General features: G+C 34.9%; 9 protein-coding genes and 1 long non-coding RNA gene across 19 annotated transcripts; 4 read left to right on the plus strand and 6 right to left on the minus strand.

Annotated features, from left to right (window-relative positions):
- Nucleotides 1-7,200: 7,200 nt before the first annotated feature.
- Nucleotides 7,201-18,692, minus strand: LOC135689830 (uncharacterized). 4 transcript variants are annotated; one of them, XM_065207195.2, is made up of 6 exons: nucleotides 18,542-18,692; nucleotides 12,531-12,576; nucleotides 11,989-12,086; nucleotides 9,945-9,996; nucleotides 9,184-9,280; nucleotides 7,201-8,778 (listed from the first exon to the last, which is right to left on the minus strand). In XM_065207195.2, the coding sequence occupies exons 1-6, from the start codon at nucleotides 18,569-18,571 to the stop codon at nucleotides 8,631-8,633; spliced, it is 471 nt and encodes a 156-aa protein (XP_065063267.2). In that variant the 5' UTR covers nucleotides 18,572-18,692; the 3' UTR covers nucleotides 7,201-8,630. The 4 variants fall into 4 exon arrangements, with proteins under 4 accessions (XP_065063267.2, XP_065063275.2, XP_088966916.1 ...); XM_065207203.2 differs by having other exon boundaries at nucleotides 11,989-12,127; nucleotides 18,542-18,690; XM_089110790.1 differs by lacking the exon at nucleotides 18,542-18,692 and adding an exon at nucleotides 17,128-18,534.
- Nucleotides 18,693-18,721: 29 nt separating this feature from the next.
- Nucleotides 18,722-37,127, plus strand: LOC135689792 (uncharacterized). 2 transcript variants are annotated; one of them, XM_065207142.2, is made up of 12 exons: nucleotides 18,722-18,968; nucleotides 19,664-19,705; nucleotides 23,144-23,264; nucleotides 24,536-24,651; nucleotides 24,898-25,021; nucleotides 26,144-26,723; nucleotides 27,163-28,461; nucleotides 29,577-29,704; nucleotides 31,812-31,894; nucleotides 33,014-33,109; nucleotides 33,467-33,497; nucleotides 36,906-37,127. In XM_065207142.2, the coding sequence occupies exons 1-12, from the start codon at nucleotides 18,870-18,872 to the stop codon at nucleotides 36,977-36,979; spliced, it is 2,793 nt and encodes a 930-aa protein (XP_065063214.2). In that variant the 5' UTR covers nucleotides 18,722-18,869; the 3' UTR covers nucleotides 36,980-37,127. The 2 variants fall into 2 exon arrangements, with proteins under 2 accessions (XP_065063214.2, XP_088966915.1); XM_089110789.1 differs by lacking the exon at nucleotides 23,144-23,264 and having other exon boundaries at nucleotides 18,885-18,968.
- Nucleotides 37,128-43,461: 6,334 nt separating this feature from the next.
- Nucleotides 43,462-58,129, plus strand: LOC135688583 (glutaminyl-peptide cyclotransferase). Its single transcript, XM_065205502.2, has 7 exons — nucleotides 43,462-43,950; nucleotides 45,888-46,034; nucleotides 51,381-51,656; nucleotides 54,263-54,430; nucleotides 55,311-55,410; nucleotides 55,880-55,999; nucleotides 56,565-58,129. Exons 1-7 carry the CDS (start codon nucleotides 43,810-43,812, stop codon nucleotides 56,711-56,713), a joined length of 1,101 nt encoding a protein of 366 aa, XP_065061574.2. The 5' UTR covers nucleotides 43,462-43,809; the 3' UTR covers nucleotides 56,714-58,129.
- Nucleotides 58,130-63,802: 5,673 nt separating this feature from the next.
- Nucleotides 63,803-81,573, plus strand: LOC135688587 (homeobox protein unc-62). 2 transcript variants are annotated; one of them, XM_065205514.2, is made up of 5 exons: nucleotides 63,803-64,428; nucleotides 73,631-73,772; nucleotides 74,158-74,288; nucleotides 79,284-79,360; nucleotides 79,587-81,571. In XM_065205514.2, the coding sequence occupies exons 1-5, from the start codon at nucleotides 64,381-64,383 to the stop codon at nucleotides 80,098-80,100; spliced, it is 912 nt and encodes a 303-aa protein (XP_065061586.1). In that variant the 5' UTR covers nucleotides 63,803-64,380; the 3' UTR covers nucleotides 80,101-81,571. The 2 variants fall into 2 exon arrangements, with proteins under 2 accessions (XP_065061586.1, XP_065061595.1); XM_065205523.2 differs by lacking the exon at nucleotides 63,803-64,428 and adding an exon at nucleotides 68,376-68,564 and having other exon boundaries at nucleotides 79,587-81,573.
- Nucleotides 81,574-86,241: 4,668 nt separating this feature from the next.
- LOC135684700 (uncharacterized) lies at nucleotides 86,242-138,627 on the minus strand. Of its 2 annotated transcripts, none has more exons than XM_065200338.2 (5): nucleotides 138,395-138,627; nucleotides 121,285-121,435; nucleotides 111,801-111,955; nucleotides 88,985-89,061; nucleotides 86,242-88,505 (listed from the first exon to the last, which is right to left on the minus strand). In XM_065200338.2, exons 1-5 carry the CDS (start codon nucleotides 138,470-138,472, stop codon nucleotides 88,016-88,018), a joined length of 951 nt encoding a protein of 316 aa, XP_065056410.1. In that variant the 5' UTR covers nucleotides 138,473-138,627; the 3' UTR covers nucleotides 86,242-88,015. The 2 variants fall into 2 exon arrangements, with proteins under 2 accessions (XP_065056410.1, XP_065056417.1); XM_065200345.2 differs by lacking the exon at nucleotides 138,395-138,627 and adding an exon at nucleotides 121,529-138,380.
- LOC135684715 (uncharacterized) lies at nucleotides 95,870-112,449 on the plus strand. Of its 2 annotated transcripts, XR_010515897.2 has the most exons (4): nucleotides 95,870-106,373; nucleotides 109,084-109,658; nucleotides 111,216-111,336; nucleotides 111,908-112,449. It is a non-coding gene; the product is annotated as an uncharacterized LOC135684715 (long non-coding RNA). The 2 variants fall into 2 exon arrangements; XR_016144191.1 differs by having other exon boundaries at nucleotides 109,084-111,336.
- An 18,823-nt stretch (nucleotides 138,628-157,450) lies between the features above and the next one.
- Nucleotides 157,451-180,489, minus strand: LOC135684685 (homeobox protein Meis1). Of its 2 annotated transcripts, none has more exons than XM_065200327.2 (10): nucleotides 180,371-180,489; nucleotides 178,346-178,572; nucleotides 172,027-172,168; nucleotides 169,419-169,469; nucleotides 167,999-168,049; nucleotides 167,371-167,532; nucleotides 165,885-166,053; nucleotides 163,924-164,072; nucleotides 159,431-159,507; nucleotides 157,451-158,908 (listed from the first exon to the last, which is right to left on the minus strand). In XM_065200327.2, exons 2-10 carry the CDS (start codon nucleotides 178,510-178,512, stop codon nucleotides 158,431-158,433), a joined length of 1,446 nt encoding a protein of 481 aa, XP_065056399.1. In that variant the 5' UTR covers nucleotides 178,513-178,572; nucleotides 180,371-180,489; the 3' UTR covers nucleotides 157,451-158,430. The 2 variants fall into 2 exon arrangements, with proteins under 2 accessions (XP_065056399.1, XP_065056394.1); XM_065200322.2 differs by lacking the exon at nucleotides 180,371-180,489 and adding an exon at nucleotides 178,748-179,726.
- Nucleotides 180,490-191,441: 10,952 nt separating this feature from the next.
- Nucleotides 191,442-214,175, minus strand: LOC135689654 (CDAN1-interacting nuclease 1). 2 transcript variants are annotated; one of them, XM_065206960.2, is made up of 11 exons: nucleotides 213,818-214,175; nucleotides 204,792-204,837; nucleotides 202,641-202,705; nucleotides 202,076-202,136; nucleotides 200,722-200,803; nucleotides 200,269-200,348; nucleotides 199,463-199,512; nucleotides 198,897-198,964; nucleotides 197,772-197,837; nucleotides 195,504-195,609; nucleotides 191,442-192,919 (listed from the first exon to the last, which is right to left on the minus strand). In XM_065206960.2, the coding sequence occupies exons 1-11, from the start codon at nucleotides 213,916-213,918 to the stop codon at nucleotides 192,793-192,795; spliced, it is 852 nt and encodes a 283-aa protein (XP_065063032.2). In that variant the 5' UTR covers nucleotides 213,919-214,175; the 3' UTR covers nucleotides 191,442-192,792. The 2 variants fall into 2 exon arrangements, with proteins under 2 accessions (XP_065063032.2, XP_088966777.1); XM_089110651.1 differs by lacking the exons at nucleotides 204,792-204,837; nucleotides 213,818-214,175 and adding an exon at nucleotides 203,846-204,781.
- Nucleotides 214,176-215,192: 1,017 nt separating this feature from the next.
- Nucleotides 215,193-235,854, minus strand: LOC135689645 (spermatogenesis-defective protein 39 homolog). Its single transcript, XM_065206947.2, has 20 exons — nucleotides 235,705-235,854; nucleotides 234,717-234,748; nucleotides 232,463-232,680; nucleotides 231,847-231,993; nucleotides 231,538-231,624; nucleotides 231,235-231,317; nucleotides 230,548-230,616; nucleotides 229,473-229,565; nucleotides 228,664-228,697; nucleotides 228,104-228,206; nucleotides 227,888-227,915; nucleotides 227,179-227,252; nucleotides 226,665-226,752; nucleotides 226,183-226,311; nucleotides 225,198-225,242; nucleotides 224,667-224,756; nucleotides 224,381-224,467; nucleotides 223,745-223,834; nucleotides 218,891-218,995; nucleotides 215,193-217,876 (listed from the first exon to the last, which is right to left on the minus strand). The coding sequence occupies exons 1-20, from the start codon at nucleotides 235,795-235,797 to the stop codon at nucleotides 217,859-217,861; spliced, it is 1,713 nt and encodes a 570-aa protein (XP_065063019.2). The 5' UTR covers nucleotides 235,798-235,854; the 3' UTR covers nucleotides 215,193-217,858.
- LOC135693832 (uncharacterized) lies at nucleotides 219,012-223,738 on the minus strand. The gene is made up of 2 exons (XM_089110774.1): nucleotides 221,633-223,738; nucleotides 219,012-220,873 (listed from the first exon to the last, which is right to left on the minus strand). Exons 1-2 carry the CDS (start codon nucleotides 223,152-223,154, stop codon nucleotides 220,161-220,163), a joined length of 2,235 nt encoding a protein of 744 aa, XP_088966900.1. The 5' UTR covers nucleotides 223,155-223,738; the 3' UTR covers nucleotides 219,012-220,160.
- Nucleotides 235,855-238,430: the final 2,576 nt, after the last annotated feature.

The raw sequence follows: 238,430 nt of genomic DNA on the forward strand, positions 1-238,430 counted from the left end.
CTATGATGTAAAAAGAACTATCCCAATTAGATTATTGCCACAATTATAGTTCACGATGCAAAATTATTATCGAAAAATTCTGTGAAGACAACGTATGATGGGACTCAAGATTGCTGTAGCGAGATGCCCCTTGCTTGAAAGGCTACTTTTACATTTTTGCTTCAAGGTGCTATGCAGAATATTACCTCAAACTTTAGATAGATCACAGTTGATTTTATGTTGGTAGATATGCATGGCTGCAGTGTCTGCAGTGTTGTGTCCAGAACGAGTGGAGAAGCCTAGCATTGCTGTCACCAATAAGAGGCTATCTGTTACGTCATCAGATTTGTCACAAATCGGTTAATCGGCTTGCACGTGTCGATCCAAAATTTTCCACCATTTGCTAGTGCTGATATTAAACAAATATTGCTACAGACCACCGATTTTAGCAGTGACAATAATGCGGGAATCAGACGACTATAATGTGATGAGCAGATTTACGAAGAAAGCTTGTTTTCGTGTGGAATTCGAGGGTCAAGGCTTGCAGCTAATGACCTTAAAGTATGTATTACCAAAACAGGGCGGTGAACTTTGAAGAGAAGAGCGGATAAGAGCAGATAAAACCGTAATGGGCTATTTCACTTATTCACATTTTGGGATGAACACGAAATAGTGCTCGTGAGAAAGGCAAATGCACCATCAAAACAGCGAGCGCTCTAGGGACAGAGAAAAGGGGGAACCCCATAAATTGATTGTCATAGAGAGAATCATTGCAGATACACAAAGGGAGTCCAACAATTAGGGGACTCAAAATTGGAATACATTCACCATTTCACTTTACGACATATAAAGAAACGGGGATTAGAATTGTGACAAAGTTGTTTTATCTTCTTAACTGTGTTCTAGCAACCAAATTTTGCATGAATGTTTGCCAATCAACTAGTGCAGATTAATATTGTAAGTTATAGGTTGCTAAATCTTGCATGCTCTATTTATTCGATTTAGCTTCCTCCCTATTTATCCAAAGAGCACCCCTTTGATGCTGTCAGATTTTGCAAAGCAGCAAATTGATAACATTATTTACAATGTTTTGTGCCATGTAGTTTAATCAAATGATTTCATCTAAGAGCTTTTTAATCCAGTTTATTTTCCTGTTTCTTTTGTTTTCCTGCAAGATGAAGTTTCAATTCTTTTGTCTAGCAATGGGAAAAAGGATTAACTAAGCCTTGCTTATTCCTGTTATTGCGGTAGCCTAACAGGCAAGCAAGGTTAAAAAATTCACTATTTGGAAAACAAGTGTTTTTCATAGTAGAAGAGGCCTAACATAGGATCAATTACGTCGGATTTCGATCAAGCTGTATTCAGAAAAGCCTTAGATACTTTTTATTAACAATTCAATGTCATAAGTTCTGGTGGTCCTTTAGTTTCAATTATCTATAAAAACTCTCTTCATTTCAGTAAATCAAGCTTCCCTGCAAGGTTAATCTTACAGAGAAATTCTTTAACCCTATCTTAAATTCATCAAAAGATGAGTTTGATTACAGGACATTAAAAGAGCAAACTAAAGTACTACTCATTTTCTAATCGTATGCGTTTGATATATCGTATGACGTATAGCGTTCTACACAGCAGGGGCGTGATGGTCCACCGGGACTCTGGAAATTTCCCGGTAGGCCCCTTAAAACTTGGATTTTTTCTTTTTTCAAGCTTTTATCATTTCTATCATCAGATTTGTGAGAAAAACCCAGCCCAGCAGCGGCACCACGGAGGGGAACTGGTTTGGGGGGGGGGGACACGTCAGCTTTGTATTTCCTCTAAATTCGTTGAGAAAATGTCGGGGGGGGGGTAATATTTTGGCAACATATCTTTTGTGATGTAATCCTATGATTTTCAAACTGCCTTTCCAAGGCCAAAAGCTAGTTATAAGCTTTTCCTTAATGTAAAATTGGCGTTTTTTGTTGGTGGAAGAGCGTTTTCTGGTGCTAAAAAGGGCGTGGCCTAATTTTGTTTGCTTTGTGCCCCTAAAAACCTGCCGTACCTTACAAAATAAACTGTCAAAAGTTGATTTCGGTTTCTTGCATAGTTTTAGAGAAAATCGCAATCATACAAAGATGAACCAAATTTATAGATTTTAACTTCAAAGTAAAAAAATCATCGATTTCCTTTGTTAATGCAAAAAAGCTTTTTAATTCTTTTTTCAATTCTTTTCTGGAAAAATGTTTAGAAGGGCCGACGCCCTTTCCTATTGAAAGTTAAATCTCTATTACTACCAAATCCATGAAAACAACTTTATTTCGTTAGATAAAGAAAAGATTCCCGCAATTTCGTTTACCACATTAATCATATGAATGTTTATTCCAACATAATGACTTTATTTCTAAAGAACAAATACCCAAGAAAAAAATGTTAATGGTAATTGCAGTTCAATGCGTTGTACGTAGAAAGAATATTGACTATAAAATATTTGTTTAAAATACGACCTTCTACCTGTAAGAAGGAAATTATTGCAACGTAGAATATTCTAGTAGAATAAGTTAAATGCAAATTAACCAGGTAAATAGGATTGAAACTTTAGTCAAACTCAGCAACTAATATACCTACTCTCCAGCAACAAGCCTTAATTCCTTTTGGAAAACCTTTTTTACGTTGATTTTGAAATTGGGCTAAATAAAAAGTTCGTTTACTGAACGCATTTTCATTACTGTAATGATTTTCTGTGCGTGTAGTTCACGGGAAGTGACTTCGTGTCCGATCGTGAGTTGTCAAAAAAGGATAACAAGCCTTCCTGCTGGCTATACAGCACAATTTATTGCCTAAAACTAGAGTTTTTAAGGCCCATTGTAACACCAGGACACTCACCTCATGAATAGATCTGCTTAAGTTACGATGTTTGCACATAGGAACAAGGTAAAAACAGCGAACCCAGGTTAGTTTGTGTAGTGTAAACAGGGCTTTACACAGCCGTCGAAAACAAGCTCCAAAAAAAACTAAATCAGAGAAAAATGGCTGCATCACGGTATTTGAACATCAAGATGACATCAAAGATATCTTGAAAAGAACTTGAACAAGAAATAATGCTTAGGTGCCTTTCATTACAGTTTGTGACTCGTTGAGAGATAAAGATTGAGAATGCCATACCTCTCTCGATATTTTTAGAATGCATTCTTTCTTTTTTCATTAATTGTTATTAAATGCAGCAAAAACTGTACTGTAACTCCATTTCAAAAAAGATAAGAAATAAATAAACGACAAATAAGTATAATATTTTGAAATGAATGAATAAGTATATTGAATCATGAGCTTGATTGTACATTAATAATAAGATTACTTACTCACAAAGCCTAACAAGGTTGGAAATATCACGACTTTGCATACAACCACTAACACAAATCGTTGTGCTCAAGGAAGACATCGAAAACTCAACCCAGGAAAACTCAAGGAAGACATCGCCAGTGACTTCAAATAGGTAAAACGAAATACGGAAGATCTTAGCTTACAGGACCCACCACGCCAAACCCATCATTCAGGAGGGAAGCAGCTTTAGCAAATTATTCATTTACATCTCATTTATCCTATTAGCTGTCCTATGATATAGATATAACGGCTTGTGGGTTTGTCATCCGTCCAGTCATATGTTGTATTAACTGTGTGTCTTACAGCCTGGAGTTGCAACAAATTGAAAGTCATGGCAAAACTTTGTATTTAAATCAATTGAACGCGTGGCAGCAATAAAATACACACAGACATCAGAACGGTTTCGATAGGCTCTTGTTAAAAGTATTCCATCTTATGAAATATGTCTTTTCGTTATTAGTGCTTGTAATTTTTTTAATTGTAAGTGCTATTTGTTATGTATGAATATTTATATGTTAACTGTAATTTTTAGATGTGGTATTAATTTGAAATCTTAATGTTTAATGCTATGGTCTCAGGGTTGCTATGCACCATATGGCATCGTCTTGTAAAATGTTCATTGCTTTTAAGACAACACAAAAAAAGATTGCAAAAAGGGATCTATATACAATTTCTTGTTAAATCCCAAATTCACTTTCAAATTCTTTGCTTTACTCATTACTTTTGAAAGTATCCTTCAGGTATAGCAAGTTTTTTAAAAAATAAAGCCAATTCCAGTGATGAAGAGGTCGTATGCCTCCCAGTAAGCCAGTAAGATAAGATAAATAATCAAAACAGGTTTGTTGGCACGATTTTCAGAGAAACAATTTAAGGTGCTCAGTTTTGCAACGAGAAGCCAAAAGAAGTTTCTTGAAATTACAAAATAAACAGTAGAAGGGAGTAATAATCTTCAAAATTGTGAACTTTCGTGAAGTGGTGCATAATCAATTCCTGTCCCCAAACCAAACAGAAAGAGTAAAAACGGGTTCAGAGGAATTTATTGCTAAACTAAGTCTATTCAACGTTTAATGTTATGGATGGAGAAATGTTAATGCTAATTCATAAATGATGAGTGTAGATCTGCAAGAGTTTAAAAATATAGGCTGATTTTTCTACTCCTTCAAAGTTCTTTCATTTAGAGGAATTTTTTTTCCTCATTTTCTATCTGCAATCATTAACTGTTTGAAAATATATACAAAGGGATGATTCAAAAATTGTTTTTAGTGCAATTCCTCATTTGAAACGTTTTCCTTCCTAGCACAGAAGTTAAAATATAAATATTTTAGAACTCTATTCGAGTCTGCACCTTGAAACATTTTGGTTATTTCTGAAAACGGGCCGCTTCCATGCATAAAAACCAGCGCCATAAATACACGAACTCAATTCCTATTCATTAGAGAAAGCCTGAAACTACCCATCGGCAATTTCTTAATTTGTTTATCAAAACAAATCTGTAACGTCAAATCTTGTTTATTTGTTTTGTCCAATGCTTAAAACTTTTGTCTGAAAATGATGGTGTTTTAAATCCCAAAAGAAAACGTTTGCACGGAAAAGGCTTTTGCATAAGAGAAGAAAAGTTCATATGATGCATTGTCGTGGGCGATAAGAAAAATATAATCTAGACAATGAAATATTTACATAAATTTCAAATTATGATTGATTAATAACTGCTTTAGGCATGGCCCTAAGAATTTTAGGATGGGCACCATCGTAAAACAAAGGGCTCTGTGTTTCATGGAAACAGGAAAACTCGAACATTACCAAACAAATGATATCCCACCCAGCATACAATAAAACACACATAAAAACCAGTGATTTTCTGTTACAGGCTGAAGTGGTTCTTATGTTGATGATGTTTAATTGGAAAAATATACCTGGCGGCTTTATATCTGCAGTTTCTTTTTAGCTGGGTTTAACTGTACTCATTATAGCTAAACGTTTTTACAAAACAAGAGTTTATCCCCTTATTGGAGTGAAAAAGCTTCGTTTAAGAGCCCTGAGGTGATCAAAAATTAAAAAAAACCATAGTACTGACCACCTTTGATCTTACAAGACAACTCGAAAACCCTTCGTTTGAGGACTAGCTGGAAATCGTTTTCTACGATGATCTGACAATTATTTACTTGTAACTTCATTTCATGTTATCGCAAGATAAATTTTTGCGTTTCACAAAGTGACATCAAACAGTCAAAGAACCTTACGGATAAACGGATAAACGGGTACGAGAAAGATTCAAGCCGAATCCGCCTTAACAAGTCGAATGCATCAGGCACTGTCATCAAATTCTACAGTACAGTGCTTCCAGCTGAATAACAAACATAAGTAAAATTACAATATTACAAAGTAGTGTCTATATCACATAGAAATCTACAGTTTGATTGAAGGTGAAAACTCCTAATGGTGTCTTATTTGAGAACTAAAATTTGGTATTCGTAAAGTATTTGACACAAGATCACGTGTGACGTAGTAGAATAGATCCCAGGGCACTATGGAAACAAAAATATCATAGCCTCTTTCTGGGATCTCCTCAACTGATTCAAGCGACGACATTGCGCCATTGCTATAGTCACCTTCTGTTTGGCAATTTTCTCAACAGAAAACTCAATTCAATAAATCCCCAATTTTGTGGAGCTGTCCGCTTTAATTTTCTGGGATCTAAGTCCACCTTTCAGCGGCCAGTTTCTACCAGAAGCTCCATGGTTCCTTAGATTCCAATCCTGATTGGAAGAAATAGAACGAGACAAAAGGTCCAGTCGACCATCAGCGCCAGGAATTAAATAAAGAAGGCTACTTACCAAAAGATCATTAAATTCGTTGCACGGGAACTATGTAGTCGCGTAACAGGGCCTTTCCGGCAGCTGCAAACCAAAGTAATCCCAAGCGTGTGTTTGCAATACTTTATGTAATGAGAATTCTTTATCAAGACAATGTCTGGTTCAGAAAGGTTCAAATGGAAGCAGCGCCACAATTCGTCTCATAACAAAAAGCAAAACTTCGGAAATAACCTTTAACAAATAAAACGTCAGTGAAACGTCACGGCTACGGCAAATACAATCATTATTTTGGTTCACATCTTAGTGATGAAACACAATCCCTTTGAAAGGCAGAATGCGAAATTAATGAAGCTAGGTTGAGCAGGATTTCGGCTTCTGATCAACAGGTAAATAGCTACTGAATCATGCTAAAAATGTAATTATTTAAATTACAACGCATGCTTCATAATAACAGTCAGCCTAAAATCTTTTCCTTCTCAAGGCGGGAAAACTCAACTATGAATTAAAATTGGATTTCCTCGGATTCTAAAAGTGATGGGATTTAAAAACCACGGCTGGTGCAATATATTTGCTAGCAAATTAGAACCTTTGATGTTAAGAGTTGCAATTTCTTTGGATTGATAACAACTTAGAAATGCTGCGTAGGAAACTGTCTATCTCACTGGGCTACGCAGAATAACTGTTCCCTTAAACGGCATGTCTCACCAAAATACATCCTCGTGCTATAAATAAAGTAGCCTTCAAAGTCTATACAGATCGTGGGTTTCTCCTAAAAACTAGCCTAGGGTTTGTATTAAAAGCGATAGTGACAAGAAAAAGTTTGAATATGAACTCACTATTCCAACAGGCCAAATAAATCCTGTGCTATTAAAGGTTGGAAGTTTCAGTTGGCAGAACTAGTTTACTATTTAGCTCCACAAGGATCAGTCATGGTGCCTCTTTTGATACAAGTATAATAATCAGGTAATAGTAGGCTGATAATCGGCAGTTATAATGCTATGTAGCTTTGAGTTCATCTTCATCGAATGATAGACAATGAACAAGAAGACACAACTTTTCAGTACGGAACAAAAATTATGAAAGAAAGTGATCGTAAATTATGAATAGCTATAGGATCTGAAACAAATTCACCCAGAAAGTGAAAAAAACGGCCTTGAAGGTGCAAACGAATTTTATTTGAGGTGAACAGCATAAATAAAAGGAAACGAAAATATTACGAATCTTGCAATTTTGCAATACTGCGAATCAAGGTGCGAAAAAAGTCAAATGACCTGAAAGCAATCTCCAAAACAAAGCTAAAGTTTTAAAGAGAATATCATTTTAATGTAGATAGAAGAATAGTAGATAAAGAAAATTTAAAGACGCCTTTGCATAATGCTGATTCACCTTGCAACTATGGCGAGGAGAAATTCCTGCACAAAAAGAAAAAGTTTCCCAATAAAATAGAACGATTAGATACTAGACATGAGCTATTTCCTCTCTCGATACCTTGTGGTAAACTAATTAATTTCATATGAAACATAAATTTGATTCATTTAATCTAAATACTAAAAGATCATTGGAAAACATAAGAGGGATTTATTGCATTGTTATAAAGAATAACGTCATATTTCGGTATTGGAAGTACACAAATACAAGATTTGAATCCACCAGACTAAATCAAATGGCATTCGTATACATATAGAAAGAATGTAGAAGCGGCGATGTGAAAGCGGCAGTGTGAAAGTGGCCTTGGGGTAGGATAAAACTACTTGAAAAGCAAAACGAAATTGAGCTGCTCTTTTCGGAATGACATGCCAGCAAATTTCCCTTTAAATAACGAAAACAGGTGTAAGGGATATTTTTTTTATTCCACTAAATATTTACAAGACAAGTTACCTATTACGCTACCTACTAATTACTTGACAAACACTACAGGGACGTTGACACCACGGGGAGCAATAGACCATGACAACCCCCTGGCAAATAAACATAGAAAGAGTAAAAACTACCAGGTGAATCAGGAAATTACAAGGTGAAAGGGATATTCGACTCTACAACAAAAACGAGTAAAAATAATTTGCTAATTCCGAGAACCAAATCTTTTTGCAAGTTCCCTAGCGTGATTACGGATTTACTATACATTAAGACATAAATCAAATCTAAAAATTAACACGAACTTCAAGGGGTGCTTTCTGTTCCTATAAATTCACCCCAACCACCAAAACAAATTTACAAACAACATCTTTCCTTGTGACCTCTTTGAATCAAGGTCAAGCTTTGTCAGATCATGGTCAACTGGTCTGAAAGGCACAATGACTGCCTTATGCTAATTATGTCATTTTTGAAAAGAGCCCTGCCCTATGCTTGAGTGAAGGAAATCCCATATTCCATAATGAGACGCCGCATTGGCGTTCAATGTAGATGCATATTTGCAAACGTAGCAATCTCTCTGAACTGTTGCAGACAATGGCAAAATTCAAATGCCAGTTTGATGACTGCCAATCACATTCGAAGAAGCTCGGCCGCATTCTCAACGAACTCGCAAGCTACCGCCGAAGTGATTGGATGATGGTGAGAAGCAACAAGCACACCAAATGGAAGATTTACCACTACCAAGCCAAACACGTTTCGTTTTGAAGTTGCATATACACTGCAAAAGAAGCAGAAATTAGCACACAGGAAAAACAAATCAAACTGGGAGAGCGTGTTAACTTGTACTCCACTTGAAGTTACACAAAAAGCATATTTTAGACAAACCATGGCTACCCGTAAAGTTATACTACATACGTAAAGACAACTGATAGTTTTGACATATGGTCTTTATGAACTGAACCAGTTAATGAAAGAAAACATGTACACGAATTTTTGTTCATTTAAAGCTTCACAATATTGAGCATTCAATACTTGAAAACAGGTTTCAAAATTTTTGTGATTAAACCAGTTTATGAATCAGGTTATGACTTTAAAATTAAAACCAATATTCAATTATCTTCTTTATCATAAATCTAAAAAGAATTTCAAAGTAAATCTTATAAGAAAAAAGATAAAATTTTACCTGTGAAATGTTTTTCTACGGATAATGAACTTGTGTTCCTTCTCATCTTTTCCATTTTTCATCCGTAAATTGAACCCATCCTGGTAGATGTGTGTCTCTGGAAATCATGAAAGTGGTTTAGAATTGAGAAAATATAGCTTGTGCATGGTAGGATTTGCAGAATAGTGAGCGAGGAGCGTGACCAGGGCAGGATTTGAGCCAGCAGCACTGTACGTTATTGCCCCGCCGTATAAAATATAGTGTCATCAATTCTCGTATAACAAAACATATACCAATGTAATAAATGCTATCTAAGTAGTTCTTTTGTAAGCATATAAGATATAAAAACAATTAAATGCATTTATCGAAATACATTGCCAACAATTTATATGATAGACAGTACGCGAAATAAAATCCATGAAGCGAGTGCAAATATTGCTGAATAATTTTTAAAATCCTTAAAACAGAATGCTACAATTCAGTTTTTAACAAAGGGCCTTCTTCAAAAAAAACGTTTGGCACAAGTATCTTGCGGGTCCAAACAATCTTTGACGACCACAGAAATGGATATTGAAATGTCTTACGGCATTTAGCCTGGGTACCCGAGCATCCATGAAAGAGATGGTCAAACACTGCATATTACCCACTTTTTAACTGAGGCTTTGGCACCCAGGGTGAAAAGCTTTATAAAATTATTTGATATATCGGTAGTTTCCTTATTCTATATTTCTAAAGTATATTACATAAATGTCCCAACGTTTATAAAAAACAGCCAAACATACCTTTATGCTCGTCGCCAAGATCAAATATTCCAACAAACTGTGTATAATCATCCTTGAAAAATAATTTAGATCAAAACTAATTTGGTAATTGGTCGTTCATGGCCTATTTATCGAATATTTGTCAAGTTTTGATCAAATTATAAATAGGCTGCTTATCAAGAAATACTTAATCAAAAATGATATTAATTCCAACATATTCTAGAAGTTACAATTCTAGAAACATGTTTATCAAAATTCCAAAACGTTAGCTAAAGAAAACAGAGCGGTATATAAAAAAAGCATAAAGAAGCAATATGGAAAAATTAATGTCTATGTTTATTTTGGTAAAAACAGCAATGTTCGATGCCTTGTAGACAGAGCTGTACTAATGACCGTATTAAGTGTGAAACTCGAAGTTGCAACTTAGAACCGTTCCTTTCGATGGAAGACTCTTGAAGATATTAGCCAACAGTGCCTGTTTCGTTGCAATTGAAAGACAATTCTATAATTTTGCGCCTATCAGTTGAAGGTATTTTACTCGCAAGAAGATCTCTTCAACGAAAACTTCAAAGCAGCATCAATATTCTGTTAAATGCGTCCAATGCAACCTGCGTGAAATATATGTAAATGAAGTTTTGAAGAAAGAAATATGTCAGTTTCATCAAAGCTGTCATTCAATTAAATGCTTGATTTTGTGCAAGAGCTTAACGTTTATCAAACGTTTTCATAAGATATCAGAATGATTATTTGTGACAATAAGAGCTGCTCTTTTGCAGTCTCAGCAGAACTGCAACATCTCCAGATAGAGCAGCAATATTGGAAATTGAACTCCATTATGCACTTAAAAAGTCTACAGCCTCCAGCGAAAGATTGGTGTATAAAAAAATCAATCGCCCGTGCAGTTTTCGTAGTTAGCTACAACATTCAAACGCTTATTCTATTTTAGAATTTGGTCTTTTTGATCACCTTATCATTTCATGTTACTTAATGTCATGAAATTTTCCCTCGAATCAATTGTTCACGTTTTTCGAAGTTATGTTATGAAAAGCTTTCCGTACATTCTGTATTTAGCGTTATTACCTTTTAGTCATTTATCGTGTTCTAACAGTTCTTCAATGTTAGCCTCTTTCAACTATTCAATATCTTTCAAACAGCGATAGACCATACACAGGCACATTCGGCTCTTTATAATACAGAGCAGTCATTGATATACCCCAAAAAGAGAATCGGGCTAAGACAGGAGCCTTGTGGGACTCCTATCAATGTGCTCCATTTCTTCCAATTAACCCAAGAGTATCGACCTCTGTTGCAAGATAGTATGTGAACCACAACTGTTCCTTGCCAGTTGCACCATAGTGCGTTATAGATAAGTCCTAACATAATGTGTTTAAACACCTTTCTGGTCAGTATACCTTTTCGATATCCGCGCGCTTAATTTGCACGAAGAGACTGTGGCGAGAATTTTGGTGTAAAAGTTGCCGCGGGCCTCTGTTTATATATAGATACGGCGTTTACTGGCAACTAATCACAGCACGAATAAGCATCGAAAGTATTCGAAATTTTGCAGATTTGATTCTTAAATATATCCTGTAGTCTTCAGTCTCAAAAATAGCCTTTTTAAAAGCTTCTGTCAGGCATCGTGCTCTTACAGGCTACATAGGGTTAGGCCGGCTTCAAATATAGTTGTGATATAAGCCCTGAAGCCAGACTGATATAGCGAAAGGAATCGACCAAGTATTAATGTAATTGATCTGATCCGAAATTATTACTAGCTATTCTTGATGTTATGGGTAGTACAGAAAATGGGCAATAGCCTCGTCGTAAAGTATTTGACACGTCTGGTAGTTTTTCAAGTATCAAGAAAAATTCTTGTTCCGATAGAAGCATTGAATATCCATCGCACTTGCGAGTCAAATGCATCGCATTCGCACACAAAATGGGCCACACTTTTTCACTATCATCTAGCACTGTAATAATTAGCTGCTTCCAATTCATTCTTTTAATGCACCAATCTCAATTAAAAATAGAAGATTTGATTGATCTGAAAGAATCATACCAACCATACCTCAATAACATGTGACAATTCACCATGACTATAAGCATGCTTCCCGTTGAATGTTAGTAGCAAAATCCCATCAATGATGTCGCCTTTCAAGAAGGTTTCTGACGAGAAATTAACATCTCTTTTTAACAATAGAGTATAGCTGACAAAGTAGAAAACAAATTTAAATAGCGAATCAAAAAATATTACCCAAAGATAAAGATAAACAACAAAAAACAACAACAAAAGGATAAAGGTAAAACCCTAGCACTGGCGGTTCCCTGGATTCCCAGAAAAGGTTATGTCTGATTCATCGTTTCATAAGTCTTGAGTGATTTAATCTACCTTTCATTCATCATTTCTTACTGGTATTCAAAATGGCATTATTTTGCTTCAAGAATCATTTCCTACTATGCAAAAATCAAATAATCTTCTCATCAATGCACATCAACTGATTTCCAATTAAATGTTGATTGTTGTGGTTGTATCACCGCATCCACTGCCACAAGTCTCTATTCGAGGTGCAAAGTTTCAGTGTACCAACTACTCAAATATGAAAAACTAACCTTTTAAAAAATTGTTCCATGGATCATTTTCTGGCAATGCATCACCCTACCAAAAAAATAAGAAGACGATTCAACAGTCTTGCATAAATTAAGAAAATACAGAAATAATAAAAATTCAATACAGTATTACTTGCTTCAAAGGACCAGCCCCTGATTATCTAGAAATAGATACAATTTAATGCTGTCTTCCATCTTCTGTCTCTAGGTGTCTTGCCTTTATGATTTTAACAACAAACAAAACTTTTGAAATAAGTGTACCCCTAAAATAACTAATATGTGCCTAGCATATGTATGTTCAAAGTAAGTTACTGAAGGAGAGTTTGTGAAATCCAGACACAATTTGATTTGAGGTGTCATAGAAGTGATGATGTTCTTAACAATGAAAGGGTCCGGCTTTCTACTGGGTAGGGTCTACTCTTTACAGCAATTCAGGTGGTGAAGGTAGAGTGAGACAAAGAAGTAGCTTCTATACCAAAAAGGATGTCACACATGCAATAAGAGTTTTTTTGTGACACTCGATGGGGGAAATGGGGTGGTTGTCCCCTAAAATGCTCAGAAAATCTTTGAGAAAATCTGCAATAAAAAAATTAGCACTTCAGGGAAGGGAGGTGATATATCTGACAAAATTAAAACAGTTTAAAAAACTGCAAGAAAATGATTTCAAGAAATAATCTGAGATATATTTTAAGCTAACCTAAAAAGCGTGGTCACAAACATTTTCTCCTTACTTTGCTGACAGGGGGTCTCATCCATTCCTATCTTGATTTTTCCCATTTCATGCAAAGGCTTGTATAGAAGATTCTTGAGACTTCCCAATAAAATACACACTTTCTTTAACACTATTGAAGCTCAAAAATTTTGAAATTCGAAAAAAAAATTATGAATTATCGCCAGACTCGAATTTCATAGACAGTTTGACTTTTATTTGTCAGAGTATTTGGAACAAAAACTTTTGAGAAAAACTTTGAGGTACAAATGTGAAGCTTGTACTGTGCAAGTATGTTTCATTTCCAAAAATATTTTCACGATAAAGAAACGAAAAAAGAAGAATTCGAACTTTATATCTCAATTCTTTCCAAATTCACTTGTTGTGCTGCTTAAGAATTATCTTAGAATAAAGGCTCATGCTATTCAAAAACTATTAGTGATGCATTTCAGTTTCAAATAATAATCAGTAAAATCATCAAATAGATCGTTTTAATATGGTTTAAAGAGACTGTAAAACCTTGAGATTTACTAACGTTTGAGTCAATAAGTCAATAAGTCATGAGTCATGAGTCATGGGTCATGGGTCGCAATAAGTCACAATTTTTCATTTTGTAGCCATAGTAACTCAACCTAACAACCTAACAAACATTACAAAGAAATGTTTTTTACTAAGTCTATGTAGGCATTTTAAAGATTTCTTTCTCCTTAACACCAATAAAAGAAAATATTCAAAATTATAATCTATCATTGTTTATCAGTTACTTCAATGCATTTTGAATCGCTAAGTACTTTTGAGCTTTTCCCCATTTTAATGTTAGACAACCACCCACCCTCACGTAGGGTCTTGGCCATAAGTACCTTCCCACGAATACGTAAATAAGAGTAAATAGGACAGAATGAGTATAATAAATAGGACGCAATCCAGCCTTGCTCCTGTGCGATTGTGGCTCATGACTCATGACTCACGATTTAGGCAAACTCCAAAGCCTTAAGCTAATGTCCAAAGAATTGGGTGTTAAAAAAGACAGGCTGCAATGGAAGACTGATGATGATGCAGTTGGCTGGATAACCTGTAGATCTAGTGTTGATTGTTGTATACATGCTAACAAGCGATAATCCAGATGAAGAGGTGGAGGAAATGTGTGACAAAATCGAAGACAAATCATCAACATGTAAAGGTAAAGATTACGTAGTGGTACTTGGAGATATGAACGCAACTGTTAGAGAAGGTCTTCAACGTTGTAAGAAAATAATTTCTGGTGGCAAGAAATAACAGGGGTGAGATGATAGTAAAATTTTGTGTGAGAAACAATCTGATGATAACAAACACTTTGTTCAAGAGCAACAACAGAAGAAGGCACACTTGGAAAGCACCACAAAATTGATTATCAGCAGCAAGAATAGGTGAAAGGAATATATAGAAATGCTGTGCAACAAGGATGGAACACCATCAGAATTGCTTGTAGAAGAGGAATCAGAAGCTGTTAAGCACGAAATCGGACCAAAAATCATGAGGGCGGAGGTACTAAAATCGATTGAAGAGCTAAAAATAGGAAAGGCAGCAAGAACAGACGATAAACCAAGCGTAAATGATAAAGACCTTGAAGAACACTGGGTTAGATGAGAAAGTGATGCTGTGCCAGCAGATGTATCTAAAAAGAAAATAGTCGGAGGACTTTGTTAGAGAAAGTTAGAGAAGAACCCAACAGCTAAGATCACAGATCACAAATGTTAAGATCACAGATTGATCAGCTTGAAATACAGTTCATCAAAGATAATGCTCAGGATTCTGAAAGGAAGGACAGAGAACAAAATAACTGTTGCAAATGAAAAAGATCAATTTGGGTTTATAGAAACGATGCATTGAAAATGATCAAGGTACGTTTATCATTCGTGGACTTCGAGAAGGCTGTCGACAGTGTCAATTGGGAAAAACGTATAGAAATTCCCAAAAGTGGTGGTGTGGATTGGACAATGAATTACACATGCAACAAAAAGCAAAAGTGAGGCCAAAAGACGGAGAGTGGGGTGGGAGCCAGCAAAGATTGATAGAGGGGTACGTCAGGGTTGCCTGATGTCACTCTCTCTTTCCAACTTATTTTTGCAAAATTAATGGTCAGAATATCCCTAGAGAATTGTCAAGAGAGAGTGAAGGTTGGGAGCAAGCTGGTAAATGCAGTGAGATTTGCAGATGACCAGGTCATTGTAGCAGATTCAGAGAAGGGGTTATAGGAAATAACAGACAGTCTGAATGCAGTAATTCAGGGTCTTGGAATGAGAAATTACACAAAAGAAACAAATGCAACGAGGAGCAACGAAAACAGTGAAAGCAATGTCATGATCAGGCTGAAAGGTAAAAAGCAAGAACAAGTTGGATGTTCTAAATACCTATAGATAATATTTTGACAAGCAATGGCTATTGCAGTACAGATATAAGATCACAGGTGGTGCTAGCAAAGATTGTCATAATTTCGTGAAGAGAATGGCTAATGAAGAAGTTCAATATAAGGTTGAAAAATGGTTAAGACCTTGGTGTGGTGCTAATGTACAGATCAGTGTTGTGGACACTGAGGGGAAGAAAAATTCAGAAAACAGCTAAAGGGGCAGAGGAAGAAAAAGAATGACATAGTTCAATCACTGGCGTAAGAACGAAAATGACAGAGCAGAAACATATGGAGGGATCAACTTGTAGGGCTAAAGATTGGGATGGTTGGAGTATGTGATGATGAGCCTGCCTCACAGCAGACAAAAAAGAAGATTTCAGAAAAATAGGTTTTGCAGATTTTGTTCCTTAACGAAAATGGACTTGAAAGTTTGAAGCATTTGAATACTGTTTATCATTTTTAAGATATTTGCTTACAACTTTGAAAAAGCTACAACTACTTTTATGATATCTATCTGGGTTTTTGCACTTAATACATTGGTTAAACTTTATCATAAACTCCTGCTGTCTTGGACCAAGCAATTACTTAGAATTCTTAATCAGCTGTTGTACACACAAGTCATCCAGGAAGTATGTTGCAAAAAGAAGATGCTGCAGACACTGACATAACTGCTTGCAGTTGATTGCATGTCTTGATTAAAAAACAGACACATTCCTCCCCAAATATATAGTCTCTTTGTATGTATATGTATAATTATGCAGGGTCTAGGAGGGTGACTGTATTCAAAATTGAAGCAAAGTTGCCTTTATATAATTCTATATTTTCAAAAAGGTTTTTTCATGTCCCTTGCAGCCCCAAAGTCTAAGAGGTTAAGTTACCCCAGTGAATAGATCTAGGGGAGGGGCTTATTTATTTTTCAGTCCTAGAGGGGGCTTAAAAGAGAGAGGGACTTATTAGAGAAGAGGGCTCATTAAAAATTTCAAGTAAAATGTTTTAAAAATGCCCTAATGCCCACTTTGAAAGCAGCCTTGAAAGTTTAATGAATGAATTATAAGGTCCTCATCTTCATCAGAATCGCCAGGATCAATTGATAACCCTTGGACATCTTCTAAAGGATTTTTGACAGACTTCTAAGGCTCACAAGCAAGTCTAGTCTACATGGGCTGTATTCGATGCACATGATCTTATCATCACCACATCTGCCAAGAGACCCACTAAATACGGGGCATGTTTTCTTGCTTGACATCGAAGGCTAAAGAGGGGGGCTTATTTTAAGTCTTTGCTTGATAAGGGGGCTTTATAGAGATAAGGGCCTTATAGAGAGAGGGGTTAATAGAGCTTTCATGGTAGATGTTACAAAAGTATGGAAACATTGTTAAAAATGGCGGCTCACAGAAGCCAAAGGCCGAAGCCGACAGGTTTTTAAAAACAGAAGTTCAGCGCTAAGGAGTTTTTGTAATGAACGTTTTTGCCGCAAATTTTTTTGCATGATTCCAATGGCTTACCGTACTGTTTTGCGGGTGACAAATCAGGGAAACATTGGACCGATGCTTCAGAAAATTTCTGGAAAATAATTTTAAAGGATTCATAAGAAATTGCCTCAAAGTACAGACGAAACTTAATAAGCATAAGAAAATTTAATTAAACTTGAAACTTAATATGTGCACCTTTGTTCTGACTCTAAATATATTACCAAAAGATCATTTTAGCCAAGATATCAGCCTTAAGGTTATTTAGAGTGATATCAGGTGAACAATTTCAAAAACTGGTATTTAGTGATCAAAATCGTTTTCTTGCTAAATAACATAGACCCTTTGGGTGTAGATGATTCTTTTCATTAATTTTAGAAGCAGAATAAATGTTGTACGTTTTGCTTTAATTTTTTGACTGTCACATGCTTAGATAATGAGCAAATCAGAATTTAAAATAACAAGTCATTAACATCAAATGTAGAGCAACTCACCTTGTGTTAGTATTGAAACGTTAAATTTAAAGTGCACTGCTAGCATAACTTTCTCAGTTAAAATTTTTTCATGAATATGAAGCTTTAAGCAGTTTGCTTCAAATTTTTCGTTCACGTTTCTTCAATAAAGTGACACTTTGTGGTCATCTTTCATGAATGATGAGAGAATCTTTTACAGAATTGTTTTGATAGCAAACCTCAAAACAGCAAACCAATCATTAAATTTTCTTAAAACAGAAAGTCGAAGGAATGGCGAATTTATTTTCCCGCCATAACCTAACATTTCCAAGCCCCTTTGCCTCATAATTCTAAATTTAAAATTGGTTGGCTTAGGCCCGTGGTTACTGTGAGCCACCATTTTGACCTGACGTTTCCATACTTTTGCGACCCCAGTGCATACCATAGATCAAACATAGATCAAAAACTCTATGCCAGGAAATATATATATACCCAATTGTGGATCAAAATAGGCCAATCTATGTTGTGACTTGAAATGTTTGCTTTTTCAAAGCCTTTTTTCAGCTTTTTACCACCAAAAGATAATTTACTTTTTTATAAAATTGCCACTTAAAACTTATTTGGATAAACTGTGTAGCACACATTCTGTCTACACCTAAAGAAATTCCAGCAAATTTTATGCAGTTTGGGATTTCTCACCGTCCACAGGAATGTAGATTTGTACAACAGTTTCAGAATGTGTTACTTTGATGCTGAAATGCTGTGTATAAAAAAATTGAAAATAACTTATACCTGATCTTCAATTAGCCAGGTATGAAAAGAGTTTTCTATGGTTTGGCATTCTTCAAAACAACTTTGAAAAAATTAAATAATCTTCTTAATAAACACACCATTTTTGTCACTCTTTTTGAAACAAGAACATTGTGCTTAGCATGCACAACCTATAAAAAAGAAAAAGTTAAGTTTACAACAAAAATTACAATTGTTTGTCTTCTTACGTTGTGTCTTGGGCCTTTTGCAAGTAGCATAATGAATTATAGCCACCAAAATGTTTACGTTTTCATGCATAAAACGATGACTGGCTTGTTCTAATTCGACCGAAGTTGTAGGGCCAGGGCACCAAGTTTTCAAAATAAAAAAGTGAAGCCTCGCTTGCAAGAAAGCCTCGTCTTGAAATAGTCATGGCTGGCTCTAATTTGTTATTTGACGGAAGGATGTTCAAGAGTTAGAAAGGAAGTTAATATTAAAGAAAGTTATTGCTATAATAAGAAAAAGACTTAAACAATGGATTCTATTAGTAGCAAGGATCCATGAAATATTTTGCTTATGGAACTTTGGTCGAGGGAAGATGTCACTGCAGACCTTGTTGTCGCGGAGAACCGTCGATCATATGCAGGTCACACAATTTATCGTGTCGTGCTGAAGGTAAGCCTGATTGACATGGCATTCTTGATTTGCTCATTAGAAGACTGAATATGTCATAAGTGTGCTCTATAAGTCACGATAGATAGGTAATTCAAGCCAAGTCATTCCAGGAAGATTTTTTTATATGTTTTTGTTTGTGCATATTCATATAGAAACATTATCAATAGCATTGCACCCAACTGTATCAACCTTTTCTGCCCCACGGTCTTTTTATTCTGTTGATGATCAAAGAGGCAATAATTTTATAATCTTGAAAACTTTATATTGATTAATGTCAATCTACGAAAAAGGTAATAAACAAATCAAGCAAGAAGAATTATGTTTATATTTATATGCATAACTATATAATAAACAAACCAAGGTTTTGCCTAAAAGCTCATTAAACTGTAGGCTCTGGTTGAAATCACTACAAACGTTGTTTAAAAATTATAACTGTAAACTTAATGTGACTGTAAAACGGAGTGAAATTGAATATTTTTGAAAACTTAGGTCTAAATTTGATGTAACTTTAACCAGTAGTGTGATTTTAAGCAGATTGACTAAAAGCAGAGTTGACTTTAGCTGAAAACTCAGGTTGAAAATTTTATCTGTGTGATGAGAATTGACAAAATCAGGCAAGCTGTATGAATAATCTGGTTTTTAGTAGTGTTGCGTGTTATGTAAAGTTGTAGTCTGAAGAATGATCTTCTTTTTAGGTTTTTACTGCTGGTGAAGTTGTTCCAGTTAAGCTAAATGAGGTAAAATATTGGTTCTGATCTTCTTTTTTGACAACAGGTCTGGCAGCTCTTTGTAGAGCAAAGGGCTATACAATATTGTAGTGTTTTCTTTTTTGCAACTTGATTGAGTATTCATGCTAACATGAAATTATTTATTCTTGCAAAGTGTTCTCTTGAAATGTTCCCCATAACATATTTTTTAATCATACCAAACAAAAAAAATATTGAAAAATATCCAAGCACCAACAATCCATTCTGCAAAAGAATTTCACTGGCCAAGCCCTTCAAATTGGCTAAAAGGGAATATTTCTTGCCATATTTATTGCAATTGTTTAAAACATTTTACTCATTTTAGGCTAAATTTGCTATGTTTGATTTATTCCATTCTTAAAATTGAAATCATTATTTTTGTGTCCCATAAGAGTGTGAGGCCCCTGGACATCCCCCCCCTTGCCTCTTCCTTTTGGTGGCCCTGTCTAGCAGTGGTGGCCTGGCCTTTTTTGCCTGGACGGGCCAGCAGCAAAATGGTGTCCTTCATCACTAACATTATTCTCTTTTCCTGAAAAGATTGGCAGTCAGGTAATGCACTTATATGTTTTAACCTTATATGTCAAGGATAAGCTGACACCCACATGACCACAGGGTCCCAAATTTAAAAATTTTTCATGAGGGTGTATGGACAAGTCAGACCAGCTCACAAATGAAATGGACTGTTTCTTTGTTCTCTTCATAACTGTTGTGTTCATTTGGTGCCTTGGATGAGAATCCAAAGTGCCAGATAAGATATTTACCTTTGTTTTGCTAAACTTGTACTTTGGGCCAACTAAACAAGCCCAAAACATACATATAACACAACTTACAGTCAGGGGGCAAATTAGAAGGGTGTTGAGGTAACAAATAAGGATTCCAGTTACTCATAGGGCTAGAAAATGCAATTTCTAACTTATCTGTGAATTCACTTTGACACAAATGAAAGGTGCTAGAAATGATTATAAGACTACGTCATTTGATACAAAATGAAGTAAATATTTCATCAAACTTAAAAGAAATGTTATAAAAGATCAAAAAAATAAAACGGCTTAGAAAACTAGACCCGACCCAACTTTCTTGTCAAAATACCTAGTACTAGAAACATCAACGACTCCGGAACAACCAAGGGGCAAGAGAGGGCAGGCTTGACTAAAAGGGCATTGGAAAGATAATTCTCAGCTTCTACTAATTACTTCATATCTGCCCTTTAATTTTTATCTTCTGTGTGTATCTTGAACATTGGCTATCTTTTGGCAAAAGGAATTTATTTACAAGTTTTGAGAAGTGTCGTCATGAATTAGACACTACAACCAGAATTTAAAATAAATCTATCTGATTATTAGAAATGGCCGGTTTTAAATGACAAGGGCACTCTGGCCCCCTTTGCCCATCCTATCAAAAGGCAACAGGGGCAGTTGACCCCCTGGGCCCCCTTCCCGTCATCCCTGAGAAACATGAAGTCAATGTTTTGAGTTAAAAGTAATATGTTTAAGTTATCCTTTTTGAAGAAACATAATAAGAGCTGGTTTCAGTTTTAGCCTTGAAAGCAATTTTTAGAGCTATTTTATCTTATCTTGTGACTTGAGATAGCAGACGAACTTATCTAAGATGAAACAGTTAAACAGCCGAATTATCTGTTAATTAGGTCTCTGAAGGCCAGCAGAGCCAAAGAGACTCATTGAAATTCAAAAATTTCCCTATAAGGTGGGGCATGAGTCAGGACACTCTAAACACAGACCCATTAATGCTGTGCCCTCCACACAAAAGAATTTAACAATAAATTTTATGACACTCCTCTGAAAAATTGATTAGTTTTTTCACCCATGGGAACAGTACAAATGTTTTGTTTGGGTAATATAGTACTTAACGAGCCTGAAGACGTGCCCTGTAGTGAGACTGTTCTAGGGGTTATGGGACCATGCACCTCAAGAAAGTTTTTAATTCTAAGGCATCTTCTTTCTCTCTGCTGACCTCCAAGGGACCTAACAACCAGGCAAGTCGGTGGTATCAACAATTTTTCGAGTTTTCAGCGCCCTATACAAGTTTTGGCGCCCCTATAAAAAAGTCAGCTAGAGGGTCCTGGCCCCCTCAGCCCCCTGCCAGGCTGCCACTGCTGTCTAGGAGGCAGGTAGAAAGGGTTGAATATAATGCAAGGCTTTAATATCTGATTTTCATACCAAAGAATCCAAAAACTGGGCTTTTCTAGCATGCCACCATATTAATGCAGTGAGATGATGTTCAGGTTTACCTGCTTACATGGATTGTGTTCAGTGATCTCAAATTTCCTATATATTACAAGTGATATTTAAGTTGCTCAATCTGTTTAAATATTATTTGTACTAAAAACCAGCTGTCATTCTCCAAAGAATAAATTGTTAGCCAAACCTCAATTTATGATCATAGCTTTAAAAGGTTATGTCTACAAGTTATTGATCAGGCTCATAACAAAGCTGACATGATTCAAATAGCAAACATTTTGTTTGGGAGAACTTAGTTATAAACAGCACTCACTTTTCTTTTTCAAGCTTAATGTTAGAAAATCTGATATCTCTCAAATCTTTGATTTAATTCCACACCATTTCCAGCAGCCTTGACATCATTGAAATATGATATGTCCTAGATCTATTCAGACTATAGGTTTTATGTTTGCTGTTCATTTGTATGATCAAATCAAGTAATTTAAGCATCAAACAATTTGTGTGTTTCATTATGGTTAAAAGTAATGATGCTAAATCAGAGATGGTGCTAGGACCAGTATTGGAGGTCCAAGACACTTATTTCCCTAAGGTGCTGATAAAAATTTATGAAAATTCTGAATAATATTAATGAAAATGCATGCATAGGGTTTTTGGCACCTTTTTTAATATAATCAATGTGAAAGGATTGGCTGTCTCAAAGTTGTTTTAATTGTATATAATGACTTTGTAAAAGGAGTTGTTTGTTTTTGCTTGTGTAGATTAATTTAATTTCTGAAGACCGTGCTAGAAACACTGGGAATCCTTAATAAGAGACCAACAGAGAATGAATTGCTGAAAATACCAGATGATTAAATTTTGAAAGCTTATCTTTGTTTTTTGTTACAGAACAAAAATTTTATATCAAAAGGAAAACTTTTTCAGTAGAAAAAAGGGTAACATAAATTCAATATACATATTAACATATAACAATTGAAATTGAACATTCAAAATTTCCTGCCAAACAGTAACAAATTTCATGTGAGGAATTGCTGCTAAAATTTCCTCCTTTGCCTGACATTTTGAAGCCTTGGCGGCGCCCAGTTTGAAGCCATTGACTAGCTTTGTAATTTCCTAGCAGTCAAAGAATGATCTTGGTTTTTCCTCACATACATTAAAATTTCTGAGTATGATGTCTGTTCAAATTTTTTCTTTGAGGCTATCTCAATGAATACAGTTCTCATTTTGTGAATAGGTTTTTGTATGGAGAAGGTACAGCGAATTGAAAAGATTGCACAAAGATTTGAAAAACATCAGTCTTCAAAGTGAAGAGGCATCTGTTTCTTTCCCAGAGTTTATCAAAGCAAAAATTTTTGGTAAGCTCTTATTTTCTTGTTTTTCTCAAACAGCGTACATTTTTGTTGCAGGTGTTAAGAAAACCATGTGTTTGCAGAAACTGATATTTCTCAATCAATTTAAAACTTTTTTAGCATAGAGAGAGGTTCCACAAGTATTTGCAAGAGACTGCTCAATTTTGCTTTTCGCTCTCCAGTATGATTCACTGTGGTGTTATCCCAAATGTTAGAGTGTTAGCCAAAAATATTTCCACATGACTAGCAATTTTTGTATGTTTTGGTGAGAATATGCGTAAAGGCATCCAGTTATCCTTGAGTGCGTAAATATACTTTATCAATATGCTATTGATCGTTACTAGCTAACATTGTAAGACTTAATTACACTTAAAGTTGTGGCTGCATCTCTATAGAAGCATCTGTAATCAGCAAGACACCATACCTTGAACAAAACATTTTAGTGAAATACAACCAATATCAATGTATTGATAGTGAAATGAATTGATGTATTGATGTATTGATGTATTGATAGTGAAATACAGTCAATATCAATGCATTGATAGTGAAATGTATTGATGTATTGATGTATTGATTTTGAAATACAATCAATGTCAATGTATTGATAGTGAAATGTATTGGTGTATTGATAGTGAAATGTATTGGTGTATTGATAGTGAAATACAATCAATATCAATGTTAAATATCAAGGCAAACAGGGGCTTCAATTTGGCCCTCTTGTTCTATTTCCACAGGAAGAATTTATCTAGCGATTTTGGAACAGCCATAAATCTTTAATAAGGAAATCAATAAATTTTTGAATAGTGTATTTTTTGTTTGGATTTTGATTTGTGTGCATTTTGGAAGCTTGCTTAATTCTACAACCTACACAAAACGCTTTGGGTTAACTGTTTTCTTAATTATCTGCCAGTCTCGAGAGTTTGAAATCATACGAAGGAGATACCATAAAAATGCATATAGGGGTGCTATAAAACCGACTAGCACTGGATCAGTGCTGCTCGGAGAAAGATAATTGGCTTTGATTTCCTGAAAATTCGTATAAGAAAAAAATAAGGGGATGCATATGGTATAGCAAAGGAAATAACCAAGACAGGTTGCTAAAATATGAAAGGAGAAGGGAAAAAATTAACAATTGATGATTTGATTGGTTTGCTTATGCATTTAAATGAATGTGTTGCTGCGAAGGACAGATTTGCATAGCTAAATTGATAAAGATGAATATTTATGTTGTAAAGTAATGACGAGTATGCTAATTAAACAGCTATTTTTTCCCTCAGGTCGTTTTGAGGAACATATTATCGAAGAACGCCAACGAAGTGCAGAGCAGTTTTTAAAATTTGTGGCTGAAAGACCAAATCTTTTCAAAAGTGGTGTTTTGAAAAGATTCTTTGAGGTATTGTGAGATGCAAAACATAAGATTTCTCTCATGCAAATATCTTTAGCAGTTTCCAAAATATGCCTGTTTGATATTGATAATGATGTTTGACTTTTGTAGAGTAACAGATGCTTGTGAGAATTCTTGATTTTGTGCAGCATCACCATTTGTATCCTTTAAGCTATGGTGTCAGTCAATCTAAAAAATATTGGACGTTCTAAGGTTAAATACAAATTGTTCTTTTTTAATACTAATGTTTTTTAGGGAGCTGTTAAATGCAATCAGCAGAGTTCCCTGACAGAGCCAAGTGACGAGCCGTTGTATCTTAATGAAATGAATAGTCGATTGTCCCTTTCTGGTAGTATAACGGACGAAAGCAGAGAAATTGGTAAGCGACCCTCATGGTTGTTTTGACGGACTATATTATTTATGCATAATATCCTTTGATAATGTTGTAAGAAAATGTGATTGACTCTGCATTAGCAAATGTCATAAACATGTCAAATGCCTTTTGCATTTCACATATTATTCTTTATTTTAAGTAGGTATGTTGCCATAGTCTTGAAACGCCTTATATTTTTAGTGTAGTTCTGTAAAGGTAAGTTTAAGGCCAAATTAGCGGACACCACAAACCATTACCCTCAGAGGAAATCTTGTAGAGTTAGCTGAGATACCACTCTAACAGGAATCGTTTAGGAGACATTGAAGCACCAAAATTCATATAAAGCACAATATAAAGGAGAAGTGAAGATGCTTTTTAAAGTTTTTAGACATGTAAAAGAGTACAAGAAGACATCTGTCAAGAAATTTGTACGAGTTTTCATGTTTTTTTAGCATAAAAAACCATAAGTTAGATATTCATGTAAATTCTGTCTTTACACATTAAATGCATACATGAAGAATAACGAGGCTTTGGAGCTAAGAAAATTAAAGCGGATGATTTTAAAAAGCTTAAACTAAGGGAGCATTGCAGAATTTTGTTTTGCCTTACATAAGACTTGTCCCTGCTTTTTCTTTGTTTTGGACTTCTTTCTATCACATTGCTTTCTGAAATTTTCCTCTTTTTGAGTAAATAAATTTTTTTTATTCAATTTGCAGAAAATAGTTGAAATCTTAAAACATACCCTCGATACAAATGTCCATTTCAACATTTCTCTAATAGAAATTTTATTTTCAGCAGTTTTTGGATTTAAATGTTCTCCTATGTCTTTGAATTTCAACAACTTCCTATGTTTTTTTCTACTCATTATTTTTCTTTCGTAAGGAAATTGCAGTATTTGTGCCTGTCCTTCGGAAGGTTTTAACGTGGTAGATGCAGGTGAATAGTGTAGTCGACTGCAAATAGACCTTTCTGTCTCTATGTTCTATATTCTTCACTTTGACCTATTTGTGCCTTAGGTATTGCCATTTGGTGATGTGTAATTGTAGGCATTTCAGAAAATGGTTTTAATGAATATTGATAATATTTTCATAGGTCAGTGTTCTTTGAGGAGTAATCTGTATTTTGCAGACAGTGCCGAAGAAGAGTTGGAGCCAATGTCGACAAACCAATCCAGAGGAGTGTGGAACAATAGGCAGCCAACACCAGATCCTCTTGAAAATAATACTAGCAGTGACCCAGAACCAAGGATAGAGGTATTTACCGCTTCTGATGAGACCAATAGTGTTGAAGTTACTCCTGATGATCACGCGAATATCAATGGTATTACTAGCGGCAAAGAAAATTCTGCCCCGGTCGAGGATGAAACGTTAGCTGAATCGCAACAGATTTCAACGGCCTATGTTCAAAACAACCAAAGGTCGAATGATTCTGGCCAAGCAGAGGTATCTGAAATTGACACAATGCGACAGGATTCCGATGCAGCATTAAATTCTGACAAGGAAATATCAGACCCTGCTGATGATGACGTATTTGGTGGCAATGTCGTGGACAACGAAGAAGCCGGCAAGTGGCTACGAGAGGCCTTTTCCGTGTGCAGCGAAGGAGGTGATATTGAGCGACTGGCTTCAGAGGCAGACGACAACCAAGATATTGCATCTTTGAGTGTATCTCAGCTGCATGAAGACAGCAGCGAGGAAGAAGCTAAAAGGTATTCTTCCTATTTGTCTTTTTATGTACTGATTTAGCATTCATTATCAAAGCTGATAAAGTCGCTTCTATTTCCTTAATCCTTAATATATACAATTGTCGTCTATCTATTTTTGCCCTACAGAGCTCTTCAACCAACTTTAAAATCGAAACTTTAAATTTCAGAAAATTGAATTAGATTATTAGAATTGTTAAGTTAATTACAGTGGTTTAGGATCAAGTATAAAGCTATCAGCAATACATGCTAATTGTACTATTTTTATGGTTTCGAAATGGACAACTGCTTTTTTTCCAGCACGGCCTACCTTGTTTTAATGGCTAGTAACATGCTTAATACTTTAGACTAAGTATTTCGTTTATAATGAAAGATTTTCATTGGCTTTTTGTGGATTGTCTCTTTGTTTATATATCTAGCTTGCTTGAATTAATTTTTTCTCTAGCCCAAAAAAGCTTGAAGATGATTGTACTGGAGAAGATGAAGAGGATGACCTGATAGAAGCGTTGTGCAGTTTGCCGAAATTGCCTGATGACGTTGCCGATGGTGATAACGATCAATACAAAAATGAGGATTTGCCCGAATGTGCCATTGACGGTAATATCCCTAAGCAAATTCACGATGATGCACTTGAAGATGACACTAATGATTGTAGTGGACCTGATTTTGGTTTATCGAGAGAAAACAGCTCTTGTCCAAGTTTGAAAGAGGCTGATTGCAGAAATGGGCTCCCAGAGGGTGCTCATGCTGATGCGATAGGTCGTGATGAAGAAGACAAAGTGCGGGAAATTGGAGAAAATGTTAAAGATATGACTGTGTCAGGTAATAACTGCGAGACTTTGCCTACTGATGATGTCTCTGATCGTTTGCTTGCAGGAAGAGACGAAAAGGCGCCAAATTCAGACTTGAAAACGTTTCCGCGTCGTGACAATTCGACAAAAAATCAGTTTTCGTTATCACTAGACGACAAGATGAAGGCACGGATACAAAAAGCAATTGAAGCTGATGACTATGTTTACCAAGCTAGTTTAGCCATGAGTGAAGCAATAGAACGAGAGGAACAGAAACAATACCAGTCGTCTTTTGAACTTTACAAATTAGGCATTGGATTGCTGTTGCAAGGCGTGCAGCAGGACGCTGATGAGGAGCGCCGTGTCGCTGTCAGACGCAAAACAGCACAGTATTTATTGAGGGCTGAGAATGTGTACAAAAATTATTTACATGAGTCGAAGAAAGCAAAGGATTCCCGCAAGAGTGCTATGAACCTTGCGGAAGTCAGGACTATTGGAGTCATAGATAAGATTTTCTTAGTTGAAAGATTTGTGAAAGGGGACATTTTTGCTGTTAAGGTTTTGCATAAATGTGGAGCTGAATATAAAAACAAGAGAGAATTTGTTGCCAAAGGGAATAGAAAATTGATTGATAGCAAGTACATGGTGAAACTGCGTCACTATACAGAGACTAGTACCGGTATTTATTTGTTTTTAGAATTCATTTCAGGTGGACTTTTATGGAACTATTTAGATATGGACCTTAGGTGGAACACAGCCTCTTCAAATTGTGACGTGAATGCTAATATGAATCGTACAGATGCCACCACAAGCCGCGCTGGACAATCACAAAATGCAGAGGCAAAGAGTCTGGAGAAGGAAAACCATGGAGTGACTGAAGATATGATCAGAGTGTGGATGGCCGAGATCGTGTCAGTTCTTAGTGATCTTCATGAGCACGGAATTATCTGCAAGTAGGTGAACCTAAATCGTATCTTTTGCTGGTTGAGCCGTGTTCCATTTAATTCTTTGATAAGCCTATTTGTTTTCACTACTTCATAGCTTTCGAAAGTAGCTTTATGGCACAGAAAAATTGGGCTTATTTACCTATGAGACTTATGTCCTTGTTCAGATTTTAATTCATCTTCATGTTCTTGAATGTAAAAATGGCTTTATACTTTCAAGACCTGACCTTTCAATATGACATAGGTATCTGGTTTGCCGTTGTGCAATGTTTAGAGAAATCATCCAATTATTTTATACTACATCAATTTCTATACAGTAAGTTATTCTGTAGCATGGTTAACGTCGATATCGCAAACTTTACATAGTGCCTCTTTTGCGGTTTACCTCTTTTGCGTTCTGCAGTAATAAATCCACGAGACCATCCACCAATGCCATTATCTTGATATAATGGTTGCCAAAACTTAACCCAATCACCAGAAAAGTCGCAATGTCCAGCGGCTTGAAAAGTGTAAAAAATTACTCTTGAGAAATTCTATAAAGATTGCATTGAAATAAGCCAAAGAAACGATGTTAAGCATTGCTTTTCCGCATGCTAAATTGCAGACATATCGCCAACTCATTAAAGTTATATGGAAACCAGCCTAAAGAAAAGAATAGTAATGATGGCTCTTGTCGTTTTTGTTATTGTTGTTGTAAGTGCCACAAACGAAGTTTTTCGTAGAAAAGTTTGGTTAAGGACTACATCATTTTGTCACATTTTTGGATGTTTGCAGTTTTATGCTTCAAACTGAATTAGTGGACTTCTGGCTTGCTAAATCACTCATTCAAAAGCTTCTTATAAGTTTTCTGACAAAATCTTATAATAATGACTTATGGAACTGTTTCTTTTGGTTGTATTTCTTTGTTTCTTGACGATGTATTCTTAGCAAACGTCGAGCGTGTTCAAGCAACATTTAACGTCACTGTCATCACGAATGGAAATATTTCTTTACCATTAAACACCCGCTAGCAACTACAGGAGAAAGTACTGCAAGATAGTCAGGTTTTGAAAAATTATAGGCGCTCTCTCAAATATTTTTTGATTCAGAAATGTATAAACATTATACTGCTATTGTCTTTTTAGAGATCTCAATCCACGGAATATCCTGTTGGATAGCGACGGCCACATCAAGCTGACATATTTCTCAAACATCAGAGGTGTTGAATACTGCATTGACGAGAATGCCTTGAAGAGATCTTATGCTGCTCCAGGTTTGCCTGCCCCGCTTTGATCTATTCAATGAATTCGTATTCTCGAAACATTTGCTCGGTCAAACACGCTCAGCATTTGTAGCTAAACTTCCTTGGGGAAGGAGAGGTGCTCATTTATTTTAGGGAAGGGGTGCTCAGGTTACTTTTTCAGGTTTAAAATGTGGGCAAAAGTGATTTTCAGGGTCTCTAAATTGTTCATTAATTTTTTGGGTTTCCAAAATTATGTTTGTTTGTTTTCTTGAACATGGGAAAAATTTTAAGAAAAAAGAGAAAACTTGCTGATTTTTTTGTGCAATGGGAGAAAAATTATTTTTTGCGTCCATTTTTTGGGTTGATGGTTTGTACCCCTGCCTGAGAACCTCTACCCTAAGTATTTTCCAACTCCCCCTCCCCCTCCTAGGTCAAACATCATTTGTCATCGGATCTGTTTTTTTTCATCCCACACTAGAAGAGATTTTTCCGTTTATCGCTTGTCTTGATCTTTTACTTTAATGAAGAAAACTTTCAGAAGCCTTTGGCAACTGCATATTTAATCACATTACTCATTTTTTATAACAAGATGACAATCCTTTTTCCTTGATCCCCAACCAAGCAGCGTTTTAAAAACCGCAAACAATTGCATCCTTAACTATATCACTCATCTTTTTATGATCACGTGAAAATATTTTTTCTTTAACGAATTTAAAGATTATTCAAATTATATTAAGGTAACTTGGTACCTCTATTGAGTTTGAAAACCATAACTAAAACAATGCATGATCATAATTTTTTCGGTGGTACAAAACTTGAAAATGGCTTTGAAAAAAGCAAACATGCGATTCTGCTATCGGGCAGCTGCTACTGGAAAACCCAGATTGTGCAAAAAAACTATAATGGCGCCATGTTTCGGATTATTGGTGAAGCCTGTTCATCGTTCCATCTAGCAGTTTTAGAATCTGTCTACATAAGGACGAAAAGCCGCTTTTGTGTAGACAAAAGGGGTTCATTTTCACGTTCGGACTCCATTGGTACCACAACAGTTATTTGCTCGCATCTCTGATTGGCCAATTTCGATCCACAACTCGGTATATATATTCCCTAGCGTAGAGTTTTCGATCTATTTCTGACGTTTTAAACTCTGAAGAGTGTCAGACGAAAAGCTGTAGTTTAATCAAATTTTTACTTTTTCCAAAGCCATAATTTTTTCCTAAAATTTTTGCTACCTCCTTAGTAAAATCTGAGTGAGATCTTTGCGCTCTTTTGATGTTGGTTAGGCTGTGGTTCGATAGATTCATTGCATCGAACTTGATTAGTTTGTCGCGTAGAGAATTTGAATTTTCCATTCTTTTTAGGTATTTAGTTCCGGGTCTAGTTTTTTAATTTATACGTGTCTTAGCATCGTATTAAAGATAATCCTTTTATCATGTAACATTGGTTAGTACATGATAATTTTCATCACTGTTACAAGTTAACAGTATATTCATCATCCGCTCAGACTTACCTTCATACCCCCTTTTTAAGCGAAATTATTCTTGCATAAATTCTCTGGCGTTCAATGAACACCTTCTGTTTAAGCGAAATTATTCTTGCATAAATTTTCTGGCGTTCAATGAACACCTTCTGTTTAAGCGAAATTATTCTTGCATAAATTTTCTGGCGTTCAATGAACACCTTCTGTTTAAGCGAAATTATTCTTGCATAAATTTTCTGGCGTTCAATGAGCACCTTCTGTTTAAGCGAAATTATTCTTGCATAAATTTTCTGGCGTTCAATGAGCACCTTCTGTTTAAGCGAAATTATTCTTGCATAAATTTTCTGGCGTTCAATGAGCACCTTCTGTTTAAGCGAAATTATTCTTGCATAAATTTTCCGGCGCACTTTCTGCAAAGTCTCTGAAGCCAGCTAAATGATTATGCAGAATATTGCAAGGCATTTTGAAATAGATTAGCAATGTAGCTAGACAGGTATCGTGACCAATAAGATGCAGTATTTATATGAAAATCGGTAAAGCTATTCTTATAACTTTATTCAGTTTAATTCATTTGTTGATGCGTCAACAATTTTTATTTTTGTGTTGCTACCTCATCATTAAGTCTTCCAAAAATGACTTTAATCTATTCTATTGCAGAGGCCAATGGGATATTTCCTTTGACACAGGCAGCTGACTGGTGGAGCCTCGGTGCTATTTTCTTCGAACTTTTGACTCGCAAGGTATAGTTCATTTACCAAACTTGCAAAACTCAACTCTAATTTGCATTTATTAGTCTTGAAACCATAATCCCTTTTTTTACTGTATTTGATACATTTCTTTTTCAAAATCGGTGCTTATTTCAGACTAAATCTATGTAATATTGATAGTCAATGTTGAGGTCTTTCACAAATATTCTTAAACGTGAATATTTGATGTTCTGGCATGACTCAATCGTTTTTGTTTTATATTTCTGTCACTTTTCTTCCTTTCTCCAGCAAGTGAACTTCAAATATTTCACTTTTCAGATCAACTTCTAGGTTCCTTTAAACTTCCCTTATTGTCTCAGATTAGTTTTCAAGTGATTATCACCTTCAAATTGAGTTTTTTATATTTAATTTGAATAGACCATTTGGCGCGGTATTTAAAGCCGTCTAGGACCCACGTAAGGACATTAACCTGTAAAAAATTGAGCTAAATTCAACTTTCATCACAGCTTTAAGAAATTAAGCTTCAGCTGTGACCCAAAAAGCCAATTTAAAAATATTGGAATGATTAGCTGGTTTTTCTCGACTTTCTGAATGAAAGCAGAACGTAGTTTATTGACTTATAAATCTTTCGGCTTTTCGAAATTTGATTTTTGAAAATTGGTATGTAAATATGCACTGAAGATTTGTATATCACCCATAGATTCAATTTCTCAATGGGTTTAATCTTTGCATTTGAATAGAATTTTCACAATGTTTAACAACTTCAAAAAGTTTCCTGTGCCTTACGCCAAAATTTGAAGCTTCTGTGCCATCAAATATGCCCTCTGCAAAACCGGATCAATATCAATTATAGCTAGTTTTAAAAATATTTTCGTATCAAAAGTTTGGTTTGAATCCTTGGCATTGGACCTAGCAATATTGAACAAAAATAATCGAATTAAGCTGTATCAACTCTTGAAAGGTTATGTTTCTACGGAACAAGACATAGGCCTAGAAGTCTTCACTGCAAACATGTTTTGTTTATTTGTTTATGTAATCACCAAACTGGAGCTACACAAGAGAATGCTCAGAGGCAAGACATATATGATAATACATGACCATAATATATAGGCATTTGTGGAACGTTTGCGGGAGACTGATTTTTCTTTGCAGTCTCTTCATTCATGTTACCCAGCTGGAATTCATTCTCATTCGATTATAAACCTCCCAAAGCCAGTAAGCAACGAAGCTTGGTCACTTCTTGCTGGGGTGAGGATTTTTGTTATCACCTAATTTGAGTTATCAGTTATGAATTTTCAAATTTCAATTCTTGGTGCAGGTAAAATTTTGGAGCTTTTCTGCACAGTGGTGCCTTAGTTTAGAAGGTCAAATAGCTCTTGTATATCTACATGTCTTTTTCTCGTTATAATTCGATTTGAAACGGTTTACATTTTCACTCAGAATTACATTTTCACCGAAAGATTCATTTTCTATTTTATTATATTTTATTAAATTTAGTAATTAGATAATATGCCTTGAAAGTAATCTTCTAGCATGTAAGAGCAAATTTTTGGTTTATTTTCTTGAACAAGTTAGCACTAACTGCGTGACTTTGCTTGTTTTTAGTTGATTCGGTATAACTCAAAGGACAGACTGGGTGAGTGTTGATCAATTTAATTATCGTATAAATCAGTTTCTTGGCCATTTATTACTGGTAAAACAAGCTCGCATTTTTTAAGATACTTGTTTAACCTGTTTCCTCGCTAAACTTAATATATGCGGCGATTTCGGAGAAAGCGGACAGCTGCGCACTGTGTCCTTGACCAGAGAGTGCAGAAAGTGCCTATTTGTTGGATGTGTCATCGAATTCTAGGGTCCGGAGAATAGAGCATGCTCCATGTCAACCCTTCACATAAGTTCGTTACATTTTATGCACGTCTTTCAGACTTTTAGATATCAGTAACATCATTACTTAACGAAGAATCTTTCTCACAGCAAGGCTCAACTCTCTACTAGAACTGTGCCTAGTTAAAAGTGGTATTTTGGTAGTCAACATGGTTAAGGTGGTAGTCAACATTTAAGGTGACATCTTAGTAACGGAATCAAAATTTCAACCTTTGCACATAAAACAAGATCTGCACATGACAAAATTTTGCTCTGGAGAATCAACAATTTTCTTCTCCCTTCGTCTTTGTCAGTTCGAAGATTTTTCTACCACTGAGTTGATGCAGAGAAAAGTGCTATGAAATTTCCGATAGTTTCCGAAGTTCATTGCAACAAAATATAATTTGATGTCGTTCTAGGCCAAACTGTATGGTGGAGTGACAAAAAATTTCCAGGGGAGTACCCTCGAACCCCACTTTTCTTGGCTGACTTCACTCATCTACCACCTTCGTACCTTTGGTAATAGTCAGCCCCCATTTTTCCTGCCATACTTCCAGCATTCCTGGATATATGATAATTTATGTAAATGATATAAGCTCTATCTTTGATTGACATTTCGCTCTCATAATACCAGTGTAGCTTCACTTTCCTGCAAATACATAATGGTCGTTGCCGTTGGCTGTTTTGCAAATTGTTGCCACAGCACCGCTAAATTGCAGTTTCACAACGGTCACATAATGCTCTTTTTTGCAAACAACCTTGTAAATCCTCCTTATTCTTGGCTAACCGCCTGATTCTATTTACATAAGTCTAGCCTAGCTTTGGCCTGTCACCTGCGAGTTCTTTTTTCTCATTGTCATCGTATGTCAGGTAGTGGAAGAAACCTTTATCTTTTCGGAGTGTTCGTACGCTCTTTTCATTGTTTTCTTTACTGTTGAATTTCTACCTACTTGCCTAACTCTACAACGATTTGCTCACGGTATGTTGCTTCGATTGCCTGAAACAATCTCTGTACTTGTTCTTTCAAATCATGTTGGCTGGATGCATGTGTTTGAAGCCAATGTAAAGTTGGCTTTTTGTTACCTGATGCCTACGTATTTTTATGAAAAAATGACAATAGTCGGCTTGAATTATTTTTTGCAAACATGCTGCCAAGAAGGATCAAAGGGATTGTGATTTTTTAAACCTCGAATTCTAACGTAACAGTATAAGCAGCTTTCCATTTGGACAATATAAGCGCTGCAAACTTGAGCCGCTTTGCTAAAGATGTCTGCTGCGAAGTTAGCTTTTCATGTGAGCAGTTTTGCAACGCAAGAATACTGACCAATCGCAAGCCGTTTTTTCGATAGATGGCTTGACAAGTTGGGTATACGCAGTCCTTTTATATGGACACATTACCTTTAACAATTATATGTGAAACGTATGTTTCGCAAGAATCCGTACTTGCTCTGATTTTTCATTCGTTTTGTTGATTAACAGCAACTTTTCTGTTGAAGTTGAAAATTTTTGAAACAACTTTGGGTGATAAGGCCTGGTTCAAACGTCGCACTTCTCATGTGCCGAACCTAGCTCTGTTTGGAGCGACACTTGAGCATGTTTAGCGCGACTCCCGTTTCAAACGTCGAACTTAATTATGTCGCGCCAAATGGGTTTTAGGATTGTTACATGAAGTATCTTCGTTGAGGCACGCAATCTCAAATATTTTTTTGAAATGCAAGCGCCCTCCAAGAAAGAAATGAATTATGGGAAGGAAAATAAATTAAATATAATTATGCATTGAGTTCGGTACATGACAAGTTCAACGCTTGAAACCGTGCCGTGCTGGAGTCGTCCAGCTCGGCAAGCTCTGCCGATCCAAACTAGTCTGCCGCTCCTAACTAAATCTGCCGTACCAAATTGATTCAAACGTCGCGCCCCTCATGTACTTAATTCTCGAGTTAGGTTCGGCGCTCGAGAAGCGCGATGTTTGAACAAGGCCTAAGTTGCCCAAACAGTGATGAACTGAAAACTGTGAAACTTACATCGTTAAATGATGCATCGATCAAATCTGATCGTATTGAGTTAGATTGGTTGGTTCAAATATGTGTTTTGCATTGACATTCGATTGTATCTTTTTGCTTAGAATAGAATTGAAGGCGGTTGTCAAAACTTCAAACTTATGCTACCAATTCATCCTAAGGCAGATAATATAGACTCGGCAACAGATAATATAATTACCTCAAAGAGCCCATTTTGGAAATTATTTTATTACCTTCAACCAGCTGCCCAAATAGGAGATTCTATTTTGACATTGTCATGTTAACAGAATTCACAGCTAACCCAATAGAAAGCCACAGTTTAATTTCGCGAATTTGCTTGCCTAAAACTTGGAGGTGTTGCGAATACCTTTATCTGCTTTCGACTGATTTGTTAAAGATCTTGGCGTGGTTCTCGAAACGCGTCTTTTTCTCGTTAACAACGTCAATCTTATTATGAGGTGCTAGTTCCCACCCACAAACCGATGAGGAAATCTCATTTATCTCTTGTGTTATAATGTTTTTTGTAATTATCTGTTACAGGATTTGCTTTATGCTTAATTCGCTAATTTTGTTTCGGTTTGTTTATTGTAAAAGACTATTATTTAATCGCGAACTTCTGTCCATTAAGTCTCAGGGCAGTAGGTTCGGAAATTGTAAGCTCTGTTTAAGCTTGCAACACTATAACTACAGATTGTTGTGAAATCATTCAACCGCTAGAGAAATCCATTTCATTTGCATATCTCATTGGTAACTTGACTGTTTCGTTTGTGAATTTCTTTTGGAGAAGTCATTTTAAGTACAGGCAGTACGTCGTGTCGTTGGCTTATGAAAAATCGAAATGTTTATTTTTAGTACAACGTGCCTTGCGAATGCTTATATTGATATTGCCAATTTGGGCAAAAATACCCCCAACCGACTATTCGGAAATTTTCACAGTCACTTCCAAGATCTAAACCAAACTTCGGCAATCTTGGACACATCTTTTAAGACCAACCCCTAGAAACGTTTCAGGTAGTATGCGTTTAGAGTTTCATATCTACCCCCTCCTTTCCTCAAAGTTGGTGCATATACTTGTTGGTACATATGATTGTAGGTCCTTGTTGTGACGTTTCATGCTGGTGCTAGGCATTATCAAATGTTCTATTTTTAATTCTTTTTTGCAGGCTCTGGTGTGGCTGGCTGTGAGGAAATCAAGTCGCATCCATTTTTTGCATCGATAAACTGGAAAGCGATGTGATGCTCGGAACATAACTGAATCGTATTCAGTAATTTTAGTAAATTTTCGCGATGTATTGCATTTGTTAGGTAGATATTAAACAAAATTTATTAGGAGTCAAGTCTGGAATATTTGAAATTCATTCTGAGTATCTTATTCTGAAAATGGATCACCTCTGGTTTTTCTTGTATCTGTTATTTTCTTTTTCTGGCAACTTCATATTTTTTGTAATCTGATTTGACAACATTTTCCCAAAAATCCCCATAAGATCTCCAAAGACCTCATTAATCAGCTACTTAAACAGATATTGTGAAGGAAAACCTTTGATCATTTTCAAAAAGAAATTCCTACACTCCGACATTTATCTGCCTTCACTCATTTTTACTATTTTTTGTATACCAGGCCTAAATGCTTGTAAAATCGCTAATTCTACTCGAAAATTCTATTACTAGATGGATGTATGTACAAACGCTCTTACATCGAATCTATAGATATGGAGCTAAACTGGTACTGGCCTCGTCTTCCTTATGCTGATATAAACAAAAGTACTTTTTCTTTTTTTGCAAGACCTCGTCAAGATGAAGACCTCGTCTTTTCATGAGGTGATGAAATAAAGAACCCTTATAGAATTGTCGAAAGGTCCTAGAGACACCGGTCTGTATACTGCATAAATATTGAGCAAACACAGGCTTAAAGGGGTTCAATACACTGCAAACACCCTTGCAAATGATAATGCACTCTCATAATTACATGGTTGAAACCTTTGAGCGAAAGCAAAACTCTCTTGGATCATTGCGAAATCCCAAAGATACATTATATCCCACGTAGCTTTGGACAATAATGAATTATTTGGCCTAACCTAGCTTCAATCGTAACGATAGCTCCGTAGTTGTCCAAGCGACAAGTTTCTTTCACCCTGACATTGATCGATTAGCAGCAAACTCTACTAGTAAAAGCATCCTTTCATGCAAATTTTCTCTCAATTCCGATTTTAAAGTAAATAAAATCATCAAAAATTAGGTATACATGAAGTACTTATGTTTACGGAGTTAATTCCCTTACAAAGTGCGTTATTTGCAGCTTTTTGAGAAGGAAATACAAATATTTGCTAAAAGTGTGCTTTATCAGATCGTAGACTATCATAAACATCGCTAACGAATTATGATTTATGAAAACAGGGTTATTTGTTCGGAAGCCCTAAAATTCTGCATCAAAATTGAAATTTGATCAGGAATGCAGCAGTTTCTTCAATTATAGTTATGTCCTCTTCAAACTTCTAGAAGAGTTTGTCATTATTTAGGAAGGGCTTCAATAGTTTCCTGTAAAAGTTGTCTGTAAAAAATAAGCGTGGACAATGTGGTGGATTTTTGCCGCTTCGTATTGCTTGTTTCTTCAGCTAGCCGAGCATAATTTTCAACTGAACTTTGTTTTCCAGCTTAAAGAACTGTCAGTTGAGTTTTGAAAACAAAATCAAATCCGATTTTCTTGCCTACAGCAGTAACAGTTCCTTGTCAATAAATCATATCATAATTTTAGAGAAGTACACTTCTCAATGTTTCTACACAGTTTTTTGGCAGTAAAGTTTTCGGACGGTAAAAATTTTGGACGAATTTTTGAGGATTAATGTATTCTGCCCAAACTTGTAACACGATGAAATTCCATTCCGTTCCAGAATAACGACAAAGAAGGAAAGCCAAGAACACTTTATCACTAAATATTGCGACATACAAGATACACGTTAGGTGATCAAGCATGCTGTTGTTGGTTGAATATAGGATGTAATTTTGGATCGTTCAAACGGCGCTTTGAAAATCATATTATGTGTGTAGACTTTTGTAGGGCTACTAGTTCAAAGCCTAAACAATTTCAATGCCTGCCAGCAGTCTTGTATACTACTCCAGAATTTTGCGAATTTTCAATGGCGCCCTCTTCTTCTCCTTCAAGCAATGCCGCTGTTGTTGTTTTTGTTATCGCAAATTGGTTTAGGACAGAGAGGTGAGATTTTGGCTTATTTGGCCAAAAGTTATAATTTCTCGTTTCCTACAGGACGTTTTACAGACTTCAGCTGTGACTGAAAACGTTTCTAGTTGTTGATGGGCAGTGTGATTAACTCTACCGGCAGTTGACAAACGGAGAATTTGTGGTTTTGGTGTTGACTAATTTTCTCTGAATTCTATGGTCCTTGAACAGATGCGTAACAAATAACGGACCAATAGCTTTGATACTTGTTTACGGAACATCCCATTTCTCTTTTATCATACATGAGGCAAATTACAGCTTTCTTCTTCTACAGTATTTTTGATGGATGTTATCTATCCTCCAATTCTACCTTTCTCACCACCCAGCGTTGACGGATTCCATAAACAAGCGACTCGTACAAGGTCGTACAAGTCATATACTTCTATAACTTTCTTCTTGAAAAGATTCATTATTTAGATCTTACTACAGGCTTTTGATTAATTTGTTGCTTCTTTTCGTGATATCAGTGGCAACAATTCAACTTTGGTCCATCTGGAATGCCGCAAGGCTCTGCTACAGGACCACTGCTTTTGCTGCTGTATAGAAATGGCACAAATAACGATTGAAAATCTAACAGTATCCTAAATCTGAATAGGATTATTACCAATCAACTAAGATGCTTCAACAAATTGATAATCTCAAAAACTTAAGCAAAACAAGCGATTTATCATATGTCAGCTGCAAAATTGCTAGTTTCTTTTTTCTCTGAACGTCATCATGCAAAAAGAGTTGAAATAGTAACACTGTAGCGCTCTTATAAGATTGATGGTATCACAACCGTACAAAAAACTACTTTGCCTTTCCAGCAATACCGAATAAATAATTTCTAGTAACTATCTTCACCTCCTCCTTTTTTTAGACTATTAGATTTTTAACCAATAATAATAACTTTCTATACTATCTGAACTTTTTTTATTAGACCTTTTCTCAAACATTTAGCATTTGTTAACGATTCTGTATTGAAATAAAACATCCTGCTTTCATACTTTCATGATTCAGTGCTCAAGCGTTTAAGTGCTCAGCCATTTTCAATCAGAAGATCGAAACTTACTGATTTATATGTAACTTATGTAAAATGCCTGACATGTTCCATGTTTTCATTAAATTATCGTTTCGAGTGTAGATTTTCTTAACTATCCGACCAAAGCAATCAAATCTTAGTAAGATATCCTTATTTTATTGTTTAAAAACATTTAACTGAATATGATCATTTAAAATATAAAAAAATTTGGCTCTTCTCTCATCAGTTTTTCTTTCAAAAGAGTACTTCCTCTCAAAACTGTTCTGCATTTATAACCTGAACCAATTTAAATTTGCCTTTTGCTGATTGTAATTCGTCACTGTACTTGAATTCAAACTGTTTCAATATTGAGTATCTTCTTCGTAATAGTTAATATTGGTGTTTTATTATATTTGCTATTTATTATAAATGTAAACAAAATCAAATCTGGAATGAAAACGAAAAATTTGAATGATTAAATAAACTCGACATTTAATCATTTTTTCCTCATCTCTCGAGGTAATTTAATTGTTCAATTTTTTAGTTTTCACTTCAGATTTGATTTTACTCTCAGTCATAATCAAAAGTAAATGCAATAAAATACAAATTACCACGAAAAAATCGCACATTATACAGTAAACTGGCACATTATAATTATTCGAGTGTTTAACACGTCAGGACTGACACATTCGGTAAAAATTCGCAAAGACTCCCTCTTCAATAAGCTTTTGATGGATGAAGGCCTCACTCGGAGGTTGCAATCGAAGAAAATCCCCCGATCTTTCGCCAGATATGTAAAATATAACTTTTGAACATTTGTGAAATCACCAGGTTAATTAGCGCTGAAATAACTACAGGCTATGTTATTCCCGAGTTTACTTCTTGGCAGTGGAATACAGTTTTGTGCTTTATTTATGAACATAGATATAACTGTCTTTTCATAGCATATGATCGTTAATAAGAGATTCACACCACATGATAAGATTTGCATCTTCGCGTGGGTGTACTGTCCTCCTTTCTATATTCATCAGCGTCCTGTTTATAGAGCATGGCTTGTAAGTAGAAAGAAGATTTTAAAGAGATAAGCCAAAGCCGCAAGATTGATAAGACTAATATTTCAGACTCATAAATTGTAGATGTCTTGGTTATCAAGTATTTTGTGAGTACTGAAACGGGTACAAAGGGGTTGTTTTGTCTCTTCTAGGTCCTTATGCATCTTCAGCAACAGTTAATTTGTGTTTACTCAAAGATGCTGATTCACTGGTTCGAACTTTCCACAATTTGGGCATCAAGTTATTATTTCAGAATTTTGTGAGTTTCTGAAAATGAAGCATATTCCGTATTGCTTTCACAAAATGCTCCATAAGTATAATATTAGCTGCTCCAAACGATAAATGGAATTATTTACATATTGCTTCGGACTGCATATAACAAAATCAAGAGTGAAGGCATTGAAAGGAGTCATTCACACTAAGCAGACGTTATACTGTGTGTAATTATAAAGGAGTCGAAAGAGATGGGTATTTAATTCAACCATTATTATGGATGTGTATTTCATTCAACCATTATTCAGCAAGCTACACACAAAACTCCTTGTGACACAACTGTTTCTGTACGAAACACAAGTCAAAATAATCGATTCATCTTAGAATGAGGCATTCGTAGAGTGTCTAGACGCTTTTTGCGATTAGCAATCGTTTTATGTGAAGGCCTTGTTTTAGTTAAGGTTTGCAAGCACCCAAGAATTCTTCCAATTGTCAGTTAGTTTTTTATTGGCAAAACTGAATGGAAATCAGGGGGAAATTAAGAGCAATTTGAATTCGATAGAACTGAAATTCTCAATTGGTCAAGTAAAATGTTTTTATATTCACGAAGACAGAAATTTACCTGTTAATTTGGAATAAAGTGTTCAAGAATGAGCCTGTAACTAGAGTTGCTCAATTAACAGCTGTACCACTGTGCATTAACAAAAATCTCCTTTCTGGTTGAATTTGGCAACGCAGCACGCCAAGAAAGCCTGGTATTAGCTTCCAGAAAAGCCATTTTGGCGGAGGTATGTTCACCAGCGCGATTGTTCGTTCGAAATCAATAATTTAAGAATGAGAACAGCGCTAGATCTGCCACAGAGAGAAAATTCTTTATGAAAGTTGAGGACCGACGTTAAATTATTCCAAATTTGACATAGAGGTTTAAGATTTTGATCATTTCACAGCTTTATTTGCATGTTCTCGTATAAGATTACATGAAAAATTTATACAGAGGCTGCCAAACACTGCAATATAGCGTACTTATATTAAAATGGTAGAGGTCCAAAGCGAGAAATCAGCTATGTTGTCCGAAGCTTTGATTTCCTTAACCTCTTTTGTAGGCAAGGGACTCGATAAACCAGGTGTCCATTTCTCAAGCCAGTATTCATTCCTTGATTTCAGCGCGGGGAAGTCCGTTATACAGTAAATTCTGACACGTTTGTGGCGTTCAAGGAAAATTCTTATTGGAGCAGGAGGGTCTGGGGCTACACCCGCAAGGAAAAATTCTTAACACCATCCATACTGGTAGGTTGACAAAGGTTTTTTCTATCTACAGACTTTTTAGTAATGCTTTTGAGACATTTTAAACACTTAATCAATGATTTAAAAGGGCTGAGACGAGAAGATTTCAAGTGGCGTTGGTCCGGGCGGAAGCCAATACCAATGCCATTGGTGGACTAACTGGGCCCTATCCCCCACCCCCAAGTTCTCGGCAGGATCAATTTTGTATTTCGTCTGAATACGATGAAAAAATGTTGGGGGAGGGATAATATTTTGGCAACGTACTTTTTGTGATGCAATCCCACGATTTTGAAACTGACTTTACGCAGCCAGAAGGTAATCATGGGCGTTCCATTCAGGTAAAATTGGCGTTCCTTGTTGGTTAAAGAGCGTTTTCTGGGTGTAAAAAGGGCATTGCCTAATTTTCCTACTTTGTTCCCCCCTCCCACTCAAGGGCCTAGTATTGGCTGGCGCTGCCACTGTTAGAGACTGATATGGTGGTGCGGGGAAGATCTTGTACATGCACTTGAATGAATGCAGACTGGCTCCCAAGTGCTAAAACTAAATGTAACATGTACATGATAAATTGCGGAGTTTACCCAAATAATTTCATTCTATTATGATTTACCTGGAGTTCTGGGCATAGACCATTAGTTTGAGAATTAAAAAAATCGTTGTCAAAGGTAATGATAGCTAAAAGTCAATTATATTTTGAAAAAATAGAATAATATTTTTCAATGAATCCTAGACTAGTAGGAATTCTTTGAATCAAAGTTGATGCACAAGATCGCTAGCAGTTTGATGTCTATTAAAAAATTAACCATTGCAACATAGTGAGCTACTAATGAGAGGGGCTTCAGTTTGACATACACCAGGGATGGTTACCCTGTTACCCTCATCTTGTTGGCCTCGTTATAAACTGGGTTTGCTCAAATAATTTTCTGTGTCTTGCTTGTTTTGTTGTTGCTGCTTGGGTTGAGGACATAGAGCACCGACTGAAGGGAACAGAACACCTGCACCAGGAGAAAAGCGAAGCATTCTCAACTTGATTCAAAGGATTTTTTCTGTTTGAGAAGAACTGCAAGGAAATTGTATTGTCTCGCGTGATCAATGGCGCACTGGATAAGCGGATGATACTCTGATTGTCCGCTAAACCAGACCGGTCCGCAGGTGTATTAGGCCCAAAGGCCACTAATTCTGGGCTATAAATAGTTAAAAGAGTTCTCTCTTTCGCAGATGCTCTCGTGGCTCGCTTGGAAACACACTGAATATTCAAAAGGATCAGGACGGTCGCATTTTCCAATATGAACTTTTTTAAAGGACAGTTTTTCATTTTGATATTCATTGCCGCAAACTCGATAAAAGAACACGAGTGCTCGTTTTCGCGGAAGGCCAAGAAAAGTCAAACGGAGTCGGAAAATGGAGAATTACTTTCTTTAAAGAGGGTATGTGTAAAATTATTTATAATCTTAGACGATTTTTAGTCACTGAGAAAGTAATGGTTTTATTTTCCTTTTTGATTTCTTGGACGTTTTTAACAGCTCAGTTGTTTAGTGTTGTTGGCAATACCTGTTAAAAAGGTCAAGTGTGCTTAAATTCCGTTTCAAGGAAGGTATGACATCGTGTTCCTATTCAGTCTGTGAGGATACATCCGCTTAGGTTTCGTTCTCTTTTATCAAAGAAACTCTTCGAAACGAAGTTTCTCGTGAAAATTCTCCTCATTGAAAAAAGAAGGTCTTCTTTTGAGTGAAGTTTCAGATTGCTAATGAATGGGTTTTTTCATAACCTGCCCTTGGAGATAAGAAATGGTTTTGATGATAAAGAGACCTCTGAGAGTTTTTGTCATGAAACAAGTTTAATCAGCGAAAAGTGGGCGATTTAAATGTTTTTCTTTGATCTTAACTTTTCAAATTTCTTAAAACATGTTTCCTGATCGTGAAAAATGTCATTCATTCTCTGACATTTTCCCAATTTTTTGCGTTTTGTGAACTCTCTTAAAAACTCAGAATAAGTTAATTTACAATTTTTCTTTATAATTTTTAAAAGGAACATTTTTGTTATTCATCAGGTTTATTGTTTGTTATTTCTCATTTAAAAGGTCTCAATAGAGATTTTTTCACTGCTACTATGTTGCTATCTCAAGACACTTTTTGCATGAAAATTCAGGGATCCAGTTTGGCAGCTTAAATCATCTGCATTTACACCCTATGAAATTAAATTCATGTTTTCCAACCAGTTCTTGGTTACACCTGAGATTGAATACCTAAGAATTTTGTTAGATATGAATAATTCTTTAATGTAATTGAAGTAACTCTGTGATTTTAAATTTTTCTATCCATCTGTCATCTATAGTCTATCCCTGTATATTAATGTTTGGTTGAAATAACCTTCTTCTGTTTTCAAAAAACAAAACTGCTATATTCTATATACTTGAAGTTAATTGAACTTTAATCTTTCAATGGCTTGAATCTTCAAGAATCAATCATTTGGCCTTCTTTAGAGAGTTTTCTTGTCTTTTTATATGAGCATCAATGATAGGTTCTCTAGATAAAGCTTATTGAACAGCAAACAGGGTTTGAAAGCAAATGTATATAATGATACTGCTTAGCATCAAAAAAGATTTACCATGCTTAGATTAGCAGTTGAGAACTTGAAGGATCAAAATTCATTCCAATCAATCAAAAATTTATATTCTATCAGACAAGGCATTTGCAACATTAATATTCCAAGCCATGAAATGTGAATCTGAATTTCTTAAATGATAAATCTAGATGAAAATGATGAATGACAAACATTTTTTTCTAACATAACTTTTTTTGAATTATAGACAACTGCAAAACCATGCTCATAAAAGAAGTTATTTATGAATTTTCCTAACTTTGAAATGTTGCTAAGCTATTCTGCTGAATTTTGCAAATACCTCTAATTCAGTTCTTGTTTTCAGTAATGTTTATTCATATAAGTAATTTTTAGCTCAAATAGGCACTGGTTATGACTTTCATTTAGGTAGATTCAAAATGGAATTTTCTATAAAACTTATAAAAGATGCTTCTGTTTCTAAGAGCAGCAGCAAGGTTTTGATTCAAACATGATGTTGATAATAAATATTAGATTTAGGTATTTCAAATAATGATCAGTAATGATCTGGTATTTTAAATGTGATGATCTTTTATATTGCAATATGCAATTTTGTTTACCGTAATTTTTTTACTTTTTATGTATGAACCTTTGAACTGTCTGCAAAGGTCTTAGCTTATAAAACTTTAGCTTGGAGCTTATAAATCTCAATAGAAATTTACTATATATTCAATATTATAAAGTATTTTTTATGATAAATTTAATCTGTTGCATTTGAATGCAATTAGCTTCTTTTCTTCTCCAGAAATACCATAAGCTCCTGGAGCTAAGTAAAAGAGGAATTAAGAGATTGGTTGATCTGAATGATTATCAGAGGTTTTATAACAATTACCTAAAGAAGATTTTGCGTGTCCGTGTTCCTGGCACTGTTGGTCATAGAGAAGTAAAACAGGTAAGTCTTTTTTTAATCTACAAAGAGTGTTGAAAACAACTGATCAAAGATAACAAGGGGTGGCTGATAGTCTCATTGCATAGAGGTTTTTGAAAGACAAGTCACTAGCTACAAATGTTGATGATGAAAATTAGAAAGAATTTCAATAAATCACACGTATGCAAAACAGAAGGTTTCTCAGTACTATTTTGTTTTAATGTTTAACTAATTTTCATCAGTTTATGCTCTATCTTTGCTTCTAACTGGTGACATATAGGGGATTTTGGTGTTGGACTAGGCTCAATCATTTCTACACAATGCTCTGTTAGTTCAATATTGGAAAGACAGTGGTCATCTGTAGTGCTTCAGTTATAGGACTTTCTTTGTTATTTTTCTTTGTTATATTCTATTTCATGTTTTCTTGTGTTACATTTTTACTCTCTAAAAAGTAGCTCTTTAGCTTTTGATATTTAAGAAACTCAAAAAAAGCTTTTAGCATTGAAATAAAAAAAATAACAAATTGAGTGTTATTCCCAAGCTTAGTTTGTTAGTAAGGAATAAGAGTTATTCCTTACTACTAAATATTACTAATAAATCTTCTTGGTATCAGTTAAAAGTAGCACTTCCTGGTGTCTCAACCCTTTGTTCAGCATCAATGTGATCTGAAAACATTATTCTTATATCTTCAAGATATTTTTTTATTCACAATTCACATGACCCTAGGCAGTGTACCTGTAATGGAAGAAATTCTCATTTTTGGTGAATTTTTACTCAACCCGAAGCATGGTGAAGAGATAATATTTTCAAGATTCACAAATTGTTTAAATACTGTTCATACTTTCAGTGAGGATATGCAGGAGCTATGTCTGTCTTAAAATTGTAGAAAATATTAAGAAATTGTGACCTTTATATTGTATGTTAATAGAAATATTTTTATCAAAATTGATAGTGAGTTAATATCGTGAAAAATAACTAAAAACACACAAATTTTGACATTACAAAGTACTGCTGATATTTTGATTTGGTTGGGATATTTATCAGGCAAACATGACAGAACATGATATGTACAAGAGTTCATCAGCCTCTATTTTATTTTGCTTTTTACCTCAACCTCGCATGAAACATTCACATCTTCAACGTTGGCAAGTTCTTTTATGTTTTTTCATTTTCCACTCTCTTACAACCTCTCTGCCAGTTCACTCAGTCAGTCATAATTAAATTATTTCATTTTATTGAGTTTTTCTTCTGAATGCAATAACATAATGGGGTTGCACAAATGTTTGAGGAATAAAACTTGTTGATTTAATCCCATAACACTCATGTTATTGTCAAGACATAAAATTTTAAATTTTCATTGCTTGCTATCATAAAATATTAATGCATTCAATGTTGAGTGATTTGTTATCAACATCCTGTTCAAAGAACGCCATTGCTGTGTGTTTGCACACTTTGCCTGCTCACACGCCAATTATTTCAAGTTTCAAAACATCTGCCGCTGTTCGACATTTTCACCCAATCGTCATCTTTCTCACCCAGACAACTTTTTATGCTCACAAAATGAAAGGATGCTGAGCAAAGATCCTCGATGACGTAGGAAGGCAGTCAATTATACTGATAGTCAGGTCAAGTGTTTTGATTCTGCTAAGGTTTTTTACTTATATTTCATCTGCTTTCGCCAGCCTTCTCTCGGCCATTTTTTCTTCCTTTTTGTTTTTTGACCTGTCTCTGCTGTTTGAGAAGGCAGCAAAGTTGTGCTCATTAGAAAGATGTCAAATGCACAACTAAAAATCATTTGAAGCACCAAGTCTCATTGTAACTGGCAAAAAGCAACCACGCTTGGGGAAAGTCTTATCATATCGTCTTTTCCTGTCTTGATACTGTCGTTAGGCCTACAATATAATGTTTGGAACATGATTTGCTCCTAAGATCTCTTTTCCCTACTTTATTGAAAGCCGTTTTGATTCCTATCTATAATTCAAAGCAAAGTCAATCGAATATCATTTTCAATAATGTACGGGAAAAGCTTTGATCCCTCCACAAAATATTCCAAAAGTCTCCAAAGCCTATCTACTTTTGCTTTCCATTTCTTTCACGATCATATATGGTTTCCTCCATCATATAGCCTGCTTAAAAGGTTAACGGAACAGGCATGTAAAAGTCTCTGTTGCCTGTATTTATCAGCTTTGCATCGACACACGTCATTGCTTTGAAGGACTAGTAGAAATTCGAAGCTTTGGATTGGACAATTGGCCACTGTCCTGTAAGATTATTCAGATTCAGCCGGCAGTTTGTGACTAAGAATCAAAGATTATTTGAAGAAAATTATTTGAAATCAAAGACTAATGAGAGCGATGGAATTTTCAAGAGGGATAAAAGTGTAGGAGGTGATTGCTTAACCAAGATATGGCAAAATTCAGATAGCTTGCGATTCATTGTGCATAGCTGAATCTCAAAGAAGTAATATTTTAAACCATTGGCATCGAATGCAGTCTAGCCGTGCTGTTTTTAAGACAGCGTTCTGATGGACATGGAAGGGTCTGGCCTGGTTTCTTATTCGGGTTGTTGTTTTGCACAGAAAACCGATTCGAAGCAAGAAGAGCTCCACATCCCTTTTGCGAAGCTAAAAGGCTTCTCCTTCTCTCAAGTTACAGTATTTTCTATCTAAACTTGGAAATTAATTTTTGTTTGTAACGTTTCATACTCAGCCGGTGAAAGCATTCTTGCAGTGTGTTGCAAAATCTTTTCTCGTCAAATTTTGGAACATGAGTCTACTTAGTCGATGGCCAAAACGAGAAGCTCAGTCAAGAACCCTAACGTGTCTGTATGAAGCACAAAGGTCTATTCAGGGCCAGCGAAATGTAACTGAAAGTGGAGGGGCCAAAATGTCAAAGTCTTGATAGGGCTTAGGAATGGCCACCACCATGGTTGGCGGCAAGAAACAGTTTAGAATTATTGTATCTTAAGGATGGCCAAAGACTGTATCGAAAATGAATTTTAACTATGTCCCATAGTCTCGTCTGTTAGAATGTTGACTTGAAATAGGAAAGGTCTTGCAAAGTTTTAGAATAGCCTTTATAATATAGCCTTATATATAACTCTTTTTTAGGTATTAGAGTACCCAAAATAAGATGGAGGAGAAAAATAAATGAAACACGGTTTAATGAAGAACATTGATAATGAAATATCAACAGAAGAACTTTCACCTAAAAGTAAAAGATTAAACATTTTTGTACAGTTGGGATGTTATTTGACAACATCTGATCTTAAATTGTTCTGCAGTAAAGTGCTTTGTATGTTTCTGAGAAATTTTTCGTTAACAAATAGACCTTGTGAGTCAAGCTTTGGCCATAAAAGAAACGAAACTTCGTCAATTTGTGCTAGCACGAAGTTACTCTGGATCTGGTTTCTCAATCCTTAGCCAGGCTGTTGTGACTCGTTGTACAACTTGGACATGACCGATTTCCTCGATCAGATTCCAATATTCAATTTTACATATGTTTTTTATGGTAAGACAAAGCAAACAAGCTAAAGTTAAGGGCATATTTGAGGGAATACTAGGTATAATTACTTACAGAATGATATACTACATTTCTTTCCACTTTTGCCTATAATTTTTTTGGTCTGCAGAGAAGTGGGGTTGGACATGCCCCCCCTGCCCCCCGGTTTCGCCGGCCCTGCTATTGTCAATTCTAGCTACAGTTGCCTTGACCCCGCTCTCTGGATTAAAGTTTTTAGACAGGAGTATATGTCAGACAATGATTGCTGCACTAAAAACAATTCTCTGCTTTCATCAAGTAGCTTTTTGCTGGGCTGTATCTCAACTTCAAGATTGTTTTATTCTTCTTTAAATTACAAAGTGACTGGCCATCTCACTACTGTGTGTTTTTAATTTAAAGAAGCCAGTTGCCTCACAGTGATGCTGTTTTTCTCAGTCATTTTGTAGTTGTCGATCATCTGGGAGCAGTTTGCCTGTGAATGTTTTGAATTTTTATAAAGAATTGTCGCTTTGTGCGTACTTAGGTCGTGGCAAGTACTTTGCTCATTTAAGACACAGGGCTACAAGGACGGGTTAACATGTCATAGTCAAATAAAGGGTGAAACAAAGGGCCGAAATTTAGCACTCCTAGTCTGTGCACGTCTGCCCTTTTAAATTTCAAGATCGACACTTTACAGAAGTCAATGATCAAACATACATTTTTCATTCAGTTGAAGCATTCTTGGGTGACCTCTTTTTTAGAATTCAGAGTATACATTAATGTTGTTTTGAAAGTTTTCTATGCGAAAACATTATGTTCAGAAGATTTCATTTTTTCAAAGATGTGTTATAAACATTTTATAACTGAGATCAAAACATGAACTTGGAATGACTGAAAATCATCATGGGAGGTTTGTTAAGAATTGAACTGTATCCAAAACACGCAGAAGTTATTTTCGTTACTGCGGTGCACTTTCAAACATTTTTTTTGTAAAACTTATTTTCGAATGAGATAGTCAAATCCGTTGCACCATTTTCAATTCTCATCCATCCATCGTGCTTTGCGGTGGTCTAGCCGCACGCCCGGAGGCTGCATGCCTCCAGCCACGTGATTTGTAAATTTCTTAATAATAAATTCCATAAGCCTAAGGGAAAGGGGGGATATTTTTAGTAACAAAGCATCACCATAGCTACTTGTGAATATTTTGTTTATTCGTTAAATTTCCGAATTCAGTCGGAAGTCGGAACGTGATGTTGCTTGCAGAGAACTACAACATCCAAACAACCGCCCTTTATTTCAAGTAATATGCGTGCTATCGTTGTATTAAGACCGCTATATACTTGTTAATGCCATTGCTTGAAAAATTATGCATCACAATTTCTTACAAAGTTTTGCAGCCCTGATTCGGGTGTAAGTCGAATATTTTGTACGGACTCGGTTGCCATGTTGTATGTTGACAATGCTTTCGATATATTTAATTGCGACGGTTTAAAGTAGATATTTTCTAAAATACAATCCACTCCACCAATAATTTTTATAGAAGTGAAATCTTCACCTGGAAGTGTTTTGTGGACTTGTTTTTAGCAGAAAATGTATACAATTTTACACGACAAGGACTTTAGTTTTGCATGTTTGAACATAGGCAGAATTTTCGTTTCCTTACCCAGTCCCGACCTCAAAATTCTGCCAAGTAATTTCTTCTTTGACTGTTATTTCTATGCCTATTTTTAACTGTTATTTTCTTTATTTATGATTCAGTATGCCAATCAGATATCGGCTTGTAATGTCATTACAAGTGCTAAAATTGCTTAAACCTTTCACTGCAAACCATCGTTTACATAAACGTGTTGCTCATGTAAGCCTGTCTTTAAGTTACAACTTTCCTTTGCAGTTTATTATAAAGACAATGAAAGATCTAGACTGGGATGTTAAGGTGGATGAATTTGAAAGTCAAACACCTTTAGGAGAACGCAAATTCACAAACGTCATAGCAACCCTGGACCCCAATGCAGATAGGCGCTTGGTTTTGGCATGTCACTACGATTCCAAACTAATGGAACCTGTCAATGGCAAATACTTCAAAGGTGCTACAGATTCTGCTGTTCCTTGTGCAATGATGCTGGATATAGCAAACACATTGCACCAAAAACTCAAGAAGAGATCCACAGTGAGTGCTAAATTTCCTATATTCGAATCTCTACGTACAGTTAAATTTTATCTTCTATTCAAATTTAACTTTGTTAATTATTCAGCCATCTTGTTTTTGTTGATGTCATAGAAATGCTTGTTCGCATAAAGGGGGATTGGATCGAGCCGAGAGCTCTCTTGATATCTTAATGAATGTATAAGACAGTATAAATCACGTGTTTATGGCGCTTTAGGAGCCTGTTTTAAGTGTCTGTGAGTAGGAAGATAACTAGAATCAGAGTCTTTATGACCGGAATCGATTGTATCAAGAAACTTTTAGCTCAAGCTTTAGGTCAACATTGCCATGAATGTTGTTTTAGAAGCTGCTGCTCAGATTTGGATTGGAATTACGCTATGTTTAAGGGAATGGTGCAAGGTAGATTGATTTCTCCACTTGCTTAGTCTGTTTTTCCTGAAGCGAACAATGGATTAAAACTCTCCTAAAGACATTTCTTGACACGACAGCATAAAAATGCTGCATTTTTCCATTGTGTGCAGACTTAAGAAGAATCCATTCACATTTTTCAAAGAAGAAAATCTGGAGAATAAATTTTGAAGTTTAGTTTTTTGCACCTGTCTCGAACATTTTCACAGAAATTTGGCTTAAAACTAAATCGTTAATCTTGTTTTGCTTGTTTTAGTCTTGTGTAATATTTTCCTTCATCATTACAGTGCTGTTTTGTTCAACCTTTTCTAAGTTCGAGATGCATCTGTTCTTGTGTTTTGTGATTTTTCTCAAGTGAAAAGACCACTGGGTGTCTTCTGTTTATTGTGATTTCCCGTCGATTATTTCGTTACGTCAAGATTCGTCAAGATGGGTTTGATTCGATACAGCGCGAAGCGATTGTTGTGAAATATCATCTGCTATGTGAAATGTCTTTAGAGGAATGAATGAATGAACGAATGGCTTTCCTTTGTCTAATCAAGAAGTCTCATCTCGCTATTCTATATGAAATATCCAGGTTTTTTGCGATTTCACGTTCAGATTGATCAAGAACCCAGCTAGCTTAACCTACATGGCGCTTATACCGATTTAGAAGAGACTTTCCCTGATAAAAATTATTATTTGCTTGAATTTTGATTATTCTTGCTTGACAAATTTCTTGCTTGAAACTTCAAATAAAAAAACGCCTAATGCACTTATTGTTAGCTTATCATGAGACCGTCTTCCTTTGAGTTTTTTCATGAAGCGAGCTCGCTCTTGGCATTCAAGAGAAATAAGACAAAACACTTTGCTATTTGACTTGCTTAAAGGGACTATGTCCATACGACATTTATATTTTCATTGATTCGACTATGCAATAGACCTATTGTTACGTATCCGATCGGCAACGTAGGACTTATTCTCAATGCCTATTGTTTACTCTGAACGGTTCTCTGACAGGACAAAGTGCCTTTAAGGTGAAATCACAAGAAAATAACACATTCCTGATGCTTCAATGATGATTTTCTGCTATCATTTTAAACATAACTTCCTAAATCAAACAAAACTCTCACAACGGTAGATTTTGATTATTCCGTGGGACATAAGCATGCATGTATGTTGTGTTTGATTTCCTTCCAAGGCGTGTAGCCTGCCAATTACAGCACATCCTTGTCGTTTTTCTAGTTCCTAAGCCAAAAGTATTTCCTACCCCCACGCAATAATCGGATTTCAGGATGCACTTTACCAAATCTTCCGCCAAATCTGTCAGCTGGTTCACACTGTTGTTGGAAAAGTATATTCAAGTTCTCAAATGTTTTAGTTCTCACGCTGCGAATGACCCAAGATTCGCGGTTTCGTCTAAAATTGGGAGTTTTGATCAAAATTTAGCAACATCCCCATCTGTCAGTAAAGGGAGAGCTACCACTTGTAATCGAATTATCTTTTTCTGTTATAGTAATTATCATATTGCTGTCTAGAGTGCTCAGCTAATCGGAGCGATTAGATAGACTAAAATAAACAGACTTTTGTGACCTAACTCTGAGCTACCTGATGATTCTTTACACATGGAATATATACATATATATATTTCAGTATATTTATTTTAGTTTTTGCATGAATATTTACAAGCTAAAAACAGAAAAATAAAAATCACGCTAAGATTTATTTAAGCACATTCTCTCCCATGAAATGAAGCTTAAACTCAGTTTTTGATGAAAATTTGATATCATCATGGAGGTATCTTGCAAGTCTGCTTCATCTTTTATATACCAGAACGATGATTTGCCTATCAACTAAGACTTTTTGTAGAGAACATTATATAGGAATGGCTGAATGTTTTAAAGTTGCTGATTGTAAGTAGCATCAGGAATTGGCGTAGCTAGATTTCAAGGAAGCTGGGTCGTTTCAAGGTAACATACACTTTCAACAGTGATTGGTAAGAGTCAAATATTGTTTAATAAAGTTTAATAAAGTTTGAAAAATGGTAGATTGAAACATTGTTTGAATTTTGCCATACAACTGAGAGTTTTTCAGAAAAGGTCTTATTGGCGGAGGTCTTAGCAACTAGCTAGGGACACTAAAGACTGGTTTTGTAACAAACAATCCACCAAAACATTGAATTGGAGTTTGGTTTACCAAAAGCTTGTTTTATTGTTTTACAGGGGAGCAATGTAACTCTACAGCTGTTTTTCCTTGACGGTGAAGAAGCGTTCGTTGAATGGACGGATCAAGATTCTATATACGGAGCTAGGCATCTTGCAGATGTGCTTGCTCGGAAACCACACCATAACGAAAAATACAGATCTAATCACTCAATGCTTGATTCAATCGTAAGTTTAATTTGAAGCTTACTCTCTTATCACCCTGCGCTGATTTTGAGTATGAATATGTGTTTCTATGGAAACAATCGCAAATATATTTGCAGATGGATTCTAAGAATTGATTAAATGCTTCAAATTGATTTTGAACTAAATAGTGGAGGTGCTTAAGAGGGGTAATTTGAAAAAGGGGTTGCTGACAAAGAGACTATAACTATTTTAGGGATTGTGTTTTCAAACGCATTTGGACTTATAATAAAATAATAAAAATAAACTTCTTTCTTACACATCGTTTTGGCCAATAATTTTAATGTAAGAAGCTGAAATCTTTGTGCATTAACTGTTTTGCATTTATGATTTGCTTGGATAAGAGATCTTATTTTGATATTGTTTTGATATTCTGACTTTTTGCCTGTTCGTATGAGCATACGTATCCAATCTTTCAGCCGATAAGGTAACAGGCGAAATGAAGTCTACACATTTCTGCATGCAAATTTCATCTCATCCTCCAGCGGGACGTCATTTTTTTGTTATCGAATGTGAACTTGGCGCATATTTGAGAATTTCATCGCACTTCCAAGCCAGTATAGCGTTTATGTGAACATTCCTACTAACACATTCATACAAACAAAAGACTGGAATCACAAAGTTTTGTATAGAAAGGCTGTACCTCGCGTTCCAACCCATGGGCTTGGAGCTGTGATAATTCTACTCAAGTAACAGATCCTTAGAAGGCCCAACCAATGCTCTCCTGTCTCTCAATGCTCAACCAATGCTCTTTGCAATTTTCTGAAATACCGATATCCCTAGCATCAATCCAGGGTGTCCCTATACGATTTCATTATATCTCATATATTCATTCTGAAAACTTTTTTAACTTCATCTTTTTAAGGATGTGTTTGTTTTACTGGATCTCATCGGTGCTCCGAATCCCCAGTTCTTGGATTTGTTTGAGGACACTTCAAAATGGTACAGAGAGTTGCAAGTAATTGGTGAGTCATTAACCTAAGCTAAGTCATTAATCTGTTACAATTCACGGCTCTCTCTACCTTCACCTTTTGAGTTCTGAACACTGGAAAGTGTATTGCAAAAAGTATGGTCATTCAAAAAAAATACGAGGTAGGGAACGTTGGATAGATGAAAACTGTTTTTTCCAAAGCGACTCTGAAATTCAAAGTAACGTTTTCCTTTTTCCGTAATCTCAACCTCGGGTGTCGTTGTGCCAATGGAATCTTCCATCATTTTTGTTTACTAAAACATTTTGCTTTTACGAATAATTTTATTACACTTGTTACACTGACTCGTTATTTGATTATTCCATTGTCTGATAAAAATAATCATTGATAAAACATTCATTTCATATTGATAGTGTGATGAATCGATATTTATTGTCTTTTCTATTTTTTTCTTAGAATTATCAAATCTAAACTCAGCTAAAATTCATCTTTTGATATTCTTCAGAGCAAAAACTTGCTTCAACCAACCAGCTTGAGAAATACCCCTATCAAAATCCTTATTTCCCTGGAAAGCCAAGAATGCCCTTGTACATCGAAGACGATCATTTACCATTCTTAAGAAAAGGTGCGTATTTATCATATCTATTTTAGATCTTATACGATATTTAGGTATCTGCCTCCTAACAACATACCCGAAGAGTTGCACTTTCTAAAAATGAAAAATTGTCCATGTCTATCCTCGATCCTAACTTGTTTGTTTATCCTCATCATAGAACTTTTCGCGACCCATTTCAAATATTTATTGAAGGAAAAAGAAATGTCCAGAACACAGTTGCACCTCCTGTTTTTGTTGCAATTTTGAATGCCTTTTCAAGTTTGAAATGGCACAGCTCAATCATGCTTTTCGTTCACTGTTCCTAAGCTCATAAGCGGAATTCTTCGTTGCTCTGCAGACATATTCGACAACCAAAAAAACAGGTCCTGACAAAAGCAAAATGAAATTAATTCTCACTTCAGATTCGAATGATATCTGCTCCACTTAAGCTATTAATCAGCGGATCTAAATTTTTTTCATTTCTTGAATATTCATTGTAATATCATTTGAATGTTTTTAATCACTGACCCTTCTGCTTAATTGAATGAAAAACGCTCTGCTTCCAACCAATTGTCAAGCTTGCTTTTGTTCATAGGTGTTCCGATTTTGCACATGATAAGTGTACCATTCCCAACTGTATGGCACAAAATGACAGATGATGAAGCTGTTCTGGACCAAGCATCAATCGAAAATCTTCTCAAGATTCTTAGAATCTTCGTTGCACAGTACCTGCACTTAAAGTAAGAAAATGATATATGTCGTACCAGCAGAAACTTAAAATTGGAAGTATAGATAGTTATGTAGTTCTGTTGAAGTTCCCATCTACCGAAGAATGATTAAACTATTGCCTTGAAATCAAGTGTTATTAGTTTTGATTTTCCCACCTAGCTCCTTTAAGGCTGTTATTATTTGCTTGTTAGCTGCAGTTTCGCAGTTTCCCAGATGTTATAATCCAGGGTTCTCGAAGCTTTCTACAGATGGATCAAAGTTTATAATACATAAAATTACAGATTGCATGATATTATGGTCGTTTAACCGCCCAGGACAAGATTTTTGTTAACATAGCTAAAATGTCCATACCAATATTTTATACTTTAAGCTGCTTTATTCCTTAACGGTGCTGCATTTAACTACCTGCCCATGTAGTGGTCAGTTACAGTTTGTGCATCTGATATACGAAGTCGTTGTGCCGTTGTGCCTTGTGCCACGTCAGCCTTTTTTGATTCTGTGATAGATGGGAATTTTAGTGATATTTTATATATCGGGGTTCTGTCAATCGATATTCTCATTTTCAGAAAAATTATGGAAAATTTATGGTTTTGTTGTTAAGCAACCTCTATATTAACAAATTTATGCCATGGACGGTGTATTTTAATGTAGAAAAAACATTCATTGTGCCCCTATTACTATAAACTCTACGAGTAGTCTATCCGACAAAGTCTATTTTAAGAATATCTGATTTTCTAATACCTTTTCTGTTTTGCAACGCAGTATGTATGAAGACACTGCCGTCTATTTCTCCACAACATTCAATAAATAAAATTCAGCCACCCTGATACCTAATCAAGGTATGCTCACCGTGAACATGCCATTAATAAAGCTCCAAAAAGTGAGAGAGATTGGCTAGAAATAACAAAAAGCACCCAAAATTAGAATTCTTATCTAAAATTTTTGAGAGGCATTTAGACCTTTGGCATTGTAGTGTTCAGATTATCTCATAGTACGACTCATTATGATCACTTCATCACCATATCGATATCTATGGCCACATAGAGCCTTTTTCAATTGATTAGAAATTCCCCTAACTCATTTCTTCCGTCTCTTTTACACCGTTAGTGCTTTCTTCTCAGATAAACTTTAAAGCCGAGCGTATTCAATGTGCTGTGTTGCATTTTAGTGTAGCTAATTTTAACTTTTCAGATGATTGGGGGTTTTTAGTATCAGAGTAAATTGAAGATAGTATCACAGATAAACCTGCGAAAATAATAGTATTAGTGTATTCAGGCCTTTAAATGTTGTTAAGCACAATGTATATTGACTATACGTTGCGAATTAGTTTATTTTAGAAATATCGGGGTTTATTTTTAAAGAAATATCGTATTTACTGGCTATATCCAGGAATCACCGGATTATGTCAACATCAGTGAAAACCGAAAAAGATGAAGCAGTTGTTTTTCGGTCTCGATATTCTTTTATTCTAGAGGTTTACTTCATTCAAATTTAGTCTATGCAGATGATTCGTATCATAAACTACAAAAACCTAAACAATTTGGCAACATAAACTTTGAGAGGAAAATCTTTTTTTTTTAAACAGTCTAAAAAAGTACATTTTACAAGAACAATATTAAAATGGCTTTGAAAAAAGCAAACATTATACGACATACTAAAAGCTTTTTCGTCTGACACTCCTCAGAGCATAAAACGTCAGAATAGGTTCCGAAAAACACGATGGAAAATATATACCCAGTTGTGGATCGAAATAGGCCAATCAGAAAAACGCAAGCACAAGACCGGTATTTGTCACCATATAACATTTTATGCACAAGGGAATGATTTGACAGGTTTGAAATGCTATTTAGTTGTAATGTTAATCGCGCCAAGGAGATCACACCTTTGATCATCATATGCATGGCAATGCAGCAAGAAGTGTTCAGTATCCTCAATTCCGTCGTTAACTAGGCACATAGGATTGACTATCCCGAAAGTTATGACTGAGTTTGTGTGAATTTAGTTTACTGAGGCCTACGCGTAGCTGAGTGAGAATGGCAACACTTTTTGGATCATAAATTTCATAAAGAGGCTTCTGGGCAGGGCGGATAAGAGAAGCTATTCTATTTTTAAATAAGCTGACTGTAGGCGATTCTCTGATCTCAGAGGCAAGGTAATTCCATGATTGTAAACAATTTTGGTAGAAGCTTGACTGAGAGCACTCTGTTCTTGCATTTATTCGCCCAACGACAGCATGATTTCTAAGTGCGTAAGTTGAAAAACGAGTTTGTGAAAAAGGATGTCTTGTATATTCCGGAGCAATTCTTTCCATTTGGCGGTGTAAGAGGATTTCATGGCTGAAGTCACACACTTTCTGCGGGATATGATAAATAACGTCACCATAGTCAAGGTAAGGCCTAACAGAGAGTTTATAAAGAAATTTAAACTCTTTCTTGGCAGGTAATCAGATAGGAACCGTAGCATACCAACCCCACGTCTCACTTTATTGATTGCAGATTGCATATTTAACATGAGGGGAATCTTAAGACCATACGGCTCTAGTTCAGTCTGAAATTATAAGCTTTATCTTGAAACGCAAGTTTAATCTTGTGTCACAGTTTCTGTTTGGAATCAAAGCTCATCCTGGAACCATAAGTTCAGAATGGAAACAAAAGTTCAATCTGAAATCACAATTCAGTGTGGAATCACAAGTCCAATCTAGAACCTTGAATCCAATCTTGAACCATAAGTTCAATCTGGAATCACAACCCAGTCTTGAATCGCAAGTCCAATTAGAAATCAAAGCTCATCCTGGAACCATAAGTTCAGAATGGAAACAAAAGTTCAATCTGAAATCACAATTCAGTGTGGAATCACAAGTCCAATCTAGAACCTTGAATCCAATCTTGAACCATAAGTTCAATCTGGAATCACAACCCAGTCTTGAATCGCAAGTCCAATTTGGAATCAAAGCTCATCCTGGAACCATAAGTTCAGAATGGAAACAAAAGTTCAATCTGAAATCACAATTCAGTGTGGAATCACAAGTCCAATCTAGAACCTTGAATCCAATCTTGAACCATAAGTTCAATCTGGAATCACAACCCAGTCTTGAATCGCAAGTCCAATTTGGAATCAAAGCTCATCCTGGAACCATAAGTTCAGAATGGAAACAAAAGTTCAATTTGAAATCACAATTCAGTGTGGAATCACAAGTCCAATCTAGAACCTTGAATCCAATCTTGAACCATAAGCTCAATCTGGAATCACAACCCAGTCTTGAATCGCAAGTCCAATTTGGAATCAAAGCTCATCCTAGAACCATAAGTCCAATCTGAAATCACAATTCAGTGTGGAATCACAAGTCCAATTTGTAATCTTACAGGGTGTTACTTTTACAAAGACTTCTTGTGACCAGAATCTTCTGAAAACAATTTCCTGTAAAAATCACTAGGAATTTTTTAGTCGAGGTATCTAAAGAAATATTATAAATTATGTTGTTTGAATCAGTTTAGAAGAAACAAGTGAAAACATTGAACTGATGAAGAAAAATGCAGAGAAACAAGCTACACTTTTACGAAGAGAGGAAGAGATAAATGCTAACACATGTTCACTTCTATAATGTTGAGAGGAGGGGGCAACACTCCGAGAAATATAGAGTTGGAGTAAAGAGTTTTTTCGAAGTGACAGTAGTTAATCCATTTTCCAGTTTGGGTTCTAATATTTCATAAAAAGAAACAATTGGGAAGATTGTGCATCATTTATTGAATGAAGAAAATGAAAATGTATTTGCTAAACCAGAGGCATAGAGCTACAGACAGAACAGGGACCAGGGATGCACTAAAATACACCTTTATTTAACATTTTTATACACTTCACGAAAAGTTAGGAAAGAATAAAAATGCCCAAAGGAAAATAACCTTATTACATTGAAAAAATCAATACTATCTTTAGCATGATTTCCTATGACCAATGGTCACAGGGTCACGGGGAAAGTAACGCCCTGGAACCTTAAGTCCAATCTTGGATCACAATCCAGTCTTGAATCGCAAGTCCAATTTGAAATCATAAGCTTAACATGTGATAACAAGTCCAGTCTAGAATCAGAATTTATTCTGAAATAAAAAACTGGAATCACAAGTTTAATATGTTTTCCACGGTTTTTTAACGTGCAGTTCTACACTAAATGTGCCGAATATTTGCTACAAAGACAGTTTGTAATTTATATTCTTCCGGGTTGGGCAAGCCGTGCAAGAGTTTGGTTTCTTAAGATTTTATGTAACCCGGAACTCACAATGCTTCTTATATGTTAAAAAATTTGTTTTGCCAATATAATATACTTCTTAACTTCCTATCAAAGTTAAGTAAGAATTTGCATTTTGTTTATACTTATAAGAACCAATAATTATTCCTTCAACACTGCACTTCCAAAAATAATGTGCAGCTCTAGATTTTCCTCAAAAATCCCTGATGTCATAATATGAAATCATAAATCCTCTTTAGAATCACAATTCCTTCTGTTATCAGAATCTCAATCTGGAAGCACAAACTCAATCTGGAAGCACAATTCAATCTGGAATCGCAAGTCGTCCAATCTGAAATCAAAAGCCTAATCTGTAATCGCGAGTTCAATCGGTCAATTGAATGAAGCTGTTAGAGAAGAGCTATAAAACCATTTCTTTTAGCAGGATTGAAAAGCATGCGCATGTGGAAGACTAACCATTAACCGTACTCCAATCCACGTAACCGACCACTAGGTGATGTGTCGTATTTTTCACACTTTATAATGATATCTTGGAACGATCATACACCGTTTATTTAATATTTTTTTTATCTTTTGCTTATATTTAAGATTAGCCAGCATAAAAGCCCTTAAGTTCCACAATTTACTTTTAGTTGGACCAAGCAAAACTCAAAAATGGCGCATTTGCACTGATCAATGATAAAGGTAGTTGGTCAATCGTCAACTGAAAGATTAAAATATAATCGAAGCAAACATTGTAATATTTTACAAATTAAAGGTGCAATACCAGAAGTGATATTAGTCAAAATCGGAAATCAGTTTTTGTGTGAAATTCATAAATAACAAGTAGATAGAATTTTCCCGATGTCAAAAAAGCACAACTTTTAACTGTTTTGGCAAGCTCGCCTACGTAATACTTCCGATGGAGATCGAAAAACAGATTTCCAATTTAGAAGACACAGTCAGTGGTTGTGACCAAAAGTACAGGGCAAAGTTTGCTACCGTAAAAGAGAAAGACCTCTTCAGATTTTACCGGTACAGGTGCACCTATTATCAAAACCTGGAACCAAGATTTTCTCAAGGTACACACATCCTTTAGAGACATTGAAAATTGACTGAGAAGGATAGATGAACAAACAATGAAGTATTGATAATAAAAGTGAAAATAAATTGATTGAGTAAAAATAAGAAAGATGCTAAAGAGATTGCCATCCATTCAGTTCACCTCTTTCAACAAACTACGCCATATCATACATTATTTAGATACCAGCGTGTGCATCACAGATAACTGTTAAACATATTGTTGCTGGTTTATCTGCGAAATCATAGGAGATGCTAAACCTGCTCCTAGATTAGACACCTCCGCTTTCTGCTATAAGGGCAGGTGGCATTGGGCTTGGCTGTTTCTTTAAGTCATACAGACGAAGTAAATTCGAACCAAACAACGAAGCGTTTAAAAGTATCCTCTGTTTTTATCCATACAATGCACTCCAATGCAAATTTGAATGGAACTATACTTCAACAGCATCAGTAGCACTGTAATGGTACTCATTGTGATGTTTTATCCTTTTGCTACACCTGCCCTTTGTCAAGCAAAGAACCAAACCAAAAGATAATAAACCATTGGTTAGGATATCCTTTATCGAGTTACCAGGGTAGATAAACGGTTAAATGATTACAAACAGCCAATCTGGAAGCAAGATATCCAATATAGCACTAACAGAGGCAGGTTGATAAAAACTTAACTGGAGCTAGGGTTTACAAACAGCCAACGAACCTCTAAAAGCTTTTTCCTTAATCAATCGCATTCTTTTAACTGTTATCACCATTGCATTGTTAATATCTTAAGGATAATGAGAAAAGAACAATCAAATAGAAAAAAACAGAATGAGGAAACCTGATGATGGCGACGTCACGGGAAAGTAAAATTAAAGGATTCAAGCAAGTTCTCATAACAAGACTTACAATAATCGCAATTATAAAAATTATTTTGTTGTTGAAAAAAATACTCTAACCCTAAACAAAAGTAGTGTTTTCTAATAACCCTCGCCAAAGCTAACAGTAAATTTCTACCAGTAAGTTTCTAATAGTACAAAATAGATGGGAAGATTTGATGAGGCTTTTGGAAAATTATATGGCCATATACCCCTAAAAAACCTTAATCAAAGAATAGTGAACACGTGAGATGAATGAGAAAATGGATGTAAAAACTTCTGATCACAACGCGTACCCTTTGAAAAAATGAAGAAAAGAAATCTCCATCATCCTTAAAGAACACCAACACCGTGAAGAGCTTGTTATTAATGGTGTCCTTGAGAAATAGGCAATCACCTAAAGTGGTGTATGACCAAGCACCACGTTTATTTGCAATTTGATGTCAGTGACGTCATTTTTGCTTTGTAACGTCACATAAGCTCGCTGACAAGCATCAAATCCAGCTAAACCACAAGCAGATAATTGCACGTAGATTTAAAAATGTTCTTTACATCCACAATCAGATGACTGATGTATCCATTCTTATCTTCATATGTCCTTAATGTAAAATATAATATTGTGGCAATGTATTCATCTAATAAACATTGAAATAGGAGATTACTTCTTACATTACTTCTAGGATACCTCTGCAGAAACGTCGCGATAAACTAATTGTTTGGTCTTGATTCCAGCTTAATAGCATCGTTTAAAGCTACAAAATCACCGCCGTGATAGCAGAATGAATTTAACTTTCATAGCAACACCTTCAAAAACATATTGACTTCCTTTGGTTCATATAGCTTTTTTAGCCAATAGAAGAGTTTATCTTACAGTGTAAGAAAGCACTATTGGAAACTTCCAGGAACATACTTTGTGAGAAGGCAACCACTTTGCAAAGAAATTATGTAAGAAGTAGTAAAGCTAAGTTCCGAATTCTTATTTTGAGCATATTGCAAAGAATTTCTCACTTTTCATTTATGTTTGAATTGCATGTCAAAGAAACAGTTTTTGATTGCAAGCCGCCAAGTGTTTTGTTGTTTTTGTCATTGATGATTTTTGAGAGTTGGCTGAGGCAATTAGAAAAGCCAAATTGGTTGACAGCTCGGCTCGCATCTTAGACAATGCGCCAACTTGGAGTTTACGAGTAGCTCTTTGAAAGTTGATGGGTCACCTGTCCGTACCAAAAAGATTGGTTGTAACATAATATCTTTTGACATTTAAATGTTGACCATTCATCGTCTTGCCATACAAGTACCAATAAACATATAAACATGTTAACTTTATACCAGCAGTGTTGTCAATTGGTCGGAAAAACTTGATTGCCTATAGTCTGAATCTCTCCTTAACTAGCATATGACAGCAGGTTTAATAAGGTTGGCTGTCAGTTACTTTTGGATCAAATCTTTGTTGTGATGATAGAATTTTGAAACCTATTTGTCATTAAGACTTAATCAATCAATACAGAATTTTCAGTACTTTCCTAATTATGGACGAAATCGTTCTGTCATGCCAGGATCGCGTTCAGTATGAAAATGTAAGTTGGTTTTGATGCTTGTATCTTTTAAATGCACTGCTGCTAGTCAAGTTCAAATCCTTACTTGATTTATTCACAAACGACTATCATACCATAACCAATCTTCTTTTATAAGAAATTTAGAAATACCTTGATCAGTTAGGGAGTAAATATTCGTCTTAAGCCTACTGTAATCCTGAGAAGCTTTGTTGAAAAGCTTCTTTTTGTTGCATAACTCTTTGCGACAATATATCATTGCATTTTAGTTTGCATACATGGAAAAATGCTTTATTTGTTTTGGCTAAAAACTCCGAGCTAAGATTGTCTTTTCTGGACTTGCATTGTTTAAAATTCTTCTCAAATAACATTTGATTAAGTTCTTTGCTGCCTCTCAAGACTCGGCTCTTGAGCCTTTGCTATTAAATTCAGTCATCTAGCGTCTGCTTATCATATAGATTGCATTTTTAAGCATTTAACATCTCAAACAGAGTACAAATCATGTCTTCATAACAAACACTGGTCTTTGTGTTGTGGCATCAACTTCACAATAACACACGATTGATAGCATTCAATATTTCTACTCCACTGTTTTACGGACTCTTTTATGAATGTAATTTATGTAACCGTTTTTTATTAATTTACCTTCCTTTTCTTGTCTCAGGGCATTAAGGGGTTTGTCAAATCCTCTGAAAAATGCTTGTCAATAGGTAAATGTAGAATTTCATTAAATATAAAACAAATAACAGATAAGATCTGCAAGCAACAAACAAACAGCTTGAATCTATTTTCCTGCTTTTTGGTAGCTCAAATGATAGCGACAATTGATTTTCTGGGAATTTTCAAAAATACCCACAAATAACTGTGCATATAGAGATACTAGATTTCACTCCAACGTGATGCCAGCAAAAGTTTTGCCAAATCTAATACCTGTAATAATCCTAATTGCCCAGGGCCAAAGAAGTACAATCAGGGTGCATTCTTTGTTATCAAAGAAGAAATTCTATTTTCTTATTCTACTTTGAAGGCGTTGAGCATAAAAAGCAATATATATCTTTATAGGCTTTTGTTAAGAGCTAAAGCAACTTTGTATGTGTTTACTGTGGTCTTTCCATTTTGAGAAAAGAGTTTGCAGCCTTTGTATAGGTATGCTGTAAGCTCCATTCTGCATACCCCGACAACAACACATCAAGATTTCATTATTCTTGCTTACACTTTGCAATGCATTTGCAGAATCCAAAAAAAGTCCTTAACCTTCCTCCGGTCAAAATTCTTCCTGCGTAGATAGGGCGTGGCTAGGGAGTAGCTTGCGCATAAGGGATGGCAGAAACTATAAATCGAGACAAAATTATGTGTCTGGGTCGATTGTAAAAATAACATACGTTAAAACTTTTCTAGAATTAAATTCAAAACACTACAGGTCAAGAGTAGTATTTGTTTTTAAACTTTAATCGACAAAATATAAATTGAAAAATTTCAATATAATGAAAAACGAACAGCATAATCTTTTCAGATGTGTTTTCTGATGGTAAAATGGCGTGGCCTAAATTTTTTTGTTTTGTCCCCCTCCCTCTCTCAAAGCTTAGAGTCACGCGCAACCAATCGACTCGGCAAAAGATTCAACGTGTTTTTCAAAAGTGCAACAAAGAAACAAGTGCAAAACAAGTTGTCTCAAATGTTTTTTAAAATTCTTTTTTGCCAAAACCTTCCTCAAAATTTCTACTGTTTCTCAAACCTTCCTCCGGTCAATGACCATGTGACTGTAAATTGTAATGTTATTTGGACTCCTATCTTGTCAGTTCTAGTTCTTGAATGATGATATTGAACTTGAGGGACCCTTACGTGTTCAGAGTGTATCTCGCAGCTTTCTAAACAGTAGTAATATTTTACTTTTCGTCGGAATGGAGGATTGTAGCAGATATTATCACCGCCATGTGGCCTAATTCCCCTACTTCTTTTGCTATGGTATCTAGTAAACTTTAGACAGATTTTATCTACTCATTCTCCATATCAATGTGCAAAACCTTTCCCAATATCACAAAAGCTTTAGGGTTGAATGGGTTCACCATAAGAGGTTTACAGCCTGTTTTCAATGAAAAAATCTTTGAGAAATACAAGTAGTTTCATTTAGTAACTTTGACATGATCTCTCCCCCAATTTCCGTATTTACCATACAATAAGAGCTAAAAAATGTTACTGACAGATTTAAATCGTAAAACAGACGAAAGTGTATGTTTTTGATTTAAAGAAACTCGAAGACGCAGTAATTCTTCCCTCCATAACAATCAACCGGTTGACAATAATGCGATTTGCAAGAACGCTTTGAATTCATAATTATCAAGGAATTATTTCGTGTTAATAAACAATGGCTTTAAGAAGAAGTGAAGTCTTTTATCAGAGTGTTTTAGGTTATTGAAATGAAAGCTTAAATGAAAGGTGCTGTCAGATAATGCACAAAAATCTGGATCACTAAATCATCGCGCCGTCCCATCATGAATTTGTTTTTAGTCGATTTTGACATAAGCCAGCTTTAATAATTAACACCTGCCCAAGATGAAGTCTTGAGCCTCACTAAAGCAGTTCACATTCTTGCCAAGAATTACGAGTTACAAAAGCTGAGCAATTAAAACTTTTCCGCAAAATGTACAACAGAGCATTTTAATACAGTCTTCAATTAAGCGACATAAAGCATTTTACTAACAGCGCGGGCTATTACCAGTGTTGTAAAAAAGTGATTGCCTTTTAATCTGCGTTTAGTTCAGTATGTTGTAACTTTATAATACAGAACCTTTTTAACAAATCAACTAGGGGGTAATCACCCACTATCTGAAAATTACATTTCTTTGTTTGAGATAAAACACTATTGTGTAAGATGATGATTGAAGTCAAAATTTTAATGATAATCTTTGTGATTCATTTCGATCAATAACAATATAACTCTTGATGTTTATCGTCAATCATAGTCATTTGAATCTCTCAAATTCATGTGTAACATCATCATCATGAGTTTTGTATAGCTCTGTAAGAACAAAGAATCGAATCCCCAGATTAGATCTCCTGAAAAAGCTATGCCGTAACATCATAAAACAACTGATATTTCTTTCTTTTCCTAAACGACTTATTCGGATTGGCACTTACTGATGGATTTGAGCAATTCCAATGATTTCGATTGATAATAATCATTAGAGTGATCTGTTGATCGACAAGTATCATAAAGAGTATCATTAAGAAATTGATTTTAATCATCATCTCAGTTTTAATCACTTATGCAATGACAGACGTTTTTGTTACTGTTTTGTAGTTGACGATGCTGTTTTTGTTGTCTTTTATGATTGAAATAGATTAATACGATGGCAGAGTGCAAGTGGGTGGGTCAGTGAATCATGTTTGAAAATTATTTGATGCATTCTAATGTGTCCTACCCCTCCCCTAAAAAGGCAGCAATGTTTACCTTATAACTGGTAATTTAAGACACATATTTAGAACGCCGATCTAGGTTCGAGAGTGTAGATAGCGTTTCCAACAATTGACGACTTGATTGGCTCTTCTGGGCCATAACGTTCATCAGTGTAAAGACTGTCATCAACAGGCCCTGGCAATTGTTAGCATTTTCAAAAGTAGTAGATAAGCTATCTCACCTATCTATTCCTTCTCCCTAACTGCGCCACATCAAATTTTGCGCTAATTTTGTTTGCTTGCCAATGTAAGAACATTTGCTTGACCGACATGGCAACCAGTTGTGCAATGTGCATTGGAACATAGCAACGATAGCAGCATTGTGAATGTAAAAAGTCTTGTTGCTGTTAAAGATCTTCATCAATTGTCTAATTTTATCAAACTTTTTGGATCACCATCCCTTTTATCACAGATTGTGTCTTAATGTAGAATAAGCAATTTTTATCAGATGCTAAAGAGATTACGGAGGTTCTGACGTGTGTCCCACCCCTTTCGATACAAGTGGCTCCCCCGGAAATATGCTGAATATCAAATCAATGCATTTGGTTTCTTGTGAGGCTAGACGGGGTTATGGTTTGTTCTTTGGTCAGTAGCACGCCTCATTATGTCAATGCTTTTGAAAACGTTGACTTCAGAACTGTCTGCTGTAAGTGTAGAGCAGGATGGATCGACAGCAGCCATGTACGTGCATGGACATTCAGATTGTAAGCTGGCTTCTCTTGAATGATTTATCTTATAACAGTTTTTTTGTTGCTATACACCCTTTGATGGCATTAGGCCACAGAAGATTTCTTAAGTTTACAAATGCATTGTCTGCTTTGAATAAAGATACTGAATGGTACTGAATTGCTGCATAATCTGCGTTTGTCTGCATTTGTGACACCACAAACCTGCAGTGCTTAATCAGTGAAACTGTTTGATTGTAACATGAAACATGGCGTTAAAATATACAAAAGGGGTGCAGCAATCCTACACAAATTTGACCCAGTTTGCATGTGAGCTTCTCTCTATTTATAAAACAAACTAATATTAGGCTAACTGGAAATTTTATGAGCATTTGTTCGTAGCATTTTTATTTACTTCTGGACAAGAAACTTACAAATCTCAACGTATAATAAGAATATTTTTGCGTTCAAAAGATTTAACAACTTGTGCATTAGAGACACAAATTCTGTACTTTGAACTTTTCTTAAAAATATTCCTATCAAACCTGTTTATAATTGTGTTGATTTTGGTCAATTTCAACATAACACAATATAATCTCTTCGATTGTTGCTTTTTTCATGTTAATGAAACATAATGGATCACTGTGACCAAAAGGTTGAGTAAAAATCCCTTTGTAGCAAATGATTTGCATTGCTTTTCAATTGTTCGATTTTTTAACATCTTCGTCTAATAAGGAAGTCACCTTTTTAATAAGTATATGACTTTTAAACTTTCCTTCAAGCTTATCTTGTGTTTGGTGAACTCGCCTCGGTCTTTTCTAAAGGCCATTTCAGTTCAATATACTTTTACATAAAGCAGCTACGGGTCTACAGAGGTAGAAAGTGTAGACGAGCTTTGCCTTACGGCACTCTTTCTTTACATGCCTTAGTTTACATGGAACATTAAGGGTATAAAGATTGCAGATGGATAAACGATTGGCAGTTAGCATGTTCTAATTGTGAGAAGATCATGTCAACGTAGGTTTGCTTGGACTTTCTCTAACCGTGACTTATGGTGGTACCTTATGGACGGCCAAGACTTCAAATTGTTGCTTCTGAATGGCGATCTGCAATCAAAGCAAAATGCTGTATGCTATTATAAAAAATCAAAGAGTAAATACCGTTTACTTTCAATATCATAAAATACTGAGCAAGATTTTAATGTTTATTCAGTCTGTCCGTGACGTTTTGATACAGTGCAGTACTACCCAAAACAACGTTGAGGCTGACAACAAGGTTATTGCTATCAAGAAAATTAGTTATTGGCATGAATCATTAGAGAATATCAAATGCATAGTGGCCTGTACATAAATTTGAACTTGTTCTGTTCACTTCACGTGCCCTAAAACTGACTCTTTTAAGGACTTTTGTTTGCTGTAAAGAAGGTGTGCCCGTTCTCAATCTCAATTATTTAAAAAAGAGAGAATATTAAAGAGCAGAGAAAATACAGCTACTTGTCTGTTACTATTTGCTAAGAAGTTGGAAGATTTAACATTCCATAATGAGCAGCTAGAGGTCAGCAATCGTAGAAGCAGCATTCAAGCACCCCACTTAAGACAATGTAATGCGAATTTTGTAAGGGTGCGTCTGAAAAATACAGAATTGCAAAGTACAAATGAGCCGTCTTCTTATGCATGCATAGTTATTGGGACAACTAAAACAGGCGAGGTTAAAGGCAAATAGTTAATGGCAAGAGCAACAGTTGTTTAGCCCGGCCGGAAAATGGCAAAAAAAGTTCAACATCAGATAAAACTGTTCTTCAAGCAGCGATTGATACCGGGTGTAGTTGAATGCTGCCTTTTTTACTAAAGTTGGGTATGTATTTGAAAGCTTAAGAAACAATGGCAAGCAACGCAAAATGTACCTTCTATTTTATGGAACCACGATATTGTCAGCTCCTTGATGATAAAAAGCATGTTATGAAAAACAACTATTTGTTTTTTTTAAACTTATTGACATTGCTAAAGTATTGTTCGACACTGACTAAAAAAGCTGGCAAAGCATGAAAATTAGTTTAAAGTTTCAATGCTAAACCTTAAAACCAAGCATGCACACTAAGATTTGTTTTTGCAGCCTTAGTTCGTAACTCGTATTCTGTACCAAACGGCGTCTTTTTATTTTTTGTCATGAAGGACTTTTATATGGATAACAAAATGAAAGGAACAGTATTCATGCAATGCACTTGTGAAAGATTGAATGAAAATTACTGTTTACAGGTCTGTCATGGAGTGCTTGATACCGTATAAGCAGAGCTGTAAACGTTTCGGTGTAAAAACAAGATGGTTCTCAGTTGCTACTCCGAGTTTCAGGGTTAATGTGTATAGTAACAGGACTATAGAAAGTGGCTGGATGTAGACGGCTCAGGATATTGGAAAAGTAGCATTTAAGCTTAGAGACATGTTACCGTATGCTGCATTCGCCGTCATATTCGAGTGATCTTTACCATTGATTGTATCATACCTACCTTTTCAAACTTTCTCTTACATACAAACAAAATAGCTTTCATTTCTTCAAAGACAGCTTAAACTTTACTAAAGAAACCAAATTTTTCAAGATCAAAATTCAAACAAATTTGATCATCACTATCATTTCAAATGAAGCCATTTTGAATCAAAGCTATTGTTTTTGCATAAAAGATGCACCTATTGCCTTTAATCAGTTTAAAGAACTTCGAAAAGAAAAAAGAGTATAAACAATTAAGATCAATTAAGATCTGTTAGCCATCATTAAACGAGGACTGAGTTGTACGGTTGATGTGAAGATGTATACAATCTTTTTCTAAGGAGATCTTCTTTAATTTTTTATTTGCATAATGACCAAAAGAATTTAGAATACAAGCAACTATAATATAATATGATCGAGAGTATCTTTAATATGTTGCGTCTTTTATATTCTATGCAAACCCTTAGGTCCTATTAGAGTCTTATTTAAGTCTTAAGGCCTTTAGTCTTGATAAAAATTTCCTTGTACAGTTTACTTACATTGATCGTTATTATAGCTTTATATTGTACCGCACGCAATATAGTATATTTATGGAACCTTAAGTCTTATTGGTCATCTAGATTAGACAGTTAACAAAGAAGAACGCAAAAATTAAACTTTTAAAAAGACATCAATATTTTTAGCCGCTTTTGATAAAGTATCTTAACTTCTCTTCCATTTTGAGGCTTTCACCTTTCCCTCTCAAATATGAGTTTCTTTCATTTTTCAACACGAGCCACAAAAGGAGTAATGTTTTTTATCAAGCTAAGACAGATTTAATGTCCCCAAAATTTGCTTCTAGAAATACGCTAATGGTCTTTTATTACAAATCATCCTTCCTCGTTGAGTTTTGTCTTGGCTTTACTCTAAATACAAATCTTTCATTCTAAACTGCCAAGAACAAGCATTAGCTAAAATACGTGGAAAAAATTCTGGAAAGATTTCAATGGTAAAATAAATCAGCCAACTATTTAAACTTAAACTCACGCAAAAAGTGGACTTTGGGACTATGATCAAAACCTGAAAACCTTTCTAACATAGTTTATTTTAAACATTTCTGTCTAAACTAAGCAAAATCCTTACATCTTGGTGACAATATATCTTGGCAATCGCTTGAGATTAAAATACTTTAAAATACTCTCAAAAATAACTCTTTTTAAAATACTTTAATTTGCTACGATTCACCTGAAGAATCTTGTTTCAAGCTATAGAGAGATATAACAATATCGTTTCTAAAGCATAACGCTTCTAGAGTTTGTTCGTATTATTTAGCGACGTTTTATTCATACCCTATAATCTCGCATATAGGCGCCGCTCGTATATAGGCGCCGGCGCTTATATCCGGATAAAGGCGTCGTGGCGCTTATATCCGGTCCGGTTTTTTGAATATCATATTTCTTACCGTATATTGTCAGAAAAATAACATAAAGCGATTTTCATTTTACATATATCTTTAATAATTGGTTCTACTTTTGATAAAATATGTTCTGACACCTTGACAGTCACTAAACAAGGGACCTCCAGCCCTTTTCCTCTTTTGTTCTCTCGTTTTCCTGTCACGCAAACTTTCATGGAGCCACCGGACACCGGAGGGTGCAAGTTTTAGAAAATAGTCGCGGAATGTGTCCTACAATTTCACCTTCCTTCAGAACATTCACGGCATATTGATCGTGTTGATTATCAGGCTCTCTTTTACAAGCCAGCTCCTCTTGAATACGTGGGGTTCATATATCTTTATATACGTGATGTCCAGTGATGAAACAGTTTAACTTGAATACACAGGGACGACATTTAGTTGCTCTCGCCATTGCAGAATCATGTCAAAGGAAATATTAACAACAAACGCTAAACTCTAAATATAAACTTGCAAATTTGACCCATAACATCTGAAAAGAATTATACTAATGCAATCATAACATTCGAAGGCTCTGGTTTTGATGAGGAACACGACGAGGACATTATCGTAGAATTATAGCATTGTGTTTGTAATCTTCAAAATTTCTACAGTTAAGATGTTTCTTAGTATAAGCTGTGATGCAAAATGATTTTTTTGCGATTTAAAGTGATTTTGTTGCCAAAAAATTGTAGGCGCCTGGCGCCTATACGCGGCCCTATTTTCTAGACTTGAAAACCCAGAAATTTTAAATATCCGGATATAGGCGCCAGCGCCTTTATGCGAGACTATAGAGTAGATCCTGAAAGAGTTAAAAATTGTGATATGCAGGCTAATGAAATCCATTGAGACGTCAAGTTTTTGGGACGTCTTCATAAGGGTATATTTAGGGCTGTGAATGAAAGACGTCTTAAAGATACGAGTCAAAACTTTTTTGCAACGTTGTATGGTTCAAAGTTTTGTCACAAAGATTTGTCGATGTCTTTTTTGGGATCTACAAAGGAATAGTAAACTTTACCTTTATCCGCTTGAAGACGCTGTTGGGATATAACCTAGCTTTAATTTTGATTTAAAAGCTCAGGGAGGGAAGCTTAGCATTTGGTATCTGCGAAAAACAATGACATAATTGATGCTTTAAGGCTAAAGAAGTTGAAATAAAACTTTATGTAATAAAATGAATTTTAAACCATAGAGATCAGATTCAAATTGGTGCAGTGGCTCGAATGAAGTTGGACACAGAGGTAGTGGGTCACACAGTCGTTCTTCAGAAACTCAGATAAACTCAACGGATATTACTGTTGGATTTTCAGAGGGAGCTAACATAAAAGTAGAAGGTGTGTGTTCTTACTCACAACTAGTGACAACCTTTCTATATGGTTTTCTTTGTAAACCCTTTCCCCCTTCAAGGGAGAAAGATTCCCGATTTAGAATCGCCAGCTATTACTGTTCCCATTTTCCTTTTAAAACCATTTAGTCAGGACCAATTAAGCACAATGGCATCACCTCAGATAGTAGGATGAAAATTATTAAGCTTGCTAGTTCACTTAATATTCCAGAGGTGTTTTGAAGTAAGTGAATTATCATATTTTGTGGCCTTGGCAGAAAGAAGCTAACACAGCCTGCTTGTCAACGTGCTGCATATATAGTGATAGAATTACTAACTATATTTATGAAACTAATGAGAGAACATCATTGATTAAATATTTCTAAAAATCGCAGAAGAGAACACAAGTGAAGAAGGCACTCGTTACGAAGAAGACACCAGAGAGAAATCAAAGGAGCGGAAACGTGGAACTTTTCCAAAAATTGCCACGAATATCTTGAAATCATGGCTTTTTCAGCATTTATCGGTAAGAAAAACAGAATTGTCATTAGAAACCTCATTTTTTTCTTTTTCAACCATGCCTATGTCAAGACTTTTATGAAGCCAAGAGGGTAGTGTAATCACGTACTGATTTGAAGACATCATTACTTTTCACAACTATTTTCAATCCTGTGCTGCAAGCCATGAACATCATACCGGTTGAAAACTAGAGAAAAGTGAAAAATTTCTCAATTTTTACCGATTTCTTCCCCAGTTTCTTTTCCTGGCTAAATTTTACCCCAACTAATAATTACCCCTATAACCCTAAAACCCATAACAAAAAACAAGCTTGATATTCCTTGTCTTAAAAGGCAGTATCTCATTTTTGTTAATGGCCATGGGTAGGAAAAAGTTTTGATTCTGTTGAAAAGATTTCTTAGAGATTTGAAAACAAAAACGAGAAACTTGTCATCAGGGGATAGAATAGAACATTTTGTTCTTTCCAACATAAGAAAAAGCTTTCCATGAAAGAACAACCTTCTCGGGCTTGTAGATCTGAAATAGCAATCACAACATGTAGTACTGATATTGAACAGCAATTGCTAGAAAACCAAGATTGTGCCAAAAACTATAATAGCCTACCATTCTTGCGTTTTACTGTCTGTTAGACGAACAGCTCTATCAACAAATTTTTTAGAAATAAGACCGAATATGGACTAATTATGACTTTGATTATAAAAATCTTACCAGACTGTAATACAATTTTATTTTACAGTCTAATTAGCATAATACAGATGTTATAAAGATCGACTCGTTATACAATCTCATTAAGTGCCAAGAATGCCTTAAATACTTCTTTAATAGACAAGCAGGCAATGAAATGTACCGCGTAAACTTGTTGTTGGTATTCAAACAGGTGCGAGAAACGTTACTCGGTAGCTAAGAGCAATATATCTACTTCTGAAAGAAAATGTTTTACTAGCATGTTCAGATAGATAGCCTCTCGGGGTGGGATGGTACAGGTAGGGATGGCGGAACGGCCAAGCTTTAAAGGGGGAGACTTCGGTATCAGGGCATTTCAAAACAATTCCCAGCATTTACTTTTTTTTCTGTCTTACATTTTATTTTTCAATTTTCTGTAGGCATCTTAAAATTGGCTAACTGCTGTCAAAGAAAAGTTCTGAGCAGTACTCCACCGTGAATAAGGCACTTCAATTAGGATTTCGGATCAATCTCTTTAAAAATTTCAAAAGGCTAATATCAAGGGCACTGTTATGAAAACACACTTTAGCTCTCATCTCCCTCCCAGTCACCAAACCCTCTCTGGCGTTCTTGGGTACAGGAAGTGTGACATCAGCCGGTCAGTAAAACGTCAGTTGGTCTAGATAAACCTTAATATTTCGGTAAAACGATCTATCAGAAGGTCTTATGGCACCAATCTTTTTCTTCACCTATGTCGTTGGTAAATTTACTAATGATGATCTTCAACTCCCTAATCTTGAAAATCGAGCTACGCCAATGAGCATATGTTGTTAGAATGAAAACCAACCCAAACTTCAAATCCATTCACCCCAAGAGAGTGTCTATCGACTTTTTTGATGAGATTCAATGATTTTTGAAATTTTAAAATGTTGTTCTAACGACCATGATATTAGATGTAACGTTTTGTTGGCTTGCAAAAATTTATGTTACTCAGCTAGAGTCAAGAAAGGTGTTCATGCTTTCTTCGAAAACATTGTGGGTTCCGGACATGGCATTTAACTTTTTTGTTTTTATCGACTTTACTTGGTGTTGTCTATCGTATGACCGCCATGTTGCTGTGTGTTGGATTCTGACTTCTCATTTAGCATTTATCAGGCCCGTTTTTGGGACACGCAGATTAAGCTATCATAACTTCCCGACATAACATTTATTGTGCACAAGGCAGCATGCACTTTGAACCAACATTTGATATAGAGGTTGGTATATAATTCAAAGTCTTTTTGTCTAGTGAAAACAGTGACAGATGATTCTGATTTCATCAATGCTTTCAATTTCATCAAAAACTATTGCCATACAGTTTATTATATTCAAACGTACTTTAATGTTTCATCAAACCTTTTGGTGGCTTAATCTACCGTATAAGCGCTATTGAACCTTTTTTCAATCAAAGACTCTTTTCACTGTGTCCCTTTTCAAATTCAAAACTAGAAATCATCTCCTTTGCTTCCTTTGGTATAAGGTCTCCTGGTCTTGTACTATTCGCGCAATTCTGCCTTCAATAGCTCTGGCAGTCTAGAGTGTCCTAAGAATAACCAGTGCAGCACGTGTAAGCACAAATATTAGAAAAATCCTTAACACTTCAAGCTCAGTATATTTGAAGCAAAATTGGCAATTCAATTTGAAAGTGAGCAGCTTCATTTTATAGCCAACGCCGTAGATCCCCTTTCCTTTTCTTCGTTTGGAAAATGGTAGGGTTCAATTGTGTAGGCCACATTTTTTATAATAGCTTACTAAAGCCTTGGTGATGAATCCAAAGAAAGATGGTGTAAACTATACACCCTTTACCACTCATCCAACTCTAATAATCATAGAAATTTATCTTATACACATTTTTCTAGATGTATAGAATAAATTCTACTTGGACCTGGAAACATATTTTCTGATTTGACCCTCCCTACTGGTTGGCATTCAGAGGCCTTTGCCTTTGTAAATGATACAAGTTTACTGACACCTGAGTCGCATTTCTGATTATACAGGAGACAAATTAAAGATGCTTCACTTATATCTAGCTACAAACTCCAGTATTTACACCTCTCCTTTGATAGATAAACCTACTGGTGATCTTCTAACTCATGCGGCTAATGCCTATTTGTCTATAAAATCATTTTTGAGAGCAGAGTGAACTCTCTCGACATTTCAAAATGTTTGATCTTATTTGTCACCAAGATCTTCTTTCTCACTCCTTATGTATGGTCTCTACCACTTCCATGTCTATTGATCAGCATGGTTCATTAGCACTCTCCTTAATTGGTTCATTAGCATTAGAGTTCATGGCTACGTCTTCATTCAGCCCTCAATTAATGCCGGCTTTTCAACAGAATTCTATCAACTGCCCTGTCTTACTGATTTTCCTTATTGATCCATTTCCCACCTTCATTCTTTCGCTGACGACACTTATCTGTACTCGTCATTTTCCTTTTGATTCACGACACCATTCTGATATGAACACTCCCCGTCAACAAAATATTTTCGCCTCACTTTTTATTTATAATCTGACAATAATTGGAAAATGGAGAAAGCAATCTTGTTAGTTTCAATCAAAGTTAAACCACTTATTTCATCCTATCTTGTAAGGTCAACCCTGATTCACTTCTCAGCTTTTAAGAACTTCTGACTGGACTTCTCTAATTCTTTTTCAAAATTTGGTTTTGTTTTTTCATCTAATCTTAACTGAAAATTCTTCATATTCTATTGGAAAGAGACTCTTCATAAAAAAGGTAGCTAACAGAACCCTTAAAAACCTCCTCTCTTTGGTTATCACTGTCAAAGCCTTTCCCATTGTTCCTTCAAAAACTGCAAATTCAAAATCTAAAACGCTATCATTCAGCTTATCATGATTATAAATTTGGAAATACATCGCAAAATTTGAATATTTAATGTTTTTTTGTCTTTAATAATTGAGATTTTTGATAGAATTTTCAACTTGATTCACATTAAAAAAATTGCAAATTTTTGATGTTAATATTTGCTAGGAGTATTATGTAAGAAAGAAATTTAAACCGAACATGAAAAGATGTAAAGTGAAAAACAAAAAACAAGTGTGCTTTCATAATGCTGCATAACTTTCAATAATTCGTAATACTGCAATTTTCACACCGTTTCTAAGACCCGATCTGTCTTTAAATGAGTGAATGTAGAAATATTTTGAAGGTTAATCTGTTCATTTTAATTTTAATTGAACTTTTTGAAACCAAAGCTCTAAAAAATTTTAATTGACTTTGATAAAAACAGTTTTACGTTTATCTTCTAAATGAAACATTGCAAAAATGCAGAAGTACGAAAACTAAAAAAAAGAAAATCGAAAGATAAAGTTGCAGATAATTCTTGACTGTCTTTTGCTGTCCAGAATCTTGCAAATGTCGTGAAATTTATTGTTGTGGAGATGAGTATTGTGAACGAAAGAATGTGCTTTATAACAGTTCTGAAACACCCCAAAAGCTCTACTCAATCTGCAACCTGGAACACTTGTACGTAAATAATGGGATATTAAAGAACATTTAGAAAACATTGAAAATTAAAAAAAGGTGGTGGGTCTTTATTTTTAGGGAAATCGTGAACTCATTACATCACTTCAAAGGAAAATACATACTGCAACTTCTCTTAATCGCACTTTGATCTGGATCTGCAAAAATGACTGTATTTGACTGCTATCAAATTGGAGCTTTTAAAGCCAACGGCTAGCTTAAAAAGATCACACCCAACAGTAAATTCTGTTCTTGCTTGTTCAAAAACTTTGACTACCGAGGGATTTGATAGCAATTTGGAATTGTTGCATTTATGCACTAAAATGATACAAAATACAATACTACAAACCTCTATTTTAGGATTTCTAGAATCATAAGCGTTAGAGTATCGAAATTTGTTTTTTGGAGGGTGGGGGGGGGGGGGGGGGGTTGCTGGTCTGTTAATTCATCTGTTGCCCAAGGATGGTATTTTTGTCCGATATGCTGTTAATCTGGATTTGCTCACCTCCAGAGGCTGGCGCTCCACAGTCTTCTGGTATCCACAGATTCTTTTTCTTCTGCAGCATTTATTTTCTTTCTGGCACACATTCTTTTACCAGTTAATCAATTCAAAGTCAGCAGCAAAAGTAAGCAGTAGAGTCTCATAGTAAGGGAATATGTAACATTGCATAAAATTTAATAGAATGTAAGATATCGTGAATTCTTTTATCGTTGGCGGAAATTTGTAAACAACTCGATCCAAAGTAAGTTCTTCAAAATGCATAAATGTAGGTGAAAGATCATGCTTACCTGTCAGAAATTATTTTTACTTTTAGCACCCGTACCCTTCTGAAGAGCAGAAGAGAATGCTAACAAGTCAAACTGGATTGACCTTTCTACAAGTCAATAACTGGTGTGCAGAAGCTTTCTTGATTTCTTTTATTCAATACAGATTTTTATATTTAATAGTCCTGGCTAGCTTTGCAAAAAATTAAGAAATAGTTGAATTAGCTCTACAACAACTACAATCAGGGAGCATCAATTTGTTTAGATGAGAAATTATTATTTGGTTTTGAAGTTTAAGCACAACTATTTATGCTTTGATAGAAAATTTCATCTTAAAAGTATTTGCATCTTAGGTTTATCAACGCAAGAAGACGAATCGTGCAACCTATGATTGAGAAGTCAGCACGTCTTGGAAAGCCAGCCATTGCTGGTACGTTTAAAACAAGAAAACGGAAGGCTGATGAGATTGGCCCACATTACCCTAATGTTAGCCATTACCCAATCATATATCAACAAGATCAGCATTTCCCGAATGTTCATACCGGCTACTATCAAGAAGATACTGCTAGTCAAAGCTACTACAATCCGCGCCCATACTTTCCTTACATGGAACCTTCTACAGGCTCTTCAACACAGAGCAGCAGTCTTTCTCGTTGCCAGGTTTTACCGTTCTCCCATCGTACTCATAGCGTGTCACCTTCCTTCCACACGACAAATTACCATGGAGGTATTCTGACACCGCCTGCAGGCAACTTCGCTCACCATACATATCATATTGCGCATCAATCTGTTCTACCACACTCGAGTCAGCCCGGAATACCGACACACCCACCAATGTCCGACCCGATTTTTGATCCTCATTACTAGAACAACTTAACCTTTGTGAATTCTAATTTTCATTTAGTAATAATACTGCATGTTTCCAACAGAAAAACAATTTTATCACTTTCACTGTTGATGTAACATTTTAAGCTATAGTGAAGGAAAGCATTGAAAAAAGACAGTCCAAATCTTGTTATTCCAGCTTTTGTGGAAAATTATCGAATCATGTAAAGTTTTACAACAGAATTTGATTTTCATACGAATTAAGGAAATTCAGATTATCTGGCGGCTTAATTTTCTTGTTGTGATTTTAATTATACACTGGGTAAATATTAAAATGCGATAATTTGCATCTCTTTTCTGAATTTTAAAATTTTAGCATCTAGTAAGAACTATATTTTGCAGTCAAATTAACAAATGTGGTCAAATATGGACTGAATAGTAAATAGCCGATAAAGCAAGTCAATAAAGTAATACAATTACTTATTGCATTTCATATTCAAATCGCCAATATTTATGACAATATTTCTGCAAAATTAGCAAAGGCTATACAAAAGTATTCTAAAAATGCATTTCTTGCTAGGTGTTACAATTACATGATACTTCTCTATGTTAAAGATCAATGTATGGAAAATACTCCGAGCATAATATTTAGTTTAAATGGATGAAATTCAAGTTACTGCAAATATTTTGTAATTTTGTCGATTATTGAATTGTAGACGGAAAAAAATCGAAGTCATTTGACGTAACATGTCATTATATTAAAAAAGACTTCATCTTATCAAATAGCCATTGACAATCCGTTCGTTATTTCTCAAAATGTAAACTTAATTTTATTATATCATTTTTAATTTCCAGTCCATCAGTTATAGCAGGACATTAGCCTAGAAGTTATTTTATTCATGTAGAGGGCATCTTCATATTTTGTGGCATACTGCTACTTCATTTTAAAAACAAATTTGCCTAAAACCTGTTTTCAGGATTTATTTTTAGATATTTTAGCTGGTTGAAGTGAACGTTTTAGCTCTTAGATTATAGTTTTTTTTAAATCAAAGTTCAAAACTTGATTATATTGCCTAAAATATGTAAAACTTGAGTATGAATTTGTCAGCATCAAATGCTTTTAGTATCAATTAATAATCGTTTATTTTCTTCTTGATATTTCTTATCTTGGTCCTAGATTCATCTAATGAAACATTAGGAGCTTGTTGCCTTTGAATTCAGTCATGATATTGACAAATCGATATTGTAACAAATTGGATTGCACTACACATTTTATGTTTGAGCCTAGATCATTCGTAGAACCTTACTTTAAGTTCATGTAAAAAGCACCTATGTTATTCTTCACACAAATGGAGCCCAAAATATAATTGAATGCTCGGTGAAAGGCACACATAGGAATATACTGTAATTGCATGAACCATTCAAGCATTTTGTACTATTTAACTAAACTTTCTAGAGGCATTTGTTATTTTGATACAAATCTTCAACAAGACCCTAACTTGTTGTTCTCGGAACAACTGGTCCTAATTAGAGAGGTCTTCATCATTCACTCGAATAATTGTAACATAATCGCGTAAACTTCAGCAATCAGCAATAAACTTTAAATTACTTGATATTCAAGCTGGAAAGAAAAAACAGTTAAAAACAATCACCCACATTATCATGATTTCTTTTCGTACATGCTTTTATAAATTTTTATTGATAAATTAAATTCCTTCAGTGAATATTTCATACGATCTCAGATTTAACGTAAGTGCAAAAAATATAACATAAGAGTATCATGAAAATAAAACATAGAAATAAGACATAACAGTGTCATGAAAATATAACAAAAATTTAACATAAAAATATAGCATGAAAATATAGCATAAAAATATAGCATAAAAATATAACATAAAAATATAGCATAAAAATATAGCATAAGTTTCAAAAGCCTTCATAATTCATGATCATAATCAACAAACAACAGATATTATAGAGTGATTTCCGCTAAAAACAAAAGGATTTCCAGGAATTTTCAAGAAGGTGTAGGAGATTTTCTTGGAATGATTTGCTCCTCGGAGTATCTTTCATATTTTAAATGATTCACTTACCGCCCCAAATCAATAAATTCAAAAATGACCATCTTTAGTAAACAATTAAAAATAAAGAGGAAAAATTGTGTTGAAATTTCATCGAAAAAAACTTCGCACAGGAAAACAATACGACCCAGAATTAGGACCTTACCTATAAATTTTTGATACTTACCAGACAATTATAGTGGCTGGTATCTCAACAAATAAATTAGGCAGGTCGCTGGTATAACAATAATAATCGTTTTTTGAGTAGACTGGTAGACTAAATTTGTATTGTAAAACAATTGGTCTTGTAGCAACAAATACTGACATAAAATATCATTAGACGATGATTATTACTGGTTGCCTTATACTTAAATCTCTATGCTTAAATTTTGTTGATTCTAATTATCAAAAATTTTTGTTTTTGTGAGCATAAGGAATCTGTCGAAAGCCACATATTCAGGGGCGTCGCGACCAGGAGGTGTGTTTGGGAAGGGGAGGAGGTATCATACTCCAAGTAGTATCTCCATAAGAAATTTAAGGTAAAATCCGGTCAGTGGAAGAAACGCTTTAGGTAGTTCAGAGACCTTCATGTCTTAAAATCAATAAAAGATCAAGCATTGGTAGTTGTTCCGTTGGTTAAAAATGATATTCCTTTATACGAATGAAGGTAAACAAACTAATGATTTGAAGATTTGAAGTTTTTTTTGTTGGCACTAAACCTAAAAATCCAGGCCTTCTTTTGGTAAAATTGTGTCTTGTGTCCATTTCCCCCTAAAGTTTCTCGTTAGAAGCGTCAACTGCAATTCACCATGACCTGCAAATTTTTTTAACATTCAAAAGGAATGCTAAGATTAAAAGAGGGATCTAAATTGGCAACCAGTGCTGCTTGTTACCTAGCTTTAGAAGTAACTGACAAAATAGTATTTTTCAAGACCACTGCGAAATTGTACCAGTTGTTTTATCTTTTATTTGTTTGAAAAAATAAAATAATTTTCAAAAGGATTAAGAGGATTACTTTAGTGCTTAAAGGGATGCATTTTCCAGGGAACTAAAAGCATCAAAATTCGAAAATTCTCTGCTCTATCGGCAGCAGCCGCTTTGGGTAATAAATATATTCTTTGTCCATCCCGATATACAGATTTGACAAAACTAAGAAAAAAATCGTTAGTATAGTATAAAAATTGAAGTTGTGAATTACATGCCACAGAGTAAGATTGACAAGATATATTGCAGAGGTTTGTGTCAGCAACTAAAGAATTTTAGATGAATACTTTTAATCACCCCCCCCCCCCCCTAACAAGGCTTTCGACGGCCCTGAACATGTTTGTACGATGTCAGGCTTAAACTGCGCTAGATTCAGATAGATAAAGTTCCTGAACACATTATACGTCTTCATGCAAACCTTATCAAGGTGCGGAATCTCATAAAAACGCAATTCAATGACTGCTTGAGCACGCTTACAAGCTATCTTGCATCATTATTTTTGAAGTTTTACAACCCTCATATCATGGTAAATTAAAATCATTGTCTAGGCCATAACAAGCATTTAAGAATGAAAAATTCCTTTGCAGCAAAAATTACTAGATTACTAAATTAAATAAAAGCAAAAATACCATGAGCCTACTCATTAACCATCTTAATCATTTTACATTCAAAAGTTATCGTAGCAAATGTTTTTCACCGAGCAATTTAGTCACTTAAAACAAAATTTCAGCATTATTTATTTGAACCAAAATTAAGAATTCGAACCCTTTTATTTTGATTGAAAAGCTTGCTTAGAACGCGTACTCTTTCGTGAGGAATAGACTTGGAGGAAGAGGTAGTAATTTAGAAAAAATGATTCTTGTAAAAATTCCCCAATAGTAAGAAAATGAAAAAATAAGAGAAAATAAAAAGAGTTTTACTTTTATTGCAAGTTGCTTGTTGAGGACGCTTTTGGTACAGTATTTCACCTAAGCATCAAATTTGAAAATAGCCATTAACGGATCTGTCATAAGGTATTCAATGCCATATAGGCAGATCTGTACACGCTTTTGGTGTAAAGAGCGGCAACAGGGGCGAAAATCCCGAGGGGAGGGATGTAAGGGGGTGTGAAATCCCCCCCCCCTCAATCTAAATAATAGTTAATTTCGCAAAGCAATCAAAGGTTTCACAGGGCGCCAAGAATAATTTTATTGTAGTGCAGCAACGCTACCTCTGAAGTTCGTGAAGGGCAGTTTAGGAATTTTGAAATGGAAACATCATATTTGCGATGAACTGCCCTTCCTGATATTGCATTTAAGCCAACGGAACAGCTATGTCAGGAAGAGCTCAGCTATTAGTAAAACGAAAGCATTTCTTACCGATCTGTCATACCTAATGGATGCAATGATGAGGCACATGTTTATGAAGGCAAGGTTGCGTCCAAACAAAGTAATTTAAGGCGCAGATTATTTTCATGACAGGCACGACGCCACTTAGGGGGCTAGGGGCTGCAGGCCCGCACTTTGGTCAAGATAAGAATTTTTTTAACCGTTTTTTCTATCAATTTTCAAAACAGTGTATGAAATAAAAAGAGCAGGAACTATTTAGATACCGATTTTATTGGATCTATTCACGTATATTTCTATCATTTTTCTTTTATTTGCATTAATTCAGTAAATCACTTTCTGTATCACTGTAATGTCTTCATTTTTGATGTGAAAACACGACCTTCTCGAGACATGAAAGTGCACATTTCTGTTCAGGAAATAAAATTTTCCCAATCAATACAACATCTGCCCCTGTCATGTGCAATCTGAAACGAAAGGTTACCTTATGTTTCTTTCCCAAACATCTGTCACTATAGTTTTAGCATGACACCTCCACTCCCCGATTTTTCCCAATAAACAATAATCAAATTTTTTTCGAGAACCGTCGAAATGTCTTTCCTAAGCAGTTTATCATTTTGCTAAATATTAGACTGGGATTTGCTTTTGTAAGCCCTTTTACAAGGTATTATTTCAAAAAATTTCTTCCCCGTCGGACCCAAACATGGTAGGTCCACCTACCTCACGTGAGTGAGCTCACTAAACTTCAATCTTAGCCCCCCTGGTTTCAATTTCATGGCGCTGTCTCTATCATATAGCCCCCCTCCCCCCATCATATGCCATGAAATGCAAGCTTCATTACAAAATCAAATTGGCATTTGATTTACGCTCACATAGGAAAATAGATATTTCATGGCAATTAAGTTTCAAATTTGTTTTTCTTGCTTAGAAATTTATCCTTGGTAAATTTACATTACTAAAGCTTTCACTTGTAACTTACAGACCAACTTTTGCTTCGAAATCTGCAGGGCACCACCCAGTTTTACATGGCAGAAACCCTTTTCATCCCCCCCTCAAACCTATTGGCCAATTTCCGCCCCTGCACGGCAGCAGGACGGTCTAGAAAAATACAGTTCCCTTCCCTGATGATCGTACTAAGCATGAACCTTGGAGTAGCAGCTTAGAACCGTCCTCTTCAATACACTTACAGCTTAGACTTTAAACTTGATAATCTCGCTAACCGCATCTTAGTCGTTTATTAGACATCTAAGAGGATCTGTTCCTTGCGGATATTGAATCTGATCCACAGCTAAACAAACGTAAGATTCAACAAAAATCTTTTGAAAAAATCAGAATTTCTCTTTTCGTCGTAGAGCTGCTAGTTTTTTTGACAGTTTTCGCAACAGCAAGCACAAGACATTGTCAAGGCTTTTAGTAATATAGTCACAAAATAAAAAAAGACATCAAGTTTGCACCTATGTATAAGAACCTAAACTATTCAGCGAATTTTTCGTCCTAATTCAATCAGCTAGCGACTGATTTAACTATTTTTGCTCATTTTGAAGTGCTGTCTGGTGTTCTTTTAGAGACGCTACTCCTACAAATTCTCCCATATATCATATATCTATTTACACTAATAAATTTTCAAATACTTATTGGAAAATACCAATTGCTTTAATAAAGAAAAGTGCCTTGAAATCTGTCTGAAAATTTTGCAAAAAGAATTACGAGCTTGAGGGAACAAAGCTTATTCTGGTGATAAAAGATTTCTGGTTTTGAACATAATCGCTTAGGAAAAGAGAAAATTTGAAGATGTATGAAAAGAGAAAAAACAGTTTTGAAATATACCTTGAAATATATAGTCAATTGCATTGAAACAATTTGTTATACTTAATTATATTCAACACATAAGACTAGCAACTACAAAACTCGCTAATTAACACATAACGTAGTTTTACAAAATTTTCTAATTACCAGGTAGAGTAAGGAAAACAATTACGCAAGGCAACTTCTCACCAGAAGAGAACTTTCTTCTGTTGGTACGTCAAAGGTTATTAATTATCTTTTTTATACTAATAAGCATACTTTATCTTGTAAATAAACACCTCAGTTCGCCCTAAATGTAAACATATACTCACACCGCTCGTTCATAATTATTCACACCTATTCCATTATTTTTTATTGTATTTGTCAGCAAGGATGAGCTATAAAGTTTACTTTTTTACTGGAAACAACTTGAAAACACAATTTGTCTGAATTAACAGTTGGCTAGCTGGAAACGAGTGCAAACTTCTAGTCTACTTCACAAAATCATAAGCCAAGTTGGTGTTGTGTTTTTTAGTCAAGCTCTTATTCTTTTGCGAACATATGAATATTTACTGTTGCTTTTTTTGAAAAAGAAAGAAAGCTTTGGCTGGCAACTTGAATTTTCAAACGGAATGAAAAATCTTAACATCACGTTCCTGTTGCTCACTGAATGGCTTGAAAACAAATTTTGTTTATAAAATTCTATGGCCAAAAACTTGTGTGCACTTTTTAGACCATTGTTTCTGCATCTTGCAAACAAATGTCTTAAGGCTCTTGCGCGACCAGCATGCTTAGCGGTAGCTGTCTTGAGAAATTGACTGTGTTTTGTATTTTCATGCAGTATGATATTAGGCCGGTTTTGAAAATGTTGATGGATAGTTTTCTATACAAATCACTATTTGAATAGAAAAATGTGCCAATCTTTCCACATAGGTTTCTATACTTGAATTCTAGCAAATAATGAACACAAAAACTTTTAAAGAAAAACTACATACTCTTTATATACTATTTCATGCAATTAATGATGAAAATTCGAAAATTATGTTAAATGAAAGCAAACTAACTTCACTTTATATAGAATATAGCGACAAGTAGTAATTGATTAAGAAAAGTAATTTAGCAAAAGCAGAACAAAAGTTTCAAAACCTACCTTAAAACTGTTACACAGTTGAATCAATGATGATCTATCTACATGATGATTTACTCGGATAGTTTATTTTGTTTCATAGTGTCATGAAAACATTGGTGGCAAAAGTGTTTTGCAGCCTGTTCCTGTTGCGATGTACGTGGAAGGGATTCGTGTACGGTTATATTGAAGAAAAACAATTTAGTAGGAGAAGGCTCGTTACTTTGATAAACAAAAGATGGTAATCAGACACTATTTCAGAATTGCCCTAAGGTACGTAAAACTGAGGTTTTACCAGATGCTTTGATGAGCTGTTAATTGAAATTAGATAAATGCTGTATAAAGCAATTTGGTTTTCAGTAGCTGCAAAACATTGAATGGTAAAAACAAACGTGTATGATGTAATGATGACTGAATGCTTTCAGGTTTAGCAAAAAGCAACTGGCTTATAAAAAAAGGTAACAATTATATTTTTGAAGCAATTACTCATTGATTCAAGGGATTTGCACTCACTGTTTATGACAGGGTGCTAGGGATACAACTCTAAAAGGATAATTATCTATTGAAACTTATACTAAACAACCCTATACATTAGATTAAGATGCGGAATTATATAACATATTGATAATATCCACAACACAGAACTAAACCTATAATAAAGGCGCTTGCATATAATTTTAACTTGCCTTAACATAAAACTGTCCATGTTGGTATTGCGAATCCGAGACGTATGTAGGTAAGGAGTAATTCTGAGAAAAATGGCTCGGCGAGTGATGATTGGATGACCAAAGTCCGTAAGATGGCTGCATCAATGGCGGACGGGATTCCATGCAGCTTGGTAAGGGTGGCGACTGTGCCGTGGTGTTTGTTGTTTGAGAATTAGCCAGAAATTGACACGGGGCATATGACTGCGGCATATAAGGAGCAGGTGGAGCAGGGGTATCTGGGTAATACCCGGAATGGACTGACGGGAAATGATAATCAGAATGATAGCTTCCGTGCTGGTAATGGGATGGAATTGGCGTGAAATGCGGATCACGATGAAGCATGTCAGGGCTAGAACTCCTCCGTTTCCGTGACTTGAAGATGGTAACAACTGGAGATTTTCCCGCGCGGCTTGATGCGTCAATCATCGGCTGGACAATGCGGCGGCGTGCATTGATAAACCTGATGGAATGAAAGCAAAGGATCTGAAAAAACCTTAGAGACAGCGCCACTTTTCACATATTTTTCAAATGTTGAGTGACTTAAAAAAAATTAAGATGCTGTCGAGAGAGTTGAAAAGCAAGATGGAGAGAAAAAATGAATGCTTGAAAATATGTCGAGTTTAGTTCTAGGGTTTATAGTGACCTTTTTTAGTCTATTGTAGAAATCTTTAATTAATCTTGCACTACTTTTCGACACAAATAATTCTATGTGTTCCTTTTTACCTAAAAAAAATTGAAAAACAAGAATTTATATTCAACGTAATATTTATCAGAATGTCTTTCTTTTTAAGTATCCTTTCTCTTGTAAACATCTATGGAACTCACCAAACAAGTGAACTGAGAAAATCCAAAGAGAAGTAAGGATAGTTGTTTTTAACTTTTAGATCTTGAACGATTGTCTATTTGCTTTGCAAGCTAACGATATGCAAATGCTCTTACCAGTTATTGACCTGTAGGATTGTCAATCCAGTTTCATTTGCCAAAATCCGCTTCTGCTCTTCCGATGGGTATGGATGCTGAAAGGCAACAGGCAGTTTGAATAATAGACCTCGTGATACGGTTAAAAAATACTTGAATTAGCAGTTATATGATTGTTTTCTTAGATGAATATAATAATCAAAAAACTTTCTGAGCTTCTTTGATTGTGTTTAAGACCTAAATCACAACAATCATTGCCTCAGGCATTCTTTTTTTTCTTCCTTTATTTAAAGTTGGTATAATTTCTAGGTATGCATACTCAAGCTTATTGAAACCAACTCATTTAAATTACCAACGCTAAAAATAATGTAAATCAAATGTAACCGATGTTGCTAACGTATCCCTTGCAAAGATTAAACAAGTAAAATTAAACGATGTAAGTTCTGAGATTTTTTTCTTGAATGTTTGTAAAGTAGGGGAGTACTTTATCTCGTTTGGAACTGAGTTCCATATTTGGCTACATCTGTATGCAACGGTATTAAATCCATATATTTTGTAATGTGGCTCCGCTGTTCTGAACTGGGAGTTTCTTGAGTAATATGGGCATTCATTTATGGAAAATATTTCATCCATAAAAGGTGGACGCAAACCGTTGAATGTTTTGTAAATTTCTATCGCAAGATATTGTAAATTTTTCTCATGAGAAGTTATTGTTTTATTCTTTATTAAAAGTTGTTCAAGAGTTGTTTCATAATCATCACGAGCTCTAATTGCTCTTTCATGAATCCGGTTTATCCGGTTATTACTTTTGCTATTGCAAAACATCCAAATAAGAGGACAATAATTAAAATATGATAAAATGGACGTTTTCATTAAAAGATTTCGCTTAGATTCATCCATATACAAAGCAATCCTTGCTAGAGCGTTTACCTTTTCCCCAGCTTCTTTACAAAAAACTTTAATATGTTCTTCTAATCTAAGTTGATGGTCTAGTGTTACTCCCAAAAATTTAACATTCTTACTTTCTATTATAGTAGAACCATTTATTTGAATTTTAGATTCCTCTAAATTGAATCGATTGGCTTAGTGGATTATAGATTATTTGAAAAAATGGAGAAATAATAGCAGGATGCTGTGATCTTTGGATCTCTAGCAGGTAATAACGATTCATACTTCCATTATACGATTTTAATTTTTTTTGCAATGTGTAAGACAGAATTTTGCAAATTGAAATTTGTTTGCTATCAAGCTTTAAGCTATGGAAGTAATTTTACCATTTGCATTAAAACTTTGCAAACGACCTTCTGCATTGAGTTTTAACCACACCCTTTCCTAAAAGGTTTATAAATTAATTTCAAGCATTCTGATATGAATAATCTTATGCCATCCAACAGGAGGCACAAGAGAGTACAAGATTATGTGGAACTTATTCTATGGACCCATTGACAGTTTCTGCCTTGTTCTATAAACTTAAGTTTGCACTATTTCCTTCCTGTTAATTTAGTTAATCATTAAAGGAAAACGCCATAAAACAATTGATTGCACAGAAGCAAACAGGAAACAACAAGCAATTTCAAGAGGAAATAAATTAGGAAAGTTTCTATGGAAAAACCACCTTTTAAAAACTCATGATGATTGAGCTAAAACTGTCAAAACTGGTTGGCTTCTGGTGCGTCAACAAATTTTACGCCATGTTTTGTTTCCGAAAGAAAGGCGACCAAAATTAAATAATGCTCTCATTTTCAAAAAGAATTGTAACTAAAAGGATTCGATGAGTTCGAACTTTTCGACTGTTATATTGACAGCCTCTTTTGAATGTGGTTGCCAGGTGGTTGTTGCCATAACTTAAACTGATTAGAAGCCGCTTAATTTTGCGAAAAACGAGGCCACATGGGCGGGACTAACGTATGCCCATTCAAACTTCAACAAAAGTAGGCAAGCTGCTATCCTTTAAAGTTAAAGACCCGAAATATCTCGGTTGAATATTTGATACTTAATCCAGCTAAGAGGAGAGTGATTTAAGCATAAGCTAGGAACAACAATGCGATTATGATTAAGGCGGACAAAATAGCGGGTTTTAATTCAATAAGAGAACCGTGATTCTGTCTCTTTAGTAAATAGCATCCCTACGCCTTAGTCTTTTTCTTTCGACTAACCATCATATATTGTATTTCCAGATAGACCAATCAAATTCAAGGAAAGTTGATTAATTTTTGTGAGAATAAATTATTTGCTAAGCAGTTCATATTCAAGACTTTATCTCCAGATCGTAGAAAATTAAATTGCAACAATATGTCTGGCGACAAGGTTGCCATAATATTTGTAGATATTTGTCTGATCGAAATTGGTTTTACACAGGAAAGTTTATTAATTGTTATAATTACAATCTTTCGATACCATGACCGAAAAAATTTGAGATTTGAAACTTCTCTATAAAACATTATACATTATGAAGACGTCATTTTATCTTATACTAAGGAGAAGATCGCAAGTTTTTCGGCTGTTCAAAAGTTTGGTCCGCAAAAGTGCCCAGTTTATTTGAAACTACCATGGATTGGTAACACTTCCTTGCGATTCGAGAGTCAAATTAGGCAAGCCATAACCAATTGTTTCTTTGCTGTCAATCCTCGGATTGTTTACAGCACTAGGAGAGCCCTTCCATCCATTCAAAAGGATTGCGTCCCTACCAAACAAAAAAGTTCCGTCATTTATGAATTTACGTGCCAGTGTGATTCTGGCTACGTAGGGCGCACAACCCAAAGATTGGGGGATAGGATAAAACAGCATGTTCCTTCCAACATACGAAACAAAACTGCCCCTCAAAGAGAACAGCCTCCTCGATCTTGTAGGTCTAGAAACACTGTTAAAACAAGTGATTCTGCCATTGGTCAACATCTTTTAGACAACCCAGATTGTGCAAAACTCTATAATGACGACATGTTTCGGATAATTGGCAGAGCCCGGTCGTCCTTCCATCTAGCAGTTTTGGAGTCAATCTACATAAAAACGAAAAAGCCGCCATTGTGTAGACAAAAGGAGTTCGTTTTCTCTCTTGGACTCCATTGGTAATTTTTCTTTAGGCTCGCGGCACTGATTGGTCAACTATACCGGTCTTGTGCTTGCGTTTTTCTGATTGGCCTATTTCGATCCACAACTGGGTATATATTTTTCAAACGTGTTTTTTCGGAACCTATTCTGACGTTTTATGCTCTGAGGAGTGTCAGACGAAAAAGCTTTAAGTATGTTGTAAAATGTTTGCTTTTTTCAAAGCCATTATACATTATATCTGACGTAATCAGAACTTTAAAAAATGGACTCAGCCTTAAAAAAGATTTTCAAACCAACAAAGTATAGTTGAAGCAATAAAGGTGTCTGTTACACATTTTGTACTTCGAATGAATAGTAAATACATTGATATACTTAAATTGCATTACATGGGAATGTTGAATAATATAACGAAATTTTGATCATAACTCTATATCAGTTAAAGAGAAAAAGGCAAGCGACGGTTAAAAGAAAGAAGAAGAAAAAGATTGAAATATCAGTTATATAAATAATTAAGGCCATGGAAGAACGAGCTGGAAGAGATTCTCAATGCCTTATTTATCTCCGTCCTATACATCTACAATCCTGGGAAAAAGGTTATGAAACAATTCTTTTATAAGTGATTTTCTGCGTAATTGCCCTTAAAATCAGTTGTATGCCCCTCCCCCCAATGTCAATGTTGATGGTGGGTAATGGCAGTTGATTGTGGAAGCCAGAAACCTAAAAGATCAGCATCAACATTGATATTGGGGGGGAGGCGGGAGGGTGTTTTCTCAAGTGGTATGCCCCTCCCCCCAATGTCAATGTTGATGGTGGGTAATGGCAGTTGATTGTGGAAGCCAGAAACCTAAAAGATCAGCATCAACATTGATATTGGGGGGGAGGCGGGAGGGTGTTTTCCCAAGTGGTATGCCCCTCCCCCCAATGTCAATGTTGATGGTGGGTAATGGCAGTTGATTGTGGAAGCCAGAAACCTAAAAGATCAGCATCAACATTGATATTGGGGGGAGGCGGGAGGGTGTTTTCTCAAGTGGTATGCCCCTCCCCCCAATGTCAATGTTGATGGTGGGTAATGGCAGTTGATTGTGGAAGCCAGAAACCTAAAAGATCAGCATCAACATTGATATTGGGGGGGAGGCGGGAGGGTGTTTTCCCAAGTGGTATGCCCCTCCCCCCAATGTCAATGTTGATGGTGGGTAATGGCAGTTGATTGTGGAAGCCAGAAACCTAAAAGATCAGCATCAACATTGATATTGGGGGGGAGGCGGGAGGGTGTTTTCTCAAGTGGTATGCCCCTCCCCCCAATGTCAATGTTGATGGTGGGTAATGGCAGTTGATTGTGGAAGCCAGAAACCTAAAAGATCAGCATCAACATTGATATTGGGGGGGAGGCGGGAGGGTGTTTTCCCAAGTGGTATGCCCCTCCCCCCAATGTCAATGTTGATGGTGGGTAATGGCAGTTGATTGTGGAAGCCAGAAACCTAAAAGATCAGCATCAACATTGATATTGGGGGGGAGGCGGGAGGGTGTTTTCCCAAGTGGTATGCCCCTCCCCCCAATGTCAATGTTGATGGTGGGTAATGGCAGTTGTTGTGGAAGCCAAAAAACCTAAAAGATCAACATCAACATTTATATTGGGGGCAAGGGGTAGGGTGTTTTTGCAATACATGATAATAACATCGAGTGTTTCCTAACTTCTGTCCAGGATTGTAGTTTCTCATCTCTACTTTCCTAATCTCTTTTTAACCGTTGTTTTTTCTATTCTCTTTATGAAGAGTTAGGCCTATGCTCGAAATGTCCATTGAACATTTAGCTTGTCTTTTTACAAAGTCGCATTCTAGATATATCAATTTGTGCTGTAATATTTATTAGTTCGTAAAGCCCTGATATATGTCATATGAGCTCAGGAGAATAATACCGCAAGAAGTAGAGTAAAGGAGAGGTTCTCCAAAGGTAATAACTACATTGCAACATTTGCCTTAGGCGCTTACTAAATTTTTTACACATGTAGTGCGTACTGTCAGAAACAACTTCTACGCTGCTGATGTTATTTCGAGCAAAGCTGTTGTGTTTGATGCAAAGAAAAAATCTTTTGGCAATTGTGTTATAGCAAGTCTGGCGATATAACTCACTACATTCAGAATCCTATCACGTGCACTTTAGTCATTTGAAAGAATAACAGACAAAATATTGATTAATTAGAAAAATTACTGTATTATGCAACACGCTTTCCAGATCTTTTGAATTTTCATTAGAGCTTCTTAAGCGATAAGCTGAAAACATTCTTTCGCAATAGTAGGCCAACAGCGAAGAAACATTGCTTTTTTTCTCTGTTTATTTGAACTATAAACAATTTGCTAAACCACTCATTACTTGTCGACGTTTAGAGTGAGAGAGCTAAGACTATAGTTTAATTTCCGTAAACTTTCCAAACATTTTATAAAAAACAGTCTTATCAACAGATTTCGCTTACTAATCTGATTTGATTACGATCCGTTATCAATGCGTAACTAACCTTTTAATTTGTTTTTGTACTGTGTCTGATTATTATCCGTTTTTGATTAAAAAAGATTCCTTTTTTGTTCACCGCATTGTCAGGCCATTGATACTGTATAATTGTTTTGATTTGTTATGTTTGAACAAATGTTTTTGACGGAGGTGAGTAATGAGTTACAACGCTGTAATAGGAAACTTGAATATGTAATAAAACAATTAAGCTTCGCAAATCTTCTCCGGATTATCATATCTAGAACCTATCTTCAAGATGCGATAGATTTAAGCAAAGTTGTCTTCAACTTCTTTGTTCTTGTCTAAAAGGTCTGTTTATCTTTCCAGGTAACGTAAGCGATAATCTCATACAGGAGATATGGGTAACACCAGCTCTCACAGCACCTGTATTTATTAATTTCATTTTTTACCAACAAAATCTACCCACAAGGTTCAAGTGAAGACAGAATCTATAAAGAAAATGGCTGCATTGAGTTTTAATTTCGTAACATCAACTATGCAATCTTCGATCATTCTAGATTATGTCTTAATCTTGAACCATAGACTTGTATCTTATGGATTTCAGAGCTATTCTATCAATATTTTACTACTTTAGAAATTAAGAGTACCCTAGTAGATTACAAGTTTATTAAGCATAGTACAAGCCCATTATAATCGGGTAGTATTAGTAGATGGCATATCGCTAGGTCTAAATTGTTTATTGTTTACAAATCGATATACAAGGAAAATATCAATGTACGATGTTCTCGATATCAAGTTCCAAATTGATTTGAATAGTTGCTTGATGATGACATTATGTGCCATAAAAAACGGTTTATCAGTAGTCTTTATTAGTTTAAATCATTATCTGATGCTTTTGAATAGATTATAGCTTAATCCCTAACAAAAAATGTAAAATATTTTTATTAAAATTTTGGCAAAGATTTCCTAGATGAGATGAAATCCCTTATACTGTTTTCATGCACCAACAACAAGCCTTGTCAACAAAGCTCTGCTATAAAACATCTCAGTTTCTTTCAGTGATCGATTAAGTGCTAAATGCAATGAACAATGCTAAATAAACTTTAAAGAACAAGATGATAATAAACTGAATAAAATTTCAATTCAATCTGGCAAACTCAAGAAAAACTCAAGAGAAAAAACGGATTAATCGATTCAACAAAGTTTCATGCTTTCAAGATAAATGCTTTGCATGATACGGATATATTTTTAGATTCGTGCTTGGCAGTTAACTTAACCACGAGATGGAAAATTTGATTTCCAAAAGACATTCTGAGCTATCAAAATCTTAATCGTTTTCATACAATGAATGTCATGCAGAATCTGTAACTGAATATCACGTCAATACGCTTTAAATGTAAAAAACTGTCAGAGATACGAGCAACTTTTGTTTGTCTGTATCCGCACTCTCTTGAAAATATCTTTATAGAGATTTGGGTTTTTTAAGTCAGATAGATACCGAAAGGCCTTTAAAAGCTTTCCCAGCTAGTATTTGCTTACAGTTGCAAAAGAGGAGAATATTGGAAAGACATAAAGGCTAGTATAAAAGTAATAAAAACAAATTATAAAAGAAAGTAAGATGAAATTTATGAGAGAATTTTACGACGGAAGTTTACGAGGGAAGTTTTCGAGGGAAGTTTACGAAGGAAGTTTTCGAGGGAAGTTTTCGAGGAAAGTTTACAAAGATAGTCTACGAGAGACGTTCACAAGGAACCGAAGTGGAAATCATGAGGTAAGTCAGTATTCCAATATCTTGCTCTACCACATCAAGCAAATGGTGACTAGAATTTTCTTCTTAGATGATTCGCTTCTTGGCGAGTCAGATCAGAAAAATGAGACAAATTTCTCAAAATGCATCTTAAAAGGCCGTTCTCTTCAACTTCAAAACACTGGAAACGGTATTGAAAGGTTTCAAACGCAAAAGAAACGGTATTGAAAGGAAGAATATGGATCTATAACCGTAAGGTTTCTCATTTCATCGGAAGTCAGAAAGATCTTGAAAGCCACTGCTGGAAATCGCTTCGGGGAATGGATTAGTTAAGTAGCAGCTGCGTATTATAAAAGCCTATGTAGCAACAAGTAGTCTTTTATATGAGTCGGGGAAATTGAAGAAAAGAGGTTATTAGCTTTTAGCACGCTAATGTAATAATCGTCAGATCAAGAAATAATAAGTTCTATTTTAGTATAAAAATTGCCATAAAAAATTCTAAGCGCACAAATCATGGCAGTATTCTATTTTAAGATTCTATAGTTTCGCGTCTGCTCTGGCAATATCAGCTCAATACGCTTTTGATTCTATGCGAAAGACCAAACTTTCCTGTACATTTGGCAGTGTACCGTGGTGTCATGGCAACAAGTTCATTTTGGCTCCTTATTAATCTCCATTAATTAAAACTCCCAGAATTCCTTGGGGCCTCAAACTGACACACATTAAAGGATCTGGGATTTTCTATTCAGTGAAAAATGTCAAGCCAATAAAAGCTATCAGTTTATAAAAGTCTAAATGATTTTACGACAGCATATTATGACATCAGCTGTTATTTAATATCCATTTGGTTATTAAAACATTACTTTGGCCAAGCGGCTAAATGATTAAACTGCCGTTGAAAGAGCAAAACATAAATTTACATACGCTATATGGCCTCACGTTTCAAAACAAGCTTTAATGGTAAGGTTTCATGTCTTTTACGAACAGAAATTTTCAGCAACACAAGAACTGAAAATCTACAACTGTTTCTAATACCTTCCTTTACGAACATTACTTGCAAAAAATTAAGCATTCAGTTTCCAAATACTCTATTTCATTAAACGGCAATTTTGATGAAAAACTTTCTTTCAGTGGTTTATGCGTTGGTCAGTTTGAAACTGAGCGTTAATTGTAGCGTAGAAGAAATTGAGCTCAAGTTGCCTTTAAATGGACTTTGACAGAAATTTTGTTTGACAGAAATTTAAAAAAATGACGATCACCCAAGAATTACACTTGCGCACGAAAGCAAAAAGATCACCTATTAACCCATGCTATTTAGTTGCCCGATGTTCGCACTTAGCTTGAAACTTGAATGTGCAACTTTGATCTATCTTGTTTTATGTATCGAAGTTTGTACAGCTTTATCTATACAGCAAAGAACATTCTACAACAGACTGTCAAACAACTATCTTCATTAACAAATGAGGCAGTAGCTCTTTTCAGCAAAACCAAAAGCACTAAATGTTATCAAAGTGAATTTCAGTTCCTTGCCATTTTCATTCATTGTAAATATCAAACAGCATTTAAGTGCTACAGCAAGTAAAAGAAAGGAGACAAAACTCTTAGTTGCTGTAGAAAGCAACGTGTAACTCTTTGGTAATTATTTTGAAATGTTTCATATAAATGTAACTTCCCTGCAGCTTGACGCACTCTGATTGCTTTCTTTTCTCCAATTCCTTATGCTGTCTAGAACGCTTAGATAAGGAATAATTCACAGAGTTTTTATATCACTTGGTTAAGTGCATGTTGAGTCATGTTGCTCCTTGAGTATTCTTCCATGTTGCAAGAAAACTTTAGATCCATAGTTCGAGTCTGACATTTTCATCGTTGTTTTTATGTTAACAGACAACGAATATGTAGCAGACGATCTATGACAAGGTTGCCTTTTAACAATCTTTGCTTTGCTTTCTGATTATAAAGAAATGCTAAGTAAAACAAATATATTTTCAAATTAGAATTCTGAATTCCTATCCACAAATGCTCAATTCAGAAGTCATAATCTAAACACCAAGAAAGCAATTTTTAGTCTACGCTCGTATATAAATTCAAAGGAGAAAAATGAAAGAAATGGCTTTTTAGTAATAAAATATTCTTGAAAGTAATTCTAGTTTCAAATGACCAGCAGGTCCACTGAAAGGACATTCGTTGTGTTTGTCTAAGCCAGCCTCTGCCCAAAAAGCTTCAAATTTCGCAAAACAGTCAGACGACAAAGTCTGAATGATGCCCAATATCGTATTTAGATTTCGGGACACATTTTTCATTTTTCACTCGGATAAATTTGAACAAACACCATATGTGCTTAAGCATTGCGTCGGAATAACGATAAAAATGCATTTACTGTTTATGAAAGTATGGTAACTGATTTATTTTGCACGCAAAGAATGGTTCTTGACTGATAAAAAGCATGTTCAGAGAAAAAGATATGGTAGAAAAATAATCATGATAGAAATGCCTGTACGCGCAAATGATCGCAAACTCTTTTCAAATTGGCAGACAAATCAACATTGCTTCAGAAAAGGCATTTTGAAATTAGGAGATTTTGAAGAGATTTTCTCAGTGTTATAAGAATTGTTCTGATATCAAAGAAAAGCACAGGAACTAGAACTTTATGAAATTTTTCTAGCTAGTAAAAGAGCCTTTAACTATTTGAGACCAGTAAACGCTCTTTGCCTCAGGAAGTTTTAGCAAATGTGCCAAGCATGGCATTCAATGCAACAAATATCTTAGTTTCCAAGATCCTTTGGTATGTTTTTACACGATTGGAAATTGATGGACACTTCAGATATTGTGAATCTTTGTGAAGGCCGTACTTAAATTTATTGCTCAAACAAATTGGGCGTACGAAACACGAAACATAATGAAAGGAAACTGAATGTGTTGCCCTGCGCTTGCAAGATAATATTCACTTTTTTACATAAATCGCTCAATATGACCATTAAAACGTGTTATAAAGGTGTTTACTTTCTTTGAAAAAACACTGATCTGCATTATTCATATTTGACAGACATCTGGAGGCTAAGTGTATTGTAGAAGCTTACAGTAAGGTGTTTTTCTGTTTATGTGTTTATGACAGAGATTTTGACAAGTGAAAAAATAAGATTGCAAAATATTATCTATTTCTCTTGATCTTTGTTTCGTCTTAGAACAAGCAGTTTCTCTACAAGTAGAAACAAACAATTGATAACGAGCAATCTTTTGTAAGAATTAAACTTATCTGATTAAAAGTAAATTGAAAATGTCAATATAAAACTTTATAGTTTTCCAAAGCAGAGATAACGGCTTTGAATAAATTCAAATTTCTAACTGGATATTTTTTGAGCTTTTGTAATAGACTACGTTTTATTTGGTAAACATTGTCTGGTTTTTTCCTGTTTATTTAGTCTCAGTTTAAGTTGTCGATGAATGTCTCTGCTACTACACCCATCTGGAGGAATAAAGAAGCAAACTTGAAATGATCTAAATATTTATTTTCATCATATTCATTTCCTGTTATATTCTAATGCTATTGTCATAGTTGTATTATAAAAGGTTGTCAAAAAATCGTTGTAGATTGCAGTATTGTGAAAACACATTCGCAAATTATTGAAAGATTTTAAAATGAATAAACTTAGCATAAAGAAAATTTTTTGTATTTGTGTCATGTTTTTATAAACTGAATAGTTTTTATTTTTTCTTTTATTTAATTCGGCATACTGTCACAAATGACATTTAACGCTTTTTCGCAGTTCAAGGTTTTTTATCATCAATTTTTTTAGTTGAGAAGTATGTTGAAACGTTGTTATCAACAAGTCGCATTTGAATTGAGATTTGATTGCGTAATCTAGTCAATAAAGCTTAAAGAGAATTGAATGGAGGAAGAGTCAAATATCAATCTAACGAAAAAAACTCTAACTTTTGTATAGCCTTATATTTCTTTCACAAATGTTTTATCTACTCTGATAACCGTTATTACACAACACTCAACATTTTAAAAAAAATTCACTTCTTAAAAAGCAAAGCCTTAAATGTCAAAATAAACAAACAAATCAGAGAATAATCAAGATGTCATTTCAAGATAAAATTGAACCTCTGTATTGTATATCGCATGTTAAAGCCAGAACCTATTGTATCTTTATGTCGCCGTTTGAAATTTTTTTGGAAAAAAATGCTTTGCTCTGTCTGATAACCGATTTTTGCTCAACCGAATTTGAAATGCCAACGAAGAGGGTATTACACAGCCTACTGCTTTAGATTCGCTAAAAAATGGTATATCACTCGAAGAAGAAAAATATGGCTTGCAGACTTTGCAGAGATCCTCATAGCAAAGGATGATGATACTTTACACTTCCAACAGTATTGCTTAAATCTAAACAAGAAGCTATAGCTCGATTCCTAACGAATGTTTCTGATATATTTTTGTAAAGTAGCAAACAAGACTTCCTTCAAATACAAGCTTTCCAATAGCTCGATTCCTAACAAATATTTCTGATATATTTTTGTAAAGTAGCAAACAAGACTTCCGTCAAATACAAGCTTTTCAATAGCTCGATTCCTAGAAATATTTCTGATATATTTTTGTAAAGTAGCAAACAAAACTTTCATCAAATAAAAGCTTTTCAGTGGCTTCTTGTATAACTGTATTTCCTCTTTTAAGATACCTGGTAAAATTTAGCATTGGTGTTTCGCAAAGAAAATGTTTTTAAACGGGACACTTCGGACCATCCACCTAAATAGACTGCCATAAGTAAATGATTTTTATGTCTGTGTGAACAAGAGAAATGACCAATAGCGACAAAATGTTCTTCAATGATTATATTTTTAAGAGATATTCAATGAATGTATGAGATGTTAATAACACAAGCAATCAGATAGTGATTAAAGGCTGCAAAAAAGTTTTAAGTGTTCGTAAGTCTATCAGTGCAAACGAAAACGTTTTATATGAAAACAGAGTTATTCAGAATAAAATTTTATTGTTGTAAAGGTTCAAAAGTATAGTTTCAAAAGTTGCAAAACTACAACCTTATTGCTGTCGTAAATAGATACCCGTGATGGGATGGCTATTGCTCTGAAGACAGAGAAATAGCAACAATTATTGAGAAATGGGATGTTATTGAGAAAAATACAGCCATTCTTTCAAGTTAGTATATTCCTTGAAATGTTTGAAGAGCAGTAATTGAAGGCAGATAGCTGTTATTTCCAGTGACCTAAACGTACCAAAATCTTAAAAACTGAAAGGAAAATTGCCTCTTTTGATGAGAAACTAACGATGATGCAAAAAATATTTAAGTTCATAATAAAAAAACATGAATGGATCCTCGGAAAATATCATGTCTTTAGCTGGATAGGCTTTTATCTAGCTTAAATAAACAAAAAAAATGAAAAAAAGTTCAATTTTACTTTTCATGAACAAATATTTTCCGATCATTTTATATTCTGTTGTACTACCCACAAGACCAAACTATTTTTGCACGCAACTTCCAATATATTTTGTTGCAAGGTATTTTACAATATCATTCAACTTTGTTATCAATCTTCAGCATCGTTGCCTAAGTTCGGCATACTATTTTTGATATATCAACTGTAACAAGGAACGTTTTAAAACATCACAATCAGGGTACAAAATCACGGTAAAGTGAAAAGATATTTTGAAAGCGACTTCAGACTTCAGATAGCAAAAATAAAATGACAAAATGAAATATTTATTGGTTAGGAAAGCACCGTTTGATTGAAAACTCTTGGATTGAAAACAGTTTTAAATGGTCAATCCATAAACATTTTGGTCAATTTGTCTCTTAATAGCAAACATTAGCATTTTTTAAGATATAAGTTTCCTACGTGGTGTTATAGATGCACAGGTATAAACATGTATTTGGTTGGCCACATGCTTGGTGCTTGATTTTTAATCCCGATCAAACTGAACAAGCAGTTGAAATGACATTTTTAATAAACAAAATTTCAGCCGATCATCCACCAGTTTAATTCAATGACATCCCTGATATCAAAATGAAAGAACATAGACATCTTGGCATCATGTTTGATACCAAATTGTCATTTGCCACTCACTTTCAGTCAATTATACTAGAATGTAGACACGGAATAGGAAAAATAACATTTTTTCAAAATATTTGCCCCACAACACTATAAATGAATTTTATAAATTGTATGTGCAGCCACACTTAGATTACGGTGATGTCATTCACAATACCCCACCCAAAAATTACGACTACAATCATATGGAAAAATTTGAATCAATTCAATATTCTGCTGCACTAGCAGTGACTGGAGAATGGAAAGGAACATCTCGTGAACAACTCTACGACGAATTTGGTTTGCCTTGTTCTTTTTGACAAGATTGTCAACGATATTACTCCTGACTACACAAGATACCCTATTCCACAATTACCACAAGCTATGTACTCTTTTAGTAATGCAGATGTAGTTGGGCACATAAGGGTAAGAACGACAAGATTCAAGAACAGCCTTTATCCCGACTGTCTCTCTGAATGGAACACACTTGTCCTAGAGATTAGGTTATCACTATCACTAAGTATTTTTAAAACAAAATTATCGAAACTTATCCGACCCACTTCTCAACTAGTATACGGTATTCATGATGCAAAAGATCTATTTATCCTAGATCTGATGTTCTCAACAGTGTGAATGCAATATTGCTCCCAAATGGTTTTTCGGCATCTAATTTTTGTCTGTTTACTCTGTATTCGTAATTATTTTACCTAGTTTTAGTTTTATTTATTTCTATCTTTGTTTAATGTTGTGCGTTTATATGCATCGGCCATGGGGTAGTCATTTCGCTCTTCATGGCATCATACCCATAGTGTAGTACAGTAATTAGGGTAATATAGTCGAATGTAAAATTGTATTGCAATTATTTTCTATGAATAAAGAAAAACTGTTTTTGGTATAAAGAACAGGGCGGTTCTACCTTGCTACTCCGAGATTCATGCTTATTGCAATCACCATGCAATGATACTTATTATTGCATTAAGAAGCGTAAAACCAGGAGAAGCAACTTAGAGCCGTCCTGTTCTATATGCCAGAGGCGTGTACAGATCTGCCTATACTGCATCTTAAGCACTTAATCACAGGCCGGTAGAAAAATATTTTCTATTTCAACTTCTAACTAGTTGCACCAATGGTTGATGATTTTTTTCTCAAGGTTTGCAATGACGACCAGTTCATTATCCACCTGTTCATTGGCTTCCTAGTTCCATTAGCTAGCTTATGCCGGTCTTAAGCTACCCTAAAGCAATTTTACTAACCTCATTCATTTCTTTCATTTTAAGCACACAGTTGAAATAGTGAAGTTGTAGAAATAAATTCTTATAATTGCGATTTTATCCGGAAAGCAAATATACTGACTAATTTTCGCGCTTATTTAATTCGACTTTCTATCATTAAGAGAGTACGACACTACTTGCTTATGTGAAGTGCCTGCAATTAGGGCTAATTTTTTTGCAACATGTATCCAACTTCACTGCTGATTGGTTTAGCATTGTGAAGGTGTAATCAAACTATTTTTTGTCACCAAAACGGCGGTTTTAGAAGATGAAAAATTCTAATATTACATTTTGATTAAAAAATAAAAGATATAAGCCGCCTAATTTTCATTACATGTAACGGAATGGACAAATCAGAAATTCTCGAAAAAACGTTTGGGACAGGTTTCTCAATTGTGCTTAGAGTGAATCTCTTGAATGCAAGTTTGGCGTTACCGACATGCAAATCTTGATAGGTTTGCGAAGAAAGTGCCTAACAAAACCTTCTGCCTGCCACTGTACTGACTACAAAATCGTATTCGGTGCAACTTGTTTACGCATTGGCTGTCAGTGTTACAAATACCAGACATGCTTTTATTAATTCAAAATAGATACAGGCCTGTTTGATCCAAATAAGATAAGACAAGATTCACGTAAAAGCAGGAAATTTCTATAGCTTCAAATATGAATAGGTTGTTGTGATTTGGGTGGCCACCTCTGGTGTGTTTGCAGCTTTCAAATAACAGTATATTGTGGACCAAACTGCATAGTCCTGTTAAAGCTTAATAAAACTGCACATCAAATACGCTAGAAATGAGCCTTTTATTTGCCGCCATTGTTATAAATTATGAATCAACTTAAAGAGAACAGGGAAAACCAGACCTAAATTTATTTTTCAATTTGAGGGAATAAGCAGTTGGCGATAGGAGGAAATTTGCGGTGCATGGTTTTTTGAATACCTTTGTTTAAGTGTCTTAAACCATTTCGGGTCGCGTTCTCAGACCAGTGACAAGCTAAACCTTTTTGGATAAGCTCAGGGTATAGAAGGATTATCGCTAGAGCGTTTCTGTTTTTGAATAGCGCTTCCAAGACAAGAGCTTCTTTACAAGTACGTTAGACCACGCAATAAAAGACATCGACCAAATGGCATTTCCACTATATTTAAAGGGGAAAAATTCGCAGATCTCTAACGACTATCTTGAAAATATTTGAAACTTAGTATTCAGTATAATTTTTTTGCAATCATGATAGTTGATTTTTTCAATGCGTTTATAAAAAAACCAACTCCAAATTTGTGTGAGAAAAGGAAACGTTTGATACAGACAAGATACCAGGCGCCTAAAAAAAAGTCAGAAATTTTTCCAACGTCACTGGTATAAACTCATTTAGAACCTATGCACTCTGAATCGAAAGATACTTGGAGAAAATAACAAATATATGGAGAAAAAGGTGAAGAAGTTTGTTTTAGATCAAATGACGAATTGATTGATTATAAAAGTCTAATGAACCATCAGCAGATAGGAGAAAAGAAACTAAAATAAACTCAAAAGCCATTATCAATTTGGAACCATTCTAAGATCCAAAAACAAAAACTCCGAAACAAGTGGTAATCATTGGTGTAGTGTCCGAAAAAAACTGGTAACTCACAAAGGTTGTAATTTCTTCTGATAAAGTATACTCCTTTTTACATACATTGCAAGAAATTTGCTTTTGTATCTCTAAAATGATGCCAAATTTGGCTCTTTGATATTGCCAATTTCATTAAGTTATTTGATCAATTAGCTTTGGTAGACTTTAAAAAGCAAAGGCTGTTATCGTCAATTATGACTGTACTATGACATCCATGAAACCTCTTTCTTTTGATGTAGGCTAACGATATGCAACTGGTTCAACTGGTGTTAGCGTGATAGCTATTTTTGGTTTTTTGTACTGGGAATGTAAACATGTCTTTACCACTAGTTGTTGTTGTTGCATCTCTTTTAATGACCAAAGTAATTTGAAGAAGTCAGATATGATAGAACAAAATACAAGCAAAAACGACAAAAAAGTTTTGTCAGTTTTACGCGATGATATCTTCATTTTTGACATAACCGAGATCTAGATTAAATAATTTCAATATCCACAATTATGAACCTTGAGTGAAGGGGTATCAAACAGCAGGAAAATTTTCAGATTTGACCTTTCTGTGATAAGCTCCCTATTGGTTTTATGTTGCATTTGTCTAATTGCATCATATGTATCGCAGCCCCCCACATCACTATATAAATACAATGCCCTACTTAGGCTCCGAGTGGCTTCTTGGAATGAAATTCTCCTGTTTGGGTTTTTAATTTCATTCATTGCTATTTTGGTAATTGGCCTAGTCATAGGACCATTCTGCTTTTAAGAAAAATTTAACAACTAACTTATTAATAAGGAATTTCCAAACAAAGAAAGTCCGGTAAAAATTGTTTGTAACTCTTTGGCTGAATCTTCGATACAAAAGTTACTTTTAGATTGTTTGAATCAAACTTTCTTTCTAAACTAAGGAAAACCCGTGCTTATAACTTTTAACAAAACAATGACGCCATTAATGACTGGCTAAGCTTCTCCATGACAACGTTAATTTACAACTAGGCCGCCAGTCTCAGTGATAATTCCAAAATGACAGCCGATTCAAAATTTTCTATTTATCTGGAAACTGGTAGACAACTTTGTCAGATGGAAGAGCTGTTCAGAAGGACATTGTAGGCCATGGTATGCTATCTCAGGAGAATATCAATCTCAGCTTGCTTTTCTCAATTATCTACTTTTAACTATAAGAAACAAAGATGAAATGACATACCAAGACAAAGATGAAAAGAGTGTGTTAAAGGTTAGTCATACCAAACATTCTAATGCTAAATTTCAAAGAATGTAAAATGACAAGTAGACAACTTGAGGTCTAGGTCTAAAAGAAGATGTGTTTTGTAAGATTATTGCCCAGCAGCATTGATATAGAAATTGAATAAGAAAGTGAAAATGAGTCGAATAAAGAAGAAATAAGAAATAATCTTAGCTTAGTAGGTATTTGCTTTTGCTTTTGACATCAAATTTCAGCATGACGTTGCAATTTAAAAATGACGATCATTATCAAAGTAACTTGACGATCGTGTCCTGATGTTGGTAAAACTTTGGTATTACGCCGGATCGAGCTAACTAATTTAAGTTTTAAAATGTTACGCAGCACTCAGAAGAGAACAATTTCGATCTTGAATCATTGTGAAGACAAAAGTTCAACACGAAAAAACTTTGTATTAAAGAAGATCAGCTTTCTTATAAATCTTTACATTGATGCACTTGCTTGAGAATATTTAAAAACATTAAAGTGGAGCTAGTTGAGTACATCAAGACCTTCGTTGTAGTTCGTTAACTAACTGAAACCTAAGAGAGTTGAATTGGTTGACAGAAACTAAGCTGGCACTTATAGATATAAAGGTTGCTAGGCTTGTTTGACCTTTGGGTAAAAATTCGTAAGTTTTCCCCCAGTTAGATTTTCTAGACACTATTTCTTAAAAACTTCAGCCCTGGACATTGTAGGTTCAATAAAAGAGCTGTTTCAGATGCAGACTTAGGTACCTAAAGCAGCGCGATTATTAGTATTTTTCAGATTTTTCTTCTAAGGCAACATTTGGGTCCGGAAACAAAAGGAGGCTCACTAAGAGGCAAAAGGAGGCAAAACTACGTCGTACTTCTCACTAGAACTTAAGTCATGCTTAGGTCAAAACGTGTCTTAAATTTTGTCAAAAGTCAGTACTTTGTGTATCGATAACATACCTACAGAATTTTGGCTCTAAAATTTATATATGCTGGTATGTACGATCCTTCCCAGAAATTGTTCCAACATCAAAATCTTCACTTTCAAAAGTTGACAATCCCATGACTTAAGTACCTTTCGAAGATAAAGACTCTGTCACCGCATTCTTTTCCTCTCGATCTTAGAATATTGACTCTTTCATTAGGAGTGTTTGTGAGTCTAGTCCTAGTTCGAATGTCACTGACAGTCATGCAATATTGATAATACGCCAAATTAAAGCGGGGGACGGGGAAACAACTCCTAAAAACTTAAATGGTTTTTGTAGGTGTTGCAAAAATTCTATGACTAAAGATTGTATGACTAATTTTAAAGAAGCATTACAGCTGTAAAAGTTGTTAACACTCTTCCGCTCCGCATTCAAGTGTTCGTTGAAATTTAGAAATAATTTACAATAATGTTAAAAACAATCAAATCTAAGTATTACCAAGCTATTTCAAGATAGTAGAATTCTGATGATACAGCAGAAATGAGCTAAAGAAAATTGTCTGATGGCACTTGATTGACGTAAGGACAGGTTAAGTCTGTTTAATGAGTTTTCCAACTGCCAGATTCAAAAAGCGCTTGCGAAAAAGCTTCTTTCTACACCGATAATATTACTGGATGACTAAAAATAACTCTGTTTCTAGCTGAGCGACAATGGTATTGGGCACAAAATCCTGTGTATTAACTTAGAACTGTCTTATATAAACACAAAGTTGTGAACAACTTTGTTTAAGGACAACGAGCCGTGACACAGATCGGGTAACAAATATTTTCTATTTCAAATGAAAATGGAAACAGTTTTCTGTAATGTTAAAAAAATCCATTTGGAATAAAAAGAGAATAAAAATAAACCAGTACATAAGCTTATATAAACACAAAGTTGTGAACAACTTTGTTTAAGGACAACGAGCCGTGACACAGATCGGGTAACAAATATTTTCTATTTCAAATGAAAATGGAAACAGTTTTCTGTAATGTTAAAAAAATCCATTTGGAATAAAAAGAGAATAAAAATAAACCAGTACATAAGCATGAAAGACTAGGAAAAAGCTATGACAGACAAATATGAAAATGTTAAATTTATAGATACTATAAATAAATACGTTGGAAATTTACAAAAAGTGTCTACGATCGTAATTTTTAAGAAGGTCTTTTTACCTTTTATAAACCTTTATAGGTCTTTTTAGCTTTTATAAACCTTTATAGGTCTTTTTAGCTTTTAAAGAGATTAACGTAGACCTTTATGGGTGATGGTATTTATAATTTGTAAAAATCTCAAAGTATAAGCACTTTGTACTAAAAAAACTTTATATATTTTGGAATAAAGTTTATTTCAGTATTATGGGCAGATTAATCCAAATTTAAATTCGGATTTAGATTTTGTTTCTCTTGTTTTTGAAAAGTGAAAAAATTTTAATATTGTTTCGAAATACTTAAATATTGTTACTTTTTTATGATTCATACTGAGGCTTTTCGTCTGACACTTTTCACAGAATGAAATGACAGAATATTGGTTGAAAACTCTAAGCTAAGAAATTTATACACCTAATTGTTGATCAAAATAGGCAAAAGTGTCAGACGAAAGCTGAGGTATGTTTAAAAATATTTGCTCATTTCAAAGCCATTTCAAAATTGTGTACTGTGAAAGATGTTTTTTTAGTCTCTTGATGGAGAAAAGTCTCATCTTAATGGAGATACGGTAATCAGGTGATGTTTCCATATAATTGAATTTTTGTTTCTTTTGTAGGGTGATGATAAAACTGATTGCGTCTAGCGTTCAAGAAAGCAGTCAATAGAAGATATAAGAGAAATTTAGGGCTGTTTTTTGGATTAACACTAAAAACCCTTATGCATCTACTGCTGCTCCTCAAACTCTATGTAATCACATTGTTGTACTGTCTGTCAAGGCTGACATTTACATTATGATTAATGAAATAATAAAAGAAAATTGGATCAATTATATAAAATCCAGTCCAGCGATAAAAAATGACACTACACGATCCACTAATGATCCACTAGCATTGGTTGGAAATATACCTTGGACAATGGAGAAAGTGTTTCGATTTCTCGTTCTGGGCAGAGCATTGATAGGATAACGGTGGGAGGATGCGCCGAAGTTCATTAAGGTATCAGACAGATCAAGTCCTGTTTGGTCAATAACAACTCAAAAGTGAGATTATTCTGTAAATCCGTAAGCCCTAATGAGATACGAGTACCAATTGTCACCCTTAATTGTTTATCAGAAACAATCCATGATGGATCTGGTTTTAGAGAACTCAAGCCGGACGTTCAATAACATCAAGAGACCTGGAGCCAAAGACTGTAATTCTTTTCTTAATTCATCCCTTGTTTAAATGCTGCCCTCCTTTTCTTTATCAATATCCTTAATTAACCAATGCATCCGGAAGTGACCAAAATCAATCTAGTTCGATTTTTGATGTGTTTTTGGTGATGCACAGCACAAAAATACACAGATGCGTTTTTCATTCTCAAATAGCAACTAAGCTCAAGATATCCCTTCTGCTTCATCCTAATTAATCTAACCTTAAGTTTCCCTGCCCGACCCACTGAATTAAAAAATTGCTAAATAAACAGGGATAGGCATGGAAAATGCAACCACTAAATGCAAATACCCTATCGATGATGCTTTTGCAAATTTATGTTCTGTTAGGAAATCACTTGTAATTGTTTCACCTAAAATCAATATTATTGGATCAATTTTTGGTAGTTTAAGTGTATTTTTCGCGCTCTTTAAATAAGCTATTAAAATAGCAGCTTTTCTTCTTGAAGAGCTGTAAAAAATATTTCAAATGTTACTAAAAGCTACACGATGAATGCAAACAATTATCAAGGGTAGATATATTTCAACTTTTTATAGATCCTTAATGACCACCTCTATGACGTCACTGTGTTCCAGACTTAAGTAGAAGATTCTAAAGTGCTCATTTTTGTACCATCCAGGCAGGATTTAAAGTGCATTGCTCAAAATTGGTAGACTGCAGAAGGGCAGAATCTTGAAAAATTCAAGCCAAGCTGAATCCTTTTTCAAAGGTGTTAAGAAAGCTATGATCAAGAAACAAAGTTTTCCAGTTCTAACGACTTCCAAAGACCTAACGAAAAAATTAATACCTAAGCTAGAAATTAATAATACTTGCTAGAACTTGGTAGAGATACGTTGGAAGGGAAGATGTATGCATTGAGTAGAAAACAAGCGGGTTTGTTAATTTGACAAGAGTACGGAGCGAGTCGCCTCTAAGGCTATGCACTGGATCCGTAATTTAACTGAGTTTAAATGAGATGATACTCTTTTAAAATACCCACAATCCACCAAGGTTATGTATCGGTAAAAAAAGAAACTTCCTTTCATAATTTAGTTGGCCAGTTTTTTATCTGAGATTTATCTACTGGACAGTTAATAGTGTGAAATATCTTAGAAAGAGCCTGGAATCTGGAGCTAACGCAGAAGACTGAATGGAGGTTTCAACCTCTTCGATTTGTTATTTCAATCTTGTTGTTGTTGGCAAAGTATCTGTGACAAGAAGTCTATCATTCAATGTACAGGGTAGGAACGCTTTTCCACCCAAATGTGTTTGATGCATCAGTGGAACAGATTAAAGCAGCATCTGATATCTTATATCTAACAGGTTCAACGTTATAACAACTGGTGATTCGCACTTAAGAGGCGCTAGGTTCACCAAGGTCACGATAAAAACATTAAAGGTCTATATCCTAAAATATTGCAATGCTAGATTTTGTATTTATCTCTGATACTATCAAAATATTCTTCAAGCCATACCGGAAAAACATGCTAAATCTAGATGAAAATCATGAAATTTGCAATATGTGCTAGAATTTTAAAGGTGTTGCATTGCTTCTTAGAAAGATGGAATAGCCAGCGAACGTCTGATTTTACCTCTGGAAGGAGAGAGCTTCATTTCTTAAACAAGCTTCAAGAGACCAAATTGATAACAAGATTGTAATAGCTGGAAATTTATCTCCTGTATGTGTAATATTTAAGATTATTTTTACATTTAATTTATTATCTACATAGGAACTTTTAGGCCTCATCTACTGTGAGTATGGACTCAGATAATCCTGTGAGTGTGGGCTCCGAAATATCACAATAATCCTAGTTGGTATAAATTCAGTTGATACAGATAAATTCAAAAGCAATACCAGTTGATATAAATTCTTCTGAATCAGGTAGCATTGTCAAGATACCAAAGTTGAAGCCGTATCTTTTCATGAATAGACGACAAAGCAGCTCATCATCTATAGCTTGACTAAATGAACCTCTGCATGACTCTGGTGTTTCTGTGATAACCCAAGCGGCTCATATCATTAAAATTTCCATCTGTTTTAAGATCACCATAATGCTCCAGTTTCAAGTTTAAAACATCAAGATAAAATTTAATTTCTTAGATAAATAGCATTTTCATATAAAATTTTGAAAGCATCACTTACAGTCAGATGTTGGAACAGCCACGCCTTCATAATATTAGTTGCCACTTTGGGGAATATCCCTCGCTTCTTCTGTTTGCGTCTGTCATTTTCTTCCTCTTCCGTTCCAGGAAAACTGTCACCTGAATCAGCAGTTGTTTCTGATGAAGCTGGAGAAGCTTGAAATAAACAAGGTGAAATGTCTTAACTGCTATTCGCACAAACGCTGGTTTTCTTATGGCTTCAGAAAATATGGATAGAAAATTATAACGAAATTGTAAAAGGGTGTTTTGTTTGAAGTTGGTGTTATTTAGAATGATTACTTACAGCTAAATAAACTGCAACGAGTAAATACCCTGAGACAAGCAAAAATGTGACATGGGAGTGAAAACCATTGGACAATATCAAAGTCATTGACACAAGTACACAGTACCTAGCAAGCGTATACTTTGAGCTTGTGAGCTAAAGAAGTGTGAATTTTTGATTGATTTTTTTGCATCAGGGCAAATAAATTGTTGCATGCCTGGCAACATCAGTCTTGTATTTGTTTGTGTACTTTTTATTTCAATTATTTAGCAACTTTAATCATTTCATATACTTAGCATATTTAAAGTTTCATAAAATCTTGGCGGAAGTTCAAATGTTCACTAGCAATTAGTCCGTTGATACTAGCAATTAGGTCCCAAAAATCTTTCCCGTAAAAAGGGAAAAATTCATAATTAAAACCTCTGCAAAAATATTTGACTAAAAACGTCTTTTTTAGGAATCAAAAGGTAGGAAATTGCGTGTATATTGTGCGTTTCCATTTAAAATTCAAATATGAAAAACTTTTTAAATTCTTTTAGGAAAAATTAAAAGTAGGCAATTCTGTGTAATAAGAACATTTCTGTGTCAAATTTAAAATTGAAGATGGAAAATAATAGTAAGAGAAACTTGGGTAAGCAATTTTTGTGAAAAAAAACTTCAAAGAGAAATAAGAAAAACACGACGTTTTGCATATAAAGAACGTCTGTATGTAAAATTTCTAGGTAGGGAACTTTATGAAGGAAAGAAGATTCTAGATTTTGCGTTTATATGAAAATTTCTATTCAAAATAAAAAAAAATTTCTTGAATGGAGATAACTTCTGGAGAAAATAAGTAAAGTAAGAAACTTTGCATAAAGAACTTCTAAAGAGATATTGAAAAGCATGTCATTATGCATAAAAAAACGTCTCTTTATGAAAGTATGAAGAAGGGAGTTTTGTGTAGTAAAAATGTTTTTACGAGAAATTGAATGGTAGGAATTTTTTTTAGAAAAAAGGTTTCTATGTAAAGCTTGAAGGCAGAGAGTATGTTTCAAGAGAAAATTCGAAGAAGGCAATTTCATGTATAGAACGTGTCAATTTAGAAGTAAAATATGGAAAATTTCATAAATGGAAAGCGTTGCAAGGAATAAATTGAAAGGTTGGCATTTCTGTGTATGAAGAACGTCTCTATACAAAAAATAAAGGCAAACAATTTCGTACAAAAACATTTTGATGCCGGGTCAAAGGTAGGGCATTTTGTGGATATAAAGCTTCAAAGTTTATGGATGTAAACCTATGTAAAAAACGTTTGAAATTGCAAAGCAAGCAATTTGTGAAGAAAGAAAGTTTTTATTTAATATTCAAAGTAGGCAATTTTATGTGTGTAATAGTTTAAACTAAAATTTTGAAAGACAATATATTTGATGAAAAGCATTTGTAGAAAAATTTAAATGAATTTAAACTTGTGTATGAAGAAATTCAAGAAATATGAAGAATTTGTGTTCGACAAATTTTCCAGAAGAAGATCTCTACCCAGAAATAAGGGTTGGCCATTTAGTAAACAAAGAAAGTTTCTAGGAGGATTTTAGTGAAGACTATTTCAAGAAGAAATTCAAAGGTATGGAATTCTATGTGTGAAGAACATCTGTACGTAGATCTATCAGAGAGGAATTTTCGTGAATCAATCAAGTTTCTGGGTTTAAATAGGAAGTGACAATTTCATGTAATGAACAATATTCATGGAGTAATCGAAAAGTATGTTGTATGGTATATGAAAATTTCAAAGAGAGATTTAGAGGTATTCAATTTTATGTATGAAGAATATCTCTCAGGATGAACATTTCAATAAAAAAATAAGTCAGTGATTTTTGTGCATAAATAGCATCTCATTGCAAAGCTAAAAAAGGTGATTTATCAAAGCAGAAGATTTTCAGGAAAAAATTCAAAGGCAAAAAGTTTTGTGCATGAAGTACTTTTGGGTGAAGAGTTTCTCTTTGTAAATTTCAAGGTTGGCACTTACACGAAGGAACAAAATTTCAACGACAGCTTCAAAGGAACAAATATGCTTTCAATATGTTTTTTGTAGCAATGTCACTAAAATAAATGTAGTTTTGACTTTATCAGTGACCCAAAAAAATTATTGACATTAAAATCACTTTTGCTTGGCTCTCCAAATGCGCACGAAGACTTCTCCTTTCTCTACAGAAATGAGGCTTAGCTCTAAAAGTATCAAGCTAGGCTAACCATCTCTTTTTATAGATAAAGATAGATAAATGAGAACTTCGTGTATATATTATCTTTAAATCCTCTTGCACTTCTTACGGTCTAGGACAAAATGACAGCACAAGAGAATCTCCTTTGCAGATTATTATAAAAAGGTGGGTGACAGAAAAAGATTGAATGATTTGAACTCTTGCTGGCGGTGTCACAAATGCCAAGGCACAAGGGATGTGTATTAAGATGCACTTTAAGACGGCAGAGCTAAATTAGCATGCTCGACAAAAAGTTACTAAAACCGACAAATTTATCCCCCATTCAAAAGGTTTTCAGTTTTAATCGTGTCACAACGATAGAAGTCTCATGATTTACGTCATGGCCATGTGATGGTCAAAGATGGGGAGCGTTTCTTTTATCAGTGAATCCGCCGATATTTGACATGTCAATGGAGATCAAAATGTAATTTATCAGTATCTTAATCTCTTTAGGGATCTAAAAGTTTGTATTCTTATAAATTGGAAGATTTTCAAGCTGAATAACATCAAAACTGAATAATAAGTCTAAGAATGAAAAAAGCGTGTGTCTCTTCATCAAAGAAAATAATAAGCCTTAAGATAAAGATTATTTTTACATGGCAAACAAACATTTGGCAGGTTAAGAAAGTTTAATGCATATTTCTTCCATATAGTTCTAGACTTTGCTAAATAAAAGTTCAAACGATTGGTATTCAGAATTTTTTATAATGAAACAATGTGCGGTTATTATTTTCTTAAAACTCCATGTTGTTTTGAAAATCAATTTTGCGCAATGTGCAATTAAGAGCAATGTGCGGCTATTATTGTCTTAAAACTCCATGTCGTTTTGATTCAATTTTGTGCTCAGGTTTCGAATATCTTTTTTTTTTAAAAAGGGGCTGATGAAAAAAAATTGAGAAAAATATATAATTTCAACTAGAACTTGAAGCAGACAAATTTTAGCAATGTAATTTAGAAAAAACGTGAAAATGTTAAAAGAAAAAATATCTATCCTTTTCTCAAAACAAATCAAGTTTTAGAGAAAGTCACTTAAAAATTGGTAAAAGAGACGTTAATCGTTTTTGAGAAATTTCACGTTTTATTGGAAATTATGCAGGCAATATTTTTCCTTGTATCCTGCATCGTATATACCAGTTGTCACAGTGACAATTTTGTAGGAAATTTTTAATGAGACGCTCCGAGAGAAGTGAACCTAAAATATGTTTAAACATATCAAATGATTAAAAACTTGTTCTCATTTTGTATGCTATCTTTAATTGGCACTAGGTAATCAATATTCATTATATTCAAAAGATTTATTCGCAATTCTTTGTCAAAATCATTACAATTAGTGACAGGAGACGTTCTGCCAGCAAAATCAGCAAGAAGGCACAATTCTTAATATATTCATAGGCTCCGAGAGCAGGTATGCTGTTAATAAGATACAAAGTGTGTTCCACTAATGGCAAAATTTCGTTTCAAGTATCTTCGTACGACACCCTCATTTTTTTTATAATGCTTGCAGTGCCAGTGAGCCAGAAGATTAACACATTGTTGATACGGTAAACATTGTTGATACAATGCTGCCTATGCTCAGTGAAATTAGACCAGGGATGAAAAAATACTGTAAAAAGGGGTTATTGATTGGTTCAAAGAATGCCTGTGAACGATCTTTTTAGTTAATACTAACAGTAGACGATTTCTTGGTAGTTCTAAATAATATCTTATTCTACCTAAATTCTTACTCGGAGAAAAACATCGACATAAGCATTCCATCAATAAAAATGCAAAACCTCCCTCAGAAATAACATTGCCACATCCCTCATCAAATCAGATCTTGAGGCTACATTCCCTCGTCAAATAAGGCCTTGAGGCTACATTCCCTCATCACAAGCCGTTGGTGCATCGGCACAAGTTGCTTCACCTTACCCATACAAAATCCTAACCTTGATATAGCTTAATACATTCAAGTACAAGCAGCTAAAGGTTCTGGCAGAGAATGGACAAGAAAAGTTAATTTTCTCCCACCATAGAGCCGATGCACCAGTCCTACCTTAGTTACCTAAGATGTAAGAGGAGAAGTAAAAACATGACTGAATTAAGAGCCTAGTTTTCCTAAACGAAAAATAACAAGAACTTTGAAATGAATCCAGTGATGTAAACAGGCCCTAGCCTAATACAATAGAATAAATAAGGATTAGAGAAAACACACTACGCTTGATTTAAAAAGGGGAGGGAGGGACGGGAGAAGAGAACAGCGTGGAAACAGCATACGAAGTAAGCACGATAATCCCAACCAAAGGAAGTTAAATACACCCATCTGAGTCAAGGGACCCCACTTTCGTTCAGAAGCCCAAACATCAGAAGTCCTTCTTCTCTATTACTTCCAATGCAGACGCGGATCCAGCCAAAATTATGACCGGTTTCGGGTGCTTTACCCCGTTACGGTCCTGTGTGTTATTGGTCCATAAATATTGCTAAAAGTTGCTAATGAGAATAGCAAATGTGATTAATTTGCCCACACTTTATCTAAGATGTCACAATTTTATTCGGTTCAGCAGGTCCTTTGATCCTCTTCTTGCAACTTCGTCAATTTTTCCAAAATTTTTCCGAAACAACTAATTTTCATGAGTTTTTCCAAGAAAGAAAATTTAGTACCTCAATACAAGACCTCAGATTCTTATTTGCATACGTATTTCATTTTGTATCATTTTGTTTTAAAGGTCCACACTTTCGGGCTATGGAACATCGATATCGAATATGCTTTTTAGCTACCGGTTTTTTTCGCATAAGAGAAACACTTGGGCACCGGCTTTCACAGGTTTTCAGAAAACAATAGCCACCGGTTTCAATTTCGTCGCATAGATAGCATACTCCAAGCTGTCACTTTGAATGGCTCCTGATTTCCTCGATTTTGAATTCTTTGGGTACTTTGAGAAAAAAGATGAATTAGGAAGCTGGGAACTCTATCAAAATCTTGTGGGGTTCAATTCAGTATGTAAACGGAAGAACTGTAGTCAGTCAAGGAGAAATGCAGCAATAGTCAAAACTGAAATTCTGGATAGAAATTAAAGATTCACAGAGAAACATAGCCCTTAGAATTTGACCGGTTTTCTAAACCTGTGCAACCGGTCTAGATCCGCGCCTGCAATGGCATCAAAGAAGCAGATAAGGACTTGAATACCAAACTGAAGCATGACAATTGACACCCAAATGCAAACAATACAAATAAGCTAAAATAAGAACCCCTAGCGAAATCAAATTCTTCAACATCCTTCGTGAAATTAACTCTGATAAAATTTCATTTGATCAGCATTTGTTCGGCGATGCATTGGAGGTCTCTACAAAAATCAGATTCTTGAATCCTGTCAAGATACTGTACACGCTTATCTCTTAAAAAGCCACAGTCGAATCTTTCCTTTAACATAACCAATTCCAGCAATGTTATTTCTAGATTTTTGTGTTTGGATATTAAATTTTTCCAAGTAATTTTTAAATCCTTGCCAAAAAATTTCATCTAATATTTCCTCTGACTCATCTATCTAGTACAAAAAAGTTTCACTCTTCACCTTCTTTGTCTTTTACGCAAATTCGACTACGAGTTCACCAAGACCGTCATTTGCAGCTCATTCTCTTTCTACCCTCAACAGGGAAAAATACAATATCTATTCAACTGAGGATTACTCGTGGCTTTAACTTGTTGAGTTATTGCTCATAGATAGCGATTGAGACTGCAGTGGGTAACATATCTAAGCAAGAATGTGAAAAATGCCTAACGGCTACAAAAACTGCTCAGATCTGCTCTGCAAGCCATGCAGTTTTCAAATAACACTGTCTCCACGTTTACCGTCCAAACAAATGATGATTTTGCCCATTGGCTTATACAGGCAATAAAACGATGCCAAAATGCTCCAAAAAGACACATATTGCAATTAATTAACCTGATGCTTATCAAATAACAAGAAATCTGAAGTCCACAGTAGTTCTGGTCTACCTTAACGACCTACTTATTCCTTGAAAATTCCCAATATAACCTGTGTATAGAAAGATTATTTTGACTAGTGACACCTTAAAACGTAAGTGACAACTCTTGTAGGAAACGTGACTTCAAAATTATGACTTTTATTGGAAGGAGACACCGGCGCACCAACAATGCAAACACTACTGAGAATGCTTAACTTAAATGACAAAAATTGTGGTTATGAAGAGATTGTACGCCGCATGTCCAAAGAACGTAGAAAACTGGCCACAGAATGGAGATATTGATCTTGTATCTGCAATCAATATCGGTATTACAAATAAAATTGCAGCTAGAACAGAGAAATCCTATCAAGAAATCCAAATTGCAGAAAGCCAAATTTCTTAAAAGATATGAAAAGTAATCAAGTTTGGCTTATGCTACTGCACAAAACCAGAAAGCAAAGTTGCAAGGAAATCTTGATATTTCTGATCAGTAAACCACTTGATATGGTAAGCTCTTCAATTTGCTGAGAAGGATAACAGGGATAAGCAGGAATTGCAAAAATAAAAACGATAAAACAGATAAATTCACGAAACTTCAAACCACTAAATACAAAGGTGGATGACTTTAGGTTTGAATCTCGAACCATATAGCATGAATGTTTCTGGGAACTGTTCCTACTTTGCCATTCTCTTGTGCCCTCAACAATATACGGTCGAGACTAGAAAACTTGCCAACAGATCCGAATCTATTGGTACAGAAAAGTGTCAAAGCAAAGTATATTCGTTGTTAGTTTATGTTAAGAATTTCGTTACATATGATCTAAAATTGTAGAAAACCAAATGCTAGCTCGCGTCTTTTTAAACTATCTATTCAGGCTCATTGCTTGCCAAAAATCTTATCTAACAGACCGGATGAGGCTGTTTCGTAGATTGGTACAAGTTATGAAGGCTGAATTACGAAACACGAATATGACAGTCTATCTAAACGATGGCATAAATAATAGCTAGATTTAGAAGAAACATTAATGTTTTCTCAATGTTCCCACTCTTTTAAAGAAAAAAGGAGTCTAATCGATGGTATCAGTGTTAGCTTTTGAGTTAGAAGCCAGCTTTCATGGCGAGACAGAGAAGTTTATCCATTCCCTAAAGAGCCATTAAATCGTTTAAATACATTCTTTAATATTTTAGTATTCGTTAAGTTCTTATTTAAGCTCAAGTTAATAAAATGTTACGTTTAGGAGTTAATGCTCTTTAATATGAGGCACAGAATTTATCTATAGAAAATATCATATATATAGTTCTAAACAGGTACTCCAAAAGTCTCTTTAGATTTTGCTTGATTTGCTTGCACTTCTTTTGTTGGTGAAAGAAAATAAAACTTTGACAAAAACAAATAATTAAAGCAAGAAAAAACGTACAACATTTCAGTGATAATCAATATGAAAATCTTTGAAAGAATGGCCTTTATACAATTTTGAAGAATGCTGCTACTTTTTTAGCACAATATTAAGAGTTATTTGATCACTGTACATTCATAAAGATACAACTCTGATTCAGCACACAGAAAATCTAATTTTTGATTGATTCAGGAGTTTCTAGCCTTTGATAATAGATAATAGCAGAACAGAAGAATAAAAATGATGAAAAATTGTCTGTTTGATGTAGTTTAAGAAATTTATATCTGTTTGAATGCAATTTCGATTAAAGATTCATACTTCCGATATTTCTGAAAGGTCGTTTGCATGGCTCAATATCGTTTGCATTTTACAGCCAAAGTATTATATGGATTGCATATTTTTAAGAACAAAGACAAAATAATCCAATGTCTTTTCTACAAACAATTATTTTTTGAGGCACCAGGCACTTTTCTTTTCTAAATCACTTTGAGGTGTCTTTGAACTAGAACACTGCCAAATAACTGCCAAATAAAAGCTCTAAAGATCAAATTTTCATTTCTACAAATTAGCCGAAAGATTATTTTGCTGAAAATGAGATACTAATCGCTAGGAAACATTACGACAGAGTTTGTTAAAATACTTTCGATGACCTATAAAACGAAAAGATACCTTTGTGTTTGGCAAGTGACACTTATAACATCTTGGTTTAGAGCAATAGAAAGATATAGGCTATGCAAATAATCGGTGCTTCTGCAGACAATTCGACAACGGAGTGCTAAACTAATATTTTAGATGACGCAACGTGACCTGAGTGCCAGACTTGAAAATCAGACAGTATCTGCATGTTTTCAAGTTGACCTACTTCGTTGATGACGAGCCATTTTTTCTTCATTCAAAGCAGCTTTATCCATTGGCATTTCAATTTTAAGCATAACATGTATTCAATTCTCATAAGATCGTTAACACGTGTGTCCTGTGCCCTATGCTTTGTTGTCGGATCTATCCTTAGAATCTGCAGGTTTTCAAGTTGACCTACTTCATTGACAACGAGCCATTTTTCCTTCATTCAAAGAAGCTTTACCTATTGGCATTTCAATCTAAAGCATAACATGTATTCAATTCTCATAAGATCGTCAACTCGTATGTTAAGTCCCCTATCTTTTCAAGCCTGATCTAAACCTAGCATCTGCAGGTTATAAAATCGGCCTACTTCATAGATAACGAGCCGTTTTTTCTTCATCCATTTCACCTATTGGCATTTCAATTTCAAGCATAAAATGTCTACAATACTCAGAGGATCGTTATCTTGTATATCCTGCGCCCTACGTTTGTTGTCCAACCTATCCTTATGCCTCCAACAGATGCATTCGTCCATTATCTATGTGTTATAAATCCCAGCCGTTTGGATGCGTTTACAAAATCTAGAAGCATTGGCAATATCGTAGCCAGAATTACAGTTTGGGTTAGCGAGTTTCAATCTGTAACTTTGATTGCCTCAGTTTTGCCTGAGGCCTTTTTTGAGCTTTAGATGTTTACATTTCATTCAATATCACTCATGTCCGTGAACATCTGTTGAATAGACTACGTAAAAGAAAGCACTAACAAGAATGTTAACCGAAAGCCCAGTCTTACCTTCGTCTTCCTTTCGTCTGGCTAGGGCACAGCTTGGCAAATTCTTCGGCATCGGCGCATTGCTTCTGCAGATTGGTGAAGCGGATTGTAATGAACTGGAGTAGGAGTCATAGTTCTCCAAAGAACTAGATGGCCATGTCGGAACTGGCTTCTACGAGGAACATAAACAAATATTAAACAGAAGACAGTTCGATGATTCAATGAAAAACCGAAGAAAAACAAGATAAAATCCGACAAAACATACGCTCGTTCTTGCCATTTTCATTAAAGTGATTGGCTTGATGTTTAGCAGATAAAGAATCTTGACGGGTCCTCTTTTATAAATTACCGACAAACTATAAAAAAATTACGCAATACCAGTAAATATAAGTCCATTGTTTTAAAGAATGAGATGATATATGACATGTCATAGATGAATGGGGTGAAGATAACACACATGGTTATTGGGGAGAAGCCAACTTTAGGCGGAGGAAAGGCGTTGGCTTTAGCGACAACACTTATTTTAAAATACTGCAACATAAAACAGGTATTCTGACTAGGGAATAAAAGCTGTCAAATCCCATTCTATGAACTGTAGATCGTATTGATATCAACTCATGACCCAGTTACTTCAAGATTGATGCTCAAGTTTTGGGGGCTAACAGAGAAGTTCTGATTAAAAATAAAATTGCTACTAAGGTCAGTTGTTACGCAGCAAAACCATCTTGTTTCAAAACTTCCAAGGAGTCTAGACAAAATTAAAATTGCAATTTATCTATGGTAAGAAAGTATGTCTAGATACAATGTTACAATGAGACTGATGCTAAAGCTCAGTCGCTGAAGCATCGTTGTGCTGAAGCATAGTCGAATTTGTACACAAAACAGTATCGAAATGATATATCTCAAGATAGAATCATCCACCTTTAAACAGCAAAGAATGAGAAATATTTAAAGTAGATAGGAATATACAAAAACATTTTGCTCTTGATTGAAATCTAGTGTAGCACTATGTTCTTGTCTCGATGATGTTACACGACGAAGAAAGCAAGTCTATCTGGTGTAATCTGGAATATAACCTGTTTTAACAAACACCAGATAAAAGATACACTAAAACTTTCAAGAGGGAACTGTTTGTTTTAGACTTGCTCATCGGGTTCAACTGATAGAAGCAACGGATAAAATGTTAATAACGAGATCTTTGCGCGATTTAAATAAAAATAGAATTGCAACTAATATGCTGATGGTTTTGGAATTAGTTAATTAGAAACTGGCTGCAAAAACAACATTTTTCGGCATCAAAAACGGCAGGGCATTCCATTTGATAAAAAGACCTTTTTGAATAAAAATACTTTTATAGCAGTTGATGCATGTTTTTCAATTTTCAAGAATGCAAGTGAAAAAAGATTGGAAATGCACAACTAGTATTGCAGAAAAAAATTGAAATTATTCACATTTAAATGATTGGAAGCGTATTGCAAGCTCATGAAACAGGAAACACATTATTTGAAATTTCAAGCATTTTCAAAACAGACAATAATATATAAATGTATTCGGATGAACTGCGAAGATTTCAGATTTGAAGTTTAAAGAAATCCAAGATAAAACGAAAAACGGAAACAGGGCGTGGAAAAAAATACTTTGGTATGCTTTTTTTCCCTTTCCGTGCTATTTTCAAATTTTGAAGTACAAAGGAATTGTTTTAAAAGATTTGAAGCTCAAGATAGAAACATCGCCTCAGTTTGCTGTATTTGCAGTCTTGTAGAAATCACTGCAATGATATCAAACTAGGAAATGAAGCACAATATATCCATGCAAACATCAACTGTGTGCAAGAGGTTAGATGAATTGGTGAGTGTTGGGTTTGACACAAAAGGGCTGCTTTTCGAGCAAAGATCTTTCGAGCTCTCTAGAAATAACTTGATTGAACTGCCGGTTTACAAATAGTAATAATGTCATTAACAGTCATGGTTTTTAGGATAAATCGTTCGATTATTTTCAGGTTAACTACTTACAAAACCGTTCCAAAATAAAACAGAGTTTGATTTCTAGATACGATAGCGTATACTGTCATTTAAAGACCTGACAAATCTCTGCTAATAAAGAATTAATCTTGAAGATTATAGAGGTAAAATCATCTTGGAAAAGCAATCTTTTAATGCTGTAAACCATAAATGCGCTAGGTTTCAGAATGTGCAATATACTTCTTAATTTGATCATTTTAGTGGAAAGTTTATTGGTTTTAGTAACATTCTAACAGTTAACATCAATCGATGCTTTTAAATCTCTTTTAGACTGTTCCATTTAAAATGTCACCAAGAATAATGAAATTACTTTTGTGTCTTAGGTTAGACTTCGTAGTATCCCTTTACAAACTATTTTAATTTACTTTAAAAGCACTTTTGAGTTAGTTAATCCTAGACATTTTGTTTTGCTTTATGCAATTTAACTTGCCAAGTAAAATGACGACAAAGTCTCCACAGTTAAAAACTTTGTAATTTCTAATGAAAGTGAAGTATTTTCTGCAAATCCTTTCAAATAAAAAGATTTAAAAAATAATAAATTTTAGCCATTTTGAGACATAAGTGAAGGGCTTATTGTTTCCAGAAATTTTATTGATTAGGTAAATGTTACAACTGTGTTACAGTAAGTCACGAAGAATATACTCGTAGGCCTTTTAAATGAGAAGAATCATGTTTTGACAAGATTACACAACCGCCCATGTTTAAGTTCTGGAGGAGCTGGGAATCAAAAATGAGCGTCACAAAAGTCTACAATAAAAAGAAACTGTGTCATTATTAACCAAACAATGTGCTGTTATTTTTGGGACGTGTTGAGGAATTGCGTGCAAAAATCTGACGGGCAAAGAGACGATATAGATATATTACTAACAAAAACATATCGGCAGAGACATTTGTCTCTGCCGGTATCTGAAATGACTGCAACAGCAAAGTACATAGACGCGTGGTTAGAATAATTTTCAGAGAAAAAGTAAAGAGTTATTGGCGGAAAGAGTTTTCGAACCATTATGTAGTTGCATTAGGTTGAGTTCTTATTCTTCAATTGGATTTTTGATCTATGGTATGAGAAACAGATGTGACAGAATAGAAAAAAAAACGCATAATTGAGGTAAAAAGTCGCGAATAAAACATTCGTTCTTGCAAAACTTACAAGTAAGAGGTTTCAGAGAGAAAAAACAAACAGTATAAAAAACAAGCTTTTGTGGATGGAGTGGTGACTTAAGATGGCTAATCGCCGATTTGAAGTCAGATTGGAATAGACATTTCCTTCTTTAAAACCAATGACACAAAAGGGACAGCGTTGATGATTTTTAGGCCATGAAAAAACCAGTTTTTTTCTTTCATCCGTTGGTCCAACTTAATTAATCGCAAATTCTTCAAGGCAGTGATAGAAAAAAGTACAACTTTAAAGCTTCTTCTCATTTACAAACCATTTTCTCATATTCGCAAAAAACCATGTTTGCTAAGTTATTCAACATAGATTCAATTTTTGGATACTTTTCGTTGGACTAAGAGTGACCAACATCCTTGCTCCTGTTTTCAAATCCCCCTAATAGCAAGCAGAATCGCAAGTTGCCCGTTAAGTTTCAGAATGGAAAGAAAAATCAATTGCTTCTTGCCTTTCTTTGCCAAGTACCAGCAGTTATGATCGAACTTATGTGCAACGCTCAAACTTCTTGAGAATTTATGCGACTTTGAAGATAAATATACGTTCATAAACAACGATATCCAAAATTTGCAGAAGAGACGTTACAATGTGAACGAAGATTTCTATTATCAGCCAATAAGTACTTTCATGTGTTATCTTCGCCTTACATTATTTCTGTTCTACAAGAGTTAGACATTACCGGCCCTTTACTTGCTGTAAAAATATATCATAGAAATATCGTTGAGACGTATCTTGAACATTTAATCGCACGCAAAAGGCGATAAACTACGGAATTTTCTAAAAACAGGTAAACATATCCTGAAAAATTAAAATCCTGTCTTGAAATACCATCACAACTATAAACTCTTTGGGTTGATATGGGAATGAAGGAAAATATTCTCTTTCAGTCAAAACAAGATCTGCAACTTTGAAATATGTTTGACATGCTCGCAATTTATTCTAATTACTCCTTTTAACCCCTGTGTTCATTACATACGTCATTACTACAATAACAAACCTGATCAAGCCAGATATTTTATTGGTTAAAATCATAGAAACGAAACTTTCCCTCGGTAAAATTTCCTTATATGTCCGGACAATTGTTGCACTAACTATGCGGACAATCTAAGTAAAATAGTGATGAAGATCAAGGTTCTAAAGCAGCGCAAGTGGAGATTTCATTAAAGAATAAACAACTGAAGGAGAAAATGCTAAGGCGACATGATGGTACAAAAAGTTCTCTTTTCACAGAATTTGCGAAGCATGGAATGGCTAACATAACAGTGAAGGTTTGCAGTGCATAGAAGATGCTCAGAGTATTGGAGTGGAGAAAAATAGTGACCGATGCTTTTATAAATACTGTGTCTATAATGTATATGCAATATAGCTACAAGTATAAAATATCATTCTTTATAAAAATAGCTACTAATACTGCGTTTAAAGCTTGATCGAGATCTTATCGTCCTAATGATTAGGATGTTATCGCTCTTTATACTGATAATGTGGGTAAAACTCTGATTAGAAATTAGTGGAATATGGAAAATGTAGAAAATGTAGAAAAAAAGAGAAAGAAAGAAAGAAACAAAGAAATGTAGAAATCTTAAACATGTACATAAAACTATGCATATGTAAAAAGTACCATTTTTGAAAGTACCATTAAGCCATGGCGCAAAAATTAGATGCAAAGAGACAAAGATTTGTGAATAAGAACTAAGCGTGTACATTTTTTCAAACTTAGCGCATATCTTCAAAACCGTTAATACCCTAAATCTTCCTTAATTATAAATCCAGTCGCTAAATCTCTGAGTCATTTTATCAAACTTTATCAGGCTTCAAAGCCGTCCTTCTGACGTGTGAAATTGAAGGTGTGTGAAAACTTGCGCCATTTAAAAGGAATGCGATAATGAACACTGGGTGTCTACGACAGACACAAGATTCTTTGCGACTTCAGCCAGCGTTTTATTTATGGATATTTGGAACTTTGTTCAGGCTCTTGACGATATTTAACCTCGGGTATAGGTACATTTCTAAACATTATCGAGTCTTCTATGAAAACTGGTTGTTCTGCAAACAATATCCTGGGTCTGCAGCAAACTCAGATATTGGTTTGAGCCTTATTTAGGATTCACGTAGATACCTCTTGATTACTGCAAGGTTCATATAGCTGTAATTTTGTGTCCCGAAGCCTATTGTATGCAAATGATGCCAGGATTAGATTTCTACTACAACAAGAAGTAGCCTCGTCTACACACAAATGAATTTTATAAACAATATGGTTTTTGTAAAATTTACCTAAAAACTTTGATTGTATCGAAAAGGAATAGAAAAAATGAAGAATACAAAATTAGTTATGGAGTTCCTGAGAAATCATATCAAAATTGTTAGCTAGCTTTATCTAAAACAAAAACCTAAAATTTAACTTGTCTTTCCAGGAATAGCAGGAATCGCAAAATTTTGAGATAGCATATCTGAGCTCAATTATAATTTACAATCAGCTTCTAAGGACACAGACAAAATAGCAGGTCAGTTGTAAGCTAAAATTACCGCAAAAACTGGATTCTAACACTTTGCATTTTTGCGTATATTTTGGGGTGTTCTGTGAAATTTTAAAAAAAAACTACGAAAAAGGTGGATAACCAATTTTAAAATCTAGAAGCTTTGGATGTCATCAGAGAATTTATTCTACAGACTCTATACCTACGAGATGTGAATTCAAGAAACTTGAAAATATGATTTGCCCAAACGTATTTTAGCTTTCATTCTAAGCAACAAGAAAGTACTCAGTGTGGTAGATTGCATAAAGCTACCAAAAAATTAAAAGATCAAACGTTTTTTTTCAGAAGAAAAACGTCGAAAGGAGGTAGAAAATATAGTCTGAAAGATACACTATTTAGTGTTTTGAACAGGGTAGTTCTAAGCTGGTAAAGCTCTGCCTAAATAACATCGAGCACGCTATGAGAGACCGGTAAACAGTAATCTTTGTAGTCTAAAGGAAACAAGAATTCGAAAAAAAAGATTCTGCTGCAATCAAAAATGCCAAAAAGACTGATACATGCAATTTGAATGCAGAATTGCGCTTTAATCGAGCGGAATTATAAAGAATTTTAGCGGTATCATGTCGGTAAGGCCAGCAGCCGCTTAGTCAGAGAACTGTTTATGGTATTACGAGTTTTTAGATAAGAAAATTCCTAGATATTACTCAAATCAATAACGAAAAGCTCTGCTTTTTTCTTCATTTGTTACATTTACACAGATAGCCATCACTCATTGACGAAACCAAACATACTGATAGATAGCAAAAGCGTTTTTCTTGGCCTCAAACCGTTTCAATGTTTAAAATTATGCAGTAAAACATGCTCTTTCAAAGGATCTTGTAACGAGTCCATATAGCGGCACATAAAACTTGAAGTCAGCGTTTAGACGGGCAGCGTTTTCTCTTCCTGGAACGCTGATCGTAACATACCGCACATATGCAGCCTCTTTGATGATTCGTAATTATGTTATAAGTTCAGCCAATACATAAGGTAGTCTTTTGGATTCTTGAATGGTTGTGGGTAGCTGTGAGGCAAACTGGGCGAAAATATTGAACAATTAGATTAAAGGTTAGGCAGTGAACTGCGTGTTGAGCAACTTAGAAAAGGAGTATTAACGGTTGGCACAGAAAAAAGGAAATTTTCCGACAAAGAAAATGCTCATAATGATTGTAGTGCTTTCCGTTTAAAAACAATCATTAATTTGCAATGCAAGATAAGCAATAAACTCCTTCCTTGCTTTTCTAGAATATTCAGAAAAGATTTTCAATGTTTGTATGGGCAATACCAACTCAATCTCTCATTTCAGAACAGATTAGCTGTTTCAAAATGGATCTTGCTTAACACAATGACTTAATACCAGTTATGCTACTAAATCCGATAGATTAACTTGCAGTGAGGTATTGTAGCGTGCCTTGATCAGATGTGGTAATACAATCAGAGTTGTGTAGTGATGGATTTCTCCCCTTTAGTTTTATCAAGAAGTAGAGGGTATTTCCGCAGGTATAGAGTTACAGAAAATGGTGAGAAGAAATTAAACAGAATTTGGTACAAATCCCTACTTTAGAGTTTGTTATAGTTCTAATGAAGATTGTTATTATTTGTGGATGATTAGAATAATGTAGCATCAAAATCCGGTTCAGAAATAACAATTAGGCAGCAGATTTTATATCTTATTCATGTGATGGCTTTTTAACTTTGGTTTTTTAGATGTAAACAAAACAAGATAACACAGGATATGCTTTTTAATGGTTCGACACATCTTAAGGAAAAGGAACAGATTGTGGGGCTAGAAAAATGCTGAGTAGAATAGCAGAAGGGGGTTTTTCATTTCTCAGAATAGAGACAACTAGGCTCTTCCTGCTCTGAAGACCGCCATTCATTTAGTAAAAGTATTTCTTAGAGTCATCAGTACGTAGAAAAATTGAGAGTCGGCACGCAGGCTATCAGTGCGGCCCATTCAAAGTTTTAGGGTAAGCAATAAATTTGCGGTTTTCAATGCTATCATTTTCAAATCTTTAGTTATTGCTATAGTTTCTTGAAAGTCTCGGATTGAACTGTCAGCTACTAGTTCATCATGCTGGGGACAGAAAATGTTTCCCCAAAGATATAAGTGGACAGTTACAGATTTAGTTCTTATTGCTTAAAATAAAAATTTTATTTTATTACTTGGTAAAAAGCTTGGTAAATATTTATAGGTAAAAATGATAGGACTTGTAGTTTGATATGATATGATTTTAAAAATTGATTTGAGCGGTCAAGTCAGTTAACAAAGGCTTCAAAAAATTTCATTTTACAGCTCTGACTTCAAACCAAATAATCTGTAATGAAATTCAAAGATATTTTTAACTAGTTTTGTCTAGAGTACGCCCAAAGTGACCTTTTCCTGGTTTAAAATTTTAAAGTGTGGGTGGTTAATGCATGCTATATGCTAACACAAAATTTAAACATTGCTACAGCAACACATGACTTGAACTTTGTAAAAATTTCATTTTTTATGTTATGTTACACAGGGCAAATTGATATTACGTTTATTCAGCCCAATAAATATCAAAAATTGGTTTTCAAAAGCTCTAAAATGTCGATTTATGTATGTGTCAAAGAAGCAAATTGCTGAGCTTTCAAAGAAAGTTTAAATTCCAGTCCTGATTGGAAAGTGATCGAAAAAGTCTGCATGCAATTCTGAATGGGTGCGTTACAAGTTAGATGCAAAAGACAACAAAAGTAGTTGACAATGGAAATCCTCTGCATTGAAAGTTTCTTAGAGCTTTAGCTTCATAGATGCAATACAAGTACCCTTAACCAGGGCTTTCAACAGTCTCCAAACATCAGGAGAGAGGGAGTGTCCAGGGGTGTCATGGAGATGGTGCTGCTAATAGAGCAGAGAGAGTATAAATAGTCAGAAATGCGTGAACTCATTTGGTCTGCGCACAGCCTGGATTTTATTTGTCATGGTTCTCGGGCGTTTCGTAGCTCATAGAACCTCGAAGAACCACTAGGAGTTGTAATCAATCGCAAAATCAAAGAGAGGAAACCACCTTAAGAGGACAAAAGATCCGCATTCAGATTTACTATACGAAAAACGTTATATAACATCTTAATGATTTGAGCAGGACAAAGATGAGCCAAAATCCATGGCCTTATGGAAAACAAGGAGATATTGAAAAGATAAGCCAAGATCGTCACATTTTGCATAGAAGACATTTCTATGCTCAGCCACGTAAATCAGAACAAGGCAAAGCTTGACAGATAAATGTTAGATGTATATAATATTGATTTTACATATAAATTTTGCATAAAAGCTCAGACCAGTCATCTTGCAGCATAATTATAGCGTTTCGGTCGTGCTAAGCGTCTCGAAGATAACATTGCGAATTGACACTTTTCGACGGTTTCTGAAAAGCGGTGAGAAGGACACCCTTGGCATTTGATACGCAAATCAAGAGAAAGTTAAAAAGATGTAGCGAGTCAAATATCTTGAAGAATAGGCAAGAATGCTTATTCAAATTCTCCGTTCAGTTTGTTATAAAGGAAAGCATGGATTGAAAATGAGCCGTTCTCTTGGTTGCTAAACATAGTATTTACTTCAAAAAAACTAGAGCTCATAAAAGTGATACGAAGATCTCTTAATTTTCTTAGTTTGAATACTTAAAGATTCAAAATTCATAACTACCACCTTCTTAAAAATAGCCCGTTCCCCTTCGACATATAGCTACACGTTTTTTAAAAATAAAACTTGGCGCCAGCTTCACCCTGGTCTTTCTCTTTGTTCTCAAAATTTCAGGCTCTTGTTTTTCTTATTTTTTTTCTTATTTCCGCAACTGAATTTCCTATGCATAGCGGACTTAACATGTGCTTCATAAAGTAACTAATGATATTTTGCCTATCGATTTCTGTTCATCTGTTGCTATTTTGCATTTCTCAATTTTTTGCTGGTTTTTTATGAGTTTTGTTAATTTCAGCCTGCCTTGTTTTTAATTTTGCACTTATTTTTAGGCAAATCTCAGCCTGATGTTTTTATAAGGGATGTTCTTATAAAAGCATGTGCCAAAAGCAATCCCAAAAAGATGTTATCCAAGAATTTATCATAGATCAACAAAAATGGTATCACATTATCTATCATGTAACTAATTGTTTATCAAGATCGGCTAAAAAATTCCTTTTTTCTTCGAATAAAAAAGGTATGAATTTTAGATAAAGTGTAGGAACAATTAATCTAAACGGAATAAAAACAATCAAAAACAAAAGGAATTAATTTTCTTTGCATTTAATTGCAAAACGAAAACAGATCAGACATTTCTCAGCTTGGGTGGCTTGTAAAAGAGGTCAACTTTGATGAGAAATCCCAGCCAGCTTCAAGGCAAGGCCTTGCTAATTAAACTACGGTGTAATTTCAACCTGGTTCTTAAGCGTCCAGCCCAGCAACATGTAAACAAAGAGATTTGCTTCTACGCGGTAAGACAAAGAAAAATATTATGACAAGTATTCGGAAAGAGTTAACGTGCTTAAAAATGTCTTAAATTCCGCCACATGTAGTGGTTCAACACAGTGATGAGGCAAGCCTCGTTTATCTCAATTAAAAAAACCACAATTTCAAGTGTGTCCAATTTAAGTGGCATTTTTCATTTCATTTTTGTCTTAATCAACAGAGCGAAATTTCAAGTAAACAAGTACAGCAAATTAGACAAAGCACTGGTTTGATTATGCGCTGCCTAATTTCAACGCATCCTGAAGGTGGCCGAATACTGTTACATGGTCTTACAATTACGTTCAACAGCATTCTTCCAAAAAGTCACCAAGATGAAAGCATTTAAATTTCTCAGAGCAAAAGGGATAAAAATGGTGCATTCCAGAAACTTTATTAGTATATTTAAGGTCGTATCGATACTCTTTCATAAGATATAACTAGGTGATCTATGAAAATAGTAGAAGTTTAGAAAAGGCGAAGAGCAAAGGATACCGTAGTGAGCCTTTAGGGAGTCCATTCATATCAATATACAAAGATGCGTACTCTCTAAAAATTCTTTAAAACCATTGCGCATCCAAAGACAGAGAAGATTGGCAGATCGTTAGATATACATAAAAGAGAAGTTGAAAAGAACCAAAATTGCAAAAATCGTTGTGTCTTTTGCACCAGAAAGCCTGTTATAAAGATGTCATCTACAACAAAGCGTACAAAATGCATTAAGAACAGAGCCAGACAATAAGAAGCCAGTTTAAATAAAGATTCATAATTTATTGAACTTTGGCAAACATTAGCAACGAAATAATTGATCGTAAGGAGCTTAATAGAACGTGACTTAGGAAAAGCTTGATAATCCGGAGCCTGAATAGAATGATGGTGCAGAAGTACTTATTACTAACCCAAAAAAATTTATCAACAAAATGGGAGAAGAAAGTGTACAAGGACTGTTTGTAATTAATTAAATTACGTATACATCTTAAGAGAAGACTGACTGAAAATCATATGAAGAGGGCTTTAGAGTGAAGGAATGAATAGAAGTTACATTCATTCAGGATATGAAATTCACCAAAGAACGAAAATGAAATTTGAATATGATGAGATTGGCAAGCAAGATCGTCTAGGTTTTCATTATCTGTGATAGTAGACTCCGATAAGGGAGTATCTCTGACGTGTCAGAAAATACAAAGTTATCCTTCAGTTATATAGTTTGATTAAAAGTACTCGAGATAATGAATAGAAAATAGCGAAATTATAATGCGGACGAATATTAAAAGAATAAGAATGTCAATCTGAAAGGCGCATCCAAGGCTTGAAAAAGCAAATGCTATACTTTTGAAGGCAACGTTCGGCAGTGATTTGAGCAAATAATATTAAGTTTACTCGACGATTAATCTTTTGTGCCAAAATAGAACAATATTTTATTATTGAAAGGTTTTCGAGTATAGAATATCATGCGAGTTTAGCAGGTAGAGCATTCGACTTCCCACTGACGTATCAATCATGGTATTTGAAGCTATCGAGAAATTCCGCAAAGATCAAGATATTGAGAGTAATAACCGAAATATTTTGGCTGCTACTACGGATATTCTGGCTGCTAAAGACTTGATACAGAATAATATATAACTTAGAATTGCAAGGAAGGTTTCTGGTATGATATTTTTGCAATTGGGCCCTCTTTGGTATGTTGTTTACTTCACCTCGGCTATTTCTCTCTCTACAGAAAAAGACACGCTGGAAACGATTTTCCCAAAATATTTTGAAGTTACCAAAATCTTTTCAAATTAATGCAATATTTCAAAATTACAAAGCTACAAACTTTAGGAATGAAGTTTTCAGGACTCTCGCCGATGCTTACGGCTAGAGTCTTTTGCACTATCCAAAAATGCGAAGAAAACATCGGTGTTCATTGGCTGAAATTGTTGTTTGTTGTCAAAGTCTACATTTCAGTTGTCTTTTCATAAATTGAAATTTTGTCAGCAAGATAAAGAAATATTAAATGTGCATGGCCGAGAGGTTTTGCGAGAATCCTTCTTTGTGCTGGCTTTATTTTGGAGAGTAGTGCGGGCTTTTTCTCTATGCTTGCAAAAATGACTTACGGACGGCAGCTGAGGCAAACTATTCTGCGATGGATTGTTAAATATAACAGAACTGATTGCTTATTAGTGACTGTCTACATAAAGTAACTGGAATAATTTTTTCCAGTTGCTTGCATCATTACGTATATATACAAAGATTTGTGATTATTTTAAACTTTATTCCACGATGCATAGCACGCAAAACATGTGTGCACATTCTAAAGAAGAGTCGAAAGTCCTATCCGAGAGGTTATCATCAAAACGGATATTCTTAGATTTTTAACACCAATGCATTTGTTCTAAAATATTGAATATTGGATCGACAAGCGTAGATTTAGAAGGGTTGGTGACACTTAATAACAAACTGCTTTTGCCTTAAAGTGCATGGATACACAAATCTTAGTTGCTAGACTGTGAGCTAATTAGTTCTTACAAGAGTCTTATAAAACATTTAAACCATGTCTATAAAATCGTAGTCATACGTAGCCAAATACCAGTGCAAAAAAACCTTCTGTAAATGGAATATTTAGAAGAACCCTAGTCATTTTCCGTTGCACAGCAACAATTAACTGCTGGTTGGAGAAGAGGCCATATTCAAGACATTTTGCGGATTAGACTGAAAAGACTAAAGTTTTTTTTCAAATTTATCACTCAATCTGCAAGTGCCGTGCAGAATAGAATGACTAGTTAAGCCAGCAAACATAATAAGTAATTTAATAAACAAAGAACTTATTGGTTGGTTTGGGCATTCCTTTTCGCTATTTTACTTAAGTTGCAGTTATATTTGTTAGACATTATGATAAAAAACATGACAGAGAGTAGGAAAAAGATATCAGTGAATAATGAAACGAAATCTTTTGATAAGCCAATTATCTATAAAAAGGGATTTTCTCTTAATCATTTTGTTTTCTATTATCTTTGAAGCATTTTTGTCTTTAATAAAAATGTACTCAGAATATTCAGTGGAACAAATTTTGGTGCTATTATCCGACAACAAACAAATTTGGATAATTTTTAACGCATTGTGATAATTGAAACCAACCAAGGGGAGATACAACAGTCATTTAAAATTATGAAAATTTTTCACTTTCTAGACTTTAACAAACAATCTTCTCTGTTTCTCTGTTTATCTACAAATTTAGGTGAACCTTATTAAAAAAATCTCCAACGCAAGCAAATATGATCTTTTGTCCGCATGTTACCAAGCATTAAGTAACAAAAGCTTATTGTGCGATATTTCCTTTAGTAAGTTATATGTTACCTAGACATTTTTGACGGCATTATTCAAAAAATTTTCGTATGAATTCAGCAATACTTTGTGGATTCCTTTCAATAAATATGATACAGAATGTATTTTGATACATAATTATATACAGTGTTAGAATTTTTGGATATGAATCGACTTTTCCTGCAGATATTTTGAGCAGCAAATATGAACAAGTTCCAAAGATTTCAAATCATTTTACCTCTTGCATCTTCGTAAACATTTGTGTTCCGCATTGATCTTTTAAGGCTTTAGCTATCTAATCTATTACTACGAATCTATAAAGATACCTTAGCGAATAAAATTATTTTTCATGTCATTCACTAAAGTATGTGATATCCTTCGACAGCTTTGGACTTCTGCCAAGATCGAAGTCTATCATTAATCTATTTTGATATTCTAATGGTGCAATTACTTAGCTTATTTTGAAATCAAACGTCAAATAATGATCACAAATAAATGCTTAAGAACCTCCGGTCTAGTTATTCATGTTTTTACATATTCAGCAAAGGGAAACAATTGCCATATTGTAAAAGATTAATCCTAACACAACGGAACATAGATTTTTCCTAGGAACAATGAAAAAATTTGCTTTGAAACTTTACAAATCTTTGCTTATCAACTTTAAAGAAACTAGGGTCTAAAACTGTAATGGAAATAACTTCATAGCGATCTTAATAACGTTGGGTACAGTGGAGTGAAAATCACTGCAGCTCTATAATACTGAGAAGGCTCAACTTTAAACAAGCAATGTACAGAAGTTTCCATAACATTTGTAAACAATAAAAATGTCCGAATCAATTATCAACCCAGAGACAGAATTAACATCAGGAATACCTTATAAAAGGCGGCAAAATTTACAGTTGATAAATCCAAATTGTCGAGGAAAGCTCAGGATAATGTAACGAGACTCAGAATGAACTTTTTGTTGACAAAATTGTCAGAAAGAAAGCCCACTTTTTAGTACAGTTTCTGTAAATTGAGCTGACAATGTCACTTTAAAGGAAAAGATGACAGAATAGTTGGTGTATTAAAGTCCATAAAGGGGTACACTGTATGCTTTGGCTGCACAGATGAAAAAAGATACTGCCATAAAACACGTTTGAAAAAAGGCAGCGCTTTAATACAAGCAAAGAGAGTATTATAGACGCTCAAATGCTTTCTGCATCAAACTTTTCAAGAAATTTGAACGATGATTTCTTGTTCTAAATTTCTAATTAAAACTTATATACATTTCTGGTATGGTGTCAAGCTTTTTGAAATTGATAATAAACACATATTTGGACTAAAATACAAAATCTAGTGTTTGTTTTTGTTTAGTGATAAGATGTACTTTACAAGGCTTATAGAAACAAATCAATAAAATCAATTTAAGACCACAAGATTAAAAGTTTATGACCATTTTGCCCTTTAGAATCGCTATTTGTACATAAACACACGCAATTTCTGTTACTGAATCACAAATGCAACTGCCAATATTCTTGCTTATTTAGTAAGCAATGAAAGAATACGTGAATCATATGGATCATAAAGTACAGCATAGACTGTATGAAAGACATAACTTTATACCATATACGATATTCTAACGTCCAATAGAGAATAGTACCACGTAAGTAAGAAAATTCCATCAATAACCCGTCAGGTAAACTAGAAGGGACATATGCCATACATTGTTGCGAATAGCTCTCTTCACATTCTTAGTTTACGGAAGCTTTGAGTTAAAGAATACAGTTTTGGAGTTGATAAAGAAGCATTTGATCTAAGAAGAGCAATGAATGTGACACTGCAAACTTATGGAAAGTTATTTGAAAGATTCACGACACAAAATGTTTGTGCCAAAGGCCTAAAAATTGCAAGCTGGAGGTCGATAAAAACCAAAAAAGAGGCAGAACATCAGACACTTGAAACACATTGCATGATGCAAAGTGTGATATGGTGATATAAAATGTATAATTCTAACAAATTGCAAAATTTGCCTCTCCTACATAGGAAGAACCAAACAGCGTGGAAGAGACTCAAAACAGATAATGCTAACTTGCAGTTAAGAGAACAAGGACAGCTTGGAAATTTTATATTCTGAGCTGACATACAATACCAGAGTCAAAATGACATTAAAAATGATGCAGAAACCTGGCTGATCCATTATGGAGACAATAATAAGGAGGAGTGTAATCCGTGTTGATAATAGCATCATACCGTTGCGAGGCAGTCTAGCATCCTGCTACTGAGTAAAGAGCGTCTAGCAAATTGGCTTTTGAGGCAGATGGATGCCAGAAGACGAATCAATGCGCAATGCAGTTTGGAAGAATCCTGCATTTGCACTATCGTCTAGGTTTATGAAGAAAACGCGGATCATACTGTTTGAATTTAATCCTTTGGGTTAATTTTCAAAGTTACTTCCCAAAATTTAGTGATATAAATATTATTTTAACCTGTGTTAAGCAAGATAATGCTTGATATGGAGCTGTTCTAATAGGACCGAAAAGGCTGAAGACATCATTAATAAGTTGCTATTTAAAAATTCAAACATAAAGGCGATTTGATTTCAAAATTAAAGGGAAAGGCCTTGGTGATATTCACAGGCATATGAAAGTGGAAAAATTAATAACTCTTAAATTAAGAGAGAAAATTTAGACTAGCAAATTGCCTTATTAGTTTAACATTGCTGCTAACTGTGCTGGCTAATTAGACATTAATAGTGATAATTCAAAGTTTTGAGCAAATATTATAAGTTATGCGTGAAGTTAAGCTGGATCTATGCTATTGAAGTTGCTTATTTTCGCTTATTTTTCTTTTAAATTATACATTTATCTAAATTCAAATCAACTCTCTATAAGTATAAATTTCTTTATAAATCTGCATAGTTTTTGAGCATGCGTTATCGTGCTTCAAGTCGCAAAAGCAACAGGTATATAAAATGTCTGGTTAGCTTCTAAAACAAACGAAACACCGTAGTTGCGATATTCTTCCATTTTTTATACAAGTTTATTGCTGCAGTTTAAAAATATCTTAAGAAAGAACTATGCATTTGCCTCTGCAAAATCTTTTATCTGCGCATGCAGTCAGAGCATCGCAATCAAGAAAAATTTAGACAAATTAAAAAGTCTTCAATCGAAATGATTTATGAATGCCTCTTATCAGCACAGATCCTAACAGATTCTGCAGAAATCTGTTGTACAATTTTTAAAGTTTATTTACATAGAAAAGCCAGTCACCATTTACAGGCAGATTTAATCTGAAGGAATTACAAAAAAATAACAAGAAAGTGGTAAATCAAATCTGCCAAACAATAACAGTTTTGCGCCGAGAAGTAAACAAAATATGTTGAAGAGAAATGTAATGGAAAGCTGGTGATGGAAAGAATCCTCATCTTAAATAAAAATAAATCTTTATTAAAAAGTTGTATTCATTTAGCGTACAATTATTTTAATTTCAAGTCGTTAGAGAAACCAATGCAGTGGCCTAGCCATTGAGATCCATGTCTTATAGCTTTCTTAAAACATACAAACTCAACATGAAACATTGATAGCTAACGTTGCAGGCCAGCAAGCGCAAAGCAAAGCCATTTGGTCTGCTTAGAAATGAGGCAATGGCATAGTCAAAAAGAAATACGAATATAATGCATAATTACCTGGTACAACCCTCTTTGGTAAATACAAGGGTACCAAATACGATCAACTGCTGTATTCTGAGAGTAGACTGAAGACATGATAACAATGTAGAATGCTAACAGCTCATTTAGCGTTGTATACACAACCCTTCTGCAATGGACCACAGAGCAAATTAAAATCGCATGCGTTAGCTACTGCCTAATCAGACCGAATCCAGAACAATCCAATCAACAAAGAATACGCTAATGTCAATCATCATATAGCAAAGATCGGGATTAAATCTTGAATGAGGCTTAGAAACTGGGAGCTGAAAAGGAGGTTGGCTTTGCATCGTTCGTATTATCGACAAGATCTTGTACATCCTCGAGATAGATTCATATCTTTTCAGAATTACTTGTGATACTCTTTTAGAAACGGAAACGATAAAGGAAGTAAAAAGAAAGGAAAGTATTAAGTAGACGATGATCAGCTTTCTCGCCACACGTAGACTCAAAAGCGTGTACTCAGATTGTACAATACCACTTCTGAAATGCAACCGTGATTCTTCTGAAGGCTACTGTTTTTTATTTCATCAACTGTAAATATAAATGCAAAAAGCCGTTCGGTTTCTTGTCTGTAAATTAAATCATGTTGCTAAGTATTGTTGTATAATCAGCAACGTTTCCGTTCTTTAAGAAAACAAAGCGGTGAAACTTTCACCACATTTTTTCATAGAACTTTTGTTGAATAATCAGAATTCAAAATCCAGTGCTTAGAAGTCACCAAGCCATCCCCTTTATTAATGAAATCTATAAAACAGGTGTTGATTTCACATACATCAACGCGCTCTTTTTGAATAAAGGGCTTTCAAAACCCCAATTTTCTCCGTACATTTGCTTTGAAAAATGCAATACAAAAATTAGGTAACCAGGCATGTTTGTTTGATAATTTTTTACTATCTTTATTAAGAATGCAATTAAATTTTCCACTTTTTGAAAGAGGTTAAACTGAAATTCAAAAAGACATCAGAGCTTGACTAACAATTCCTTACTTTATAATCTACGCAACCAGATAAGATGTTATTTTGAGCAGATGTTACTCTTTTGGTAAATACCACATTCTGGCTCTTCGCAGTTGGCTAAGGACAGATGGATGGCAACACGCTTTGCTTTCCTGTGAATAACTCTCTTCTTTGCTGCTTTAATATTTGAGATGAATCATTCTGCACCTTGGTCCATTCTTTGATTTTTATTTTGGAGCCCTGTGTGAATAATAGAAGATACTGCATAGTTAGAGATGGGTCTTTTATGTTTTTAGTCTTAGAAAATTGCCCTATGCTCAGCTTCTAAGTACACTTTGAAATGACCTTTAAAGCAAGCAGGCGGCAAATTAAGAATTCTTCAATGTACCCTTCTAGAAAATTGGGGTGAAGGCAAATCTACAAGTCACGCCACACAGATCTCTTAACAAAATGAATAATTAGTTATCACCAGTTTCCTCTGATTCCTTTGTCAAATATTTTGGTATCTGCGTGCGGCAAGAGCCTATTATTAACAAAAGATTTTGGTTTCTACCTAAATTTGTAAAACAAATCATGAAATTACGGTGGAATATCCAATTGAAGAAAAGTGCCCTAATGTTTAGCGTTCCAATTCTGATTATGATAAGGAACAATGAATCAATATATCCGTTTGCAGGGACAATAAGTTGCTTAATGGTTTAAGTTACCTCATCCATAACTTGAAATAATTCACTAAAAACATAAAAAAACAAGATAGAGAATATGATATGTCAACTTGGAAACGAGGCTTGTTGCAGGGCTAAATGTTTTTAGCTTCATTATTCTTTAACGACAATTTTTAGTTGATGTTGCGAAAATTAGGCATGTGGATTAACAGAATGTCATTCATAAACACTATCAGTGGCTAACAAACATTATTTTTCAATATGAAAAAGAAAGTCATGATGATTATGAGCCCTTTCTCTCGCCATACCCGCTCCTAGCCTTAGACTAATGGCGCCATTATCATTTAAAATCTATATACTCATCTTCTAATGAATTTGAGTTCAATAAGCTAATTGCCATTGACCACCTTAATCTTTCTGATGTTCATTGTCCATGATCGTTTTCGTTTTCTGGTAAAAGCGTCTAGCGTATGGTCTAAGTTCTCAGACGTCAATGATAGCAATAATATGATGGTTTTATTGACAAAACAGTGAGCAAAACTGAATAGATCATTATTAAAGATAATATGTTGCAGCATGCACTGGCTTGTTGCTTAGAAGTCTACCTGCAACCCTTTCAAAAGGTTGCAGTTTCTCCTTTAGGCTGTCACAGACAAAACAATCGTTCCAATTATCATCAGAAAACTGAAAAAGACATTTCAGTAACTTTTATTTGTATTTTCAAAAACAATTATTTCAATATAATTTCAAGTTGAAACTAAGTAGTAGTTAGAAACATCCCCTCTAATAATAACAGGGACTCCATGTGAACCTCGATTTCAAACGGCGGGAAATTCAACTTTGAACGAGCAGCTGTCTCTGCAGGTATCCTTGAGATAGATGAAAGTTAGATAGGCCGGAGCTATGTCGCGAAATCTTCAGGAGTGACACAGAATGTTTCATATAGCAAATACAACTGAACATGCTGATCTTCTAAAATTTGGAACATGGTGAAATATAGAGTTACACTCTCAAACATCTCTTAAAGAAGCAACCAGTCAGAACTAACCAACGATTATCTTTGCTTGATACAGATTACAATCTAGTTTGGGCAACTGATTACAATCTTATCAAAAATTAGCTTGGAATTTGACCCAACTTGAATTTTATCAGCTTTTAGATTACGTCATAAGGTGACTTTAAAACTGGTGAAAAGACTATCGCCTATTATCTTGAAAATTGAAGTAAAATTTTTATCCTCTTCCTGAGAAATACCTGTTACTAATGATATACATCAAAGCATTATACCTTGAACCAAACTTTGTCATTTCACTATCAGGGACTATCATAGTGCTTATAGTTTATTGTGAAGGCTGTACTGTTTTCCCCAATATTTCCGTTAAATTCAAAATCAAGACTATGGAGACAAACCTGGTGTACGAAGATATAAACCCAGGAATATGGAGCCGTAAACCTTGATTATTGAAAGGAAAAAAAAGTAGAATAGTAATGTAAATTATTCAAATGTATGGGTTTTATATGGCAAAGCAGCAAATATACATTCAAAGTCCGGAAATCATTCCTTTAGAAGCAGTTTGGTAAGAAGAAAAACTTTGAGAAAGCTGAAATAGTTGTTCATTATTAGCAATATGAATTAAGAAAAATAAAACATAAGGACTAATGCCCGAGCTGATAACAATAAAAAGTACCTCGATGATGAATATTGAAAAAAAGCTGAAATGTTGCTTAGCAATCTGTTAGAATAGCCAAGCATTTGTATGGCTGTACTGTAAGTTCATCAATGTAGGCCATCTAAAACTGGTTAATAAACAAACGTTTTTAATTTGTTTAAGAGCTTGAATATTGTTTCGTGAATCATTGATGCTTAAAGTTGCTTTAAATGCATTTACCTTTGCAATAGGCCAAACAAGAAAAATTTTATCCATAAGATGTCATTTTGCAAAAAAACACTAAAATCATTTTCTAGCTAGACTTGAAATTTAAGAACGCTTTTTCAATATAGCCTTTATGGCTATGACTCAAATAATCTTAAGACTTGTGGGTTTAAATAAATAGAGACGACATAACACAAGACAATAATAGATAGAGAACAGAGGATTGCTTAATAGAATAATTGTAAGGGGTCTTCGCTTCAGTCACATATTGTCAGTGTCACGTTTAGTCATTCGAAGTCATTTGACAAGAGTCAATTTCTAGACAGTAGCTGAAATATTGTGATAATTATGCGGCTGTGTTCACAACTAAGATTCATTTAGCATATCAACTTTGGAATGTGTCATGAGAATCACTGTCATTCATCAGAATATCTTCTCAAATGAAATGCAGACATACAATCTAAAAAGAATTTCAGAAGATTTTATAGTTTGTTTTCATACAAATTCATGTTCACAAATCAAATACACTTTTCCATAAGCTGGTAAACTATGCTGTAAAAAACAGAACAACCCAAAACAATAAGCCATGTTAATAACATTTAACGATTTATGATAATCTCTAAATGGCTTGAATATATTTAGCATTGTCAAATGAATCATAGATTATATGTAACCGCTCAATGAACAGACCGAGTTTATCTGCCCTAGGCTCTATCTGTTTTTAATATCAACCTCAATTCAACATTCCAAATATTTTTTGTAATACGATAGGATCCTTCTTGCCTATAATCGTTGCTTTTACTTTGGGCTACGAACCAAACAATCGGCTTTAAAATGGTTAGATCCATACATGGATATAAAAGTTGACAATACAAAAGGCCTCAAACAAAGGTCCATTGTTGTCGTTTTTAGATCTATTGTCTGGTTGCAAAAATTTACTCAGTGTTACTTTTGATCAGATTTTTTGCAGGAAAAGCGACTATATGGCCCGGGGGCGTTTATTTTAAAGTATTTAGGCAGGGTCGAAGAAAAACGTATAGAAATACAAAATTTGTTGGGTAAAAAAACAGCCGTAATTCCTTCCTTCGTTTTATTGTAATGTGAGCTGATTACGATGTTTAGAACTCAAAAAATGCAGATTTTTAAGACTACAAATACACAATTGAAAATTCCGCAAGTTGTGAAGTTGCTGTAAAATCTAGGAACTGCAGCTCTCTTTTAAAACCATCTCTCTACAAAAATGACGAAAAGATTTATCTTTTGAGACAAATATTTTACTCTTACTTGGAGTCTCGTATCAATTGAGATTGCCACTGATGTTCTTGTAAATATGAGGCAAGCTGAGTCCTGATAAAATTATCATAACAGTCAATTAGCAATCTAATAAAACATTAAGCGGCTTAATACGTGAGACAACGGTCTGTGTTTTAACGATACAGACTTTTATAATGCAATTTTCACAAGCTTGAATTGAAAGTCTAAATTATTTTGACAAGCCTTCAGGACAAGTGTCAAATCAAATTAGAGCTGCCATCAGATATATATCAGACACGTCATATATCTAAAATAAAGCATATCGATTCTGCTCGAAAGAGTTGTACACCTATAAGGCAGAAGATAGCTAATAGCATGAAAATTTTGCCAATCTGATATACCTATTAAAAGGTAGGTGAACTGGAAGCAGCAGCTACGATGCTGTTTAAGATATTGCTATAAAGTCGAGAAATAAAACACCTTTTAAGGGCAGCAACGAATTATGGTTGAAAGCATGGTACCATTATTATTATAATTAAGCAGTCACAGTGGCTGTAATTGAAAATCATTTTCACAACACAATTTATGTCTCTGTATTATGTCTCTGTTCTTGCCGTAACAAGATTTAGCATCCTTTCCGTTTAAAAAAAATGTTACAGCCAAAAGGAAAAATATCAAATTTGTTATTATACTTCATAAAAGTGCTTTTAAGAATCATTATGATGATCATGGTCATCAACACTTTATATATTATAGATTTTCGGTCTTAATATATTTTCATTACATGAGCTCGTCGGGGGGTAGAAATAAGATTAATACAATGAAATATTTTCTAAGCATTGAGCATTCGATCATTGTCAATATATACGGAAAGCGTTTGTTGACTTCCATTACAAATGTTTTACTTATTAACGTCTTTTCGATTTTTACATTCAGTTTTCACATTCAAAAAAACACAAAAAGTGGCCCTTCTTTCTTATTAAAACTTTTATTTGAACCTTTAAACTTTGCTTATATCAATTACGAGAGCAAACGCCAATACAAACAGCAGAATACAAATACTCTGCAGCATACTGCGAGAAAAACGGGTAGTCAACGAGCTACTACAATCAGTAACACTACAAAATTTATTGAAGATTAAGCAAAAAAGAAAACAAAACTGGCAAAAGATAAAAGCAATTAAAAGCATGATCACAGGAAAGGGAAGAGCTTGGGATGTTTGATAAATTCCCCACCACCTGCCTAATCGACAAAAATTTTTTTTACTATAGTCTACAAAAGGATTATATCATGTCTTTACTAAACTAAAAGAAGCTTCTTATAAGACAGATTGTCAAGTTCCCTACAACCTAGTCATCAGAGGAATAATATTGATCTTTCCAAAGTTTTTATTTTCACTCACTCAGCATTTTCTATAGTCCTTTTCTCTTGAAAAACCTCATGAGACTGTTCTTTAATAAAAGTAAATAACATAGTTAACTGAGCCAAATAATTGACGTAAAAGGATACTAGTAAAAAAAAACTTTCTATTTTGCTTAGAAATAATAAAAAGTTTAGTGGATAAGAGCCGAAAAATGAAAGAGGGTGGCTGCTAAAATGCCATGCTGAAAAACGAAAAATGAAATGGATGTTTTTGAAAAGTGGTATTTTCGAAGTAGAATGGGTGTCGTAACAGTTGAAAAAATAAAAAGCTTATTTCAATATAAAGAGCAATAAAAAGGGATTAAAATTTTTAAGAAAAACCTGCAGGTCTTGTTGTAAAAACAAGTAAAAATGGAATGACATTCAAGCTTTCACATTAGAATAAGGTGAATAACGATATCAGATTTTGCAATGCTTTTCAAAGTGGTATTTCTGAAGGTTCTGATAACAACATTACCAAATTTTTACAGATTTTAGCGGGACTGTATACGAGATGGATAGTAGTTATTAAAAAAATCAATTCTGTAAACCAGTTGAGAGGATGGCTAAGTGGTTAGAATTGCTGATCTTAGATCCAGGGGTCTATGGTGACGTGACCAAACTTTCACTTAGAGTAAGGGGAGTTACCAGCTTTCTGTTATCCAAGGCAAAGAAATAACGAGATATAGCCACATAAAGAGAAAAGACCGGTTTTATGTAGATTGTTTCCGAATCTGCTAGATGTAAAACGACTGGGCTCTGCCAATTATCTGAAACATGTCGTCATTATAGAGTCTTGCAAAATCTGGGTTGTCTAAAAGATGTTGTCCGATGGCAGAGTCACTAGTTTTACATACAAACAATGTAATATGAACATATAAACATCTCCATACAAACGAAAAAGCTCTTGTTCTCTCTTAGACTCCGGTGATAATATTTCTATAGACACACAGCAACGATTGGACAACTATTCCGGTCATGTGCTTGCGTTTTTCTGATTGGCCTATTTCGATCCACAACTTGTATATATTTTCCATCGTATTTTTTTGGACCTTTATTCTGACATTTCATACTCTGAGGAGTGTCAGACGAAGAAGTTTTAATTAGTACCCTATGATGTGAATTGTTTGCTTCTCAAAAAAGCAATATTCAAGTTTTGTACTGCCAGAAAATTGTTCACAGTACTACTTTCATAAATTTTAGATGTTTTCTCTACTATTTGACCAGCAAGCAACAAGACATTTTGCTACTCTTTTCTTTGATATAATTTTTGGTGTCTACAAATTGCTATAATTCTAACATTTTTTTCAGCAACTCAGTTTGTCAATGCATGGTTGAAAAAAAATGTTTTATTCTACATACTTTTAAATCTAGCCAGTTATGCCAATTATCATGGCCGTTTGGTCACTTAACTGAATTTAGTTAAGATTTGTTGAAATAAAACAATTTGATTGAATAGATAAAACAAGTTATGACCTTACTTGGTGTTTAAAATATTTCCTCTTGACAAAATATAACTCTGGTGTATTAAGCAATAAATATTATTTTAATACAATCTTTTTGTGATGCAAAAGTTGAAAATAGCTTTGAAAAAAGCAATGTTCGTCTGACACTCTTCAGAGCTTTTCGTCTAGACGAAATCTATGTTCTGACGTTTTAACTCTGAAGGGCGTCAGATGAAAAGCTTTAGTTTACTTGAATGCATGCTTTTTTCAAAGCCATTTTTAAATATTATTATGTTTACCAACACAACATAAATAGACAACATAGCAGTCTAGTCGTCCTAAGGGAATCTTTTACTACTTGGTTTGATAGAAACATGAGATATCAATATCATTCTAGGAACAATCGGGGCAGGCAATAATGCACCATTTTAATAAATATATTTTCCTGATTTTGAGAAACTAAGAAAATACGCAAACCTATTTCTCCTATCAAACAAAGTTTAATATTTAAACATTTCTTTTTAACTATAAAGACTTTTATATAATCCCTAATAGAGATGTATAAAAACAGTTCTAGACTAATCAACAATTATTTTGGTGAGTAAAAGATAAAAGAGGATATGGACCAAAGCAGTGGCAGATGTCATAGAGCAAAACAGAAAAAATGCAGAAAATCAACAATTTTCTGGATAGAATGTCATTAAATTTATAAGTGAACCAAAAGGAATTTGTTTGGGAAAATAAAGCAGGAGCACCTTCTGTTTTGGCACAAGGGTACAAAGCATCGTTCTTTAAGCCTGTTTTAAAGGTATACCAGAATCACCAATTAGAAGTTTTATTCGGAATTTTCCAACTTCATTTTACGATCTAATGCACGGATATTTCAATGAATATTCAAGATTCGTAGTGCTCGATGCTTTGCTACATTAGAGGCTCCGCTGCGCTCATTGTTGCGGCGCATCATGTTTCAGGAAACAGTATGCTCCAGGGCTCTTAAAACATTATTGTCTTTTTAAAGGAATGTGGTTGAACAATGTATAACAGCCTCAATTTCCTTTCAGATCGTTTAAAGACAACAGAGATTTTCATTAATCCTTTCGCCAAAAATTCACGGAAGGATTAGTATTTTCACGTTTTTCTGGGAAAAAAGGAGAATCATGGGACATGTTAATTTACTATTTAATAGTTCACAAAACAAAGATTCATATTCAATAATGCGCGCGTTAACACATAATTTATCCACGCTTTTATCCCCTTTTTTTAAAGGAAGCGGCATTGCCATGTTTTTCTTTCCAAATATTGATGTCAAATCTCCTTAAAAGCTTTGCAAAGCAGATTTCAATGATCCTTGAACGTTTATTTACAAGAACACCAATATGGACCGAAGCATATCCTTTGGCGATAGGCTTCCAACAAAAACCTTAGAGAAATATGCAAGCAAACATGCCTAGGCCATCGTGTGTGCATTGCTTTCAAGCTATCACGTTCACTTGAAGGCATTCTAATTAATTCATTTTCAAGCAAAGGCAGTTGTTTATTGGCAGAACTTGAATTTTATGATTTCAAACCAAAGGATTCCTATACTTGTTGTTTGGTGACGTCATGCGAAATTCAGAATGACTATTTCATCAAAAGTTCCGATCGAATGAAAAGGAAATGCTCTTATTAATATTTCTGCGTAATGCTTGTGCATCCATGCGTCAAATTAAAAAGCTTGTAATGAATATTAGGTAGTCTAAATATACTGAAATCGAAAACGTTTGCTAATAAAGCTTCTTACAAAAGGCTTAAACACTACGGTCCCGATTAACTCTGTTAATATTTTCATTGTTAAAGGAAATAAATGCGGTAAGAAATTTTGTTGGTCTCTACTTAAAGTCAATCAGTATTCACACAGCAACCAGGCAACAGCATAATATATTACATTTGGATACTAAAGAGACGATTAAACCTAAAGAAAACGCCAATAAACTATTTCAAGCTAAAGAAAATTCCCCTCAGATTGATTTTGTGTGACGTCACAGTAGCGAGATCAAAATATAGCCAATATTTCTATATAAAAGCAGCCTTTTACTAACTATTTAAAACAAAGTTCCTTGGCAACAAGAACAGTTTTATAACAAATATTAAAAATGACAACTTGCATTGAAGAATGCACAAGACAATCCCACTCACCACCTCCGAACGAAGGAAATAAAAAATTTCTTATAATTGCAAACGATCTCAAAACATTGAACCTTCATTCAATTTATTTGTTTAAGGAACGTAGTACTTTAGCAATATTAATTTTTCGAGGGATCCACCGCCATAAATACTTAAAAAAACTAAAAATTCATGTACATACCTAATTAATTTTTAATTATTTACACACTACCATCAAAACTCTTGTAATCTAAAATAAGCATATAAAATGAATACCTGCAATAAAAACAACACATTGCAAAAACCTAGTTGCATTTAAATAAGACATGGGGTAAAGGTAGCTGTGACGCCATTCCAAGACGTAATACGCCTAAAATAGAAACATTTATGTCCATTTGTGGAGTTTTTCTTTGGTACCCTTAGGTCAGTTGATTTATTCCTAAGATTCCTAGTGGTCAGCTGGGACGTTGTTGTGCAAAATGCTGACCTATGAAGACATCTACAGACTTTCCAGCTAGTAGCTCATCTCCAGTTCTCCAACTTAGTTTTTTGTGAATGGCTTGCCAATGGCATTTCAACTGCTACAAAATACAATACAAGCAGCACGGTTTTGCAGATCTTCCAAAAACTGATCAACAACTTCGAAAGGTGTGACCCTTGATAAATGTGTACATTGTATTCAGAGTGAATCAACGAGTATCAAAGCTAAGATTCAAGAGAATTTCATCAGAAACATCATGGCCTGTGCCATTAACTAATAAATGCAGAAGGAAATATTGCAGTACAATCCTGAAATATTATGGCATTCTGCGATTTTTCAAATCAAAAGAATTTTAACTAGCCCTGATTGAAAAACTTTTCTCCCTGTAAATATCAACCATCTGCTAAAAGCAAGCTGTTGAGAGACTCAAATTTTATACTAATGCAACATTCTGCATTCCTAAATTGTAAGCAATCTCGTGAATTTTCATGAGCAGCTGGTATATGTGCCTTATGTTCAGAAAAGTCTGAGAATGCGTTAAATTATAGCTCTGGATTTCCAATTTATTTACTGAGCATGACATAAACAGTATTAAAAGGCTGAGAAAACGTAGAAATTATACCAAAGAACAATTAAATATATCATAAAACTGGTAAAAATGAAAACGAAATGATAGATTTCTTATGGCTGGAGGTGACAAAAATAATCAATAAAAAACCAAACCAAAGGCTGGACATGACCACATGACTATGAATCTTTAATTTTCATCATCTTGTAAAAAACTGCCAACATTAAACTTTAATCAAATCAGGATTGAATTACAATTATTAGCTTTCAGTCGCTGAGCATATAGTTTTAAGTACCATTATTCCATGTTTAATGCCATGAAGCGACTTTAAAAAGCTATAAAGAGACTTCAATAAATAGTAAATTCAGTTTTTAAGTTTGTGTTTGACATTGCATTAACGCACCAGGCCAGAGACGTCAGAAGCATTTCAGGGTTGACAGAGCCTCAGTTAAAAGGGACACCTTGTATCGAAAAAAGAGCATTGTTCCAAACACTCTATAAACATTTCTTTTTAGAAAAGTAGCATTTTTAAAAAAACTGAAAATGGCGAAAGGGCTCCTGGTGTCTCCGGTTGTAACGTCCCTATGCAAGGCTATATGAGTATATTTGACTATCTTTGAATAAATATTTAAAAAAACGTATGCTTATACAGGTTTAGAGATAAAACACTGAAGTACAAGGGATAAATCTTAGTTAAACTGAAACCTAAAGAAACTTAAACTTCAAACCAGCAGCAAGATTGTGAATTTTGTTTCCTATTTCATATTCACGTTGTCATAAAACAAATAAGTTCAATCAAAGACGAAATATAAAAAAGAATTTGAATTCTATAGTTCATCTCGCCTGTCTCTCGACAGCAGTCAGCAGAAAGCAACGAACAGCTGAGATAAGGGAAGAAGAACGGAATAAGATTAATACAGAAAAAGTTACTGGTTATTAAAAGCGAGATTAATCATTGGATTTTCAGCGTGGATAGCAAAAGAGCAGTGTGATTATCCTCATTCAAAGATACAGAGGTTGGCTCACTATGGCTTTCTGCGTGGAATTATCTATTGTTCGTGATTCTTTGGTTGGATTTGAGCAAGATAATCCCATGATAACAACAAGCTGGCATCATCATACAGGCAAGGATAAAAAAGCCACTTTGAAATGTCACAAATGGGTAAAAATAATTGCTTTATCAAAATTTAGAAAATCATATTAGGAAAAATAACAAATGAACAAAACGATGAAACATTTTGATGAATGGGAAACTGATAGGGATTCCTTGCAAATTTTGGTTTATAATTCCGATTGAAATGACAGACAAAAAAAGAGAAAGGAAGTATAAACGATAAATGAGCTAAACTTGCACATTATTAAGAAGGATAAGCAGCAACCACATTTCAAATAGACTGCACGGAGATAAGGGGTGATAAGTTAGCCTCACCTCCTCAGACATCATTGGAGAGTAGACATAAACAAAGCCAATGACAAGAGGTTGTCTTTAACAATCTTATCTGCTTCATAATGCAGCTGATATGCATCAGCACAAGGAGACTTAGACTGAGCCAAGGACCTTTGAGTTGATTCTTGGTACGTTTTATTTTGGTCACAAGCTTAGTTCAATATGCTATACTATTATAAAAATGACTAAAATTATGCTTTAGGTGATCCGTTTGAATTGCTGTCCCAGAACCTGATTCGTATTGAAGCTTTTGTAGCAATATGCTAATTCTCTCGACTTGTAAAAAAATCCATCAGGAGGTCTGACATTGAAGGTCTTACTAGATTGTAAGTCAATGGTCTTGTAACGAGTGCAGCAAGTTTTAAGCGAGCAGAAGTTAGCTTAATACTATAAAGATATGAGAGAGAAAATAAGAATTGAATGATTAGAGGGAATAAAACGGCAAGCTACCATATGAAACTGGTAGCACAGAAAACTGCTGAGTGTAACATACTGTTATAATGGCAAAGATTTCTCAGTGAGTGTGCATGGCAAAGAAAACTATAACTGCTGGGAGCAATACTTTTGAAGATATGGCATTGGATGATTATTGTATTTGACAGGAGGCAGACAATAATATCAGAACCGTCAATTCTTTAATAATTAATTAAAATTTGTTAATGGCTGGAAAACTTACTTCACTGTGTTCTTCAATTCACAAATGTCTTACACCTACTTTTACTCGTCAAATTACCAAGAAAAGTTTTTGAAAAAGATTCAATGGCAATGCCTTCATGTAACAAAGATCTGTTTGAATAGAGTGAAGGTGTTTGAATATATTTAAAGTACACTTTATCCATTACAGTAAGTCTTGGAAGTCAGCCTTAGATTCTTACTGTGTCAATGCAACTTAAAATACTTCGATCGATCTCTGGGAAAGAACAGCAAGCTATAATTTGTGAAGATGATGTATGGCAGGAAATGTTAAAAATCAATTATCGATTCACAACAAGAGAAGAACATCACAAAGCGTCCATCAGGGATCATTCTTAGCTTCTCTACTGTTAAATGATAATTGATCGACAATTTACAATACAAACTCGACTTAATGATGATTAATATCTACGCTTGAAAACATTTAGGTGATCGTAAGTTTCTAGCGAATCCTCTTTGAGTTATTACTCCAGAATTCCTTGTCAAAATTACTTTCACATATTGGGTTTTGCTATGTATATTATCTCGATTCTCACATCATGCACTACTACAAACTAGCATTTCGCCTAAGCTATCGATTCCTTATGAACTCCAATATCCTAATCCGCTCGTCAAGACAACGAACAAAAAGAAGGAAACAGCCATGCTTAAGAGGTTTACGTTCGTTGAATGGGAGCAAGATACAAAAGAAAAAGGCATAGCTGCGTATGTTGGAAGAGACATGCTGTTTTATTCTATCTCCAATCTTCATCAATTCAGGGTTATATATTTTTAACTCAATATTTTTAGGGTTTTACATTCAATTGAATTCTTTCTGCCCAAAACAAAGGAAATACACTTTACCAAAAAATTAACTAACAGGGCACTAATTATTTGTTGTAAGTCAAACACGACTTGATTAAGTATAAAGATCTGTTTGGATATCTGCTATCCATAAGATATTATTCCGAGTTACATTAAAGTGAAAAATGCAAGACTTTCGGCTGAAGTGAAATTTGACCAACAATGGTGCCCAGTTTAAATGAAACAACCTTAGATCGGTAACATTTCCTTGCTTGATATTTTCAATAGGCAAGCGGCACTGTGGGGTAACCTTTACAGTCATGTGCTCGCTTTGCCGATCAGCCTTTTTCGATCCACAACTGGGTATATATAATTCCTAGCTTTGAGTTTCCGATCAATGCTCTGATGTTCTAAACTCTGAAGATAGCATACAAGTATCTTCATTATGTTTCGAAATTTTTGCTTTTTTCAAAGCTACTTTCAATCTAAAATCTCAAAAACATGAAAGGCTCCACTAAGATACCTTAAAACACCATACCTCAAAAGCCATAGCATTAGACTATCTCGACTTGCATTCCCGTCAAGTCTTACGATTTTCGCATAAGTCTTCGGGATATCGGTGATTTTCAAGCCTTACGGCGAAACTGAAATTCTAATGTTTTTTCTCCACTAGCGCCAAACTGTCAAAGATTTCTTCTACGCGGGGAACACCAGCACAATATATTCTAAATTTGTGCATAACCAAAGTACCGTGAGGAATTGGCACGGAATTGGTAGCAATGGCTTTCGAAGAGACCTTGTATTCATAGGTTAAGGGATGCAGCCCCAATCCTATGCATCCACTACGCTCATGCTTGTATTCTTTGCTTCTTCTTTTATTCAGAAGTCAAAAGTTTCAATGGTGGAAGATTCGCGATAAATGGCTGAATTGTAGGGTGGAAATTATTGCGTGTTCTACGCAAAGACCAAACTGTCCAGTCATTATTTCCGACTTTCTATATTCAAATTTACGAGCCTGCTTGCTATCTGGTGAGTCATTTCTCTATATTTTGACATAATATTGAACTTTAAACCTGAAAGATGTTCATCGTTGTAATTTTGTAAACAATGTTCTAAATTACTCGAAGTTTCGACCGATGGTACCGTTTTCATTTTATTGTGTTCATATTGAGTAGTTTGCTTTGTAATTTACAAAAAGTTTGCATTTTGCATTTGTTTTGAAATAAAAAAATGACAAAGCTGAAGTTTTCATATGGTTTAATTACCATTTTTTACACAAACTTATGGCTTTGTATGCAAAATCATATGGCAGGACACCACAGTAACTTGACAGGTATGACTAGAAGAACTAACTATATTGGGTGAGATCGAGTAGCAAAGTGAGACAGAAGTCATCGGAAATCTATTCTTAGAATTTTTGAAAATTGAAAACATAACCTGAAAGAGCATTTACAAAATGCCAATTAAAGTGGAAGTTGAATCTGTTGCAGACTGCTGAGATATAGCATGCAGAAAAACTTAGTTCTCCTCCTGTGGGACTACTGGTGATCTAGTCTGGTTCATAGATTTCAGTACCAAAACCAAATGACAGTGTTCTGATTGAGAAAGAGCCTTTACTCAATTTGGCACATCTCCTCTGTTCTGTATCACATTAAACAGATTTTACATTCCAGAAATGGGGACAAAATCTAGTGTCATAAAACTTGGGCCTCTTGACTATGCCTCATTACTTAATTCTACTAATCATTTAGTGAAAGTGAATTTGAAGTTTGTGTTAAAATTCCATCTATCTTGGTGAAGAAGTATTTGTCATTTCTTAATAAATTCATTATTCTAACATTTGGAAGTCTTGTAATCAACCTTTGTAAAATTACTAAAATACAACATGCTTGTAATGTTCTTAATATAATGATTACCAAGTTAGGTCTAGAAAGATCCAGAAAAAGCAGATCCTACAGAGCGCATATGAGGGTTGAAACATTTCAAGTATTAAGCAACCTCCCATTTTGTATTAAGGAATAGGAAAGAGTTATAACATCATTCAAGTAGGAAGGCAACACAAAACCAAAACAATGAGATCAAATTATTTTGTTTGATGAAAGTTTGATGAAGCAAGAACCTGTGCTAATCTTGCCATATCTCTGCCAACTTCTAACACCTTCAACTGATTTTGCCTGTGTAAAGGTAATTCACAATGCCTTTCAGGTTAGGGGATAAAAATTCAAAATTTCTATAACAGCTTTTATGACATCATCAGTAAAGAGCTCTATTGGATGATTTTGCAGGTGAATATTATTGCTCTTTGACAGACCATTGCAATCATTTTGTTAGAACCAGCAATGAAAATTTAGTTTTTCTTTTTTTCAAATTTCTCATAAGACCCATTCAAACAAATAATAATTGATTGTCATTATACTGATCTTACCTCTACTGTGTGCTTTCCACAGGGTTGTTTTAAATTGCCACTGCTTGCTTTGCAAAAGTATACAGAAGTATAGTATACATTAGATCTTTATAAGCCAAGCAGCTAGAATTGAAAATGGAGAAAAATAATCTCCTTGTAGCCTCAAATGAACAACAGCTGTATCATTAAAGAGACATATTAAAAACAAAATATAACTGAAAGTATAGAGAGAGCCTTATTTAAGAAAAATATAGGACATTTTGCAGTCCTTAAGATAATATCTCAGGTATATGATTGTGTCTAAATCAGTCTGGACATTTCAAAGTATGTGGTCAATACATTAAAAACTGTGCCCAAAATTTGAAGCTTATGTAAAATTTTTATCATGTAAATTGTGTACAAGCAATAAATTACTTATTCTGCAAATTCTGTTCCTTTCAGTTTTCCAAATAGCAAATTAATCAAGATCATTGTTTTTTTACCAAAATAATTAATGGTGATCAAATGCTACCAGAACTCACAGAAACTAGAAAATTCTAAATTCTAAATTGAAAAAATTCTAAATTGTGTAGCTTTATTGCTATTATAATGTAATCAAAGGTGCTCCATAGTCAGAGCCTACAAGTTTTGGTGTATAGAACTCGGTGGCTCTAAATTGCAACTCCGAACTTTTCCCCTTAACATTATGATGAGGTAACCGGATCAGGCACCAGGTATAATTTACATATTCATCAATATTATTTCAGTTATAATGATAAGCTGATAATTCATTTAGAGATATTTGCAAAGAAATCGGGATATAAAAGTTCAGGGATATCGGATTGCCATTCTATCTTTATAATTCAAACAACTAAGAAAAATTTATGAGAGAGACATTGAAGAATAATAAAGAGTAACTTGTCCTCAAACAATTTAACAAACCTTTAAATAATTACATTTCAAGGCTGAATATAGAAATGAACCCTTACCTTTTTCAGATCACTATCTATCAGAAACGCAAATTGCCGCTATCAAATTAAAAGGCAGCTCTTAATGTGACTGCCAATATAAAATCGGAGCTCGGAGCTCAGTAGGACCACTCTTCTGTGGTAGGATGTCTGGCAGCCTCGACTTGGTGATTTCCCGCCAATATTCTTGGGGCACCTTGGCACCTTAACAAATTCTTTAAGAAATACAACACAGTATCCAGTATCCAATAAGATTAGTTGAAAAAAGGAGAGATCTAAATTGCAAGCAAAACAGTTTGTTGTCATGCCAATAAGGTAATCCCCAAACGTCTCTTAAAGCCAAAAATGAGCAATGATCACATCTTCTGTAGTCTGCAGGTAGACTCTTTAGAGCTGATCTTCCGTGGTCGCTGTCATGTAAGGTATACTTTATATTTATATCCTTTGTTCGTAAAGTTTCCAACGTAAGCATCGAAATGAATATTCTCGTTAACACAGATTCAGTTTGTTTCTTTGTTAGGAGAGCTTGGAATTGAAGAAGATCTTGGGCTAGTTTGCCCACAGTAGTATGTATTATAATCAAGTATACACAACACAAAGTGGAGTACCATTACTCTAGTGATGCAAAATAAGTGCAGAGAAACTTCAGTATTCATGCCTTTGATAAATTAACAATAAATGCCGCTTCTTCTCCTTCTGTAATCTGCACATTACGACTCTTTGTAACAAACCGTATGAAATCCCAGAGTTCGTGCCATGCTAAAATTGATCACGATCTTCCAGCTGAAAAATTTGTGAATGTTGAAAAACTTAAAGAGTGGATTCAATCCTATGAAAAAATGTGTTTATTGTCCTAATGAAGTAGGCGCGTCAATGTATTAAAGTCTTCTTTGGATAACATTCTATTTTGACATGGCTCAAGATAAAGAAAGTTTTAACAAAGTTGACGATGTTGTGTGGGGTGGCACAAACTTTTCGCACGAACTTGTTGTATTACTAAAATGAGCAGGCTAATTATCATTGTGTACATCAGTCAGGCCTATGTAAATCTTTTTAGGATGTCACTACTTTTCTATGTTAACACTTTTGTACAATGCAACCTCTTTATTTAAGAGAAACTTTACAGAAATTTCACACCTGCAAGATCAAAGGACAAATGAAATAAGGGCTATAAATGACTGCATATAAAAATTAATAAACGGGGGTCCAAATAAGCTCCAGGGGGGGTCAGAAAAAATCAAAAAATTAATAAGCGTCCCCCCTTCTATTAAGGACCTTAGAGTAGTTAAATACAAGATCAGGGCAAGGCTTTGCATCGTAAATTTCATTGAAGAGTCAAAAGTCATAAGTTACCATGGTATACACTTATAAGGAGAAAGAAAAGGGGAACATAAAGTAGATATGGACAGGACCGCCGAGAGGTTTCGAAGGCCTTGGGGCAAAGCTGAAAATTTTTGCAATGCCCTTTACATCAACTTAAATTCATCAATTTGTAAAACGTTTTACTTTTTAGGTATAATTCTTTTGTTTTTAGTTGATTCCATTCTAAAATGGAATTCATTACTTTTTGAGGCCCCCTTAATCTTAGGGCCCTGGGACAATTCGCCTCTTGCCCTCCCCTCTAGGCGGCCCTAAATATGGCACTGACGATTGAAGAGGATTTCAAGAAGTTGGAAGAACAAGAATAAGACGGAATAGAAACATTGTTTCAGAAAAGATCTGAAAGGAGTGAGTACTGTGAAACAACTGCCGACAGATAAAAGGGATTCATTAAATACGATTTGAGCAAGATTCTAAGACAGTCTGGGAATGAAGGCTGTTTAAAAGCGCTTCCTTCTCTCGTTTATGGATATCAGATGAAGGTTACTGCCGATTCGTGATCAACGACAAAGAAATTTAAATGAGAATTCCACAGCGATGAAAACACTAACAAACATAACTTTACTCCTTTCCATGACAAAAAAACAATCAGTTATCCTTCATCATTTTTTTACAAATATAAACGTTTCGACAATTGAAAAGCAGAGCTAATTACACTTAAAACGTTTTAGCAGCAACGGCATTTGACATAGAAGATTATCTTTCATTCTATTTCAACCTTCCACGTCCCTTGTAATTGATTCTTTTTGCTACGAGCAAAACATTTAACAAGCCAAAATTCTGCAGATCAACCGTTGTAATTTGAACAATTTCAGTTACAACAAAGTCATATAACAAAAAGTCACCAATAAAACCATTTTATCTACATTCGAATTCTTTAAATTTCAAAATAAAAATATCTCTACATCTATTTAGTATTCAAATTAATATCACAAAACCGTAAAGAGCTGGAACAAACGAGATTAAAAATGTTCATCAGTAGCTATTTTTGACTTTTACCCTCCAGTGAAAAGTCACAGTAGAGTTATGTTTGCATATGAGTTGGAGAGGCGCGTTTCAAACTAAAATTTACAACACGGGGCTAAATAGTTAATAATGCAATTGAAAGCATATTGTATTCTATACCTTCTTTGGCACATCTTTGACAAGACATTGCGACTACTGCCACAATATTTTAATTCGTCAAGAATATAAATACGTTATGGCATGCAAATACTTTATGGAAAGTCGAACTTTTGCCAAAGTTTGTTTGTCCATGCCAATGTTTGTCCTTTACGAAATTCTTTCTCCATTCTTATAACTTTCTCTTGAAATTTAAATTTAAACAAACTCTCAGTGTTATTCAAGCATACATGCTTATCTAATTACAGATCACGGGCGAAAGCGTTCATAAGATTTAACGAAGGATGTCATCATTTTCTTTAAACGTTCTACTCTAAAAATCCAGAAGGATGGGACGAAGATAATCATTCTGAGCGCGAATTTATACAACGATTCGATATAACTGTTCGTGATTGCCTGGCATTTAGCAAATCAATTTAAAAGCAGCCAGTTCTCATTCTCAAGCTGCACCTAGCTTGCTTTTATATACAACTGTCCGTTCGAGTCTGTGCAATAGACGGGGACAGGCTGCATATGCGGGTGACTGTTTTGGGACATATGGCCATGCTGTCCCATCTGAGGTCTCGCCTGCATGAAATTCTGGTTTGCCTGAGCCTGTCCCTCTGCGATTGTTGGTTCTGTCATGGAACAAGCTGGGTATGGATATGGTGCAATGTGGGGTACGGGTGAATAGTAACCAGCTGGGATTGAACCCTCTGGGTAATACCCTCCGTGAATTGGTGGATGGCGTTGGTCAGAAGGGTAGGGTGCTACTGGGTAATGTCCGGGGGTGTATGGGAAGTTCATCGCGTAAGGACCGGGTGAAACGCTCTCTGGGCTTGAGCTACGTCTTCTCTTTGATTTGAAGACCGTGACTACAGATGACTTGCCCGCTCTATTTGATGCATCAATCATTGGCTGTACGACTCTTCGACGAGCATTGATAAACCTGAAAAATACATTTGTTTAGCTCACCATTTAACGCCGATCCAAACACACATACACCTTTCTAAATTATTTATACCAAGAGCAGATTTTCAAAAAATAAACTAGCTTCAACGCTTCTAGCTAAGGAAACTTTACCTATTTTTAATAACATTTGCTGTCAGAAGAACCTTTGGTCAGACCATTTCTAAAAATATTTATCCAAATTGATAGATATGGATAGAGGTGAAGATATTCGAGATTTTGTCAGCAAAACAGCCCTATGAAAATAATTTTATAAGTTATTTGTCAATGTAAGTTTCCGAAATCTGAAAAGAATTGGTCAAAACATTAGACAGAGACAAAAATTAGCAAACTATACTGCAGAAATGAAAATAAAATGTTTGCAAAGAGTCGCGTGTACTCTATAAGATGGTTATCTTGAGAAAGGAGAGTAAATTTCAGATGTTTATTGTCTAAGCAAACATGAAGTATTTAGACTTCATAGTAGACGAGATGTAATGTTGCATAAAAAAGAAGCTCATACCAATTGTTGACTTGCAGTATTGTAAGTCCAGTTTCATTTGCAAGCTGTCTTTTCTGTTCTTCTGATGGATAGGGATGCTGAAAGGCATTTGGATCAATTAGAACCAGAAAATTGAACAAAATTGAACCAACTTCAACTATAAGCTACACATTGAAATTATCATGTATAAATGCAAAATCAAATCAAGAAAAACTCGAATTAGTCTAGATAAAAATTCGAAGGGCAGAAATGAAAATTATTGGTTCATTGCTAACTAAAATACACAAAACATATAAATGCATAAGAAAGTTGATTCCCTTTTCACATGGAATGAGTTGAAACTCGTGTTTTTTCCAGATTTTTTTCGCTATGGCTTATAAAAATCGCTATTTTTGCATGATACTGGATAGGTCTTTCGCTGCGGATCCTGGACCACACTGTATTACTACAGTCTCCCATGACAAATAGCACGATAATTGACATTATCATAAAGACCAACGTGAACCACCTACACTGCGAGTGACAAGGTTTGATATTCAAACTTCAATTATTATCATAAAAGCTCTTATATGCCAGCTCATAATAACTAACGTCGGTGTTCGAAAGAAGACTTCAAGGATCATAAATCATGTTTGGTTTTAAAAGTTAGTGAACTGATTTCCCTAATCGGAAATCGGAAATTCTCTGTGTAACAAGGATCAAACTAGATTCACTGGCAACATGAAAACGTGACACCATTTACAGCTTACCACAAACTATGGCGTCTTAATCTGGAGTAAATTTTTTCAACTAGAGGCATTAAGTTTGCGATTATCAGTTGGTTTTCTGGTCTCCCACTACGGATATCCATTCCCAAACCAAGAATTTGTGGCTATTCGCGGGAATTCCGTTACTAGTAAGTATCAATTTGCCGTTTTAGTGAGATTAAAGGTGCAGCGAGCTAGCAGACATTCAAAGGTTGGAGTATCCACCTGAAAAACTGCTACTTGAATATGATCTGAAAGTGACAAAAAAGAGCAAACTTGACCATTTTTAATGTTGTTTCACCTAATCTCAAATACATTTATATATAGGCTTCGCGATAAGTTTAAGGAGGTTTAATGTCCAGTGGTTTAACAAGCTCTGAGGCCTAAGGTCTTTTCAGTTTCCTGCTTACGTTTCCGTGACAGGCTTGGTCTCCCACGATGATCCAACTGAACTAGTTGATGCTGCCTACGTGTTGTTGCGGTTGTTGCTGCTTTTTATTTTTCCTTTCTTGTAGCATAATCTGCTTTTGAAATCTGCGTAATTTTCTCGTGTTTAATGTTCGGTATTAACTGTTGGAAACAGTAAGTGTGGGATGGACTTTTAAAGGCCTAAAAGCTGTTTCTTGATCAATTTCATGTATTTTCTTAATTTTGTAAGTGAATATCCTTTGCATAGTTGTGTGTCGGACATAACATAGCTTGATAAAGTACTAAATGCACTTTGCTTATCGCTTTCTGTTTTTCTGTTGCTATTCATTCATTTTTCAATTTTTGCTGGCATGGTAATTCTTGTGTTTTGTTGCATTTCAGCCGGTCTGGTTTCTTATGGTGTTCTCATGTTTTAACCAAATTTCAGCCTGATGTTTCTTATAAAAGTTGTCCTTATAAAAAAGCGTGTACTTAAAGTCGTTGGCGGTATCACTTTCAGCAGGAAAACCTGCATAAAATCACATAGATAACACAAGCCTATGAAAGAGACCGGCCAAGGTAGATAATTGATCACAATATTATCAAGATACTGGATTCATGGCCCATAAATTGTAGAAATAAGGTTCTACTTTACAGTACTGAATGGAAGACCACCGCTACAAGGAGTGATGCACATAAAACAACCGCAGATAGACTATGGAAAGAGAGAAAAGTGGCTGTGAAGACTTTCTTCAGCCAATCCTGCTACGATTAGATCATTATTTTTGTAAAGCACCGTTCCTTTCGAGGTTCCATGTCAACATTCAAACGGTAGAACAACCAAACTTTGCTTGTATAAATGTAGCCATTTCATTTACATATATACTTTCCCTATTAAAATAAAAATGCACTGAAACATTGATTTAAAGCTTCTTATGTATATCTGAAACAGTCATTTGATGAGATTTCTCCAAGTATTAGGAAGAAGCCAAACAGGCATTCATGCTACAATTTGGGTAATTTATGTCCACATGTCTTCAAAAACTCTACGAATTTTTCATACGAACTCTAGGCATAGAAATTCTTGAATGTAGATAAATGAATATAACGTAGGCAAACGGGCTGACTACATCGATGGGCTTGTTATTTGTTATACATTTAATGTATTCTAATGTTACTTAAAGGGATAATTCGCTATGTTAAATGAGTATAGTTTGATAAAATCGGGATTAAGAGAATTGTACCGCTCTTAGAAGGCATAAACTCAAATCAACATTTCAATCTTCCCATAATGCTTCCGTGAATATAAATTTTGTAACGCCATTTTCGTCTTTTCATGACGTCTTTTTAGCAACAGCACAAGTATAAAACTGAGTAAAAGACTGTAAATAAAAGTGGGAGCCTCTCAAAACACTGCAAAAGGCAAGCAAAATTACACTCAATTCTGCCATTTTGAAACATACATTAGCACTGTTCGAAAAACAACCTCCGTGTCTGCAATGTTTGGTGCAATGTAATCAAAGACCTTTTACCAAACCAAACTCATAATCATAAACTTAATAAGAAAGCTTGCTTCATTCTGGATTTGTCAAAAGATATTGATACTCAGAGAAAGACCTGGTAAGGTTGATACAAAAGCCCCTTCCCCACCTCCTCCGCATCCACATCCTCCGCCTCTTTCAATGATAATAACTATGTATGATAATAATGCTGCAATGGCAGCTACCACAATACAACTAAAAATCCACCACTTTATAAAGAAGATCCAGCTTTCAAGCCACTAAAGGCAACTTGAATAATTCTCTTGGAAACTATCATTTTGACCAAGGACTATAAAGAGGACAACAGAAGATCTATCCTGCACCTTTAAGGATTCAAATTTAAGAACCTTCTTCATTTTATTCTTTACAAACTGCTGTTTCTCTGTACAAACGCTTTCCCTGTTCTTAAACATATACATTCTTATCGTTTATGGTTTATTAACATTATTATCATCACTGTGCATGCAATTGACTGGACCTTCGTTTCGGATCTTCGACCACACCGTAAAGTCCGCATGGCAAAAGACACCAAAAAGGTTAAAAGGTTAACCATACATCAAAATCAGCCACATTTTTAACATTAGTTCGACATAATACGGCCAGAATTTTGTCAGCGTCGAATGGGGCTTTACTAGGTCCGAAAATCGGCAGTTAAAAAAATCCAAACAGAAACTAGCTGTAACCAAAATAGTTTCGATTCACACAATGTTTGACCCGAGCATGCTCAAATAAGATATTACTCGAAGTTACAAGATCACAGTTAAATTTAAAAATTTATGTTTTGAAGTGAGTTTTGCCTACACAGTTCCTGCTACCCAAGCTCTGTTAATATTCATAATGCAGCTTTCACACATATAAGGAGTTTCTTGCATCCACAGTTTAAGAGACACTCTATGTTATGTTATGTCTAAATTCTATGTCTTAATCAAAGATAAAAAGAAATGATAAAAAGAAAAATGAGATTTGCTGGCCACATTATGAGGGGATCATGCGGGTTCTTGGCAAGGCTTGTTCTGGAAGGTATGATTGACGGAAAAGGAAACAGGGGAAGACAAGGAAGAACATGGGGAGACGATGTCAAGGAATGGAGCGGGTGTGAGAGCATTGGGAGAGCTAAACGATATTCTGAGGATAGGGATAGTTGGAGAGTCATGGTACCTGATGATAGAAAATGGTACCTGATGATGACGAATCAAAGATTCGTCCTGCTTTGATAACGTTGTCGTCTTCGACAAATAATCTTCCCGACGACCCACACACAACAACAAAGTACAAAGCACATCACATCTAATGCTAATAAATCGCAGTTTGTGTCCGTTAGTCGTCATTTTAAGAAAAAAATAACAGAGGAGACCACTCTAAAGAGATTGGGCTAAGGACTGGGCGATCGTGCTTTCCCACTAAAGGAGCACTGAGCGTTCCAGAAATCTAATTTCAATGTCCAGTGAGGTGAAGAAGTTCATGGCATGCTGGCTTCTCGGGTACATTATCAACAGTCCGACCACGAAAAGGCTTGCTACCCAAGCATTAAAGTATTTTCCTTTGACACGGCGACTCTGTTTCTTCTAAAGTTCTATTGCAAGTCTTCTTAACAATTTTAACTATTTTATTAATGGTGTAATGTAACAGGAGATTAAGCTGTTTGCTTTTTAATTGAGTGGAGTCAATTCTTCAAGCTGTCTTCAACTGTTAACACAATGTCAAGAATAGAGCTTTTTTAATGTTTTGCCCCAGAAATATCAAGAAATAATGACTGTTAGACTGCTGCTTTTTTTCTGCATACGAAACGAGAAAAAATGAATAAAAAACGTAAACTCACAGTTAGATGCTGAAAAAGCCATGCCTTCATGATGTTTGTTGCCATTTTTGGAAAGATACCGCGTTTTTTCTGTTTCCTTTTGTCTTTATCATCATCATCATGCATGAAGCTATCTTCGGAGTCGTGGAGGTTTTCACCAAATGAGGAGTCTTGAAAAGACAAGGAAATGCATGAGTTACTGGATACCATTGCGAAAACGAACAGTGACGGATGGAGGTCATCGAATGGACAAAAACATATGAAATGGAGACAGAGCTCGGTCTACAGTGAAACGGCAGCAGTTAACCAACTGCAGAGAAACAGACCAGTAATTGATGCTTGCACCTTGTTGTTGAAAAATGTGAATCTAGGACGCAGTATCAAGTGGCAATACCTTTGAAGGACCACAAAGGCATGATACTTTTGATATGATTTGAGAATGGAATCCCGGGTAAAGATTCCAATGCTTTTTAAAGCGATTACTCTAGGCCATTTTGGTGTCTTAAACTACAGGTGTTGACTGGTTCTAAATGAACAAACCATGTGAGGTTGGAGGACCAAATTGCCATTTGACCCCTGTGGTCTGCGGCCATTAGTTACTTCACCTTGTAAATATCATGTTCCCATGGCAAATATAAAGCTGCTTTCTAAAATTGTAACAGTAACTTGACCTTGAAAGTTACCATGGTTCTGTTTACTTTGCTACCCATCTGAAGACCAAACTGATGATATTTCAGTACCTTGTCTAAACAATCTTCAGTTTCTTTCAATTGCAATTTCATGGTCCTCCTTGTATAAAGCTAGGAGGCTTCAATTGGATGGCAATCGAATTTTTGTAGAAACAATGATTGAAGAAAAATCATCTTGGTACAAAATTAAAAAAAAAGTCTGTGAAAGGCGTGTAATTCTTGTGGAAAATACCAAGTAAGAAAGCAGAATTTTAGAAGCTTCTTATAACAGGCAATTATCAGAAGCTCCTTGTTGCGGCCAAATCTTTTGGTTTCTCAGAATTTATCTTTTTCAAAGGATATTGGGTTTCAAAAATGACTTAATTCGCCGTGTGTGTATTATCCAGAAATATTTGGCACCAAAGTGAATTTTTGAAAACAAAACATTAGTCGGGATTTCCTCTCTTGGAAGCTTTGTAATTAATTTTCTAGCAATAATTTGATATCGGTAAAATCTTAATGAAAAGAGATAAAGAAATCTTGGTAGCAGAGGTGTAAAGCGGGGTGGTTTTGTCACTAGATTTCATGTAAATTCCACCGAGTTTGCAAAAATAAATAGAGAAAAAAGTGACAAGCCAACCAAACATGGTTGCATGAAATCACGAAGAAGTTATTGTTCCAGGCAAAATCTAGTTGAAATTGGACGAAAATAACAATAGCGTGTTTGGAAGACCCCATTCTAAAACTAAAAAGATGACAGGCGGAAATTCGATGCGAGGCATCTGTACTGCAGAACTGTATACTCGCATAGAGTAACTGATCCTTCTGACATCTCACTTCCCACGAATATGGATCATTTTTGTTATCCTCATTAAATCTTTTCGGTTACACCAACTTCATTTATGTCAACAGAAACATCTTTCCTCAGACTAGTCTTTCACAATCTGTCAAGAGTTGCAATTGTTTCCAGCCAATCCCCGTCCAGCTTCACAAATTTTCGCTCACTTGTGTTATCCTATTCTTAGAAAAACGTACCGTCATACCATTAAAAGCAGGGCCCTATATAAAGAGATATCGACAGGAACAAGAAATACTGGACTTCACTAACATATTTGAAATCTCTATAAAACCCTTTTAACAATCACCATGTTTTTGGTTAAACGTGAGACAAAATTTCAACATTCAATTTAAAAAGGATCGGACTCAACAAAACGGTTTGCAATGAGTATGCAAACTTTCCTAATACGATCAGAACTCAATCAACCTCGAACGCACGAAGTCGGAAGTTACCCAGAAAATATTACAACAGATTACCTTCAGCACCATGTGCAGGCGGTGATGGCTCCGAGGCTGCTTGGTCATCTAGAGGCGAGGCTCCTGGTAATGGAGTCGTAGAGGGGTTTGTAAGTGACGTGCCTCCTTCACCGTCCAGCGGGTTTGCAGGTAAGTTCAATCCACCACTTGGCCAGGCACTTGGGGATTCCTGGAAATAAGACACGTTGACTTAATCACAGTATATGCGACAGTGTCAAAGTTTCATAGCCTTTTTAAATCGGGGTTAAACCGTATTGACCTGGTTCATTAAGTGGGCTAAAATTGGACAGGAAACAATGGGTAGATACCGATAATAATATTTTCTAACTGAATTCCCTTTTCGCTTTCACAAGACGGACGGCAGCTGCGTCTTGTCTTGAAGAATCTATTGTTTTAAAAGCCCTGCAAATCTATATACAAAATTGAAATCTGCAGAAGGTTTTCACGATCAAGTCAACTGCAAACTCTTTGTTGTTAACTGCATATAGAGTTGTATCATCCGCGTAATTGCAGATATCCGTATCCATTAAAGAGAGAAGTAAGTCATTTATGTAGATGTTAAAGAAGAGGGGACCAAGAACTGATCCTTGCGGAACACCAAGGAACAATTGTTTGTAGGTACTGAATGATCCATTCATCTTAACTCTCTGATGCCTATTTTCCAAGTAGCTGTTAACAAGACACAGTGCTTCATGGCTGAATCCGTAAGCATCTAGTTTTGCTATAAGGAGGTCATGTTTAATACAATCAAAGGCTTTCGAGAGATCCATAAGGATTGCGCCAACATTTTCTCCCCTGTCTAAGCTTGAAAAATGGAAAGCAAGCTTAGACAGGGGAGAAAATGTTGGCGCAATCCTTATGGATCTCTCGAAAGCCTTTGATTGTATTAAACATGACCTCCTTATAGCAAAACTAGATGCTTACGGATTCAGCCATGACCTCTTCTGGCTAGAACCTCTAATTAAACCTCTTCTGCTATCTATCCAACCTACATCTCCGCTTCAACAACCACCTTTCTCGCTCACTAATCACAACAACAATAACTCTCGCCTCAGTCCCTTATAACTCGCATTCTCGCAGGTTAACTGTTAAAAACAAGTCACTGAATAGAACAAGAAAAACGGAACAACGAAAATGAAAAAGGTTCTACAGGAAATTTATAGAGAAAGCAAAAGCAACTGTAAGATTCAGGCACGAGCCTCCCCCTCCGGCCCTTATGGCTTATCATGTCTATGCGCTGATTTCAAAAACAGGAACAAGATTCCTAATTGCAGCTCACAGAGGTGTTCTTTTTTAGCATACACAGCTCTCTCATTTGTATAATGCTTTCTAAGTGCATGCATTAACGAGCGCGACTCGCTCGCTTCGGGTAGATATTATGACCTAAGGCGACACAGTCATAGGATTTATAGAGGTTTGGTTCAGGATTATGGTCATTAGAATATGACGTCAAAAGTCATTACGGTTCATGACGAGTCCAAGGTACCTGACAAGATGATGGAGACGGTGGACCTTGCTCCTTTCCATCATCGCTCTCTGAGGACGCCTTTTCCCTTGTGTCTCCTTCTTCTAAAACCAAATCTAACGGCATTTTCCCTTTCAAACATGCAATGTACCGTTTACAGAAATTGTCACATAAATCGTGAACCTAAGAAACAAAGTAAAAAAGGATCATGTATAAAAAAGCATACGCCAAATCGTCAAGAAAGTAGATAGTATGGCATCAGTATGGAATCTGATGGAAATTGCTGTGTTCACTTGAATCTCGCCTATTCCTAATAAGGTTGAATCCAGAACCAGATGCATTCTTACAAAAGAACGTCAAATCAAGTTAGAGCCACTCCACTTAAGATACAATGCTAGTAATGATCAAATACTTAAACTAAACCCAACGTATATAACTATCCAATTAAACAATGCTCACAGCTTTCCTAACATATAGTAACAGCTTTTTAACCTAATTTGACCTAATTTTTAACCTATTAATTAACTTTAAACATGTATCACTTTACTGGGGCAGTCAGTAAAAAGCCGGCAAAGATATTCCTTAGGAAAAAAGGTATCTGGTTTATGGTTATTTAATAAGGGTTTGCTATTTTGTCATTACAAGTTACCTTTTCCAGTTCGAGGAGGTGAAAGCGGAGAACTTGCATTGCAATGATCATCTAAAAAAGAACGGTAGAAGATGTCCAGTCACTTTGATTGAAGCAATCGTCATTTATTAGCTATTAATGCCTTATCTGGCTCAAGTTGTTTAAAACAAATTTAGTGAATTTACTTGGAGTTAAGCACGTGGTTTTCGATCGTCTTTTCGAAAGCGTTTAACAAGAGACAAAATACGGTTCAATACTTCTGGCGTCACCTGGAACAGATTCGCTTATATTGAATGACATTTTTCTTTGCAATTTGTGCGGTAAATGAATGCCTTTGCTTCATTCATGTTTAAGGCAAGCAAAAAGTACACCCTGTTAGGGTCGGGAATAATGTTATACGGCAACTAAAGGTTGCAGCCTTTTTCATAAAAAGGGGCAATTGTGAAAATTGTCTCTAGCGAATTCGGATCAAAAAAGGTTGCGGGCGCGGATAAAGAAAAGTTGCAAGTTTGATGGCTTTTTCGTCAAATACGTATGGACGAAAGGCGAATCCGTAAAGAAAGATTTGCCGATTAAAAAACAACCGTAAACCTGGAACCTTAATGAAATATCATCGGGGCTGAAGGAGTGATAGCCCAGCAGAGGCTCTGGTATTCGGGATGCACTAGTGAAAGAATTCTCAGTGAATGTGAAGTTCTTCAGACAATGCATTGCTCTGAATGCCGTACAAAGATTCTTTGCAGGTTAGAATAAATTTTAATTGTTTATTAACTTCGCATCAAGGGGTCGCTTTCTCGTTTATAGCATATTTCACTTTTCCTCTACAAAAAATAATTAAGATGGGCTTTCCAACAATCACGTGATCAAAGCAAACTAGGGCCTGCAGATTCAGGAACAACTGCACAGGGCTGACGTGAAGGGATCTTGATCGACGTCACAAGATCGGTCTGAAGAATTTCTAGATTTGGACCCAAAAACCCAGGGGGCATTATGAAATACTTTTGAATGTGCAAAGTAGTTCAATGTAGAACAAATGAGCTGAGATATTGTCACAAACCACAGGCTTTTTATCTTAAGGACACTTTCTGGGTTGGACTGAATTTCATAGTTGGAGGAGCCCGAACTTTTCGTGCTTTGGTCAAAAAGTAATATTGGGACAAAAACCAAATTTATAACAAAAATTCCAGAAACAAATAGTACCTGATGTGTGACGTCACAAAATATGTGTTGAAGTATTAACATAGATTGTAACCACCCAGGTCCTAACATATGTCTGACACTTTAGATCGAGTATCTTAACTACGTTAACCAACCAAAATAGCTTGAAATCCATTAATGCCTACATCTCACCCAGTCAATGGCATGAAACATAGTAGTGAGAACAAGATCCACTGATTAGTAATCAAGAATTGAAGTTTTGCGGAAACTGAAACTGACTTACCAGCCTGTCGAGTTCAGTGTCAGACGTGAAGAACATTTTCTCGTCTCGAAACTAAGATAAAAGAAGATATAAGTTAAAAATACTATTTTATTTGCACTGCAGCTGGCAGACAAGTGTAAACTAAACTCCTTATGACGTCAATTTAAATTTTGACAGCAACTAAACGAAAACCCATTAACGTAAAAAGATAACATATCCAAAATATTTCTTTTGAAATTCAATTGCTTTTCTAATTTAAAAGATATAAAGCATAATTCAAATTTATCTTATCTAAAGCCATTCTTAAGAAAATTTTCCTTGTTTTTTAGAGCGTCCTCTGAGCTCAGGGAGGGGGAGCCGAGGCAATCTGCCCCTTCCTTCTTTCCTTGCCGGCAAGATGGATGCCTATAATCCAAAATGTATTGTTCTTAAAAAAAAATCTTCTGATGTGCAAGATGAACAGGGAATATATTGAGCTTAGAACTTCGAAGAAAATCTTGTTTATCCAGTACTGCATCCAGCAAATCAAGGGGAACCAGGTGCCGTTAAAAAATTAATCTGTTTTGGGCATCACTGTTAACCTTAATAAAGAGCCAAGGCAAAGAAAGCATGGAAAATTATAACTTTGAATTCTTTTGCTACTAGCCAGAAAAACTAGAACATCCTTTAATCACAGAAAAAGAAAATACTATCCAAATTTTCCAGCATTTTTGAGGCTGTGAAAGGTTTTCCGAGAAATTTTAAGGCAAGGCAAGGAGTGCCGAGAAATTTTAAGGCAGGACAAGGAGTGCCGAGATATTTCAAGGCAGGGCAAGGAGTGCAGATAAAACATCATGTGAAGCCTGAATACGAACAATAAGAGTCTGGTTGCACGTTCGATAATCGAATGATGTGAACAAGATTAGTCAAATGGATCGGATCTAAATCTGAATCCCATTGTCATGTATCGATTCTTTTGTTTTTAAGATACTATTCTTGCGACGACACATGTTCAGAGCAGACGGTTTATGGGTTCTAAGCCATCTTAAATTGGAATGGAGAATTTTCTAAAAGAATAGTATATGATAAGCATAAAGATATGACTTTATAACAAGATCTGTAAGTAGACGTCTTGTCATAAAATTTTAAAGATAACTGTTTATTCTATAAAAATATCATACAAAAGCAAGCAAGTCATTATATTCACTTCAAAGAGAGGTGGCTCAGAAGGAGGTCGAAATTTAATAAAACGGGCCAATGGCAACAGAGTGTAAATGTTTACTAGAGGTAGATTATCTACCACAAGGTCTATAGTGCTAGAGATCCCTAGATACCGCGGAGCATTGAGAAAAGTGAGGAGGGGGGCTAAAAAAGTGGGGGGGGGCTAAAACCGGATTAAAGCTGGCTTGTCTATTGGCTCATTTCCTGATATTTTGCATTTTTGACAAAAAGTAGTGGGGGCTAAAGTGCCTGATCTTCGAAACAAAGTGCGTCAGTACTGATCTTGACTGTCTCTCCCATTGGTTTGTGACTCTTCTGGCGCAATTTAGCTTTTAATTTACATTCCCAGTTGTGAAGAGAGTCATTCTCATCCATTGTAAAGAAAATCATTTAAGGAACAAAAGCAATGTTAAATTGACAAACAACAGTTAAGAAAATATATAGAAGTTTTGTTATACTTTGATGATGAAGATGATCATTATCATCATTTATACCGATGATTAAAGCTAATGATAATAATTTATTATGATGATTATGATTGATCATTTCAATGATGACGTTGATGATGATGAAGCCAGTCATCGAGAGGAAATGTTCAGGTTTCTTCGGAAATACGTTCTCGGGAAAATAAGCTAAATTCTTCTTGAAAATGTATCTTATCACAAGACAAGCAAGACTTGGAATCTTGAGTTCTGAATACCATGGAAATACATGACATTAACTGTTTTAAATGGTATTTATGATGTTGATCTGCCACCTATGACGTCGTTTATGACGTCATTAAAGGATAGGGGAGCTTCAAGGCTAAGAATCTTGACAGGTCACGTGATCGTCACGTTTATGTTCTTTTCGTTGCACAGCTTAGGAGAGTAGGACAGCCAGCTTTGTAAGCTAAGTCTGCGAGTGTCAGACGCCCTAGCTGAATGTTTTCCAAACAGGATAAGCGACATACGAATCCTTAATTATTTCAAAACAGTTTAACTTGTTGTTAAAATCGATGTTTATGATCAATGATTTGATATGCCTCGGAATGTACGAATTTTGCAAGGGATATAAAAATTATGAAATAAAAGCAGAGAATTAGGTTATAGAGCAATAATGAGAATTTTGCATATGATGGTAGGTTTTTCAAGGTGATTGAATTTGTGGATTTTTAATGGTGATGTTGACATAATGGTAAATATAAATTTCATTTCAATAAACAGATTGAATCATCAACAGTAGTCATCCCGCTCGACCCATCCCTGAATGTAGGAACACAAAGAGTTATCACTGAAGCCTCCTCCGCAATCACATTCAAGTCAAGAGCCCCGAAGTGATACTGAATATAACTCAAAGTAATTTCCAAAACGCTTTGGAGTAAAGCAAAAACAAAAATGCTTCACATTGAAACGTTCGAAAGTTTGAAAGGATAGCAATCAATAGCTACCTGTTTTGCAAATGCTTGAATATCTTCATTGAAAGAATCCGACGAGCAAATGTCTTCCTGGGCATCACCCCTTTGTCTTGGTGAGCATGTCGCCAGCTCGCATTTTTCGAACACCAGGGCGAGGAGAGGAAACAGTGGATGCCTGGTTAAAAAGGAAGCAGATCTATATGTTAATAACTCGAATTAAAGGCAACAATGTTTTTGGTATTTGATAACATTCCAACGAGGCGCCTGGAAGGAGGTGCTGTATTATCAAAATCTAGGTCACCTACAGTGAATCTGGGGAACAAATCAGTACAATACTGTTGTGTAGAACTGTTACGTAGTCCTGTTACTTCACACTGTTGCGTACAGTTGTTGCGTAGAACTGTTACGTAGGAATTAAAGGAAAAAATTTCAAACCACTTCACATTTGTATAAGAAACTAAGTTTTGCATTTAGACAAAAGTTTGCCTAAATAGTAAGACGTTTTAAACGATTGCAAGAAAAAGCCTGCAAGAAATATTCTGAAATGTATTTCAAAATAATCTAAAGGACGTTTTCGCAAAAAATTCTGCTCACGTCGATCGCAGCGGGACCATCAACCAGAGAAAATTAATAGCAAATAAAACAGACACAAAAAATATTTTTTCTCGCCTTGCACAAAAAAGTTTGCAATTTTTGTGAACCCAAAATATAATTGTACGTAGGATCGAAACCCAAAAATTAAACCAGAGGTTTTCCTTTCCAGTAGCATGCCTCGAAAGGAAAAAGAGCTTAATCTGAACCAATAAAAAGCGCAAAAGAACCGAACTGTTTACCGCGAACGATTGAGCATGCAACATCACTATTTACCCTTTATGTTCGTTCATAAGAGCGAATCTCAAATTATATGTTGAACAAGTGATATAAATAAGGCCGAAAGCGAGCAATGACCATTTGATATGTGATCAATACCACACTTTTGTAAAATTGTGGCCTTAGAAAACATGCGAAACTTCTAAGACATATCCCTCGTTGCTGCTGCTATTCATAGTTTTATCAATCAGGAATTAGCTCTGGGAAAATTTCACAAATTTTAAAGGACACTTTTTTGGGTAGAAGCAAAAAGATGCTGCAGGTAATACTCCACAAACACCTAAAAAAATCAAAAGGAAACAACCCCATTTCATTGGTCCAATTTCAATACCGTTGTTGCGGTTGCTGATAACTTCTTAACCTTTTCCGTCTACACGAATGAATTTGTAATTCTAAAATTTGCTTGTTCGCTGGCTTTGTAAATACTGTAAATACTTTAAAATAACGTTTTAAACTACAACCTCATTTTATCACTTTGTGGAGTTTTCTATTTCAAATTATTTGTGTTAGGAAATATCAAAACAAATAAAATAAAAGCTTCTTTTCCATGGATATAATGTTACCCTCAGCTGATGATGAAGTCTAGAAGAACTGTAATTATGATAGTAAAACAATTATGATAGTAAAAATTATTATGATAATTATTGAATAATAATTGATGATGATTGTTTTTAAAAATAGTCATTGTTAAGGACCCTGACAGATCTCATATGATTTCAAAACTCAACTAGAAAAGGAAGATATCAACTCTGGATTTAGTAATTAATTAAGAAGTGTTATTCGATCTGGCGGATTGATATTTCTAACGGACGTCAAAGGCATTTATGAAAAACAAACAGATGACAATTTAGCTAAGTAAACACTATCGAATAACTGGCCCCATCGTAGAAGCACCATCCCCTTTGAAAGTTTACTGAATTGGGGGCCTAGTGAAAAACTTTACAAACACAATAAAAAGGGTTATCTTTCGGTATAAACAAGGGGACTCAGCCCACTGAGCGCCAAGTCCCTCACCATCTGCTAATGAGGAACTTTATATTCTGGAAACGGCAGTTGCTTCAGTTATGGCAGATGCATTTTTGACTTTAAAATGCAAATTGCTTTTTAATAACAGTTAAATTTCAAAATAAAGGTCGAGATGACCTTTCTATTTTCGTGGAGAGTAAATTCTAAATAGTCTCGTTGAACATTCAGAATTTAATCTAAATGTTCAACGAGAACAAATGAAGGCGATTTACTTTAAAAAAAATGAGTGCTGACTGCATTCATCTTTTTAAAGAGGCTGCTTGTGAAAATCCTGACATTACAAAAATCTGGTAATTTACGAGCCTAAGGATAAAGAATATCAAAAAAGGACTTTTGTAATGAACTCCAAGGTAACTTGGAAAGAAGTAGAAGGGAGGGGGGAGGGGGTCTACGGCGTAGGCTAGAAAAAAAGACAGTTTGTTGAGAAAAGTTGTCAATAATAGTACCTCTTAAGAGTGATTATTGTAACGACTAAGTGGTGAATGATAAATCTTTCAAAAAGGAAGCAAGAATTTGTACCCTGATGGGGGAGGGGGCTTTAACAATGATCTGGCAAAAGGAGAAGGAGAAAAGGAAAGGGACCCACTATTGAAAAATAAAGGTCAGTTCCTTACCATAGCAGGGCATTTACGCATTCTTTTAATAAGAAAGTTTAACTAACGCTATTAAAATTGTCTTAACTGACGGCCAAAACTCTTTAGTAATTCCTTAATTTTTTTGTGCTTCTTTGAAAAAAACTAGGCACAATATTGGGTCATAAAGATGTCAGAAGACAAATAAAGATAAAAATAGAAAAAAATTGATGATAAGAATTGTTTGCACTGTTTGCTCAGAAGGTATCGGTCTGAGCATCTGTCTGAGAAACATCCATCTGAGAGGAATGCTCCTCCGCTTCTCCGCTTGGTTTTCAATTTCCGTGCTCAAAATTTTGTGGCTCTGGCACCCAGCGTGAATTTTAATACCCCTGTACTAGAAATTCCTCAAGTTTTTGACTGTGCATGTACTACCTTCCTTGTAAAGCACTGTCTTAAAAAATACGCGTATCCCATGGCATACCCTTTCCTAGAGCAAGACGCCACCGGCTTATAAATTTTGTGAAACATGATAGCAATTTAAAAAGATTGATACATAATGTCACAAGCAACAACACTCACCACTGGAATACCAAGTCCTGTTTTTTAATGCTTGTTTTACAAAACGCAGAATTGTTTTCCTTAAACTTTCACAAAAATTCGCAAATCGTTTAAGTATTAACCAGATTCACTTTATTAAAAATTAATTTTAAGGACAGGAAAACTTCTGCTCTATTAAGGTGTCTCCTTCTGAACTTCAATTTTTCATCTTCTTCATGGAAAAATTAGCTCGTTTGACGACAAATACGACAGTCAACAACAACAGTCAAAATTTCACTGGCTCAAGTTATGGAAACTTGAGCTGATTGGCCTGTATCTCCATCTAACGCCCCTCCAAGTCCCCGGAGCATCTAATCAAATTCAAATTCAAATTCATTGGCATTCAGCAACTAATTACAGGGTACTTAAATTAATTATTATAGTAGTTAATACAGAATATATGACATCTATTTTAGCTAATAACAAATAAGTTGCCTAGGACGCTGGGAGGAACCGAAACGGTTTTCGAGCCTAGCGCCCTAAGTTGGTAATAGTTAATCATGCAGTATAACAGTAACAATGGAACAAGTAAAAGTTAATTACAAGTAGAAACTAATTACTAATAATTTTGATTTGAATTTAACATATAACAGAAGAAGAATAAAATCGAGGAGCTTTTAAAAGAAAGTATGCGAATAAAGGATGGCGTTTAGTTCATTTAGGTTAAATAAACGAACGGGGGCGTTAGTAACAAGAAGGAATTGTAAAAACAGGGCTGTTAAACATTGTCGCAATTTCCATAGATTACGGGCAGTTGGCCAAGAACACCAACTTCCAGGTCTAGTCGAAAGTATGGAACCTTGAAAGTCTGGTTCTGCATATGAAACAAATGAAAACAGTAATTCCAAGATTTGATTTGAAAAAATATATTTTGAACCGAGGGATTCGTTAATTCTGAAAATTTAGCTTGAAGTGAGTAAACAGAGGTGTATTGGCCGGTGGGTACATAAAAATTCAGCGAGGGCAAGAATTTTTGCATCTTCGTTCTAACTTTAACAAATTCTCTATTAACACATAGAAGCCAGATGCGACATAAATAGCTAGACCGGAAGAATGGACAGGCGAGGCTGGGCTAGGCCCGTCCAGGCTTGAGTAGGAAGGAAGCTGAGGCTTAAACATCTGCGAAGGCTCTTTTCTAGGAATCAGTAATAAAAAGTTGTTAGTCATTTTTTCTGTTCTTGTTCCGACAATCCGTAAGGTGTTGTTTACCTTGGAGTTGCTTGCAGACATTTTGCTTAGTTTTGTTAGCATGAAGATTATTGCATGTCGAATTGAATGGATACATGTGTCGTTTGCAAATATATGCTTGGTCGCGTTTATCAATCTCATGTGAAATCCTTTGAAGACAAACAAACCGATCGATTGTGCCAACGATAAAGAGCAAATAAACTTCTCGTGATTCTCAAACGAAACACAGGACCTCCTGACACGGAAGTATAGATTTTGCTGCCTGGACAGCATCCCTGAACATGAGCCACTAATATCAACATTATATGCTTATATTACACATTTAATTATATAGTCATTATAAAGAGATATCAAGCACTTCAGAAACATGACGAAATTTTGAAATTACGAAAAAATACTGTGCATCTGTTCAACAATAAAAATATTACAAAGGAATTCATTTTGCCAACCACGAACCCTGTTAGAATAGCTGGAGCTATTCTAGCAGTAACGATGTGGCAATAAAGAATAGATTATAGGAAATAAAAATAAAATTCACACTTTCGTACTTAACAAGATTTAGACTCTCATTTAGCTGCCTCATAGCTGCCCTACAATATTTTGCTTGTTTTGAATGGGCATTAAAAATAGATTAAACGTCCCACAGTCTGATTTGTGAGAGATGTGATGGCCTGACATTGGCAACAGATAGATTCTTCGACCACTGACTTGGGGGTTTTTACAGCAAATAGTTTTTAACACTTAAGTTAACTGCTTCTTTAAACGTGAAAGACTTAAAAAGTGCACGTTTCTGATATCAAATCCTCCATGTTAGAACAGATAGAAACCTCACAGAAGTTGTAGCTCAGCGTTTATAATATTCGCTTGGGAAAATAAGAGGTGCCATGGAAAAGTTACGGAAAAGTAGTTAGATAATGTAAGGTTTTGGAATCATATTAAATGGTCCGTATTATCTTAGATAGCTATTAAAAAACTAGTCATAACTATAAAATAAACGCAAAGAGTAATTACGAACAAGTTGTAATTAGAGAACCAAGAAGAAAGGAACCTGCATTCAAACACATTCAGCCCGAAACAAGTAATTTTGATAGCCATTGGACTCGTCTAACAGCCTTTTTTGTTATGATTACTTTAAACAATATTTGGATCCAGCTCTTTAATAAAAAAAATTCACGTTTGTTTATGGAAGATGCTGTTTCTTGAACTACACAAAACGCCTGGCTCGTTGGTGTGCATGGATTGTAATCCAAAAATTTTGTGACAATATCTGAAAAATCTTATTCATAATTTTTAACACTGAATATTTTGATACAAGCCGCTGAAAGTTTAAATTTTTTTATATCTTTTGAGAAAGTAAACAACGGTGCAGCCTCAGCGGGTAAGAAAAATATACCAGTGACGAAAAGATTACTGTAGAGGTATGACAAGACTATCCAGCAGGGATCACTTGCTAATTTTAGTTTCCAAAACAGTACCTCAATATCGTTATCAATTATCATGCGAATCCAGTTATCACGATCAAACCATACAAAACTTGAACTCTTTACAAAAATTTCAAACTGAGTGGTAATACTGCAAGAGATACCTGAAAACTACTTCCAACGAAAATGATCATTTTGCCAAAGTCTGACCCGTTACATAGTTTTCTGGCTCGATGCAAACAAGGAAATGGTCTTATTTGAAGAGGACGAACATCTCTATACCACATTCTCTAAAGGTTACCCTCATCAATCGCACATCAAATACTGCTGTCGGAACTTAATTCCACTTGTAACTTATTGGAAAAGAATTTATCTGCTAATGGGTTGCTTCTTAGTTGATTTATCCATGTGTCTAGAGCTGTCAGTCGAAAAATGGATATCAAGGCATTATCAAGTTGCAACATTGTCACAATTTCAGTCGAAAGTCAGTGAAAAACAAGTGATGATGGACAAACTGCTCATTTTGTCTGTTATGTCCATGTTGATAAGTACAAAAACATTTGGTTTAGGCAAGAGTAACGAGGAATTAAAGTTTAAGTAGGTCTATTCACGGTTGTCAAACTTGATCTTTGTTAGGACAAGTCGCTGTCTACACATTTATATGTTCAAACATACCCGTATACACTCTCTTTGTCTCTTTTGATCTGGGCATCGGAGGTTGGAGAGCTGTCATTCGGATGATAGCTGGCTTGCTCCGTGGACATACATGAAGCTTGGCTATAGTTGGCGTGCGACTGTGGCTGATGCATCCTCACTAAACGAGTATGGTCATCGGGCAGCATGTTATTAGAGCCGCCATCTTCAAGACCAAGACCAAATGGCGATGGAAATGTGTCTCCGACCTAAGAGAGGGAAATCACATCTTACAATTGTTTACAATATCAAGCATTAGGACTTTGTGCAGTAGGTGAGACGTGAGGATGTACGAACATAGAATCGACACGTGAGATCGACATGCCAAAGGCCGTTGAGATTTGACTCATGTCGCGCTGTCGATGAAATTATACTTGCACTAACCCTTTGCGCCATTTGACAGACAAGAGCTTCAATGGACTGATGGCTTGAAGGATTTCACCCAGATGAGCCGTCAACGTTTTGTTTCTGTGCCTGCGGTTAGACAAACTACTATAGAATTATGTCAGCTAAATCTTTCACACTGTTGGCAACTCTGCCCAAAACTTCAAAACGTCAACTACGAAACGGAAAGGCAGGAAGTAAGGGGGAGAGACATGAAAATTCTCAACGCACAGCTTGTAACGTTTTAACATGCCAATCAAATCCTTGTTGCCATAGAAACTGCAACACGAGGACAGTTGCAAGGTGTCAAATTTCATCTGGTCATTTCCTTGGGAAAATCGCGTATTCGATCGCTTCAAATTAAAAACACGTACACGAGATTCGACAATTTCGGCAATTTTCCGAGCTGAGGAGACAATCAATTGAAATTGTTTGTTGCTTGAACAGCAATCTTGCTTCGATACAAAACGCAGAAAAAGTTGAAGGAACACCTCTTGTAAAAGATTATCTTGGATGATCGTAAACAATGGCTCCTTGCAAACAATAGGCTCACGTTAGCGGGGCGTCTTTCAGTCTCGACCGATCATGCTGATGTGAAGTATTGTGTTTCACAGGTTAGCGTCAATTGCAACACAACTGCAGCCTGATTTCCTCCCGATATTGCCATGTTTGCCCAGCTTCTGCGGAGACAGCATTAGAGAAATCACATCCTTAATTGTCTGTCTGGTATAAAACAAAATTGCAGTGTTTTGATTACCTTTCAATTATATCGATTATTTCTAAGGTAACCTCGATTTTACAACTCCTTCAACAGCTTTTCCAAGTATTGAACAGGCTAGCACACTTCCAATGCAACAAAACCTTTCAAAAGGTAACGAGCTACGATACGATGATCACTTAAATATAACAATCATAATTAGCAAATAAAAAATGTACCTTTGCAAGTAAAAACATATGCGACTTACTACCTCGCTTTTGCATTGCCCAGTTCGCCGTGATTTTCAATCCTAAACTGGCTACAGGTGAAAACGAACTCTGGGCCGTTTCTTTCGCTAATAAAATTTCAACAACGTTTGAGAGAATAAAAACCCAAACGTATTTTCTGCATCTTAATTCAAGTAATCCTTCTGTTGAACAATCAATAAACTTCTATTTGATCCGGTTATTTCTTGAGAAGACATTTCTTATGCATTAATATGTGTATATACAAAAAAAGAATAATGAAAAATGAATGAAAAGTAACAATTGTTTTGAATAAAGTACCTCAATTGAAAGCGTAAACATTAACTTTGATCCTCGAAAGCTGATTTCAAGAAATGAAGCATGCATTTTCTTAAATATAATTAACTACTAAATATTACTGAAAATTAAAAAAAATCATAAAAGATGTAAGATGATTTTATAGTTCCATAGCTTTCATGGAAAGATCCTATAGATCACGGAAATGAGAATAAGGAAGTTTTCTGCTATAAAAACATTATTTTATGGAATTCTCTCTCTCATTAGGCAAAGTCCTGTAACAAAATAGCTCGTCCAATGTGCTGAATAGCAACATGCTAATCTAGTCGGCATCTTCAAGAAGAATTTTCAGTGCTAAAATTAATCAACTTCGCCTTTACTTACTGCGATATTTTTTAGTTGTTGACCAAGAGCTTCAATTTGCAATTACAGGTTACGTGCGGAGTCCAATAAAATTCCTATCCTTCCTCCGACAAATTAACCAGCCTACCTTTCGAAAAATTCTATGGAAAACAATAACGCAGGGCGTTGGGCGCGGCAAAAGGCAAGTCATCAATGACCCGTCACATGACCAATTGTTCTGGTCACAATGTCGTTGCTTTTGATAGCAAATTTTTGATACATTGTTTTTGCTACACTCTTTTGTGTACCAGAGAATCGATGTTTGATGTTCTTATTATTTGGATAATATCAGGCTCAAGTTACCCTGGGTACCAGAATAACTAGCGAGTGTTCTTTTTCTAAACTTATTTTCACCAATTACACACTGTAATTGTTTCCAAGACCACTCAATAACGATTTTGCATGTCATTTAAGCAGCACGGTTGACCAGCTGATTAAATATGCTCGGTTTTATCAATATGGAAGAAAATTTTCAAAAAAACATATTGCTTTTTAACGTTTTATTCTTCATCTGGTCATGTTCTTGTGTTGTTCTAATTTTTTCTTGCAAATCGAGCATCGTGGTGTTCTTATAAAGTGTGTTATTATAAAGGAATAAAATAGTATTAAGTAAGAATTATTATGAAATTACGCACAAAGAGTGTTGCCCTATCATCTTTGCTAAGATATGAAAAGAAAATAAAAAATCCCTGTATCTTAAAAAATTACATGCAACAAATGTGTTGCTTTGTAATAAAAAGCCTAACTGCTTGTTAAGAGGCGCAGTGAGCAAACAATTAATTCGTAACAAACCCATCGAATGTTGTTTTGATGCTGTCAATGAGAGGAAGGGAAACTTTTTCGAGTAAAAATCTTGATATACAGAAGACTCCATTCGTCAGTGGCGGAACGATGGTAAAAAGGCACACTGTCCTTAATTTCAACTGTAAACAAGGACAAAGAGGGAACACTGTCTTCTTTCCGCTGATAAATGACCAAATATTTTCAAGCCTAAAGAGCCATAAAACCCAGGTGTAAGCTTTGTTTTCATATACTTTCGTAACCACCACTTTTTTGCATTGAGGAATCTTTGAAACTTTTGAGAAACGCGGCCCCGCTTTGTACCTATTACTACTTAGCGCCGCCCCGGGTTGAATGTAAATGAAAAAAACTGTTATGACATCTGCAGGGTTTACGCGCCAAAATCTGTAGCTTCAAAAGTTTACAAGAGTGTGCACTTGCATTTGTAGAGCCATCGGAATGGGATTTATTTAGAGGCGGGGGTGGAGAAAATAGCTTAGCCTTTAGTGTTTCTTGGTCTTAACCATGTTATGAAGGAAATAGAACAAAGGTTGGCAATTATAGGGAGCTGCAGACCACCCAAAACACCCCCCCCCCCCCCCCGTCTTGACGTGCCAATCTCCGGTTTTTACAATTAGGCCTTGTATTTTCTAAACGATTCACAAACACGTTTTTTATTTCCTTCAAAGCGACGTTCAACATTTCTTCAAATGCGCTCTTAAAGATTCTGAAGAAATTGTGAATAATTTGGATTTGAACGAAAATACTTACCCTTGTATTGGCAGTTTTCCTTTCGTAATTAAAACAGGCTCATTCCTTCATTAGATCAGAATTAGTTCAAATATTATAGTAAAGGAATGTCCGGAAAGAGCGAGCAATGTGTCCGCCAAGCGCGTTATAGTTTGATTGCGTCGTTCGGAAATGCAAAGGTGTGATATGCATATAGAAGTAAACAATGTGCATAAAAATCTTAGAAAAAAGGAAGTCATTTCCATGAATAGGTTGTTTAAACTTGTGAAAGCTGCATTATTACAGGCTTGCATTAAAAACGTCTCCCAACCCTTCTTTGGTATGCTATATCATTATGAGAACAGGAAAAATCTTTAGTATTCTCTCTGAATTTTATATCCACTCCATATATTTTACCAAAAACATTTAGAGAAGCCGAGAAAAGTACACATTGGTTGCAAGGCTATTGGTTTTGCAGCTTTTTAGTTTAATTTTGCACCGTTGATATGAATATCTAGCATATTTTCCCAGGAAGGTCGACCAGGGGCGGATCTAGACGTTCGCACCGTTCGCACATGCGACAGTCAAACTTTTAAAATTATGTTAAGAATCCGTCTCGAAAGAGGTTTTCCTTAACAACAACATTCTCGCTTATTGGCAAATTTCCCATTTGTGTTTTAAGTGTATTTGCTTGGGAATTCTGCTTCAGTTATATTTGACAACTGAACACCGTGCAGGAGCAGGAAGATCCAAGGTCTGAATCATGCATGATTCAAACCTGGCCATAAACACAAGCAAAATCTTAATCTTGATTCAATCTGATTCAAATCTCAAAGCATCCTGACTAAAAAACAACAAGGTACCAATGTAGTTAGATTAGGGTATTTCGGTGCACAGTATGATTAGTATCACGTTCGCACCGATTCGCACAGCTTTTGTTTTAAAATATTAAACCAATGAAATTGCTAGATAGTGCGAAATTCGGTGCACAGTATGTTTTTTAGTAAGGTCGCACCACTGGGCTAAGATTAATCCGTCCTCATTGCGTGTATTGTGCAGTTTTGAGCTTATTTATGCTTGGCATGGGGAATTTTTTCACTGGCGAAAAGGAATTTTGTGTTATGGAGTCGACTGGCTACATGTATAACGAGTACGTTAAACCTGGTAATTTGGAAGAAAAGGTCGCTAGATTTTCAGAGTAACATTCGACACGGGATGTTTTCAAGTTTCGACATTCATTACCTCCTCCATGGATCAAGGGCCTACAAATGTCAATAAATGCCCTGGACTGGGGTGATACCTGCGATTTGGCTCTGGCGAATAAATAATATTCAGGACGTTGGCAGAGTGAAAAATTTTTATTTGGACAAAACTTTCAATGTGGATTCTCAGTTCCTTATCGGCTTTCAGATATTTCCGGGTAAAGTTTATTTGCTTAGGTATTCCCCTGAATTCGAAGGGGTTTCTTCGGAGTAAAATACATGTTTACACGCTGATTTGGTTTAGCTATTAAAAAATATTAGTTATTAAAAAATGCAGGTTTTTGTGAATATTTGTGTACATTTGTTCTATTTTGTTAGTTATGAAAATTCATTGTAATGATATTTTTTTAATTTTTTGCGTGGCCTGGTTTGTCATCGTATACCATAAACAAATCGAGAGAGACGACTCGAATGTTTGCCTGATTATAAAAGAAAAACCGTGTCAATACGTTTAAGAATTTCAAGTTGTTTCTTGCTTTACGCTTGGCTAAGAAACAACACAAATGACTCTGTAGTATCAATTGAAAACTCAGATAAGGAAAAAACAACGTTTGACAACGTTCTAAATAAAGCCAATTTAATGTGCGGGTTGATTGCTAAAATGAGAAGGGGGCGAATATCCTTAAAAACTATGGGTGTGGTCAAGAATTATATTTCCGACCACACCCTTGTGTGCGACAGTCAGAAAACTTTCTAGATCCGCCCCTGAGGTCGACAGTATTTGCATAACATGCAAGGCCTGTTCAATACAATGGCGGGCTGGAGAGAGGATCCGATCTGAGAGGCGATAGCACCCCGGCCCACGCCTCCACTCTTCTCGCGAGCTCTTGCGAGCCTCCTTGCATCCCCGCAGCTGCTTTCAAAGTGGTGCCTATCCACCAAACTGATCTTTCGCCCCTGCATAGCACAGCAAACGGTAAAAATATTTCGTCGTACTTTCTTTGCCGTGTTGTGCGACCGCCAAACTTGAGTCCTATTTGTCGGTAAAGTGGGCGAGCCATCCTTTATTTGCCAACAAATCTTGAATTTTGTTGAGCACCCCTACATAGCAAAGGAACTTTTGCAATGAAATTTCTATCTATGGAGGTGTTTCATTCTCAAGCCCCACCGCAGCGACGGCCCTGAAAATCGTAGTCATAAAATTTGAGATTCATGCACATAGTCAGGTATCGATCAAAAGGATAACTCCATTCAAAGGAATTTGACGATTTTGGAAGCGCATTTGCGAATGTTTTCGAGGCCTTACCAGGTTTGGCTTCAACCGGAAAGCTCAATCGAAGCATAGGAGAAAAACGATCATATCGTTTCTTTTTGTCTATTGCTCTTTCTCTGAAACGAAGTTAACCAATCAGTAGTTGTCCTCTTCGCGCCGAAAAAACGACAATGGTCCCAGGAAGAGTTCCCCTTCTGCCCTTTCTCTATATCCCGCACAATCTGGGAGCTTGCACTGCAACAGAAAGGGAAAACAGGCCCGGCATCGAGGAGTTTTGGGAATCCTTGAAAAAACATCGAACACAAAATAACATCGTTAGGGTAAATGCTTCACAAAGCGACTCCTCCTGAAAATTTAAGCAGCCTTACTTTCAAAATGTGTCAAAATTATCCGCCCATACACAAATAAGAACCCAATTCCTTGGGATTATGTAAAGTTTGAACATGCCAATCGTTTTAGAACCATGTATTCCAAGTTCTTATCTTTGCTTAATCTACCCAAATACTCGCCTCTTGGGCCTAAGATGACACCTGTACTTCGTCAAATTTAAGAAATGTTCCATAAGTAATTTGACCTGGATAAACTTATTGCAAATAAGTGCAAATTCCCAGTATATCTATAAACTCAATTTTAATTTTGTTACCTGACCTTAACGCATAGAACATAAATTTATATTCAGATCTTAGACTTTGAGACCTTGAATACAAATAAAATCATTTTTGGAGATCTCCACGAAACAACAGGGTTTCAAGGCGTGTAACTCGTCTGGCAAAAACTACAGCGTACTGTCAGGTGCAAGGATAATATGGAGTTAGGATGGTACATATTTGTGTTACAGAATTAGGTCTGTGTAGCTACCTCCACAAAGCCTCCTTATTGAATAAACTTCCATTTCAAACACGACTTTGATAGAAGGCGATAATATCATCAATGCACCCTTTAAAAGCATCATCTTCTCTATCGGCTCTGCTACCCTTTTTGCCAATGGAATTTGCTTCCTTTCAAAGCCCTTGTCATGAGCAGGGGGAAGGCCTTCCCTGCTGCGTCCCGAGCCACAATCACCCGATCTTCCCGCACATAACTGAATGTCTTTAATCTCTCAAGCATTTATTTATATCTATTTATACACATATTAATGTCCAAAGGTCAGCTTATATTAATTAATAAAAAATGTTTCAAGAATAGGCATCAGTGTAATTTTAGTACATCATTTAAGAAACCAGCCCAGAAAAACCTGGAAGGGGTAATAGGGGGATGGGGCGAGGCTTGTGGATGAGTGGCCATTAAATATTTTCTAATCAGATCCTCTTGATATCTATTGGAACAGAAAAATGTTTCTCGTGATCCTTTGTGGGAAACAGCTACAAATAGTAAACAAAATCGCTTTATTTGGGCATTCAAGCATTATTTGGAAATTTGTAGAGAATCGAAACTACAGATTATCGATGTGTAATAGAATGAACCATCGAAATGTGGCGGATAAATATGTTTTATACGCAGATTCCTTTGGTCAACATATTCCTTTGCGAGAATTTTGACTATATTTTGATATTTGATAAGTGATGGGTTAGGTCTAAATGGAATCAGTTGAATCCAAATGGAATCCATGCGGTTAAGCTTTGTTAAGGAAAAACCCAACAAGAATCAGTTAAGTAACACATTTATTTGACTAGCTCAACATAGTGTAGTTGACCTGATTTGTAAAAAATTATTCAGGGTTTTAGCAATTCAAAACTTTAAAAAAGCTGAAACGCAAGAATTTTTACCTAATTGGATCACAACAAAGTTTTTTTCTCTCATGAAAGAGAAGCCTTCAATTCAAAGAATTACTTTCAAATAAACTGACTCACAAAGTTTTAAAATACAACTCCGTCAAATTAGATACATATTTGTGTACCTTGCCTTGCCATTTGCCGTCACTTGGTAACAAACACAGGTCACAAAATCTTGTCTGAGCTTCTGCAAAATGCAATCTTGAACAACGTTTTTCCTCAAAATCGAGGATTTTTAGCGATGTGTGGGTGCTTTTTCGGTGAATATTCAAATTTGTCAGCAAATTAAGGCTGTATCACTCACTTTGTTGGCAAATGAGGCCTGAACACCTCCTTAGAGCGAAAAAGCTAGCTATAGCACTGCTTACACCCTCTTAATTTAAGAACAAATTAAGAACAATTCAGCCTCAGATTTTCGAAAAAATTAAGAACAGTCAGCCAGAACTTAAATTTACTGGTTCTTATAAAAAAAGAGTGTACTACATGTAGCTGCGATTCGTTACCAAGAAAAACGCATCGTTTTAAAAAGAAAAAATAAAATATACTTTTAGGCAGACTGAGGTACGAAAAGGTACAAAAGAAAGTTATTCAGACTTTGTAGCTCATATACGAATATTGTAAACATGCCCTCTGTGTATATATTTTTTAAATTAATTTGTTCCATTCAGAGACAGAAGTAAATGAAGTTGAGAACCCTGATTACCAAATCTTAAAAATTTCCACACAAAAAAAGAGAAATGCACCTAGAGTTGAGTCTTTTGGTACACCTTATGATCTCTGCTAGGTTTGCGGCTGAACACTGTGTAACAGTCTAAAATAGCTTCAGGAGACGTTTTCAAATTTGGTCTACCTTTACCTTATTGTGCACGTTAAGTAATGCTAGAAAATAAAGTTTCCTATATATTAATTCATGCATGTATGAAACTTAATATATCTAAACATCTTGCAAATATGAAAGATTGAATCTCACTGAAAAGATTGAAAAGATACAATAAGAACCACTAAAAGACTGGTAACTACTAACGAGAACCCTAGTACGTTTGTACAAGTACCCTAAGTGTATGCTTGTACACAATTTTATGCCGTTATATAAATTAAAAAGTACAATTCAACTCATTAGCGACGGGAGAGCAGAATGAATAATTTTCACCATGGCAGACTTAGCTTTTAACATTGGCAAGGGATGATTGTACACTTCTGCAATCTGGCTCCCTACATCACAGCTTTTTTACTCCTTACAATGGGTGATACTACAATTATACTTTGCCTTGATTTCATTCAAAACAACGAGATGTTGTTTTGTTCAAACAGGACCGTCTCAGTTACAAAAATTTCAATTTTACGGAAAATAAAGAAACTTTTTTCTATCTAGAAACCCTCGAAACATTCTAATATGTTTGGGTTTTTAACACCTAACATAACATTATATTATTGCGATGGACAATGCTTTGAGTCACGCTACACTCGCCACAAATTTGTGGACTTGAGCATGAAGAAAATTCCCAAGTCATCTTGTTTCGATTATAAAGCTTAATCGTCTTATTGAAGATGATAAAAGCATTAACATTTAATATTCAGCTGTCTTTACCAAAAGGGGTACTTAGCACGCCACGTACATTAGATATGTACGTAAGCTATTGGCCCGCCTCTAACTTGTCTACTGTGAAGAGCTAAAGGTAAGACTATCATTGTTTGTATGCGACTCAGCCAATTACCAGGCGAATCTCAAACACCACCTGAGTCGCCTTCAAGCCACAAGCCGTTACTTTCGCGCTATTGCTTGGACTTACACCAGGTTTTTCTACCTAAGTACGTTAACAAAATAAGATGCAGCATCAACAAACGAAATACATTATTCTTCGTATATAACAAAGTTATTAATAGACTGAAAAGGCAAATGATTTTAATCCGGACTCTGCTTACTGGGAGCTGTGAAACTCACAAGTGAAGTCTTTATGATATAACTTCAATATTTCTCCTTATGAATGTAGATAGGGATCGATATCAATACATTACATTTTCATAACTTTTTAAACAGAGAGTAGTCTTAGCTATTTTAACAAATATAAGTTATTTTTCCACTCAGTGTTAACCTTATGTCAAGTCTGCCGCTTAAATTCACAAAATAATCTTCTCAGTCCAACAAAAAAATTTGGCCACATTAAATCTGCTTCTTCAATTCACCTGTTTGGACCATTCGCGATTTACCATCCCCTCCACTCGCCCCTTTACCCTTTCGGAGAACTTGTTTCATATAATGAACAGCAGGCCCTTAGGAAAATACCCTAGATCAGTGAGTACCTGATCACGGAATCTGTCTAAAAATGCTTCTATAAGCAATAGGATATCTGTCTGCGTAAACCAATCCCATATTAGTTAATAGCCTCTATTGTCATTTGAACAAATCACATCACGATATCATCTATGTTAGCAGCGTCTAAAGAGGCAGTCGCCAGTCTGGTCATTACACAGCAGACTAAAATAAATCCTATCATTCTAAAGATATGTTTTTAACAGATCAGCTAACTTCTGACGACGTGAGCTTGTATTCCTTCGTGTAAAAGTGCACCAACTTTAATTCTTTTTAATGACCTACTCTGACTATTTTCTTCAGGACATCATTTCAGTTTTAACGCAATAAGCATAACAGTTAAATGGTGGCATTTCATATAAAATTAGGTAAAAAAATGAGCCTGGGGCCGTCCTCATCACACCAACTGAAAGGCAATTTCTGCTCCAGCATCACTGACATTCCATTGTTTAAAATAATAGGCTATTGTCATCTACTTTTTTATATAAACAAAGGCTATGACACCCTTCTCCCACCCTTCTCCCACCCTTCCTCCATCTTTCACTCACTCTCCCCCCCACCTTTCTCCCGCCCTTCCACTTCCCTTTCTCACCCTCTTTCTCCCTCTTTCTCCCTCTTTCTCCCTCTTTCTCCCTCTTTCTCCCTCTTTCTCCCTCTTTCTCCCTCTTTCTCCCTCTTTCTCCCTCTTTCTCCCTCTTTCTCCCTCATATGGGTACATTAACAATCTCCCTCACCCTCACTTCATGAACAATCCTTGCCAAACCTCTTGAAAGAACGCAATACTTCTCCAGACCACCTAATTTCCAATACCACACACCCATCACCTCGCCCCCTAAACAATGTTGATTAGAAGATTTTTATCTTACTTGTTTGCAGGAAAACCCCGCGCATCAAAGAGTATGTTTATAAAGCATAAACATAACAATTTTTACCATTGTTTCAGGAAAAGGGAGGATACGTGAAAAGTTAGGGAAGTTTTTCAAATGTTTAGGCAAGAATTGAAGAGGTGTTTGGTAGATTAGAACCTGTCTTTATCTCTGTGTATAACATGTTAATTGGTTATACTGTGTAGTTGGTTTTTTGTATTATTGTCAACAAAAATGATCTAGTTTTACTAAATGACTCAAGGGTCTAGTTTAACAACAGATAGTTAGATTTGGCAGTGAAAATAAGTAATTTTCTCTAGAATAATAAAATTAGATGAAATTGTGAAAAAAGAAGTTGCAGTTGTGATAATGCAGAAAGGGAAAGATGTCAGAAAAACCTAGCTTAAATGCATTGTCCCGTCAGTCAACCACTCAAAGTTAACAATATGTTTTGCAGTGAATTTACGCGAATTAGCTCTACGTTGCTGATTGGAGACTCAACAATCCATCGATTATGTAGTCCTACCAATTGAAATTTCTAATAGCCAGCAAAATGGGTCGAGAGAGAGTGTCTTTAAAGCACCAATCATCGTAAAATTTATAAATAAGGTGAAAAATTTTATCAGATATGAAAATTGTTGAAAGAAGATCAAAATTTAATTTTTCGCATAACAAAGATATTGGTGCTCACTGAAGTAAATGAAAAGACAAAAACGAAGACAGTGTGATAGTAATGAAGGAGAAATTCAATCATAAAAACCAAACAAGCATAAAACAATATTGGAAACGGTGATAAAATTGAATGAATCTTCATAAAGTGTTGCAGAGTAATCAGTTCTATTCTTGAAGTACCATTGATCACTTCCAGCTGTTAAAATTAGCTATATGACATCACAATCTAATTTTAACAGCTGAAAATTATTTTGCTCAAAGACTTGCGTATCCAATCCTTAAACAAGACAACTTGCGTGATCATTTAATACAAAAAATAATGTAAATTATAAATCAATATTCTGAACAGATGTTTCTTTACCATGATCTTCATAAACTATTTTAATGAAAATCGCTCTTGTCCGATAGATGTATCGACTTGATAGCCCAGGGGGTACTCTCTACTTTTCTATACGGGTCCATGTCAATATTTGGGGTCTGAGATTTTAGAGAAAAAATATGTTTGGGGTCTGTGAATAACAGGTTAAAAAAATTCGATATCTGGGGTCTGAGAATTAGAGCTTAAGAAAAATTCAATACTTGGTGTCTGAGAATTAAAGCTTAAGAAAAATTCAATACTTGGTGACTGAGAAGTTTAAATGAAGTTGTAAAAGAAAAACCAAATATAAGAATGACAACCTTATCGCAAAATCATATTCAGAGATTGCCTACACCTAAGAGTTTCATGGTTATCTAATAGAGTTCGATGGTTATCTAATAGAGTATCGAAGTGTGACGTCATTAAAAATCTATTTTTAGAATTTCTTAAATTTGGCCACATAATCTGAAAGAACGGCATAAAAATATCTCTCAATATTCAAAATTAGTCAGATATATTCAAAATTGAGCGAGATATGGCCAATGAAAGATGTCAAATTTGCTAACGGATTACTGCTATTCTGGCCTGGTTCATAAAGTTATGAACCAAGACCAAGTTACAGAGGTTCGATGGGGCAAGAGCCTGTGCTCAAGTGGCCATATTCCAGCCGATTCGTAATGCCTTTCAATGATTTTGCATATTTAGATGATGCTCTTTCAGGTTCTGGTTTCAAAATTCAGAAATTCTAAAAATAGATTTTTATGACGTCATCATTTCGGTACTACTACTAGGTCAGCCATTACTCTTAGGTTCCGAATAAACAGGGGTGACGCTTATTAATTTTCAGATTTAAAATATGTTTGTTTTAAAATAAAGTGGTGGTTCAAAATAATTAACAATATTTAGGATCTCAAAATTTTAAGACTCAATATTTGGGGTTTTTTCAAAACTGCAACTCAACATTTGGGGGTCAACAAAAAGTTGCTGGCATGGAACCCCCGCATAGAAAAGTAGTGAGTGACCCCTCCCCCCCCCCCTGGGCTTGACAGTTTTCTATTTTAGGACGGCTTTAATGTATGGCTCCAAAATTGATGTTGGAAGCAAATATATATTTTCCCAGGGAGAAATATCAAGATGCAGTTTGTGACGTAGCCTCAAAAACATTCAGAACTGAGCTTGCAGTACATTGAGCAAGACAACAACATCAGTATTTTCGATATAATTTCAAATAATTTAACGGTACCGCAAATAACTAGATTTTCCCAAGAAAACTACTAAAGTTATCATAAATTGAGAGAGAAAACGGTTTCATTGTCAGTTCAAAGTATCAAAATTACTGTTTCACTAAAGACAGAGATAAATCCCAATAGTTCAGGCAAGGACGAGAATCGATGTTTTTATCTATCACTGATTTGCTGGTTAAAGTTGTAGACAACAATGCTATCAAAAGGATATAAAAATTTTAGCAAATCCTATTTTAAATTTATTAATACATTCTATATCGATTATATACACGTAAAGTAGTGTTCTTTAGTCACGATGTCGAATAAATCCTTTTCAGAATATTTCAATTTGAATAAGATAACTTAAAAAGCACAATGAAATACCCCTTGTTTTGCAAAATCAGTCAAATGAAGCAGAAATTGGCTGAGCTATGGCCACGTGAGGCCCCTGTTCATAACTTATTGAGACAAACAAATACATCAGTAATCTGTGAGCAAACTTTTTTCCATTTGCCTATCTTAACCGAATTTAGACATATTTGATTGTTCTTTTCGGTTACGTGGTCAGAATTCAAAAATTCTGAAAATAAATTTCAATGACGTCATACTTTTAAGAACTATATTTATGTGTCAACTAGTGTTGTAAAGCTCACAAAAGACATTGCATATTTTCTATGGGAAGGAAAGATCTTTCTACATAGTGAAATTTTAATAAAAAGTACATTAACTTCAATTTCTGGTACAAAATAAAATAACTATTTGCAGAAATTTATGATACACAAGACTACCTTGATGTTTGTTTATTTTAAAGTAAGCAATAAAAACATTTGTTTGTATTTTCATTTTGCTCTTAAAAACATAAGAAAAGAAAACTGCTTATCGAGTATTCTGGTGTCTGCGACCTTTTTGGTCCTGCCATTTGAAGAAATTCAACGTAGATTTTGTTTCATGTTAAAATGTCATATCAAATGTTCGCGTTCTTGCCTTTGCAGAGCTCAAACTGAATGAATTGAGAATTTCAGCAATTCCAGCAGGCTTTTTGGGCAAAGATAACCAAATATTCAGGCGACGTTTGCAGCGTCTAGGGATTCTTAAGCCCAGACTTTCTACCAAGGTTAATTAATAAAATAGATAGTCGGAAATTGTAGCAAAAAGATCGAGCATAGTAGATAGGAATGTCTGTTGTAGGTAGATTCATTTTGAAAACGATAGGCATTCTCATAGCAGCATATCCAGAGTGACTATTTGTTGAGGAAATCGATCGTATAAAACGATACCTCTGTTCTTGTTATTGTCAAGCTGGTCGATGAAACCAAACCAATATATAACCATTCCTGATCCAAATCTACAAAAAAGGCCGCACAGTTTTAACTGATATCGGCAAAATCCCCCGCATTCGTATTTTCAACTCTCTATAAATTTCTTAAAACTGATTCTACTTTACGCAGGAATGATGTAATGACTTCCAAGAAATATTAATTCTTTTCAAGACGGTAGGGTTCAACACATTATTTGCAGCGTCCATGTTTCCTTTTATTTTCACTTTTTATTATTCTTCTTGTCCAGGGACCTCGGAGCACATTTGGGGTGGGAAGGATGTCTCTAGACAAATCGAAAGACTTCTTTGGTAATTTTTCCACCACAATCTTTGATGCCACAACATAAATATCACACTTTAGCAAAAATTTGAGGTGCTACAGCCCCCTAGCCTCCCCCCACTCCTCTGGCTAAGGCGTGCCTGTCTGCTTCACGACATGGAAAAGCGTATCAGATTAGATGTTTCTAGCAAAGGACAGGGTTTTCGCAAAGTTATCTTGTTTTGTACATCTGGGCACTTTGGGTAATATAACAAGAAGGAATGCTTCACGGCAGAGCTAGCTCAAATTATGCCAAAAAAACCAAAATAGCCCTGTTTTAAAGACATCTTACTCAAATGTACAGTGCACATATGTGGAATAAGCTTCTAGCTTACACGCGTAGATACTGACTAAAAGAGGCAGAATATGAAATGGTTTCGTAACAGTCTCTACCTTAGCCATTCACAAGACACCGACTATATTTATTGGCCTCTTCATGTGCATATACGTGACAAAACTATTAGGAAGATAGCTTCAAAGAAAATGTGTTAACCCTAAGTATGCTCAACGAGCAACATAGAAAGTCAACGGAGCATAACGAGATTGCTGGCTGAGATTTTCCATTGCCACTTGACCTCATTGTATAAATTAACATAAATTGAATAAATTAAAGAAAATATCAATTTTTTTTAGGCAAGTATAGCTTGTTTTGTTTTTCATTTTGTCGGATGCCCTCCAGGTTCTAGGCAGCCGTCATCTGCATTGGAATTGACCCAAATACATTTGCAACGAATTATCGTTGGATACAGAACGAAAACTCCACAAAAATCATAAAGGACCGAATTTTTGTTCTTAGAAGATTGCATTTCTTGGAAATTCTTTTATGAGAAACCAGTTGTTTTCAAAAACATCAAGGCTTGACATTGACGAGATTATTGAAAGACCACGATGTCATTGTTCTTGGTAATTTTTGTCACAATTGCAAAATAGCTAAGTATACTTCTTGCTCCAAAGTAAATGGTCTTTACTTGATTCTGTATTAGTCGTGAGGCTTTCAACAAATATTTGGAGAAACTATTCAGCATTGATTTGCCTCGCATATAACGCCAGCTTGCCGACACCATTAGGCCCAACCAATGTTCGGTCTGGCCTCCTTTGAATTTTGGTCGTACTTGTTGACTTATTGGTCATGTAAATATCATATGGCGTAGACTTGCTGCGACCAAATTTTCTTGCTACACTTTAGCAAACGAATGATCGGCTAGACCGAAAATTTTTATTGCTTCTCATTCTCTTTCTGATAAACTTCGTATTTTCAATATTGCAACAAAAATATTAATACTGTACATTCCCCTCTGACATTTTTCATATTTCTACAATAGAAAGGTAGCAAACAAATTAAAATTTGCTAGAATTTGCATTTTTGTTGACGCCATTGCTAGAATTCTGCCACAACAGAAAGTTTTGCTCAAACAATGTCAGAATTTTAGTTTTGAAGCCGCCATTTTCTTATCCATCGTCCTAATACTTTTTCACGTAAGCGTATATTGAAGGTCAATCCGGTCGATGTGTTATATTACCCAGTGTGATAAAATTCCATTGAATTCTGTATCATGTAACGAGGCTTAGCACAACACTCCTTTCACTGGGGTTTTATTCTTGATAACATGCTAGTAAGTATATTAAATATCGAAAATGTAACTTTTAGCTGATAAAAATTCCATATTCGCTGCTTAGAAACTGAGCTGTAAATCTTGAGTAAAACATTCCAAAAAGTCTCAAAAACGAAGTCAATGGCGTATATCGATAATATCAGTGACTTAAAATATATTAGCCTTTTACAAGACTATTTGAAAAGCTTTCCTTTCCTCGACTTCTGCACCCACAAACTTCATACAAAATTCTAGACATTCTAAGTCTATAAGAACACTGGCCTCGTAACAAAAAAAAGGCTCATTCGTCTCTTTTATGATCGTATGAGAACTTTCTATGGTAACGCTTTCGTCACTTGAATAATCAATTATTTTCTCAAAAAATTATCAATCGCATAAAACCGTTTTCGGCAAAGTCATTGCAAAAAGTTCCAGTTTGTGATATTTTAAAGCAAAGCACGTCAGATTTCAAGGAAGAATCCAACTTTTGAGAATAAACAGGCTGATAACGTCGGCTTTCGAAATAAAACTGATATCGCTGAAATGCTATCAACATTTTTGTTGCAGCTTTCAGCAGCTATACCGTTCCTTAGCAATTTTCAAAGACCGAGGCAAAACACAATATTTAAAACAAGCGATGCTGACGCTAAAATGAGATTATGGCATCTTCTAGAAATATGATTGCTTATTTGTAACTAACCGATTTGTGTAGCTCCAAAATTGATCTTTGAGATAATTAGTATGACTTTCCTCGTCTCCAAATGATGCCTTGCTTTCGATCCAGTTAACGACGTAGCCATCCACAGCTGAAAATCCAAAAAAGGCATATCAACGAAGATCTGTCCTTAAGACAATGAGAAAAGAATCTTAAGACAAAACATTGTGGTAAAGTACCACATTTTCCAAGAGCAAGCGCTGATCAACCTTGCTATTTCTGAAGACTGTTAAAACGTCATTCATATAGCGCTTAAGACATTAGGAGTTGCCGTAAAATTGTAAAAGCAGAAAGCAAAAATGTAAAGGGGGTATTTCTTGTACTTCGGTATAGAAAATATATTTCTATATGGTGAAACTTCAAATAAATATACGGTAACTTTAGTTGTTGCTATAAATTGAAGTCTATTCTTGGCGGACACAAATACTGAAAAGACTTAATTACAGCCAGCACATTTTAAACCTAAAATAATATCATCATTAGTATCATTTGCTAATATGGCTTAAAATAATACAATGCCATCATTAAATAATACTCTCCAAGCCTCTAAACTTCGAGTGCGGCAATGGAAAACCAAACAGAGTAGCGGAGGAGCTTCGAAATCTTCTTAGATAGACGCTCCTTCGCTTCTGGGCTCCTATCTTCTATTTCTGCGAGCGGATTGATGTGGCTCTGGTACCGAAGGATGAGTTCAAAAAAGGGAGTTGGACGTAAAGTTTTAAGCTACTCCTAATCGTGATTTTGAATAGACTCGGAACTCCCTGATTTTACATTCACTTGAAAAAGACATAACTGAGTTAAGAAGATTCGATTTTATTGAGAATTGTTTCTTTTTCTAGTTTATATAACTTCAAGCATCATTGTCTAGTCAAAGACACTAATATTTTCATAGTTCTGCAAAATTCAATGACAAATAATTGTGTTTGACATATTTTTCCTTTTCAAATTTATATCTTTCATGTAAAGATCGCAAGCCCATAACATCATAGCTTTTGTTTACAATTAGATATACATTATTAACTGACCTATAAATTATCATTTATTTCAGGATTTCATAATACTGATTAAAGTGTCCAAATAACGAATTTGTACATAGACCAAACATTAGCATTAAGGTGTTGGCAAAATGTTTTGACATCAAAAGATGGATATACAATTTCTGCTTGTAAATTATTTGAAATTATCCATCGATGGAACAGGGGCTAGGAGACAATCATAACCAACTAATACAAATATTTCACGGCGCAAGTCTGACATGCTCTTCCAGAATACGACTAAATGAAGCAAAGGTATCTATGGGGACTCTTCTAGAAAATAACATGTTATATAAATGCCAGGCCTTGTTCGTTTCCTGAGGTGGATGGTTGAATATCATATAACCCTTGAAGTAATATTAGCTCAAAAGAAAAAATAAAGGAAGGCAAAAAAGGGGAAATAACTGTTCTAAAAAGAAGTTACTGTTTCGAGATTTTCAAAAAATGCTGATCATATGCCGAATTGCATATACCGAAAAATGAGCATTTCAGAGGAAACAGGTGTGCTTTTTTTAATTTAGAGAATAGTCCATTCTCACAACACGTGTTAACATTATACATCCTTTAAAAACCCGAGACTAGATTTTAAAGCCCTGTTTATCCTTCTAAGAATCTACCTAGATTAAGTCCAGGCTATTTAGTCAGGGGTAAACCAATTTACGATTGCACTACACCAAATCAAACGAGGAGAGTAGACAAGAAAGAAGGTTGATCATGGGTTGCTTTAAGAGAAGGATTCAGTGTTCCTAATTACACATGCATACATTGCAACCAGGAAAGGATTGAGTATTCCTACGCATGCGTGAAAGAGTTTTCCTATGCTCAAGCCTGTACGGAAATTGCACTACAATATCACCTAGCACCCAATTCTCTCGTTCTGAATGGGTTAAATCTTCAGATCTAACTTTTAAAACATGGGCTTTATCAGGTACCATGGCTCAACCTACCTCTCGCGGCGGTTATCTCAACCTGGGTAAAACCTGGATAGGTTGCTTTTGCATTACAAAAATTTTCTACTTGGGCTCATTTAACCTGTGCTGAATTTTGAATCGACAATCGATGCCTTTTATTCACGGTTGAAAGCAATGCAAATCTGTGATCAAGAATGACAGAAAACCTAGTAATCAAATCCATTATGCATGGATAAGACTCAAATCAGAACTTAAATGAGTCTTTGGTGAAATTTGAATATTATCAGAGCTTTAATAGACCAGCTTACCAATAGGTACTTCAAGCCTGCAATCTGGTGTTTTATCGAAGCCTAATTGTCGTTGTCTTGCTTCATCTAGAAACAAAGAAGTAGATAACGTCGCGAAAACAACAAGTTTTACTATCTAGAACCAAAAAGTAGCCATGAAAACATTGAAATTATCACTAAAAACAAACTACAGCTTGGCCTTTGCATTAAAGACCCGCACATAAGTTCAAAGTTTCTATAATTTTTCCTACGTAGAAATGAAGGATCTATTCTATGTAGAAGTATGATTCAAATTTGAAAACGCAAAACATTTTGGCTTTTGGCTTTGCATGCAAAGGCGGCTTGTGGCTGGTTGTTTATGCAATATAAAATCATAAATACAATATTTGTTCTAAGAAAGAGATTTTACTAAAACATTTTCTAAAATTAATTGCCTGTCAGGATTTGCAAAGAAGTTAATGACCAAGACTGTCAATGTTAGCTTTCCAGATAAAGAGTGGCTCTTAACTACACATGGAAGGTGATTTTTTGACATGATTTAGAAATACTGTGAAAGATGGTACAGAAGACATAGAACACCTTTCATTTCTTGGAAGTACATAAATAAGATCTTAATGTTAGAATCAATTAATTGTAAACCTTCTCAAGGAACATTTGATGCAACCTCTGTTGTGTGGTGATAAATGGTTCCCAAGCCAATTCCGGAAATTGCATAAAGGGGCATGGGCAACCAGTAGCCTTTGCGGGCGTAAGCTGGGAAGGCGGCCATTTTCGTGGTCCATGAAAATGGTGGAAAGCTGACAGCACAAGCTGCGCGCAAAATGAAACCAAATAGGCCGTCCAAAGCGATCTGAAGCGCTACATTAATACCAAAGATTTCCCATCGAATTCTACTCGCCATTTTTGTTTTGCATAGAAGAACACAGTTAGAAAAACAAAACAATTGCGAGCGCGCAAAGGCTGCTGGTTGCACAGGCCCCTTTAACTCTATCCACGCTTCTATTTAGTTTATTCGGGTGTTAGCTGACCCACCAAAAACTCATAAAGGCAAAAATAACACCAAATTCTTCCCACTAATTCTCTTACTGTCTTTGCTGTGTTGCCAAAATGAAATCGAAATATACAGCAAAACGAATAAAAACTGACCAAGAAATGGAATATTTTTTTCTGCTAGTATTTCTTTCAGGTGGGTTTCATAATCTTCGCCAATTTTCCTGTTTTTTTAGTTAAGAAATTTCTTAGGAAAACCAGAGCATCTCAAATCTGGAAGTCAATTAGAATTTCATTTTTAAAGAATCGTTATGATTTATGATCTTACTAAAATATGTGTAAAACTTGTAAAATATGAACATACATAATCATGTTAGAAAATATATATTGTTTCTAAAGAGTTTACATTATATTGGCACATTTTTTAACAGAAGTTAATCTTAGATAAAAATTTAGATGGAAAAAAGCGTAATGATATAAAAGCTTTTTACATGCTTCGAATTCTTCAAAAGGGAATTCTTTTAGCGATCTTTACAAAGAGCAAATTGTGATTCAGTTCATTACACAAAATAATTTGCCATCATTTTTCAAAATTTGAGCAGTGTTCATTCAACATCTTTTTCATAATGAACTTTAATTCATTGCTCAAAAGAATTCAACATTTCTTTGACTATCATTTTGGGAATGAAATAAACAGTTTGTTACATTCTTGAAAAGGATACCTCTTTATGGCATCATTATCAGGACCACAATCTTCGTCAGACTCTAGACACTGAAAAAAAATCAACAAAATCTACGTTGATACACGTACTCTGCTGAAAAAAGCAAATCCCCTTTCGATTGATGCCAAAGATGACCATCAAAGTGAAGATAACTGCATTCTTCAGCATATTATACTGGAACAAAGGAAATAAAATTTTACTCTGTAAGACAAGGCAGTTTTCCTTCTACTAAATGTTTGCTATCTAGGTGCAAAAAGATACTTAAACAATTCTTTATGGTTCGTTCTCTCCTAAGATTCGACTGACCTTAAAATTCACCAACGATCGTTTGACCAGTTTATAACATCAACCAAGTTGGACGACAGTCATAACTGGAAAACCTCACTTTGAGCTTAAGGCTAAGTCACAATACAATGCCCTCCTTCCACAATGATTTTTCTCTAAATTTTAGCGTATGTGTGAAGCAATCGATAGCATTATATCATATTTACAATGCCCGCCAAAAGTTTTGGAACACTGACGTCAGATTGCAAGGTCAAAATCAATCGTCCCCCTTTCCCCCACAGAAAAATGTTGGTTTACTATCAAACGGGTTAGGATTTTAGGAAGCAACTTTTTTATCGATTCTTTTATGACATTTATCTAAATTATCAACATTGTTTTAGGGGGAAGGGGGCGGAAGTAATAATTTTCTTTCGAAAAAAGAATCAAAGATATAAAATGCAATGCAAATTGCTAGGTGTTCCAAGTACTTCTGGCAAGCATTGTAAGCTCAAATGCTAAAAGTACATGTATGAATCTCTTACCAATACAACTTCTTTAGCCAGGTTTTCATGCTCAATAAGATTTGGATCTTTCAACAATAGAGTTATGTGGCCCTTAGGAACTAAAAGTAGAATAGGACATGTTAGCATTCAACAGTACATGCATAGAAAGCACAAATATTTTGGAGAACTGAAATCTACCTGCTGGAAAACTGTTATCTACCTAGAGAATGTAGCCATGACTACAAAAAGCTTGGTGATTCACAGAAAGTGGTGCACCAAAATAAACTTTCTGAAATACCTGCTGTTGTTGTTACATGTAATCATACGAGAGTCCACAATCAGAGCAAAGACTTTATGTGCAGTGTTCAATAAATAAAACACAATTATCTTGTTTGATTCAGGTTCTATATAGCATAAAATATACATGGATAACGGCATCTTTGTAAAACTAGTCTTTGAGTCTTTGATTTGTAAAACTCGTCAAGTTCTTACCTGTTCCAGCCTCTTTGAACTTGGTTCTTCTTAAATACTCGCCAAGGATTATTCTTGCTATCATTACTGGAGGAAAATCAACCTAAGAAATGACACAAAAAGTCAAATGTTGAAGAGATTCTCCCCAAAGGCCTTATTTCAAGAAAAATGACAAAACCAAATAGCCACAAACAGTTAATAGGCACAACCAAATAGCCACTACAAAAAGGAATCGTCTACATCATCGAAGCTGTCGTAAAATTTGCCCTACTTCCCGTAACACTGTATATTTTGTAACCTAAAAGGCTGTAAGAGTTTATTCCTGAGCATGAAGAGAAAAGTTCAGAGGGTTTTGTTAAATTATACTCAGATTGGCAAATTGGCAAACAAATTGGCAAACAAATTGGCAAAAACGACTGATGTAAGGATAAAAAAGTACTTGAATACAAAGAGCTTTAGAACCCTATAGTAGAACTGAGAATACACGTCTTACAGCCTTGATCCAAAAAACGAGGGCCTTACAAAGCACATCTGTGAAACAACTTAATGAGAAACCCAAAGGTCACGATTTGCTTCTTTGTCGATGAATCCTTGACCAAAATCATTTTGTCTGACAGAAACTCATCAATCAAGTACTATCAAGAGTAAGAGAATATTAGAGGGAAAAGAGCTTAGCGTGTACTTCTAGTGAAAGGTTCTTGTCCCCCTTGTTTTATGTCATATACAAGGTGATAAAAAGCTGCAGGAAATGATACTGCAGGGAACTGTGAAAGAGGCAAACAGGCTGCAACAGGCATCATATCAAGCCTTGTCCTGACAGCTAACATTCGTTTATACCATTTGATTATTAGATAACCCATACAACCCTTATTGACAATTATTTACATATCGTGTCTATATAACCTGAGAAGATATTAAACCAACTAAGCTACAAATTAAACAGAAATCTGGAAAAGATACATATGATGTACAAAACAGTACTGTAAACTACCAAAGCAAAATTGGGGGTTTTTATGTACAAGGAAAGATAGCTTAGCCTATTGCGAGGATTGTTAAAATAACCATCCAGTCTTAACATAGAGTATAGGACAAGTGACAGAAAATAAGGTTTTCTTACAATTTAGAAACAATTATATTCCAAATTAATCTAATGTGGAAATACATTGATGAAGTTCTTCATTAGTCCAGTGATCTGTCAAGAGTTATTCGACAAGTTTTAGTAAATTTTCGTTATATGATTATGTGTTAAATTTTCAAAGGTTTGAAATGATAAACATTAACCTGATCTTTAAATGAGGTTACCTGACAACCCCTCTTAAACCGGAATATTCTATACTGTAAAACAAACTAGGGCGCAGAAAGTTCAAGCTGATACCTCATTGGCTATTTGAACTATGATGCCAGGTTTACCACTAGAATCGCAATACCTCATGCACCTGGAATAAAATACGCATTTTATTTGCAGACATTTGTACTTACAGACTATACTTATTTCTTTCAGACTATCCTTATTTCTTTGCATTTTTTTTGCAGTCGTTATTGCACGAAAGCAGCAATTAGAGCTAAGAGTGTTTATCTAACTATCATAAAACAGTAAGTCATACTACATAAAGATTAACCATTATATTTTCGAATTTTTATATCAGAGGATCAAAATTCATCTAATAAAAGAGATTCAAACTGTCATCAAACAAATATCAGCTCATTTGCTGCGAATTCACTGACAATATAACCGAATACCTAAAACTTAACACAAATTATAACCTGACATGAATAGCTAACAATTTAAAATTCCCATTTTGCAGAAACCATCTCTAAAGAATGAAATATTTTACAAGAAAAAAGCAATTCTGTAAAAATTCAATTTGCTTAAAACCTAAATACTATAAATTGCTTCAGTTACCTTATAAGTGGAAATCAATAGGAATAATCCCTTTTACCTTTCGTAATAGGACTGCGCGACATCAGGCCGGCGATGCTTCTTAATGTTGAGTTTTATCTTTCGCTAAAACGAACAAAATTAATCAGAGAAATAAAACACTGACTTATGATTTTGTGAAAAGTGTAAACCCAATAGGTTGGCAATCAAAAGCTGGACTTATACTAAACAATTGGTATAATAGTTTTAAGATATAATTGAAACTGGTTATCTGGCTTGCACAACCTGAAAGCACACTGGCATGTCTTTTTCAGGCCCATTTACAGGCAGCCACAATTAAAAAGAAGGGAGCAAATTTGTGGTGAATATAAAACAATATTCTTAATAGAATAGCTTGAAAAGGCATATTTCTGATGAGTAAAATCGTTCCCATACACTAACTCACTTTTTGCAGCTCTGTTTCTCACCTTGTGTGTACCAAAAGCCAGGCTCTCATTAAAATACACCTTAGCAAACAAGTCGTAAGTTGGAAATCTTAAGTCAAAATGTTACTGGATTAAACAGTGCAGATACAGAGAATATGCATCGTTAAGCCTTTATAAGTACTTGGAAGTATTAAGAAACTGAAATTAATAGCGTTAGCTAGTCAATAAAAGACAAGAGATCGTAGCGTACATGCGACAGACATTTTCTGACATATAACTGTTTCCCTCGTGACGAGAAGGTTCTTTAATCATCCTTTTTTTAAAAAATATCATAATGGTGATGAAAAGCAAATAAATCCTTGATTCCTTGATGCTATTGATTCTAGAATTTATCTTGTTCATACATAAAAGAATGCAAAATGGGAGAAAGTGCTGTTAAATCAATTGGCACAAGTAAACTCGGTGTTTTGGTCCTTCAAAAATCAGTTCTCGGCGTTTCGGCGTTACCCCGACAAGCTTTCAATCTTCTTCTGTGATGATTTTAAGCTGAGACAAATCAAATTTCCTAAACGTGACATATCTTTAGGTAACATTCAATTTTCAGCACAGCTAGCACATATCAGAGTTAATCACATTATTCAACACAACTTTTCATTTTACAGGAGTACGGTGAAAAAAGCAATCCAGGATCCATTTTTAAATATTGAAAAGAATAATTTAGAAGTCAAACTGCAAACGAATCATAAAAAATGATTACCACGTGATGAATAGTTCAAAAATTACACCGCATTAATTCTTGCATAATAGAGGATTTGAGAAGATCAATTACACATTGCCTTACCAAAATAGCTGCCTGCATCTTTACAGCACAAACTGTCTCTCTGTTACTTTTAAAACCTCGTGTTCCTCTTTGAAGTGCTTTATTCCATGTTACACGCAGTATCGTGACCTTTTAGGTGCAACTGCCTACATCTGAGTACTTATTTGACTGACATTTTAGATACTCCCTACACTTGTATTAAAAAGCCCTAACAAGACTGCACCCAATTAAAGTCTCATAGATCAGAGCTTTCATGTCAAAGTTATAACTCTTGTCTTTTTATCCTCTCGTGACAACATAAGGCCAATAAGAGCCTTATTCCGAGCGCATTGTGAATGGCCTTTGCCTACTTCTAGAATCCACTTAAATATTCTCTCTAGCTCTTGTCAGCTGTTTCTTTGAGCGACGCCTTCATAGTTCGAGCCACTTTTACGTCACTAGACCCAGACTCTTACCACACAATAAAGATTTTGAAGGCTCTACCATCAAATAAAAGTGATGTGGTATCAGTCTTAGAGATCCAACTATGTACTTCTGGGAGGGGGAAACCTTCATCATACACTGGTACGGGATGTGCTATTTTTTCAGGGTATCTTGCTTCAAATAGAAAATAAATTTTGGGGTTTCAATGATTGAGTTCTTGGAACTTCCAAGGGTATGCATTTCATATTGTATCGAAAATTTTTTGGTAGGGTTCTTTGTAAAATGTATAAATTTAAGGTTATGTCTTAATATTTCCAAATGGAACACTCCCGTCCTCCTCCTATTGAAGTAACCCCATTAAAGTAACCCCTCCTGCCCCCCCCCCTCCGCTGGGTTTATAAGTAAAAAAACCGTTCATTTCCAGGAATACAAAAATAACAGATTTTGTATAGAAAAGGGCATAAAATATTATTTTGGCAGTTTGCGGTGAGGTTTATGCAGACATTTTGCAAGTAACTTTATGAAATTTCACAAATATACATACCTGAGTTTCTTGAGAATAGATGCTGTGAAAAGTACCTTCAGAAAACCTTAAAACAAAAATTGGCTATGTGAGAAATTTTGTATGAATAGGTAGGAAGCAATTTTTCTCAATACCAAAAATTCCCTTCTCAAGGAAAAGTACTGAAATTACTTTCGGGTATTTGATTGACAAGACATAACAATACAGAGAAAACATATATATTGACAATACAGAGGAAAAATTAATATAAAGAAAATGATTTGAAGCAGGATTTGAGCCTGGTTCCTATAAAACTGTAACTGTTACCCATGTTACGGCGATGGTTATCTGTTTTTTCAAATGAATATTCCCACGTAAAACAGAAATAGGTAAATAGTGTCACTGCTTGCCATGAATGAATAACTAGTGTCACCTGGTTTGGAAAACAGCAGCTTGCAGACAAGAGCTCCCATTAAATTAACTATCTACGACGTAGGGGAAGCACGGCAATTGTCAGGAAAGTAGGACATGGTTCTACTAACTCAAAGCAATTCCAATTTCGACATTGCCGATGGTGTTTCCTTACATCGAACATCATGGAACGAAAGTGTTTCCGTTTAAAGGCCCCCCCCTCCCCTTTAAAAAATGTGCCTCGGCGATTGTGCCCTAACCATCTACATAAATCATTTGTCTTTTTCAATACATAAAACTTATGATGCAGATGGTAATGCCGTTTTCCCTATTAAAAAAGCATCTTTGACCTTCAATATGACCTAAAGATAGATCTTTTCAAGCTTCACGATTTCAACAAAACGATATCTGAACCTCATGGAACCAGCTACTTATCATGGGTTAAGGTGCAAACATCAGGAAGATAAAAAATCAGCCAGAGGCTCGAATATCAGGCTGTCTGGAAGATAAATGGTTACTACTCACTACAAAACATTAAGGTGTTTAGACAGCCAACCCAGCTGGGACAAACATACCGTTACTATCAAAATATCTTCCATCGGACGTACTTAAAGAAATGTATAGAGGATTCCTATTTGAGTCACTGTACTGTGCACCGTACTGTGTAGTTTTTGGTTACGTTAAGAATCCAAAAACTAAGTGCTGCAAATAGCTTGTTTATCATAACAAAAATTCACTTAATAATGTTTAATGTGTGCAAGAGCAAATTCAACAACCCTAAGTGACATGGATAAATGCACAAGTTATGATCAGTGCGCAAGGACCGCGCTACCTGTCAGTGCGTGTATTAAAGGAAGCGCAAAGTACGTTTGAATGCAATATGGATCTATAACAAAATTGGCACTTCGCAATATGTTGCAGTGCATTTACTTCTTCAGTTTTTTGTTTGGTACATTTGTAGAAGGCAAGGAAAATTGTTCCTAATATCAGTTACAATGAACCCTCTAAAAGACATATCTTTGTAGCAGATTACTCAGAACAGAACAACAGAGAAACCATTCCGCCCCAAACTTTGATTTTTGCGGTCTCGGTAGAAAAAACGACAAAATAACGGACACGTTTCTCGTCTTATTGATAATCAATACTTTTTCCTCCATTCAAATAATTTTAATGAGGTTTATTTTCCTTTGTTTTGTGCAAAAATGAATAAACCAAAGGTATAAACCCGAACAAAATTTAGGTCTACGATATACACTGGCAAAAATTCCAGTGCCAACAACGAAAACAACCATAAATGACAAGGACTTGTTTCTTCCTTTTCAAAAGTAAACTGAAGGGCTTGATGAAGGCTAAAGGCGTTAAATAACATACTCAGCAACTTTTTCATTCATTAAAAGAAAGCCTTAAATCTTCGGATCTGCTTTTCAAAGTATGACGGGCAACTCGAAAAAAGGATCAAAAGCGTTTAGACCATTGAATGAACAAATTCGACAATCAAGAGAGCTTCAATTTTGCTACAAACAGAGTTAAAGTTGTTCAGGATCATCGATTGAATTGCCAATTAACTGTTTTGTCTAAACTGCTATTCAGACAAGAACCTTTTCATAAGAACCAGAATCTTAGGGTCCAGCCTAGACATTCTTAAGCCCGAAATGTTCTTAATTGGTTTTTAAATACTTATGATTCAAGTTGAAAAAATTTTGGCATATGACAAATATTTGCTAGAGCGCAAAACTGGATTTGATGTAAGTAATGCAGCTTTTCGCAGAACATATTCAAAAGAAAAATCGAATTTAAAAGGTGCAAGAATTACTGTTTCTAGTGATGTATTGAATATCTTCAGCTCAAATTATTTGATGGCTGAAGTCAAGTACTTTAGATTCTACGTTCTCTGTCAAGATTTATTGCATTGGTTTCTTACAAAAATCGTGTTTTTCAGCCTCAACTTTTTCTTAATTTTTTATCTTTTTCGAGGCTTGTGTTTTTTAACGATTTTTCTTCTAAAAAAATTGTAATTTGAGTTTTTTAATAATGACGTTTGAATTTCAGGCTGTTAAAAATCCATTTTGATATTGAAGAATGATTGGCATAGAATTTTTTACAGGATTATCAGCCACAAGAAATTTTTGAATGGAATGAATGAAAAAATTAAGAGTTAAAAGCTGACATTAAGGAAAGGCATGTCATTGTTGCTAGAAAAATACTTTCTGAAGATCATTAGCGAATGAAGATCATTTAGCATTGCAGCAGTTGCTCTCTCTAGAAACAGACACTAATGCGGAGATGGCTTTGAAAAAGTTAAATGGTGTGTTGTCTTTTGGTCAGTTAAAGGAGACTAGGCTGCTCCAATGAAGAATGAGTGAGAAAAACCATGGCAAGTTTGACAAGATTAGAAAAATCGATAAATTTGCACGTCAAACAAAAACAATAACAAGCGGTGAGTAATTAAAAACAAGTCTGATAATGTTAAAGCAATGTTGATTATTTTAGAAAGTTATAAACAATCTGAAGATTTTTCGGGGGTACACAGATGCTCCAGGGTTACAGTGGCACCGATTTCTCTTGAGATATCGCTCATTGCGATGAGCTGTTTACGAACAAAACAGCTGCAAATGATAAGATAATCATCACCACCCCAAGCAAAAGATTATTTCACAGACAGAGAAGCCGAAGACCTTGATGTGAACAATTGTAAGAATTTTAAAAAAATATGGTATTGAAGAAAAATGTAAAATAAGAGGAGCATACATCGAACGTTAAGTTGAGAAGCAAAATTGATGAACTCATGAATTAAATAACTGAGTAGACAGTGCAAATGAGTGAATAAATAAAAAAGATAAGTGAATGAATGAATGAATGAATGAATGAATGAATGAATGAATGAATGAATGAATGAATGAATGAATGAAGGAATGAATGAATGAATGAATGAATTAATGAAAGAATGAATGAATGAATGAATGAATGAATGCAAGAATGAACGGATGAATAAATGAATGAATTAATGATTGAATGAATGAATGAATGAATGAATAAATGAATAAATGAATGAATGAATGAATAAATGAATGAATGAATAAATAAATGAATGAATGAATGAATGAATGAATGAATAAATGAATAAATAAATAAATTAATAAATAAACGAATAAAAAATAATTAAATAAATATTAGGATGAATTACTGTAGTAAATAAATAAATGAATTAATGAAAACAAGAAGCGATCAAGTGGGTAGCAAAGAAATGAATTACAAGCGGAAGGGTAAATTAAAAAACAAATAAATGAGCAAAATGATAAATAAATAAAGAATGAATGAAAAAAATAAACGATTGAATGATGATATCAAAGAATGACAAAAAATAATGGCCTTTGCGACCAACTGTAAAATCTCTGGGAGCATGGTCGATTCCAAACTAAAAGAAATTGAAGTTGTTTCTAAAGGTAGTCGAAATCACGGAACGCTACAGATTCAACAGCACATAGCTTTATAGCCCTTTTGCAATCGTTTCAAAGGAAAATTTATGGTTCCTGAAGTTCCTGAATCCAATCAGAGAAGACTCGAAAATTAGAATGTTCGAAATGTGCAACTAAATTGACCTCAAATCACTGTGTTAATACCCTCTATGTTTATGCTTTATCTTCTCAGCCCCTCCCAGCCCCGATGTCTCCTATGCATATTAGCATGATCAACTAAACATAGTCTGTTGAAAAAGGTTTTTGTCATAGGAAATATAGGGAATTTGTCATCTTGTCATAGGGAATGGTTCATAAGACTGAAGAAATTTTGTACAATTTAAAAACACTTCTGAAATTCTTTAAGACAACATTCATAATGTCGTTGTTTTCTTGTTCTTTTTTCATCAAATCAAGATTGGTGTTGTCTGACATTTCCTTCAGAGTATAATCTATTAATTATAATCTAAAGCCAGGGTCAGATTATGGTGGGGTGCTATTGGTACTGCAGCATTAGGCCTTCTGCTGAAATAGGCACAGACGAAAACAGACAAGAATTTACCTTAAGCTGCAGCATTTTCGTGCTGCAGAATCACGCTGGATTATAGCTTAATTTGGCACTGCCTAACTCCGCAATACAACTGAAAAATATAATGTAATATTTATCTGTACAAGCTTTCATCTGTGGACATAAATTTATAAGAAACAAAGCATGTACAAATTATTATTGTGCACTACTTTTTGTTGCCAGTCATGAATCTGGAAAGCAGGTGATTCCCTCAAGCATCATAATTTAGCATCAATACTTTTTGACTACTTTTGTAGTTTTCATTGAAAAAAACTAATGAAAACTTATCAAAACTTAAAACTATATTTATTTTCTATATGTACAAAAATCAAAATATTAATAAAGTTGCTTTGCAAACAATATGTAAAATCTTGAATGTATCAAGCTTGATACCACCAAGAGAAGAATCTTGTTATTGGACCAACTTTTCTCAAAAAACTATATGTAACCTGATAGCAATTAAAGAAACGATTTATAACTCTTTAGCTATGACACTTAAATAAACAAAATGTTCCACTAAAGCAATTACACTAAGTAAGAAAAAATTTCTGTCATAAGGGAGACATTTGAAAGAAGCGTTTACTATAAAAGGAAACAACAGGAAACTAAAATAAACAAAGAGTAAAATTAAGGAAACAACATGAGACGACTTATATCTTAGCAAAAACAACTAGATCTTCAAAATAAAGCAAGTTAATCCATTCACATGTGCATTGACATCTTTGTCACAGTAGCCTACCTGTTCAGTCCTCAAGACTCACTGTTGTCTCAGACCAGTTTACCTAAACACAGTGATAATCTTGATTTATGTTTCTACCACTCTTTTGATTAGCAAAAACAACAGAAACCAAAAGAGCAAGCTCAAGATACGAGAAAACAAGTTGTATAGGTTGAAAACTTACGTCTTGAATAATGATTAGGGTGGGGGTTATGGTTCTGATTGTTTCTGCTTGTTTCCTGCTTGTCTCCTACTTGTCTCATACTTGTCTCCTACTTCTTTCCTACTTCTTTCCAATTGTTTCCTACTTGTTTTTTACTCATTTCTTGTTATAGTAACCATAATTGGAAAGAATGGGAGGTAAGATCAAGCTTTTTAATTTCAGTTTTGTAAAAGGACAGGTCATAAGAGTTTGAGAGTATCTGACATTATGTACATGTCTCAGAGGACCTTGGATCATATTAATGATCTCCTGGGAGCAATGTCCTTGGTAGCACCTACAAATTGTGAGATTGGTGACACAGCCAGCAAATTGGCTGAGTTGCTCAAAACACATTTTGTACGGTTAGGCTTCTAGTCAGAAATCATGATTTCGCCTCACTGATCAAAATGTTTTTAAAATCTCTTTCCATATTTTGGTTATTCAATCTGTATATGCTCACAGCTACGCTGGATTCTTTATGCTTGCACATGACCCCAAAACCCACCAAGTCATATAAATTATACTATTGTCATCTATTTATAAGCATCTTATATACAAGAACTGGTAGTTCAAATGCCTTCACTTGCATGTCACATCTGATAGTGTGTTATTGTAATTGACATAGTAATTTGTATCTGCATATGATTTAACATGCTTCCCGGCTTCTCATTATCATCAATTACTCTGTGTTATGTCATATTTGCATATTTTCCATAAGGAGTGTCACCATAACTGCAACAACCCATCCTAGCTGCAAACCCATCTGGGTTTCACCAGTGGCGGCTCTTGCTAATGGGCATCTGGGGCAATGCCCCCTCAAAAAAATTCAAAGGAATACTATGATATTCATATTTAATTTTGAAGATAGTCTTACTGTGGTTAATTATTTAAGTTTGTATCTCTTCTAGAAAAAGCTCCTTGCTATCCTGTCTCGTCCTTAGCCTCGCTTCTGGCCCGCTAGTGCCTTGAGCGATGATGTCATTTTACGGGCAAAGTTTTTTTGCCCCTAGCCGACATGCGCACAAGCTAATTTTCAACCTCGAGCATTGCGAAACGTGGCCTGTGATTGGCTTATTTGGAGGAATTCGGGGCAAGAAAAATTTTGCCCATAAAATGACATCATCGCTAAACAACAACCACATCTATATATGCTTTTTCTTCTGCGCTCCATGACGATCAACATCGAGCCATGAATACAGTGAAAAATTTGCAAACTCGACCTTTCTATCGATTGTCGCAATATTGATGGTCTGCCCTCCCAACTGTGAAAGTCACGAGCCGCCACTGGGTTTCACTACATTTTTTTACTTGATCTTGTGAATGCACAAGCAATTAGCCAGGAGCCCAAGGGTGCACTTGTGATAGTGCATATTCAAGTGTGGGCCAAATTTCCCAGCGATTCCTGAGTTTTTCCATGGTTTTTTCTTTGGCATTAATGCATTTTACTTTTTTATTCAATTATAAGCCATGGTTATTTTTTGGAACATTTTGCTACAGTTTATAACTAAGGATGGCTTATAAATGAGGGCAGCTAACATTATTTTATGCAGATGCTGCCAAACTTTCCTGCCACCTTGAAGCTGATGGTGATAATGTAGAAGATAAGGAAAAAATACTTTGGGTGTTATTGATGCTTTCCTACAACTACCTACTACAAATACTACGCTTTCCTACAACTACCAGCAGTGACTGCTATTCAAATTCATTTAGGTTTAACAAGAAAAGGCATAATTTTAGAAATGATTTTCCAAGAAGTCAAAATCTTAGTTGATGATATCAGTCTTGGTCGCTAAGATGGGTACAGGAGCTACATTTGCCCAGGATCTTACACCTCAAAAAGGCTATATAATAATGGTATGAAAATTGATCTCATGAGGGTTACCCAATTAAGAATGACATACATTTTTCAATCTCTTTTGCAAATAAATTTGGAAAGTCATTTTGAGACCTTTAAAAAATCTGTGAATTTAAGTCAGACACAAATACACCCAAGACATGCTTATCACTTGGATGTGCAAGGGTGTACTTGTAATTTTACAAAAAATCATCACGAGTGCACCTACCATCTCGGCTTCCAAAGCTCAGAGTACCAATAATAGCTATGAATTAAAGATGATGCAAGGTAATTTTGTAGAAATGACTCACTTGGAACATTCTCACTTTTAACGCAAATCAGGTCTTGAAAAATTAAAAAAGCTTAAGGCTATACTTATGAGTGTGCAGTTAAAACTAGGCCTATCGACCAAAGGTCAATTGATTGGTATTCTGTTACCTGTTTCCCTACTCGGTTAGCTGAAGCCAAAAGCAAATATTCGGTTACAAACAAATAGTTTGAATAGTATGATTATTCAGTTACAAACAAATAGTGCGAATAACCCCACTGTTGGAGGTAACAATGGGTGTCAGAATAACTGTGACTGATCGAATAGCACTGACTTTTCAAATAACCGCGACTGATCGAATAGCAATGACTATTCTAATAACCGTAACTGATCAAATAGCAATGATGATCAAAAGGCAATTGTCAACCGAATAAGGGATGGGAAACATGGGGCTTTTACTCAAGAAATTTTTGAAAATGCTGGAAAACGACCCTTTTTGAAAATTAATTGCCATAAAATTTTGATGTTGGTTTCTCATTTATTTGATACAGACCTTAGCACCTATGTCAATTTGTTTCACAGTGTGTGCATAGCAATTATTTCCTGCAAAAGTCCTTCAAGCATTCCACAAAATTTTGACTTTCGATTATAATTCAGCATGGGGTCAACCTTTCATTTTGTATGATTAAATTTAATATATTTCGACCCCCTCCTTTATACTTAGCCAAACTTCTAAGTGGGGTTGTGGGGTTGAAATGTAACCCCCTAAAAGTTCACTCAGTTAGTTGATTTGAACATAATCCAGTCCACAGAATGATTTCTACAGAGTAAATTCCTGACCCTATAACCATGATTGAGCACAAGTCAGATACTGTAGTTTCCCAAATAATCTTGCTTTCTTTGGTTCAGACCTTTTTGTGCCCCTTGTTAGTTACCTCACAAAGCTTTGAGATTTCATTGAGCAACCCTGAAAGGCGCCCCATATTTCATTCAATGCATTTGGATGCCAGAGCTTTTCAAATCAGGAGGAGAGTATCATCTGGAGAGAAAACTCAATTGGCTCACAAAATACACATAGCAAAAGTGGTACATGTTCTCTAATTTGGTTATAGACAGCAACTTTTTCAATTTGTGATAATCAGATGGTTCTGATGCTAACCAATACAAGTCATAGTTGTTTTATGAATACTAAAATCCCAATTCATCAGCATTTCAAAATTTCAAAGAAAACATTGTTTAGCAACATTTCAAAAAGGGTGATCCTTAAAAATTTTCCAGTACTCAGAAAAATCTGTGTGCAGCCCTATGTTTTTATGTGCATTAGACAAGCCTCTTTAAAAATATTATGTGCACATACCACACTCTGCAGACTGGATAAGCAGTAGTTCCGAACAATTTCTGGCCTAGCAAAGCTACTAGTCATCCCCATGTAGCCTTTCTTTACTTTCCCTTTCCGCTTGAGATGTGGCATATTGCACTTTGCTGTATTTAGAACATGGTAGTTCTAAGATGATAGTCCAATGTAAAAGAGATCAATAAAGCTTTTTATTTTGCAAAACTACATGCAGTGAATGATGGATAGAAAATACTTGTCGTGACAGTAAATACTCACTCCGGGTGAATTTCTTGCAACTTTTTTAAGCACTCTGTTTTTGTTCTATATGATCCTGCCTGAATCAAATCAACAATTTTCTGGTAAACGTCCAACTTCATTTTATCTTTCTGCTTCTTTTTTACCTTCCCGAAGAAAAATTGTTCACCATTTTCTATCAGCCTCGATCCAGAATTTGGCGGGAAAAGTTCTCCAAAGCAAGTAAGCAAATATGTGAGAAAAAATAATAAGATGCGCGCAAAGGACGGCAATGTTAACGTCCAATTATCACTATGGAAACAACAAGAATCAGGCTATCGACACTATTTTTGTGTTAATATAATCCTCATGTATTGGACAAAGTACCAAACAGATAGCTTCTGCGCAGTGGCGCAGAGAGGGGGGCAGGGGGGGGGGCAGTTTGCCCCAGGGCCTCGGCCTGAAAGGGGCCCCACAATTATTCTGAAAAATTTTTTAAAATGTCTTTTTTTGAGAAACTGAAAATGCATTCAAAGATATATTTGTTAATGTCCAAAATGATGGCAGTAATTTCATTGGGTCCGTACACTGAGTCTTGTTTGAATTTAAAGCCTATCAGCTTTATTTATTGAGTCTGGGGCCCCGAAAAAAGTTGAATAAACCTTAGATCACATATTTTACGGATTCGTCTTTTAAGCTGAGTTTCCCTGAGTTTTGCAAAATCGTACTTATTGGAAGGGAGCCCTGATAAAAAATTAGGTAACCCATATAATCTTGTTTCAATCTATGGCCCGTTCAAGTGAGTTATGTTTGCATTTAGACTCGTTGCATAAAGCTATATTATACTTTTAGGGCCCCTTTCAGCAAACCAGCATTAATAAAGAACCGCTTACGTTCAACAATGACTCAAGACCGACTATCAAGCCTCATGACTCTTTTGATCGAGCACGAACTAGCAAGACAAATTGATTACGACAATATCATTGATCAGTTTGCAACTGAAAACCAAAAAAATTAACTTTTGAAAGACGAAAGAACTGAAAAGCGTAGTTCCATGGGACTTTTTAAATAAAAGTGCGTAGAATAAAAGTTTCCTTTCACTTTAAATTTTAATATTGTGTGGCTCACCGGAAAAAACAGTCAGAATTGAAGGAACTCATTTTGAAGTCCTCTTTAATCAGCTAAAAGGGTATGGTCAAAGAGCGTATTTAAATCGCTTACCTTTAGAATTAATGCTTTTTATTACATTTTATGATATTTTAACCATATCCTATAACGTGCGCAAACGTTTGGAAATAATGGGCGTTTCCCATTTCAAAAAGGGCGTGGTCTCGAAAAAAAATTTGTATCTGACTCTAGGGCCCCAGCCAGGACTTTGCCCCAGGGCCCAGGCCGCCTTTGGGCGGCCCTGCGTTCTGCGGGCCTTAACTGTCCGAGCCTGCGTGCAGCCTCTACTTTTTCTCCTCCGTAGATTCTGCGCGTGGGCCAAAGTGTAGCCCCTTAGCTAGCCTGATAACCAACCCATTATTCTAAAGGAACTTCAAATTCTAATTAATTCTTTTCACTAATTAATTTCTTTTCTAATTAATTACTTCAAATTCTTTACCTTCTTTCACCCTAAATATCTTTATGAGGTCCATTACATAGCAAAGAAATGTTACCAATCATGTTAGTGAATCACAACTGTCAAATATTTGAGGTCCATTGGCAACAAATAAACCAACTATATCATCAACTAGCTGAAGTAAAATATCTTCCTCAAATACTCTGCTTGCGTGTTCTTTAGCAGTTTTTATAATTCCATCTGTATTTACTGCATCAACAACTTTGTCTACAACTGCAATTTCTTCTTTAACATTAAGACGTTTTGCCATGAAGTTTCTTTCGAAAAGAACAAGTTTATGGCATGTTGAAATACTCGTATTGTTGATGCCATGGTATCGACTGCTTTGCCTTTCACTCAATTCATCACAAAATTCTAAATCCTACAAATGTTTTGCTGTTTCTCTTCAAAGTATGAGCCAACCAACATGAGCTGCAATGCTTCAATTGCTTGTTCCTTTTCACTAAAGCATCAGGCATGGTGACCATGTCTTTTGGCATTCTTTTTGTAGCTTCTTCAGTTAGAAACGTTAGCATAACTTGCTGACTGCAACATTCACAAGCTTTTAAAAACTCTTTACAGCCCCTTTCTCTCTTCTTCTACCATTTACAGAAAAATTAATCTAATGCTTCCTCGCAAAAAAAATGTTTGGCAAAACCAGAGGCAAAACTTCAAGGTGTTCTGGAAACCGTATGCTATGGAAAGTGTTCACTGGACAAGAAGGGACAAGAAGGACCACGTCTCGCGGCAAACTGCGAATAAAAACATGCAAAACGAAGAAGCTTTATTTGAAAATGATTTTTTGGAAGAAATGAAACTATGAAATGAAAGGCGGAACGCTGAAAGAAACATTCTGTTCACGTACTTTCTTAATATGATAACGAAAGCAACTCTTTCGCTCTTTTTCACCACTTGCTACATAATTCGAAGAGAACCGATTACAATTTCAGTTTTGTTATTGATTTTCATTTTATATTTGTTCCTTTGTTCACTTGTCGCCAACTTTTCGAATAGGTGCAGTATATAGGGATTTTTAATGTGCATTTGGTGACATAACATATAACAGAAAATTCTATTGCAGAACCCTTGGCAATCCTTGGTACAAAAAATTGTCACTGTAGTAGCTCTAACCTTGCTACAAGCTCGGTGCTTCTTGAAACAAGTGGCTTAAAATGAATGACACTGGAATGAAAAATTGGAAATTATTTTCATTTCCAATAAATAATGTGCACATTATTTCAAAATTAGAAAAACATATTGTCTTAATTCCGCAACGTTAACGCTTGTAACAGCTTATTGATAAAACATATATAAAGCCAACATCTATTTACAAAAATTATAATCATGATATTTAGTTCCGACAAAATTTAGAAGCTTGAAAGCTTAAAGTCAAAATTTTTGAATAAAGATTAAAGAAGAATAGGGGGGGGGGGAGAAAGAAAATCGGGGCATTTTTCTTGACTGCTCTATCGCGTTAACAGGCAATGTATGTATTAATAGAGCGCTCAGAATTGACATGTTTTTCGATCTTCTATTATTAAGGACATGCTTAAAAAAGAACACAAACATTTCCGGTAAAGGTGCTTGAATTAAGTTTAACTATATAATACATAATCATCTTTGATATCAAAATCTGAATCAAGTCAAAATAACTAAATTTCTTTGCCGGACATAAATATTGCCTGGCTAATTCTAACCACATGCTTGTTTGCAGATTGTGATCTCAAATAATACTAATATGGCTAATTTTGAACAAGTTTTTGTAAAAAAAACCTATCACAACAACAAATTGTTTATATAAATAAATTACAAATGAAAATTGAAATCTCTTTAAAATTGCTAACACACGTGCTATATATTAATGTACTACGCATTTCATTAAGTATTTTGTGATGAAAGTCCAAAAAGGACTTGAAGTTGAATGATCAAGTTCAACGACGACAAAATACTCTGCCACAAAGTCACTCTCTCGCTTCGACTTTTCCTCGAACAAATCTACAATCACTGCCAAAAGTCTTGGAACACTAACGTCAGTTTTCAAAGGCAAATTCGGCCACCCCGTCTACCCCTAAGAACAATGTTGATTTACTATAGAAAAAAGGAAGGATTGTGGAGTACGCTTTTTCGTGTGCCTTGTATGGTATTTTTCTATACTTTCAACATTGTTTTGGGGGGAAAGGGGGACGGAAATAGTTGTATTCGGGAAAACAAATGAAAAATTGAAAAGCACAGCGCAAAGTGTTGGGTGTTCCAAGTAGTTTTGGCAGTGATTGTAGCTCTCTGGTCTATTTTAATTGAAGTTTGTGAGGGAACTGTTCAATTATCTCAGCAGGGAACATCGCTCCTTGTTTTGATTTTTGATTTTTGATTCAAATAATTTTGGTTTTTGTCTTCCTAGACTATGAAGGCGCTTGCCTACCTCCAGTCCTCCATTTACTCCATTTTCGAAAGCTTACGTGGACAAGCCTTTGTCAAGCCTTCTACCTCCATTTGATGCTCTAAAAACAAGCGAATAACATTCTGCTCAGAACATACACGTGAGGGAAAGAGAAATGAATATCATTGGAAAAATCGACAATACATGTTTCTGTGTACATCTAAATCAATAAATTCCAAAAGGTACAAAGCCAAAACTGAGTAAAAAAGGTAAATAGCTATGAAATATTTCTGAAAAAATAAACAGTTCGCATAAACCAAAATAAACAGAAGCGAATTCCATTGCTCAAATGATATGGCCTTTTTAGTTTTAGGTAATAATATCATAGCATTTCATAGAGATTTTTTTAACATTTTTACCACTGTCCAAAAGTATCTGGTAATCTTTCTTTTTTTATATTTTATATAAACAAATAGTGAGATGTGATTATAACTAAATACGAAGAATAAAAAATTGCTCAATTCTCGGCTTCGAGTAAGCGTTGTAAAATTTTTATCTTCACATTTGCCAAAAATGGATCATAATAATGGAATCTTCATGTTGAAACTAGTCTGCATGAAAATTTTATTTTGTCTGCACAATCAGGCCGCAAATTACGCTATTTTCAACATTTTGCTTTTCCTACATATTTCACTCGAACTTTCTACTGCAGTCGAAACATCTAACTGCAACATGGAATTACGGTAAAATACTCAGAAATATGCAAACAATCTTTTTGTGGTACAAAAATTAAAAACGGCTTTGAAAAAAGCACACATTGTTAGTCATACAGAAGCTTTCGTCCGACACTCTTCAGAGTATAAAATGTCAGAACATAGACCTATATAGACGAAAACTCTACACTAGGACATACAGTATATAAATCCAGTTTTGGATAGAAATATCTAAATATTCAAAGCGTAGTCTCTCGCAACCGAACAGTCCAAACGATATGAATTTTTCAGTACAGACTAATTTTAGCATGATTATTCAAAAATAAAATCTTTGGTCCATTTTTGACAAAGGACTGTTGATAGCAAGATGCAAAATCGATGATGTTAACAAAAAATCAAAAATGTGAGATAGTTTCACTTACGCCATCATTTAGAAGATTGTAGATTCTTCGTCGATATTTTTCATCAAATTTCACATTTTCAGCATATTGTTCTAACTTCTGTTTATCTTTCATAACAATGATTGTCTAAATACCAAGAAAAAAAAATCGGGACAAATGCCTTCGTTAACACAATAACTTCAAAAATGTACCATATAGCATTATATGGTACTAGATTCCCTCTAATAAATGGATTGTCTCAAATGAATGCCACTCTAAAAACTATGTATAGATTCCTAAAAAATGCTGTAAATGCCATTCGCAAAATGATGTTTTATTATCAAGTGATTTTTTAGTGGAAACAAACAAAAGTCTAAATTATTAAATCGCTAAATTCTACCACTAAAAAAATTGATACTGGAGACACATTTCACGTATATCCATATTTTGTTTAAAAATCCATCCAAAATTTCGAAAAAATTCAAAATAAATAACTTATAAAGAAGAAGTTTTAAACAGATCTTTTAATCTGGAAATGTTTGCAAGGAACTACATTCGCTTGTGGTTAAAAAGTTAGCCACAATTATTACAGGAATTGGAAGGATGAATAAAGGTGGCCGGCTACTGTCACTATAAAAACTATGTCGTTCTACTTTAAAACAATGTTATGTGTGAACCGTTTAAGATATGAAGTCGAAATTTTCTAGGTATGTAGATCAAAGATTGTAAAATATAAATATGTCTCTATTTTGTGAAAAGATTTGTTATTTAGACGGTGGTAATGTCAGGACAAAAATATGTTAAAACTGGTCTGCAGAATATATCTCAAGAACCACAAAAGATATTATTCCCAAATAAAATGGAAAATGTTACTTTGTCAACTCTTTGTGAAATGACTGTATTAAAATTCAACAATTTCAAAGACGGGGGTTGATACCTTAAAAAAACTGTTTTTACAGAATACCTCATTTCAGCAGTAGTAAAGAAGTAATTCAAAACAGTCATGTCATAAAGCTTCAAAAAATACACATTGTGTCAAAAATTCAGCATGATACCTTAATCTAATCAAAAGATAGAGTCTGCAGGGTAACGGCAGAATGCAAAAATCAAGTTTTGAGAAAACTAGCCTTAAAGTTAGTAGAATACTTTTTAGCAATATAAAAGATTCTTTGTTACTGGATAGCTAGATACTGGCTAAGTGGAACTGTATTATGTCAGTTTTATCAAAATTTATAAAAAATAAGACTTTAATAAATGAATTTTATTGTCTAATTGTTTGGCAAAAACAAGATGGGGGGTCGCAACTGTAATGTTACTGTAATGTCTCAACTAACAAAATATTTTTCTCGTCAATAAATTTTATCTCAGGCTCAACAGTCTCACTTTGCTGATAAATAATTTCAAATCCTTTATGCAGATCTAATTCTGGTGTTTTGTGAAGACCAAATGCACCAGAAATGTAGCTTGTTGCCTTTTCAACAGCACCTTTTCTCTTTGCTCTTAGTTTTCTTCGCTGTAGTCGGGCCTTTGATGAAACTTTTTTTGCAGCATTTTTCAGCCTTTTTGAATCCATGTCCCTCAATATAATTAAGGAATTGGATGTTGATTTAATCTTTGATTCATTCAAGATTTCCTCCAGAGAAGCTGCTCCAGTATTGAATTCGCAAACTGTTTCACCGACAGCTAGCAGCAATTTCTGCCTCCCACAAAACTTTCGTTTGGGACATTTGCTCCAAAGAATGCCATTTATGGATTCGTTTTGATTTTGTGTTAAACCAAGCAAACATCTGTCCAGCAATGCATCAGCAGACAATCTGTGGAAAATTGGCTTTAATTCTTCATAGAATGCAGATGGTAGTCTTTTATCATTATCATAACTAGGGATGTACCGGATATCCGGTAGGCCGGATAATCCGGCGCCGGATCGCTGATATTTTGAAAATCCGGTTCCGGCCGGATTTGTTTCCGAAATCCGGCCAGTTGCCGGATTTTCCAGAACTTTAATCATAACTAAGAAAATTTGGAAACCAAGTCAGACTCCCTTCATACAGTGATTAAAAATGGATTTTCCAGAACTAAACAATATCGACGATAAAACAAGCGCCTTGAAAACAGATTTGAAATGAAAGTGCTAAACATCACGAAACAGGAAGACTGGATGATATAATTCAGGGTTGCCAGATCGGCTTTTTAGGCCAAATTTTTCATTTTTGGTTTTTAGATTTAGATTGCCTGGAAAAATTGTTTTTGCTTACTAAATAAATTTGACCTTGTTGGCCTTTTCAGCAGACGTCCAAAATTAATAAGTAATTACTACATTCATAGAATAATTAGTAGTTAACTACAAAGTGTTAACCAAATTTCAAATTTTATCACCTAACCTAAATATTATCTTGATTTTAGCAAAGGGTTTTGGAAAAAAGTAAGATTTTTATCAAAGTTAAGAAATTATCTAACAGGCACAAGCGTAGAAATATAACCAGTGCCTGCTCGATGGATTCTTGAGAGAGTTTTTGATTTGGCCTTTTTATGAGCATTTTGGCTTAAATTGCTCACCAGTCTAGCCTTCGTTTGTAAATTCAATCTGGCAACCCTGAATAGGCCTCTTTGATCTTCTCGCTATACCTTTTTTCACAAAGTGGCTCAAAACTTTTTATTACTGAAAATTCTATAAATGGTCAGATTATCCGGTAGAATCCGGCCGGATATTCCACGAAGAAATCCGGTAAATCCGGTTCCGGCCGGATTCTGAAAATCCTGATCCGGTACACCCCTAATCATAACATTCCCTTTGACTCCAGAATTTGCACCAACTTGATGAATCTTTTGGGCAATTTTCATGCTGCTGGTCAAGAGAAAGAGTGTCATCTTTTACCATATGCTTCAGAATGGCCAAAATGTCTTTCTTCATGCTTTCTTTCAAGCCAGAATTATTTCTTATTGCTTGGCCAAAAAAATTCTGCATTCTATCAATGACTTTGTCAGTCAGGCGACCTTTTCCACCAACTGTTTTTCCATCTTTTAACTTTTTGCCCTTCATTGTTACTTTATACTTGCGTAGAGCTGTGCCAAGTCTCTTTTGAATATGCCCTACGCATTCTTCTTTGGTTACAATATACTGGTCACCATATTTCTTGTAGCATTCCTCCTTTACATTTCCAAAACAGTCTGTGTCACCATCACCAACAAAAGTGCCATATTTTAAGGACCTTGTTTCTATTGAGCGCAGAAACATATCCACTGCACTTGTTGTCTCCATGCTATCAGAAGAGCCTTGGTGATTTATGCAGCATTTACTGGTATGGCTAGCCAACCAGTCTTGATAAAACTTGCTATTTTTATTATCCTTCTCGTGATAAACACATTCTTGGCAATATTTTGTTCTGACTTCATAATCAAGAACCTCTCCTGTTCTCACTGATAAAATAAAGACAACTCCATTCTTGGAAGAATGTCCTCTTCGTTGCCAAGTACCATCAACAGTGACAGCTACATTGGTAATAATTTGGCCCTCTGAAGACTCTTCAATATTTGATGGGTCTTCCTCCTTTGTTATTTGCACAAGCTTAGCTGCTGCATCCATCATTTTTCTTTCAGCTAATCTCTGGGCATTGCCAGAAAGATCCCTGATAACTTTATCATAAGGCTTATGATGTATGGGCTTTGGTAGGTCTAAAGAAGCACAAAGTCTTGTTAGTCCAGCATGACCAAGCCCTTGAGATGATGTGCCATGTGCGGACCTTCCATTGACCTCAAAAGGCTCATGAGCTCCACTCTTTGAGCTGGTAGAAAAGTTAGACTTGCTTGAGCATAGGTTGCACTGGATGACAAGCTTCTGTGCTAACCCTTTTCTTTCTGCTTTAACTTCCAGCAAAGAAAGTCTGCTTTTGGGGCTCTTACAATTGTTACAAATAGCAGCACTTTGAATGCATTCATTGAGATTGTTTAAAGACATAAGAGAGTAACCTTTTGCCATCTCAGTTTTTCCTGACTTTGACAATCCAATTTCTGCGGCCCGTTTTCTAGTCAAACGGCTTTTCTTTATTGGACTCATTTTCATGAAATATGAATTGAGAAGTTTCTTCTTAGAAACATTTTCCACTCGTTTGAATATCTTTTTGTGTTTTTTTGGGCTAGAGCATTGTCCTTCTACAATCTCTGTTTCGCATTCCGTTTGATGGGAAGGTCCGGGCCTAGCCTCAGTTCTATCGTTTGCATCATCAGTTCTTGATTTATCTCTGAAAATATCTACGTTGCAAACCTTTCTCTTCTTTGCCTTTCTCCTAGCAATCACACGAGTCTTCATTTTTCTTTTCGATATCTTCGAATTTATCACAACGCCTGAGAAACACCGCAATTAAGCTTTCGTAGAGAACAGGTATAAAAAAGTGATAAACTAGGACAGATTTAGCTACTTCAAGCCTGTCTTTGGAAAACCTCGTATATGGAAAACCTCCAATTCATAAGGGCACTTGAAATTGTAAGAAAGCGACAGACAATCCTGGGGTAAAATAAAGATTTATATGCCTAGCAACGGAAAAACATGGTTGCTAAGGATATTGATGTTTATTCCTCCACGGAATGCAAGGGTTTTACCCCCAAAAACTTCATATATTGCAAAAATATTTCTCGATAGGGTTCTTTAATAGTCAAAGAAGCAGACTATTGAAAAAAATATTTTTTTGAAAAATATTATGTTCCCAGCAAAATGACTGTAGCCGGCTACCTCTTTTACACTGTAAATTGGTAATTTTTCTTTCCTGAAGTATTCAAACAGCCACCTTACAAATAAAAGTACTTGAAGTATTGACAAGATTTACCTTGCATAAATATTTCTCTTATTATATAAATTTTCACTATTAGAATGAAAATGGTTGCGCATAAACGAAAACTCACATCTATTGCTACATCGTGACATTTGCAAGCCGAAGCCATTTTTAGTCTTGATTCCGGGTTATCTATTAACCGAACGTATTTTTCGACAATCTAAAAAAACAATTTTCGAAAAATGGATTAATAAAATTTTCATGCAAGTGGTGTATTTATGAAAAAGCAAAAAATGCATATAATTTTTCTAACATATTTTTGTATTATCTATTGCAGTAAATTTCTAATGAAAATTACTGTTTACCGGTCTGTCATCAAAATGCTCGATGCTGTTTAGGCAGAACCATACCAGCTTTCTGATGATCGCATTAAGCGTGAAATTTGGAGTAGCAACTTAGAACCTCTCTATACACTAAAAGCAGTCGTTTCTAGCTAAGTATAGTGAGGTACTTATTTTTTCAAATGAACTATTCTATTCACAAGATTGAATTTTCTAAAAAGTTTCTCGACATTTTTCGACATCATTTCTTACAATTTAAACATTTTTGAAGCTATTATTTCAACTAAAATACTAAAGGGTTACTCAAGATCTCTTGCCAATTATGACAACGGTTAGATGAGCTCTTGTAATAAGAGCTGTATCTTCGAGTTTAGAAAAAAAGAAAAAGTGTTTATGGTTAAAAAACAATGTTAAAGAATACATACTTCACCTGGTGCTGCATTTTTGCGTAGAATTTCTGTTACTTTGTCAAAACCAATCACACTTTTCTCGCTCTTTTTACGCAGCCAACCCTTAAAAGAAAAATAGAAAAAAACTTTTTTCACTTAAACAGAAGACAGAACAGCCAGTTTCGGTGAATTTTTAAAGAGAAAATTTGACAAGAAAGCAAAATATTCATAACAATCAGCTTTCAATCAATCAGTCCAACCCTAGAATGAAAAACATGCAGCCTGGGCGTTTCGGTTCTATTCAAAAGTGCCTAATTCTTACCGTTGTCGTCAGAATTTCTGATACGTCAGTCCATTTGTGAAACTTTGCTCGCGCAGGCAAAACTGACCATTCATACTGCTTGTCTGTCAGCTGTAATGCAAAGATTTCTGTTATGACAAGAAGCAAGTTGCTATGATTGCAACCAAACAACGAACTAAAAAGCCAAATAGCTCGAAACTTGTTAACTAAACCACAGATCAATAAGGAGACAAATATTTATGATTAAAATCTAATTATCCTGTTAACGAAGCCATTAAGACCATTTCAAAAGCTAATAGAGGTAACAGACTACTAAAAGATACTCAAACAATCTTTGGTAGTACAAAAATTTAAAATTGCTTTGAAAAGAGCGAACATATTGAAACATTGTTATCATCTTAGAGATAAACCACGTAGTCTCATTTTCTTCAACTCTATGATATATCACGCTCTACGTGCTAACGTATTGAGCACTGTCCTACGGAAGTATCTAAAGACAAATTTCTATATATATAGATATGTACGCAGAGCTTGAAAGGGAAATTGACGTACCTTGAAATTCTTCTTTACCGCCGTCGGGTGAAACTCGTCTGTTGGCTGGCAAAAATACAATAGAAATAAAGCTGATAAGAGTTAGGCAAACAACACGTCTTTATTCTGTGAAGATCGCGGTTAAGGCATTGGAAACCAAAGCTACAATGCCTGCCAAAAGTACTCGAAACACCCAGTAATTTGCGTAGCATTTTATATCTTTATTCCTTTTTCGAAAAAAACTACTACTTCCTCCCCCTTCCCCCTAGGACAATGTTGATAATTTAGAAACATTGGAAAAAGAAGTGCAAATGAAAGTGCTTCCTAAAATCCTAACCCGTTTGATAGTAAACCAACATTTTCCTGTAGGGGAGAGAAGGAAGATTGATTTTGACCTTGGAAACTGACGTCAGTGTTCTAAGACTTTTGGCAGGGATTGTCGCTATAACAATTGATTTTGAAGATTTTAGCTGGACCTCTTCGTAAAGGAAAAATAAAGGCAATTGCCACGGGAAATCAATCGATAATAATAGAGAATTTAGAGAATAGCTTTTAAAGTATGGCTATTCAGTACGATTTCAAAAGAAATACGATACATAAAATTCAATTACTAAATAATTGCCAACCCTACTTCAGATAGAATTTCCTGTTGGCTGTTTTGATCTTTAAAGGAGACAAAAGCAATAGGGGAGAAATTATGTGCATAATTGAAGAAAATAAAAAAAATTGAAAAAATTAAAAAAAGAAAAAGAGGAGAAAATGAAAAGGTTAGAAAAATATTAGAACAAAACGAAAAAAAGTTTAAAAAAATAGAGAAAAAGCAATTAAATGGAAAAAATGGAACAAAAATTAAAAGAACGAATAAAAAAATTTAAAGAGATGAAACAGTATGTTAATATACAAAAAAAAGCAAATACCTTACCTACCTACCTATCGCATCGAACAAAAAAGAAAATTTTGACAGACAGTACTGCATTCAAAAATTAAAAACACAGGACTACATTACCTTTTCGAAATGGTACATGGCACAGTAATACAATGTTGTCGATAATGGCTGCAACAAAACTGTTGCTGCACGTGGGTGATAACGCAGCATAACATTCTTCCCTGATTTCTCAGCATCTTGGTCTTCCTTCTAAAGAATAAATGGCAATTTTATAAAACATTCACACTTACGCTCGATGCAATCATTTGGCAACTATTACTTTATGATCACAGTAAACATTGCAACTTACAACCATCTTCTTCTTTGGAACAAAGGGTAATGCAATCTCAAACACTAGATATCTGGCCAGTAAAATAAAAGTGATCATTGATTCCCTTATTCTGTAATTTCGATTTGAAAACTTACCGAATTCTTTAAAAAGTAAAGATCTTGATGTCAAAAATGCTATGTAATCGATAATATAAATATACATTTGATACAGTCCTAGATTTTACTAACACATCCAATCTACATGGCTCAGTATAAGAGCCATTTAAAATTACCTCTATTTTCATTTGCAGTTCGATAACTTTTCTTTCCTCCTCCACACAAGCTTGAATGTCAGCTAACCCTTGTATGTTTCTGTTATCCCTATGAAATATAAAACAACAACCGTATGTAATAATTGAAAGGTACAAAATTATAAAAGTCAGTGTTTTGTTTTAAAGTAAGAAAGCTGTTTTGAAACAAAACATATTTGGGAAATGGTTTGATGATCGATTATAAATTTTCGTTTGAAAAAGCATAAGTAACAAACGCTAAAAATCGATTTGAATAAAATTACGGCAACGAATTTCCTAGTACATACGTCAGAAAATCATCAATTTCATTTCATTTTCATTTTTAATCATTTACACAGGGTAAAGCTATCAACTATATATATATATATACAGAAAATTCTTTCCAAGCTGCCCTGTAAGAAAATCATTAAAACTTATCTTAAAAGCAAAACACTGGAACCCTTTCCACCCAAATAGGAAGAAAAGTATCAAATATAAACATCTCTTATAGTTCTACCTTTGCCACTTTTCAATTTCCTGCAGCTTGGCTCCTGGATCCTCTAATTTCGTAATATAATGATAATAAAGCATCTGCAATAGAATTTACTATATTATATGTAAAAATGATATTATATGTCTATATAATGCATTACAGATAGAAAAACGTCTAAAAGCAATAGAACTTGCGACTGTCAATATCGTTTTTTGGCTTAGGCCCCATGGACAATCCAAACCATACTTACAGATGCTTGCTGTACTTAGAAAGAAATTATGCGTTTTTTTAACGCCAGGAATACTCATAATTGGCAATTTCATGTGACTCGTGATTTTAAGTACTCTTTATCTGTGTTTGCTATATATTTCATACATTTTTAATATTTGCTGTAGGGTGATCGCCTATGTTTGCTGAGCAAGGCTTAATCGTCAAAATATGTGTCTCCTCTATGTCTTCGTTTCTATATCTTTGTCTACCATGTCACCATTCTGCGACAAAATAGTGTTACGATCACTTCCGGCCTTTATTTCTTATCGTGATTTCAAAACGGCATCACAAAACATTTACAAATTCTAAAGATTTTCTAAAGTATGAGTTTTTAAAGTATGTAAAACTAAAGCAGGCAATGATGAAAACTTTTAAAATTGCTTGAAAATTCGCGGCTGATTCAAATCATAACCAAAGAAGATACTATATTAAAGAATAAGTACTTCATGTAAGATGTACTTACTGCTGCATCTTCATTCTTATACAGCTGCCTGAAAATAAATACACATATTGAAGATTACTTTTGCTTGGTAGGCAGTTCAGTGATTACAAGTGATCAGTGATCAGTGATCAGTGAAGCTACAGCTTCAAGGAATTAAGAGACAAATACACCCTTATCTTGATTGTTGCTTAGAATCTTCCAAACACTAGGAGAACAATTCAAATAATTAATATTTACTTGTACAAATCCATGAGAGTTCTCCATTCACCAGTTGCTTCAAGATAACGGATGAAGTGATTTAAGGCTTCGGGTTTGCGTTTGAGCTGCTTCGCAAAGAGGTCTAAAAGATATTTCAATATATTACATCTAGAATATACCATGTGACAATATATTAGGAACAAAACATCTTTCAACAGATTCTTTTGAATGCAATAAAAAAGAACACTCACGTAGATATAAATAATAAAGGTACAAATTTGGCAGAAACAAAGATTAATAAACAAATAACAAAGACTGGAAAGTTAGATGTATCAGTAACATAATATTAAAGAAACACTGAAGTTTGATCAAACACAAAATGATCAAAATAGAAAGATTGGTTGAGCAATGGGAAAAATAACACTTTAAGGCCATTATGCAAACTAAAATAGTGTTTAGATGAAACTAAAATATTATCAAGGATAAATCAATAAAGGTAAGCTCTTAATCATGATTACGTGTCTTAAATATGAAATCGAAAATGCAAACTTCAGGTTTGAAACACAAACTTAAACATTGCTAAATGATGCGAAGCATACCTGGTCTTAGCGTTCTCTTCAAAAACAGGACTATCTGTAAGAAACGCTTAAGGTCAGTAAAAAGGCTATTAAAAAGAGGCAAGAGGAATATTCTGTCTAGAATGGAAGTTGCTATTGATATCAATCTATCTACGAAAATAAGTCTAAGAATCAATTTATGACATGTTTTGCTAAAGCGTTACGTCAAACAAAAATTTTAAATATGTTTTAAAATGTTTGCTATATTCAAGGCTTATTTAAATTATTTACCACCAAAAATTTCTTGAAATAATTTCATTTGTTAGCATTTACAAGTCCCAATATAATGAACAGGAGTAAGGTTGGCATAAAATAAAGGCAAAACAAAACCCCTAATTCTGCTAAAATTGTGTTCAAAATGTTATAAGTCGATTGTAGTTGTTTTTTGTCCAACTCGGCTTGTGTCAAGCTCTGCACATCCTTTCTAACAGCATTTTGAGCGGCTATCGCAATCAACTGCAGTGACTAGAAATCGTGAAAGCGACCAGTTTCCAAATGAATTCAACACTAGAAATATATTGAACTCTAATTCATCGATCGCCCGTTTGTTAAAGTGAAATGAGTCTTAGGCTGATGAGATTCTCCCTTTTAATTTGACATTTTCACTGCATCTCCATATCATTTAAAGTAAGAAATACAATACCGACTTTAGCCTAAAACCAGGTTGATCACTTGCAACCAGCGTTTTTCTGAACATATTTTCCCACTAAGTCAAGTTTAATGACAATGTCGATTTCAATATATTCGGGGCATTCAATCGCATTTACGCTGCATTTTCAAGAAATACATACCGCAGTTATTGCGTTTCCGTCGTGATACTTTAAAGCATAGTCAAGCAATTCCACTTTTTCTGGTAATGACTTGTAAAACTCCAATGAATATGGCTGAAAATAAAAATTTCAATGCATTTCAGGCGATAACTTCTAGAGGACCGTACGGAGGGCCAACCTGATACACTAAACGCAAAAGATGACTTATAAATCTGTCGGTAAGGCCGTGTTCGACTCGTAAGGTAACAGAAACGAATAAAAGGAAGGAGATCATGATACGAGCATTGGAGTAATAGTTCGATGTAACACTCCAGAAAGTTCTGAAGCTTTTTGTATAAATCAATTTCTAGGACAAAGTGCCACGCAGCCAAAAACGCCTTAAAGTTTCTTCCAAGAAAAACTCGAGTATAACGGTTCTTGCAGCTTTGTTAGCGGGCAGAAACACTTCAATACCTGACCTTCAAACAACATACTTTACAGACAGCTTGAAATGCGAAAGCATTCATACATGACATCTTTTTGGATTAAAGGTAGTCAGCCACTTGCCAATCGAAAGGCGTTATACCAATCAAGCACATATAACAGTTGATTGAAAGATGGTTTTAAATTGCTTCTAAGGTAAAAAAATAACTTTAGTTTAAAAGTTACATTTTACCAATCTGGATTCAATTCTTCTTTTAGAATGGCTATATCGCGTCTTATTTCATTGCTATTGCCGTTGAAAGTTTGGCCTATGCTGTGAACAAAGCAAGAATCTGTGACGTATTTGGGGGCCCAGTGTAACATGGTTCGATCCAAACAAACGGTCATAGAGGTGAAGTTGACAACAATTTTAAAGAACTGAGTTCTTGTTTGCTAACAGTATCGAGTAAATAGTGAAGCTAGATTAAATAAATACAGATGTGGGTAAGTAAGAAGGTCCAGTTCACCTTTCGCCTTCTGCGAACTTTAAGTGTTATCGTAATCGATGCTGGGTGGCTAGGCCAAATCAATTACCAGCAGCTTTCTAACTCTGCTGTTTCAAAACATGTTGAGATAAATACTGTTATTACCTTGTTTGATAAAGTGGAGTACCCTGTTAGCTTTGGTGACTTACCTTGCTTAGTATCAACCTTTTCACTGTCTCCTGAGGTGAAACTGACTTCCATCTGTCACTTTTCATTGACTAAAATATCCAAAAAAAATCGCTTACTGTTTAGCAGACTTCTATTCAATACATACAGCAAATAAATGTATAACTTGAAAGAATCTCTATTGATACAGAGCTTATAAAAAGCTTATAAGCTACCTAGATGAACGGAATTGGCACAGAATTGGGAAAAAGTAGAAGGGGGCTTATCCATAAACAGTCGTCATTAAAACGGCTGAAAAATGTGTAAATTAACGCAAGGCCAGTAAAGATCATCTGGGTACTCTAACACTTGAATCTGATCTTGTGAATGATTTTTATAAATTCACTATGTTGCGTTTAACAGAAACTATTAAAAAAGCTTTTTATAAAAGTTTGGTAAGTCTCGAGAATAGTTTGGTTTCAAAGCTTCGAGACTATCCACTCAAAAATTTACAATCTGACTTTTTTAAAAGAACCTTCTTAAATTGAAAGGGTGGCTTGTGTTTTGTAGTCATGTTTGATTGATTTTTAACTGTCTCATGCCTAACGCTTTGACGGAAGTGGCCCAAATTCGATGACCACGTTATTCACTACGCTTTCGCCATTACTTTTTTGTCAAGCCGGTACAATGCTTTTGCTCACCTAGTGTATGTAATAACAAAGTCATCGTACCTCAATCATGCTCTTGCATTGTCGTAGCTCTTGCTTCACTTTATCGTATTCCTTTGCAGATATCTGAGGCTCATTCGAGATAACTGAATTTTAAAAATAAGATATTTGTGACTGATCTAATGAAGTTGCTACCCTAAAATGTAGATGTTTCAAGCAGATATTCATTAAATAAGACTGGTGAATATGAAGCTATGAATTCAGGGATGGATAAATGTGCATTGGATCTGGCACAAGATTTCATCAATCGCAAAGAGACCCAGAGTTGATTAAAAAGCTTTAAAATGTTGTAATCATAAGTCTTACCATCATTTAAATCTTTTACTTGTTCTGAAGACCAACTCCCAGCAGAAATTTTGCTTTTGTCAACTGCAGCTGTAGCACCTCTCACATCTAAAATTTAAATTACCACTAGTTACAATTCCTTTACTCAATTAGAATTCAGAAAGCTGGCTTAAAATCAGGTTCATTTGTCGACATCGAAATTTTCTAAGAACTTTTCAACGTCCAAAAAATAATTGGAAAGCAGCTGAAAAAATTAATGTGATATACACTATGCTTTCTAGCAGTCTTTTGCGTGGTTAACATTGAAATAATCAGACGAAAAAATATCACCTTTAGTTATGCTGGGTCTTGTGCTACTAGCCTTGCTAGAAAATGACCCAGAGTTTGTTGCTCCAGAAGAACCTGACCTTACTCTTGCTGATGAAGCAACTGAGGCCATTTGCTTTGGTTGTGCTTTATCAATTTGCAAAGCTTTTCCTGGATCAAAGCAATGAATACGACAATCATTTTGAGAATGCAAAAACCCGTTTAACATGTCTTTCATGATAAATTCTACCTTTGAAACTGCCCTATAACAAGGGGACAAGCAAAAGAAAATGATGCCACGTCTAGCATGTTCAGATAGCTACAATCTTGGTTTTCAAAAATCTTCTAGCAAATACTTTTGAATATTATGTATCAAAAAACTAAGCAAAAATATGTGAGATACATAGATGAGTTATGAATTATGTGCAATACATTGTAGAGAGATTTCTCATCTGCAATCAAACAAATTAAAAAACAAAAGATGTAGCTGTGAAAAAGATAAATTTAAACAAACCTTGCACTGAAAAAAGTTTGAAAAACTAAAAAATATGCAAGAAGTAAACCATAATCAAATTTCATATCAATTTACATTCAACCTTTAATTGTAGCTAAAGCATTAAGGTTACCCATTCAAATATACCTTTTAAACTATATTTTTCACCTCCCCATGCCTCACCCACAATCTCATCAGAAGCTTTTCCATCTGATTGGTCAAATTTTGACTTTTTAAGAAATTCTCTGGCATCACAGAGGTCAGTTGGGTCAATTTCAAAAAGTTTGTTGGAAAGTGACTTCATATTATGGCTTTCTCTTTCTTCATCATCCTGGTTCCAATCAAAGAGATTTGGCTTTGCCTCTCTATGGAGAAGGAAACACTGTATGTTGGGAGACAACATTAAGAGGATCAAACAACACATCTATAAACATTTAGTCAACCATAATTTTTAATTACTATTTCATGTAGCATTATTTTATCATGCATATGCTAAATAATTTAGAAAAAATTCTAGTATAGAATTGGAGCCAAATTGCTTATCAACAAAAAAATTTTGAATAGAGACATCTTAACTTTGACTTTAAGAAAGGCTTGAAAGGGGATACTTTAAGAAAGCAGATACCTCGCAAGGTCATGATGAAAATTTGGAGCTTTAGGGGAGCAAGGATAGTTAGACACACAAAAACTGTCAGCTGTGTTTACTCAGAAAAGCTACAATGATACTGACAGCAGAGGCAGACACTTAACTTTGCAATTTGGGTGAAAGAGCAGGGAGCAAATCTTTCAATGCCATTCCTTTTCCATGCTAAATAGGACTCTCATGTAAAGTTTTATTGATGCTATTCATTAGATGATCTACATGTGCTCTTATAAATTGCTCTTCATAAGATACTCTAAAATTTTTACAAAGCAAAAAACTCTACTGCTGGGAGCATATTAGTTATCAAGCAATTATTTTTCAGTAACATTAACAGTTGTTTATGACAAATTAAAAACATTTCTAGGAGCTGTATCTAATTCTGAAGTGATAAAAGAAAGCAAAACTTAGTCATTTTCATTCTGAAACCTTTTATTTCAATACAATTTCATTTTATCTCTTTAACAGCACATTATAAATTGCATCCATTTCATATCAGAGTATACCAGCTACTTGATGATAGAAAGAAGCTTGAATTTCAGAATTGTAGCTAAGGACAATTTGTTCTAAACAATCAAGTGTATACAGCTCATCCTCCATGCAATCAAACATTATATGACAGATCAAACAAAAGTAACTTTTTTATCATAGTAACATGAACAGAAAGCAGAAATGATTTCTGGATTATCTGAAAAGAGAGTAATTGAATAGGGCTCTCATTTTTAGCTGTCAAATATGTAAAGATTTGCTTTACATCTGGCCAATTAGATAAAATAATGATTTTTTCATGTAATTGAAAACAAAATAATCCAAGCTATGACCATGTCTAGTCACTTACTTGACATACTTCAAATATGTAAGCTTAAGTACTGTACAATTTTAGCTTAAATTTTCAAAATTTTATATGCTTGATTTGATATGCTGATTCTCTTTCACTTTTAAAATTGGAAGGTATCCTTAATAGTTTTGCCCTTCCTTCAAGTGGAATGGCTTAATTATTGTTATTGTATCAACATAGGAACAGAGTGTTTAACTTTTAGAGGTCCATATTACCATTTTTTGATTCCTTGAATATTTATTTTGCTCCATATTTGCACTTTATAGTGTTTTTATCTGCCATTCTTGGGGAGAGCTGTCATCTCCTCAACCTCCCCCTAACCCAACAGTTCACCACTGACTTATAAAACAGGTTTTGTCAATTTCTTGATTTTTCAGATGAAAAGAAATAGAACTTTACTACTTGAAGTCTTAATCAAGAGGAGACATGTACTCTTATTTTCAACATAAATCTTCAAAGAAGGAAAGCCTAAAAATACATGATTTTGGTTCAAAAAACTAGATTGAGTAAAATACTCAATAAGATTTTGCAATATATTAAAGTAATCTGATGTTGAATAATTGGTTCTTGATTACTAATTCACACAGAGCTTTGTTAAGAGAAAGAAAACCTTTACACCAGAAGAAAACCATAATGTTTTATTCCAAAAGCAGTAGTACATAATACTCAATCTCAATTAATCAGATGTCAATGAGAATCAGCAACTTAAATGGATTCTTAAAGCAATTCATGAGCATTATCAAATGACTGCTAAGACAAGACTCTTGTTTCTTGGTATCCTGATATGATCAATCACATAACATGTACATAACAGAAAGGTTCATCCAGCTTCAGTGGAATAAGGTAATCATCGAAAGCCTTAAATGGAAAACAAGATGCCTCCATCTAGAAAAACAATTCATATACTAGGTAAAACATCTCACCTTTTGCTGCTCTGGGTTCTGGAGAACTCAGCCTAGAAAAAAAAATTAAAATTCTTAAAATTTAAGAAGATTTATCAGGTTAATTGAGACAAATATGTTAAATATACAAGATAATAATTCATATGACACACAATTGCAGAATTGTAAAAGCAGATTCTTTTAATACATTCAAAGTATCAAATTTTGGATGAAAGACTTAAATAATACACAATCCTTGTCAAAATTCCTTAGGAGAGACAGAAGTGAAAGCTCATTTTAGGAAAACTGATAGCTTTCAGTTGTAAACTACTGAAATAGTACTCCTTCTGCCCCAAAACAATGTTTGAGGAAAATACATGATTCTAAAATTTTTGACAGAATAAGCTAAGCTTAAATTTTGGAGTTGGAGAACCCACTGAGAATTTTGGTGCAGTATAACCTAAGTATTTGCAGGCATTACAATATACAGCATTGGTTGCTGAAGCCTGAAACAATGAACCAATAAAAAAATGCTCTTGCAGTATTTCTGATCTGCCCCTGGATATAATTTCTGCTAACCTGTTACTTATTGTCTGATGATTAACACTCAGCGGAATGTTGCATGAAAATATTTGTGATTTGTATTTGTGTTTGCTTCTACCTAGCAACCGGAGGTAGTTTTTAAGACACTGAGAAACTTATGCTCAAAGTAGTTTATTGTGCTATTTTTTCACTTTTCAAATCGCAGACGTCTATTTAAATTCAGGCCAATTTGGCCAGTAGACTTTTTGCTGTCAACATTAAAGTATTGAGCTCAACATTCACGAGGTTTGCCTTATTTAATAAAAGTTTCAAGCCTTTTGAGGCATTTAAAGTTCGCTTGTGGCCTCAAAATGTATTCGCTGTTGATTGAACCTCTGTAGCACAGTAGGTTCTAACCGTGGTCCCTGCAAGTAATATTTGCTACGAATGAGATGTATATCTAAGAAAATAAACAATAATTGCAATAAGTAGAAAGTTAAATACTAACGTCTTCCTGTAACGCCATCTCCAGAAGATCTTCCTCGCTGAGGTCGCCATCAGCGTCCATCAAACCAGAGAATGTCACCCTTCCACCCGCCATCTTTCTTCTTCCGCAACCAAATCCAGTGTTGTTGTTGTTGTTGTTGCAACGATTAACTAATCTTTCTGATTTCTTCTTAGCATATTCGGGAAAAGTTTTTCAGTTTCAGTTTTATTCAATTTATTTCAAATTCCACTGCATACAGTTTATACATAATATACTGTACTAAAACATAACTAAACTGCAAGAAGATAAGACAATATTACAGAAAATTAATACATTGATACGGAAAAATAAATACAATATAGGTACCAATTGAGAAAAACAGAATAAATTGTATGGAAGGAATTACTTGAAGGAGAAGCTCTCTCAATAGGTAAACTAATTAAAAAGAGAGCCCCTCCTTCCAATTCTACGATGATCAGAAATGATATTGGTCGGATTTAAACGATTTCAAATAATTTATACAATTAATTTTTCATGCAATTAAATAGAAAATTGTGCAAATACAAAAAATGGCTATTAGAGTTATTGATTGACAGTGTTCAATAAATAAATCTTCAGTCGTTTTTTGAAGGATGTAAGTGAAGGAGCATTTCTGAGTTCCACCGGTAATTCATTCAAAAGTTTAGTACAAGATAAGTATGGATCACCTTGACTGACTTAGCATCAATCAGTTTCTTGGAATAGCCTTAGACCATCCAGTTGACAAGGTCTAGGGGGCCTCATAAAAAATTAATTCCATTCTAAGAATGGAATCAATGAAACGTTGTAAAAAGTATGCCTAAAAATGGTAAAATGTTCTAAAGGATTGCCAGAAATGACTGCAAGAAATATTCTGAAATGCATTTTAAGATCATCTAAAGGGCGTGGTCACAAAAATTTTCTGAATAAATGAGGGTATCTCCTTGCTGGAAACTTGACTTCTAGAGTAAAATCAAAAAAGGTACTCTACGGTACTCAGGCAAAGAAAATTACAACGCAAAAATCGAAGCAATTATTGACTGACGAGAACATATAAAATAAACTGCGTCAAAATACCACACCAAAATATTGATATATCCTAGGCCATGCCCTACATTGTCGACGAACTGGTGACTGGCACCCCCCTTAATGAAAGTGTTTGCTCCTGGAACATCTGCTATTTTGTCATCTTTTATAATGAAAATGGCTTCCAAGTTCTCTTTTTCTCAACTACATGACAGAAATAAAAACCCAGCGTTGCATTGAGCGTGATAACAAAAAAGGGGGCTCATTCCATTTTCTTGTTTCATTTCATCACAAATTTAAACTATTTAATAATAAACAGAATATCTACGGCAGCTTAGGACGCCTAGAAAGAACTCAGAAGCTTTCGGACTAGGTGCTCGCCGTCTCTTGTAGCTAATATTTAGCAGTATTAGATGAGTACGAATTTATTTGTTTTTTGTTTAAACACGAAGACTAAGTAAAATTCTTAGAAAAAGAAATGGGGAAAACAAGAAAGAAAAAACCATTCTGTTACAAAAATCATGGTTATTCTAGTTTAGTTTATTTCAGGTATTTCATATGGAATATTTATTGGAAAAATCAATTGCTTGTCTCGTTAGAATTTTGTTTCTGGAGTTGAACAATAGCAAGAGTTTTTGGAAATGTTCTTCTACAATTCCTGGTGATACGTCATACATGAAATTAGCGCACTTAAGCTGATAACTGTCATTTAGATCTAATAAATCCTTATACGAATTTAAAAGGGGTGCACTAGGTAGGCTTTGTTTTTGAATGCCGTGCGTGTCACATAGGGTCCTGACGCTTAGAGTAGGCTCCTCCTCAGTAAGTTATACTGTAGTTGATATGTGTGAAATGAAAGCGTTGCAAATTATTATCAATGTACTTTCTGATACAAAAAATCTCATTTTGACCATAATACCAAGGCTTTTGACAACTTTCATATTAATTTATTCCCTGCTAGACAATGTGAATTAACGTTTTGATATCATGCTATTTATTTCCATGAATGTGCACTTTCTATTAGCCTTTTCTTTTAGAGTCGGGGAATAGGTTGAATGATTTCATATACACAACAGAGGATCTTCAACACGAATGCAAGTGTACAGGGTGTGGCCATGGGTGTGTTCTTTGGTGTGGCTTCTAGAAGTTCCCTACATCCCAGCCCCCTTTCTTTACTTCTAGGACGGCATCCCTGTGGATAGGTTGCCTTCAAATTTTTTTTAATAATGAAGAATTAGCAAACTGAAAAACACAACGTTATGCTAAAAGTGCAAAGCTTTATGCTTCTATTGTATGATTTTGTAATTTAATTTTGGTCAGTCACTATTAAGAAGAATTAATAAAAGCAAATATGTAGAAAAACCTTTGACCAAAATTAACTGCAGGGAATCAAATGTTGCTAGCATGTGAAAATACTAACTATAAAAGACCAGGTAACGATATTTATCCTAGCTATAGAAACTAGCTTTCTCAATAATTTTTAAAGTCGTAGACGACAGAACTCAGAGATTGGGCTTGTCTCTAAGAAAAAAGGCGTGGTAAAAAGCTTGAATTCCACGATCTCCTCCTCAATGACTGTTGACTAATGGAACAGGTCAGCATAGCTTTTGCTGTCTAAATGTCTAGACTATTTTCGTCGACTGGAGAATCTTTGTTTCAAATACATCTTTTCATAAGTAAAGTATATATCTACAAGTCTTTCT

This window comes from Rhopilema esculentum, chromosome 10, assembly GCF_057945365.1.
Source record: "Rhopilema esculentum isolate cy_ngs chromosome 10, ASM5794536v1, whole genome shotgun sequence".
NCBI lineage: Eukaryota > Metazoa > Cnidaria > Scyphozoa > Rhizostomeae > Rhizostomatidae > Rhopilema > Rhopilema esculentum.

Bases quoted from the DNA above. Each gene is read 5' to 3' on its own strand.
- LOC135689830 (XM_089110790.1), bottom strand. From the start codon at position 17,211: ATGAATCCTTTAAAATTATTTTCCAGAAATTTTCTGAAGCATCGGTCC. The intron at 12,577-17,127 runs GTAAGCCATTGG...TTTTTTTGGTAG, and splicing joins GTCACCCGCAAAACAGTACG to GGTGATGCATTGCCAGAAAA. The intron at 8,779-9,183 runs GTAAAATTTTAT...CTTCTTTTGCAG, and splicing joins CGTAGAAAAACATTTCACAG to TGTATATGCAACTTCAAAAC.
- LOC135689792 (XM_065207142.2), top strand. From the start codon at position 18,870: ATGGAACTTTGGTCGAGGGAAGATGTCACTGCAGACCTTGTTGTCGCG. The intron at 24,652-24,897 runs GTATTGTGAGAT...AATGTTTTTTAG, and splicing joins TTTTGAAAAGATTCTTTGAG to GGAGCTGTTAAATGCAATCA. The intron at 31,895-33,013 runs GTATAGTTCATT...TTTTCTTTGCAG, and splicing joins TCGAACTTTTGACTCGCAAG to TCTCTTCATTCATGTTACCC.
- LOC135688583 (XM_065205502.2), top strand. From the start codon at position 43,810: ATGAACTTTTTTAAAGGACAGTTTTTCATTTTGATATTCATTGCCGCA. The intron at 46,035-51,380 runs GTAAGTCTTTTT...TTTCCTTTGCAG, and splicing joins GTCATAGAGAAGTAAAACAG to TTTATTATAAAGACAATGAA. The intron at 54,431-55,310 runs GTAAGTTTAATT...CATCTTTTTAAG, and splicing joins ACTCAATGCTTGATTCAATC to GATGTGTTTGTTTTACTGGA.
- LOC135688587 (XM_065205514.2), top strand. From the start codon at position 64,381: ATGGACGAAATCGTTCTGTCATGCCAGGATCGCGTTCAGTATGAAAAT. The intron at 64,429-73,630 runs GTAAGTTGGTTT...TTTAAACCATAG, and splicing joins ATCGCGTTCAGTATGAAAAT to AGATCAGATTCAAATTGGTG. The intron at 73,773-74,157 runs GTGTGTGTTCTT...TAAAAATCGCAG, and splicing joins AGCTAACATAAAAGTAGAAG to AAGAGAACACAAGTGAAGAA.
- LOC135684700 (XM_065200338.2), bottom strand. From the start codon at position 138,472: ATGTCTTCAGTCTACTCTCAGAATACAGCAGTTGATCGTATTTGGTAC. The intron at 121,436-138,394 runs GTAATTATGCAT...TGTTCCTCGTAG, and splicing joins ACCAAAGAGGGTTGTACCAG to AAGCCAGTTCCGACATGGCC. The intron at 89,062-111,800 runs GTAAGTGATGCT...GTTGCCTTTCAG, and splicing joins GGCTGTTCCAACATCTGACT to CATCCATACCCATCGGAAGA.
- LOC135684685 (XM_065200322.2), bottom strand. The intron at 169,470-172,026 runs GTAGCTATTGAT...CTTTTATCTTAG, and splicing joins TTCAAGCATTTGCAAAACAG to TTTCGAGACGAGAAAATGTT. The intron at 167,533-167,998 runs GTAACTTGTAAT...TTTGTTTCTTAG, and splicing joins ACCTCCTCGAACTGGAAAAG to GTTCACGATTTATGTGACAA.
- LOC135689654 (XM_065206960.2), bottom strand. From the start codon at position 213,918: ATGAAGTTGGACGTTTACCAGAAAATTGTTGATTTGATTCAGGCAGGA. The intron at 200,804-202,075 runs GTATCAGCTTGA...GTCATTTCTTAG, and splicing joins TAGTTCAAATAGCCAATGAG to GTTGATTTTCCTCCAGTAAT. The intron at 199,513-200,268 runs GTAAGAGATTCA...ATTTTTTTTCAG, and splicing joins TGGCTAAAGAAGTTGTATTG to TGTCTAGAGTCTGACGAAGA.
- LOC135693832 (XM_089110774.1), bottom strand. From the start codon at position 223,154: ATGAAGACTCGTGTGATTGCTAGGAGAAAGGCAAAGAAGAGAAAGGTT. The intron at 220,874-221,632 runs GTTATGATTAGG...TCTGACTTGGTT, and splicing joins ATTCTGGAGTCAAAGGGAAT to TCCAAATTTTCTTAGTTATG.
- LOC135689645 (XM_065206947.2), bottom strand. From the start codon at position 235,797: ATGGCGGGTGGAAGGGTGACATTCTCTGGTTTGATGGACGCTGATGGC. The intron at 232,681-234,716 runs GTGAGATGTTTT...CCTTCTCCATAG, and splicing joins AGAACCCAGAGCAGCAAAAG to AGAGGCAAAGCCAAATCTCT. The intron at 226,312-226,664 runs GTAATTTTAAAT...TTTATTCTTTAG, and splicing joins AACTGCAAATGAAAATAGAG to AAGGAAGACCAAGATGCTGA.